This window comes from Carassius auratus, chromosome 35, assembly GCF_003368295.1.
Source record: "Carassius auratus strain Wakin chromosome 35, ASM336829v1, whole genome shotgun sequence".
Lineage (NCBI taxonomy): Eukaryota > Metazoa > Chordata > Actinopteri > Cypriniformes > Cyprinidae > Carassius > Carassius auratus.
This window is the reverse complement of record NC_039277.1, coordinates 4254537-4536567: the sequence shown is the minus strand read 5'-3', so window position 1 is coordinate 4536567 and position 282031 is coordinate 4254537. Positions and strand designations below refer to the sequence as shown.

At 37.3% G+C, this 282031-nt stretch overlaps 4 protein-coding genes and 1 pseudogene across 12 annotated transcripts; 4 read left to right on the top strand and 1 right to left on the bottom strand.

Moving 5' to 3' along the window:
- The first annotated feature begins 32110 nt into the window (after window positions 1–32110).
- On the top strand, window positions 32111–39810 carry LOC113054081 (keratin, type I cytoskeletal 18-like). Its single transcript, XM_026219391.1, has 8 exons — window positions 32111–32532; window positions 33054–33136; window positions 33229–33385; window positions 34734–34898; window positions 36298–36423; window positions 37553–37770; window positions 37903–37931; window positions 39317–39810. Exons 1-8 carry the CDS (start codon window positions 32113–32115, stop codon window positions 39430–39432), a joined length of 1314 nt encoding a protein of 437 aa, XP_026075176.1. The 5' UTR covers window positions 32111–32112; the 3' UTR covers window positions 39433–39810.
- Window positions 39811–47738: 7928 nt separating this feature from the next.
- On the top strand, window positions 47739–71619 carry rc3h2 (ring finger and CCCH-type domains 2). Of its 2 annotated transcripts, none has more exons than XM_026219389.1 (19): window positions 47739–47983; window positions 52077–52380; window positions 54932–55049; window positions 56491–56724; window positions 57992–58167; window positions 58530–58730; window positions 59689–59821; window positions 59900–60018; window positions 61430–61542; window positions 61806–62042; window positions 63080–63246; window positions 63323–63699; window positions 64869–65003; window positions 65411–65563; window positions 67701–67914; window positions 67998–68082; window positions 69226–69403; window positions 69480–69616; window positions 70637–71619. In XM_026219389.1, exons 2-19 carry the CDS (start codon window positions 52150–52152, stop codon window positions 70755–70757), a joined length of 3129 nt encoding a protein of 1042 aa, XP_026075174.1. In that variant the 5' UTR covers window positions 47739–47983; window positions 52077–52149; the 3' UTR covers window positions 70758–71619. The 2 variants fall into 2 exon arrangements, with proteins under 2 accessions (XP_026075174.1, XP_026075175.1); XM_026219390.1 differs by lacking the exon at window positions 47739–47983 and adding an exon at window positions 49769–50225.
- Window positions 71620–77282: 5663 nt separating this feature from the next.
- On the top strand, window positions 77283–142131 carry rabgap1 (RAB GTPase activating protein 1). Of its 4 annotated transcripts, XM_026219384.1 has the most exons (27): window positions 77283–77402; window positions 86213–86418; window positions 87552–87581; window positions 89630–89858; window positions 91516–91723; window positions 91824–91998; window positions 93772–93929; window positions 96463–96573; window positions 96890–96956; window positions 97878–97980; window positions 99251–99420; window positions 99627–99795; window positions 99952–100045; window positions 103336–103486; window positions 129235–129348; window positions 130005–130079; window positions 130401–130526; window positions 130748–130891; window positions 131205–131246; window positions 131484–131612; window positions 135241–135333; window positions 136179–136289; window positions 136408–136512; window positions 137773–137856; window positions 139324–139395; window positions 139633–139830; window positions 140900–142131. In XM_026219384.1, exons 2-27 carry the CDS (start codon window positions 86269–86271, stop codon window positions 141020–141022), a joined length of 3231 nt encoding a protein of 1076 aa, XP_026075169.1. In that variant the 5' UTR covers window positions 77283–77402; window positions 86213–86268; the 3' UTR covers window positions 141023–142131. The 4 variants fall into 4 exon arrangements, with proteins under 4 accessions (XP_026075169.1, XP_026075171.1, XP_026075173.1 ...); XM_026219386.1 differs by lacking the exon at window positions 87552–87581; XM_026219387.1 differs by lacking the exon at window positions 86213–86418 and having other exon boundaries at window positions 77294–77402.
- On the top strand, window positions 116032–119235 carry LOC113054079 (probable G-protein coupled receptor 21; annotated as a pseudogene).
- Window positions 142132–151918: 9787 nt separating the features above from the next.
- Window positions 151919–237510, bottom strand: strbp (spermatid perinuclear RNA binding protein). 5 transcript variants are annotated; one of them, XM_026219381.1, is made up of 19 exons: window positions 237412–237510; window positions 207588–207652; window positions 188342–188483; window positions 178877–179121; window positions 178567–178756; window positions 176611–176755; window positions 172330–172421; window positions 171795–171890; window positions 170855–170966; window positions 169813–169910; window positions 165902–166007; window positions 165412–165495; window positions 164222–164430; window positions 161214–161366; window positions 160128–160262; window positions 159238–159378; window positions 158860–158992; window positions 157713–157763; window positions 151919–152447 (listed from the first exon to the last, which is right to left on the bottom strand). In XM_026219381.1, exons 3-19 carry the CDS (start codon window positions 188342–188344, stop codon window positions 152353–152355), a joined length of 2088 nt encoding a protein of 695 aa, XP_026075166.1. In that variant the 5' UTR covers window positions 188345–188483; window positions 207588–207652; window positions 237412–237510; the 3' UTR covers window positions 151919–152352. The 5 variants fall into 5 exon arrangements, with proteins under 5 accessions (XP_026075166.1, XP_026075165.1, XP_026075164.1 ...); XM_026219380.1 differs by having other exon boundaries at window positions 151924–152447; window positions 164222–164433; XM_026219379.1 differs by lacking the exon at window positions 237412–237510 and adding an exon at window positions 235946–236092 and having other exon boundaries at window positions 152353–152447; window positions 164222–164433.
- Between the last annotated feature and the right edge of the window lie 44521 nt (window positions 237511–282031).

The following is a 282031-nucleotide window of genomic DNA, read 5'->3' as shown; positions in this document are numbered from 1 at the left end:
ACTTCTAGGTTAATTGTGTTTAATTAATGTATATATTTAATATTTAATTAGTGTATTTAATTAACTATGATAATAGTTATTACTGTTTCAGCTAATATTAGAGATTTTTATTTTTATAAATTGGATCTACATTGTCAAATATTGGATTTTTAATTGTGCATGCTCATTGCCCATATTTCACATTTATATTTCCTTTGCTGCTATGTAACGTAATAGCACTGTTAAATGCAATCTGAATATACAAAAGACATTAAAATGACAAAACTGTATGTTATTCTGTTCTAGTGTGATGCCTTTACCTATAGACTAAAGAGTCTGTTCGAACTGATAGCATGCAACAAATATCATGGAGATTAAATACAATGCTGAATTTTGAGATCGTGCACATAGTCCAGGTACTCGACCTTCTACAAATTGTAGGTTTTTGGGTCTCTGTTTTCTGTAACTGTTGTGACTGTGAGAAGTGTTCATACGATCACATATTCACCCCTAAAGCTCGTTATATAGGTGCATTCATTCATTCATTCATTCATTCATTCACCGGGTGTGCTGTTCTGGCCAGACATCACCTCCTGTCTTAATCCAGAGGTATGGTGTGTGTGTTTCAAAACCAGATTGTGGCTGTGAAGTGTCATGGGCCTCAGGGGCTGGAGACTCGGTCCCCTCGGGTGAAGGCCAATTTCCCCCAGAGCTCCCTCCTGACTTCCTTACCAGCCCCTGGAGCAGGACTGTCTGAACAACACTACAAGTTCAAAGAGTCAGTAGTGCACCGCCAGAGCAGCACAGGTCAATTGGCCCTACAGGCAACAGCACTGCTGTCTTAAGAAAATAAACCTGTGTGCAAAGCTCCATTTTGCAGCGTATTTTCATAACAGGTTTTCAAATGTTAACCTTTATGACACACAGGTAAAAGACGCTCATTGTCCAAGTAAAGTGGAGCTGTATCATTCTCTCAATACGGAGCTTTTTCTGGGAGGTCCCACTTTATGAAATTTAATCAAACTGGAACTAAATTTGTTCTTTTTTTTCCCTCATATGTGCAAATTTAGCTCAAGAGTCGTTCTTGCCCCATACAAGTCAAACGTCATTCTGAATGAAATTCATACTCTTAAAAGAACAAAAGTAAGCTGATGTCAGACTGCAGCCTGAGAGGCACTGCTGAATTTGCTTTGACATTTTCTTGGCTAGAGAAACATAAAAGAGCAGGGCCAGCTTTGTGCCAGTAACAGAGGGATTGTGGGATACAAGCCCAGCGGATATCAGATCAAAGGAAAGTATGACACATATAAAGAGTACCAGTTAACACTGGGGCAAAACAATAACTGTAAACTTATAATAACAATATTATAAAACAAATTCACATTAATGTTTTATAACAGGGTCATTGCTAAAATTGCCAGCTCCTGGGACAAATTTTTATGGAGTCTCCCTGGTTGAAACTCATTGGAAATGACACTTACCTTTGAGACAAAGCCATAAGTTATGAGAAACTTTACTGCACGTGCATGATGTGAGTGACGTGATGGCAGAAATATGATAAAAAGTTAACTTTGACAACCCTGCAGCTAATCCAGTCAGAATAGAGAGTTGACTTGGAACCATCACTAATTAGTCTAGACTGATAAATCTTCTCTTTGGTAAATATAGATGGAAGAGTAGATACTTTTTTTTATATGTGGCATTGATTTGACTTTTAACAGGACTGCTATGGTCCACAGAGATGGCCTTGTTTCCATCCTGTAAGCATGGAACAATATAAAATGTGTTTGTCACAGTGATAGATGTTAGAACTCTTCATAAATTTATTTAAAACTCCACCCTTATGTCCAGAGCTTAAGAGCAAAAAGGCATCCTGCCAGTCATAATTTTTATGCTTAACCAGTGAAGGCAAATGTTTTCTTCTTGGCCTCGCAATAGGTCAATTTCATGTCAAACTTTGCTGGTCTTCGCTAATGCAAGCATCACTAAACTGTTGCTCATACTAAGGGTTAGTGATTTGATCACCTCAAATCATACTCAATAATTCAATCATGAAATTTAAAATTTTAGTGGACAATAAAACATACTAATATACCATAGGCTTTAACTGGATACACTCAGTCTACAGTACATCTAGAAACAGACCAGCTAAAATGTGTCCCAAAACCACTATAAAACCATGAAATCAGACCAGCATGGCCAGTCTTGGATGCTTTTTGGCCTGATATTTTGTCTTAACCCACAAGTGGCTATTTTCCTTTGAACATCTATTTGTAATGCGGTTCAATTAAAGGAACAGTTCTCCCAAAAATGAACATTCTTGTATGACTTGCATCTGTAGGACACAAAAGAAGATATTTGAAGAAGACTGGGTTCCAAAAAATACCTCGACCCCACTGACTTTCAATGTAAGACATTTTCCCAAATCGTCTTTTGTGTTCCACAGACAAAAGAAAGTCACTGGATTTTGGAACCATTTTTGGGTGAACTATCTCTTTAAGGTCTAGCAAGTCGAGCACCATTGTTGTCATTGAGCCAGAAGTGTCTTAACTGCAAAATTCCCCCTAGATAGCCAAAGGTGCGGTCCGATCCACCGGCTCCCGCAGGAAACGTCGACAGCAGTGGGGGTGACCTGGGCCGCTTCACATGTCCATGCAGGGAGGCCGAAGTCTGGAGGCAGGGCCCGGGGGCTCGTGGCAGCGCTAGTTCAGACCTCAACAAAGGAAATGGAGGTCAGTGTTGGTCGACTCTACCCCGGCGCAGGAAGCACGCTTTGGCAGTGGAAAGAAATACAATACTGGACTTTCACAAAGCAACAACCCGCTCGGGAGACCATGGTGCTAAAACACTCAAACAAACGAGCTCATTCTCATTCCCATACTGTCAATATTCCTATTGTTCGCTGCTGACTTTGACAGGATCAAATAAATATTTGAGGTAGCGATGTGCCCAAACGGCTTGTTGCCTGGAGTTACCTTATCGTTCAGTCATCGGGCCGCATGTGCACGAAGCCAGGGGACACAATGTTATGAAGTGTGCGCTATGACCTGCTCAGAGGCCCCCCAGAACCTGGACCTGCTGCCCGTGTGATATGTTGAAACAACCTATCGATTGTGGTTTTGTCTTGGTGTACGTGGCTTGCTGTAGTTTTAACCCCTTGTTGCATCTGTTTACGACAGGACTGCATGTTATATGTTTACTTGAGGCTTTCTCCTCGTCTCTGATCTGGCGTGTTGAGAGGCGCTTTCATGTTTCCACTTAAAATGGCCTCTCACTCAAGTGGCTTTGAACTCACATGCAGGTCTAAGTAAAATACACAGGCTGCCAAAGTCTTTAGACAAGTGCTCCAGATGTCACTGTGTGTAACAATACATGCATATTGCAGGATAACGCACCACTTGATCCATAACGTAAGTATAATGGGCCCTGCAATTTAATGGGATTAATGTCATGTGTTTGACAGGACAGACTGATTTGACTTATTTCCACATGCAAGCTCAAACGGTTGGCAGAATACAAGAAACACACTGAACACCTTGACAGTGTCCACCAAAAAAAGTACTGTGACTGTAATAAGGTACAATTGTGGAACAACTCTAAGATGGTCATATAAAGGTACAATCTGATTATCAAATTAATATAGCATGTGATATAGCATAATATAGTTTATCTTCAGAGTATGGATTTTACATCGGAGATCATACCACTTTGGTTAGAATGATAAGATCATTTGGGACATGTTTACAGTTGAAACAATAATTTAAATAATTTACATGCACAGGAACCCCAGTGATTTTTGCTTCACACATGCATATTAGCATTCTCTTTGGTCGTGGGAAATTTGAAAGGTGTGCGACTTTCCACTCCAAAGATATCAGCAAAAGTTTTTTTCCAATGTAAGATTTTCATTTTACCATGTCCCTTCCACAATGAATAGCTTATTATCCTTTTATGATTGTTAAACTTTACATATATCATTGCAAACATTACTCTATAACAAAATAAAAGACATATTTTATGACATTATGCCATGCAAGGTCTTTGCATAATCTGGAGAAATGGTCAGTGAGGTACGGTTGAGACGCAGTGTATCATCTGTACCTGGATTGGTGTCCCATTGTATCACATGTTTTTTCATTGTACAGTGTTATGATAATAGGTTAAAAGTCACATTTACACACATGCTATGCATATTATGTTTAAAATGATATTTGTGATGTTTTAACTGTCTATTATCAATGGACTAATTTTCTAAAATTAATGTTAAAAGGATAACATAGCATTTTTTTCAGCATACATATGTGTTAGGCATTGTTAGTGGACTTTGTCTTTTTACTTTTTTGAGTGTATTGTTTATATTACTGTTTACCATATATTTTCTAGTGTTAAATTTTTTGTTGCTATTTTTTTCAATTGAATATGAATTAAAGCGAATGAATAAATCAGATTTTTTTTAAATAATGCACAAATGTAATTTATTACATTTGCATTTAATGGTTAGCCAGCTTTAGAGCATTAGGTGTCTCTTTATTATTGGTACAATTGAGACAAAAATACACCTTATGTTTATGAGCTAATTGTGGAAAATATAAAATACTTATGGCTATTATCAATTTATCAATTATCAATAAAGAAATATCATGTGAAAAATCACTTCATTTTAGCATCTAGTTCTCGTGTAGTGATAAAAAAAAGCTTGTGTCTCTACTGTACTCCCAGTCTACCCTAAATTTCACTCAGGTTTTACCTCCGCTTGACACGGCAACTTGGACCTCCCGCGGTGAATTTGCATGAATTTCCAGTATATCCTTTCAAAAAAGACAATTTTAGACCTCTGATAACTAATGGCCAATTCGCTCTTTGCAATCCAAACGGCGTGTGAAGTGGCTTTTCTGTTTTTTGAAAGGGCTTATGACAGCTGTACCAGAGCTGTCCATTTATCGACTCCTTTCACAAGCCAAAACGAGGTGCTACAACCGGGACAAGACAGCACACGTGTGTACCGTCCTGACCACACACCTGAGCAACGGCAGAAAACGGTCGTACTTTTGCTTGTTTATCAAGTGCTCTCTCTCTCTCTCTCTCTCTCTCTCTCTCTCTCGCATTAACCGTTATTTTGGCGCGAAGGCGCGCGTGTAGAAATTGAAAGGCTTGGCGTTTGAACGCTTGTTTATTTTCTGAATTGGCCGCATAATGCGATATTGCGCTCGGCAGAAATTAAAGTTTTTGAAAAGTGTCAGTGCGTCACAAATCTTTTGCAAACCGTTACTGAAATATGTGATGACACGCGCCGTCTAAACGCATCACGGCATTCATACAGGTGTCACCACGCTTTTTCCAAAGATTAATTGCAGAGCTCCATCCATCGCATACATGTGGCAACATAACCGTTTTTACACGGCTATTTCACTGAGTCCTCTGGAGTATATGCATGATTTGAATGCAACAAGCCTGGCTGGAGGCTCCATACTTGACTTCGTATTGTATATAGATAGATAAACAAATAGCAAAATGATTGATTGCTCATTAAAAGAGGTTCCAGTGAATGACAGACCCAGCTGTTGACAGCTGCAAGGGGATGTGGAGGAGGGCAGCTGATGAGGGCATGGGGCTCTGGATATGAAAAGGAGGAAAACGGGCCCAGCGGTGCAGATCCTCTTGGGCCAGCCCTGTGTTTGTGTTGGCTCGTGACCAGCCTCCCATTTCTCCTTCTGAGATACAGCTTTCAGGACTATTTACAGCCCTGGCCACAGTGTTCGTGCAAGCTCCAAATCCTTTTCTCTCTTTTTTTCTCTCTCTCACTCCTTACCCTCATTTCTTGTCAGAGGGGCAGTGTTATATATGGCATTGTTTGTTGAAACTTCAACCTCGATTCATTGGTTTCACTCAATGAAGGGATTATAATCATAATATCCTTAGGCAAGATTTGGCCGAAGATGAACTGAGATGTACAGGGGATAGTTCAGCCAAAAATGAAACTTCTTGTCATTATTTATTCACCCTCATGTCATTGCTGTTATTTTCTCTGAGAAACACATAAAATGAGATTTTTTGACATTACCCCACTATTATCATAGTGAACATGTCAAAAAAAAAAAAGCCAAGAGCCAAGTTCTCCATGCAAATAATGAAAGCATACATGTTTGGAACAACACAAGTGCAAGTAAATAAAGACAGATTTTTTTTTATTTTATTTTTATTTTTATTTTTTTAGGTGCATTGCAATTAAACTCATTTTAGTCCTGAATTTTTTTTTATCTTTCCATCCATTTTTCATTTTCTTTCTGAGATAGAGTTACATCATAGGCTCTCCAGCCAATGCATGCAATCATCAAACCCCTACATTTTTTTTTAATTCAAACTATTTGCTGTCTTTCCATACTGACATGTTCCTGTAGGGCTATTTCCTTGATTTCTCCAAACATCTTGGCACTGTACTGTAGGCAGCAGCCTATATTTGTTGCTCCCTAGCAAACATATACAGCGAGGTCTCATGTCAGCTCACTGGTTGGCACAGTGCTGAATGCTCCTTGAAGGCAGTTGCTCATTTCCCATACGTATCTGCCTACATGTCATTTTAATGCATTTGTATATGTGGTTTCAGGGCTTTTGGAGAGAGCGGTGAAGGGGAGGAGGTGCAGGATGGAGACATTCTTTTTCTGTGCACTCATCTAAACAGATTGAGTTAAAAGCTGTGCTGAGCGGAGCGGTGCGGCCGAGCTGCTTTGGTGGTACGTATCTGACTCTGCTCGGAGCTGGGCTTGAGTTTCCTATGGATGTCAAGGTGTGTTAAGCTTTCCCTGCAACTCGAGTTTCTTGGGCCGTGGTGGGCCATCAGTCACTGCAGACCACCTCCCACTCCAGTCCTGGATGTGATCCACACGCTTCTGAGCTCTGGAAGTCCCAAACCTTTCACCTTATGTCCATTTTCACTTTCTTTATCTTTAATGTTCCAATAGTTGACTATGGATCCAATCCATCTCTCCACCTAAGTATGCTTGTTTTAAAGTGAACAATATAAAATATATGGACACTTGCTTATAAAATTTCTTCAAAATAATTAAACATAAACCACATCTGCATGCTGAAAGAAACAAGCAGCTTATGTAGTGCTGGATGATGCTCTTAGCCGACCCATCCAAAGTTATTTGGTTAACCAGTATCACCAGTAAAGTATAGACCATGTTGGTCAACCATCTAGACCAGCACTGAACCAGACTGTAATTTAAGTTCTTCATTGAAAACCTTCTCCTCTGCTGCAGCTCTTTTAAATTATTTCGTGAACTTAAGTTCCATAAAGATTCTTTCCTCTTTTTTACATCCTCCCTTAACCTCCAGGTTCTATTGAATCATACGGTCTTGACCGCCACGTCATTCAGGGCTTCTGTGGAGTTTTCCAGCTGTATTGGCTCTGCGTGATTATTTAGTGGTTGTTTCATTCAACAGAATGTTTCCACGTGCCGCCTGGTCGTCCAAGTAAAGCAACGAGTCAAAGCACTTATAAAAGGAGGTGTGTTTGTTCCAGGTAACCACAGGATAGTGTGGGTAAGAAGAATCCTGTTTACTGCTGAAAGCCGCACTGCAGCTGCTCACTGGGAACAAGCAGCAAATCCAGGGAAGTCAAGAGCTTAGTCACTGGTTGGACGACACAATAGTCTTGGCGTTTGACATAAGAATGTGAAAGGATCTGGATTCTCCAGCGCATTGTCTGGAGAGACCTCTGCACACTGTAATGAAGTCAGAATTCCTCTGTTTATGATGGATTCACGCAGCCACCCTGGAAATCAAAAGAAGGATGTGAGGATCAGTTTGTGCTCATGCTGTGTGTCGGTGTGTTAAAGGTTCAGATTATATTTACGCTGCAGACCTCTTTCAGTGACAGGAAGGCTGGAAGTGTTTAGCTGGTAGAAGGATCCTGAATCCAATTCAGGTTTGTCACTCAATATAAAGGTCAGTGCTTTTGACATGATTAAAACCATATTCATTGGGTCTCATGACATCATTCTTGTTTACCGTGACCTTTCCACTTCCACCAGCTATTTAGATTAACGCCGAATGACAACAGATCTTATTGCATTTTTGCTGTTACAGAGCTTGACTTGCATTTGGTAGTCGAAACATACAGGGTTTTCATAGACATAACTGCTGAAACTTTCATTTGACAAATTCTTTCAAGAATATAGGAGGGAAATTTGGAAGACTTCTATATTGCCAAACTTCTGTACTATCAGATAGTAAAACCAGCAACCGTTAGGGGTACAAAAATTCAGAAATTAAGAATTTAATCTAACCCTTTTAATGATTTTGGCCACAGTGTGACAGGAATTTGACAGAAAGAGAATCTTTTAATTTCTCTTGACAAACATTGCTTTTCTAGTTCAATACTGAGGTAATTTAAATTCTACTTTCTTACAGGATTGTCTTTGAATGAATGGTGGGATAACTTCTTGGGGCCGAATGCGCCCCTCCCTTCCCCCCAACACTCGGTTATTCATTCACTAAGTCCAGTCATGATTCCTTGCATTCAAATTCTGATTGCAATTCTGCTTCAATTCAATTCTGAATAGTGTACAATCCTGTTAAGTGCAGGTTTATGGTTCAGGGGCATGATTAAATGTGATATATTGTTTAAGTTGATTAATGTTAAATTGGCAGCCCTGAATTTACACTAATTTTACAAGTCATTGGAGTCATTACAGGCCATTGGAGAGTCGTCTTTATTGTAGTAAAGCCAATTGAAGGAAAGAAAGAGTGATTATTAAAATATTAAAATGTGTAATTTTTAATGTTTAATTATATCCCAATCAAAAGATAATTTAAAATGAGCATTTTTGTTTTGGGCTCAGTCTATGGGCTTGGTTAAAGGGGGGGTGAAATGCTCGTTTTCATTCAATATCCTGTTAACCTTGAGTACCTATAGAGTACTACTGCATCCTTCATAACTCTAAAAAGTCTTTGGTTTTATTATATTCATAAGAGAAAGATAGTCTGTACCGATTTTTCCCGGAAAAACACAACCGGCTGGAGGCGTGACGTGTGGGCGGAGCTAAAGAATCACGAGCGCCAGTAGGCTTTTGCGTTGAGAGCGTTTGGAAGCTGAGGAAAAAAACCAACCAAAACAAACCATGGCTGACAGTCAGATTCAGCGTATATTTATGATCCAGAATCAGATCCAGAGGCTGAAATTTAACAAGAGCAGTCTCAGCAACGACGTCTCTATGTGGTATGTACTTAAACTGTATATATTTGCTTAGCGGTTTTGGAAAATGTCTAAGTTCCACTTTGTCGTCTTTTTTTTTTTTTTTTTTTTAAGCTGTACATGTGGAAAGTGCAGTTTGATGGCAACATCGCATGTTGTTTACTTGATGTGCTTACGCTCCGATAGTTAAGTTAACAACACAGAGATATTTTAAGCAGTTTTAGTCACCGCCTGCGGTTCCAACACACGATCGTGACCCTTTTTCGTTGGGATTGCATTATCCTTAAGAAATAAACGATGTGCAAATCCGGCGTCAAACTGGGCCTTGTTTGTAAAACAAGCATCTTCGAAATGCAGGGGAACAAACACAAACACTTGCACAACTCCATTGGTGCTCTGTAAAAATAAACTCCATCCACTGGTCCCTTAATGCTGTTTCTCTTTTGGTAATCTGTGCAGGGTTGTCTTGCCCTGGCAACCAAAAACACACTTCTTTTGTGACTTTTCGCGACGCTCTCGCTCTGATCAGTGAATGTCTGTTGTGCTCTCAGTGCTCTGCTATACTGGAGCGCGCGCTCTTCCGGCAGAAGTGCCCTTAGGACCCATATAAGGAAATTCCGCTCCATCTAACGTCACACAGAGCCATACTCGAAAAAAACTTTCCGAAACTTGTGACAAACCGGAAGGAGTATTTTTGGAACAGAAATACTCCTTCAAACGTACAACTTAATTTTTGAAACTTTGTCCATGTTTAGCATGGGAATCCAACTCTTTAACAGTGTAAAAAACTCAGTATGCATGAAATAGCATTTCACCCCCCCCCTTTAAGCATTTTAATTTTGGTGCATTCACTAATTAGGGTTATCCGTGTGACTTCTTGTGATTAGCAAGTACAGTCGAACACTTCCAAGGGGAGATTGGTTATCCAATTTGTGGACGTGAGCGGCAAAGACAGTAGCTGAGGTTTGAAGCTGAACCACATCATGAAAGCCAGTCCCCAGCTCATGCCAGGCAACTGCAGGCATGGTTCGGGTGTTATGTGTGAACATTGATGTGATGTGAGTGAGAGATGGAGTCCAGTCCACCCGTCCAACTTCCTGAACACAAATAAGCACTTCACTTCCACGTTTGCCTTGCCTGTTAGTGTCCAGCTGTACACAACTCAATTACAACCACCATGGCTTTAATTGTGTATGCGGTGAGTTTGCAAAATAAAAGTAAAATAACTTTTTGCAAAGAAAAATAAACGACGGGGGATTTTTCCTGGGAGGAAACCTTTAGTTTACTATATGACATGTTTCTTAATAGTGCTAAAGTGTTCTGTGTTCTTTAAATAAACAATGGGGAGTTTTGCATAGAGGGGCATGAAAGAATGCAGGATTTCACTGCTCCTCACACACATGTCAGCAATTTGGCTGCCTTGTGTATTTTGGATGTTAAAAAAAAGCAGCATTTCAAAGTAAACGAAAGAGGGAGAGTCTTATCCGCCTGGCAGCTGCGCTCGGTACAAAATTGCTTTCAGCTGATACTCTGCAGCTCAAACTTGCTTGGGTAATGTCAATTGATGCATTGCAATACTGAGAAAACAACACAGACAAAAATAAATAAGGGGAGAGAAAAAGCTTTTCCTTGGCCTTCACCTCTGAGACCTCTGTTCTGCATTGTCCATCTAGGCCTGAGACAAGTAGTAGATGAAAAGACAAGACCTGGATAAGTGTAAGGAGACATTTATTTTGCAATGACACTTTGATGCATCTTTGAATGGCACATGTAATGGATGTATTTTTTCAATCCATTTTAGTAAAGCAGTTGTGGGGATTTTCTTTGTAAATATATTGCAATTTTAAAAGTTGTTTAATTTAAATGTAATAACGACATCTCTAACATTTCAATATCATGTTTGTTTGGTATACCAGTGTCACTCAAGTGAAAATTACCCCACTGGGGGAAAATTAACCCATTTTTTGGATTAATGTTATAAACGATGTCAGTCTTTTTATACTAAGCCATTTTTCTAAACACAACAAAAATGCATAACGTTTGGCATTAGTCATTGTGCTTTTTCCAGAACGCTGTGCTTGAATACATTTTATATTTATTCTCACTAACTATATATTTTTTAGACAGGTTTGTTTTGACTCTAAATCCAGACAATGATAATCTATAAAGTGTTGCATGTTGCAATAAATGTGGGATGATTTCCTTCCCCGGCATCCCAGCCTTCCCGCTTAAACCTGACAAACCACAATGGGCCACTCTGATGCAAGTCAGGCCTAGTTTAGCAGTAATATGAAATTATACCACAGAATTAGCTACAGAAAAGCAGACACAGTTGCCAAGTTAACATATGCTTACTACTGAGACCAAGTAAGAAACAAGGGGTGAGCGTAAATGGTGATGTCCATTTTAATGAGTCACCCCTGCCAATAACCAGAGGTCCATTACCTCATTATGGAAGCACTTCAAAGCTCTGAAATAGAGCTCTTTTGCAATTAGCTTTTTTGCATAATAACAAAGTGGACTGCATGCTTTCTTTGAGTTCTTGGGTTGCCACCCACAAAAAAACCTTGAAATGTATCCTTTGGAGTGAAGCCACCCGCCATGCAACATACCTTTGGAAAATCATCAAATCAGCTTGGTTTCTCCTTCAAAACAGGCAAACATTTGTTTGGAAAAATGGAAAATGGATTCACCTTATCTGCACCCTCTTTGTTCTGCTAACTTCTAGTCTGACTAAAACAAGTTCCCAGTGTGCAAACTCTTTCCCAATGTAATGTTCGAGGAATCTGGAAGCATTTGGTGGGTTTGCTCACTGGGAGCTATCAGACGATTTCTTTATAAACTATTTTGATATCAGCTCTGTGGAGAGTTGACTTGCGCCTGAGAAACAAGACCTTCTGGGCTCTAAGGCCTGAAGAATAAACACAACAACAGGATGAAATCACAACTGGCCCAGTACTTTCAAGAGTGTAACCATGTCACACAGCTGCTAAGAAGTTCCATCATTCATCACCACTGAGGGAATTACGTACAGTACTGGTGGATGGAGATGGCACTGCATTTGCGGTGATCTCAATTATACAAGCCATAAAGGTCAATGGCAATCAGTGTATTGGAAGCCCCACTGGCCTACGGCAATTGTGACTGCTTAAATTCGAACTCCGCCACATGCTCAAACATGTAACAGTTTTAAAACGACAACTACCTTCTAGGCAAGTCTGTTCCTTGTGACCTATTACCCAAATGTGTTTATTCTGGGAGCCGCCATTACCCTGGCCACGATCCCACTTTGCAGCTAATGGCTGAAATTCCCTGCATAAGTTTTTGCGAAATAATTGATCACATGTGAGTGTTGTGGTGCGTGTTTCCTCCATTTTTAAGGTGATATCATGCGGTCAGAGTTTTCCTGTGATACTGTGATTGCTTCCCCCACGCCGTGGCCAGGGCAGCGAGATGGAGGCATTACACCACAGGACTGGAGTGCTCTCATCAAAGTGTGCCGTTATCTCTATCGCAAACTGCCCTGGACTGTGGCCACATGGACTCAGCAAGTATGCAGCGTCTGCCATCAACATGACGTGGCAAGGAAATTTGACTTCAATTAAGCATGAAGACTTGCAAGATGTTTTTAAAGCAAAAATCAATGGGGAAATTTTAACTAGGTGTTCCAGGTTTTGCAGGGGACGTCCAGCTGTTGGTCTTGTGCACGTGTTGGCTCTTTCAAATGAACACAGTGTTGCTTTATACAACAATAAACTTACTTCCAAGCCAAATAAATCATAATTTGATAAATACCTATAAAGACTTCAAAGGGTTCGCTTCAAAAAGAATCACTTCCTTGGTCAAACCGGCAAGTTTTTGGCTATTATGTAGTCCATCTATATTCACTCAGTACTCTGTCCAAATAGCTATTTGAATCAGATTTTTCGTCCATCTTCATTTGTTCATCTTCATTTGTTCATGGACTGTTTTGTATACATCTAGTAAAACCAAGGAGTACTACAACACAATTTTGACTCCTCTCCAGCAGTGAGTGAAGGACCCTCTGCATTAATCTAACTGCTTTATTTTTTGTATTTTGACAAATTTGTGTTTCCAGGAAGTGGCTGAGGTCAGCGCAGCATCTGTTGCTACTTACGTCCAAGATGCATGCGTTGCTTTGTGTTGGTTGCCAAGGAAACCAAGTCTGCAATCACCACTGAATGGTCACATCTTCAAAGACCCCATGAGACGGTCAAGCCCGATGATTCTGATGAAACCACAGTACTATGGGTACATTAATGCAATTATCATTTTGGGGTGAACTGTCTTTTTAAACACACACCGATCTCATAAACAACAACTGACATGGCTATCATCTCAACATGAACGGTAAAAGAAAATATGACATAACATTTTTAAATAGGAATTCAAAGATGAAGAAAGACAGACATTTAAAAACAAAGTGCTTCAAAACATCACGTTTTCTTGTGAGAAATCTCTGAGAAATTCATTTTTTTAATTACATTTGATATTATAAGGTTAGCATCATTTCATATACTAAATTCCTATTATATTCCCACAAACATATAATACACAAATATATTCCACTTAAATTAAAGGAGGGAGTCCTAGTCATTTCTAGAAACCATAACATAATTTGATATTGGCCAGCAAGCAATCATGTACTGTAGCAACGCCCTGAAAACCATCCAGGACATCTTAGCATGGCTTAGTGTTGGCAAGTTTGAATGGGAAAGTACTACTTGCTTTCTTGAAAATCTTTTTGTATTTACATTTCCTGGTTGTGTTAACCATTTTAACATCACAGGCTGATCCCCTCTTAAAGAAAGAGTTGTTTTATAGAGGATCATTTTGTCAAATGGCTCTATCGACAAGCTAATGAATTCGAGATCTGTGCTTGACAACACTGGCTCACTCATCTGATGCATCAGTTAGCTTATTAATTTACTTTTTGGCAGGATCCACAAGCCGTGCTTTCGTCTTTCCACTCTTGAGCTGAAACGTACGCACTTCCACACAGGAAACCCTTCTGGACTCTGCCAATGCTGTCACCAAGGGAACATCTCGAAAACCGATTTATCAGTTTTGGCAGCTAGGTCTGTCTCAAGGATGTACATCTGTGGTTTCCTACTGGCACAGTCCCTTCTGTATCCTGCTAAAGGCTAATGAACTAATGAATCAATTTTACAGGCATTCCATTGATTAGTATAGCTCAATGGAAAGAGCTATTTTTTGGAACAACCCACAGAATCTGATCTGGGTTCATCTCTGGAAGGAGAACCCACATTCGGGAGAATGCTAACACTTGGTTTGCGTACTGGGGGCGGATGTTTAACAGCGTGTTGTGCTAGCAGGGCATTCTCCTTGTTATGAGAGGACCACCCCTACACTAGTTTCCCCCAAAACTCAACCAGATGTGTAATGAGCTTCGCTGTACTAGTAGTAGTAATTATTTTCACCTGTCCTATGACAGCCTCCCGTGTAGATGCTAATATGTGCAGCCCCACTCTGGCCCTCTTCTACTCCTCAGAGACCGCATGAACCTTGCAGACTTCGCCTTTATTTCCTTGTGGTCATTGGCCCAGAGCTACTCCTCTTGCGTAGACAAACTGAGAAAAGTCTGTCACCAACGTGAGCTGGGTCCTGCCAAGCGCCTACATCTGATTCTTTCCTTTTCTTCTGGCTGCCATCCCACCAAAATCCATTTTTTAATCTGGAGTGCTATTTTCCATCTCTGTTCGGCAACATGAGGATATAATTTTCCCTACCCTTCCGAGCCCCCATCTTGCTCATTTTTACCTTACAGCTGTTGTTTTGGATTAGCAAAATAGCTGCTGTCAAATGGGACAATCTTTCTCCAGCGCCACCCACTAAGCCACTGGAATTGACAGGCAAATGTCAAGACACGTCAAGGGTTCCTGCAGTTATACCGTGGACGGCGGCGTCCTATTCATTGCCAGTTAGCAGATCGGAGCTGGCGTGCTGTTCACACCTTCCTGTGGTTTGTTAGACACTGTGAGGAATGCCATAAATTCTATGCTTTCTTCCTCACTTCTTGTATATCTGCACACACACTTTGCTTTCCTGTCCTGTACAGGGAGAAACTGAGAGTAACAACTGGGTTACAACAGCTTTAAATCCTGTGTCAAAGACTATACACTATTTTTGTGATATGCACCTTTTCTGTTTGGAATTTTTAGTGTGAACATGTTACTCACACTATTTATACTAAAAAACAGCACAGAATAGTGCATAGGTATTTGACATGCACTCAATAACAAGGAATTAACATTAATTTAAAATTTTACATTTTTGCGCCACTAAAGGCCAAAGTATATGCTTATATGCATAGCATTTCGAAATATAGTTAATTTGAGGTGTACTTGAATGCCCCTTATGAAACAAAAATATATTGCAGTATATTGGAAAATATCATGTAATATATTAGGCATATATTCTTATATATATTAATTTTTTCCAATATATTGCAATATATTGAAAGCGGCAATCATTTGTATATTTTGCAATATATTATATAATATATGTATCATCAATATATTATTAAATGTATTCAAATATATAAAATATTAGAAAATAAAAAGGGAAAATAATATATTACAATATATCACAATATATTTTAAGAAATATATTGGTAAATATATTTTCCTTTCGTAAGGGGCAGGCAGTCGACACATGCACTCTAGAAAAAGCTACCTCTTTGTTTTTGGGATAGTTTTTAGTTTTAAACTAAAGTTGCTGCTATCTCAACCATCTTACACAACCACTTGCCAATGCAGCCATTTGTTGTTGTTGTAGCCTTTGCTATTTTGTTGCTCCGTCTCTTAAGTTTCGCGCATAGACAGTAAAAGAAATGGACACAGCGACCCCATTGGAACTCAACTGAGACAAGTGAAGCCCATTTTTAGCGTTTTTTAGCACTTCCGTTTCTGACGCGCAGACTCAAACTAAGCTTGATGACGTCAGTAACCTGTCTGACAGATGTGAATCTTCTAGTAGCTGTGCGTGAAAACTGCCATCGTTAATCTTGCAGAGACGGCGAGCTTGAGCGGGGAGTTCTTTGGCGTGAGTGAGCAGGATTAAGAATTCTGATTAATTATTTTGTATAGTATTTTAAAAGGTAACGCCAGTACGCCATATTAAGTTAATTGCCTGCGAGTTTCTCCTCCTGTCTGTACGGTAATTTGTTAGCCTATTTTTACAAAAACTGTTTATATACGGGGCCATAATGTAACATAGAAGGTAATTGAGCCCTTTATACATTGTCGTGTATCTTTATAAATAAATAATGGACAAACGGAGTCTTTAAATGCCTCAGATGTAAAGTTATTCGCTGTAAAAGTGACACCAAAATGAATGGGAGGTCAATGTGATGCTAACGCAAGTGAAGTTCTGCTACAAGATAGCGGCACCCGGCCAACTTCTTTGCCGCCTGGTTTCGCGTTCTGCTGTGAAACAGTGGCCTGTTGCCACCTTGAGGAACAACTGATGAGTGCAAAACCAAATTATTTGTGCATGTGCAACCTGCGTTTACAAAGTACGCGTGGTTATAAAAATTGGATGGTTTACTATACATACAGTACACGCATACTATTCTGGTGACGAAATGTGTCATGCGCACTGTAACCTGAGCCTCGTGTACACATAAAACTGAAGTATAGGCTACTTTGGCCTTAATGTGACCAAATGTAATAAGTTACTACTGCTGCCTTCATGTGTAGCCTACCTTGGAAATATGAATTCTGTTATTGCGACATCACACATTCAATCGGAAACTATAAGCCCAAATATCTGAATCTACTGTAAACTTTTGTATCACTTATTTAAAATTAAAAAATTAATTTAATTTATGCATTTAGCAGACGCTTTTATCCAAAGTGACTTACAGTGCATTCAGGCTATCAATTTTTACCTATCATGACAATCTCACAACTAAGTATAATTTTTACATAAAGCAAACCACGAAAGTTGTATAATTAACTTCATCGTTCATCATAACATCATTAATAACAGGCTTGCTTTCCGTTCACTGATCTCTAGATTATATCATATTTTATCATGCACTATCATATATTATAGTTTTAAATCAACACACGACCTCCAACATTACAACTTGCTAACTCATTTATTTTGTAGAATTCCAAGTTTCCAAACATGATTTATTTCAGCTTTGTGTGTTTGGATATTGTAAATACTAAATTTCTGACTATATTCAAAGAGCACATAATATCAAACAGCTTTATGTAATATAGATGAGGGGAATCAACCTACAAATGGACTACTTATAGTCGTCTCTGGGAGAGGACAAATGTATTCATTTAAAAAAATGTTAAAAATGTAAATGATGCAATTAAACATAACTTTAAACATAATTTATTTTTCGCTATTACTGAAGTCAGATCATTACAACCAGCAGCTTGATGGCAAAGTAATGTAAAAGTAAAGTAATGGCAGACGTTATGACGTCTGTTTCACATGTGCAAAGCTGCAAACGTTACACGCATTTACCAGATTTCCGAACTCAAATAAACATGTGTACAAATATTGGCGCTTTAATCAATGAAATGTGAGTGTAATGATGTTTCTATTGACCAGCTTCTCTTCTTTCATCTGTTGCAGATTATATAAACCTACAGTTGGAAGACGTCACAGATGAGTGGACAATGGAGTTAATTATTTTCAGTGTAGCTACTGCAGACATTACCGGTTGATGGTTGATATCCAGTGTGTTTGTTTATGCTTCATGGTGACCCTGATATAACAGAATGTCTCTGAACATAGCATGATGGACGGCCCCTGCTGATGGTTTCCAGAGCTGTGACTGGATCAAGCATTTAGTGAGGTGTTTAAAGAGTATTTCACCTAAGAGTGAAGACTCTCTCATCATTTACTCAACCTCATGTCATTCCAACCCTGTATGACTAGACACAAAAGAATATATCTTGAAGAATGCTCAGTGTTGGGTAGTAACCGATTACATGTAATCTGGATTACGTAATCAGATTCCATTTACATCACATAACATTTTAAAGTGCTCAGAATCGGATTACAGTTACTTTTTTATAGATTACCAGATTACATATTATTCAAACAGTGAGTTATTTATAATGTATTGATTTGCCCCTCAAAAATAGTTTGTTATGCATACGTTGATCGATATTTTGAATGATCATGTATATGGCTTGGAGCAACAAGTCATTTGATGTATTTATGGGGTTTTGTCCTTTTAGGAGTTTGCCAGAGCCTGGTCATTCTCCTTCATCACATGGGAAACAAAAGTGTGAACAAAATTAGAAAGTCAAACTGGTTTGGAATAACATTAAGGTGATTAAATGCTACTCTTTTTGTTATCATAGTCCACAAATGTAAAGAATCGCTATTGCTCTTGCAAACATTTGCAGATCTTCCCTCCTGCCTGCTTTCTTCTGCTGCCCCGGTGGCCCCTGGATGGAGGGAAGACGTAGTCAGGCCGCACTTTTGCACAGGTTTCCTTTGAGAGACAATGGGGGGCAGCACAGGGACGTTCCAGGGCTGAAGGGGCAGATTTATTGCTGAGGAAACAGAGACGGGTGTCAAAGAGAACAATAGGGGATTCACACAGCAGTGGTGTCCCCAGGACAGACACTTACTTTTAACCAGGACTCTTTCCCCTTAGCCAGGAACTCCCTTCCTGCAGAACGACTAGAAAAGCCAGCTTCCACAATCCGAGAGAGCACATCTTACAGGGGGTCTGCCGCAGACCTAACAGCACACGCCAGTAGGTCATCATTGATGTGAGGGTTAAGCAGCTCCCACGTGGAGACAGTGGAGATCCTGTCTATACTGGCCTAGAGCCCATTTCTTGACATTGAGATGCACCACCCTTCTCCAAAACGCCAATGTGTCTTATTCTGCTCAAGAGTGCCCCTGCTGTCAGATATCAGAACTGACTGGCACACACAAAGAGTCCAATGTCCCCAAAAGTTAATATCACTCTTAAAGGGATAGTTCACCCAAACATGGAAATGCTGTCATAATTTCCTCATCATGTTTAAGACAAAAGAAGATATTTTGAAGAACGTTGGTAACCAAAGAGTTGACGGTAGCCATTAACTTCCATAGTATGGAAGTTAATACTGTGGAAGCCAATGGTTACCATTAATTTTTTGGTTACCAGCATCCCTTTAAGCCACTCTCAGAAATGTAGGAACGTCCCTGCATTAGATTATGACATATCAAACCAGTTGGCTTTGATTTTAATTTTTTTGGATAGACAAAATACACTTTTTAAATAAAACATTTCAACAATAAATGATTAAACAGCTATTCAAAATGAAGACAAAACGGGTGTGGCCCATTTCTAGTTGTCAAACCTTAGTGGAACAAATTAATAGTTCATATTAATACTTCGCCATGTTTACTTACACACAGTTGGGTACAAGCAAAGAAGCTCGAGCCTCATTTGTTTGTAGATGGCACTCAGTTTTTTATGTTTTATGTCAATGTACTATATTTAAAGTGTGATTTAAATGTACAAATACTTTTTAGAGCCACTACTCAAGAGAGACAAATACTTTAGCAATTGTAGAGCAGTGCAATTAAGAGTTAATAAAGTGTATGAGATGTAATTTCTGCCTTTGATTCTGGTGCATTTAAAACTTAGGTTGGAAACACCATACAATTAAGTCCCATTTGTTAACACTGATTAAATTAATTAACTAACACATACTTCAAATGAAAAATAACTTTCGTTAATCTTACTTAATGTTAATTTGAACATTTACTAATACATTATTAAAATCAAAAGCTGTATCTGTGATGGACCTGAACTTATATACATTAACAAATGATACTTGTATTTTTATGTTGATAATGTATGCTAGCAAAATAGTCAATGCAGTACAATTAAAAGTTAACATTCTTCCTAAATGTATTTCTATAGGATTCTAGATATAAAGGATATTGTAGTAAGATGATGAGGGGGTTCCCAAGGGCATGAAACATAAATCCATGCACCCCTCTCACAAACTGCAGGAATTAAACAAATGCATTCTGTGCCATAGCTTTCCATCTCACATTTTTCATATTCCCTTTATGACGGGGAGGTAATTGTTGTTCTCCGCGCGAGACAAGCGGCTTCTAACGAGCACGCGCCCGCCGAGGGAAAAAGGTGATATAAATGCATAAGATTATGTTGTTTCATTAAGTTCGTCTCCCTTCTCTTTCACAATGCGTTAACAGCCATTCAGAGCATAAAGCGGCGTAAATATAGTGTTTAGTGTTGTTGGCTGGTAATTGAAACTTTTTTTTATTCCACTTTTGTGTCTGCGGCGGTGATTGGCAGACTCGAGTGCGCGCGGATGAAACGGCTGCCGTGTTAATGAATAGCGCGCTGATTGCAGGATCCCGAGCCGTAAATTAGCGGTGCCGCCACGCTGACGTGCAATTACCGGCCCCCCCTTCATGCATATTCATCTCGCTGTTTTGCATATTGATCAACAACTTCAGCGCTCCCACCAACAGCTAGAAAGGACTTGACAAATTCTTTGGTCGGAAGTCGAAGGTATTTCTCCTGGGGTTCATAATTTGCTGAAACAAGACTTTTGCATCCCCCTGTTTCATGTGATTTTTAAGCTTCAGTTTTATTCCAAACACCATGAAGTTATTCCAGTTATTGGCCTTGCATTTGCATTACCATACACATAAAAGTTTGAATATCATAATATTTTATTTATGACGAATAACACTCTTTAACAATTCCAATTACGTTCAAAAAGCCCAATTTTAAGTTAATTAGCAGTTAATTATTATATTTGCTGCCAAATAAAATGAACAACAAATTATTCTAATATTCCTAATATTAGATCGCAATTTATCTTCACAACTGTATTTTAACATATGACGCATTAAAAAATAAAATAAAAAAACTCACAAAAAAAAGAATAATTTTCAATGTGAATTAGCCTACTAATTTGAACGCGTGTATGCTAATTAAATAATTGACATGTATTAGCCTTTAAAGACAAAGTCGAGTAAAGCATCAACAAAATCATTAAGAATTTTCAAATAGCCTAATTATTTTCCCAGCATTCAATTGATCGCGGTTGAAACTTTTGTGTATTTAACCGTGTATGTTGCATAAAATGATGCTAATCCACTGTATTAATTTCCCTATATATTTTTATTTGAATACAGGAACAAAAATATATCTTTATATGTCTTTACATTTCTAAAGACATATTGACATCATTCTGGCATTGCATTACAAAGTAGAAATATTAATTCTTCACGTTTCAACCAAATTATATTCGTTTTTCTATTACTTAATTAAAACAGAGCAAACCAAGAAAAAATGTTGCATCACTACACATTAGTGATTATGTCACACCACACTGAAGCCGTTTTCTGTAGTGATTCACAGCCTAAGTTCAATATGAAAATGGGAAAGAATAGATCGAGGAAACATTTAGTAACAGTGGGAAAATAAAATGCTGCCAAGATCTGTAGGCTATTGTGCAATCAAGACGAGTCAGAATAAATGGCTTTTTGTAGGTTGGAAATGGGCTTTAAAACAATACGTGGTTGGTTATCATTACAGTAAGGCTATATCATAATGAGATTCTTTTCTAGTTTCTGCTTTCACACATTTATCATCACACCCAGTGATCCTGCGTCGATGGACCAGCGCACACAACGGAGTTCGGAGCTTGTATGGGCTGAAGGTGACGATGAAAAAAGATAATATAAGATATGTAATAAAGATATAAGATATAAAAAGTATATGACAAATTGCGAGAAATATCTTAGTTCATTTCACAAATATTGGGATTCGACTGAGCCAACTGTTTGAATGAATCGTTACCTGTCAGTTTGAACCAGCCTTCACTGAATCAACTCACTGAATCGATTAAAGCGGTCCCTGAATCGAATTCTGATGAAGGTTTCACTACTTTCAGTGATTTCCATGCTCTTAATGTTCGTGAAACCTGAATCATTGTGATTGCTGACTCAATGTTAATATGGCACTTAATGCACTTAAAGATGCATATTTTCATGAAAAATGATTATTGAAAATTACTATTCATTTGTCACATCTAACTTAAAAATATGTGTAAAAAAAAGAAAAAGTGTTTTTCTATGTTTACACATTAGTCTATTGACATAGTTACAAAGTAATTTTATGATACACATTTGTTCTGGAGTATATTACCTCATTGACTAAATTCTTACCTGAAACAACAGCATGCCCTCTGAAAACCTAAGTATATGAAACTATGGGAATCTCTTGGCCATCATGGTAAAAATCCAACGATTAATCATATCCTCATATTTTATGCAATTCCAAGTCTGTCCTTTTGACTTCAAGCCATTTTTTGAAGGCGTACTTCTCGTTAATGATCTCTCTCAGTATTTTAGCAATTTCTCATTTAGCTTTTTTTCACCATTGCCTGTAAGATTATATATATACACACACACACACAGGGTTCTCATCGCTCAAAGGATGGAAAATGATATTAAAAGCAGTGGTTTTAAAAGCCGCTGTAAGCTGGCCAGAGGTTAAAGTGTTCACACACAGGCCCTCTCTAGATAGCGATCTCTCCCTCAGACATGTCCATTCACATTTTGACTGCCTCTGTTGGGTCTTTTGAAGCACAAAAGCAACCTGTGCTCTGGGAGAGGAAACACAAACTGCATAAAAAAAAAAAAAAGAGTAATGAGCGAAAGGCAAATGCAGGTGCTGACCCCCAGTGTAATACACATCTGTTCGTATCTGTTTGCAATTTCACCACTAGTGATCTTATCATTGATTCAATTGAGCTAAGAACTGCAGTCTCTGGCTCGGGCCTTCCTGGCCGAACGCGCTGGCAGCTATTCAAAGGACCTGATCTGTGTTCGGAGCCTGTGAAAACGTTTCCACTTCCCCTTAGATGGGCTCTGGATATCAGCAGACTAATTCTGCCAAGTGGTCACTGTGTGCAGTTTGGAAGACAAACAGTAAACACCCTGGCAGCATCTGTGCCTGTAAACACCCGCTACAGCCGGTCAAACAGGAAAGAATGACTTAAGAGAAAATGAGGAGAAAGATAAGAAAAAACACACTAACTACAATCATTTGGCCATGAAATTAAGAGTGGAAGAGCGGCTGATACTGCTTTCCATGTATTGAGTCCAAAAGACTGAGACCTCTGGTGAAAGTGCCTTTGAGTTTTTCATGAAAATTTCTGTTTGTGGTAAATTGCTGGTGAATTCAAAACAAATTCATACAATATCATCCAACGCCCATGAGAAAAAACTGCATTTTTCTAGCATAACAAGTGGGCAATTTTGAGAAAACGCATCGAGTTGGCATTTCGCATTAAATTCTGTGATTTGGTTCTCTTTGGTTCCTCTTTTTTGGTTCTATTTTACAAAGATTGTATGTAAAATAGTTACACATTGCCATGAGAGTGTTTTCGTACAACCTTGGTGGGGTTAGCGGTGCAGACTCATGCTTACTTTTTAAAATGATACGAATCATGAACTAAACCTGGTGATCCTGTTCTCCAGTGTGAACGAAGCTGATCCAAAGAGCATTTTGAGCTTTAATGAAAGCAGGAACATCTGTTTAAAGAGTCACATGATCGGTTTCACCAATTTACTTCCATGGTTTAGGCCAGACCTAAAAATAGTTCAGATGTCATATTCACGTTTCTATTTCTGATGATTTTAAAAACCTAAAACTTCCGTCTTTTAATGTGGCCTCACACTTTCATGCCAAACTAAATGTCAAAATGTATGCAAAAGGGATTTTCAGTCCTGCGAGATGAGATAAATGTGAACCGTTATTCATGATTCATCTCTGTTTGTGGCCAGTCGTGTGATTTGGAGTAAACACACCACAGTTATCGGTCAGAGGAGGCGGCGTGGTGTTGGAAAGTGAGAGGGAGGCTACAGGGGTCCGTCCAGGCTAATCGAGTGTGACAGAGGTCAGCAGAGGTCAAGTGGGGTCAGAGGTCGCATCCTGACTTTGCACTCACTGATCAGTCGTATTATTGATCTAGCTGATTTCACTGACCTCACACTTTTATATTCGACATTTCCACTTTTTAGTTGCCATTATTTGACATGCTCTACAATGAATAATACTTCTGTTTTGGTTTTTATCTTTATTTTCCCATGCAAAGAAATTACTGTTAGTGGGCATACTGTGTCTTTTTGTTTTTGTTTGTTTAATCAGCTAGTGCTTTGGTGATTTTAATTGATGTATTTTAAGTCATTTCATCTTAAGTGTGTTTGTTTGTTTGTTGGCAGAACAGATATTTGACCCAAGACTAAGCAGCTGATGTCAAATCAAACAAACATGTGAGAATGAGAGAGTTCAGACAGAATGAAGTGATGCTGGATCAGCACAAAGGACAGATACGAGGGGCTTCAGCTCCAGGACAGAAGCTCGTTAGTGACCCCTGCTGTCTCTGCACTGGGATTGATTTATTTTATTTGTTTTAAACTGTTTAAATCCTTAATACAGCATATTACTTATTACAGATGTTATTACACTTTTGCAATTCCAAAGCTGAAATCAAAGTCTAGCATTTCTCATGTTTGGTTTCATTTTGTGTCATTTACATGCAAACAAATAAAAACGAAATAAAAATAAATAAACATGGATTTTAAAAAGAATTTAATTTAAGTAATTAATACTTTATAACTGACAATTATTGTATTTATCATTTAGATAAATCACTAATACTTACTATAATGTTGCAAGCATTGTAAAAACAAATGTATAAACAGAAGCTGTCTTCATCCTCATAAATTGTATACTGGCATGCTTTGAAAAATGTTATTAGTAATATCTTATTATGCAAATGTTGTTGTGAGCCATAACTAATCATCATTGTTTAATCGAGTGAAGTGCTTCGATTTCAACTTCAACTTCAATGAGTGACGTGACATTCAGCCAAGTATGGTGACCCATACTCAGAATTTGTGCTCTGCATTTAAGTGCGCCGTCATTTGAGAAACAGAAACAAATCATATCTCTACATGACGGGGACTGCAGCGGTAAAATAAATAAAATATGTTACTAATAATATTCATCAAACATGATGACAACACAGTATCAAACATCAGACAGATTGTATTTAAAATCAAATTAAGTTACCTAAAACTAATTAGTAAATTTAATTACATTTAATTACAGTTAATTTAATAAACTTCACAAAACGAGCACACCAAATTAAACTACTACAGATATTGTTAATATATCAGGCAATTGTAAAAAAATAAAAATAAAAATAAAAATAGATAGAAATGCACTATTTATATCATCCACACGGTGGAGATGTTGTCCTGAGCATTTCAGATCTTCTTCCAAGTCCATTTTACTCGAGGACACTTTATTATATTATATTATATTATATTATATTATATTATATTATATTATATTATATTATATTATATTATATTATATTATATTATATTATATTATATTATATTATATTATATTATATTATATTATATTATATTATATTATAGAGTGGATAGAATGCTCCATTTCCCTAAATCTAACCTTGACACAAAAATGTGCAAATATACGTGCAGAAAAGTACAATACAGTTTTTGCTGAAAAAAAAATATATATACACACACACACACGCACACATATCTTATGTCTTGGAGGACTTGACAAAACCCATTCTGTTTTAGTTTTATATTGTTTGTATATATATATATATATATATATATATATATATATATATATATATATATATATATATATATATATATATATATATTGTATTTTTAGAGAATTTTATATCAAATTATATAAAGTATATTCATGGAATAGTTATGATCCATTTATTACCTGTTCACAACTTTTTGAGCAAGACCTAAAAAAAAGCAATTTCCAAATTAAACTGTTGCAAATCTTGAATGCTTTGGAGCACAGACTTAAGATTGGTATTTTTTAAGTAAAAACGTTTTTAGTAAAAAGTTATAGAGGTTTAAGTATATTATTATGAAAAATGCACAAAAATGGCATTTTTATATGAAAAAAAAAAAAATGTGACGGAACAAAACTGTGATAAAACCAAAGCCATAAATGTAAACATGTTGTGTTCCAAATTTGAGGTTGCTATCTCAAATAATGAGCTAAGATTTTGAATGAGATGAAAATGAAGGATGATTTTCCAATGAAGTCATTTTTTAACTGCAAACAGTACAAGTGTGACAATTTTTGTGTTCACATAGAAAGTGCCAAAACCTTTACCAAGTTCTGCACCATTCCCATGAAGTCAAAAATGATAAAACCCCATAACATAACATATTCCAGTCCAAAATGACCAAACAGCACTAGAGGTTTAGATCTGTTGTCTGCCAGAGTCACACGATCCTTTCATTTTAAACAATTTCCCTTTGATACAATAACCTGATGGCTCTAACATGCAAAGTGAAAAGTGTGGTATGGCTTCTTGCCAGATATTTAACACTGGATACAAACACACAAGACACATAATCTATGAATGTAGACTTTTATACACCCGTCCCGTGGCTATACACCCTCTCTATGGTAAACTCACCCTTTTTGTCTTCTGCTGACAAAGCATTTGCTCCAACAGTTCACCTCTTCTCAGACCAACCACATCATTTGAGTTTTCCCCAGTGTCACACTTTCCCTTGTGTTAAACATGTAAATGTGTGGACGGCCAGTTCATAACTCGATGCTGAGCCAGCGATACAGTAGGATAACACATGTCCTTTTTCATAGAAATGTGTAATGTTTGCCCAAAATGTGAGAGAAATATAACAGGCACATGCCTAAAAAGCTGTGCAGACGTCCAGAGCGGTTTGTTTGCACATGTGTGTTCAGCAGTCTCCTGTAGCGGCTCTTTATGGCACATCTGTATTTAGTTTGAGTTTGTTTTATCTTGTCTCTCATGTGTTTGTCTTTAACCTGTCATCATAAAGTGTGTCCCATCTCTACCTTGAATGAATTAGTGACTGTTCTGTAACTATTGACTCATGTGTCTGTGGCTCCAAATACTTTTGGAGGTGAGGTTTTGAAGAAAGTCAAATGAAAATGAATGGCAACTGGAGTTTTCAAACTTCAATAGACAAAAAAGCACCAAGCAATTAGTTCAAATGACTCTTGTTCAGAGTTCTTGAAGTTATTCAGTAGTTTTGTTTGAGGAACAAGCTGAGATATAAGTCACTCTTTGCTTGTGATCTTCCTCTCCAGTGGGCTGTTGCATCCAGATCAGTCGGTGAGTTGAACTCTGGATCAGTTCAATTCATGAACAGATTATTCAGATCATTTCTGATGCATTGAAAGTATCATGAATTGAAACCACCTCTCTGATTGTGCCTATAGAAAACTGATCCGTGTTGTTATTGTTAACTATTAAAGACCAACTATTTCTAGTAACCAACCAACTGAAATAAAATGAGTTAAGGCTGAACTTTAAAAGCTAAATATAATAATAATAATAATACGAATTAACTAATTCAAAATAATATATATATATATATATATATATATATATATATATATATATATATATATATATATATATATATATATATATATTATTATTATTATTATTATTATTATTATTGACTAATTAAAAATACAAATAAAATAATAAATATGACATAAAAAATTGAAATGCTGCATTGGCAACTAACTAAAATATATGTTAAGGTTGAGGTACTAAAATGACAAAAAAATGTAGATAATAAATACAAATGACAAAAGTAAATTAGACCAAAATTTATAAAAATTACTCAAAATTAATATCTCTTTCTTTCTCTATAATAATAATAATAATAATAATAATAATCTAAAATAAAAACTAATTCAAAATAAAATTAAATAAAACAATATGGTTAACATGGATGTAACAAGATTTTCATTGTAACAATTTAAATATTGGTCTGTTTCTTATACAAAACTTTCAAAACACTATGCAAAAGATGTATGGACCATTTTTATAATTGTGTGTGTGTGTGTGTGTGTGTGTGTGTATTTGAGCTTGTTTATGTGGTTAATGAGGAAACAAATTTGTATAATGACATGGGTATGACACAGGTATTACAATGAGGAGGTGGTTTATGAGGACATTTTTAGTGTCCCCGTAATTCAAAACACTTATAAATCATACAGAATTAGTTATTTTGAAAATCCAAAAATGCACAAAGTTTCCTGTGAGGGTTAGGTTTAGGTGTAGGGTTGGTGTAGGGCAATAGAAAATACAGTTAGTACAGAATAAAACCCATTACGCTTATGGAGAGTCCCCATAAAACACATATACCAACATTTGTGTGTGTGTGTGTGTGTGTGCGTGCGTGCGTGTGTGTGTGTGTGTATTTGACTTTGGAGCTTCACAGTTAGATTAAAAATAGCCAGAATGTTCTTTAAAAATTCACTGATTTTTATTTTCAGATGAATTGCTCTTTTAACAACTGTCCAAACTATTTTCATTCTCGCACTGATTTTTTTTCCCCCACACAGTGAAAGTTGTAGGAGGGGGTTTAATATGACAAATAACTGGTGCTCCTCATATTAGAGAACAAAGACACTGGATGAGTGTGAGTCAAACATATGTTGAGTAATTCCTCCAGAGCTGCTCTAAAAGCACATTCATTATGAATCACTGCTAATTTGTCTTTCTTTCCATCCACTGCAGTGTCTCCATGCTGCGGATCGATTTGCCCACCCATGGTGCCGAATCAAATAGAAGATACTTAACCATCTCAACTCTATTAATGATGAAACTGGACCAATTTTGGCCACTTAAAATGAAAAGTTTTGTGTTTTATTTACAGCAGTAAATTTAAATAATGAAATTGAATGACATATCAAAATAAATTAACAAGCACTAGCACTATTTTCTGTACAGATCCAGATCTCTTCTTTATATGTTCCTCATTCCTCATATTTAACTACAGAAACACTGGCCCTCAGTGTGAGTAAATGTGGGCTGAGGTTTAGGAATGTCCTTGCGGTTTCCTGTCATGTCAGAATGCCTGTTTGGACCAAACCTTGAGATAAGGCGACATGTAACCCCCCACACACGGATGTGTGAATCGAATCAATCTGGTTTGGCATCAGCTGTACGGCTCTGAGAGTCCAGCTTTGTGAGATCTGGACACGTCATTGTGTTTCTAGAGCTGACACAAAAGATGTCTGTTTGCTACTCAACTCTGTTCCCATGACACAGTTTGAGAGAAGCGTTACGCTGCTGTTGTGAACCTTTAAAAGATGTTGACCAGAGCAGCATGACTTATTTAGATTTGTGCAAACTTGTAATTGAAAATGTAACGCTTCCCTGCTGGAAAATCAATGTCAATCTTGGAATATGGCTGTTGGTTTGTAGCTGGTCCAAGCTTCATTTTCAAGAACAATTCCTCTCCAGAACTTGACGATTTGTTAATAATGTAGAAACTAAAGAAGATGTTTTGAGAAATGTCCGAGTTTTTGTCCATACACACTGAAAATTAAATTGGTGTAGAAACACTTTTCACAGGATTTTTGCTAGTAAATTTCACAATAATAATAATAATAATAATAATAATAATAATAATAATAATAATAATAATAATAAAGGCAAGTAACAGTTCATTTTGAGCAGTATTGTTTCATCAGAACATTAAAACTTTTACACCGCAGTGGAACTAACTAAAACGTTATTTCAAATAAAGCTGAAGAAATCAAATCAAATAAAAACTAATTATTACGAAAAACTTTTGAAAATGATAAATGTTGAACATTGAACTCCGGTTAAGTAATAAAATTACTCCACTAGAAGTAAATTCAAGTTAAATAGAAATAATTAAAAAAAAACTAATAAAAATGACAAAAGCATATCACAAAATTATGAAAAACGTGGAAACTGAAAATAGAAAAATAAAAGCTCATTCAAAATTAATTCATTAATAAATGTCAAGATTTCACATTTCAAGAGCTCAAATTTTGGTCTCATCCTTACAAATAAATAAATAAATAACTTTGAAAAGGCTTAGAATAAAGTGCAAAAGATGTATGAAGCACTTTATGATGCTTTATTGTCATATTGTCATTACCATCTCACACAGTTCTGGAATGACAGGAGTATGCAAATGATGAGAGAATTTACTTTTTTTGCATGAACTGTCCATTTAAGTACTCAAATACATGACTGACAAACATAATCTGTCTCTTTGTGAGCATAGTCCATTAAATGAGGCCAGGTCACCATCATTTTTGTTCAGTAGAGCACAATTTGCAACTAAAATACGGCAAAGATAGGCTATCCTTCAGATCTAGTTGAGAGGATTGTGGAAGATAAGGATAGTAAACAGTGTTCTGGCTCATAGATCTTGTCCCGCAGGCACACAGAGCAGCCTTTGTTTCGTTTTTCATTCTCTTTGTTCACGTTACAGCAGAAACCTGTTGAATATTTCATGCCGTGATCTCTGGTGTCTTGAGTTACACTTGTGTGAACAGCTTGAGTTTGAGAGAGAGTCAGGTGGGCTCCTCCCACAGGTGTTCAGGTGTAGGATAAGCCCCGCCCCCGGTCCTGAGCTCTATATGAGGGCACCTTTAGGAACTGACCACAACTTAACACTCCTCACATCACACAGCGCAGAAACCGTCATCCACCACAAAAACAACAGGTATGAGACTTCTTCACTTCTTTTCTCACGCAGTAGCCTAACCACATATAAACCAGCCTGTTAGTAAAATCAAATGAAATGATATATGTTGTGATTCACATTAAATTGGGTACATTTATATTCAGTTACATAAAAATAGGGTTTTAAAGATGTTGCACATCCACGAACGAATCGTATTGTCTTGTTTGGAGTAATTGTATTATAAAGACAACACACGAGGCATAGTTTCCAACACAACAAGCCTCACATCAGAAGAAGGGTCATGTTTTGATGAACGCCGTTTACATGTCATGTGATCTCTATCTTTATCATTCAGTGACGTTTTGTGCATTGTTTGACGCTCTTAACACTTAATTGAGCAGAAAACGTGAAATGTTAAATGATTGCACAGGCATTTTAAATGAAGTAATTCAAAACAGCTGTCCATTGCTTTAGTAGGACTAGCTAAGACTTGTTTCCTGAGCATTGGTACAATTTCTGCAACTGAGATATATATGTGTGTACCGTATGTGCATGTAATAAACATCCGGGGACTTAAATGTGGTTAACTGTCATGGAAATAATGTTTCAATGCAAAATATCTTACATTTTTCTTACATTTTATGTTAATGCACCCCATTAATGATCCTAAAAATAGCCTTGATTTTTTTTTGATGAAATACTGTATAAACTGACATTTCTTTGTGAGATTCACGCCTGACATTCATCCCTGTCAGAGGTTGGGATTCTAGTCCCAGATCAGCATAAAGAGCTCCTTCAGCTTTAACACTAGCTGGCTGTCAGACGGTTAACACTTTATGGCAGGAGATAAATGGATTAGAAAGGTGTGAACCAACTCTCTTAAACAGCCCAGAGTCGAGAAGTCATTTTTTACAGAGTTTGGACATTTACTTCTAGCTGTAAAATCCAGCATGGGGGAGCAATGGACATTTTTGGGCTTGAAAAGCTTCTTTTAAAAAGTGCTTTTGTGAGGAGAGCATTTTAAGCCGGATGTCTTGAGGTTAGGTGGAGATGTGTGATGTTCTTCTAAACCAAACATTAGTATTTTTCTGCAAAGGTTTCTCAAAATGTGGCAATAATGGGAGCTTATTTTTATTCTTGTTCTAAAAGCATATTACTTTAGTGTTGTATACGTTGTGCACATTTGGATATACTCAAAGTAGCCTGTCTCTTTAAATTGAACTCTGTTGCACAATCCATTTCTTAAATGTAGGCTCTGATGATATTTTAAAAACAAGACTATTATTTAACTTTTGGTTATAGTCATTCGTCAGAAATATTGGGTATGTGATGAAATGCATCTCCTTCTGTCCGCAGAGGTCATGTCGTCCAGTCTGTCAGTACGGAGTTTCTCTCTGGGCCGGCAGCCCTCTTTCACCAGCATGTCTCTGAGGGACAGTGGACGTGCCCGATCCAAAGCCGCTGTCTCATTCACTTCCGCCAAGCCTCTGTCTCGCTCTGCCTCCATGAGCATGTCAGATCTGAACGGCCCGAGCAACCTGTCCTTCAATGGCCTTCACGGCAACAGCACCAATGAGAAAGAGGCCATGCAAAGCCTCAACAGCCGACTCGCCAGCTACCTAGACAAGGTCCGCTCTCTGGAGAAGTCCAACGCTGACCTGGAGCTGAGGATCAAACAACTGATGCTGGACCGTGTGCCCAAAGGACATGATATTGATTCCATGATGGCCCAAGCCCATGCTCTGGAACAGGAAGTATGTGGGCAATGCCCTTAAGGTCTTTCAGCGTAATGAAAACAAAGATTGTTAGCATGCCTCGTGATGTGTACAGTGGGTATACACAAACTCTGAAAGTCTGCTCAGCAATGTCTCTGATCATTAGCCGTACCAGACACACTAGTTAAATAATGACCTGCCATTAAACTGAACGGTTACCTTTTAACAAAAATGGAAAGTACCTGAATCTGAATAAATAGCATTGTAAAAGGGGGTGGCTATTAGTCGAAACAGTATTAGGTACAGGCTTTTACCTGCTTCAACGTACATGCTTGAATGTTTCGGGCAATCCTAAATTTCTCGATTAGCTGCTCCAGGTGTGTTAAATTAGGGTTGGCGACAAACTCTTTATGAACTTTCAGGAGCAGGACTGCACACTCCTGGTCCATGCATAATGCCATCTTGAATATTTAATTACACTCCCATTTAACTGGTGGTTTCAGTGTGTTTGAGATGAAGGCATTATTTGCACCTTCATATTCGTGTTGTGCACCTTACAGGTAAGAAAGAAGACTCTGGAGAACGCTCGGATCATGCTTGAGATCGACAACGCCAAGCTGGCTGCAGACGATTTCAGAATCAAGTGAGTGAATGACTTCTTGCACTTACCAGAACTATTTTTGAAACATCCCGTTGAGGGACTTCAGGGGGTTTTGACTTGGTGTGTGCTTGCAGATGGGAGACGGAAAGTGCGATGTGTCAGTCAGTGGAGCGGGACTGTGTGGCCCTGAAGAAAGCCAAGTCAGATCATGACCAGATCATTGCTACTCTCCGTGGTGACCTGGACAGCCTGAAAGAGGAGCTTTACTTCCTGAGGAAGAACCATGAGGAGGTAAGAGCTCCACGTGGAAACAAAAAGGTGAAAGCTGCACCTTACAGTGATGCATCTGTTGCTCCTCATTGCTGCATTCCCCCAGTCTACAATCTGGCTAAAAAATGGCGTGTTAGTGTACCTTAAGAGTAGGACATGAGCTAATCCAATGTTCAGTGGTTTTCCTTTCCTTTCAACCCTCTGTTGATCTAATCACCCTTTTGTGCAAATGCCCTTGAAGGAACTGATGGTATAATCGCTTCCATTATAGTAGAATCTTTCCACTTCACACAAGGTTCTTAAGATTATTAAATGTTCTTCACATTAAGAAAAACATGATTCTTTTTGGAACTGTTCACTGAAAGGTTCTTTGGAAAACCAAAAATGGTTCTTCTATAGCAAATAAGCATTTTTTTTCTTTGACATGCATTTGACAGAATCTCTTTGACATGCATGTCAAACCCTTGTCAAACCCTCTCAAGCGTTGACCTCTACTGTCCATACTTGGAGTCATTTGTAACCCAATCCATGCGGTTCTTTTGTCTCATGAAATCTAAGATGTGGCTCAAAGCTAACCTCCGGGCACTCAGCCAAGTGTTGTCATTTTTAGGCCAGAAACTTACTTTATACAGCTATACATGGATGCGTACCCTTGGCCAGCAAATTCCAAGTTCAAATAAGGTGTGCAAATACTTGAATTCTTGTGTTAATTTGAAGCTAATAAGTCCCAGTTCATAAGAGAGGTAGAGTTCCTATTAAACATCTGTGCCACTGAACCAGATTTAGGTATTGAGGAAGCTTGTTTTGCTTGAGATACTCTTTAAACTCTAGCTCTGACATGACAATAGTTGATGTGACAGTTTGCATAGACTGTGTTTTAAGCATTACTTGTAACTGGAGCATTGATGACACACAAACCGACGGGTAAAAAACAATACTCAGGAGGCACAGTACCATTCTCATACTTTCTCACGCATAGACTCTGGGTTTATGTGGAAGGAAGGGCGTGGTGTCATAGTTGTAGAATATTCAAAATATATATGGTGTATTTGTCTGTTTCTGTGAGAAGCACATGCATACTATCCTTGTGAGGAACATGAGATCAACATTATTAAATATTCATTGAGAAGAACTTAATAATGAAGTAACTTCCACCTACCTTGCGCCACCACATGGTATCAAATTCCCAGCATTCACTCTGCAGTCTCTAATCACCACACAGTCCACACCCCCATGTTCAAACATGAAACACACGCACATTTAACCTATCTAAACATGTTAAATATCTTATTAGTCAAAGACTAACAGTTTTTGTTAGTTCCACAGAAAGTTACCAGACAGTTTGTTTAGTTTCCCACTGTGTCTGCAGGAAATAGACAGCGTGAGGGCCCGGGTCGCCCAAGAGGAAGTGAGTGTGGAGGTGGATGCGGCCCGCGGGCCAGAGCTGGGGACGGTTCTCTCTGACCTCAGGTCTCAGTATGAAGGCATTGTCCAGAAGAACAAGGAGGAAGCTGAGAGCTGGTACCGTAAAAAGGTTGGTGTTCCCAGAGGATCAGAAGCAGAACTATGGCTGCCAGCTCCTGTAAAGAGTTTCAGATCACATTTCACTGATAAAAACACCTTGGTACAACCCAATTATTACCATGGTATTTTTGTACACTAAAGCATAGTAGTTACATGATGTGCCAACATATTTTAAAATATTATGAGATGTTTTTGGACATTGCGCCACAGTGATAGTTTTGGAAAGTAAAATCATGGAATTTACATACATTAAAAATACTGTAGTATTGATATTTTGAACATAATTCAAAAATAAAATAGTATTACCGTTGTTGTTTTTTTGTTACGTTTTTTGTAATATTCACAGTCAACCACAACCTGTTAGCTAATCATGGTATTTACATGTTTTCGTATTTACAAAAAATACAGTGGCATTAAAATGGTTTTTGAATATGGATCCACTTAACTATCAAAGTTTTTTTTTTTTTTCATACCACAATACATTATAATTTTATTATCGCCGGTTTTTGTACCATAGTGATAACATGGTATTTTTGTAAGCTAATTGTGTTATATGTTACTCTAAGTCTCCTATCTTTACATTTTTTGTAATACAAAAATATTAAAATGGTATTCCATGTTACTTCAAAATATTTTTGAGACAGAACAATCTGTGCCCCTGTAATTTACATAAGGTACTTTAAAAAATAAAATGGCATTACCATGTTTATTGGAGCCACAATGAACCATAATCTGCAAGCTGTATCATGGTAGTTACATGTTATTTCAAGGTACTTAAAATTTTTTAGTATAACCCTGTGTGTTGCACGAGTATGGAGCCCTGCACATGACATGCAAGAAAAAATTAATAAATTGTGCGCACGATTTACTAATTCGTTCCCTCAATTTACTAAAACGTGCACATGATTACTGTTGCGTTCGCTCGATTTACTATTTCGTTCGCTCGATTTATTATTGCGTTCGCTCGATTTACTATTGCGTTCGCTCGATTTGTTAAATTGTGCGCACGATTTAGCAAATCGAGGGAACAAATTAGTAAATCGTGCACACAATTTATAAATCAAGAGAATGCAATAGTAAATTGAGGGAACGCTATAGTAATCGTGTGCACATTTTAATAAATTGAGGAAATGAATTAGTAAATCGTGCACACAATTTAGCCTTATATTTTTTCCTGCGTCTCATGTGCAGGGCTCTGTACACAAGAAAACCATACAATGGTATTTTTAAAAACAAAGTATGTACATGATACCCAAGATATAGTATATATTAATGTTCCATGTTATTACAACTGATTCATCATCAAAAAAGACTTTAGCAGAATGTGTTACTTTCTTATGTTGCATGCGGTCCTTGCACGCAGAACAATTTTGTAACCCACCCACTTATATGTGTGTGTGTGTGTGTAGCTGGAGATGGTGCAGATGCAGGTGCGTGAGAGTAATGAAGCCCTGAGAGGGGCTCAGAGTGAACTGACCGAGAGGCAACGCTTTCTGCAGACACTGGAAGTGGAGCTGGAGAGCCTTCACAAACAGGTCAGAACCAGGCAGGAGGAACCTTTTAAAGACCATTTCTGTTCCCTGAGTGAACCTCTAGAGCCGTGACCAAAGCAGATACAGTTACAGCTCAGCACTGGAAAGTAAAACCCTGCCCTTTATGTTGAGGTTATATGAATGACCCAGGCCACAATGCTCTATCGCATGCCTTTACTTACTTCCACAAGTCAAATGTGAGCGGCGAGAAGCACAGACACAGTTTGTTGTTGGATTATGTCGTGAAAAAGGGGTCAGTAGAAATCCTACTAAAAGCAATACACATGTAATAGATCTCCAAAGAGGAACTTGTCCATCAGAATACTCTTTGAGAAACAGGTTTGCTTGTTTTCATGACCTTCGAATCTCATGCCAGTCCAAGATCACTCCCAGCATCTCAGATGTAGTTACTATAAACAGCTCACACTTGTGTGTATATAAGCTAAGACGTAAATTCATATAGGGGTAGATCTGTAGTAGTTTCTCTGCTGGTACAATTATTTTGAGGGTGCAAGTAGATGCATAAAGGCAACCTTTAGTCCCCTAATAATTAAAATTCAAGTTGTTCCAAACCTGTATGACTTTCTTTCCTCAGTCTAACACAAATGAATGTTCAAGCTGCTCTATAAGAATGCATTTTTGCAGGAATAGTGGTCTGTATGTGTTTGTATAAAGCTTTACTACTTAATCAGCATGTGAACAGCAGTAGCTAAAAAGCCTCCTTGTCCTGACAGTTCACCTTATCACTAACTGGTGGTTGGCAGTTTAAACATGATTATATGCAAAAAGGATCGACTTATTTAATGATGGGATAGCTTCACTTACATGGTAATTATTCACTAAACACACTCAGACAGACCCGTATATGCACATTTCTATGTATTTTGGCATGTAGCACTCCACATCATTCAACAATTCGTTTAGAAACCATGCAACAACAAAAAAATGAGAAGCTGTGTGTCCAAACGGAGTTAGCTTTCAAAGGTTTTTACATTTTAAATATATTGTGGAAACCGGATCCAGAAATCTATTTCAATTCAAACATGCATTTCCCGTTTGAGCACCACTGGCTCATATGTTAATGAACTCAGCTATGGCTTCGACTAACAGTTTCCCATCACCCCTCTCTCAGGTGGCGGCTCTGGAGGGTAACCTGGGTGAGACGGGGCAGAAGTACACCCTGGAGATGGAGCGGCTGCAGGCGACCCTGGCCCAGCTGGAGGAAAACCTGTCACAGCTGCGTCTGGACATGCAGCGCAACAAGACGGACTACGAGCAGCTCCTGCGCATCAAGCAGAACCTGGAGATGGAGATCGCCACCTACAGGAGACTGCTGGAGGGAGAGGAGACGTGAGTCCAGTTTACTCACCGCAGTGTCCTTCCAGTCTCTTTGTGTGTGTGACACTAATATTGGTGTCTGGGACTTTTGCAGCTTAATGACCGTTTTCATAATTACATCAGATTTATTTTTTTATTTCACAGGGTTAAAGAGACCCCTCCACCCCCCAAGAGTGAGTACTCACTAAAACTGAACACATTCAGCAAACACTATATGCACAAACTGATCCTACAAGTTATATTCAACAAACATTGCAGACAAATTTGCAATAAAAACTCTTAGTTAGTGCATCTGGTGAAAAGAAGCTAAAACAAGCCCACGTATGCAATACAGCTTCTCTCTCAGTGAGAGAATGTAGCTTTTTACAATGTTAAGTGCAAAACTTGCCAACATTAAATATATCTCCGACTAATGAACTAATGTGTTTTTTGCATTGCAGAAACACAGTTTTTAACGTGTTAGACGTTCTATGCACATAAACTTATGTTACATCTTCAGTGCTCAGGATTGTCAGTTTAGAACTTCTTGCAATAAAAACTCTAATAAATATTGCATAAATGAATTAAATTGGTTTGGATAAAAACTCCAGATTATCGTGATTTTATCTTCTCTCTGCATTATTGATATTTACAGAGCATACTATAGAATCTCTGAGTTTTCTTTTTAAAATGACTGTAAGTTTGGCACTACATGAGCATAACACAATGTCTTGTGTATTAAACTGTTTTAAGAACATTAAATTCTGTTGTGCCTGTGAACTCGTGCCTATAGTCAAAACACTCAGTTTTCTGGTTTTTAAATACATTTTGAAGTTTTAAATAATTCCGCCAAGTAAATTATAGCCAGTTAAAGGATAATAATTATGCTAAATGTATAATTAAGGTAACAGGGTTGATAGGTTTATGATTAATTGGATAATACTTGTGCAAGTAACATAATGAAGTCATGAAAGAAATCATTCTAATATGATAATCTTACGCTGAATAAACAATTTTGATTATTATCAGGGTTAAAAACTGTTTAAATTTTTTGTGGAAATTGATAATTGCTTTTCCCAAAATTCTTTGATAAATAGAATGTTTAATAGAACAACATTTATTTGAAATTGACAATTTAATGCATACTTGCAGAATAAAAGTGTTATGTATAAATATATATATAAACTTTTATGTTTTTGCCCAAACTTTTGAGCTGTATTGGATTAGTTTTAATCAAAATGTGCATATTTTCTAATAAAGATGTTATATTAAATAAATAATTTTAGCAATACTTGCATCAGCTAATTTTTGCCTCTTTATACTGTATGAGGGACATAAATGGCCCTCATTCTTTAGAAAAACAACTTTCCTGATATTCAGAACTGCAGTATGATAGTGAGTTTGATGCTGAAGTATTTCTGAACTGTGGGGTAAACATTCATCAGCTCTGGAATGTTCTGGGAGTGCGTTTGTCCTCTCACCTGAGCTCCACACATGAAACACTGCCAAACAGAGGCAGCTCTCATAACAGAGCCTACAGTCCAGAATCTGACATATCACTCTGTCTTTCTCTCCGCAGAGGAGCCTGACGTTCGGACCCGTAAGATAGTGAAGGTGGTAACACAAACCATGATCAATGGCAAAGTGGTGGACGAATCCAGCGAAGTTGAGCAGATTGAGGAGGCGAAGAAGTAAAACAAGAACAAGTCTGTCTGTGGGATTCTCTGTATAAAAGCTTCTATTGTTCATTTGGGAGCCACATTACCTTGGGCCCCCACAGAGCCCCTGATTTTTTGTTTCATTCCCAGCCTTTCAAAGATATCGTCTTTCCTTTCTCAAGCAACAAAAGAGCTGAAATGACTAGGAACGCCATCAGATTTAGAGCTGAAACTGAAGAAGAAACAAGTGCTCCTGTTATTGCTTTTAGGGACTTATCAGACCAAAACCCTTTATTCTTTCTGTATGCAATATTTATTTCTAAATAGTGTAGTGTGAGAAGAATTTATTTACTCAAGAGGTTGCTTTTCTGTCATTTCTTTCACTCTTTATCTGTAATAAAACCATACAACTGCATTTTTGTGACCATTTATGACTTTTAGTCTTTTTATCCAAAGTACAAGAATCACTTTATTCACACATATGCACACCAGATATTATATATTTTTTAATAAACATATAAAAGTACATATAATGCATGACATCCATAATCCTACCCAATACCCTAAACTTAACAACTACCTTATAAACTATAAGTAAGCATCAAAGAAGGAGTTAATTGAGGCTAAAGTTATAGTTAATGGTTAGTTAATAGTGTGAATTGGACCCTAAAATAAAGTGTGACCGTACTTTTATATTTTAGTACAAAGATCTGAGACAAAATTGTGCAAACTGAATTGAGAGATTCATGAGCTACAAAAGATCAGCCTACAAACAATGCCATTTTTGTCTGGGCAACTTTAAGACAGCACAAGGGTGCGATGTCTCAATCAAGTCCTCTTTGATCTTCCTTACATCAGACATTAAAAGGATGGATTTGTACGGCAGGCATGGAGAACAAGATAAATAACACAATAAATAAAAATATATACATAACAGAAATAATCGAGTACTGAGACAAGTATTGATAGCACCAGAAAATACCTTGATGCCTCTATCCCTTCACATGCACTGTTTGAGGATTATGGGTAATGGGCTCTGATTGGTGACGCCATCCTGATTGTCCTCAGCTTCCCCTAAACAGACTAAATTTGATCTGTTGGCCAGTGAATGCCGCACAGAGAGGCTGGTGAGGATTGAAGATCAGTTTGGCAATGGTGAACTGAACTCATCTCTGCACCGATCTGTCAGAGAACAAGAGGATGTTCATGAAGAAACCCTGAGAAACCTGTCCTGAATTCAGTTAGAAGTCTGGACTGGAATGCTCTGTTACAGGACAATAGGGTTTGTTTAGAGGAATGATATTGTGTTTTTATAGTTGATATTATAATGCATTACTTAAAATATTATCTATATATTTACTTTTATTTTACGAGTGATGCTTGCACAAATACATTTCTCAAAACTTTTCTATTTTTCCCCTTCTTGAGGAAAATCCAATGGTCCTTAATTAAATGAATGAATCAATGAATGAATGAATCCATCTTACTGTCATTATACTTTACTTTTATTATTATTTTTTAATATATAATTTTAATTTTAGGTTATAAAAAATAGACAATTTTATTCTGTTTACTTCACTGAATATTTTATTTTTATTCATCCAATAAAAAAAAAAATGAGGGTAATGATTCACATCTATATTTTTTTTACTTGTGCCAATGAAAAACAAATTACATGCCTTTATGGCATTTTCTTTCTTTTTTTTTGGCTCAAATAAAAAAGGTAAAATAATTAATTGGATGAATAATAAAGAAGAAGATTTCAGTGTTTAGTATATAAAATAATGCTCTAAAATCCTTGCACAGCCGTCTCAAAGTGTGGGAAACATAATGTCCCACAATGATAGCTGAGATCATACATTTGACTATCTCCATGTAATTTGTTGTTCCTCACAGTGAAAGTCTCTATGGATACTAATCAGGGACAAAAATGATCAGTGCAATTTGGATAAAAGGCTTTCTTGTTTCTTAAGAAGAGATGTCCATTCTTTCATGGAAACACAATTCTTTAAGAGGGGATTTGTAGGAATAATGTGACCGTAGGACTTCCCCGACACACCCTCAAACTAAAACATACAGCCTGAGATGCACGATGCCTCAAAAGCTCACATACACATCTGTCAAACTCCTCCATCTGTCAGTTCTCTATTTAATGCTGGGATTTTTGTAGGTATACTGCTAAATCTGTGTTTTGTGTGTTGTCTGTTGAAGCTGTCTGGGTTGGACTGATGCATCGCTATGCTAAAGCTAGCACCTGCAATCTGAAGTTGTGTATGTTGCACTGGCTTAAAGTTGAAGTCTCGATCTCAGTGTGGGAAAGAGATGTGATTCTTTCTGGATTTAGTGCACAACTGGAATGCACACGTTTTGTTGAAAACTTTGGGGAAAAATGCAGTAAATAGGTATGTAGGCCTAATAATACAGCTGCAAGCAGCAATTACAGAGGGCCAGGCATGACATGCACATTAAAGGGTTGAGTACATGTTTTTGGTCACAGCCCTTTTGTGATTGGTGATTTCAAACGACCAAGAACAGACTCATTATTAACTTTAACTTTTCTGTCATTGTCATCAAAATGCATGGGTTTCTTTGGTTTCTTATATTACAATGATATACTGTATATTATCGTGCAAAATTTAGAGGTTGGGAAGGTTATTTTAGGTTACACTGAAGGTTATATTTTTTAAATAAGTATTTTTTGCTAACCAACGCTGCAAAAATGATAATAATTTGAAATACTATAGCAAATTAATATAACTATTTTCTGTGAATATATTTTAAAACGTAATTTACTCCAGGAATCTGAATTTTCAGCATCATTACTCTAATCTTCAGTGTCACATGATCCTTCAGAAATCATTCTAATATGATGATTTACTGCTTTAAGAAATATTTATATTATTATCAGTTTTGAAAACAGGATTCAGGATTCTCTGATGAAAGTCTCAAAGAACAGCTTTTATTTGAAATAGAAATAGAATAAATTTAAAATATGCATAAAAATATACATTTCTTAAAAAAAAAAAAAAAAACTTGAAGTCTGGTCTGAACACTAGTATTAATGATGCTAAACACCACTAATTGAAATGAGAAAATGAACTTTATAAGGGAAATACCCCACACCCGTCCATACTGCCCCGTCAAAACAACATGCCGAATAAGGACTATAATATGAGAAACCCCGCAAATTATTGTTGCTAAAGAGCTTTTAAGCCTTTAAAAACCACTGGAGTTGTTAGCTCCACCGCTAAGATTAGCAGCTATGATAGCAGTCTTACATAAGCACAGTCTAGACAGGATAAACCATTATTTCAATTGTGGAAATGATAGGTCCACTTGTGTAACTCGTCCCAAAGCTAGTGAAGAGTTTACAAAGGTTCGAGAATGAACACCAGTTACTTTGTTTTTCCCATTTCTTGATGAGAAATGATGAGTAGGTCCCGGAGGCGTTGTGTGCGCCGTGTGAACATGATGTTACTGTAGTTCTAGACTAAATTTGAACATGCATTTACTCATCTCACAATTGTGTAATAACATTTCTCAGTAGGCTACTTACCGTATTTTTCGGACTATAAGTCGCACCGGAGTATAAGTCGCATCAGTCCAAAAATACGTCATGATGAGGAAAAAACATATATAAGTCGCACTGGACTATAAGTCGCATTTATTTCTCTAGAACCAAGAGAAAACATTACCGTCTCTAGCCACGAGAGGGCGCTCTATGTGTTCAGTGTAGACTACAGGAGCCAGTGATGGAGTACTCGAGTCCTGGACTCGGATTCGAGTCCGACTCGAGTCACTATTCTTTGGACTGGAGTCCGACTCGAGACTCCATTCTCTGGACTCGTGACTCGACTTGGACTCGTGGACTGATGACTCGTACTTGGACTCGGACTCGGATTTGAGCATTCATCACGTTGTTTTTGACAAAAAATATTATAAAAAATGTTTCGTGCCCAAGACCGGCCAGGATCAGACGCTGTTACCGCTTGCTCTCTTTGCTTGACAACACACTCACTGACGTCACTCACTTTACTTTTTTTCCAAAGCGCTCGGGCACTTGCGGGAAAGGATGAAGCTGATTGGTTAGTTCTTGTCACATGACCCGCGGTGCGCTTGTGGCATTCTGAAAAGTTGAGATGTTTTTAACTAGGTGCGGACGCGCCTGGATGCTGCCGTTATGAGCGTGCATACCGCGCGCCTACATTGGAAATAACGAACATGAGCGTTACACACACACACACATTCACTTGAACACATACAAACGCACTCACGCTAAATCACTCGTCAATGAGCGTGAGAGAGCGTTTGTGTGTGAGTGATCACTCACACAAAAACGCGCGCTCTCTCTCTCTCTCTCTCTCTCACACACACACACACACACAAACACACACACAATCATTGTAATATGCACGTTTCTTTTTTTCGCTGAGTGTATTTCTGTAATACAGTGTTAAAGGATTAGTTCACACAAAAAATGAAAATTTCCTAATCATTTACTCCTCCCAATGCCATCCAGGATATCTATGGCGTTTTTTCTTAAATTAAGTTTTTTAAGGAAAACATTTAATGATTAATGATCGGTTCATTTCAAATTAATTTTGATAAATAAGTTGCACCTGACTATAAGTCGCAGCACCAGCCAAACTATGAAAAAAAGTGTGACTTATAGTCCGGAAAATACGGTAACTGTACAATCACACTGTACCACCTTACTGAAAGATTATTTTGGGGAACCCAAAACTTTTCTTTTTAAGCATCGCTGCAAAAAAAAAACTTTAATTTTAAGACAATATATGTAAGGTTCATGTTGTGAAATGTCAACCACAGACTTAATTTTACACAATCTGAAACCATAAGTACAAACTCATTAGATTGCACTGTAAATAAGCCAATAATCTCACATTATGACCGAACAACTCCACTGTTCTTCTCACAAGTACTGTAATATATATAATATAAAACATACAAAAAACACATTAAACAAGAATATAACACAGACAGAATATAAAAAGTAACAATACAAAAACTGCAGTGTTCATTGCTCTGATACATGACATTTTACTAGTTATACGTCATATAGGTATTTGCTTCTAAATATTTGCAGATGTGTTTCCACATGAAAACCCTTGTCCTGAGAGGCTTAACAGAGATTAAGAAAACCAGGTTTACTCTCGTGATCACACAAAGGACCACTAATACTACAGTCTCTAGACTTGACAGCTCTTTGCAATTTAAACGGGAAGCTCTCTCAGCAATCCATCAGATACTGTACGTGTGAGGGGTCAAATAGTTTTGTTCTAATGATTTACTTGTGTCACTGCACATCCTTCAAGAAACAAAGCAACCAATGCAAAGCTGTGTTCTGCGTCCAGTCAGGTTGTAGGCAACATTTGCTTCCTCAAAACAGCTGTCTTCATATGAAGTGCACAAGTGTGATTAGCGTTTCTGTGACATTCTGTCCTCAAACTGACTTGAGGAGCTCTGTTATTATCTCTTGCCCAGCTACAGTAGAAATGCTTCTGCTTGACTAATGTCACACTGACATGGAAATCGTATTCTAGGTGAATAATGGACTTTGGAAAGTGATTGTGGTCAAGAGAGAGAGACCGGCCACCAAAATATATTTTTACTCAGCTATTAAATTACAACTCATACACTGAAATCTAGTTTTCTGTGGCTCTTTAATACCTGTGCACTGAATGTGTAGATTAACTGTGAATGTTCAGTGCAACACTGTAATGTTCTTAAAACAATTCTTAACCAAATACTTAAATAAAAAGACGTTAGTGTCATTTTAAAATGTGGAAATTGTGGTTTGTTTTTTCTTCAGAACAGAATTGTAAAAAATTTTCACTTTTTCACATCTGGATGCTCTGCAGTGAATGGGTGTTGTCAGAATGAGAGTCTAAACAGCTGATAAAAACATCACAATAATCCACAAGTAATGCACAATTATTGCTTTCTCCATTACCCATTATCAACTGATGGACTGGAGTGCTGTGCATTACTTGTGGATTGTTGTGATGTTTTTATCAGCCGTTTAGACTCTCATTCTGATGGCACCCATTCACTGCAGAGGATCTGGTGGTGAAAAAGTGATGAAATGCTGATGAGGAGCACCAGTGAATCATAGTTAGGGCCGGCAGTGAGATAAAAAAATCCAATACTCAAAAAAATTAATAAAAATAACAATAAAAAATCCTTACATAAATTTAGATTTTTAAGTCACTGCTTCGCAAAGTGCGCCCCCTTGTGTTTCTTCAGTTATATATGCAAGGCTTGCAAAAAGTATTAATTAAAATTAATCGATATTCAATTTGAATTAAAATTAATAAAATTAATTAATACTCAGCTAACAATTTTTGGTTCCCAGACCGTTTGTTTTTGGTTAGCCAGGAAAGTTTTCTAAACGTTCCCAGAACGTTAGTATTTGATAAAAAAAATGAACGAAATATTTAACGAAATAAAATAAAAATAACCAAACGGGAACCAAAAACTAACGTTATGGGAACGTTCTTTGTTTGCAGGGTAATTACAAATTAATTAAAATATAGATTAAATCATTTCCTTTTTTAACTTAAAATCCTAAATTAGGTTGGGAGACCTATTAGATGTATCACAGAAAAAAACAATAGTTCATTAAATACTTACTTGACCTTGATGAGGTTAGGATCAACATTTTCAAAACCTCCTTTCAAAAATTCTTATTATTATTACTACAAATAAATAGAACACGAACCTTAAAGATGATGATAATACATTAAATACGAATGATAAAAAAAAAACTACAGTAACTGACATCTATAAAGAACAAAACCTGAGGAACTGTTTAGCGGTGAGATCCTGTAGAAGTGAATAAATCCCGTATTTGAATGTGTGCAATATGACTGCACTGTCTGTTCATGGCCAGATGGTGTCGCCAGCGTCCTTATTAAAGATGTCTCTCTCACTTGGGCTTTAATGTATTACAAACGAAAAGTGAGTGATGGGGGTACATGTATTAACATGATGACAGAATGATGAGCAAACTGCGTGACTTTCGCAAACAACAACAACAACAAAAACCTTTATGAATATCTTACAATGGATTGCATTTGATTCTATAACTAAAATAGTAATGCAAAACACATACAGGGCTGGGGAACACCCTGTAGTAGGCCGTACGCATATAAAAGACCATATTACTTTAATCTGGATTTTATAAAATAATTTTAAATAGGCCTATTCATTACTTCATCATTCATTTTCATCACATGTTTCACCAGTATTGTGCAGTAATATCTAAATTATTTATCCCATGCTGCTCTGTATAAAATGATGCACCTGCTACTGTAATCTAGTTCTCCATAATAGAGATCTCAACTATGAAGCAGAAACAGAAAGTGTAAGCTTGAATTCACACATTAAAAACATCAGCGTGATTTTAAAGAATTCCCTACGATTTACTAACCGACCCAGAACTCATTAAATTTCATATTTAACCAGGGTGCAAGAACAAACAGGTCCACATGATCAGCTGTAGTTCGACTACAATAAAGTATCTCTGTCTCTTTAAAATACATGCAGCCTACGCCTCGAAAAGCGGCTTGTTCCGGCTTTGCCCCTTTACATCTTTATCCTTGCCCCCTACATGAAAATAGTACCCTGCACAATAATCAACAACAATATCGTCTGTGATATTCTGTTGAAAAAGCACAGTTCCAGGATCTAACCGAGTCATTTGAAGTTTAAACAAGCGCATCCACCGCTCAGTTGGGGATGCGAGCATCCGCGGCGGAGTGATATCGAGTCTGACTCTCGCTGCTGGACGGAACTTTGAAGTTTCGAATCCTACTATGACGAAGGCTCGGCTAATGAATATTAAGTAGGTACTAAGAAAGTTGCTTGGTAACTTTGAAGGGTACACCTGGGAATCGGAATGAACAATAAAACAACCACAAGCTGCCTTATGAATAACCAATAACTACACCAAATTTAGTCTCATTATCTTAAGTATAATTTTAAGTTAAACGTTTCAGTAACATTCAGCAGCAGAATAGCTTGCTGTAATCAAGAAAGATAGGTAGGTAGCCTATGCAAACTTTAGGCATATTTATTAACATGTACTTTTAAAATAGCCTACTAATATTTACCGCTAAGGTACTGATAGATACAATTAAGGGGTAAATAAGGTACAACGATGAATCTCTTAGCATTTCTAGGACGCCGCCCAAGTGACAGGTGAATGCTTGGCTCATGAATATTGATTAGGTTGCGCAGACGTCATGTTGTCGCCATCCAATGGCAAAGGCTTGGCTTTTTAATATTTAAACAGGCATCTTCGTCATAGTAGTTTTCATGTATTCTGTCATGGGAGTGTACCTGCTCATGCTGAACATGTCGCGCTGTCAGGGAATGCGCTCCCAAATCTCTGGAAATTACAGATATGATTTAATGTGATGTCCGGATGCAATCAAAAGGACGCCAAAAAAATTCGGGAAAAAGAAGTTCGGATCGGCTGTGAATAACGGAATGCGATGAAGAATTTGGTTTTGAAGGCGAAGTGCACATAAACTATGAACGGATGATACTCTGTGTCGCCTGCGGTAAGTGCATGTCGCGCGACTTTGACAGTATTGGGAAGTAACACTGAGGATCGCTGGTGGTGTGGCGCGCGCGGCTGAAAAGATGTGCGCGAAATCATTATGCAACATCATCCCTATAATAAATATAATTATCTGTCAAACTTTTCTGCATGAAAACAAATAGCCAGGGAATGGACAGTGATGCATGAGCAGCAGCATGTCGCGTGGCTTTATGCTTTTCGCTGTTAGTTATTTGCGGGAGAATCGGAGTAAGTTAGGTGCGCAGCTGTCAGTGAAGTTGCACAACACCATCCAGCACAATTGGCGCTCAAACAGACTTCCGCGTCTTAAGAACAATTGGTTAATCCACATTTCATTCATTCGATTAACACAATGCTTTAGTTAGTGTTAATTTTCTATGTATTCTAATCACGATGCTCGGTTTTCTTCACATTCGAAAGACACAATACACAAAACGCAATGTTTTCCGACAAAAGACAACACATTTAAGTAGTTTCAGTTTCATTATACACTGTAAAGAGCTTTGATGGGGGTTTCTACCATGAGGGGGTTTCTTCCTGATTCCATTCTTAAACCTTTGCAGTCTCACGCTCATTCAGGCATATTCAATTATACGTTTTTTGGGGGGGACTTAAATAAATCCAGTTAATTTAGTCATTACCGCATTTTTTTTTACGTTGCTTTAATTTTTTTTAACGTCATTTACAGGAATTAACAATATGGCAAGCAGCAGTCAGTGTGAAATGCAGTGTGAAAAAAAAAAATAGTCTATTAAAAATTATTTTGTCACGAAGACGCATGCATAATGTAGCCGGGAACGATTATGAACAAACCATCTTCCAGTAACGTTAACCCATTTACATTTTTTTTTTTTCAGAAATTTTCCATTTTCTGAATGTTATTACTTGTTTAGAACATTTAGAGAACATTCCAAAGTAATGTTCCCATAATAACTTTCAGACTTAATGGGAACGTTCTTACATACAACTTGTTGATATTCAGAAGGAAGCATGACTATAAGTTATTTATACAATAATAACAGTGTTGATAAGTTAACAGAAGTCGAGGAATTGACCACATCACTTTATGGTGTTTATATTATACTCCATATACAGTTTTGCCAATGTAAGGATTGCAAATCTTTTTCTGTCTATTTGAATGTGTGTCTGTTGGTCGGGCAAAATGGTTTATGTGTGTAGAAGTATGAAGCAGACAGAGAAGTCTGGGATGACAAGGACGGGATGTTCCAACTTTGTGGTCAGAGCGACCTAAAGATATATTCAAGCACACATTCGCACCCATTACCCCTCAGCATTCCTAGGGTTCAGGTTCTGGGCCTGTCAACATATTGGAGCAAATGCTTTCCATATAACACAAGGAACTATCCATAAAGAGACTTGGGTGCCAGTTGCAAATTTTGTGGTTGAAATTGGTCATTTGTTATGTTTCATCCTGGTCCTGGGATGAGTTGTTGTGTGTTTCTTCTGGTGATGGCTGAGCTGTGAGAGGGTTGAGATAAATCAAAATATTTACGACTTTATATTATGTGATATATACACTTCAGTGAATTGTTTAGATGACAATTTAGAAAAGACGACAGCAGTGTGTAAAACATGTCATGTTATAACCTACTGTAAAAATAACTTTCATGAGAGTGGTGTTAATTTGAAGTGCCATAGTCACATGGTCACACAACAGTGAAGTGATTTCCTGTTTATGAGCGTGAAGTGATCTTTTGTATTTTTTTTTATGCACCACGTTCCACACATGACGTGCTCTGTTCTAACAAACCCATTTAGCCTGTATTATTTCAGAACGCATTATGACGTCACTGCTGCGTCATTTATTTGTCAACTGTACTTGATATGTAGTTATTTTGTGAAGCAACCTTTAAAAACGCTATTTATGTAGTATTACATTTGTAATTAAGTATAATAACACCCACACGCCCTCATTGTACTGTATGTATGTATGTAAAGTGCACTTATGATGAACACTCGCGTGATTCGCGTGGAGGAGTGAGCGTATAAAAATATCAGAATTCCCTCGCGCGTCGTGATGCTCCTCGTGACCATGAATCACTGAGTCACGCCTTTAAACCCACCACCGCAAACCCCACGGACACGTTTTGTCACACGCGTGAACCCAGCGATATTAAATTGAGCAGCAGCGTGGAAATATGACTCGCGCGAGCGGAATAGAGCTACGCTGTGGATGTTTCACGCGCGCGGTCTCTCACATGGTGCGTAGATGCATAAATGGTTCATGTACAGTACGTGCAGTGACTTACTGTCTACTTCAGTTGTTACTTTTATCAATGTTGCATTTGCTGAATTGTTTAAAATATTGTTTAAAACTAATAACGTTAATATTCCATTGCTTTATGTTTTATGATTGCGCGTAAATGCAGTTATACGTTCAGAGTCAGAGTAAACTTACACCTTTAAGTTTGAATATTATATATAATGGCTTTCTTTTACATATAGGTTAAGATGTACTGAGATTAATTTTCATGACTTTACAAGCAATGAGGCTGGTGTTTTTTGTTTGATGAACAAAACCTACTGAAAGAGAGTATAGTGCCCACATGGCCAAAGGCATCAGTCCCTCCCTGACAAATGATTGATCTCAACAGCAGTGGGGTCCTTGCATAACTTTGCATGACATGGTAGTTCTGTGAGGGTATGAAGTGTCACCGGAGCCTTTCCTGGAGAAACAGACATCAGTCGAAGGGTTCGGTCAGCAGGTGCTAGAGCAGCAGTTACGTGCCAGCTGAAGCTCTGTGTGGTGTCCAAGTAGGGGAATGAATGATTTCTTTTACCGCTGTTATTTGAAACCTTTGACAAGAGCCATCCGTGAGGCGCTGACGAAGATAAAGTCAATTTTCAGCTGTCCTTTTGCTATGTTCCTCTCCTTGGCTTTTTGCTGGGGTTTGTGAAATGTGTTTAATGTGAGGTTTAAATCCACACTGTGTCGATGGCTGCTTCACGCTTATCTGCTCCACCTTCTGTGCTACAGGAAGTCCCTGAAGAGCCCAAATTCAGAAACAAATAAAGGGATCTAGAGAAAGTGTGAGGGAGGGGTAGAGTGGATGGAGATGTTATGAACATGAATGAGTCTAAATGCAAGACAGTTTATTTCTAGAGCTGATGGCAACAACAAATGACATCAGAGGGGAAGAAAGAATAACTCTAAAGAAAATATGAGTGCTGTGGTGTCTGGATGTTGCTAACGGATTCTGGGTGGTTGCTAGGATGATCTGAGGGGTTGCATGCAAAAACAAACAGCCCCACCTATGTAGATTCACAAACAAATGACTCTCATAGGTCAAATGAAGAGGTTCTTTTAATATTGAGCAACTGAAAAAAAAAAAAAAAAAAAAAACGTTAACCGCTAAAAACAAACAACACCACCTCTGTAGTCTGATTCATGACTCATAAGTCAAATTCTTTTAATGAATTAAGATACTGTAACTACTAAAAATAAAAAGAATCGGTTCTCTTAATGAATCAAGCAACCGTCACAAGTAAAAAAAAACAATAAAAAAAAAAACATGCAAAAACAGACATGATCAAGAAACAAACATTCATGCAGAAATGACTCTTATTAGTCAAATGAATTGATTCTTTTAATGAATCGAGCAACTGGCACAAGTAAAAAACACTTTACACACAAAAACACACAGTAAAACCTATGTAGTCTGATTCACGAACAAATGACTCTAATAAGTCAAACAAATTGGTTCTTTAAATGAATCAAGCAAAAAGACCCTGCCTAACACTTGTAACACAGTTTTCTAAATAAACAACTGTGTGTCCAAGGTTAGTCATTTGCATAAAAAACCCTGCCCAAACCATCTCCATATATAAGGGCTTTCCACTCGCCACTTTTAGCAAATATATGAAACTCTCCAAAGAAGAGCTCTCGCCTGAGAACATGCAGCAAGATTCTTGAGCAATTCTTAGTACATGTGTTCAAAACCAGTTCAAATGCAATAAACTCTTTTAATGAATCATTGTATGCAAATTTCATGCATAAATTTGTGCGTATGCATGATTAATGAATGGGACTCAGTGTCTTCTTCTCTCCTCAGGTGTGTTTAAGGTACCGGGGCGAGGCATCATGCGATCTACCTGAGCGTGATTGTTCCACCTGGAGGTTACAGGATGCCGGTGCAGGCAGCTCAATGGACTGAGTTTCTATCCTGCCCCATCTGCTATAATGAGTTTGATGCCTGCAGCCACAAGCCCATCAGCCTGGGCTGCTCGCACACCGTCTGCAAGACCTGCCTGCACAAACTGCACCGCAAGGCCTGTCCTTTTGACCAGACGGCCATTAGCACTGACATTGATGTGCTGCCTGTCAACTGTGCCCTCCTGCAGCTGGTGGGGGCACCGGTGAGTTTGGCATGCGGATATGATGCTGACATGATTGCTTTTGATGTTTTGAATAACTCTGAATAAATCTAGTGTTGCTGTATTTCTGGGGCTCGTTTCAATAAGGAGGTTCAACCAACTCTTGAACTCTGAGTTGACTTACCCCGAGATGGGAAACTCTACATTTTCGAGGTTCAGAACAGCTGAATTGAGTTAGTTCAATCATCTCTGAGTAGGTTGACTCTGAGTTTAGAGCGTGCACCATGACTATGAGAAGCCATGATCGATGTAGCTCCCAAATTATGATTTGCACCCAACAAAAAGACGTCCTCATATTTCTGAGTCAATACGTAACAAACATTTGACATATTAAATAAATATAATTACATACAGTAATTCAATTTTCTCTAATCCAGAATGATGCATTTCTAAATTAGAGTAATGAAATTAACGTTTGAATTTTACAGTCAACAGCAAGAAGTCTCGCAAAATAATGGCGAACAGATGATGTGGAGATGGCCAAACCAAGTGTTGGAAGAATATTAAAATCCAACCGGAGAAAGAATAACTGTTGCTTTTGTATTTGTAGGAGATAAAGTGTCCAGATAAAGCTGTGACCAAATAAATGTAACAGCTGTGGTGGTGGTTACGGCTTATATCTCCAAGTACCCTTCCATCTGCAGTCTTCCATTCCATGCAGTAATCAGCTTAATTTTCGATAGATTTGTGCTCAGGAAACTACACAAAAATTCTCATAAAGAGCGTGAGAGCGAGACACACTTTCCTTGCTGCTCTGAATACAGCAGCCTTACTAATGTGCTCAGCAGCATCCCTAATGTTGTACAGAAAACTACCATTTAAAAATGGTACTGCTCAAATAAATATGCATGTGGATATGGCAAGAAAAATCTAAATAATCCTCTCCCGATGTAAATGTAAATCCCTATGAATTAATGCAGCCTCCTCATCTACAGGAACCTTTATAAAAGGACATGCCATTTTTGTCACTTTCACAATGTCTGATGATGAAAATATGTGCAATGAATGAATGTAGCTGCACGCAAGTAAATGTAAGTTTTCACTTAACCTCCTTTCTGAAACCAGCCTCAGGGCTGTGAATCTTAAAAACCCATTTTTTGTTGTTTAATTGTCAGTGTCTTAACCTTACATAAAGTCTTACAAGAAATGAATTGAAATGTAAAGTACACGAACACAAGAAGAAATTACAATACAATATCATACATCTAAGTTTATTTCTTGCAATTCTGAGTTTATCATACAATTCTACGTTTATCACGCAATTAATTTTGTCTCACAATTCTGAGTTTATTGTATAATTTTGAGTTTAGATCTGGCAATATCGTATAGTTCTGAGTTTACATCTCACAAGTCTGAGTTTATATCTCACAATTCTTAGTTTATCTTACAATTCTGAGTTTATATGCAATTTTGAGTTTATTTCTCACAATTCTGAGTTTATTTATTGCAGTTCTGAGTTTATCATACAGTTCTGAGTTTATATATTACAATTCTGAGTTTATTGTACAATTCTAAGTATATATCTCACAATATCATACAGTTCTGAGTTTATATATTACAATTCTAAGTTTATATCTCACAATTCTGAGTTTATATCTCACCATTCTGAGTTTATATATTACAATTCTGAGTTTATATCTTACAATTCTGAGTTTATATCTCACAATTCTGAGTTTATATATTACAATTCTGACTTTATATCTCACAATTCTGACTTTATATCTCACAATTCTAAGTTTATATCTCACAATTCTAAGTTTATATCTCACAATTCTAAGTTTATATCTCACAATTCTAAGTTTATATCTTACAATTCTAAGTTTATATCTCACAATTCTAAGTTTATATCTCACAATTCTAAGTTTATATCTCACAATTCTAAGTTTATATCTCACAATTCTGAGTTTATATCTCACAATTCTAAGTTTATATCTCACAATTCTGTTTATATATTACAATTCTAAGTTTATATCTCACAATTCTAAGTTTATATCTCACAATTCTGTTTATATATTACAATTCTAAGTTTATATCTCACAATTCTGAGTTTATATCTCACAATTCTGAGTTTATATCTCACAATTCTGAGTTTATATCTCATAATTCTTAGTTTATATCTCACAATTCTGAGTTTATATCTCACAATTCTGAGTTTATATCTTACAATTCTGAGTTTATATCTTAGTTTTTTGTTTCCTCCATGAAATAAAAAACAATGGTAACTGCTAGTTTATATAGATCTGCAAGAAAAAAAGAATTTGGGGTATAAAAAATTCCAAACTGTGAGAAAGCTATTATCATAACATAAAAAAAAATATTATATTTAATTAACTTCTTAGTGTCGTATTATGATTCCCAATTATTATTGTTTGGGGTTATATCATAATTTTCATCCTCTAATATTTTCACTTTTCTTCACTCCAAATAGGGAATTTTCACCAGTGACCATTATGCTGTTTAACATTGACATCACAATGTCAAAAATAGACCTCTTCTGGTGGTTTCATATCTGCCACTGGTTGTTTTTCTGCAGGTTCCGGAGGGAGAGAATGTGAGTGTGGGCAGTGTTGAAGAGACAAGACATTATGAAGTGTGCAGGATCTGTGTGGAGGAGCTGGCGCTGTATCTCAGACCAATCAGTGGAGGAAAAGGTGAGTGTGTGAAGAAAGTCATACAGGTGGATCAACAACAAAGCCTGTGAGTGCTGCATTATTGTTTAGGCTTGCGGCTGAATGAGCTCACGTTTGAATAGCGCAACATTTCCTGTTGTTCAGCGTGTAAGTGTGCTTTTCTGTCTGTGGTTGGAAATGTTTGCGTCAGTGGGAAAAACAAAAAAACACTGAAACACTTCAGAAACAAGAGAAAAACATGCAGGTATTTTATATGCAATACATGAAATGAAATACACCGAAAAAGTAAATGTTTACAATATGCGTTAATCTTTAGTAATGTTTATTAAAAGTAAAATGAGCACATTTCAATAAGCACATTATAACTTACCCAGTGCATTATTGCATATTATGTGCTGGTGTTACTTATTATTCAAGGAATAATTTCCCACTGTGTTGAACACGAGAACGGTTCTTTGTAGGCCAATAAAACACTTGGTCTCCATGAGCAATAAAGCTTCAGGCCACTTGTGGTATCAGCTGCTGTGAGCAGAAAAGTGTGTTTCATGACTCAATTGAGTGTTTTATTGAAGTAGCAATAAAACTTAGTCCTCACAGCGGTCTAGTGGAACGCCGAAGGCTAAAGCTCTTAAACTCCTCATTGAGCTTTGAGCTCATAACAGAGCTTTTCTGCCAAACCTCCACTATTAAGTTGTGGCGAATAAGACTCATGAGTCTGATACCCTCATGATGGAAGTAGGATCAGTAGTAGATTTAGTGTATGATTAGGTGAACTGTGGGACAAACTAAATGAAAGGCCATTTAAAGGCATTAAGGATAATTTACCAATATTCACTGTAATATATAATAATATTTACAAAATATAATATGTATCTATATATCTATGTTTGCATATATATATATATATATATATATATATATATATATATATATATATATATATATGTGTGTGTGTGTGTGTGTGTGACCCTGGACCACAAAACCAGTCTCAAGTATTTGGCCGAGATACAACTATTAAAAGATACACAAGAGATACAAAAATTTAAATACTGAGAAAATGTCCAAATGAATTCTTAGCAATGCATATTACTAATCAAAAATTAAGTTTTGATATATTTGCGGTAGGAAATATACAAAATATCTTAATGCAACATGATCTTTGCTTAATATCCTAATGATTTTTGGCATACAAGAAAAATCAACAATGTTTTTTTGGCTATTGCTAAATATATACCCCAGCGACTTACTGTAAGACTGGTTTTGTGCTCCAGGATCACATATATATTTATTAATCTCACATCAAATTTGGTGCATTAATACAGAATGGTGATTAAACTGACTTGGAACTACCTGTGCATTACATAAATGGTTTTAATTCATACCTGCCAGCCAATCAGATTTCAGTATTCAGACAGACCATGATATATATAAATGTAAGCATGCTTTTTCCCCTCCCACACAGGTGCAGTGACTCTCAGTCAGAGCACGCTCAGTAGACCCATGCAGAGGAAGCTGGTGACCCTGGTGAACTGCCAGCTGGTCGAGGAGGAGGGGCGTATGAGGGCGGTCCGGGCGTGCAGATCTCTGGGTGAGCGCACCGTCACTGAACTGATCCTGCAGCACCAGAACCCACAGCAGCTCTCCGCCAACCTATGGGCCGCTGTTCGGGCCCGTGGCTGTCAGTTTCTAGGACCTGGTGAGTTCCATACACGTGTTGTAACATTTCTTCGCACTGCTTCATTTTATTATTAATTATTCAGGAAATATACCTGGATATTTTCGCATATTTTAGGTTATCTACAACTTCAATTCATGTCATGACCAGAAAAAAGTAAATCTGATTGCTTTCATTTGCAAGAGGATGCTATGAATGAAAGTGATATGACATAAAAGAGCAGGGTTCTGGAATTATATCTGTAACGAAGCTTTGGGAAAGTAGTTCCACTTCAAAAGGACAATAAGATGACTTAACAGCTACATTTTGTGCTGAGTTCATAGTTCTTCTTTTAAAAGTGTCAACTGTTTTTCAAAGGCCAATGCTGATAGTGATATCTAGAGAGCAGGGTATAATGCAGATAACACATAATAAAAAATGTAATGACTGTGAATGAGATTTACACAACGTGGAAAAAAGAAAGAGTTATTATTCATTGACAAGTCTGTCGGTAGATTAGTAGACTTAAGAGAACAATGATTATCCTAACGTCCCCTAAAGTTTTGTGTTAAATATATTTTGTAGTTTTATTCGTTTTTATTTTATATAAATTAAAATTAAATATAAATATATATATAGAAAATACCATTAAGACGTTTGAAGTCAATTAATGAATGCTTATATTTGTCAAGGATGCATCAAATTTATAAAAAGTGACAGTAAAGATATTTAGATATTTCCAAAATATTTATATTTCAAATAAATGCTGTTCTTTTAAAAGCTCTATTCATCAAATAATGAAAAAAAAAAAACATTTTTGATGTTTACACAAAAGTATAAAGCATCAAAAGCTGTTTCCAACATTGATGATAATAAAACAATGTTTCTTGACTTTGTATGTTTTACAAATTATTTTATTAAGCATTTTGTTTGTAAATTGCAATTTATTTTATTCTAGGTAATGAAAATATTTGTACATACTGTAGCTGATACTGATAAACTCAAAATGCCCAAATATCATCTCGTTAATCAGATAGCGTTGTCACTAGTTGCAAGTTGTAAATAATCAGAAATATTCCTTTAATGCATGTAAAGGGAGTATCCAGATGTGTGTTTGTGCTTGGCTGTCAATGATGATTACTCATAGGGCAGATTCTGACTGGGAAAACACTGATTTTCTCATCTGATCTCATTTGAGTTTTCTAGTCTGAGAACATCCAGTGCATAAATCCGTTCGTCTGATGCGAACAAACACACAGTGATGCATCTCAACACTAACTATGTGTCTCTGTCTGTATATATATGGCAGCCATGCAGGAAGACGGGCTGAAGCTGGTGCTGCTGGCTCTGGAGGACGGCTCGGCTCTCTCGAGGAAAGTTCTGGTGCTGTTTGTGGTGCAGAAACTAGAAGCACGCTTCCCTCAGGCATCTAAGACCAGCATCGGTCATGTAGTTCAGCTGCTGTACCGCGCCTCCTGCTTTAAGGTCAGAGCTAAAATCAGCTTCATGCAGTCATCACTTAACAGCTATTACGCTCAGTACTCCATCTATGTCAACTAGTCAGGAAAAGAGTTCTGCTGTAACATGATATTGTGTTAATATAAAGTGCTTGGCGATGAGAATATCTTACAAACTCTTTACATCCATCCAGACTGCTTGATATTTGTATATGAGCTGGAGCTTGATTTGCTATGGCACCAGTATGAAATCAGTCAACGTAATGAGATCATTTACATCAGACATCAATCAGCAGTGTTTGTTTGGCTCAGTTGAGCATGTTATCTATGGAGGCCTGAGCTAAATTTATATATGCACAGCGACAGGCATTTTTCTTTTTCTCTTTTCAGGTGACCAAACGTGATGAGGACTCCTCCCTCATGCAGCTCAAAGAGGAGTTTCGCACGTATGAAGCGCTGCGGCGTGAGCACGACGCTCAGATCGTTCACATCGCAATGGAAGCAGGACTGCGCATCTCACCGGAGCAGTGGTCGTCTCTGCTGTACGGGGATCTGATGCACAAATCTCACATGCAGTCAATCATAGACAAGGTACCACATGTATATTACATAAATCATCAAAATGATAATAAATATAATATAATATAATGTATTAAATATGATATATCACATAATAATTGAAAGGTTAGTACACTACCGGTCAAAATTGTAATAACAATGATAATACGATTTTTGAATGCTCTCATACTCACCATGTCTGCATTTATTTGATCAAAATAAATATATAAATAGTTTATATTCAAATATTTCACTATATATACAGTATATATATATATATATATATATATATATATATATATATATATATATATATAATATTATTACTTATATGTATATAAACTTCAGTTTAAAATAACTGTTACATTATTTTAATATATTTTAAAGTGTCATTTATTCCTGTGTTTTTGCTGCTTAATATTTGGCAGAAACTGCTAATTTTTTAGGAATCTTTGATTAAAAAAGCCATATAAAGACAATTTATTTTAAAAAAGCAATTTAGTGCATTCCTGCTGAATAAAAGTATTAATTTCTTTCACACCAAACTTTTGAATGGTATTGTATCGAGGTTTCCAGCACTGTTTTCACTAGAGATAATAGTAAAAAAAAATTATTGAGCAGCAAATAATATTAAATCATATCAGAATGATTTCTGAAGGATCGTGTGAAGACTGGAGTAATGATGCTGACAATTCAGCTTTGCATCACAGCAATAATATTAATTTTACAATATACTAACATAGAAAACTGTTATTTAAAAATTAAATAATATTTCACAAAATTATGTTTTTACTCTATTTTTTTCATGTAAATGCAGGCTTGGTGAACATAAGAGACATCTTTAAAAAAAAAAAAAAAACTTTTAATTATCCCAAACTTTTGACCAATATAGTAATGCAAATATTTATATATTTTTGTTGAATCTGTTTGGCATTTTTGTCTCTCTGCTACGAAACTGAATGCATTTGTCCATTACACCCCATTGCAACAGCTTCAGTCCCCAGAATCCTTTGCAAAGAGTGTGCAGGAGCTCACCATAATCCTGCAGAGAACAGGAGACCCAGCCAACCTCAACAGCCTCAGAGCTCCTCTCGAGCGGCTGGCCGGCATCGACCACAACCCTGGTGAGGACACACACTCACGCTTCCACACGGGTGCAGACACAATCAGATTACATAGCAATAACCCGTGTGTGTGTGTAGATGCGGCCGCTCCGTCCTGGACAGAGCTGGAGAGCGTGTTGTTGGCTGTGAAGGTTGTTGTCCACGGGCTGGTGGAATTCATCCAAAACTTCAGCAAAAAGTCCAGTGAAAGCCCCCAGGTACAGCATGAGCTCTCACTACACTGTTTCAGACGTGTTCTCCAGAATACACTCAGTTCATGTCACTTTGAGTACAGCTGCCCGAAATACAAATGTCACATTTTATCAGCAAAAGTCAAACAATTAATGTTGTTGTGACACTGTTTAATGTAGTTTTTGGCAGATATACCTGTCATGTAACTGTCTTCTACTAAGTGTCACATCACTTTCACTTTTCACTTTAATATATCTTTAAGTTATAGCACAAAGAGCATGAACGATCATCATAGGGTTGGTTAAAAAATAGAGAGAAGTTTACCAAAATGAAATAATCTGTTACATAATTGCCCAATCTGTTTTTTTTTTAAAAGGAAGACATAACAAGGCTGATTTTTTTAAGAACTTGTCATCTAATGCTATGAAAGTTGTCTTCTAATATCGATAAACTTAATATGTAATTAAACATTCACAATATATATTTACTAGTAATGAATAATATTTAAACAATTAGTTTATAAATATAATGAAAACATTTCTAATATTTGTGTGTAATATATAAAAAGTATCTTATAAATAGAGCAAAAATACAATTAAAACAACAATATTGTGAAATATTATTAAACATTTAAATAACCATTTTCTATTTAAATGCACTTTAAAATGTAATTTATTCATGTGATGCAAAAGTTGTATTTTCAGCATCATTACTCCAGTCATGTGTCACATGATCCTTCAGAAATCAAGAAACATTTCTTATTTATCTCTTATTCTTATTATGAATGGTGAAAACGGTTGTGCTGCTGTGATAAATAGAACAACAAAAATAACTTTATCTATTTGAAATACAAATAATTTGTCATATTATAAATGTCTTTACTCCACTTTTGATCAATAAAATGTGTCCTTGCTGATCAAAAAGATTCATTTATGAAAAAAAAACTTACAGGACCTTAACTTTTTAACAGAAGTAGTATGTATATATAATATTGTATATATTTGTTTTATAACTAATTGAAATATCTTATTTGCTTTAAAAATGCTTGCATTATTGATGTATTATTTCATGTATATTTCAATAATTCTTCTAATTAAATGAAACAAATATTTTTTTACATTCAATTATTATACACGGTTTGGTGTACAAACATCATTATTATATAATTTGAAAACTGGGATTCTCCCTTAGGGCATATTTGGAATGTATAAAAATAAATGCATTTCTTGGTGAAAACAACTCCAAATGATGGAGGAGGGCACAAGTAATCAAAGCCATGCCATCCACATTATTTTAATAGCTCTGTACTCAAAACTGTATGTTAACTATTGACTCAGTTGTATCTATTTTTGACACTTAAGTTTCCTAAACTATGAAAGAGCAATCTATAAACACATTCTGAAACAGTCTGAAATGTATTCTGTTCTCCTTTCTCAGGCTCAACCCAACAGCAAGTACAAGACGAGTATGTGCAGGGACTTACGGCAGCAGGGCGGCTGCCCAAGAGGGGCCAGTTGCACTTTTGCCCACACGCAGGAGGAGCTTGAGAAGTGAGAACACACACTCTTTCACACACATGCACTCAATCTTAATGACCATAACCAGCCAGTCTCGTGCTGTAATGCACGCACCTCCCCGCTTTCCCACGTCTCCTGTTCCTCATTCTTATTCAAGCTCACCCACGCGATCCCACAATACAACAGCCCACTATACAGAACACTGGCATGACTGTACCAGGATCTGCCGTACCTCCCTCCCATCACCCCGTTTCCTCCCTTCATCTCTCATGTTCTCTCCACACCGTCTCTTTCAGGCACAGATTGAGGAATAGGAAACCCAGTGGGGCGGTGAGGCCCTTCTCATCAGTTCCAGTGGTTGTGCCCAAAACGGGCACCAAAGGAGCAGTCCCAGGGTCAGAGGTGAAGAACCATGAGAAAGACGCCCCAGAGGATGATTCTCCCACTCAGCTCATCCCTAGAGGAGGAGACCACCAGGAGGACAACACGCTCCCCAATAGTGCTAACGGACTGCCTGCTGCCAACATAGACCAGTAAGTTTGCTTCACTATTACTGAAGCTCAGACTTTTCGATGCCCTTAAATCATGTGGCTTATTGAGGAGACCAAAAGAAACAGGTCGACTTGGGATCGTCAGGGATGCAAATTTGTCCCTTTTCTGCAAAAATTTAGATAACGATTCCATTTCGATTGTGAAATAGGGCATTTGGGTACTGTTACTTTAAAAGCTGCTGCTGCTGAACATCTCATCTGACACCTTTTCCCGGGTCATTTGTCTAGTGCCTTAGGATGAGGTGAAGATCTCTCATTTGATATGGTTGTACAGATTTTCTGTGTCTAAATAAATGCAATTCTTGTCAAGAAAAATAGAAAGAAGCAACAGTTGTGAGTCGGGTGGCCAATGCTAGCTTCGCCCCTGTGTTAATTGCGTTAAAGAGGGCATAACATACACAGTTTTATAGATATCTTGAGTACCTATAGAGTAGAACTGCGTCCTTCATATTATCTCAGACCAGTCTTTAGTTTTATCAGATTTATAAAAGACAGATACAGCTGTAACACTTCTCTCTGAAAACAGTCAAGCTCCTGGAGGCGTGTCGTGGGCGGAGCTAAAGAGTCACGAGCATGTGCAGCTTTTGCAAAGCGATCGTCTGCAAGCTGTGACTTCGACATAAATAAAACTGGAACGAAAACTTTATTGATTTAAATTAAATTAAATTTGTTTTTAAAACACTCGTCATTGAAATGCCGGGAACAAACAAACACACTTGTAAAACCCAGAGAAACAAACTGCCTCCACTATTCCCATAATGCTGGGTTCTTTGGGAAGCTGAACAAAATTATCTTTTCCTCACAAAACAATATCACACTTCTTTCAATATCAATCCTTCTTGAGCAAGTCCTGTTCTTATTAATAAAAAAGTTATTATAGAAATATGTAATCATCGACAGCCTTCGTTTTTTTTATTTTTTTTTATTTGAAATATGAATTTTTTTATTCTTAAAATTAGATGTATTTGCCCATCTTTGGTTCTTCTGGAAATTCTTATTGCTTCTTATTTTTCTTCCAGAAATCCTGTCTGTGGGAGCCAGTCCTCTGCGATAGCTTCAAGATTGTGTACAGAGGACGACTGTGGTCTCCTCAAACACGGGCCTGTCCTCACGAGAGCTCATCCTAAGATTTTCTATTCTCAGGACCAGAGACCATATGACCTGTCACCCTACCACCAACCTGCCTGTAAGTGTCATATCTTGAATCGCTCTCTTGTGGCATGTTATCTTCCATTACACTCACTCTGATCTGTTTTCCACAGTTCCTCCTCACAAGTCATGCAACGCTCGTTTTCATCGTTCCAGCAATGTGACCGAATCCATGTTACCTCCTTCGATGGGCCCTCTGTACCCAGATCAGCACCCCTCTATTCCTCCTGCAGATAGATTAGGCCCTGCCCCGTATGGCCCACCCTCGACCTACACCTCTATGTCCCATGCACATGGCATGTACACCCCAGTCTACGACAGCAGGCGCATGTGGAGGCCTCCGCTGTATCCCAGGGATGGCGGGAGGAGTAACTCTCTCCCTCCAGAGGTTTTCCATTCCACTGTCTACCAGCCGCCCCTCCGAGAGCGCTTCAACTCGCTGGACAGCCCCTACTGCAGCAGAGCGGAGCAGAAAGCACCAATGCACAGGGCAGGTTTTATTATCTCATGTCTTACAGGCTCATTCATGTTTGAAGAAAGAGTATCAATTGAAAATTATCTTCCATATTAATTTGTGCTGTAACTAGGGCTGTACGATATTGGGAAAAAATGACATTGCGAAAAAAAAAATTTTCTGCGATATGAAATCTAATCTAATTTTTTCTTACAAACAAAAATGGGGTGAGCACACTTACATTCTCATTTTAAATGATTCAAACATCGACACCATCGTGTCAAGTGATTAATATGTGCGAAGGAGAGAGAGCAAGACAGCGCTCGTGTTGTTTGAAGACGGTGAACATGCGGCCGGGGCTCGTTCGCTCGCTCTCTCTCTCTCTCTCTCTCTCTCTCTCTCTCTCTCTCACTCTCTCTCCCTCTGTCTCTCTCTCTCTCACGCTCGCGCAATCTCTCTCTCTCTCTCTCTCTCTCTCGCACTCTCTCTCTCTCATGCTCTCTCTCTCGCGCTCTCCGCGAATCACATTCGTCAAGGGCCGGGAGCAGCTGGCCCGTACAGTTAATGAATAACGGATCAGCTACGACAGCTGATTTTTATTAAGTAATTAATTAAGTAATCATTAATTACTCACCCTCACATTGTTCCAAACCCGTAAGACCTTCGTTCATCTTCAGAACATAATTTAAGATATATTTGATGAAATCCGAGAGCTTTCTAAACCTTCAGTGAAAGCAATGCAACTGAAATGTCCAGAAAGGTAGTAAGGACAATGTAAAAAAGTCCATGTGACATCAGTGGTTCAACCGTGATATTATATGAAGCTACTAGAATACTTTTTGTGCACAAAGAAAATAAAAATAATTACTTCATTCAACAATTTCTTCTCTTCCGTGTCAGATTTCTACATGCATTCATGACAGTAACACGACGCATGCATGTATGCATTCCTCTGCTTGTAAACAAGCCACAGCGCATCCGGCCTCTATGTCAGAAAGCTGGCTCCTGCATCAGCATCAGCACAAGCATCCATCGTGGTACTGTCATGAACATGCGAAGAATTCTGGCAAGGTTCTGTTGCTTTGTGCAGAATTCTTTGTGTAAATTGACTTGGAAACTTTGGCCTGGTTAGGCCAAAATAGGTGACTAAGCTGTTTCATCATGAGAATGGAGAAGTTAAAAACCATTTTCTGTCTTTTGTATAGGACACGTACTCCCGTGTTCCTCTTGGCTATGAGGATCTCTGTCGCCACAAACAGGAACAGTGGCTACATCACCACAGCAACATGAACAGGCCCCCCCAGTCCTCCCCAGATTTCACTGTGGATATGTGTCCTGAGGTACGGCCCACCGATATGGTGTTTTTAGAAGTGTGTGTCATGGGAAAACTACACCACAAGTCTGCACCATGCAAAAGTGGCATTAAATCAGATTTGTTGTTTCTTCGATTAATAACTTTGGCACCGAAGCTGCAGTCACCCTTCTGAGGTGTGTTAAGCTATTTTAAGTGGGCCTGTTGCTCAGCAACTGATAAATCCAAAGCAAGAAGCAGTTCTGTCCTGAAAATTGTGTGTGTGCTCACAAGCGCTTTGAAACGCATGAACTCTCAGAGTAAGATTTGGCACCACGGAGGTTGAGTCACTTTATATTGTTTCTTTCCACCCCCATTTATTTGAATCTGGCAGCCTGTTGCACACGGGTGGGTGTGAGATAGAATGTTGTCATCTCATTCTTTCTCCTCCTTTAGCATCCTGAAGGTGTAGGTGGTGGGCGTATGACTTGTAAGTGTCATGGTGGAGAAGAGAGTCTTGCCCACTATTCGCCCTGGTCGTGCAGCACCATCAGCCCATTTGAGTCAGAGCCCCACCATTTGTCAACCCACTCCTGTTCCAAACAGCTTGTAAGTGGTCGCTTCACAACACAATTGCACTCATTTACTTTTATAAACGGCTTACTCATTTCTGTTGAATCCTTCAAATGGTGTAAAACTGTATATTAAACAGGTGCAAGGGGAGTCACTCCTGTTCACATTTACACTTATACACTAATACACATTGAAATAGATGTGCTTATTTTTTAACTGACTCTGATTGATTCCCTCAAACTGTGGAGTCATTTCAGATTAGGGTTGGGCCGATAGACGATGCCATTGTCCATCGCCGGTGGCTGATAGACATCCTGATGTTGCGCTGGCATCGTGATGCCCCCCCACCCCTTTTTTGCACAATCATTTTTTAGTTTTACTATCACTTTTGAGATTCACGATCGCACATACTCTGTTAATACTATGGAGCAGCAGTAATTACTACACATTTTACAAGATTATATATGTTTGTCAGTGGTACTTAGGATCTGCAAATCATTCCCCATTATTCTCGGTCATCTCTCATTACACAAGTGTCTATACCGGATGCGATAGTTGTCGTGTGGCGCCGAGCCGCATCAGCTAAAATCTGTCTAATTTTGTGTCAGCACAACAGAATGTGGCAGCAGTTTACTGTCAGGGGTTTGTGGTGTCATGCCACACCGCATCCAGTGTAGACAGTATCACTGATTATATTGAGTTCTATTGACTGATTTATATATAATGAATCTCTATTTTAGATATCACGCCACACTGCTCATATCCAGTGTAGACACAGTGTTAGGAATTGTTTTGGGCACACCTCCCCCAATCCCCCTGGCGATGTCATCGTCCATCGCACTGTTTCACTGTATACATCCGATGCCAAATTTGAAGACATTGCCCAACCCTACTTCAGATCAGATTTACACTAAAATACTTTTAGATGTCCTTATTCTTAAACCGATTCCTGTTGATTCCTTCAGACTGAATCAACAATGGATTTGTACAGGCTAGAAGTGGAGTCACTTCAGATCAGATTTACACTAAAATACTTTTAAATGTCCTTATTCTTAAACTGATTCCAATTGATTCCCTCAGACTGAATCAACAATGAATTTATAGAGGCTAGAAGTGGAGTCACTACAGATCAGATTTACACTAAAATACTTTTAAATGTGCTTATTCTTAAACTGATTCTTATTGATTCCCGCAGACTGTATCAATAGTGAATGTATAGAGGGTGTATATGTAGTCACGTCAGATCAGATTTACACTGAAATACTTTTAAATGTGCTTATTCTTAAACAGATTCACATTGATTTAGTTTTAAATTTGTTTACCATAAAATAAATTATTATTGATTATCTCAAACTGAATTAAAAATGAATGTGTAAAGAGTACAATTGGAGTAATTTCAGATTGCATCCACACTGACTGACTCTTAAATCAGCTCACACGGTAACATATTCCTATTATTTCCATCAAACTGAATGTGTAGCGTAAGTGGAGTTACTTTAGATTCACATTGATTTTTTATTTTATTTGCTTACCATATAACACATTACTGTTAATTCTCTGGAACTTAAATAAAAATGAATTTGGAGCATGCACCAGTTGAGTTACTTTGTATAGTCACACTACTTTATAGCTAGTTTTACTTTATAATAATTTACTAATGATTAACTCAATCGGATTTAAAAATTAACTCTTAGCAGATATAAAAATTGAATTGCTTCAAATCACATTCACACTGATTCTCTCTTACATTGGCTTGCTCAGTAATGAATTTCTAATTATTCCCTCAAACTGAATTAAAATACCACAAATCTGTACACCACCACACGCCTAAGTTGAGTCACTTCACATAACATTCAGACTGACTCACTGGTAAATCGATTTGCCCTGTAACACTCTTAATAATCCTTTCAAACACTAAAAAATGAATGTGTAGCATGTAGAATTGGAGTCACTTCACTGTAATGTGCGACTGAAATACCTCACAAAACATTAAAAGTACCCTTTTGTAAAATTAAATAGCACATTTGTGCATTTTTGTTGTGATGATTGTAAATAAATGATAATCGTCATTTTTATCAATTCTATATCTTGACCAGTTACAACACACAAAGCAGTGCTTCTTAAATCTAATTGTAATACGATTCCTAACTGAGATCTTATTATCTGTCCTCAGGACAGCGAAAGTGGCGGCAAACGGTGGCTGCACATGTTCGAGCCCTACAGGCGACTGAAAGATGAAGATCCCATCATTCCTTTTGGAGAGGGGCCCATAATCTCTAAATGGGGAGCCATCTCCCGCGCTTCACGCACTGGCTTTCACACAACTGCCCCGGTCCAGGCCACTGCATCGCAAGGGTGCGGAGGCACCACTTCAGTCAACTTCAGAGGTTTGAATTCATATTGTTTTCAATGCTTTTGACTCTGAATTTCTTTGGCTTTAAGAATGAGTCATGTTTCATTCTCTTTACAGACTATAGCTGTCATATTGGTCACAGTGACCTCAGATGGGGCCCACGTGGTTCTGACTCTTCTAGTCACTCCAGCTTTCTAGAAAGGTACCAGTTCAAACGTCTTTTTTTTATTTAATTTTTTTACTTTTTCAATAATGCAAATGCTTAATATTAAACAACAACAAAAAATGCCATAGACTTTGAAGCAGACATCTGAGCCTAGAGACTGAAATGTCATAGAGACTTGGGGGTGGGGTCTTGTTGACTTAGACCAGTAAACAACCAACTAGCAAACACTCACAACAGCTAAGCAACCATATAGTCGTGCATGTACAAAATATTATTAATGTAATTTGTACATTAATTTTACTGGATTGTCAGGAACAATGTAACAGTAGTCTTCACAGTGTTTCCCCATCTTCACCCCCACCCCATCCTGCCACAGTCGTCTGGCTGTCCTCTGCACTGTTCTAAAAATAGAGCAGCAGCCGGAACATAGCTCCTCTTGTTTGTGTTTGCAAAGCTCTTACACATTGCAAAGAGGGCTTACATTTCAGTCTCCTTAACACCCACAAGTCCTTATCTATCTTCTGCAATTCATGTACAAATATCTTAAATTAGCTAATGTATATTACAATGTCTCGAAATTCTTTTTGTAATCTTACATTTGTTTGTCATCTTAAATTAGACACATTCTCCATCAGGGATGGGCAACTTCGGTCCTGGAGGGCCACTGTCCTGCAGAGTTTAGCTCCAACCCACTGCAGGACAGTGACCCTCCATGACCACTCTTTTGTACATAATCATTTTAATCAACGTATCTTGCACCAGTGATGCTTTTTTTTAGCCTAAAGCTTGTTTATTTAAAAGACCTCTGTTGTCCAAAATGAATATGCATATATATAAATAAATTTCTGATGTAAACAAATACTGGTATAAACTTTTGAACAGTATGAGTGTGTGTATACTGAATATGCAACATCAAATTTTAGACAATTTAATTGTATAACTTACAGACCAACCTACAAAAAAATCCTGTTTTTCTCTGTTATGTCTTTTAATAATGTAACATTGTTTTTTGGTGTCTATGATGATTACTCATAGGGCAGATTCTGAGTGGGAGATCACCTTTCACCTGATCTCAATACTGAGTTTCTAGTCTGAGACACCAAACAACAGAACCCACTAATTTGTGTTCTTAGCTTTGAGTCAGTTTCAGAGCTCATTGTGTGTTTCTGTGTGTTTCAGCGATCAACTGGTCGTGTCAGGGCTGCATGTGAGGCACGATTCCTTCAGCAGCGGGTCAAAGCAGGGCACAGATCTGCTGGGGAAGGATGGGACAGAGAGTGAGCCTGACAGAGACATCGAGCTGGAGCTGTCCGCTCTGGACATGGAGGACACAGAGACACAGGACTGCAACTCTGAGGTAACTTTTAGACTCAGTCTTGAAAGCCTAGATTGCATTGGGTAGTTTGGTGTTTAATTGCTTGTATAATCTGAAGGACTCAATGGAAACACAAAGTCGCTCCCAGAACAACCGCCTCTCTGCCGTCTTCTATGATCGAGCGGCAGGTTCTCATTTGGAAAATAACCTGCCTGACAGAATGGACGCCCATCTTATGAAGAAGATGGCATTCAGGTAAGCAGAACTTTATTGACACTGCACACAAATCTGTGCAGTGTCAAACCCCTATATTTGGGGCTGGCTGTTTGCTTGTCATTTTGCGAGTGATGAAATCAGATCAGCTTGTTTATAGTCAGGATCTACATTGGTTGATGTACTAATGATGTAAGCATCAGCACAATGTCAAGATACTTTCTCATACAACAACTGTCAGCACTGTCAGTGTGGAAAGAGAGGAAAACATAGGGAAAAATCACAATTTTATCACGATATACAGGATAGCTGCAGTTCTGAATATGATAAGTGACATACTGTGTCCAGAATTGCTGACTCTTTCTCTCATTTATACATAAAGTAATTCAAGTAGGAAGGTTTTAATTTAGTTTTTACTTATATTTTTTAATTATTTTCAGTTAGTTTTCGTGTTGTTAGTATTATTTTAGTTTAGTATCTTTAGTTATTATTTTTATATTTAATTTTTATATTTACATTTTTATTTTTGTTTTAGTTTCTGGTACCATTTTCATGTTTAATGCAGGATGGGTAGTTTCAAGGATTATAATATTTAATGTAAATAAATATTTTATAGTTTTGGCCAATTTTATAGTTAGCTTTGTGAGCATGAAAATGTATTTAATTCATAATTTAATTGTAATTTAAATGTATTCCAAATCCATATGAATATTTTGACAGATTTTACAATCGACATCAAGTTGCGACCCAGCACAAAACATAGTACGTTTTTATAAAATGTCTTAAAATGTTTAATTATCACTGCATAGACCTAACAGTATTCAAAAAAGTAATTAACATAACATAGGCTGAAAAGGAAAATTTTGTAAATGCATAATCCTTACCATGGAATAAATTGTAGATATTGTATTCATATAAGCCATATCGCTGTATGACAACTTACTACACAACCTTTGACATCAACAACAAAAAATATTGGAAGCATTTTCTCTTCCCTTTTAAAAGTCGATAAGCTTATTTATATTAATAAGAGTTGTGATGTATGACTTTATGGCATTACAGAAAGACCCTCTCTCCTGGAGACCTCAGTATGGGGAATATGCGGATGAGGACATGCTCGCCCAGGCCTGGAGATAGTCTGCGACCCAGTCCAGGACCTGAGATGCTGCTAAACGGGAACTGAGGGGGGCTGAAAACACCAGTCCTCCTCATGTTCCAATTCCATGTGGTCATGCCAAGAATCCACCATCCTCCTTAGGTAGAAGGTACAGTTGCCCTTATAGGAGTCAATCGAGGCAGCGAGACGCAGCCGAAAGCCTTCTGTATTCATGTGTTCTCTTCATAAGAGCTAGCTATGCCCTGTAATTGTAATCACTCATCATCTGTTCAGAGTCTGTTTGTTTTTCTTAATCACTGCTTGTGGATGAATGTTCACGTTGAGTCACAACTCCACCTCAGGTAACTCTTGACGTCAGCCAATCAGAACTCTCTCCAAGCCAGGAAAACAATTACCCATGTCCCGTAACTCTGTACAGAAGTGACGGTTCTCACTAGCTTTTAGCATACTGAGGAAACCATAATCTACTGTATTATTATATAGCAGACTCTTCCAATATATATTAAGAATAACCAAGGTGCTTGGAATCTATAGTACATGCATTATTATTATTATTGCAGTGTTAGCCACTGAAATGTAATATGCATTAATTGTTTGTTGGGCATCATTGTTCGAAAAAAAAAAAAAACATTAATTGATCATTATTTAAATGTACTGCATGTGTGTGCATTGTGGTATATGTCTGGTATCTCTAAGAGACATTTCACAGGCAATCATTCAATATTTTATAGAAATATTCAAAAGAAACAGTTCACCAAAAAATGAAAAGTCTGTCATTCTAATCACAGCATTAACTTATTTCCAAGTCTTATTTCCAAGTCTTATGAAGCCTTGCAATAAATTTGTGTGTGGAATTTATGCAGTTAATCACTGGAATTTAATTGGCCATTGGCAGTGTTGTAGTCGAGACCAGCTTGTTCGAGTCCAAGTCCCCTTACGAAAGGAAAATATATTTACCAATATATTTCTTAAAATATATTGTGATATATTGTAATATATTATTTTCCCTTTTTATTTTCTAATATTTTATATATTTGAATACATTTAATAATATATCGATGATACATATATTATATAATATATTGCAAAATATACAAATGATTGCCGCTTTCAATATATTGCAATATATTGGAAAAAATAAATATATATAAGAATATATGCCTAATATATTACATGATATTTTCCAATATACTGCAATATATTTTTGTTTCATAAGGGTCCACCCCTGAATAATTACGCAGAGTCAAGTATAGGACCAGAAGAGGGTTGAGGCTGACTCAGAGTTGAAGAAGCCTAGAAGAGGGCCAAGTCCCAGTCAAGACAGAAATCAGAAGATGATTGAATCTGGGTAAGACAGATACCAGAAGAGTCACATCTGGGTCAAAGCAAACACCATGACAAGGCAGAGTCTGAATCAATATCGAGACCGGAGGAGGGCCCAGTCCGAGTCGACAGAAAAAAGCTGAATCATACTCAAGATAGAGACCAGAAGACGGTTGAGTCTGAGTGAAGACAGAGACCAGAAGGCGGCTGAATACTAGTCAAGGCAGAGATGACAAGAGGGCCGAGTCCAACTCAAGACAAAGACCAGTAGTAAGGTTGAGTCTGAGTCAAGACAGAGACCAGAAGAGGGTTGAGTCTGAGTGAAGACAGAGACCAAAAGACGGTTGAGTCTGAGTGAAGACAGAGACCAGAAGAGGGTTGAGTCTGAATGAGGACAGAGACCAGAAGAGGGTTGAGTCTGAGTGAAGACAGAGACCAGAAGAGGGTTGAGTCTGAGTGAGGACAGAGACCAGAAGAGGGTTGAGTCTGAGTCAAGACAGACCAGAAGAGGGTCGAGTCTGAGTGAGGACAGAGACCAGAAGAGGGTTGAGTCTGAGTGAGGACAGAGACCAGAAGAGGGTTGAGTCTGAGTGAAGACAGAGACCAGAAGAGGGTTGAGTCTGAGTGAGGACAGAGACCAGAAGAGGGTTGAGTCTGAGTGAAGACAGAGACCAGAAGAGGGTTGAGTCTGAGTGAGGACAGAGACCAGAAGAGGGTTGAGTCTGAGTGAGGACAGAGACCAGAAGAGGGTTGAGTCTGAGTGAAGACAGAGACCAAAAGACGGTTGAGTCTGAGTGAAGACAGAGACCAGAAGAGGGTTGAGTCTGAGTCAAGACAGACCAGAAGAGGGTCGAGTCTGAGTGAGGACAGAGACCAGAAGAGGGTTGAGTCTGAGTGAGGACAGAGACCAGAAGAGGGTTGAGTCTGAGTCAAGACAGACCAGAAGAGGGTTGAGTCTGAGTGAGGACAGAGACCAGAAGAGGGTTGAGTCTGAGTGAAGACAGAGACCAGAAGAGGGTTGAGTCTGAGTGAGGACAGAGACCAGAAGAGTGTTGAGTCTGAGTGAGGACAGAGACCAGAAGAGGGTTGAGTCTGAGTGAGGACAGAGACCAGAAGAGGGTTGAGTCTGAGTGAAGACAGAGACCAGAAGAGGGTTGAGTCAGAGTGAAGACAGAGACCAGAAGAGGGTTGAGTCTGAGTAAGGACAGAAATCAGAAGAGGGTTGAGTCTGAGTGAAGACAGAGACTACAAGAGGGCCGAGTCCAACTCAAGACAAAGACCAGAAGTGGGTTGAGTCTGAGTCAAGACAGAGACAAGAAGAGGGTTGAGTCAGAGTGAAGACAGAGACCAGAAGAGGGTCGAGTCTGAGTCAAGACAGACCAGAAGAGGGTTGAGTCTGAGTGAGGACAGAGACCAGAAGAGGGTTGAGTCTGAGTGAGGACAGAGACCAGAAGAGGGTTGAGTCTGAGTCAAGACAGAGACAAGAAGAGGGTTGAGTCAGAGTGAAGACAGAGACCAGAAGAGGGTCGAGTCTGAGTCAAGACAGACCAGAAGAGGGTTGAGTCTGAGTGAGGACAGAGACCAGAAGAGGGTTGAGTCTGAGTGAGGACAGAGACCAGAAGAGGGTTGAGTCTGAGTGAGGACAGAGACCAGAAGAGGGTTGAGTCTGAGTGAAGACAGAGACCAGAAGAGGGTTGAGTCTGAGTAAAGACAGAGACCAGAAGAGGGTTGAGTCTGAGTGAGGACAGAGACCAGAAGAGGGTTGAGTCTGAATGAGGACAGAGACCAGAAGAGGGTTGAGTCTGAGTGAGGACAGAGACCAGAAGAGGGTTGAGTCTGAGTGAAGACAGAGACCAGAAGGAGGCCGAATCCTAGTCAGGACAGAAACCAGAAGAGGATTATATCTGGGTCAAAACAGAGACCAGAAGAGTGTCAAATCAGGGCAGAGTCTGAATCAACACCAAGACCAGAAGAGGGCCCAGGCTGAGTCAAGACAGAGACCAGATAAAGGCTGAATCCTAGTCAAAACAGAGAACAGAAGACGGTTGAGTCTGTATCAACGCCAAGCCCACAAGAGAATCAAGCCTGAATCCATGACAAGACCAAGACCATGAATAAATGTACTACAACAGAATTTTGGTCATTTTCTGGTGAACTGTATCTTTAATAGCTATAAGCAACAGCAAAGCAGAATTAAACAGTTCAGTCTTTTTTGGGGATGTGGAATTGTTAAGTGTGTATGAAACGTCTAATACAGTGATGGTTCCTGTCTGTTGTTTACAATAGTCAAAAGGTCACTTCGGTTTTTGTTTTTGCTGTTGTTTATTCCTGTAATTTCAGTTTGAAGAATACAGATGATTAGACTGAGTTTTAGGGTTCTTTATTTTCCAAAATTCTTGTTTTCTCTTATTTTATTACAAACCATTGCTAACTTCCATGAAGTTGTTGTTGGGATATTTTGTATCAGTTTTCAATTGTTTGGTCAGCATTTTGATAGTACAATCAACCCCACAGTATTTACAAACCATCACATCAAAGGAGACGAAAACTCTGTAACAGCACATAGAAAAACTCGTCCTATTAAAAATAGCATTTCAGTATCTAATTTATGACAGGATTGTTTTTTGTTTTATATTTTTCTCCAGTAACTGATTTGTCTTTTGTTAAATGTGTTGCCTGGACCAGTTAAGTGTCTGTATATGTTTGTATTAGTGTATGGATGTGCATATTGTCTTAAGCCTGAACAAAATATGAATATGAATGCATTATCACTTAAGACTGTTAATCACAGTTTTACTTACGTGGTATTAGTGTGTTTCCACTGAAATGAGAAATGTGGAGTAAATGCTTTTCAAACTATATACAGAAATTTTTTTATTTTTAATGGATGTGTCCTAGCGTGTTTACACATAACATCTTGTTGATTTAGTGTACATGTAAAGAATGTTGCCTTCAATTTTGGTTTATATTCTGTTTGTTCGATATGAGAGTTTTAAAAATGGCACTGGGTTGGTAACAATACAAGTTTCCTTTTTCATTTTCTTGCTAGGTATAAAATGGCCTTTTCCTTTTTTTTTATCGCCCATTGCGATGCAGCAAAGCCTTATTAGTACACGTTTGACTCATTTATCTGCCCAGCTCAGCCCTGTATCATGCATGTTGCCTTTGGCAAAGAGGTTCTTTGACAAAGGAAGTATGATTATGTAGTTGTGTCACACAACAACCCCAGTGCTGTGAGGGTCCTGCACTGTATCTTGCATTTTACTCACCTCCTATAGCACTTACTTTCTGCTCTTATGGATTAATATCAGGATTATGATCGTTATTGTTTTTATATCCATAGTGCTTTAGTGTTCTTTCCCTTGGAAATGTCAGTTTTGTTTGCATTTAAATTTTACAAATTTGCTTAGCCGTAATAATGGGGCAAGACGTGTTTGGTTGTGATAATGCTTGTTTCTGTCCTGTGTGCAATTGCAAGGAAACGGACTGATGTGTTGGATATTTTTACGTCTGTATTAGACATTTTATTTGCAAATCTATTGTTCGATTCAATTGTAAATGAATAAAAGATGGGCATCCGTCATTTTATATAACCAGAGCCATCATTAGATGGACATACTGCACATTTGTATTACATATAATCAGATATATGAGGCTATTTAAGGTCACAGAGAGAAAGAGTCTAAAAGTCAGGAATATCTTTTGATGAAATAATAGAAGAAATTATTTATATTGAATTTGTTTCTTTTTAAATACCACCAGGCAAAGATTTCCCTTTTGCTTGTGGCAATGCAAGAAAGAGTATATAGAAATGTAGCCAACGCAGTCAATTCTTACCGGTTTTTTGTTTGTTATTGCTCTTGAATCTTGCCTAAGCTTGGCTCTGATATGTAGGGCAAGCTTTTGAGATGAATCTAAAGGTCATGACATGTAGTTGCATGCCAAGATAATAAAACACAGTTACAAAGTCACTTGAGTGTTCAGCCTTTTTCTTATACCCACAAGATGCAGTTTTATGAATAAGCAGGACATCTGCTGGTGTACGATGGTACGGCATGATGCAGACATACTTGACTGTAATATCTTCACCTGGACAAACTAAAGAACCTGAAATTGTCATTTAAAGATTAAAGTCCAACTCACTGAAATGTATTGTTATTATGTGTGATGTGAAAATGAGAAGGTGTCACAATGCTCTAAACTTTAAAATAGATCCTTTAAGGTTTGTAATGTACACTGACAGATATTTGTGAACAATTTTCACTCAGAAATTGCTAGTCAATTTGACATATACTGGCAATTAACATTAAATTAAACAACATTTTAAAGTAGAAAGTGAAAGTTTTTTCTTATAAAAACTGCAATAATCTTTCTTTTATTTACTTCTTAAAATCATTTTACAATGTAAGGCCAATAGTAATGAAAAACTCTGATTATGCAAGTAAAATAAAAGTTTCCTAAGTCGTGAAACCAAACAAATGGCAAGAGAAACTTCTCTTAAAGAGGAAGGAGAATTGGTCCAAGCCAAGTTTTAACATTACAGCCTGGGATGGTTGTAATTTCTATTATGCTACTATTTTCACTTTCAATACAATATTAAGAAATATGTACCTCAGATATCAGATTTTCTTTATATTGTACAATAGACCTTAGTGATATTGAATTTAACACAGATCAAGACAAGGCAGTGAGGGCTTTAGAATGACACGCACTGTATGAAGATCTTATATCATTTCCACATTTCTTTTTTCAGAAAGACATTTATTCAGCTGAACAACAGTAAACTCTATTGAACATAGCCTACTCTAATTCTAATTAAAATTATAATTTACACTCAATACCTTATTATTACGTACTGCTTTATAATGTACTACAATACTGAGGTTCACATAATTGCCACTGTTTGAAATAAGTAGTATAAGTAGTAGAATATATAAAATATATTGCTATGTGCACTTAGAGTAAACAGCACATCATAAAAAAAAAATAAAAGAAAATGAAATACTGCTATTTTCACTTAAATAGCCGCTGCCTTAAAAATATGAAATTGTGTTTATTTTGGAAATGATAAACAGACAAACACTCTTTTCAGGTAAACATGCAATATGATTATTTAACGACAACAGTATGCCTATAGCATATTACTGTTTGAAGTGTTTCTCTTTCACAAGCTTGTCAGCATGCTCTATGAGTATGTAGAATGTAGCACACACTGAGCAGGAAGCAGTACGCTAGTATTCGAGTCCGTGCCGAAGATTTCCGAAGAGCGCGGCGGCGCATGCGCAGTGTGCGCGGGGTTTGGTTTGTGTTTACAGCAGCGCTGTTGCTGGCTAATGTTCAGTGCTGTAATGTCAAGCCTCTCTGGAATAAAACGCTTTGTGGACACAGGTAGGATGAGTGGCAACGATGCACACCTCCGTGTTTTTATTTATTCTACACATCCGTTTCGTTATTCAGCAAATTTGTCGTTTTATCGGAAGATGCAACACAATGTAACGTTATGCATATTTGGATTTGTGGCTAGCATGCTACAGTGTGTTAGCCAGTTAAAGGCCGTCTGCTGAGCTCTGCTTCACTGCATGACACAAAACCTGTAAAGAGACACGCCAATACTTGTGACAGATTAGGTTTTAAACAAAGATAACATAGAAAAAATAACGGACGTTGTTTGTGTGTTACTGTCTAAGTTATATATATATGAGATGTAATTTAGAGGATTTGTTCGCCTCTCATTGTAAGAATGCATCATAGCTGCTAAGTTTTATTGCATGTGTGATGGCTCTGACTCTTGATGGATATGTTTTGATGATCATGTGTTTGATTGTAGTAGCTAATGATTCTGACTCGAATAATTTAAGTCCGCCTAAAACATCTAAGACTGTTTATTCAGTGAGTCTTTCTGCAGTTTGTTGTTACGCCAGTAGGTGGCGTCACGTGACCGTCTTTCTCTGTGTAATAAGCAAGTCATTGAATCATGCATTCAAGTGATTCATTCGTTCATGATCGAAACAAGTGTTATAATTTTCCCTTATTATGATAACAAAGTATGCTGTTGTTTTTCCAACTACCTGGAACGACTAAGAGTCTCAAGAAGTGCTTGTTCAGACTCTAAATTAGCTGTTTAGTGAAGGGGGAGTGTTCATTTAGTAAGTCAGCCAGTAAAAATGCTCAGTGCTAACCTGTGGTCGAATGTTATTGGCTCATAGTCATTCTTTAAAGTTGTAGTCACATTTGGGGGAAAAAGCAGACTGTTTTCTGTTGTCTGTAGTGTAGGTATTAAGCTCAGCTCACAGAAGACACTGTCAAACCAAACATATTTCAGGTGTTCAGCACAACTTGAACATTGACATTTTCACTCTCAGTGTAGTGAGAACGATTCATTGATTAATTCATTGCTCAAATTCACTGTGTTGCTTACAAACAAAACACTAAGATCACTAATTGTAGCACAACCTTATGCCTTCACCCCAGAGGTGGATATATTGTTACTTACTGACAGCAGTGAAGTCAGCTCTCATAAATGCATACTAATGTTTCAGTGTGCGTGTGTATGTACACACATATAATACTTTTTTTGTACATTAAAGAAAGGAAAAAAAACAAGACATATTTGATTAAAAAATATATAAAAACAGTAATATTGTGAAATATTACTACAGTTTAAAATAGGGCTGCAACTAACGATTATTTTGATAATCGATTAATCTGTCGATTATTTTTACGATTAATCGATTCATCTTTATGTACTTATATTTTAGTTTTGCACATTTTTTCCAATTAAATTATTAACAAAGGGTCTTTATCATTCAACATAGACTTTTTAGAGATTTTAGCCATTTTGCATTGTCATATCCTCATCAAAAATATACCTGGAGTTTTGTTTTATTATGTGTTAGTAATCCTTTGTCGAACTCTTCTGCAATCAAAACACTGACTCATACTCTAGCAAATTTCACAAGGAGATTTCAAATAATGTTTTCACCATGGCAGTCCTTAGAGCTCCTAAAGTAGTTTAACATCCCGAACAAAGCTTATTAAGGAATATTTCAGAAAATATTCTCACGAAGAATAAGAATAAAACAGAATAAATTTGCAGTACATTGCATTTTATAATTTTTTTCCTGTAAACACACAACTTATACTTGGGAACCAGCTTTATAGCTTATGCTGTGGAATTGTAAACAATACTTCATTAAAGTAGCATGAAACCTGAATGGAAGGTTGTCCAGAATTTTTTTTTTTTTTACACGTTTACCTCTCTCATTCAGTCATAATTAGGCTGCAAGACTGAATTATGAACTGGTAAACGACAAACTGATCACAGAACATGTTTGTAAATCTTTAAATGTTAACCGTTAAAAAGCAAGGTTATTAGCTTTTGCGACTAAACATTTGCAAACAACATTGTACTAGAGAATCTGCACAAATAAAAGTCTTAAACAGTTAAACAGTTCAGTAGTGCAGAGTTTACAGGTTACTCTTCTTTTTTGAAGGCTCAAAGTAAAGTACTCCCAAACTTTGGATGACTTCGTTCGATTAGTTTTATCTTCCGCTTTTTTCTTTTTCTTTCTTTTTCTTTCTCAAGCTTACTCCACTGCCGTCTGTCTCCATCATCTCGCTGAATGCTGCAGACCATAGACAGTAAAAGAAATGGACACAGCGACCCCATTGGAACTCAATTGAGACAAGTGAAGCCCATTTTTAGCGTTTTTTAGCACTTCCGTTTCTGACGCGCAGACTCAAACGAAGCTTGACGACGTCAGCAACCTGTCTGCCAGATGTAGATCTTCTAGTAGCTGTGCGTGAAAACTGCCATCGTTAATCTTACAGAGACGGCGAGCTTGAGCGGGGAGTTCTTTGTCGTGAGTGAGCAGGAGTAAGTATTCTGATTAATTATTTTGTATAGTATTTTAAAATGTAACGCCAGTATGCCATATTAAGTTAATTTCCTGCGAGCTTCTCCTGCTGTCTGTACGGTAATGCGACAGAGAGTCGAGTGGTTATTACGCAATCGTTAGTCTATTTTTACAAAAACTGTTTCTACGGGGCCATAATGTAACATAGAAGGTAATGGAGCCCTTTATACATTGTCGTGTATCTTTAGAAATAAATAATGGACAAATGGAGTCTTTAAACGCCTCAGATGTAAAGTTATTTGCTGTCAAAGTGACGCCAAAATTAATGGGAGTCAATGGGAATGCTAACGCAAGTGAAGTTCTGCTACAAGATGGCAGCACCCGGCCGACTTCAACTTCCGGTCGACTTCCTTGCCGCCTGCTGCAGACGCAGTTCGGGAAGCACGTGACATAAAACGAGGCCAGCTATTGGCTTTTGGCTACTTCTCCTGCTGTACTGGCTGAATAAAACCTGCGGTGGCTCATTACTGCCACACTTTGGTCACCGCAGATTTAAAATATGCACAAAATGAGCCGCTTATGGCAAATAAAAGTTGTTTAGCAACTAATCGATGACTAAATTAGTTGACAACTATTTTAATAATCGATTTTAATCGATTAAATCGATTAGTTGTTTCAGCTCTAGTTTAAAATAAGTTTTATACAATATAATAACAATAATAATAATTTATAGTAATTTTTACTCCTTCAGATTTTCCTATCATTAATTAATGTTTTTGCTGCTTTAATATTAATGTGAAAACTGTGATGTGTTATCATTTAAAGTTTATAGATTATAGATAAAAGATTATATTTTTATTCAGCAAGGATTCATTAAGTTGACCAAAAGTGATGATAAAAACATTTATAATGCAAAAAATTTATATCTCAAATGAATGTTAATGAAAGAGTCCTAAAAATGCATCACAGCTAAAAATCCTGCTTTTTCATCACAGGAAATAAATTACATGTGAAAAAAACAAATTTAAATAGAAAACTGTTATTTAAAATGTTAATGTAATATTTTGGACTTTTGATGTGTATATGTGTGTGTGTGTGTATGTAAGAGATGCACTGAAATGGAAAATTATTGGATGAAACCGAAAATTCTGGATGCAATTGGACGAAAACTGAAATCGAAAATGCTTTGTAATAATGATAAAAAAATTTATTAAATAATTTTAAGTAATTTTGTAATGATAGTGAATAAAAAAAAAACCCAAGTCAATAAAATAAACACAATTTTACTGGAAGTAACACAATAAAATTGAACAGAAAATATATTAATATTAAATATCAGTATATAATTTTTTTTATTCAGTTCTATGCAACATAATTATATATATATAGCAACTAGTAAAGTAGGCACATACACTTTAACACACAATGCATCCAATATGACACACATCCAATTTCTTTCTCAACTGTCTATGTTCACTTAAAGCTTAACCAACAGATTTTTGAGGATACTCATAATTTTGACATTGTTTTGTATGTATTTGTCCTTTTATACAGAAGAAGAGGCAAAACTCAATTTGGTGTTCTAGGGCTGTGAGACGCGGTTCTCTGCGCACAGAACATAATGCATCGGTGCTGAATTGGGTTCTTTCGCTTCTTTTTTTGCTTGCATGTTTAAACTGGCGAGGTGTAGTTGTTCGCTCAGGTGCAGGAGGATGCGAAGGAAAGCTCAGGTCCAACATTTTTATATAAAGTCTTTAATTTGCCTAACAGTAGACTCAAAGCATTATAAATACATTATAATTCCCAATGTGTTTGTGTTCCTCGACAATAAACATGCTCCTCAGTGGATGTTATGTTGCCAAGGCAGCGATGTTGAATCACTCAAGGGTCTGTGTCTTCATCTGAGAAAAATAACTGCCTTGCAGCACCACTGCTTTCATATGCACATATTCAGCGTTATGTAGAACCATTTCCCAAATCAGATGGGATCAAGTGATGTGTGAGCAGAAGACAGACAGAAAGGCCCAGTGGATGACCATGTGTTTAACGGCACAGTGACAGATGTGTCTCATCTCCAGGGTATGTGAGACAGCCGGTCCATGTGACACCGCTCTGACTACATATCACTGACAGAGATCACATGCTTCATCCTGACATATGAACTACTCACTACAAACCCGGCTTGATGGTCCGGTTTTTCTTTTTCTGCTTATTCAATGTTTTATAAAAGCTTGTTTTCACCACAGGATGGTAATTACTGTTTTTATTTTTTATTCTATGTAAAAACAAAAAACAAACAAACAAAAAAAAAACAGTTATGAGACAGAAACTCAAAATTGTAAGAAAGTCTGAATTCTGACTTTGTATTTTGCAATTCTGATTTTTATTTTATTTTTTTTGCCAGAGAGAAAAAAAATACATTTGTTTTTTCCATGCTGAAAAAAAAAAACTGAATTACGTGATGCAAACTCTAAGAAATATAAATTCTGAAATGTAAATGTAAACTGAGATGTAAACTGGCTAGAAACGAAGTCAGAATTATGAACTCAGAATTGCGAGATATAAACATGCAATTCTGAGAAAAATATTGTATTTGTATTTATTCAGTGGCATAAAGAGGCTTCCTGCTGATTAGTAAAGCTTTATGTAGGCATGCTATCGGTCATTTATCTGCAGGTGCAGCTGAAAATGTTCTTGGTGAAGTCGGTAACGCTCACTGCTCACTAAATATGCTTTAGAAGCTGTTTCCTTGTATAGTCTCTTTGTGTGCCTATATGCTTGATCTCTTACTGTTTTATTTCTAGAGTCTGTGTCAACAAAGCTTTTTGCGTGACAGTAAAGTATTAATGCTAAAGGGCATCTGTTTTTGCCTTTAATTCAGTCTTATCCTCAGTACAGTATTCAAGTACAGGACAAGAAACAATAGGGAGTAGAAAAAAAAAACGGTGTCCTGAAATCTGACACCAAGTGGAGAACTGTTGTGCTGGAACTGTAGACGGCGTCATTGATTACAACAGGATTGATTTATTTTTACACTTTGTGCCGTGCCACCATTAAATGTCCGTTTGGTCACTCTGTCTTGATGAAATGTTTCCTGGTTTGTTTGTGGTCCACTAGTAAGGGTTGAGAAATCAAACAGCTGGCGTGTTTTCATTCAGCTGAATGCTTTCAGGGAGTCTCACCTGTGTCTCTCTCTGCTTTAGTCTTCCTGTCTCTTTCTGTCTCACTCTTCCTGTCTTTCTCTCATTGCCTTAATCACCGTGAGATGGTTTAAATCGGTTTAAATCGTTTGAGATGTTTAACGAATTGCGATAAATTTGGGGATGGGAGTTTATATGAATGTATCTCTGAGGGGAACTGACGGTCTTTATAAAAGTTTAGATGATTTCATTTCATCTCTGTATAATTTACATTAAAGTAGTGTTTATAAGCGATGCGCTGCTTTGTTTACAGCGGTAACCAAGGAAACGCTGTATCTGCTGTTCTGTAAGCGCCACCTGCTGTCAGAGAGTGAATCTGCAGCTCATTCACAGCTTCTGCTGACTTTATGTAGAATAGTTTCACAGAACTGAAGTCTGAGCATTCTGTTTTTGATTTAAAAGTTCAAACGACACAATCTCTTGTAGATTACAAACTGCTCATGTGGCATGTGTTCAGCATCTTCGTTCGGATTGTGATTCTAATACAGTGGCTGCCTATAGTTTTGAATGGAAAGACCATAAGCAAAGTCTTTGATTATGAAGACTTTTTATGTATTATTCATTTAATTAGATTTGGGGTTCGTTTTAAAATTCCAATTTAGTTTCGTTAATTTGTCTTAAATCTAAAATTATGAGTTGAGTGAATCTCTCTCTCTCTCTCTCAGTCTACCTGTCCGTCTCTCTCTCCTTTCTCCTCCTGTTATCTTTTTCCTTTTCGTTTTGCCCCTAGAGAGTCTAAAGCATCATCTTGTGTTTCACTCCTCATTTGGCTGTTGAGTCTTGAGGCAAAGAAAGAGAGAAGAAAAAGGCAGACAAGGCCTCCATTATAACAGCATAGGAACAGAGCTTTAGTGAGGGAGCGGTCTGTGTTTATTTCTTGTGAATCCATGTGGATATCAGCGAACAAGGATATGAAGTCAGTCGTCTTAACCAGTCCAGTAGCACAATACACTCTGCTCGGTTTCTGGTCATTGCTCCCCAGGGTGTAGCACTGCTCCTGGTCTCCATTAGGACAGAGCACAATATTCCCAGTCAGGAAAACCAAAGCTCTTTCACAAAGGAACGACCTGCCATTCAACGTCCTCTTTCACTGTATCCCTGCAGCCTGAACCCACTGACCTGTGACGCAACACACGTCTCTTCTGCTACCATTTGTGTAAAGGGATAGTTCATCGCAAAATAACAATATACCATCATTTACTCATCACAGAAGAAGTTATTTAGCAGAATGTCCAAGCTGCTCTTTTCCACATAATAGAAGTAGTAAACCTACTTAGATTTATCAATGAGCAGTAGTAAATGTTTTCTGTTCACAATAAAGATGTTTTGTTTCTTTAAACCCTGTTATAAAGCATTACAAGTTAAAAGTTGAAGTGTTCATTATTGAATTGTATAATCGTTCTTAAAAATATACTCTAAATAGACACTACTTCTTTGCAAGAATGCATTAATTTTTTTTATTTTTTTAGGAGATACAGTTAGATGCTCACAGCACAGATGAGTTTTCAGTTGTTTCTGGAAGATTGTCAGGGATTTGTCTGTCTGGAGGGAGTTAGGTCATTCCACCAACAGGGTACGGGGAAAGAGACGAAGATAAGCTGATTTGGAGTAAAATACATTCTGTGTGTGTAAAATAGTACAGTATATTAGTCGGGTGAGGAAGCTAAAATATTTAATGCCAATTCTAGTGTGCGTAGAGGGTTGTATTGTTAAAGCTGTAAGAGGATGTGAGGTGTTTCTAGCTTTTGGAAACGAGCCTCTCCCATCCTGATGGGGATGTGGGTGAAGGAGAAGTTGTTGAAAAGAGTGGCAAGGGTAGCTGTGTCTTCAGGTTTAATCCAGGACTCAGTCAAGCCTAAAAGACTTGAGTAGCAAAGGCTGGAGTAAAGTCAGCTTTGTTGGCAGCTGACTGACAGAAAAAGAAAGATGTGCAACAGAAGAGCTGTGGATAGGGTGCAGGTTAGCATGATTGCCTTAGCACAAATCGAGGAAGAATAGAAAAATATTTGAAAAATGGTTTATCTGTGTTCACGCTTTCTCTGGGATTGTTCATAACAATAAAATAACTTTATAATGCAATGCTAATGGGTAGCCTTTATTGTAGTATAGAATATATGTTGTGCCTCATTCTGTAAACCGGAGCTACATCATTTCAGAATATTGTTGTTCTCAACAACATGTTTATAAATGCTTCTCATTAAGTTGAAGAGGATGTTTGGAATGTTTATAAATCAGATTATACACGTTATAAGCAACTCAACCTCACAGCGCTCGCAGAGATGAGCAGCATTTACTGACGCTGTGCATACATTTATTTCATTCGAAATCACAGCTTATGTGATTTAATAATCACATCAAGCCAAATTGAAATTTCGATTAATTGATCAGCCGAGCCCTAATAAATACTGAAATATTATATAAATAATTCTAAATGAACACAACACAACACAACATAGAAAACTGCACTTGTCTCTCTCTCTCTCTCTCTCTCTCTCTTCTCTCTCTCTCTCTATATATATAAAAGTATATATGCAAGTATTTGTTGCAAAAATTGTATTATATCATATTGTAATACTACTGTATTAAAGAGAATTACGCATAGTTTTAATTATGCGTAAGGGATATAGTTTTAATTATAACTGGGGAAATAATGAAAATGAACAGTTTGGATGTCTTTAAAAAAAAAAAAAAAGTATTTTATTTTAATTATACATATCACCTTCAAATTGGGCTTTCACATACTACACACTGTAGTTTCTAATAAAGTTAACAGGTATCTCTGATTTTATTTTCTTGCCATTTGGTTTGGTGCTCTGTTCGTTTTGAGCCCTTGATGTGTCTCTATAATATGAGTATCTTTACCTGCCATTTCTTTATCATTTTTACAGTATCCTCTTCTCACTTCTCTGCCTCTTTAGCCTGCACTGCTGTCAAAGTTCGCTCTGCAGACACCACGTTCCCGTAATTAGCTCTGCATGTTAATGATGCCACTTGTAGAACAGTTGAAACTTGCAGTGTAAAGAACCACAAACTATATTTGCAGTTCACAAAGGATGCGTTCAAAACAATCATAGGCGTGCAAGCTCCTCTCATGTTTTCTTTTTTCCTTTCCTCATTGCTTTTTCATCTCTTTGTTTTCCAGGTAATTTTGCTCATTAAACCGCCATTCATGAGTGCGCCCGGCTTGATTTAGCAGTCATGGATGACAAGGCCTCGGTGGGGAAAATTAGCGTGTCCTCCGACTCTGTGTCCACCCTCAACAGTGAGGACTTTGTCCTGGTGTCCCGCCTGGGGGACGAGACCCCCTCCACTAATAATGGTAGCGATGATGAAAAGACAGGACTGAAGGTAAGAGTAGATAGAAAACAGATAGGGAGAAACTCTACTAAGTGAACTATAGGTGGGTGATTGTTCAATTAAGGGCACTACTGTTTACTTGGAATTTTGAAAAACAAACATTCCCCTGATTGATAAATCACGCCATGAAGTTAATTAGCAAGTACAGTTTGCACAACCTAACTACTTTGTTAAAAGGTGCTAAGAAGACAGTCAATGTCTTGAGGACAGGCAGACTGCACACTCATTCCACACTCATTTGATTCCACACAATATGAAAGCTGCTGAGATTTCGGTCCATCACCTTTGATTTTTTTTTCACACTTCTAATTAGCTTTTTTCGGCACTACAGTGTGTTTTTTGTCCATGTACCACTTTCTGCAAATGCACTTTCAGCTTTATGTTCAAATGATCACACTTCTTATTAGTATTATGGTGGGCCAAAATAAGATGTTGCATCCGTACAGGTCTCATTCATTCTGGAGGTTTCAACCACGCCGCTACAGTCTTCCCTGTTTTCAGATCTTTGGTCATGATTCTTGAATGTTCATTTCACCGTCACTCTTGCGTTCTGATTTGGTGGATTTGTTCTTTTTATTGGCTTGTGAAGTCTGTTCCTTCATATATGCATTTGATCATGGCTGTGGACGAGCCAACTTTGAAGTTTTTTTTTTTCTTTCTTTTTTTCCATGATGCTCGTCTTTATTTGTCATATTCTGTATTAAATGAATAGGTCAACCTGAATTAACATTTCACCATTCACCCACTTTCATATTTCTACTGCGAAAAAAGAAACTACCAAGAATTTACCAAGTAATAAAGTCACTTAAAATGTATGAAAAAGGGCAGCGTGCACATTCTTCAAAATATATTTTTTGTGTTCTTCCGTTGAAAGAATAGTGGGTTTGTAATAACTGGGTAATAGTTGGGGTTATACACTTGCTGTTTCACTACATGGCATCATCACATTATGCAGAACAATTCATGATTTCCTGTGGCAGTTAAAAATGAAGATGTTTCTGCTGGTTGTCAATCTCTGGTAGTCCATTGGCCATGATGTAGAGAACGCTCTCTCTCAGTTAACCCATTCATTACCATTCTCTCAGCTCTGTGGGCGTCTCTTAAACCTTCTGTTTGTTACACAGGTGATTTCTGAGGAAGGGGTCAGCTTTAAGGTCAGTCTTTATCTATCCGTCTCTCTCTTCCTCTGTGGCTTTGTGCTCATACTGTGTCTCTGTGCCTTGTATCTGATTGGCTGATCAGTTTGATTGGCAGCTTCATCAGCATGTACAGCAGCTGAGTGTGGGATGTAAGCGGGAGTATGACAATGTGATTGTGCACTGCTTAGTAGAATGATTCTAGGCTGCTGTTTTGTGTCTGGTGCTTCCACTGTTTCCCTCATTCCAGGCATCTTAGTTCAGTCACAACAGTGTACAGTCAATGCTAGTACCTCTATGCAGTTCCTATGTGTTCAGAGGTCATCTTTCTCTTCTTCATGGCTGTATTGAACACAGATCCCACCTTCTGTCTCTTCAGCCAATGAAATTTAGATCTGCTGATTTACAAACTTCCTGATGTGGAGTCAAATCAAAACTGAAACACACTGATCGAAGATTTAAATAAGGGATAGCCATCTGTGTGTGTCGTTTGCTTGGTTTTGTCACTTCCATTTGTCCTATCCAACATGCTCAATCAGGTAAGAAGTCCCAGAAGAGGTGTGACTAGTGTCAGTGGTGCAGAACACACCATGAAAACTGGCTAAACTGTGGAACGTGCTGACCATCAGCATGGTGTGTCAAATAGTTCATGGCCAAGTAATTTACCTTCAAAAATGCATTATAAGGTGTCTTTACCCAGCTGAGTTAAGACTGCTCTGTGCCTGCACAAATTTCTATGTAAAAACGCAATGCTGCATAAAAGCCAGAACAAATTATGCTTGACCCACATCAGCCCGTAATATCAGAATATTGTATCAAGGTGCAAATGCTGTGTAGATTTATTTATGCCTCCACTAAGCAACATAATCAGTCTGTGAAATGACTCCTAAATGTCACCTCAAAACTGCCTCTGTGGCACCTTTGCAGTGTAAATTTGGCATTAGAATACCATTCAATCATGTCAGAGGGTGTAATAATTTGTTAATTTTAATAGTTATGTTTTTTTTTTTTTTTTTTGTAAAGGCAGAATTTCAGTTGTGGGGGCTTTTGGCCACAAGAGGGTGCATCGTGCAAAATATTACTAATGCACATTTATTCATAGCAATAAAATAAGACAATATGCATATGTTTGTAAACAAAATGTAATTAATTGAGTTGCTTAAACCATTATAAACAAAACATCATCATGTATGGATGCATAGTTTAATACAAAGGGCTGAAAGCCAATCACAAAGAGTACTTTTTCATTTAAAAACATGCAATGGGATGGGTAAAAATAAAAAAAAATCCCTGCCATAAAGTCTTGATACATTTTTTTGTTTTTAGTTGAACTTGCATTCATTTTAGAGGGCTTTCTAAACATGCAGCTCTCTTGTGTGGGACGCGACTGCAGCAGTGATAGATATCCCTTGTGTAAAATGTGCAAAGTATTCATTCTGTGTGAATGGCTTGGTTTCAGTTTTGATGTAATCTAAATCTTCTCAACATTGATGTTCTCGTTCTCTGCAGTATTTTGAATGAAAAAAGCAGCACCACATACTGCATGAACTAACAAAAACATTAAAATTACTGAAAAGGCTGCCTCGTGCACTTAAAATTTGAATGCAATGTTTTTACATTTGAATGTGGATTTTTATATTAAATTCTATAAATAACTGAAATGCTCATTTTTATTTGACAGCCCTACAGTAGACAACATTTAATTTTGTGCAAATAAAAATGAAGTTGTGAGGGATAGACATTCAAGATGTTCATTGGCTTGCAGTGATTTGTTACTTTGTCCATCGTTCAGATGAAGTATCATTGAAAATATACATTTATTAAAAAAACTCCTGAAAAATGTTGTGAAAATGGCATATTGTCTTAAGGTTGTAAACATACTCAATGTCTGTCCCTCAATGCTTTGTCTAATTCATGAAATTTTGAATATGCCGTTTTTCTTGACATTACTCTATGGTCCGATACTATCCAGTCCTTGTTTGTCAACTTGGGTCTAAATATGTAAGTGTCTCAGATGAGTCATTGAATGAACGCGCTGATGTGTGTGTGTGTGTGTGTGTGTGCAGATCGTGGGGAACGGCAGTGAGCAGCAGTTACAGCAGGAGCTGGAAGATGTGCTGATGGACCCTTCAGTAACTGAATTAGTGGCCGGACCGGACCATCTGGGAGGGGTTGAGCATGGCTATCCCACCACAGCTGTGCCACCACGGTCTGGCCCAGTACCCCCTAAACTTGAGATAGTGCTGCCCATCCAGGGAGCTCAGGAGAGTGAACTCAACGAGAGATCTTACAGGGGTAAATAAAAAATAAAAAATAAAAAACATAAAAGATCACGCTTTCCTATATATATTCCTATAAGGGTACATACGGGTACAAAAAAATCACTGTTTATTAATTTTATATATAAATACACACACACACACACCAACATATATATGTATGTATATGTATGTGTGTGTGTGTGTGTGTGTGTGTGTATATATGAATGTAAAGAGTTTAACTCTTAACTCTTAATATTAATATAAGATATTCTTAATATACAGGTGCATCTAACAAAAATGAATATCATGGAAAAGGTCTTTATTTTTTGTAATTTATAAAAGAATTTATAAAAGAAAAAATTCTAGAAAAAAAAAATTCAGTATCTCAAAAAATTAGATTATTCCATTTTGAGATTGATTAGTTTGATAAATTTCCGTATAAGTTACTGGGTACCTCTTAGGCTAGTTTAGAACATGCAACCACAATTATGGGAAAGACTACTGACTTGACAATCATCGACACCCTCCACAAGAGCGTAAGCCACAGAAGGTCATTGCTGAAAGATCTGGCTGTTCACAGAGTGCTGTATCAAAATATATTCATAGAAAGTTGACTGGAAGGAAAAAGTGTGGTAGGAAAAGGTGCACAAGCAACAGGGATGACCACAGCCTTGGGAAGATTGTCAGGAAAAGCTGATTCAAGAACTTGGGAGAGCTTCATGAGGAGTGGACTGAAGCTGGAGTCAGTGCATCAACAGTCACCACACTCAGACGTCTTCAAGAAAACATTCCTAGAACCAAACCACTCCTGAACTAGAGAATAACGTCTGAAGCATTTCACCTGGGGTAAGGGAAAAAAGAACTGTACTGTTGCTCAGTGGTCCACAGTCCTCTTTTCAGATGAAAGTAAATTTAGCATTTGTGATTGTCCATTGTGTTTTATCAAGTCCAAAGTCAATGCAGCCATCAACCAGGAGATTTTGGAGCACTTTATGCTTCCATCTGCTGACAAGCTTTATGGAGATGCTAATTTCATTTTGCAGCTGGATTTTCAAGTGACATTACTGTGCTCGATTGGCCAGACAGCATGCCTGACCCGAACCTCACAGAGAATCTATGGGACATTGTGAAGAGGAAGATAAGTAACATCTGACAAACAAAACAGAGGAGCTGAAGGCTGCTATCAGAGCAACAATTTTTTTTTATTTTCCTAAGCTGTAAGTCATAACCATCAGAATTAAAACAAAAATCTTGAAACATTTCAGTTTGTGTGCAATGAATCCAAAATATAAGAAAGTTAGCTTTTTTAAATTAAATTACAAAAATAAAGCATTTTTTTTTATATGCACCTGTTTTCTGGAACTTTTTGTGTTCAGACAATAAAAACCCAAATACCCATTTTCATTGAGGTTATAATCTTGTCTTTGGTTTGCATTAAGAGAAAAGTGTATAGAAATAGTAAAATGCATATGCAGACAGTGCCATCTGCTGGTCTGTTATCAAGACTCATACCTACCTGTTAAATTCTAGTAATGAAAATTCATAAAGAGGCACTATATGTTTTGGTGTAAAAAAAGAGTTTCAAACAATTAGAAGCATTCAGATTGAAAGTCAAGAGTGTCCAAAACACTGTCAGATACTCTCTATATAAACGTTTAATTTTGAGTCTCTCCTCCCATCACTGCTTCTAGATGAGCCCTCCGACTTGAGTCCCGGGACCCCTGTCCCAGATGAAGACAGCGTGGTGTTCAGTAAGCTGACGTATTTAGGCTGTGCATCAGTGAACGCCCCGCGCAGTGAGGTGGAGGCTCTGCGTATGGTCAGCATCCTCCGCAGCCAGTGCCAGATGCCCCTGGACGTCACCCTCTCTGTGCCCGGAGTCTCAGAGGGCACCGTCAGGTACTTCAGGAAGCTAGCAATAGAAGTAACAAAAAATTTCTGGTTCAAACAGCGCAACCTGTAATGCATCAAATCATCTTACACTTGATTGTCCCATCAGGCTGTTGGACCCTCAGACCAGCGCTGAGATTGCCAACTACCCCATTTACAAGATCCTCTTCTGTGTCCGCGGCCACGACGGCACGCCGGAGAGCGACTGCTTCGCCTTCACCGAGAGCCACTACAACACTGAGATCTTCCGCATCCACGTCTTCCGCTGTGAGATCCAGGAGGCGGTGAGACAAATAACTGCACACATGCATTTCTTAAAAGAGTTTGTGGTATGTTATTTATGAAATTTTGGACGATTTTTACAAGGACCTTCAAGAAATGTGACCCTGGAGCACAAAACCAGTCTTAAGTCGCTGGGGTATATTTGTAGCAATAGCCGAAAATACATTGTATGGTTCAAAATGATATATTTTTCTTTTACGAAAAAAATCATTAGGATATTAAGCAAAGATCATGTACCATGAAGATATTTTGTAAATTTCCTACCTTAAATATATTAAAACGTAATGTTTGATTAGTAGTATGCATTGCTGAGAGTTCATTTGGACAAATTTAAAAGAGATTTTCTCAGTATTTTTTATTTTTTTGCACCCTCAGATTCCAGATTTTTAAAAGTCTCTCAGCCAAATTTTGTCAGATCCTAATAAACCATACAACGATGGAAAGCTTATTTATTCTGATTTCAGTTGATGTATAAATCTTAGTTTCGAAAAATTGACCCAAATGTCAAAGTTGACAAAAGAAAATATATATTATTAATATTGCATACTGTGTGTGTGTGTGTGTGTGTGTGTGTGTGTGTGTGTGTGTTTGTGTGTGTGTGTGTTTTTGAAAATGTATCCTGTTTTGGGACCATTAAGATTTCTTTGCATTGTGACACCATTTCATGATGGTTAAGCTAGTTAAAAAAAATAAAAATCACTTGATAAGTATATTATAAAATGCAGTTGTCAATATATATCCTGATAGTATTTGTTGTACCATATTTAAAAAAGAAAAAAAAAAAAAAGAAAGAATGAATGAATTAGGATAAGATGAGTTTAGTATTATTCTTATGATGCTGAGATTATTTTTCTTTATAAGATTTCTGGGGCACAGTGTACTTTGATCGTAATAAGAAGCACAACGTTAAACATTTTAATGTATTATTTTCTTTTCTTTTGATTTTGTGGTTAAATACAATTTGGACCTGTTCTTCGTGAGACTCTGGAAAGTTGTATTGTGACACTTTTTTTGTCTTGCTGATAGAATTTCAGTTTCATGGCTTAGCCTGAAGAGGGTGCACTTGTTATTAGTATTTGTCCCATGCTATCAGAAATGCTCACAAATCAACTTTTTGCTTCCATTATGTGTATATATATATATATATATATATATATATATATATATATATATATATATATATATATATATAAAAAATTGCTTTCTGACTGACGGCAATAAAACAAATAAATGTATATAAAAGTAATAACTAAGCACAGCCTTCAGTGATGTAACATTCTTCAGGTAAATAGGCTTCCTATATATATACTTTTATTGCACAAAACTATCAAAGCCATCATAAGAAATACTCAAATACAAACTGGCGCAAAATTGAGCAATGAGCATCCAAGTGCATTTAAGTGTTTTAGCTGTTAGGTTATTTTTAAGCCAATGAATACTATATGAACAGTCACGGCAGTGATGATTTTAAAAGATGAAACCTTTTAGAGTTTTACTGTACTGACTCTGTTAGCACAATAAATGACTAGTCGATTGTTGGTCGGCCAGTCGTCCATCCTGAAACAAACTGGTTGTGTGTGAAGTAAATTATTAAAACTGCATGGATGCAGCAGTCAGGTGCATATCTGTGTGTGTGTGTGTGTGTGTGTGTGTGCACTAATGAGTGTGTTGATAACCTGAGAACAGTCCGACGACAGTGAGTCATTGTAACACAGCCTGTCACTGGAGACTGTTGTGACTCGTCACTGTGTGTGTGTGTGTGTGTGTGTGTGCAGGTCAGCCGAATACTCTACAGCTTTGCCACAGCTTTCCGCCGATCAGCCAATAAAGCACCGCTCGCAGCCAAGGCTCCGCCCCTTACGCCGGACAGCGACGTCTTCACCTTCACCGTCAGCCTGGAGATCAAAGAGGATGATGGGAAGGGCACGTTTAGGTGAATAACCTTGTTTCTCTCCTTCCATTGAAGTTGATTCTGTTCTCCCACACACATCGGCGTTTAACCCCAGCGCTCTCGTCTCTAACTGAATAATTCAATTAGGTGTTATTTCTGCTCTCCAGCCTGAGGAAGTCATCTGAATGCTTTTATGAGGAGAAATGATAAAAATAGCTCAATCTGCTGTAACTCCACCACTTCCTTCGTCTTGTTCTCTTTATCAGAAGTGTCGACACATGCTTCCTGTCATTTATCTTCTCTTACATCTTGGACTCATTCCTCCGCTCTACACAGACCCGCACTGGAAAGATCTTTGATCGGTGACTTGTTCACATGCAACTGTAAAAAAAAAAAAAAACATTACATTTTTCAATGTAACCAGCAATGACATAAAGAACAACACCACAGCTCCCAATTATATTTTTTATATTATTACTTATATTATATTATGTTAAATGTATATTATTTCAATGTAAAAATATAATGATAAAATTTCAGTTTGTCAGTATTAGAGTTTTTTGTAAATCTTTTAGCAGCCTGTAAGCAGTGTTTAAACTGGGTTTTTAATGCTGCACAGAAAAGGCAAAAAGAGAGAAAAATGGCCAAAATAACTGCACTGTCTCCATCAGCTTGAGCTTGATGCTCCAGAGAGACTGTCCCTGTTATAAATGGACTGCAAGTCACTTTGGATAAACACAACAGGAAAAAATGACAAATTTACCTTGAAAGGCCCTTTCGCTCTATTTGGACGCAAGATATGTGCGTTCATTTTGCCAAATATTTAGTTTTAGTCTTAGCTTTTTTTTTTTTTTTTTTTTTTTTTTTGCTCCTTTTTAAAGAAACATCTTTATTATATAGCATAAATGTGCGTTTATTTTGTTCCCACAAAAATATGAAGCAGCACAACTGTTATCAGCATTGATAATAATCAGAAATGTTTCCTGAGCAGCAAATCAGCATGTCAGAATGATTTCTGAAAACTGGAAATTCAGCTTTACATCACAGGAATAAAAAACATCTTAAAGGGGGGGTGAAATGCTCGTTTTCACTCAATATCCTGTTAATCTTGAGTACCTATAGAGTAGTACTGCATCCTTCATAACTCCCAAAAGTCTTTAGTTTTATTATATTCATAAGAGAAAGATTTTCCCGGAAAAACACGACCGGCTGGAGGCGTGACGTGTGGGCGGAGCTAAAGAATCACGAGTGCCAGTAAGCTTTTGCGCTGAGAGCATGTGGAAGCTGTGACATTACCGTGAGGGAAAAACCATCATCCAAAACAAACCATGGCTTACAGTCAGATTCAGCCATTTATTTATGATCCAGAATCAGATCCAGAGGCTGAAACTGAACGAGAGCAGCAGCAGCAACGACTCGCTCCGAGCGGGGCTCGAACCCGGGTCTCCGGCATGGGAGGCGGACGCACTAACAAAGAGGCAGAGATATTTGAAGCAGTTTTACTCACCGCCTGCGGTTCCAACACACGATCGTGACCCTTTTTCGTTGGGATTGTATCATCCTTAAGAAATAAACGATACGAAAATCCGTCGTCAAACTGGGCCTTGTTTGTAAAACAAGTATCTTCGAAATGCAGGGAACAAACAAAAACACTTGCACAACTCCGTTGATGCTCTGTAAAAATAAACTCCATCCACTGGTCCCTTAATGCTGTTTCTCTTTTGGTAATCTGTGCAGGGTTGTCTTGCCCTGGAAACCAAAAACACACTTCTTTTGTGACATTTCGCGACGCTCTCGCTCTGATCAGTGAAGGTCTGTTGTGCTCTCAGTGCTCTGCTATACGGGAGCGCGCGCTCTTCCGGCAGACGTGCCTCAGGACCCATATAAGGAAATTCCGCTCCATCTAACGTCACACAGAGCCATACTCGAAAAAAACTTTCAGAAACTTGTGACAAACCGGAAGGAGTATTTTGGGAACAAAAATACTCCTTCAAACGTACAACTTAATTTTTGAAACTTTGTCCATGTTTAGCATGGGAATCCAACTCTTTAACATTGTAAAAAACTCAGTATGCATGAAATAGCATTTCACCCCCCCTTTAAAATCCAGTCAAACCAAAGTTTAATCAGACAACATTTCACACACTCACAGTTTGTTCGCCATAGTTTAGAAAATGGTAATAAAATATAACAACTCATTCATCTGAATTATATATAAATAATTACAATTTGACAAACTGTATGAATAATAATAAATAATCACATTTTGACCACAATGTCAGACACTCACAATTTTAAACTCCAAAAAAAAATTTATTTGACCGTAAACAATTGTGCTTTGAATTGATGATTTACGCCAAGCTTTTACTTCCAAATATGGTTATTTAATGCTAAAAATTGTTTTACGACAGTAATGATGATCTAATAGGAGTAATAAGAATCTCCATTGAGAGTAATGGAGATTATTGCTTACTTGTGATCAAAATAATAACTAAATCTGTTCGTTTTAAGGTCAAATCTGGACACGTGCGATTCACCCAAACAAGCATTTGAAAACTTTGTTTGTGACCAACAGTGCCGTATCAAAGGACAAGGACAGACAGAGCTTCAAACTGCGGCCAGGCATGGACAAAAAGATTGTGATCTACGTCCAGCAGACGTCCAACAAAGAGCTGGCCATCGAGAGGTACGTGCTTCCCTCATCCAGAAGAGCCTCGCGTCTCCCTCAACAACCAATAATTCATTCTTTAATGGTAAACATGCCCTGAGTGATGTGTTTTCTGTGCTCAAGTGTTCCTCTCGGGCCATGAGAACATGTAGGATGGGGTTTCTCTGCGGTGACTGATGTTGTGTTGAACTGAAGCCAGCTCTGCCTGAACGCACAGCTGTGCTTTTCTGTTTCTGTATGCTTTCTCAGGCTCCGCACCCGCAGATGGGTGTGTGAATCTGCAGTTTTACAGCTGATCTGTCAAGTTCCAGTCAGGCACATGTTTGTGTTTCAGGTGTTTCGGTCTGCTTTTGAGCCCGGGCAAGAACGTAAAGAACAGTGATATGCACCTGCTCGACCTGGTAGGTGATGTTAGACATCATTAACCTTTACTCGATCTGTCAGTTACTTTATTAAATCAGTTTCTTTATAATGCTTAGTATCCCAAATTAGAATGAAGAGCTGATCACAAATATATGCAGGAATCTAGAAAGGGGTTCAAAAACATTCTAGGACTACTCTGTAAGAGAATATCTCGGTAAATTTACAGTAAAAACCAGCACTGTAAAAATACGAAATAACAGAAAATGTAACATAAAACGTTTTTATTAACACTAGTCATAAAAAATAAAACCGGTTTATAAAATGGTATCATATTTTGGGACTTTTTTTCTTCTTCTTTTTCTTTTCTTTTTTTTTTTTTTTTTTACTGTAATTCATAAATTATATAGTTTTTGCAAAAAACTGAAATTAAACTGTATTTTACAGCAAAACTGCACTAATAATTAACCAGTTAACACCGTTAACCAATTAACAGGTTTTCACAGTGATATTTTCACAGCTATATTTTAGCTGATAGAGGAAATTACAAAGTTATTTAATATTTAAAAAAAGGCATGTTGAAATATTTTCTAATTTGGATTGAAAGCAGTAAAAAAAGGCGTCTCTGTGGGAACTTGCATATCTTTCTGTGGCCAGCGGCTGGGAATCTGGCATTAGCGTCAAGCAAGGATGCAGTAAAAGGACCAACAGAAAACTAAATGCTTTTTTAAAAGGTAAAACGCGCCTGTAGCTACAGAACTAAACTGTGTACCATTCATATTAACACCCAGTTCTGAACCATGTGAGGATGTTGTCATGAGGTAGGATGTTGGCCGGGTCTGTCCTCTGTTGGTTAATTTACCATCAGTGAATCAAAGCCGCGGATGAAATGTCTGTGAAGTCAGGATTATGTTTGACTTTAGTTTTCTCCTCCCTTTCTCTTGGCTCTCCTCATCTGTTAGGAATCAATGGGCAAGAGTTCTGATGGGAAGTCTTACATCATCACAGGGAGCTGGAATCCCAACACTCCTCAGTTTCAGGCCGTGAACGAGGAGACGCCCAGAGGTACAGAACCAGACACATGCTGTGTTCCCAATCATCGTCTGAGGTCTTCTGATGCCCATTCTCGGGATTATTGTTATTTAAACCATGCTGTTGTGCTTAAGGGATCTTGAATATTCTTCCAACTGATATTAGACAGACTCTTAACATTCAGATTTTACTATCTTCCCATGCAAATACATGTATTTTGAGTTGGTAATAATAATTATTTATTTATTTTAGTTTCACTGATTTTTGAAGTACTTTTATCTGGATTTGATATATGATACACTATATGAATATATATATATATATATATATATATATATATATATATATATATATATATATATTAATAATAACAACAACAAAAGTAATATTTTTTTCCCCAAGGCATTATAAGGCATTATACAAATTTATTATTATTATTATTATTATTATTATTATTATTATTAATAAATTATTTGATAATAACAAGTATAATAATACTTAATTATATTGCATACATAACACTTATTAAAATTTTATTATAATCTTATAGTTTATTATTATTATTATTATTATAACAACATTAATGATATTAATAATTAAAAGCTTATTTTTTTTTTTGTTTTTCCTGATGTTTGCAGTGCTTTGAGATGGATTTTGTGTGTAAAGGTGCTACAATTTAATTAGTATTATTATTATTACAAATATATATTTTTAAAGAGTTTCCTTGATTTTCGAAGTACTTTGATCTGGATTAGATGTATTAAAGGTGCTATACAAATAAAATATTTATTATTATCATTTTGTAATAAAATTAATCATTTTACAGTACTTTGATCGGGATTTGATACATGATACATTATACGAATAAATTTTATTTTTATTTAATAATAACAACAAAAGTAATATATATTATTTTAGTTTCCCAGATTTTTGAAGTACTTCAATCTGCAGGTGTTGTTCAAATATATTATTATTATTAAATTATTTAATAGCAATACTTAATAATTGTACATTTTTCCCCTTATGTTTGGAATGCTTTGATTGGGATCCTATATACGATGCACTATACAAATAAAATCTGTTTTTATTGAATAATTCCTCTTCTTAGCCAAACTTGGAAATCAAGAAATGATTGTGAATGACATGAAGCATTAACTCCACTAAGATGAGTATGTTTTGATGACCTCTATGAATATTTATATTGGGAGATATTTATTGTGCATCCCTAGTAGATGTTCTTAGAGGTCATCAAAACATACTCGTGCATCCCCTGACATCTGCTGTTCTTTAACCTGTGTGACAGATAAGTTCATGTACATGACGACGGCGGTGGACCTGGTGATCACGGAGGTGGAGGAGCCTGTGCGCTTCCTGCTGGAGACGCGGGTTCGAGTGTGCTCACCCAACGATAGACTCTTCTGGCCCTTCAGCAAACGCAGTTACACCGAGAGCTTCTATCTCAAGCTCAGACCGGTGAGGACGAGCTCAGCGCAGGGCCTGACATTTTACAGGCCTTGATTTGTTAGAGAACCGAACATCTGTGCCTCGAAATCCTCCTGTTTTGGCCACAATGTCAATTCTTTTCGCATTTTGAGACCGCATTCACATTCAACGTATAGGTTTTGAGACAAGAACTGAGATGGTCTTTAAAATAAATGAGTGTTTGACGGTGCCTGCAGATGGAGAACACGGAGAGGAAGAGTAACTCGGACACGCTGTATGAAGTGGTGAGTTTAGAGAGCGAGACTGAGAGAGAGCGGAGGAAGACCACAGCGAGCCCCGGCATCCTGTCGTCCGGCTCTCACGGCTCTATGGTGCCCTCGCCTCCTGAGGATGATGAAGAGGAAGGTGAGCGGCCCTAGGCTCTCATTCATATCATCATGACTTCACGAGTGGTTCTTTTCAGCACAACTTATATTGTAGATATTGTATAGAGAGGGAGATTTGACCGAAGCTTTGAAGCTCTCTCATTCTGTCTCTCTTCCTCTCTCACCGTCCTCCCAGACAATGACGAACCATTATTGAGTGGATCTGGAGACGTGTCTAAGGAATGTGGCGAAAAAATTCTGGAAACTTGGGGAGATTTACTGTCTAAATGGTGAGTGCTTGAAAACAAGTGGAAATGAACGCTCATGGTGCGTTCACACCAGACGTGAATGAAGCACGAGTGATTTACATGTTAAGTCAATGCAAAGATGCGAATAGACAACCTGCGGCATGATTCACGCGAATGAGGCAGCGCAAATTACGTGGCGCGAATTGAGTGTTTTGGGCGTTTTGAAAAATCGAAACTTCGACAATTTCGCGACGCATTAACCAATCAGGAGCTTGCTCTAGTCGTGACGTGATTACGACGTAGCGCATGGAGGAAAAATCTGAAACAAGAATCAAGGACAAAGTCAATCGAATTTCACGTGCGAATGAAGTGAATAAACTCAAAATTATCAAGCACCCAACTAGGCGCGCAAGTCGCGTCTGTTGTGAACGCACAGTCAGGGTTTGTATCCTTATTTACTCTCATTTGGTGCATTTGTAGAGTCTTAATTTTAGATCGTGATAAGCGGCAGGTGTAAATTTATGCAGCTTTTTGCAGATAAACAATTTGACTTTGAGCCGCCGGACTGTTGTTAACGAGCCGTGGTTTGGATTCGAAGCTTGTGCAGATTCCTGTAGAGATGAATTGTTGCACATTAGCATATGCACATTTAGATTAGAGGTTGTCTTGTCCGCTTCTTTCTTCCTGACACTGCTGAACTGCTGCTGTATGCCTTTCTATGAAGGGAAGCGCTAAATAACAGGCTGAAAATCAAAATCTTGTCGTCCCACACATTCTTTTTTTCTATCTCCCACCAAAAAATATCTCCCCACACACGCACACACACACCATTTCTAATTCAAGAACTCATTCATGTGAGGGAGAAGAGAGAGATATTGTAATGTGGAGCACTTAAAGAGAGGATTGGAGAGATTTGGGGGGAGGGGATGGTCAAATTCAGATAAGGGTCTTATTAAGATTATTTCCCGCTCCCATTACTCTTATTGCTGTTAATCAAAACCTCGAGATGAATTCAATTAAAAATCCCAGGAATTGAATTGCTGTCTCTGCACCCTGAAGAACACAGCTGTGTCTTTGTGTGTGTTGTGCTCACATCTGTATCTAGTCCCTCGTTGTCCTCCTCTTTAAATCCTTGGCTTTCCTTGTTTGGTTTGTTGTTAATGTGCTGTGCAGTGTTGGGGAAAGTTGCTTTTAAAAGTAATGCATTACAATGTTGCGTACTCCCTAAAAAAGTAACTAGTTAAGTGTATAGATATGAGCACACACACAGGCAAAAAGGTCTGTTGTCAATATTATAGCCTTCTATGAAGCACAGCTCAATTAAAAGGCAATTTAAACCAAGCAGCCTTCCACTGGTCAACGTGACTAACTTTAACTCATATCAAAATCGGCTTAAGGAAAACTCAACATGGTCTTAAAGGGATAATTCACACAAAAATGAAAATTCCCTCCAACCTATCCACCCTCAAGCCAACCTTGGTGTATATCACTCTCTTCTTTCAGAAGAATACTATTGGAGTTTTATTAAAAAAAATTCTTGGCCTTTCTAAGCTTTATAATGGAATTGAATGGGTGTTGAGATTTTGAAGCTCAAGAAATGTTCATCCATCTGTCATAAAAAGTGCTCCACATGGCTCCGGGGGGGTTAATAAAAGCCTTCTGAAGCGAACCAATGCGTTTGAATAAGAAAAATAATATAGAAAATTTGATAAACCGCAATCTCTAGCTTCTGCTAACTGTCGTATGCAGGGCCGGCGCTAGCCATTTGGGTGCCCTAAGCACAAATCAGCTATCAGCAGTGTTGGGAACGTTACTTTAAAAAAGTAATTAGTTATAGTTACTCACTACTTGTTCCAAAAAGTAACTGAGTTAGTAAATGAATTACTCTATAATAAAAGTAACTTGTTACCAGGGAAAGTAACTATTTGCGTTACTGTAAAAAAAAAAAAAAAAGTTGCTACATGTCAGAGAATTTGTACTTTTTTTTTTTTTTTTTTTTTTAGTTTTCACAAGTCAGTTGAAATGAGTAGAGCAGACAGGTGTTCATACATAACTTTCGATATTTATTGCAAGTCAACAGACAGCAAGAGTTTTATTCTGCATTTCAAGTAGCCTATTATCTTTGTAAGAAAAGTGTTTTTGGCCACTAGCTTTGTAGATGCGTGTTTATCACATTACACGTACACATTACATGCACGTTCATGCCTTTGACCCCAATGAATTTGAATTAGTGCTTATATCTTCACCTTGAAAATGCCAACGTTTCATCGGATTGCTCCTGACTCGCCATCTCTGCTGCGAATCTCTGTGTAGCTGTTGCGTGTGTGTGTGTGTGTGTGTGTGTGTGTGTGTTTGGCGCCGCTGGCGCAGCCGCGTGTGCCGGCATGTGTGTAAAAACACTGGCTCTGATTGGCTACCATGAAACACATGACTCTGCCTTAGCCAATCACAATCGCTTATCTCGTCATTAACCCACCTGCTCACTCGCTGTGTGAGCCAGGGGTGCGTTCGGATTGCATAGTTTATTAAATCAATATGAAGTGTGAAATCAATGCATAGTAACGCACCGCATTTAACGTTCAGTAACGTTAACGGCGTTGTAACGACGGGAAAAGTAATTAGTTAGATTACCGCGTTACTGAAAAAATAACGTCATTACCTAACGCCGTTCTTTTAAAACTAACATTTTTATTTAAAACATTGTCTTGCCTGCAAGCGACGCGTGAGCATCATCCCGCTGTCTCTTCTTTTTTCCGCCCCCGACTCTTGGTGCCTTTTCGAGGCCATGTCTGAGGTCGGTGTCTGCCAAATTTGACATTGATTGAGGCATAATCGAACAGACCACTGGGAGGTGGGGAAGGGGGGGCACCAGAGGGAGACTGGCACAGAGATTCACCTTTTTCTCGACTAATTTGGTCTAGGCCTATATTACTTTTGTATTGCTTTTGTATATTAACATGCTTTTAGAAATATTTTATTTTTTTTGTTATTTATACTAGTAGCCTATTGTGATGATTTTTTCACGACCTAGATTTTTTGGTGCCCCCCCAAGCACTTGGTGCCCTACGCGCAGTGTGTGATGCACTTCTTTGGACTTGAAAATATCAACCCCCATTCACTGCCATTATAAATATGCCATATATGCCAGGGCATTTTTTTAATGTAACTCTGATTGTATTCGTCTGAAAGAAGAAAGTCATATACACCTAGGATGGGCTGAGGGGGGAAAATCATGAGGTAATTTTCACTTTTAGTGAACTATCCCTTTAAATTGCAGTGCTGAAATTCATTTGTAACCATGAGTCCCTGTTGGTATTGTAATGTTTCATCAGGCATCTGAACTTGGCCGTGCGACCCAAACAGCTCCCAGCGCTGGTGCGCAGTGGTGTTCCAGAGGCCTTGAGAGGGGAGGTGTGGCAGCTACTGGCCGGATGTCATAACAATGACCATCTGGTGGAGGAGTACCGTACACTCATCACTAAGGTAGGCATACAGTTCCCATCCTCCTTTTCAGTGCACCATTAGATCACTTAAGCAAAGCAAAGAGTTGACTCTAATGCATCTTATAATGCATTATCAATGCTTTCGTTTGGTTGTATCAGAGGTTTTGGTGGGACAAATGCCACAACGACACAATCCCACTGAACAACAATAGAGGAGAAGTTAATATTGCTTCTCATGTAGTATTAATGTCTGTACCAGATGGCATCCACAGACTTACACAACAATCCAGATATGGAAAGTAATGGTTAAAAAAAACATTTAATTCATGATGTTGACTGCCACATTACTTCCACAGACATTCTGTATAACAACTGAAAAAAAACTGTGCCTCGCTCTCAAACGCTCAATGCTAGCTGTTTTGAGAAGAGCACATAGGCTTTTTTAACTGGCTAAACATGCTTTGGTGGACACTGTGCAATATGGCCAAAAGATTATCTCAATAAAGTTCTTCATGGCTGTCAATATCAATAATTATCACAATACATTTCAAATCTTTACTTCTTAAATGTTTAATTTTTGCTCCCAGGTGAAGGTTTTAGAAACCAGACTGACATTTTTTAATTGTTTACACTTTTTCCTAAACAAAATAAATATCTTAATAGAATTTTTTTTCTTAGTTTCTGCAATATTGTTTCAAATCATGAAACAGGTTTCTGTTTCATGACTTTGATGATGCATATGACGCAGCACAGTTTTTCCATGTGACGTGGTTCAAATAAGTAGCACGGTTTCGTTCTTCGCTTCTGGTGCATAAACATTATATCGAACTCTTGTTGTCGTTTAATTGAGGAAAAATTATATTTCGTTAATTACCATAATCGTTTTATCACCCAGCCCTGACACATAGCCTTAAAGGAATAGTTCACCCCAAAATGTAACTTCTGTTAATTTACTCTCCCTCAGGCCATTCAAGATATATGTGACTTTTTTCTTCATTAGAACAGTAAAAACAGCTGAAACTGTCATCTTTGGTGATTCATAAAAATGCAAGTCAATGGCTACAGCCACTTTAAGCATATCAGGCAACACAGAATTAGTAAGTGTGGCTCCTGACGATATATTGAGGTCTTATGAAGCCAGTAATCCATAATCTCAGGCAAACAGTTCAAGTCAGCGTAGATCTACAAGCAGTGTTAATTTCGTTGACTAAATATTTTCGTCATTATTTTCGTCACGAATATATTTTTGCGGACGAAAACGAAACGAAAACTAAAAAAGAAGGCACTGATGGAGACTAAAACTATGACTAAATTGATTGACATTATCGTCAACGAATAAAGGACGAGACGAAAATAGACTGTGACGAAAATCAAATCAGCAGACGGGAGAGATGCGAGGAATGAACAAAAGAACCGGCAAAACGGAATAGGCGAGACTGCATGAGAGAAGAGAACCAATCCGAACCTGACTTATTGAGACTTGAAGCGAAGGTTTTCAGTTTTTAAATGAGCTCCCGGGAAGACGGCATTCAAAGAGGTGATGTCTAAAAGAGCGACAAAATGTCCACGGCTCACTTCACGTTTGAAGACGAACAAAACAAAACAAAGTGTATAGCACGCGGAGCGCTCATTCGTGGCAAGAACACAACCAATTTGAAAAGACATTTTCAGACGAGCCACCCGGACATTTTCTCAAATGTAATTTTACAACGATGTTCTTTTGTTTATTGAGCTAAGCAAAATAGGAAGACTGCAGTGCGTAGATGTTGTAGCATTAAATATTACGAACTGAAAAGTACTGTAAAATAGCCCCTTCTTCAAGTTAGATGAGAGCACAATACTAATACGTAATATTATGATACATACATTTGATTAATACTAATGTTTAGTATATTTTATAATGTTCTACTTGTTGACAATATCACAAATATTTCTATATTAGTCATGTGAAACGTGAATGTTCACATCCTATCATTATACATACTAATCTAGCAATATTGTAGTATTTAAAACATACAATATTGCTAGACAAATGAATACCTTATAAAATCTTGTTACTTTTTTTATCCACCCAACTTATTAAATATTTACTTTAAATGTATGCACTTATTGTTCAGCTCAGCTGTAAGCTTTAAGGTCCTGGACCTAACTTTATTTTTCTTTTATTGATGGTCAATTGGCAGCTAGTAATTGTTTACATTATCATGACAGTGTTTGTTGCTGCATAAAAGCTTTTGAATCGAAATAAAGACACAGTTGTGTTGAAATAAAGTTGAATTTGTGTTTTATATATTTTGGTTAAGTTTGTTTCCTATACCAGCTGTAAAAAATTGTCTAGTAAATCTGTTATTGATTTTAGTCTTATTTTAGTCGACTAAAATACCAAGCAATTTTAGTCGACTAAAATACCAAGCAATTTTAGTCGACTAAAATAAGACTAAAATTAAAACAAATCAGATGACTAAAACTTGACTAAAACTAAAAAGAATTATAGTCAAAAGACTAAGACTAAAACTAAATTAAAATTTCGTGTCAAAATTAACACTGTCTACAAGATACTCAATCAAAACTCTTGATTTTGCTGGATATATGAATGATACAAACTAGGGTTGTGCCGATAGACAGTAGTATTGTGTATCGACGATAGTCAGAGATTTCAACGATAGCAGATGTCTCTGTCGATAGTCAAGACAATAATAATTATTTTTATTAGGCGGCCTAGTATAATTCGCCTATCAAACTGCCCAGCTATTTCACTTCAGCACCGCATTTCTCTCACACACACACGTACACGTGCGCATCTTTGTGTATTCACAATATGCTTATTATGTACAGAAATGTTCCAGTAGCAACGTCTTTTTCTGAGTAAAGACTTAAATAGAATATGGACCTTTATGGAGGAGTTTGACACGTTATTAGACTGATATGTATTCAAGAGAGCACTGGAAATTTTGGAGAGAGATGATAGAGATGGGATCAGTGCATGTTGCAAGCCAGACTCGAACCTTACCCAAACGAACACCACAGCTCAATGCATCATGGCTCCAACAAGCTTGTAAAGTATTTTTGCACAACTCTCTTCACAGTACAATTTTCAGCATTCAATTTAGCGCATATTTTTGCTTAATGTGACCAACAAATGCCCATTCAGATATGAAAGGCCATCTTTCAAGATTCTAAAGAATTTAATTAAACAGCATTTCTTGGAAAAGGCTATAATTATGTCTACACTGTACAAGGCATGGGAGAGTACACATGACACACTATACTAATAATAAAAAGAGTAAATGCATTGCTGTGTTTGGAGAGAGATGGCCTAGAGTTCCTGAGAGTTGCTCGGTAGTCAAGTAATGGCAGAAGCATTTTATATGATTAACAGTAGCATTGGATTGCTAATGCCGAAGTAAAAATGTATTAGAATGTAGGACTCAAGTAAGTTGTTTTCTTTATCAGACCTCATTGTCTATTTAGAGCCTGAACTTTCTTTTTTTTCTTTTTTTATGAATCCATGTAAATGTTGATCTACATCTACATCTTTAGTGTTTGTGTTTTATGAACTTTCAGTTTTGTAACCTGGTGTTTTTCATTCTGGAGTGCTGATTCTGTGCGTCCTTCACTTTAGAGAAGATAAATAAACCAGCAGCAGCATCATATATTCACTATAAACTTCCTGTTTAGCAATTCTTCATGCAAAATCTGTCAGTGCATGTTGTAGTTGTGCTACTTGACCGCTTGTTTTAACCCAAAGGGAGGCATGTACTGTATCTTGTCTGTCATTTCACCATGTCCCCAAGGTTCCTAACAGTGGTTGGGATATTTTCAAGAGAACAAGAGCTTTTACTCTGCTGAAGTCTCTGCATTTTCCCCAACAAACATTCAAGAGCTCTATTCTCAGAAATCTGTTCCATTTGTGTCTTAATGTGATTTGTCTCTAATGTGAAAGCTGGTTGTCCCTTGTTAAAAACTTGCTCTTCACTAAAATTCACAACGTTCATTATGGCTTCCTTTATCCTGCGTGACTAGAAAAGGCTTGAACTTCACCCACTGGGGGTTAGTCAAGGGATGTTCACACCGGCAGTGATTTGCAATGACAGAAGTGACTGTAAATCGTGCATTTCTAGAGAGAGATGGTGATTTGGAGCGGCATAAGTGAGCAGCTATCAAAGCGCTTCAAAACAAAGCGTTACAAACTGTAAAATGGAAACGTTTATGTGGAAAGTTTACCATCTAGAAGATATTGGTGATCTGTTTCCTTTCCAGAAATCCATTTAGCAAGAAATATAGAGAATATTGCATATTAAAATGAAATGAAAATCACTGTTTTAATTTCATCTGCTGTCTATATTATTGTATTATATCATGTAAAAATATTTATGATGCCCAATATATTGGTGATTTTATTGATTGATTGATATGAATTTTTTTTTTTTTAAATTGACTGATATTGAATATTTACGTTCTAAGTATATTGAATACTTTCACATTACCTTTGCCATTGTCTGGCACTTATTCATAGTAAATCTTTAATAACAATAATAACTTAATATAATTGTTAAATGTCTTTTGAAGAAACCTGTCTTTCATACTCTGATACAGTGATTTGCTGGCTAATTTTACTTGTAGAGATAAGTCTTTTTATACAAATTGCAACTTAATTTAAAAGGCACAGGGCCCACGACTGATCTAAAGTATCCAGATAGAATTTTTTTTACCCATTATCTGGGAAATGGGAAAGTGCCCAAGAAACATTGCTTAAAAAAAGTTGCCCGGCAAAATTGCTCAATAATTTCCCCGTGTATCATCAGTTTAACAGGTTAGTTGTCCTGAAACATCCATTGAACAGCTTTATCTAGAGCTTGGTGATTAGCCTACATGCTCACATTCTGTAGCATTGAGTTCCCAGGTGGCTACAAGATGTTCCTCTCTCCCACCCACTCAAAGTCCAAATAAACTAAATGTACACACTTGAGTGTGTGTGAGATTGTTAGGTCAACAGGCTGAGCAGCTCCTGCATGTATAGGTTTGTTTCTCAAGCCATACCACACTAAACAAAACCCACTTTTGTATCACTAAAGTCCTTCTAAAGAAGGGAACTCTGCCAAGACATAAACTTATTCCTTTTCCACTGTTCATCAATGTTGTGTCAAAGTTTTGTATGGATGTCTTGTACACAAAGTTTCATTACATGGAAACAGAACAGTACGGCGTAACAGTAAATAATCTCCATGAAAATTTCCTGATCCAACACTGGCAGTGCTGAAGACCAGCATGCGTTCATGTAGTGATCCAATGTTATCATTCGTGTTTAAGAAGAATTGGTCATGACAAGAGTAGGTGTTGCCAGTTCTTGCGACACATGGAGTTGAATGAATACTGTGAATACTCAAAGATTTCTTTGTTCAAGAGTTAGGAAAAAATTGCTTGTAAAAAAAGAAGAAAAAAAAAAAAGAAGGATGGTTTGTAGTTTTCTCTGGATGGTCAAATCCACAGTGTGGTACCAATTAAGTGAAGACAAGTATACTCAGAAGCCAGCACCAACATCCAAGAAATAATCTGGATTTTATATTCTATTTTATATGCCTTTAATGGGTTATAGCCTATCCTAAAACTTTCCCCATCTGTCTAGAAGTGCATGCAACTTTGGATTGTTACACTGAGTGCTTTATCAAGCAAATCTCTTTAAACTTCACTTAAACAGAATACGAATGATATCTTGCTTTTTTGCCGCTCAGATTGTCTTAAATTTGACATTTTTACAATTTACAAATAGAATTAAAATAATTAAATGAATATTAAAGCATTGTAGTTTTTTAAAAAAAAGTTTACTTATTATTTATTGCATATTAGTGTTTTATTTAATCTTCTCATGAAAAACTGTGTTGTTTTTAGTATTGCTACATTTCCTTACCTGTTCTGAGAAGAGATTATACAAGACCTCCACTAAGCTGACTCACAGAGAGCCTTTAGAATGAAGCCTGGGTGAAAGGTCTTGTTTCCACTCATTTAGTTTTCACAAACCTGTACTTTACACCGTCTGCCCTCCTAGAGCTCTAAACTCTGATAGAAGTGGGCTAAAATGATCCCGCATTGGCTTTGAGTGAAAGCCACACTGCAAACCACTTCCTCTCACATTGCGTAATGAGTCATTAATTCGTTTTCTTAACCTTATTGACAGTTCAGAAGCTGCAGCCAATGTTGTTGTATTTTATTGTATTTTTATTTTATTAATTTTTTTGCAACACAACAAATGCTCTCTATGTTCCTTATGATTTGCTTTGTACGTGCGTGTTTGTGGTTGATGCCTGGGAACCATGGTGATTCATTTCTTAAAAGCACAAAGAATAGCCATGCTCTCAGAGTTTTGCCATTGTGTTTAATTCAATGGAGCATTGACAGCCCTCATTTCTATTTTGAGTTGTTATCACGGAACTGGCAGGCTGCTTTATAGTTTAACGCTTACGGCAAGTTAATCAACAAAGTGACATTGATGAAATGGTCTGTCTCCGCTTCCAATAAACATTTAGTGAGAAATATAGAATGTTCAGAGTTTTGAGAGACAGACCTCTCTCTGATATTTTTGGGCCAAATGGCTGGATTAGGACAAGTGTTGATTTTCACCAGGGCTGGGTCATAAATACAGGACACGTCTTAACACCAGGACTTGAGTGATGACAAGTTTGATTTAGTTTTACTGAGCGCCTTCACCTTTTCCACAGTATTACTCAACTACTAACCCCAATGACTTTTCATTTATTTACACTTGTTGCCATGGAAGTGACTGGTACAGTACCAGTACTATTAAAATGTGAGGTTTATAAAACTGACAGATGGTTGGGTGTGAAATTACTCAAAAGATGATGTTTGGAAAAATGTCTCTGTGTTGTTTTTGTCCATACTATGAAAGTCATTGGGGTCCTATGTTGTTTTGAGGTTTTGGTGTTCATTGTATGGACAAAAACACTTGAAACACTCTTCAGAATATCTTTGTTTTGTGTGCCACTGAAGAATGTAACAGGTTTGGAATGGAATGAGGTTGAGTAAAAGATGACAGAACTTTCATATGTGATGTGATGTGAACCTCTCTTTATTACTTTAAGGTAAGGTTAGGGATTCGAACAAAAATACTTTAAGCATAAGCAAAAGTAATATGGTTGATTTTATAAAAGATGTTAAAAATCAAGTGAGTTTGATAACGGAGACATGCCAAATGTGCAGTGTTGGTGAGGCTCCAGTAGAAGATTCACCAGGCTAAGGTAGATCAGTTTTAAGTTGGTTCAAATATGCTTTAAACCAGTGGATCCCATTCTCAACCAAGTTCCTGGAGCCCCACCAACACTGCACATTTGCTTGTCTCCATTATCAAACTCAGCTTATTCAGGAAACCAGTTCCTGAAATGGGACAAATTTGGGACAGTGGCCAAAAAAGTGACAATTTTGCAGTGTTGGTGGGGCTCCAGGAACTTGGTTGAGAATGGGAACCGTTGGTTTAAAGCAGTGGTTCTCAACCCGCAGCCCGTCACGAATTCAAATACGGCCAACCATGCTGAACACAATTAAAAAAAAATAACTGTTTTACAATTCATTTGAGTTTTTACATTAATTTGAAAATGTACTAAAGAAATATAAGCTATAGCCAAATGTTTTTATGTACAATTATTTTGTTTTTCATATATTATTTTCAGACATCAGCACACCTACTCACATAACGTTACGCATTTAACGAACACATACAAGTGCGCACTTTGGTAGAATTCAATTCAAATAGTCATCAACAGCCATTAGTTTGGTAAAATTGAGCATCAAAATGGACAAATTTGTATTTAAGGGAGAAAAAGAAATGTGAAAAATGCCAGCGAATGAAAACAATACAAACAAGAATAGTCGCGGTATCAGTAGTGAAGGAGAGTGCTGGATTTTCGGTTTGCCCCGCAACTCACTTGAAGAAGTTCAGGCAAATGGAAACACCCATACTACGCAGTAATCATCCTTCATTGAAGAAATGTGGCAAATCTCTGGAGAGAATCTCATATTATTAAATTCTAAAGTGCTTTCCATATTTGGATCAATTTTCTGCAATTTCGCACGTCAAGTCATGCTCCCGTGCACGTCTTACAGACTGCATCTTACAATCGCAACTCATTGTGCTGTTACTCCTTTTGAGCCGAATTTCACAAAATTGGTTAGCTCGCAACAGCGTCATGTGTTTTATTTATGGGGAGTAGAATTATTTATTTCAGTGAATGTAATCGATTAGATATCATAATATTAAGGTTATAATATTATAAATCAGGTTGGTTTGAATTGGTGACATAATTATGTTGGCTTGGCAACAAGCCAACATACTGTTATGCTATTTAAACTTATTTTTATCTTCTTTATTATTATTCTTCTGGGAAAAAAATTCTGAAAGCTACTCCTCCTAGGGCTTTAAAGCCACAAGCCCCAAACTCGGCAGACACCTGCGGGATAGAGGGGTGGTGTGTGCTATATCTTTTCAGAGTGATCAGACTTCAAGTTTTTTTTAATTAATTTTTACATGTAAAAAAAAAATAAAAAATTGCGCCCCTACAGTTGCAATGAGATTTATGGGAGGAGCAGTCAGACGAGAGAAGAATCGCTGCTGCTCAGCTCAGGCTGTCTACACGGAGCCGACAACAAGCGAATTCATTCTTATTTAAGACCTTTTAACAATGCGATTGCACGCAATCCACACGTTAGAACACACCAAGAGCTAAATTCAGATGTTTCTGAACTGTTTAAAGTAATAACATGATATATTCGCGGCAGCCAAATGTCCGCGAGCTGGCGATGTATTTCTCTGAACACTTGAAGTCCACAGAGAATTTACAGCCTTTCACATTAAAACACTGCAGCGAAACGGCACAAAACAATTAGAATAATATATTATATGGTTTTAAAGTAGTTTTGGCCACTGTCACGCTGGTCTTAGCTGGTTTCTAACTGAATCATCATTCTGAACGTCACAGTGAGCTCGCGATGTATTTCTCTGAACACTTGAAGTACACATTTACAGCCTTTCACATTAAAACACTGCAGCGAAACGGCACAAAACAATTAGAAGAATATATTATAGCTTACACATGAAAATGAGTGTTTATATGTGCTTGTGACATTTCTCTGAACGTCGCAGCGATTGCTCAGCGTTGCATAACATGGTAAAGCAGGGAGCTACACTGAGACCAAAAGGGTCGCATGCATCACTGATTATTTTTGTACCTACTTATGTGTTATGCTATGATTTAATATGACCATTTATTAAAACAGAAATGTGTATTTTAAGAATACGTTTTATAACGTGCTCCGAGCATTCAACACATCAAGTTGGCTTCAGCCCAGCGCTGCGGGAAACTGAACTGAGCAGCTGATGGCGCGTGTGCACGAGAGAGAGCCGCGCGTATCGCGGACAGGGACAGCAACAATGAACCGAGCTGTCGTTCAGGACGTTCACTTCCTCCTGGACCTGAACGAACAAATTCAAATCGCAGTTTAAATAAACAGAAAAAGAGCGAAAAGTGAAAGAGCTCAATTCAGCAGCGCGGTGTTCTGGTGTTCAGGGAGCAAGCAGAGACGCGTCTCAAAGTCTTCTTGCTTTTGTACCGACAACAAATACATACAAAATATGTCGAAATACCCGTGTTGGAAAGTGTGTTCGAATAAGTATGTGGTTATGTCTTAAGTGAAAGTAAAGAGTTGCAAAAAAAAAAAATCGGATGTGTATCATCATAATGGATGCGTTTGTCTCTTAAAGGGACCGCGCCTAATTTACTAGCACTGCTGTCAGTGTCTTCAATGTATGAAAATGAAAGTAAATCACTCACTGCTCTTGACTGAATTACCTTGTAGTACAAGAATTTATCCAAAGTCAATCCAAAAATCAGATAGAATTGTTTTACTAGTGGGTGCAGGCCACTAGTTCATTTATGTAAGTGAGTATGGCAAAATAGTGATCTGTGAAATATTATACCCACAAATTCTTCATACTGTAGGCTACCAGTGAAATTGATTTAAAAAAATAATAATTAAGGACCTGCCCATGTTTTGCTTAAGTGTTTCTTTCTTTAATTGTTAATGCATCCTTTTCACACCACAGACTGAACCAAATTAAGCATTTCTTGCTTGGTAACTGTTCAACAAAGTATTGACAGTTGTGTAAATATTGTCATACTGACAGTCTGAAGTTTTGGTTGATTCCATTACATATCTTTTTATCCAAGTTATCCGAAATTATCAAGATGAATTTGTTCTGAGTTATTGTCATATTTTATTACCAGTTTCTAAACTACAGCAAATAAACTGTGATTATGTGAGAAATGTTGAAGGTGTCTGAATACATTTTGGTTTGATTGTGTATTTTATCTTACAGTGAAGACTATGCAGTGCTATTTTAAATTAACAAAAACAAACTTAAAAAATGTAAACATTATGTAAATAGCACAAATAAATAAATAGAATGAACATACAGTACAAATTAAACAATTTTAAACAGTGTGTAACTGCATCATCTATACAAACCATTATGCTTGGACCCCTTATGATCTCCTTGATTTAAAATGCATTGTTTCAGTTATCTTGTGTGTCGTTGCCCACAACGCGACGGTGGCAGGACTGTGAAATACATACACGAGAAAAATAGGCATGACTTATTTCACATCCAGCTAGACAACCCTGTCATAGCTGTTATCATAGCCCAGGCTTTTTATTAAAAAAAGAAAACAGCAAGGGAGCATGGAAAAAGACTGTTGCAGGTGTATTTTTTTATGGCATTATTATTTGTATTTATTTTGCAGCGGGGCAACTCAATGTTGGGCACACAAGTACTGTGGCTCTTTTGCTCCATGGCCAAGATGGCCAAGCCAACATCAAAGTTAGTTCACTAACTTTTAATTCTAGTATGTAAATGATATGCATGCGGCCCGCGAGACTCACACTTGGACCATAATGCGGCCTGGTGGAAAATTTTTAAAAAAATCACTGGTTTAAAACATTTTCGGACCAACTTGGTTGGGAACTGCTGCTTTAAATAACTACTAGATTTTTCAGTTGTGACTTTGCAAATGCCATCAACTCTATAATGCCCCGCAATACACTTGCAGTCAGTCCCCATCCCTATGGCTCTAGTTCAGTTTTTGTTAAAAGAATAAGTATCGTCTGCAATCAATATGGTAACATGCATCAGATTTTGGATCCTTGGTTCACTCTGCACCCATCTGCACACCCGAGCATGTTTGTCAGGCTGCATTTCTTTGGCTCATACTATTACCAGATGTGTTCCAGTGTCCATAAACACAGACACAGAGGTCAGACATACACACAGATTTCTCTAGACACTCCTCATACACCACCCCATGCGGTGAATAAAAACAAACAGCTAACACAAAGCCTGGCCTGTTAGTCTGCAGCAGCCTGCACCTCTTCTCACTTCAAGTCCCGGCATTCTAAACACACCACAATAAATATCCGTCTCTGTGCCAAGCGTGACTTAACAAAATAGGGAACAGATAGTCTTGAACTTCATTGTGTTCAATAGAAGACCTTTTAATATAGCTAATAGTAGCATACTTGTCTGTACAAAAATAGGTTCGCTGCTCTGTGGGGTTAATGTCACGCTGAATGGTCTAGACCCAGGGGTTTGTGCAGGGTTTATGGAGCAAGGCTTTGGGTGGTCTATACAGCAGGATTCTGGCTGGCCTCTGCGGCTGCAGTGTTCTCCAGGTTTATGGGGCTGGGAGTTTGTCTGCTACTGATGTAAAGCTGCTGTTTCACTCTGTGAAGGAATGAATGTGCTGTTTGTGTTTTCTCTGAGCTGCTGAGTCAGGCTGGACTTAGCTGACACCTTCTCATCACTATGGGGACAGCCTTTCTCTTATAGACCTTAATCAGAATAGATGGTTTTATTTGACATGTAGGCAGATAGAAGTTCAGTAAATTCTTGTCAACATGAAAGTATTCGCAATGCATTTAACCTCTGCAGTGTAATTGAAGAAGCATATCGAGCTAGAAAGAAATATAGGATGGGATTTTATCTGTTGTGATAATTGGTTGAAAAATAAAAAGGCAACATCAGCCATTGATGAGAGTTGCTGTAGAGGCAGAGCAAGTGGAAGATTGTGAGGAAAATTATTATTTTTTATTTATCTATTTAATTTGGAATTTAATGCACCAATCAAATTGTGGATTATATGGTCCTGAGTCATATCTAAATGACATCACCGAAATCAATTCTAATGACATGCAAATCTCCGATTTCACCATCTTTGAACCGAATTCATCTGATTACATGTTGATATATAAAACAAATACACAAGAAAAATGAGTGTGTAGGATGCATCTGATTTAGTGCTTCTTGATTGGTCAGTAAACATTGCTGGGAGTGTTACTCAATGTAGGAACCACGATACTGCATAAAGCAGGGGTTAAATTTTAATTATAATGTCATGAAAAGTTTTATTTGATCTAATAACAAATGAATGTACTTGGTTTATTTCTGGGACTTTGGAAATGTCTGGAACATTTTGGACTCCTGCTTTTTTTTTTGCATGTGTCCGTATAGGAGGGAGGGAGAGAGAGAGTGCAGGGAGGGATGTTGCATTGGAATTGCAATGGGAATAGAAGGAAAAGGAAGGATAAAGCCCATAATATGAGTTTTACATTAGAAAGACCGTGTTAAGGGAGTCTGTAAAAATCTGAAGGCAGTGCATTTTTCATATTTCTGAGAGATTGAAAGGTGGTTATGAGCAAAAAAGTGTATGGATTGACAAGGGAAGGGGATGCCTCTCTCTGCTTGTGCTCCGACATCTGCTCACTGGCTAGAGCCAAGGGTGGGAGGAGTTTGAGTGCTCTTGCTGCAGCGGAGAGAGGGAAGGGAGGATACATCAGTGCCACAGAGAGAGAGAGAGAGACTGCTTTCTGCATCACACCACTCTATCCTTCATTTACATTCCAGACGCTGGCTCCTCTGTGGAGAGCCCCTTCTCGGAAATGCCAATCACATTGTTGTGAGGGGGCTGGGTGCCTGGCACGTGCAGAAGAGGTTCCCCAGTCTTCGTTCGACTGACGGCTGAAGTTGCTGCGAAGACATCAGACTCTGGATTACATCATTTTTTGGGGATTTGTAGGAATAAACAATTTGACTACGTTATTGTGAGGAATCTCCAGCGCTGCTTAGTTGTGCTTGATCCTCCTGACTAATAACTGCTAGAGAGCGACTGGGACTTTTGTGATCAGAGTGGCAAGGACTCTGCTTCCTCTGCTTTTTTCCTGGTGTGCGTCCTGTGCTGACAGCTGCCTGCCCCGCTCAGGCGCAGATGTGCTTCTCCCCGGAAAGGTAGGGGACTGATTTAAGAGGGGGGAGTTTATGATCTCTACTGCTGGGGTTTGCTCCGGAGTTGAAGCTCGACTCGTCACCTGACCTCCACAACAGCTTGTAGTGACTGATTCTCCTCAAGATACTGTCGCTGCATATGTGTGCTTTGGTAAAAGGATTGCTGTGGACACTAAGGACTAGTGGATCATGTTGCTGTTGATATGGAAGCCACCTGGCACGGACATCTCCCCCATATCTATCAGGGGCAGCCATACTTTGGGCAGCCTTTGCTGAGGTAGGCCCCCCAAGGAACTAGCACCCTAATTGTGCGCCCAAGCGCACCCTGAACAAGATGAACGCAACTGAATTGAACCATAGCACAGAACCCTTTTGCCTGCTGGACATTGGCTACTCACAGAACTTCAGCACTTGCCTGCTGGAAATAGCTGTTATTCTCTTCTTGACAGTGCTCATCATCTCCGGGAACCTGGTGGTTATCTTTGTGTTCCACTGTGCCCCGTTACTCAGCCACCATACCACTAGCTCCTTTATACAGACTATGGCATATGCAGACTTGCTGGTTGGGGTCAGCTGTCTTATCCCCTCTTTGTCCCTCCTGCACCATCTGGAGGGTGTGAATGAGAAACTCACCTGCATGGTCTTCAGCTACATGGTCTGTGTGTTGAAGAGCGTTTCCATGGCTTCTCTAGCTTGCGTCAGTATCGACCGTTATGTTGCCATCACCCGACCTCTTTCCTACACCGCTCTGGTCACACCCTGCCGTCTTCGCACTTGCATTACCCTTATTTGGCTGTACTCGGCACTCATCTTTTTGCCCTCTTTTTTGGTTGGGGCAAGCCGGGGTACCACGGTGATGTATTTAAATGTTGCTCTTCCTGGGACACCCAGCCCCTTTTTACAGCATTTATTGTCACGGCCCTCTATGCGCCAGCTGCTTTCACCGTTTGCTTCACCTATGCCCATATCTTCCGGATCTGTCGGCAGCACACTCGGCAGATCAGCGAGCGGAGAGCTCGCTTTGGCCCACAGGACCCTGAGCCGGGTGAGCAAGCCTGCACAGACAAGCGCTATGCCACGGTGCTCTTCCGTATCACCAGTGTGTTCTACCTGCTTTGGCTACCCTACATCATTTACTTTTTACTAGAGAGCGCAGGGATATACCACCATGCTATTGCCTCATTCATAACCACATGGCTGGCAATTAGCAATAGTTTTTGCAACTGTCTCATCTACAGCCTGTCGAACGCCGCCTTCCGCAAAGGCCTCAAGCGCCTCTGCCTGCTTTGTCTGCAACGTAGTGACAACAAGAAGTCCATGGGAGATCCACCAACACCTCCGCGGCCTGCTTGCCATGTTTAACACCATCTTTTGGCTAGATAGTGAGCTTGATGTTGATGGCAAGTGTCTTGTCAAATTAAAAGTGGATACTGAAGATTTGTTTCGGCATCTGTGCACTGTCCCAGTTCAAGCCAGGTATTTTGAATCGGGGCAAGTTGACAAAGGTCTGTTTTCCGATATGTTTTGTTGCAGGATTACCTGGCAGCAAGAAATGGACATTTGACCTTGGTCATTAAAGATGAAGTGGGCAGCTACTGTATGTGAGAGTGTGCCATTCTCATCAGTGTTTGCAGATATATGATTCTCAGCAGTTATTGCTACAATGATAAATTAAGCAATGACGAAAGGAGAAAAATATTCTGTGAGACGTGATTGCAAAGTTCTTAGATTGCAACAAATATTGTCTGTATGCGAAAAGCATAGTTTTCATTAATTACATCATTAGTCTCTGTTTCTCCTGTTAACTGGCGCACATTCGTTTATATGTAGGGGAAAAAGAAGGATCCCTGCTTGACTGATCCAAAACCTTGTTATGTGTTATTGACTAGATGTTAAAATTATCTTCTGGACAAAGACTTTGTAAAGATTAAAAGCATTTCCAAGGGCTGACCTGGTTTTGAACTCATGATTTTATTAGTTTTCACTAGTAATATCTGATTCTTGCCTCTGAATTTCTGAGGATAATCTGATTCCTACCATGCTCTTAGTGGAAGAATGTGTTTGCTAGATCAGCAGTGTTTTGTTTTGTTTTGTCTCTGAACCAGTGACAAGTCTTGACCTTCAGCAGTCACAATTGGAATTTTTAAAAAGCCGTTTTCCCAAAGAACAGAAGTCGACCCCAGCCCGCAAGCAGTGCCACGATTACATGGACTTCCCATTTTCTGCTGATTTAAAGCCATGGGGATTACATAACCACGCCTCCAGTCGGAGGACATCATCCTTGAAAAACGCAGTAATACAACAACAAACAGATGACCTATTTTGACGGACTCATTTCTAAACCTTGATCACACTGGAGATTAACTTTTTACCTGCACCCCACAAGATCCCTTCACCCCTAGTTTCAACTCTTATTCTATAGGCTAAACATCCTTCAAGTCATTTTGGGAAACAAAAATCAGTTTGACAACGACTTGGGAGTATTTTATTTGATTCAATTGGATTTAAATTTGATTGTAATGTCTGCTGGACAAAATGCCTCTTGGGCTTGCCCTCTGCCCTGAAGTGTCAGTCGTGTGCAACTCTCTTGCCATGCTTGGTTCGCTTCCACTGGTTACAATGGGATTTAGTGGTAGGAATGAATGGTTAAGGGGAATGGGGAACATCTGTCCAAATGCACAATCACACCTAAAATATTGTATAATGCAGTTAAGCACAACACAGGAACACATGACCAAAACAGATGTTAGTTGCTTAATTCCATCATACGGTCCTTAAGATGAACAAGGCCTTAGCGGTAAAGGTCTCTGATGTGGTGGACACTTAACGGATAAAATGGAGATCAGAAGAAAAGCTACTGAAACAGATATCAGGCAAATGTTTTTATAGAGTCCTGCATGTCCTAATGAATCAAAAACAAACTGTATGTAGCTGCGCTGTACTATTTATCTTTATGTCATAGACACATATACATAATTAATATGTGGAGGTGCCAAGAAAATCGAGGGCATTGAAAATCATGCCCTTTGTCTTTTATTTCATGCTGTGACTATGATCATAAATTCACTAATTTGGATGGTACTGTTAAAACTTTTTTTTATACAGATAGCATTGTACTCTTGGCTGACCAAAGTAACAGTATTTATTGGTGTTCTCTGATGGAGTTGTTATGTAATATATAGATAGAGGAACTACAAAATGTATTAATTGTTTTCAAATGGATTGATTGTTTGTAGTAAGATTAGTAAGTAGTCTACATTCCTCTTTGTATTAAATCTAATAGTATTTATGACCTTTACCTTCTCTTAAATTGTTTTAAGAGAATGTTTTCCATTGGAGATGGTTATGTATTGTGGCATATTCCCAAATACTTTTTTTAAATGACACCATGGACAAATGCTCTCAATTTATCACCAAAACCAGTAGTATGACTGTTGGAAATGGGTCTAGTTTCTATGCCACGTCACTTCAGTTAAAGACTGAAGACTTGCTTCCATAATTATAATACTGTGATGTGAAGAAGTGTAAGTGTTTGGTCAAGATTTTGATAGGAGACGTATAAAGACTGAACTGCTATGTCATGGCAGGGCACTGTGCAATACTTCCACTCACTAGACAGAGATGGAGAGCGAGAGAAAACATATCACACACAATAGAAAAAGGGCTTTATTTTTTCCTAGTGTCCCAGCTTGTTTGTTCAAATGTAGATCTTGATCTTACGGCCTCTGGCCCTGTGCTGTTTTTCAACCAGAGCTGAAAGAATTTGTGTATCTCAGTTTGGCCATTTACCCAGCCGTTGCTTTATTGATTGCACATGACCGTGTGCGTACGCACACGTGCATGGATGTGTATGTGCGTTAAACAGAACAAAGGCGCATGTCTAGTCAAAAAGCTTGTTTTTATCATTCGTCTTGATTGCTTTTTGGACTTTTTAATGCCCCTGGAGCTCTGGACTCACCCAAGACTGCTTTCTCCCTCGTGTCTTAAGAAAATATCCCTGTATTCATTTTAAGGAATCAGATGAAATGGCCAAGATTTAATGTAAGAATGCGTAAGAAACTGTCTTGCTTGTGAATTAACCATTTGGATTGGTTGAACTTTGAGAAACCGTCCATGTGTTGCTCTAATTCAGACTGATCTAATGTCTTTTCTCATTGGTCGCCAGTTAATTCTTTCTATAAAAATGAAATTGTAGTTGGGTTTTCTACTTAATTGTCTGTTAAGATCCGGATCTTGAAGCATGTACATCTGTATTTTCAGATATTGTCTTCTGAGGTTATTTCTGCTGTCTGAAGGATATTGTAAGTTGGAGTATATGTAGGTTTTATGAACTGCTAATGGATTTGTATATTTTGACATGAGAATGGATTTTGAGGCTCGGACGTTGCCTAAACAGGTGTCAACATTGCATGTTTTGCTTCATAGATGATGGTACTTCTGTCATGGGTAGAGGAAACATTTCAACTTTTAGGACATTTTGATGCCAGAGAGCGTTCGTTTGTTTTTGTTCTCTTTATGATGCCAAAGGATTCTTTTTTTTTTTTTTTCCTGTGGGAAAACTGCTCTGTTCTTGAAATCAAAGTCAAGGGCTAGCGCTCTCAAGGGAGAAAATCTCCCAAGATGTGCCATATTAGGACGCAGGAACCAGTCGACCCCTGCCTTCGCAGAAAATGGAGGGCTGAGCTGGAACAGTGTGTGTGTTTTCTCCCCGCACAAAACACACACACACACACTCCTCTCGATACATTTGTGTCGTCTTTATTGAGTTTAATCATGTATGTTTTAAAAGTCTGTTAAATTACGGAGCCCCGGACCTTTAATAATTTGCTCATGATCTCCGCTTTTATTCGTTTTACTGGATAATTGTTATTTTTTTGCCTTTCACTGTAACGCATTCCGAATTTAATTGCAATTTGCGAGAAAATATGAACGCACCACAAAGTCTTTGTGATTAACAACATTTTCTGAACGAAAATTGATCTGCTTCTCCATAATTTCTTCAGCATATCAACGTGTTGTCTGGTGTGTAGCTGAGGTACTAATGTGGTGTACCGCAAATTTTGTAATGATGTCATGTTTTAGAACATTATTGTCAATAATATATTTATATTCTGGTATATCTGCACTGAGGAAATAAATGTGAACTTATCTTATTGTGTTGGAATGCGTGTTATTGTTTGAGAAAATGTATGGTTGAGTTGTGCCTGTGTATGTTGAATGCATTCATGTTTTTTTTTTACTTTATGTGAAAGTTTGCGTTTCTAACAGTACATTGATAATCATCTTTGGTTGGGAATTACTTGAATTAGCACTTGTTCATCCCCTGCACAATTTAACTTCAGAAGTACACATCAGCGTAAAAATGCAAAAAAGCATCATACATTTGTCGGTCAAGTACATGTGCCAACTTAAACATTTGGTTTTCTGTGACGTATTAAAAGTCAGAATTGTCTTTGTTTTCATAAGTACTGTAAGTTTCTCATGACCTTATTTGATGTTGCGTCATTTTTCAGTTTTAGATCTCACCAAATATAACATTTTGGATTTTACGTCTAGACAAGGTCTTGCCAAGCTAGAAGACTGTCCAAGACTAATCATAGCAAAAGCATCCATTTGAATGAGTTTACTACAAAAACTCAAAGAAGAAAACAAATCAATACGAGCCTTTTACTCTGCAGTAATATTCATCTGCACACTTCCTAACCAGAAGCAATGCAACAAGGTTTCAGCAACAAGCAATTTGTCTGTCCAACCTGCTCAGCGATGCTACGTATATAGTTAATGTTTAAAATACAACCAGTGATGGTAAAACACCCTTTTGAAGCAATTTCAAAGCAAATAAATATGTGTATCAAATATCGTCAAAAGGCTAAAAAATATGTTCAGTGTAACACTGTGTCCTAACATGTGCTTAGTGGGTGATATGTTGAAGGAAGAGGATGTGGACCCTCCCTCCCAGCCTCCCTCTTAGTCAGGTAGTGATTGGACTACAGTGAACCCCCCCTCAGCTTCTCGCTCTTTCATCAAGCTCACTAAACTTTTCATAATCAGCCTCCCCAAGAAAAACAAAATGCCATTTTTGCCCATTGTTGTCTATCAGAAAAAACCGACCGTAAACAATGGTCAGGAAAGAAAGTATACAGTGCTTCCTGCGGAAGTAGCCTTCCCCCAGCACACACACAATCTCACCATCACAGTCGAAACACAACACGAGTTATGCTTTGTACTCCGCGCTCACTCAAGAGGTTCACACAGATCCACTTTTAAACAATCTCACGTCACCATGATTTTCCTTAACACTTTTCTGAGTCTAGGATGACTTTCCACAATATTGGCAGAGCACAACTGTGGCTCCTTATCTGAGACATCAGGGACTGAGTCTTCCCAGCAAACCCTGAACCTGTTCAGACCTCCTCCTCCTGGAGGTTCAGGACGGAGGGTGAGAAGGAAAGTCTTGGAAAACCTTCGGAAAGAAAAAACAGGGCACTTTCCTTGACTTCATCCATTAATTCATCTTTTCCTGCCATTATTTTCGCTCTTACATTTCTTGAATTAAACTATTATGACCCCCAAAAAATGTTAACTGATTTTATAATTAAATAATAATTATAATAATAACAGTAATAATAATATTATTGTTTTTGAAAAACTTTTGAATAATAATATTAAGGTTTAGGGAAATTTGTTACTTTTCTTAAAATTTTTAAACCACAGGACATTTTGAGAGTCATCATTTTTTATTTATATATGTATTTTTGCAAATGTTATCAAAACCATTTGACCATTTGTAGGTACATTTCTTGGCATGTGCATTTTAAAATAAGTTTTTGACCATTTCAAGTAGTCACTTAAATCATATTTTAAGATAAGAGCTTGGGACATTATGCCATATAGTCCTTCAGTCCAGACCTGCTGTCCTCCCCAGTAGTTCTGCTCTGCTCTAATCTAAGACTAAACACTTTGTATCACCTTCTCTGAGCGCGATCTGATCTTCCTCAGAGGTGTGCTTTAGGTCAGGTGCCGTCTAGTCAGACTGGTTCGATTATACTCTGATCTCAGACTGACCTATTTTTAGCTGCTTCTAGTCCACTGGTTTCAACGTTAGTTCTCTGGTAGCTTCTTCTTGGACCCTTTTCCATTCTCTTGTCATCTTGCTGGCGTGAGCAGTGGGTCAGTCTGCCTCGCGTTCGCTCTGAGTTTGCGTAGATGCTAAACACGTCAGCTGAGCTGCTGGCTGCAGATGCATTATTTAGTGGCTCCTTTCTTTCACATAAACATAGCATAAATTATAGAAAGAGAGGGTAATTAATCTTTGAAAAGGGGTATGCTTACAAAGGCAGGGATCCACTGTTAGTGCAAATGTGTGGGAGCGCTTTCTAGCACCCCGCACACGCACACGCCAGTCTGTTTGGCGTTTCTTTGGAAAACAAATGTTCCCTGAAGGTTATTTCCTGAGCTTAAATCTTGGTGCTGTTGCTAGCAGGTGGCAACTGTCTTGTATTACATGTGGGATGGTGTGAATTAGGTAGGTTGGAGGCCCAAATCTACAACGCATATGGTGACTTGTCAGAGGCGAAAGAGAGACTGGAAAATTGATGACAGAAGGAATGGAACAAGGCAATGAAAGCGAAAGACATATTCCTTAGCTTTCATCGCCTTGTTCCATTCCATCTGTCACCATTTCTTCAATGTGATGGAAGAAAGGCAGAGTAGAAAGCGACTGATGTTAATCATGCTTTTTGGCGAAGATTGCAGTCTTGTGCTGGAAAGAGGATGAATAAAACATGGTGTCCTGAATTCAGACTGAACCCCTCCGTCCAGACGTACATACCCCAAGAGAGTTGGGGAAACCGGAGGAGAGTCCCCGTCTCTACCAGTCTGGTGTGCGTGGAGTCACATATTTAAACTGCTCTTGGTTGCAGTCTCCACATTTTTGATCACCTATTATCATTAAATAACAAAGTTTTACAATAAATAGATTTTTTTTATGTATTAAAAATAATTCAGTTCTGTACTATTATTTAAAAGTTTAGGCTAAGTAATTTTTTTAAAGAAATTAAATTGATTTTAAAATGACAGACATGTGGAATGTTACAAAATATTGCTATTCCAAGTAAACTCTGTTCTTTTGAACTTTCTATCCATCATAGAATCCTGAAAAAAATTTTTTTCACAAAAACATTAAGCAGCAGAGCTGTTTTCATCACTGATGATAATTAGCATTAAATCACTATATTAGAATAATAATTAGCTCATGTGACACTGAAGACTGGAGTAATGATGCTGAATATTCAGCTTTGCCATCACTTGAAATTAAATGTTAAAATGTTATTTTAAAACAGTTGTTTGAAATGTTAATAATATTTCAGAATATTCCTGTTTTTACTGTAATTTTAATTCACAAAATACAGCCTTGATTACAGTAATGCCATTCATTTTTGAAGACGTTTATATGTTAATATAATGGTGTTCAAGCATATAACACAATTACAATTTTTGTTCGGTGTGTTGAGAAAAACAAGATTTTGCTCATGCTAAGGCAGGTGTGTGTCTGTCTGTGTGTGTGTGTGTGTTAGGTGTACAGTAATGAGTCATTACTCTTCTCTTCTTGCATCTCCGAAATTAGAGAGAACATTTAATAATTACTTAAATTAAGATAGAAAGTAGAGCCCGACCGATATGGATTTTTGGTGGCCGATGCCAATATTAACTCGAAAAGAGCAGATTTATAAGCCGATATTTTGATTTTGAAAATAAACTGGATATTAGACCCATTTCCTATAAACTGCACTTACACGACATTCAATAGCAAAATATCTGCCTGTTCTATGTATGTGGGCTGTATAAACCATTTTCCAGAAGGGATTTATGTTAAAAAAAAAAAGACTTAAATTACGGTCTCAATGACTAAACAATTGCATATCAAAAGTATATATTTTTTAATGATCAAAAAACAGTCTGATTTTAAACATTTAACACTTTTACTTTCTTCCAGTTGAAGCTGGTTTTAACAGTCTGTGTGTGTACTGTAAATAAATTATAATACTAAAGTTAAAGTATTTGCAGAAGTAGTCCCACACTTTGCTGCTACAGCATTCACCTTTTTCAGTCATCTGTAGGCAGAAAGAGAGACAGAGAAAGAATAAGCATGTGTATTAATAATATCACCATTACTCGTGTCATCATTCGAATTATAATAATAATAAACAGGGATCTCCTACATAGGCAAAAATGAGAAATATATATATATATATATATATATATATATTATTTGTCAAGCAATAGGTATTACCTATTACCTACTTATATTTAACAATATTATTACAACATTTTCCTGTTATGTCTGTAAAGCTGCTCTGAAACAATCTGTAAAAAAGAAAAAAGCGCTTGTTCAGCTCACATTTATTTAAATGTCCCCTCTGGTTTAAACATTTCTGACGCACATACTGTAGTTACTGTAACTACACTATATTTGCTCTCACAGACACATTCACAATGGACCCGTATATATTCTCCTCTTCTCTTTGTGCAGTCTGAATCAAAACATCGTCATGCGCTGACGAACGTAAAGTTAGCCTACTGTTACCGGAAGATTACGGAATCAATTCGAAGTTGAATGGTTAACGTTAGTGTCATGAACACACCACTGTCAATTTTTAGAAGAACCACCTTCAAACAAGTTAATAGCAAGCATTTAAGGGGCCTGCTAAAAAGGAAGCTATATTAGCGTTAGAATAACATAAGTTGTTGTTTTTTCGAGGCACGCTGTACATAACTTCTAGTCATTGACTACACGCGCCCCCCTGCCACAGTTACGCGGTCATTATGTGGGAAACACTGCAGATATATTTAGAATAAGTTAAACGCTAACGTTATAATTTGACCTCTTATTGACGTTTGCGCTCTTCCACTGATAAACATGGTATTAGCTTTGTGGCTAATTTAATATAGCAACGCATTAGCGGCTGTAAGTGATGTTATAGAATATTTAGAAGTGATAATGATAGGACCGTTAGCTAGAACTACCACACCGTTTTTATAGACAGTGTATGAACTAAATCTACAATCATTTCACATGACGAACGACAGACTCACCGTCAAAACAGTACATCTCCGTGGCTTGGCTGATCGCTTTCTTCTCTAGTGGATTTCTGGCACTGTTGTCAACTGGGGAGTTGCAGAGCTCCCTCTGGTGGGCAAACTATGCAACACTCATAACATGATTGAAGCATGAAGCATCTGTTTCTCATGTTTCGGCCGATGCCGATTTAAATGCAATAAGCTCATATCGGCCGATAATATCGGTCGGGCTCTAATAGAAAGTTCAGAATGCTTCACACTTAAAGGGATAGTTCACCCAAAACTGTTTGCTTACCCTCAAGTTGTTAAAAGTCTGTGTGAGGATCTCACTATTCCACTAATCATATTCACTGTTCCTGAAACTCATGCAGTGCCTTTGCTGTACTGTGTACTGTGTAGTAAGTAATAACTGACAGGCATTATGTAATATTTTGCATTGCCAATCTTTTGATTTCAAAATTTGAGTTGTAAATTGAATTGATACTGTGAAGGGCTGTTTTTAAGACTGATACATCAACTAGTTTAAGGATGGCTTGAGTCGAACAGCGACATAACTGACTGTTGTTACTATATAACGGGGCCAGAAATAAACATGGGGCATTCCATTGCACTTTATGTCTGAGTAATTGAATTCAGCATTTTTGTGCTATCACGAGCTGGCTTTGATGTAATGTGTGCAATAATGGATGTGGAAATAAAGTGTGACAGAAATAGGACCAGGTGTCCATCAGCCGTCCGCAGCTCCAGACGCTCACAGTTTGTACATTAAGGGAGCGATCTGGTTTAATGTGATCTAGAGTTTCGTGTCTGTCTATCTAGAGAGATGTTGTTGTTCTGAAAACTTTAGATGGTGAGGACATCATACTGACTACAAATGTAAGCAGTTCCTGATTTCTGCCCAGTAGTTTTGAGGGGTTGGCGCAGAGCTAGTTTTTAGCAACCTCTTCTATGCAAATCATGTTTCTTGCCTAAAACTATTTTGTGAGAATATACAAAACCTTTTGAACGGCCGTCAAAGAAGAAATAGGCTTATTGTTTGCATAATGACATAGTTTGGTCACACTTACATAAAATTCTGTCGTTGATTTACCCTCAAGTTGTTTCGACCTGTACGCATTTCTTTATTCAGTTGAGCACAAAAGAAGATATTTTGAAGAATGTTGGTTACCGTTAATGTTCTATGGATACTGTCAACTGTTTGGTTATCAAGCCATCCCTTTAGTAGAATTAGAACATTTGCTTTCTTCAGTTACACACCATCCTTTTCAGCATCATCTTAAATAATTCAGATCCACAGGAACTTACAGTACAATCCCAAGTAACCTGTTTAAATGAAAGAGATTGAAATTGGATCACAGTGAACCCCAGTGGAGTGGTAATGTAACATCTCCTCCAGAGTGTGTCTGCCTGTCTGTCTTTTGCTTTCATTATCTTCCTCGTGGCACCCCACACAGGGCTTGTCATGACATTTTATATGTTATTTCAGTCTTGTGATACTGCTCTTTGTTCGATTTACATCACGTGTCCTTTTCTGAGTTGCTGAAGTGAGCCAGCGCAAGACAACAGTCCTCAATTCGTCTGTGGAGTCACATCTACCAGCTTACAGTTTAGATGTTTGTTCCAAGCTTTTGGACAAATTCTTTTTTTTCTTGTTTTGAAAGACATGGGTAATCTGGTCTCCTGCTATATATGTAATGATATAACAAAAACACACAATGTCTAAGAGCTGTCAAGCTCCAAAACAGACATCTGAGCTGTGCACGGAGGAGAAAAGATCTCAGGATGGTTTTGGTCCATCATGAAAAACACTCTGAGGATGCATTAGTATTTTCAGTGTTTGCGATGTATGCCTAATTTCTTACAAATTCTGACAGTCGAACATACACATACACTGAGCCTGTGTCTGTGATGCCGAAGGACACACTCTTGAGCACACGCGTGCATGCATGTCCTCCACGGTTTGTCCACATTGCGAGAACACAGTGCTCCAACAGACAGATCTTGTTGCCCTGTCTGTGTTTGTCCTTTGGCATGTCCTATCCACTGCACTCTAGTGGACAGAGTCTCATGTGCTTTATTTGTCTATATATACAGTACAATGAAAGCAAATGGTAGCCAGCTTGACATAACAACATTGGCTCAAGCGTTGGCTAGAGTTTGAGATGATATGTTCAGTTTGTGCAAAGTCATATGGAGTTGTCATTGTTTTTGCTCTGCCATTCTGTGTTGATAGTGGGACGGAAATCACACACTCTGCCTTTACATCGTATTGTATATTGCAATGTAGTTTTAGATTTTGGCATCACAGACTATTAGCTGTGCCTCATGGTAAAATGTCTCTGTTTCTCTCTCTTGTCTTTTATTAGGAATCTCCACAAGACAGTGCCATCACTCGTGACATTAACCGTACGTTTCCTGCGCATGACTACTTCAAAGACACGGGCGGTGATGGGCAGGACTCTCTCTATAAGATCTGTAAGGTGAGCAGATGTCTTAAATTTGTCTGTTCAGCTCAGATCTGCATATATATACTGTATATATATTAGGGGTGTAACGGTACGTGTATTCGTACCGTACCGTTTCAGTACAGTTTAAATTTTCACCCTAAAATAATGAGGTCGCTGGGTTTACTGTGAAAGTCACAAATGATGAGGGGAACGAGGAGATTGATGGTTGGGTTTCCATCTTTGGGTGTCTCTTAATAATTCACCAGCCCTCTCTCCGACTGTTACCGCCATCATTCATACAGCGATATAGATTTTACATATTGACCACACAGTGTGATTCAGTTCTCCCCCTCCACAGTTCACTAAGTTTCTCAGCACTACAGTTTGTAATTGTCACAACATTAGCTCACATTTTTAACACAGTTTTCTGAAGTATGTAGGTCAATCTGTAAGTATCCCATCAAGCTCTCAAATCTCACTTCTGAATATTCAGATGTGCCAACTGTATGCTAATAATAGGCATGCTAATAATCAAAAGTGAGAATCGGTCCCTGTACTAAAGTGTTACTCTTATTTTTTTAAACTGCATAGTTGATGTTTCTGTCTTTGTTTTTTAATATTATAATATAATAAGCATTTCTACCCAATATTTCTGTCTACTGAAACATTTTGTATCTTCCATCCCGCAGGCATACTCTGTGTACGATGAAGAAATTGGTTACTGTCAAGGCCAGTCTTTCCTGGCTGCTGTGTTGCTTCTCCACGTGAGTCACATGTCACAGACACCTGAGGCCAAACGGTCTGAACTAGTGATGTCTGCAACATTAAACATTTCATATAATTCATATTTGTATGTTTGCACTTGCAAAATATTAAATTCAAAACTACACTTTTGCATTTGAATGGCTGTCGATGGAAACACATGCTGTTTGTGTCCAGACTGAAACCTCCACTTGGTTTACACTAATATGACATCATCCTCTAAGATTTGCGGCAGTGCTAGTGTTGTGTGTTATTGCCGGCCTGATGTGATTGTCATCTGAAGCTCAGTGGTGTGAGTAGATCAGTGATTGTTTGTGCTGTAGATGCCAGAGGAGCAGGCCTTCAGCGTGCTGGTCAAGATCATGTTTGAATACGGTCTCAGGGATCTCTTCAAGCAGAACTTCGAAGACCTGCACTGCAAGTTCTTCCAGCTGGAGAGACTCATGCAGGTTAGTGGTAGAAACTCAGAATATCACTTCACATATTTGATGGCAAGTAATGACAGATTATAAAATAATGGAAAAATAGAGGCACACATTAAACATGCAATTGTTCTGTTTAAAGGGCTAGTGTACTTTTGTTGAAACTGTTTGTATGACTGGATCGCTGTGTTGAGCAGTCAGCATCTGGGACCGGTACGATCTGTGTCTTCTTCCTCTGTGTGGTGTAGGAATGCATTCCAGACCTGTACGCACACTTCCTGAACCTGGGTCTGGAAGCACACATGTACGCCTCCCAGTGGTTCCTCACGCTCTTCACAGCCAAGTTCCCTCTTTACATGGTCTTTCACATCATAGACCTTCTGCTGTGTGAGGTAACACTTCATTCCTGCCTGCTTTCAGATCGATTCTCCTGATGGTCTCTTTGCCTAGTTTAGCTGTTCATTTCTAGTTTAGGGCTGTTACCTTGTGCAGTGCATTTTATTTTGATATATTTATAAACCATTTTTTGTCATCTTGAGTTGAACATGACAATATAGCATCATCCAGTCAAACCAAAAACATTTTTTTTTTATTTGTTCCAATTTCAGCTAATATGATTTCCATTTTTAAAGATTCTGTCTTGGAAAGCATTTTATCTAGTATGTTGATACTTGATCCTTCCGATCTTGTTTTCTCTCCTTTCAGGGCATCAGTGTCATTTTCAACGTGGCCCTTTCGTTATTGAAGGTAAGGAAGTGCTCATCTTTTTCTCAGATGCTTCACAGCGGGTGCTGTTCCTGAAAATTAACCTGCAAGTCACCCATTTCTCATTTGCATGGTTCCAGCTATTACTGGGATGTTAGACATAATTGGTGTACCGCTATCACACCTCAGCAGCAGAAGATGAGCATCATTAACTCAAGATCACAACATGAAGGTGCAGTATTTTCTGAACTTCCTGAAAAGCTCTCTGTCTGTCCACAGACATCTAAAGACGACCTGCTGCAGACGGACTTTGAGGGCGCGCTGAAGTTCTTTCGAGTGCCTGTGCCCAAACGCTATCGCTCTGAGGAGAACGCCAAGAAGCTCATGGAGCTAGCATGCAGCATGAAGGTAACCGCCTGTGTTCAGGCTGTTTATTTAGTTCGAACTGATGTATTTAATGTTATGATCAGAGAAAGGAATAGTTCAATCATAAATTAAAATTTGCTGTGTCAGGCAATCAAAGTAGATGTATATGAGTTTGTTTCTTTATCTGAACAGATTTGGAGAAGTGTAGCATTACATCACTTGCTCACCAGTGGATCCTCTGCAGTGAATGGGTGCCGTCAGAATGAGAGTCCAAACTCCTGAAAGAAACATTGAAGAATGTCAAGAAATGAGTCTGTCATTAAGATAAATCAACTTTATCCAAGTCCTCCATGCATAATATTGTTTTCTGTACTGAAAAAGTGATCTCATCCGAATCAGGAGACAAATATACAAATTTCAAGCACAGGTTAAAAGTGAGAACAGTCCAGTTATGTGAATTTTTAAGTGAGAGGAAAATAGGAGATGGACTTTTTAACTGGGGAAAGCAGATTTTGGCTTCACAAGATGTTAACTAATGGACTGAAGTGATGTTGATTACTTGTGGATTATTGCAATGATTTTATCAGCTGTTTGGACTCTCATTCTGACGGCACCCATTCACTGCTGAGCATCTATTTTAGTAAGTGATGTAATGCTATATTTCTCCAAATCTGTTTCCATAAAGAAACTATAGAGAGAGAGAGAGAGAGAGAGAGAGAGAGAGAGAGTTGAGCTCTTAAAAGCACTTCTTCGGGGTGACAGAGCAGCTGAGTGGTGTGTTTGTACCATCTCTTGCGCTGGTGGGAATGTGATTTTCATTTATGCCGAAGGCTCTTTTTGTGAATAGACCCTTTATCTGCTATGCTATTTTGTAATTTATGGGGTGTAAAAAGTCTTGTTGTAATGATTTGGATGGGCCAGCAGAGGACACTGCAGGAGTAAGAAAGAGACCCATGACACTGAAGAGTTCTGTCATTTCTGTTAGTTTATTTAGTTAAAATATTACTTAATATGTTTCAATTAGTTTTTATTTAGTACCCATTAGTAATTGTAATGCTTACTTATTACAGTTAGTTACCAAGGCAATATTTCTCATTTTCATGTAATTCTTTCGTCTAATATTTATATGAATTGTTTTTAGCTTAATTTTGAAATAAACAACATATTTAATAGTTTAAACCTGGTTCACAATTTTTTTTTATTTTTTTTATTATTATTCTGTCACCATTTCCTTTTCCTCATCTTGTTCCAAACCTAACCGAAGTCTGTTCATCTTTGAAACACAATTAAAATATATTTGTATTATCTTTTCATAATTTTTTCCAGCTATTGAAAGTCCACATAACCAAAACTATTACATATCAAAAAGTAGATAAAAACATCATAAAAATAATCCATATGAATCCAGTGGTTTTTAATCTTACGTGATTAACAAATTTAATGTAGTTATTTACTCACATATAAACATTGATCAATGCACATATATAGAGCACATCAAATGAAAGCTCAGTGTAATGACTAATTACAGTCAAATGTTATTTTTTAGTGATCAAGCTTTTAAAATTATATATTGAACTCACTCGATATTTTCAACACCAGCTGTATTTGTCTGTCTGCCTGGAGACTTTATTTTTATTTTTCACTGCGTCAAAACATGACAGATTGAGTTTCCTGTGGCTCCCAATCCCTTTCCCCCAAATACAAACTAACCTTTTTCTCTCATCTCCTCATTCACGCTCTCCCATCACTACACTGAAAGCTCACCTTCACCACTGAGTTTGGTTGTGTTTGTGCGTTATTTCAATACAAGGGGCCCACCATGACCCCTGCCTCAGTTAAACTGACACCACACACCAGTCACGATCAAAAGTGCTTTCACACACACACACACACACACACACACTTCATTTCTCTGCACCCAGGCCTAATTGTTCCCCGGAGTGTCACTGAAAAACACGCTGACTGATGAACTACTCTTGACATTGAGGGCCTTTATATGGCTCTCATTTCATCTGTGAGGGCACTGCTGATTATATATGGGACAGAGCCGGTTCTGTGTCTTAGATCTAGTCAGATATGGTGCAGTGCTAAATCGAGTTCATGTACAAACACGCATGTACCTGCTGCTCTGGCATCGCTCACACTGTGTTCTGCTGAGAAATGACTGGTGCTGAACACACAAAACACACTCAGTCTCACAAATTGGGTCATTTGATGAAAATGGGGTAGTATTGAGCTGCAGGTGGATAAATGTGGCACAGCTTGTGTGTTTATGTCCAGAGTGAACGGAAATCCTGTTCCGTTAATTAGCGGTTGGTCTTGTTGCATTTGGATAGGTGAACTTGCTCAGAGCAAATCTGAATCACTGCTTTATTTGTGTTGGTGGCAAGTCAGGCCCTTTCACAGTTTTAAAGTCATAAAACCTCGAGTAATTCTGGCTAGCTGTGTAAGAGCTTGATTCTTGAGTATAGACATCAAGTCTGGTCCATTTCAGAGCACATTCTGACCTAGAACTGATAGGATGGGAACCAACACCAGCATGGCACCTTCCAAACACACTGAAATTGAGTAGAAGTCAGCAAGTGCAGTTTTGCCTTTGCATACATGGCATTGCATACTGCATCATCACATAAACCTTGCTAGTTTAAACTTTGATTTAAAAGTGATTTGAAATGCAGTGCAAAAGACTGCCTGTGTGAACAGCACAAGGACCAAAATGGTCAAATACAAATGCAACATTCGGTCAAAATGCCCTCTTTGCAACTATTCACGTAAACACAGACATTTGTCTTAAACGTAAACAGTTTAAGAAATTAGATGTGTAAATATAGTGAATCTGATCTTAAATCACCAGCCTCATATACCTGCTGCTGTCTATTATATTATATAGAAATAACTTGACTCTTGACTGAATAATTTTAGGTGCTTTAATAAGAATCATTTTAAATTTAAGTCAGTATTTCTTAAGTATGTTAGACCTACCTAAAAAAAAAAAAAATCTATCTTTGTTCAATAGTTTTGATTTGTCCTATTACTTTTAATTACTTTCTTTTTGCTCACTGTTTACTGTCTTCACTTTGATTTATATTAATTAGACTAGTATTAGTTTTTGCTTTAGTTTCATAATTAGAGAATTGTGAAATTTCTAAAATGTGCATCCTAAAGAAAAAAATTATTTCCAGCACAAAATAACTATTTTGATCACTTCTAGTTCTTGACTATATTTGATTTTGCTGTCGGAAGCTCAGACTAGCTTTAGGCAGATAAGCACTAATATTTTTAGCTTTAAAACCTTGCTAACTTTGCTATAGCTGTGCCAAACACTGTCCTATTTCCCTGCATACCTGCAAACTCATCACCCTTCAGCAAAATTTCTCTTTATATACATCTGAAGGTAACTGGCTGTCTCCAGAAAAGTTTTGATCCCATTTTGTTATTACTTCTGTATGATGCCTTATAAAGTAAAGTTTAAAAGCACTGCTAGGTGTACTGGGATAACAACAGTGTAGCCACTTACTGTGTAGATTTTCATTTTCATTTTGCTCAGAGCAATTATACATAACATGCATAATCATTTACTAGGCTGAGATTTACCTTTTTTCCTGGTTGTACTTTGTCATCTACATCTGTGTCAATGCCCTCTTCTTTGTGTTGATTTTGTACGTCCCAGATCAGTCAAAAGAAGCTGAAGAAGTACGAGAAGGAATATCACACCATCCGAGAGCAGCAGGAACAGCAGGAGGCGCCCATCGAGAGATACGAGGTAGATTCATCCTGCATCTGTGTGTGTGTGTGTGTGTGTCTCTGCTGGGATTAACACATCTGAATTCATGACTGTGCATATGAATATTTACAATGATGCATTAGGTGCATTTGCCCATATGCGTATAATCTTGGTATAATCTAAGATTTCGTTCTCCTTCTCAATCAGAGCTAGTTTTCTCCTCTGCGCTGAGCTCAAACTCATTTTCCTCCATGCCTATAACCGTATCTCGTGCTATTAGCATATGTGCTTTGTGCTCCTAATGAGCAGAAGAGGTCAGAGATGATGAGCCCAGCTCGTGGGGATTTACCTCCATCATTTAGGAACTGTCAGTCATGGTTGAACATCTACACGCGCACACACACACACACTGGTATTCCTGTCATTATGGGGACATTCCATAGGCGTAATGGTTTTCTACTGTACAAACTGTATTTTCTATCCCGTTACCCTAGACCTACCCCTGACAGGAACCTTTATACATGTTTAAATTTTCAAAACACTTAATTCTGTAAGATTCATAAGCTTGTTTCCTCATGGGCACTTAAAAATGTCAGTCATTTGATGCATTAAGATCATTAATATATGTGTGTATGTGTGGCATTAACACACAGACACACACACAATATAAACACACACTCACTTTTTAACAGGCCAAGTGTCTTTTAGTGCAGTAGCCGAAGGGACTGAAAGTCCAGTCAGTGTGTTAATTGCTTTCTGACATATTTCCCTCTAACTGGTCAATTTTTAATCAGGTTTCTTCTCCAAGCTTCCTTGTATTCCCAGCACAGTTAACCATTATAGTGACTGTCACGAGACACTCACACGCTGTGTCTGCTCTGTAGAGAGAAAACCGGCGGCTACAGGAAGCTAACATGCGTCTGGAGCAGGAAAATGACGATTTAGCTCACGAGCTGGTCAGCAGTAAGATCGCCCTGAGGAAAGACCTGGACAACGTGAGTCTTCTAGGCAGTTTGATGCTATTTTAAACATTTATCCTCATTGCAGGTCTGCATTCAGACGTTTGTGGCTTCTGGTATGTGTAGTAAAACACAGCGTCTCCTTCTCCCTTAGGCTGAGGAGAAATCTGACGCACTCAACAAAGAGCTTCTCATCACTAAACAGAAGCTGGTGGAATCTGAAGATGAGAAGAGACGGCTGGAGGAAGAGTCAGCACAGGTCAGACACCTCCAGCACCAGTCAAAACAGAAATAAAGCTAAGACATAACACACGTCGTGTACTGAACAACAAATTAAGACGGTCTTGTATTTTCACCTGAAAGCAAAATATATGTAAAATATATAAATATTTTTTTTAACCTTCAATAATACATTTTAGATTTTTCACATGATCTAAACGCTAACTGTATGTAAAACATTGTAAATTGTGGTTTGTGTGGTGTTTTCTGAATTGAAACTACTTTTAAGGCGAGACACTGCAGGTGAATAGGGCAAAAAAAAAAAAAAAACTAATAGTTATCACCTTACTTACCCAGTTGATTGATCACATTGATTATTGCAAACATTTTTTGTATTACAAGTTTTCAAAAATGTTATGTTTAAATATACAAACGAGGCATTATTAAATGAAATATGTGCTAATTTGCATAAATGTCTAGTACAAAAATCTGAACACTAGATGAAGTCAGTTTCAAATTTTTTGTTGAATTTTTTTGACATATTAGAGTCAAATGTTTTTACCGAGGGAATTCTGGTTATCTTTTTTTGTCACTCCATAATTCAGAAAATACTTTGAACAGCCAGAAAACAATATATTTTCACAATTTTGGGGGGAATAAAATGTTGTATATAATCAAGGAAAATATATATGAACAAATCCCTCTGTAAAAACCTTCAGAATATAGACAGGAATAACAATGTCAAGTTTGGTGTGTGTAAGTGCTACTGAAGTGGAGATTTATGGCTCAGTGTTGAAGAAAAAACTCATTTTGAGAAAATGGCCTTTAAAAACATGTATTGTAATTGAAATCTATTGACACAAACAGATAAAGTGCTATAAAAGAAACACTTAACAGTGTATTTTGGATGTTTTCCTTCCACTAGTTTGAAAAAGGACTTTATGAAAAACCAAAAAGCCCAAAATCTCAAAATTGACAGGTGCTTGAAAAAACAGTGTTTTTGCCTGCAGTATCTCACTTAAAAGGACACATAATCCCATGTTAATTAAGTTTCATTGGCATTGTTTAAATGCCTTTGCTGAAAAAAAAAAAAATCTGTTTTCTGATTAGAAGTGTTCGTCCTGGTAACCCTGTAATGAGTTCACGTTCAGACTCTCGGTTCGAGTTGATTGCTGAGGTTCCTCTGAGACGGCCTGTGGACACAGACAGGAGAGATGTCTCCCCACTTGGGTTAAACATAGGATCATTGTGAAAAAGAAGCAGACTTTTTAACTTGGGCTCTGTATCTGTGTGTTTTCAGCTGAAGGAGATGTGTCGGAGAGAACTGGATAAATCTGAGTCTGAGATCAAGAAGAACGGCTCCATCATTGGAGAATACAAACAGGTGAACACACACACACACACACACTGACTCACACACCTCGAGTCCTCAGTGAAACACAGTCTGAAATCATTCTGATTCCAATGTACGTAGAAAGTAGCAGCTTCAGTGCAGTATGAGAGCTTCTCTGTAAAAACAGTCGAGCTGCTGTCCCCGCAGAGCTCATTTTAATGGGCCGCTGACAGCATGATTCATGGTGGAGCATGATAATGGTGTCCTCTGAGCTGAACCAGCTCTCTCTTATTGCTTGTATGAGCCAGACAGCACACATTGAGCGTCAAAGGCCTGCAGGTATCCTGCTGGACGGCTTCCCGGTGTGAAATGAATAGTGTGAGGAGGAAGGGTTTAACACATCTGCCATCTGATGACTAGGCTGACAAAACACAACGCTGGAACGTAGAAAGGGATAAAAGAGCATTACTATAAAATTGTCTCAAGCTGAGATCATTTCAAAAGTCTTTACAGTCACTGCACTGCACAAATAAATACATTATTCACATCTGACATTGCTGCACAGTGCAAGATATGTCAAAAGCGTCTGTGTAATGAAAATATGTCCCATTCATTTATATTATTTCACTGAATGAGTAGCTCAGACATTTTCTATACGTTAGATACATTCTTTCTGTTAATGCGTGTCAACCAGCAAGAATAAATATCAGTCTCATGATTTATCTTTCAGACGTGAATGGAGTCTCAAATCATGACTTCTTAAGGAGACATACAGTATGCTATTAAGTAATCAGAACTCGTTTTTTTGTTTGCTGGACGATAAAACGGGTGGAAAATCAGATATAACTCCAGAAGTGTGTGTGAACAGTAGAAGATTTGTATTGATTAGTTATAAGAATGCAAACTTTAAATCTGCAGCATTGCAGTAAAGTGATGTCACCAGTAAATGAGAAACGTTAACGCATTTTAACGCTCAATACGTCAAGTATACGTCTGTTTGTGCAAGGGAGGTTTAAAGAGACATGCATCTCTAGTTTGAGTACGAAGACATTTTTATTAATCGTAACTTCTGGAGAAGCACTGCAAATTAATGAATCTTTCTAGCGTGTGTGTGTCAAGTGCCTAAGGCTATGGATTCAGCTGTGTGTGTACGTCAAAACTGAATTATACTTTGGGCTTTAACCAGTGTGTGACGGCTCAGAACATCACCCTGTATCATCCCTTCTCATCAGCTGCTGATCAGTGCATGTTTAAGGAGGGTGTTCGCCACATTATGATATGCAGGCTGCATAGATCTAACAGCGACCTCTGAAGGATTGATGTCAGGTTGAGAAAGAACCTGTGAACCCCATCGATCAAGGGTGAACAGGTGTACGGCGATGATGCACTTACAGTAAGAGGATGCTGGGGTTACATCTGATATCCTGTGACAGGAGAGATTGAATGAAAGATTGGATTTTCATCTTATGACTGTAAGCCTCACTGCTGACCCTTGACCTCTGTGTGTTTGTGTCTCAGATCTGCTCTCAGCTCAGCGAGCGGCTGGAGAAACAGCAGACGGCCAACAAGGGAGAGCTGGAGAAGATCCGGGTGAGGGATCGTGGCCTGATGTAGAAATGTATTCTTTAATGATCACATTAAATAAGCAAGATAATGTACATCCAGCTGCTCATTGTCACTAGTGCTTTGCTGATGGATGATTTATTTAGCTAATATCCCGCTGATATTGAGCGCGGAGTTATGCCTGTAATCAGCCAAAGCAGCTTAGCGTGGTGCTCTCCAGACTTGTGCTGAAGGCTTACGAGGTGGATGTGTGTGTTGGTACAGATGAAGGTGGAGGGCTGTGAGAAGTGCAGCATTCTCTTCAGTAAGGAGGGTCGTCTGAAGGTGCTCAGCGCTCGTAAAGAGGGCAGCGAGGAGGACACAGACGAGGAGAAGGAGGCGCTGAAGAACCAGCTGAGAGAGATGGAGCTGGAGCTGGCGCAGACCAAACTACAGCTGGTGGAGGCCGAGTGCAAGATCCAGGTACCACAAAGAGTCAGACACAGCAGCTACATGAGCCCAGACGTCACCACACATTACATGTATTTGTCTGTCCTGTGTCTTCCATCTCCTCATAGCGCTTTCACAGAAACAGCAGATTTCAGTCCTTCAAATGGGCAAACGAGAGTTCAGTCTCTTCAGTCCAGTCAATGTTTATGATTAAAAGACAAAATAATGTTACAAATCACCAAATCTGTTGGATTCGTAACTTCTGTTGACGTGTGAAACACAATTTGTTTCTATGCAACATATAGAAATGACAAATAAAGCATCAATCTATCAATATGTAATAATTTAATATAGAGTACTTTTTATAAAATTAAGCTTTGCAACACACGATTAATCTCCATTTTAAAATATACGCCAATAAAAAAAAAAAAAGTTATTTTCAAGTGTAATAATATTTCAGAATGTGACTATTTCAACTGTATATTTATCAAATAAAAGTCGCCCGAGGGGAGTTCACACAACCCAGTTCTCAACTAAAAACAGAAAACTTTCTATGCGTTTTGGCCGTTCGTATATTTTTGGGGGGCTGAAAATACAAACTTTTGAAAACGGCTTCAAAGTGCAAGTTTCTCAGAATCATGGCATCGTGCATGATTATTACATGTTCAGTGTGCACAGATGTGTAGCGCTTCTTTTTAAATGACATCGCCATCTACTGGCCTGACATGAATAATACAGAGTTTGTGTAGTTTTCGCAGATCTGTGTGAACAAGGATCGTTCTGATAATGTTGTCATCTGTACGCGAAACCTTTACAAAACACAAAGGAAAAACATTCTGTTTTAAGTACATAGTTGTTGTGTAAACATTCCCTTAGTGAGCACAAGAGACTTCTAAAAAAAAATAGAAAAATATTACTAAACATTTGAACAGTATATATATATATATATATATACACACACACACACACACACACGTATAAAAATGATTAAAGTGGTTGTAAGTAGCCCAAATAAATCAGCACCAGTATTTTTTGAGGCTTGTTTGAGATAGTTTGCATTTGACCTCAGGTGTCCGATAAGTAAATATCTTCGTGACTTTAGGATCTGGAGCATCATCTGGGTCTGGCTCTGAACGAAGTCCAAGCAGCCAAAAAGACGTGGTTCAACAGGACGTTAACCTCCATCAAGACGGTCACAGGAGCTCAAGGCAAAGAGAGCGTCTAACAGGACACACTTCCAGAGACGAAACACTCCAGCCCAACATCTCCTCTCACCCCACAGCTGGAACAGAGCAAACCTTTTTTTCTCTCCCTTTTCCCCTTTTGTATAAACAAAACTTTCCTTCTAGGGTACCAGCTACCCCATTTGAAACACAAGTACTTACTGAAAGAAAAAGACGCTAGTCTTTCTACTACTGATGATGTTAAACAAAAGACTGGGGCGTCAGGGGCTGTTAACATTTCTATCTGCTGTCCTGCTCAAGACTACTTGCACAAACACAGAGTCTGAGTCAAACACAGATGGTACGAGTGCTGCCGGAAAACTAGCTAACGTTCTCGCGTGACTTTCGTTATTGTAATAAGAGGGCAAATGTGTAGATCCGTGTGCATGTGTATGACTGAGGTCTGCTTTTATTGTACAGTGTATGTGTGTGTTGGCCAACATTGTGGTTCTCAGAGGAAAACTAAAAACAGGAAGTAGGTAGCACACTGTACATAGACTGTACAGTCGACTTTTATTTAGATTCCTCCTCAAACCACTAGCTGGCGCCCTTCTGATATTAACAAAACAAGTAAATGGTATATGATGGGATACATGCATTATGTATATGCACAGCCGTACACAACCAGATCTGTGAAGTCTGCTTGTGTATGCGAGAGGTCAAAGGTCTTTTACAGTAGCGGTTCATCATGACTAACAGGAAGCACATCTGGAGGTAAAGACTCTGCAGAAGTCACTGTGTAACCGACTCGCTGTGGGGAAGGTGTTTGCACCTTACAGACATATTTATATTAATATCAGGCTTGCTAGAGTTATTGTCGTTGTTAAAGAAGACAAATGATGCCGTTCTAAGGCACTGGGTTGTACATAAAAAAAAAAGCATATGTTTTTTTTTTTTTTTTTTTTGATTAATTTTATATTTCAACTTTGGTAACTGTACTAATGTTGCCTAATTGTACTGTGCTACAGATTATTAATTTCAAACTGCTGTCTCATCATTACATGCCAAATGTACCTTTTACCCAGCATTACATGCGTGTGCACATGGTAATAGTGTAGGATGCATTGTGTAAACCTCCATGAATTTCAGTATAAACCTATGAACACATCTCCTCCGGTCTGGTGCTCGTTCTTTATGAGACTCTGAGTTTTCAAATAATCATTAAGAATGTATGTCTTAGCATTACTAATTGTTTCCTGGACTGACTTAAGATTTCATAACTGCGCTAAAAAGGTACTTTTGCAAAACATCAACATAAAAAAAAAAGTTTATGTCAAGACTTAACTTCACAAAATATTTAATGATTTTAACATAACATATGACATCAGAGGTACTATCACATTTATCACACATAATTGTCATCAATAATTTACAGTGTTTTTATCAACTTAATTGGAAATTACGGTAACATGCATTAATTGCCCCCTCACAAAGACCCGCCCCCTCTTTACTGTTGTTATGTTTTACAAATCATGGTACTCTCACGCCACACTGAGAAAAATTGAGATATACTGTACCTTCAATAGTAGTATCATAAATCGAAATTTACTTTGTATCTGGAAACAGATAAAAGAACAATTCAAGCTAAAGTCCCTTTCATTTATATCTCGTATCGCTCCGAATCCTAATCATTTATCTCATCAAGATTGGATAGGACCTTTGTGCAGTTGGCAGAAATGGGTGTATGTACTGTATGGGACATTTTTATTGATGGGGCTCTGACATCCTTTAGTCATCTGCAACAGAAATGTAAATCTCCAGAGTTTTTATTTTTTGTATATATTTCTAAAGATTAGGAATTCTATATACGCTCATACGCCTTCATTGGATAATGCACCCCCCTCAATTAATTATAAGTGTCTTGATCAGTGTGAAGGAAGTAAAAATGCATTATTGAAAATGTATGATTTCTTAAAGAAGAATGGGGAAAAGAAGTAGGAGTGGAGATTTCTGAGGAAATGTGGCAAATGAGTTTATAAGATATTAACAAACATTCTATTAATTCTATATACACTGCCTTAATTTAAGATCATTAACGGACTACATTATTCAAAATAGAAACTACACAGAATTTTCCAAAATGTTTTCTTTTGTGACATCTGTAATTCAGTAGATGCTGATTTGTCCCATTGTTTGTTCCAAGATACAGAGTTATTGGAATGGAATTTCTGATGTGATTTTCAGAGATTTTTAGGGTGCAAATGGAGCCGGATCTGGCACTTCTCATTCTGGGACTTTCTGAATGTATGTATCTATTATCAGGAGCACAAAACAAACTGCATGCATACAGTTTAATTACAGCCAAGAAGTTACTACTGCTGTTCTGGAAGAAAAGGGAAGCTCCGACAGTCAAATTATGCCTTGGAAAAATTATTTCTACTTTTTGGAACGAATTTGATACTATTCTAAATCTGGAACCCTTTTCTCTGTTCTTGATGGAAACCTAATGCATCGTTTGTTAATGTAATGTTTTAGCCCCAGATTTCTTCATCACTTTAAACTGTAAACAGGTTAGGGATGTCTCTCTTTTCTAATTTAAATTGCCAAACTATTAGCTAAAGCCTAGTTTGGTATTGGCATCTGATAGTTACAATAACGTGTAATATCAAGACTGGACGTCATTAATGATCAATGGAGAGCAGTAGAGTTGCTAGAAGTTTTTTCCGGATGTATTGCAATATTTGAACTTCTGTGGCTAGACCGAATGCTATTCTAATTAAAACTATTAGTGTGTTGTGAGAATTACCAGTATTATTCACTAGAACATTTTTAAAACACTATATTAAATGTGGTTATGCATAATAATAGCATCATAAAAGCAGGAAATGATCAGCGCGTTTAACATAGAAGAGACAGAGCGGGGAAGAATAAAGGTCAATTAAAAATAATGCGTTTTTTTTTTTTAAACGAAGCATGAACATATTGGACTGCACCCCATAAACACAATCATGCCTAGAACAAAACCAGTTAACCAGTTAAGGCTTTTAGTTCGGGATTCATACCCGAGTCTGCCAACTGGCGCCCCTGTCCTACGGCATTTCTTGTTATATCATTATGTCTGTCTATAAGCTAACTTTTTAAATAGCATGCGGTCCTGTAAAATTACACTCTGGGATGATGTGTTAAGCAGGTTTTGGAAGCCTGTTACTGGGAGCTACCTGGCATCAGGACAAACTCAAACGTCATCGCTGATGAACCCAAACTCCAGAGCTCACTCTTTAGTGTATGTGTTAGGAGGTAGGGAACAGGGGGAACGTTGATTGCACTCATATACACCGACCCTGACTGGTTTGTGCAGAAGTACCTCGACCCAACCCAACTGTACTTCCAACTCTGCCCAGGTTTCACTGACATAAGCCTGATCTTATGCTTGCTCAAGTCGTTGAAAATAGCTTCCAATGGAGGCGAGGAACAGCTGCAGAAAAAAAACTGCAATGGTTTTCCCAGATGAGAGGTATCAATACACAGCTGGGATCCTTTACATTCTGGCAACATGTATTACGTCCACTGTCATGCTCAAATACTTGGTCTTACCTCACCATGGCTTAACATTCATAGTATTTAAATTATTTAAATCATAGTATCCCATAGTATTTAAATCACTTCAGTTAGTGTTTGATTTATCGGACTGTTTGCTCCTTGCTGGAGATGAATTGCATGGACTTGTTGCATTGTTGCAATACAGTAGCTTGTAGCGCTACTCAAATTTAAAGACTCATCAATAATACAGGAGCACGTTACCCAACTAATTACAGACTAGGTGAGTCAATAATATGATCCTTCTCTTCCCAGATGTCTATTATCCCAGAATTACATTATTACACAAACTCATGCAACAACATGCATTGATTTGCACAGAATGGAAAAGAGCCCTGTCCAACTCTCACAGCCTTTCTTCAGAGTCCACAGTTTGTGCAGGGAATACTGGGCCCCCTTGACATTACATTGGCTCAGGCCCCAATAAATTGCTATTGCCATTCAGGTCGGGGGAGGTGAGTGGTCCCCCTCATTTAAATATTTTTGGGCCCTTGAAATTGTCCTAGATTTGTGACATAATGCTGCTTTGACTGTAAGGTACATGTCTCAAAGCTCACCTCGGTGGCCCTGTCCCAAATGGCACACTACATGTGCACTTACGGTCTTGTGGACTTGCACACCATAGTGCTGCTTTTATATTGTTTTTATTGTCGTTAACATTATGCACTCATTTTATGCATGTCACAGTATTCTAAAAATGTAACGTTTATGTTAAGTTGTCGTTCAAATAATAAAGATACATGTCTCAAGGCCTTGTTTTTTTATTTTTATTCCACTCCCACGTCTTGCATCTTTGTGTTTAAAAACGCAAGGCCTAGAGATGTGTTTTTTTAAGAGATGAACTCTTCTGTTGTGTGAATGGCCATGAAGTCCAAAAGAATGCAAATTCACATGAAGTGTGCCATTTGGGACAGGCCCAAGGTTGTTTAAGAGCTTGCTATCCTTGCTTACCTAGCATTCCCTCAATCTTCTCTAATGCACTTTCCATTTGTGATTTTATAGTCAGGTTGGACCCATTTTTTATTTTCGAAAGGACTGAATTTGAGGCTGTTAGGGACACAAGTACAGTGCATCTAATGGATTGTTCTGCTGATGAAACGTCCGTCCAAAAATACTGTCAATAGACAAAAACTCTGTAAGAGTTGTTGAGAGTGTGAGAAAATTGCGTGATCTAGGACACTTCTACAGTGAGTGCCATTATGTAATGACTACAAAGCCTTGTCCAAATACCCACACTTGCAGTCTTTGCACTTGTCCAATTGACTACTTCTATGACATAGTTCCTGTATTTGGTGAGGATGAAGATCACAAGTGTGTGTCAAACTTTCATTACCTGATAGGACACACTTATAGTATTGTAAAAATGCAAGTGTTTACATAGCTTTATTTTAATTACTTCTTAATGTCTATTCAGTAGTCCCTATAACATTACAATTTTACATTTGTGGTGCTTCTAATTAAGTGATTAAAAGCAGTTCCAAATGTTGTACAAAATTAATATACTAATCTATGCAGCAATAAAACGTGTAGCACTTTGTTTTACTTCCGAATTATATGTAATATCTAATTATTATTAATATGTAACTTACATTTGGAAGGTTTCCGTGACCTCTCGCGATCTTGGCAAAAAGTCTCGCGATTTATTTCCACAACATGATGCATGACGGGATACACTTAGCCTTGAATACCGCTCTGGAGTGTGGATTTAGTGTGCATTAAAGGCACTTGCGCTTGCAGACTTACTTCCTGTTGCGATCACACGCTCACAAGTGGCCAGAACCGCAAGTGTGGGTATTTGGACAAGGCTTAAAGGGTTAGTTAACCCAAACATTATGTCATTAATAACTCACCTTAATGTCGTTCCAAACCCCGTGAGACCTCCGTTTATGTCCTGAACACAGTTTAAGATATTTTAGATTTAGTCTGAGAGCTCTCAGTCCCTCCATTGAAAGTGTGTGTACGGTATACTGAGTCTGTCCATGTCCAGAAAGGTAAGAAAAACATCTTCAAAGTAGTCCATGTGACATCAGAGGGTCAGTTAGAATTTGTTGGAGCATCGAAAATACATTTTGGTACAAAAATAGCAAAAACTACAACTTTATTCAGCATTGTCTTCTCTTCCGTGTGTTTTGTGAGAGAGTTCAAAACACAGCAGTATGTGATATCCGGTTCGCAAACGAATCATTTGATGTAACCGGATCTTTTTGAACCAGTTCACCAAATCGACCAAGTCTCTCCCTCACTGCTTCATTTTCAACCATGTTGTCTAACCTGACTGAGGTTTATTGGCTGTTGCACATTACTGCCCCCTAGCTTATTGGAGACAGTACACATATCCAATGACTGGTCGTTGTATAAAATTTATTGCAACATATACGACCTCTCTAATCAATAACTTAATAATTTTAAGTATGACAAGCTTCTGTCTTCTAAGTATACTCTAGATATAAACAAAAAGGACACAGGACAAAATACACCACATATAAAAAAGTTTAATGTCTTGATATATTTATAAAAGAGAAAAAAAAAGTTTACACTTTATAGATATTTCACACTTTACTTTAATAGCATAAATTATGGCAATTAAGTGACAGAAAAAACACTATAGTATTTTCACAACTAATAGTTTGTAATATGATACCATACTGCTGTCATGTTCAAGCACTGCTTGCTCACAGTTGTGCACAATCACCACTTCACATGATATTGTTACCCTTTATAATATCTCAAATCTAAATCTTTATATATTTTATATATATATATATCATTTGTCAAGTTACATAAAAGTTGTGACATGGATTACTGAGGATCCCGCAGACTGCTTTCACTTGCAGTCCGACTCTAGAGAAGTATTTACAGAATCATGGAAGAGCACACAAGCAAGGATTTGCCATGCTCATGAAGATTCAAAATAATATTAATAATAATAAAGAAACATAAAAATGGACATTAGCACCCCTAAAGGAGGAAAAAATGAACACACACAAATCATATGAGTATTTTTTTTTTATAATATAGGTAAATAATTAATATCAGTGTATTTGGATGTGTCTTAAAAGATGCAGTTAGCTCTTGTATGAAAGTACATTCTACTTCATAAATACATTTCAAACCTAAACATGGCTCTGTTGCTGGTTCAGTGTATGGGATCTTCAGTGCTTCGGCTCACACGTGAGTCAGCTCAAATGACGGCCGTCCCCATCTGCCCCGGCTATGTGCAGGGGGGATCAGAGACGTGGAGAAAACATTCACTTCAGCAATTCATTCTGCAAAGCTTGCTCAAGCTGAAACTGGATCTATATTTCTGTACTTACATCGCAAGCTCGCTAACTGAATTTCCAACTTGAGTCCCACACACAAGTCCCTTTCCTTCATGACAGGATAAATATTCCACCACTTAACTGTTTCAAAAAATACTAAGTAGTCTTCTTGTATTGAAAATGCACCAACATTTGAAAGTGTACATCAGTGTTTTTTTGTGGGGATATGTCCCTTTAGGACTAAATCTAATGGTCATCCATCTGTTACATAGTGAGTGGCTAAAATTAAAAATGCCATTTTTTCCAGAATCTGTGAATCTAGCCATTTATCTATTAAATGAAAAAATAAATAAATAAACATAAAAAATCCTAGATATTGGTGACAACATTTTGTTTTAAAATTGTGTTTTATCAGAGGCAACAGTGAAATGAACAATTCGGAGCCATTGTTATGATTTCAGTCTAGATTTCTACATTGGTTACGTCTGCATTAATCCAGATACGAAAAATGGTAGAAAATAGGGTTTGAAACATAATAATAATAATAATAATAATAATAATAATAATAATATTGCTGAAAATGCACAAGAAGCTTACTAAGATCGACCAAAGAGAGACCATACAAAATAATATTTCTCACACTATTCTTCTGGCATGGACCTTTTTATGATCAAAATACATCACTACTTACAGTTGTGTCCAGGTCACACTCACTCACCATGATATGTTTGCTCTAAAACACAATTGTCCTCATATTTTGCCAAAGCACAGCATTTGCGAGTACATTTTCTGTCATCTTTGCAGGAATGAAATATTGGAAGATTGATTGGAAGATTGTACAAAGTGACATTTATCTTTAGCAACACTGTGGAAGTGAACAGCACACAACAGTTAAATGTAGGTTTAACGACATCTCTATCCGTAAAATATGTGCCACATGACTAAACATGCTTCATTGTCTTCAAATACCTCAGTTTCACAGTCCACACTACAATGCTAAAACAAGATCAAGAAGAAAACCAGTTTTCACAGAACAAGAATGCTTGTAAAAGGCCAAAATTTGGAGAAAAAAATATGTATCTGGATTAATGTAGACGTAGCCTTTATTGGATAGATAAAGTGAAGGTACTGGGGAACCTGTGATACTCGGGTGAGCACCTTGACTCCAAGATGTCTACAGGACATACATTAACTGCTGCCTCATGGCTCAGACAAATTAAGAGGACTAAAAAAGCAGAAGTGGATGAGGCATGTAGATGTTGCATTTGACATCTATCTGAGAAGAGCTGATGGAAGTGGTATGCAATCTTGTGCAAATATTAGGGCTCCGCCCACAAATGGTGACATCAGACCAAACAGAATAGAAAATAAACTTTTGATGGCTTCCAAGAAAATCGAGCCTGGTTTATTTGAATCAGATGCTCTCTCGTGGCTCAACACGTCTTCTCTCTATGATAGACAACTGAGATTCAAACAGCTGACGAGCTCCGCTTGACTTTGATGAGCAGAATTAAAACTTAAACTGAACTACACAACATATTAACGACTGGCTGTCGATGAACCAGGGAAGCAGGCTGGCATGAAGAGAGACATATTTGGACTTCAGGAGAAGATTCTGATGCTTTTTAAGCAGCGCAAAAAAAAAAAAAAAAAAAAAAAAAAAAAAAAATGCAGCTACGTCTGGCGTTTAGAAAGACAAACTATATGGATTATTACACTGGATTCGGATTAATGAGACCTCCCTGTAATATCTTCGCTCACTATGAGACATTGCTTTGATATATGTAATATTTTGCAGCACATGTGAGTGTGAGAAATCATATTACGAAGTGTTCTTGGTTAAAGTCAACATGAAACACTATTCTTGACTCGCTTCTGTTAATAATGTCATGTCTTTCAAAATTATGAAAGTATACATATAAGCAAGTCAGATAATTAGAGAAAAGGGTCTGAAAAGGAGAACTTGTTGACATCAGCCAAAAGTCATTGCGTATGCATTTATTGCAGTGAGATGAAATATATATATATAAAAAAATTTACTTACAGTGATCTATCATTTATATAAAAATAACAATAAAACGTGTATTAAGAAGGTGCATTTTGATTTCATGTTGACTTTAATCACCAACAAAGTGTTTTATGTTCTGCAAACTAATTAAACATAAATAATATGGAAGATTTTCTGCTTTTACTTACTCAATATAACGTTAATAGCGTTAAATCCCAGCTGTCAGTTGTTTGAACTGGATGATGCTGGTGTGGAAAGGGGCTTGTGTGTGTACGATCATTCGTAAAGCTCAAAGAAAAATAAAGACCATCTAATGTTTTGTCATTGCATGGTGTTTTGTTTCTCTCAAATCTCTATTTATTGCATTTCCACACAAAACTTACCCATACAAGACTTACCAGCTCTAATTCAAAACTGACCGAAGTCTCGTCTGGTTGGGGAACAAATTAATTTGTTTTTAAAATGTTTCATTTAAAGAAAAAGTGAATATTTAAAACAAGCATATTTAAACTGTTACTATTACATGATGCATGTTGTGCTATTGCTTTCATTAAATTATTACTGTACTATAAATAAACTAGTACTATTCTGTAGTATTTCTGTGATTATATCCCATCTTTTCCTATTTGAGAGCTACAATATTTCACATTCAAACACAACAGCTAAAATATGACTAAATACATGGGGATTTCACACGTTCAGTGTATATGTGAGCTGGGTGTATGTCAGTCCTGTCCTGTTTTTGCAAACTGTTTGGGCTGTATACATTTGGGTTTCGGTGAGTTGTTACATTCCATTGGTTACTGAACGCTCAGTAAATTATCAAAAGTATTTTGACGCATACAAACATCAATACATTACTAGTGATATTGATTGAATTATCTATTCTTATACACGTGAAGGTAACAAGTGTAGGAAATTTTGATATAAAAATTACTTAACTATACGCATTTAGACTAATACAGTAATACTATCCTGACGGTAGGATGCTTCTTCAAGTCCGAATATAGCACAGCTAAAACAATATCACGCTTATTCCCATGACTGTGCTCTGTGGTTGATATCTGGGAGTTTTTTTAATGCTGTTAGTAATTAGATAGCCTAAAGTTGCGCTACAACAGACCAGCTGAAGAAAAACGCAAAAGTAAAAAGCGAGCACACGTTGCTGCATCAGAAGACCTGTTTCACAACACACGTGTGCACGGCAGTAAAACATTACACTTTCACAAGAGTGATTTCTGGATTACTACATTGACCATCTCTTTTAATAACAACTATGAATTAGTGACTGGCAGCTTGTGTGTTTGAGACTTTAATGCATACTACTGTGCTGATAAATAGATTCAACATTTTCTGCGAAAATAGGCACAACACAGAAACTAGCAGCAATGCTTCTGTAACGCAAACTCATGCTCAGTGTAAATGCTGCAACATATGCAATAATATAAATATGTCCAATTGTGAAACACTTTCATGTGCATGTGAAACAGGCCTGAGAAGAATGACAAATTTCTAGGAAAGGCAAATGAAGGGCCACCTATGTCGCATTAAACCGAGCCACCTGTGCTGTTGCAGGGGAAAGTGAGGAGTGACCGGGTCACACTAGCTGCCCCTCGTACCATGATTACATGTACGAGTCTGCACCTCAGCCGATGGCCAGGAGGTGTAAACAAATCTGCCGTGTTATGTGCTTTTAAAGACCTGTGTGTATGTCTGTGAGGTGTGGATGTAGGTGGCAGGTGTTTGAAAGAAAACCTCCTAACCCAACCAGAACGCCAGACTTTGGTCGACTGAGCAAAAACACAAGTCGCGTAGATCTGACGAAGAGACACGACGAAGCTGCTTGAGTCAGAGAGAAGGAAGCATTACTAATCTACTACAGGTAGATTAAGAAAAGGGCTTTCATATTGCATGGTCACAAGAATAATTACGAGATTAAATTGCTTAGCATATACATGTATAGCGTATACATATACTGTATATATAAAACTGGAAGAAAGTTACATCTTAGTATAATGGTTACAGATAACGTTCCAATTCTAAAATAATTAATACCAAGAATATGTATATGTGTATATATATATATACTGTATATAAATATACATAAGTACATCGTATATCTACACATATATATTTATAGTGCCATAGACCATACATATATATGCATGTATTTATAATATAGCCACAGATACACACGTGGTGAATATACAGTGAAAATGACTATATTGCAATGCCAAGTTTGAGTAAAACTCAACTGAACATTCACATCTCAAGTAAGCTTAAAGCCCAAAAGAGTTCAAGTGTATTGCTATATAAGAAGGAACCGAAGTCCCCGGCCAGTTTTCGGGGATGAGAAAGTCAAATAGAGTATTGCTTTTGTAAGATTGGTGCATTTTTGGATCCTTAGATTGGTTATGGATGGGTTTGGGTTGAGAGCGTATGACGTTTGGGCCGTTTCTGTGTAGTGGAGACAGCCTGGTCAAGCCTGGAGTGGTACGACAGTTTAGAGCCACACAACCTGATGGTTCTAGAAGTCAGAGAAGAGATCTTGAGGACCCAAGTGAATAAAAAAAGGAGCGATGGTCCGCGGCTGGTAAAAGGGATTGTCAATGAAAAGACCACCTACAGTGAGGACAAGAGCAGAGAGAGCTGCGATTAATGGTGCGGCCCCGGAGGAGGCAGCGGTATACACATTCTGATGGCAGGGGGGAAATGGGGTTAGGGTGTGCCACAGGGGTGGATACTAGGGTCTCTGCTCTTTCGGGCTGTACGTGGGGTTTTCATTGCACCGGGAGCGTCTCAGGTTAATAAAAAAGACATCAACAACTTAAGCTGCACGGTTAACTTTCAAACAAAACGGAAAAAAAAAAGAGCTCATTCGTTTGAGAGAAGGCAGAAGAAATGTGAAACGTATGTGGCAACTCTGAGGTTTCCATACAGATGTAGTTAGTACATAACTCTGACAAATCAGATCTGTCTTGATTTTGGAGAGAGTATAGTACAATGACAGCGATCGCTACCAAAGAGGAACCACGTCTAACCATGGAGATGGAGTTCCTCTTTGGTAAGCGACGATCATGACCCAGCCATAAATCAGCACAAGAATCATCCAAATCATCTTCAGTGTTTTATGAACGTGAACTTAAAGACTGTTCGTAAAAATGTACATTATATTTAATTCAAAGAGGAGTGCGGCATCTTTGGAAGGTCTGGAGCTCAAAGGGTCAGAAACAGGGTTATTATAGTTAATTTGAAAAAGTATGTTACATGAAATAGCGTTAACAAAAATATAATGAAACATAAAAAACATTGTTTAACCTGATTAAACAGTAAAACTGAAAAAAAAGAATAAATTAATCCAGAATACTAATAAAAACAAACTAAAAACAGTATCTCAATGATACTAAAATAACACTGTTCAGGAAAGACCCCGAGCAAAGTGCAGCATACCTCAATGTGAATCGGCTTGTGCTGGCGTCTGGAGGAGTATGAAATAACATCTCACACACAATAAGACACTCACCAATAAGTAAAAACAAAAAAGACAAAAAGACATTTCAGTAGCATGTCTCCATGGATCCCTTGTTGCTGCTTTCGATTCTCCGCTGTAAGGCTGTGACTGGAGCCTCCGGTGTGTGTCCATGTGAGGGCCGTGTTTGAGTTAACTGTGTGAGGAGTGCCTTTGTGTGATTCGACTCTATCACTAACTGCTCAGTGGGAGAACAGACATCTAGAGCCTAACTAACCAACCCTGAGTTAACTGCCTTAAACAAGCTCTGTCTGGAAACACAATTTGTTAGAAGGAAATAAAAAGGAATGTTCCGGGTTCAATAAATACTTTTGATCATCACAGAAGAGATATTATTTGCCTCGCAGCTAGTATATATATATATATATATATATGCGCACAGAATTTTTTTACATTAACATATACATTTGTATAATGAAATTGTAACATTAAAATAAAAACAAATGTTTTTGAAAGTATAGCTTTAACATATATATATAATGTTATCACAGTTGCTTTGAGAAACAAAAACAACTACAGAATGACTAACCCCATACACCCACACTGAAAGAGCATTACAGCGATTTTTGCTTCTTCTTTTTACAAACTGAAGGACATATCAGAACAGTTTTTGTGGTCATCAACAGATGCGAAGATGCTGTCCGTTGAGAAAACATTGTATTGAACCTGAAACATGCCTTAAAACTTCTGAAAGTATCTGAAAGCTAAAGGATATGTAAACTTAGAGCTCTTACAGCTACAGCAGAATATATACATTTATAAGTATATCTGCTAAATGAGTAACTAAAGAGTTTCAAATATACACCAGTCAGTTCATGAAGATAAAGGTTTATTTGTTAGCGGTAGTATGAATTCGATCTATACATCTTAAACACAGCTCCTGATAACCGTACATATATTAAGCCTATTCCCATTCTCTAAGAAAAAACACAACCACCATAACAAAAGAGGCTGATATAATTTAAATTCCCAAGAATGAGGTAACAATTCACAGTACAAATCCTTCAAGTTTTCTTTCTGAAGAACATAAAACCTGTATTTGCTTAAAACCAGAAGACAGTAAGAAAACAAAGTGATGCTGATCAAATAAAAAGCACTTTACAAATACTCTTATAGCTGTCCCTACATGTGATAGGGCTGTGCTATCTGAGCTTCCCTTCTCACGTACATCTATGCTGTGTGTGTACATGAGTGTGTGTATAAAGTAGGCTCCTGAGCTAAAAGAAAGAGTAGTGAGGGACGGGGTAGGCGGGCATTTTCATGATGGGCAACAGAAGCATTCTCTTGGGCAAACCTAGAGAGAAAATGAAAAGAGCACTCCACATAAGTCCAGGACAAAATAAAAGACCTGCGAGTGTTTTGTTTCAAATGAAGCTAATGCCAATTCAGTCTCATTCTAGCATGGGGACATGAACCCAAGAGAGCGGAGGAGAGTGAGGTCAGGTGAGAAGAGAGGGCATAAATCAAGCATTAATTCAGATGAATTCACACATGCACCTGCTGCCTAATGTCACATGACATGAAATACACATACAGTTGAGCTATACTCAGTCATCATCTTATGAATAATGACTCTTGAGTAGGGCTGAGTGATATACTGTACAGTAAATAAAATGTAAGAGTTACTGTAGCTCTGGTCCTTAAAATGGATTGGTCTACACTACAAGAGTGTGTTGCTGAATTTCAGTATACTTATACTGTGATAAATTATAATATTTTATAATTTTAAATTAGAAATATTTTCATGAAGCACCCAACATTTTTTATACCAAACCATCAATGATTTCAGCAATGTATAAATAAAACCATAAAATGCAGTAAAATTATAGTTAAAATACAGTATGTTTTCCACAAGTTTTCATGAAATTAAGAAATTAAAGCAATAACATCTTATTTTATTAATAATGCATTTTCATGCATTTCAGCTTTTCACACAATTACAAAATTAACACTAAATGAAATAAATAATAATTTTTTAAATTTTAATTACAATCTATAAAAAAAATGATTTACAGTTAATCTAGTTCATTAATAACATACAGTTAAAATCTAGTTTAAAATAGTTTTCTAGTTTTTTATAAAATTTACTCTAAATTAAAGGATTTTTCTCACAATGTGCAAATCGAACAATAACAGTAACATTTAAATTTAAAGTCGAGGCAGATTTAATTATTTAGATTCTTTTCAATGTTAACACTTGTTAAAATGTTAAACTGTTTTTCTCTAAATGAGTTTAACTTAGAGTCACTACAATTTTCATTACATTGCAACATTTATTAAGGAAATACAAAATAATTAAAAAAGAAGCATAATATCATTGTGATATTCATTTGACTAATGCTAAATCAACCTTATATTCATATAACATTCATAAATATTCAATATATTGCCCAGCCCTAGTTTTAACTACTAGACAGAACTATCTAATTGAGGGTAATAAAGTTAAACCTAGTGTCTGAAGCATACAGGTGAATTGTGGGTAGGGGCACATGAAGGGTTACTGGAGTGATCTGCCGGCTGGCGCTCTTATGTGGAGTGTTCATTCTGTGCCGTGTGTGTGTGTGTGTGTGTGTGAATAGCAGTCGTAGTCTCACAGTCGTTCCCATTTAGAAATCCCAAAGCAGCAACAGGAGGAAGAGGACTGAACAGCGTAAGATGACTGGTGAGAATTACTGCATGCACACAGCTCTCAGGCACCAAACCAGAGAGACGTCAAAGAGAGGGGCGCACTGTCCCCTTACCGCACAATACCGGGTTTCACCTTCCACTTAAAGGAACAGTCTTTATGTGGCAGGCAGAGACCAGGGCGCTGGGAGCAACCCCATATCCACCCCCCACCCGCCCCCCTCATCCTCCGAGAATATAAACACAGCAAACACCCTCCAAATTCAGCCTGGTTCCCCCCGCACATAAGACTCATTCAAAGCATCTTCATCTGGGCCTGACCGGAGAGGCGCTCCTAAAACGACACACTTCTGTTTATAAACCTGACCGACTGTGTGCGTCATCTGTGTGATCAAGTGTTTATGAAACATCCCTAACATGGAGTTTCACATATTTCAGACGGCCGCAATAACAACGCACGATGAATTAAAATAAATCACATACCTGAAGCTAGTATTTACAAACGAATAGCTCACAACCTCGACGGCTTCGCACAATGCAGGTGGTCCCGCAGGGGGGGGGTCAAACTCTGAACTCTTTTAAATATTGATATTTCATATTAATACTTCAATAGCAAATAAATAATACTGTCCTGAATGTGGAAAAAGCAGTATGAGCAATATGTCTGGAATCATACTATATGTATTAGTAGGTGAAATATACTGCTGAGATCTGATGGGCAGGTTACTATCCCATAAGGCCATGGGTCAAACGCTTTGTCAGACCTTTCTCTAGTATACAGGCAAATTTTACACTGTGTGTTTCCTGGCATATTAACTAGAGCTGTCAGTTTGATTCAGTGTGATTAATTATGCCATAAACCATAAAAAGGGATTTTCCTACTAACAGAGCAATTTAAGTTTTTAACACAAAGTCTGATAACTATAATGTTTTAATAATCAGCCCAAATCTATGAAAATAGCCAAGTCCACATCACAGCTATAAACGATATCAACACAGAATAATGATATCTTTCTAATTCACTTTCATTTGAATTTTTTTTGCAGCTAATGAATGATAAAAACACTGACAGCCAATCAGAATCCAGAGACTCTGAGGAGCTTGGATGCTAATAGAGTTATCATTACAGTTATTGTTCTTGGTGCGAACGGGCCTTAAGATACTAAATCTGTCATCTTTGACTCACCCTAAATACCAGAGTTCAGCTGTAATCTATGAAAATGTTCTTTTGTCAGTATAGTGAAAGTCCCACTGAACAAAAACTGTTGCTTGTGTCCCACAGTAGAAAGGAAAAGGACAGGAGGGTGAGTAAAAGATGACAGAATTTTCAGATTTAGTTGATCTATCCCTTTACAATGTTCACGCTCTATGCTAGCTAGTCGTAGCAGTAGTCTTCAGACTGTGTTTAGCGTGATCTTCCTCTCACCCATCATGCCCAGCGGCTGCTTTGAATAGTGTAACTGTGTGCTGTAGACTGACGCTTAGAGAGCCGCCCAGAGTCAAGCGTCGAGCAGGCAGACTAGACCAGCAAAGTCACACTCAGGCCAGGTGCAGCAAGTCTTGCTCCAACCACAGTTAAGAACCAAAAGGTTATGGTTCGTTTCCATCGTCCAGGGACTGATTTTGGGGTTTGAAAGCCCAATTTGAGAGCTGAATGGGGAAGTAAGTGGGGGCAGATTTGGACCCTAGACCCTGACAGGAGGAAGGGAGGACGGGAAGGAAGGGGTACGTACCGTATGCAGGAGTGGCGGCTGCTGCGCTGTACCCGTATGGGGCTCCGAAGCCTGCGAGAACACGGTAATCATGATAAAAATGGTGAAATATAAGTGTTAAGACTCCTTCACATGAGTCGTGTCAGGGCCTCGACTCTCCCTGTGACCTTTGACTTCACTGTCATGAGTCATGTGACAGAGCCTTTCTAAGGACAAACTACACATGAATAAAATCTAAATACACCTCATAAACAAACAAAAACAGACAATACTATACTTAAAAACAACTAGAGAAAGTGTTTCCCTTCAAAAGTAAGGCATACTGATATAATGTGACTTTAAGGAAAATCTATTTTAAAATCTAAAGGATTAGTAAAAAAAAAAAAATTAATTATATAAAAATGAAATATAAAATATATATATATATTTTAGAATATAAAAATATTTTTTGTTTGTGAATTATTTATTTTTTTACTTTAGACAAATTAGATTCAATTTTAGTAATCTATTTATACACTACTGTTCAAAAGTTTGGGGTCAGTAAGATTTTATAATGCTTTTGAAAAAAAAAAAAGACATTATAAATTGTAACAAATTTAAATATTTATTACAATTAAAAATAACTATTTCATATTTTAATATATTTTAAGTTGTAATTTATTTATGTGATCAAAGCTGTATTTCTCCCGTCTTCAGTGTCACATGATCTTCAGAAATCACTCTAATATGCTAAATTTGCTGCTCAAGAAACATTTCCTTATTTTTATTAATGTTGAAAACAGTTGTGCTGCTTAATACAATAAAACTGTCACCTTCTTTAATTTCATGATTCTTTGATGAATAAAAAGCTAATTATTGGATTTTAAATCTTTTGTAACATTAAGCCTTTACTGTTATTTTTAGTACTATAAAAATAATTATAAAATAATAATAATAATTTATTAGTCCAACAACAAATATTTTAGCAAAATATTCCCTCATCATTCCATGTATTACTATATCAGTATGTCATACTTGATTTACCGCCCAGCCCTAAGTGTAAGCTGTAGGTAAAGTAATGCAGTTGTAATAGACATGCATTGGTGCATGTAGTTTAATGTGCCAAGAAAAAAGATCAATTAGAGGCCTGTAGTCACTCTAGAAACACTGTCTGGCATTAAACACACACCTGGTGTGACGTATCCAGGTGCTGCCGCAGCGCTGATGAAGGCTCCTCGTGTGAGGGTGGGTCTTCCTCGCCCTCGTGCTGCCTGGACCGCCACCGCAGACACAGCAGCAGCGGCAGCTAATGCCCCTTTACTCTACAACACACACACACACACACACAAACACAGTTAATAACCCCACAGGCTTTATTAATCAGCAACAAGAATCTACAGTTAAAGGGTTGCCACAGATTGATTTCTGGAGAAAAGAGATGAATTAGTCTGCAGGTCACAGTCATGGATTGTCAAGCACTGACCGCGGTTATCTGATGGACACACTGACTTCTGAACAACAGCATCTGGATGTTATCGGTCACTAATCGAAGCAGCTGATGACCCACCTGAGGGATTATTTTCTTCTTCTTGTTGCCAGCAGCATTAGGCCCAGAGAAGAGTTTTTCTAGAGCTGCGAGGGCTGCGCTGGCTTTGGCTACTTTCTTATTGGGCCCCGCACCACGAAACTTCTGCCCGTCCACTTCCACCTGTCCACGAGAGGATTTTGAACAGGAAATGAGATCAGTGACTGAAATGTGAGATGACATGTACTGTATGATAAGTTGCATTTTTTTTTTAACGTTTGGAACAATAAGAATTTTTCACAGAGGCTGCATCAAAAGTAATACTGTCAACTATTATAATTTAAAATAACTGTTTTTTGTTTGATAATTATATATTCCTATGGTGCTGAGACTGGAGTAAAGACTGGAGTAATGATACTAAGAATTCAGCATCGCATAAACTACATTAAAAAAATAGTACTTCAAATCAAACAAATGCAGGCTTGGTGAGCAAAAGTGACTTCTGTCAAAAACAAATAAATACAATTTTTCCAAACTTTTTGCTATTGTATATTTTGACTCTAAAGCAAATGTGAATGATTCTTTTCAGTAAAAATCCAGCACCCTAATATTATGGATTCCCTAAAAACGTCTTGGGTTTCTCTTTAAATAAAAGGATTTATTGTGCATTTTAGTATCCATCAAGTGAAAAACTGCATAAATGAACAGAACAACTCTCTCCTTATCTGAATTCAGGAGGATTCATTCATGTCTGAAGCACAAACAGCGAGGGACATGTTACACAACGAAGATTAATATTTGGATTAGATGTTTGTTCAAATCCCTCACCCCCAGTGTGAGTAATAACAATAACAGTAGAAACCGTCACTAATAATCAGTCTTTTATTGGCGAACAGGGATAAAGTGGTATATGTGTGTCTGGCGAGGCGTACCTCCATGACGAAGCGTTTGTCGTGACTTCCTCCGCTCTCTGAGATGAGCTCGTACTTCAGCCCACGGCGTTTCTCATTCAGCTCCATGACCGGGTTCTTCCCGCTGGCCGTCAAAATAGGACCCTGAGTTCGCACCTAGATGCAAAACTTGTCATTCAACAGAACTGAACCAACACTGACCGGAGCCAAATAACTAAACTACTGTCTTGCATACAGATGATTACAGCTTGTTTTATATATTGATTCATTTGTCTTTATTATTGAACTAAACTGAATCAACACTGAACTGAACTGAGCTCAGTTCAGTGTTGATTCAGTTTAGTTCTATAATAAAAAAAAATTCAATGATACTATTATTTTCTGTAGAGCTACTTTATAGTTCAACAGGCTTTGCTTCATAACTACTGAACCTGTCATTCAATCAACACTGAACTAAATTAAGCTAAATAATGAAACTATTATCTTTTTTAGAGCTGCTTTAAGGCTGAAATTGAAAAATTTAGGAACAGATTTACTAAACCGAGAAAATTAGCATGAGAGCACAATAAAAGCACAGATACGAAGTGTAAAGTTCTGCAGTTGATCTGAAAATTTCCATAATGACCAATGCAATCTACCAAGAGCAGTGCAAATGAACGACTATTGCTGCCATGTCAAGCATGAAATGGGTAAACACATGCTTTTTTAAATAAATGGCATAAATGCCAATGCCAGTGACCAATGCAATCCTGAGTAAATCACAATGCGTGATTCATTTAAATACTCTCCTCTTATAGATTTTACATCTGAAAAGGGAAACTACAACATATGCATATGCAATAATAGCAAAAATAGCTGTCCATCCCTTTTCATCACTAATTACCACTGTGTTTTAAATCCTGACAGTAGTGTTGTAATGCCAAAAGAGGGTTTGTGTTGGTGCGAGCTGTTAGTAAATCTGGCCCTATTTCTGTTGTTTTCTTGTTTATTACTGGGAAGCTGCTTTGTAACAATCTGTATTGTATATAAATAAATGTGACTTGACAGGAACATAGTATAAAGACCTACTAAACACTTTAGTGAGTGAGTGTGTGTGTCTGTGTGTACCTCCAACGTGTTGGAGCTGTCTAAAGCATGTGGTGTGTTATTGCTTGAGTGTGTGGACGTTTCGTTCTTGCCCTCCCCGTCCGACTTCTCGTCTGCACTCATGGAGTCCAGGTCTGTGTCGAAGCCTGTGGGGTAACCCATCGCCTGTAGCACCTACACCACAAAAACAGCATCACAACTAATCCAGCATTGACGTCACACAGAAAATGATTACACTTTAGTAAGCCAGCAGTCATTTAGTACACACCTATGGCTTCAGATGACTACAATGCAAGACTTTTATGTAAGAAATAACTCCAATAGTTCTGGAGCAACGAGAGTATAAATAATGGTGAATAAATGGTGATATACTGTAACTTTCCCTATTAAAAACTGTGCCACATAAGCCCTTATTTTAATAAGGACCTTACTTTTGTGTTCAAAAATGACACCATGAGCACAAAAGTAAAGTAAAAGTATATATCTTTAAACATGAGACTTCAAGTTTTGGCATGAAAGATTCAGAAAATGATGGTGCATGCTGAGACAGTTTGGTCCATTTTTGGAGCAGGCGGAATCAAAAGTGCACCGTTCCTTGGATCCCGAGGTCATTATTGAGAATGAAATCATCAAAGGACTTGCTTATATGAAATACGCCCACACCACAGACACACAGCGGACATACAGATCTCAAAATCAAGTTTGATCTTTAACCAAACAAAATCCTGAATAGATAAAGAACGATAAACAAAATATATTACACATAAAATGTAATTTGGGGTATACGGTTTATTATTTAATATTATCAGTTATCAACCAATGGAGATTTTTTTTTTATTGATCAGTTTTGATATATGCTGATAAATAAATTATATATATAGAATACCATTCACAAGTTTTGGTTCATTACAACGTTTTTAAATCTCACCAAAGCTGCATTTAATCAAAATCAAAAGTTAAAACAAGTAAAAAAGTTATATTTCAAAATAATATTGCAATTTTATAACACTGTTTTTATTTTTTTATTGTAACATTGTAAAATGTAGATCACAGCATTCAGTGTTTTATTAATATTATTAATTTAAATTAATTTAATGATTTAACTAATTTTTCAGCAATTTATCAGTTACCGGACATAACATATAAGTTAAATAAATTATCAGTTGGTATAGGATAGGATTTTTATATCAATACATCCCAATTATATACAAAATCAAATTTGTAAGATCTAGCCGTAACTGCTCTGGGATCAATGCTTCATTTCTCTGAGTATCTCAGAGTCAGGGTAAATGCATGCTATAAGTGTGAGTTTACACAGGGGTAAAGGATATCATAAGAGACCCAGTGTTCATTTGTCAGTCTGACCCAAATTGGGCCTGTCATCGCCTGTAACGGCTGCACTCTCACAAAAAGAGGATTAGAGCGGTCCTATGTTCCAGAGCCTTTGTTCATCAGCTCTCTGGGATTACATAGATTTCAGCTCCTTTTGTTTCCTGGGAATCACTGGTGTGTGTGTGTGGGAACAAGATTAACTGGTCTTCCTGAATGACGCACTGCTTTACTTTCCAGCAACAATTAAAACAGGGTCAAATCCACAACTCTGGTTCAAGAAGGGGCATCTATAACATTAAGAGACTGATTAAAAAAGGGTCAAAGGGTCGAGGATACAGCTAACAATAGCTTAGCAAAAGCACATCAACTATGTTTGTGTATGTTAGAGGCCTGATCACACTGGAAAATAATGCTATAGTGACTATTGTAGGGTTTTATTTATTGTAAAGTCATCATGAAGTCAAAATGGATCACTTTTAATTTATTTTAACACATGTACATGGTCTAAATGTGCACGATTTATCAAAAAAAGTTTGTTTTTTCAATTTAGAACTTCACAATCTAAGGAGGAACCATTAAATGAAATAAAACCAAAATGTGATAAATAATAATAATATTTTACTTAAACACTTTTTTTTAGTTTACAGTGCAATATTACTTTAGAAATATTTGATATTTGAATATTTTTATTCAGCAGCCATAATAATAATTCATCATTATTATTATGGGAATTTTTATAGCAATTCTAGCAACTTTTGGGCCACTTTTATTCGAAGAGATTACAGCAAAAATAAAATAAAAAATGGGGGGGGGGGGGGGGGGTCAACATGATCTGGAAATTATGCAAGTCAGTCACCCACATCAAAACTGTGGCTCCAAGTGCATATCGTTAAAGGCAAATTTCATCCCAACATAAACACTCTGTCATTATTTACTCACTGGATTTTTTGAAACTTGCATGACTTAATTTGTTCCGTATACACAAAAGAAGATATTAGGCAAAATGTCCAAGCTGTTTTCTTCCATACAAGTGTGTAAAGTTCCAGTATCAAAAGGCTTCAAAACACTTAAAATACACCACACAGGTCATATGGACTACTTTTATGGTGCTTTTTAAATGCTTGACAGCCCCTTATTGTCACGATCATTAGCTGTAGTGCCCATGAACTTCAGTAGAGGGCACTCCAGCTAATGATTGAGACAAAAATGTCAGACAGGCTAAACAAGACTTCGCAATGTGGCTGTGTGTGAGTGCTGCTTATATGTGTGTGTAAATGAGGTGCAGGTGTGGCAATGAGATTAGCTGATGAATGAGGTGCAGGTGTGGCAAGGTGATAGTGTTGCAGAGGTTCATGGGAGATGTAGTTTGGGTGTGGTGCAACATATGAGAGGTGCTAGTGTCGAAGTGATATGGTGACATCTGGTGGTTTTTGGGTGGAATGGTCCTGAGTGGAGTGCCCTCTACTGAAGTTCATGGGCACTCCAGCTAATGATCGTGACACTTATCAACATTAACTTTTATTGCATAGAAGCGAGCAGCTCAGACATTTTGTCTGATTTCTCCTTATATTGCTAGACAATAAAGAGAGTAAATGATGACAAAATAAAAATTTATGGGTGAATTAATCCTTTAAGACATTACATAATGGTCACCACTCCAATCACATGATGCAAAGACAACTGAGGTCCAGGTGTACCTTCACAGCCACATGCAGCTTGGCGGTTTTCTTAGAGGAGCCAGAGGCTTCGTAAACAGTGCCGTCGACGTCTACAGACATGGTGAAGACGGGGGCGTGAACCGGACCTGACTGAGACAGCAGTTTATACTGCAGCCCCGGCCGGATCTGGTTCAAGCGCATCAGGGCGTTCATGGGTTGATTCGAGTCTATTGCTTTACTGTCAAGAACTGCTGGAAGGGAAAGAGAACAGAAATAAACGTTAACGATTATAACCCAAAGGGAGTGGTCTTTAAACACACAGCTCATCTTCTAACTTTCGACGATGCTTTAGTTCCATCAGCTGGCTAATTGTTAAATTGTGCTGCTTTGAAAGCGATGTATTTGAGTCTGAGGCTGGGGACAGCAGCACGGCTCCAAGAGAAATTAAGAATCAATGCCATTGATTTCCCAACGGTTGTCTGCTTCCTGTATGAGAAAGCAAGAGATGGAAGCACAGCAGGATGAGGAGCGAGAGAGAAGAGACGGCATGAAATAAAAGAGTAGAGAAAGATCTGGACAGCTTACCGAAGAGAAAGGTCAGAGATTAGCAAAAAACTAAAAACAAAAGCAGAGCCGAGATGAGGAGAAATGAAACATGTTGTTCTTTAATCATTTTAGAAAGAGGACATACACCGTTTAGGGCCAAACAGGGCCATAATGAAGAAGGAACGACTGTTTACTGTTTCAGCGTTTCCTTGCTGGTTTAAAACAGGAGAGGATATAACAGGGACATATTTGTCATGAAGCACTGAGAAAGCTTTGGTTTGGTGAGGCATATTTCTTCTAGTACTTTTAAAAGAAATGTACATCTCATTTAAAATGAAAATATTATATTTATTATAATTTTTTTTATAAAATAAACCTTAATAAAACACAGTACTATAGGTTGACTAATATGACATTTTCAATGCCCAATGCTGATACTGTCATCTACAGTTATCATTATAGGCTGATCAACAATATAATGATGTAAAACACATAATGCAATTCAGTAATAACAAATGACTATTATTTTACACAGTATTTAATCGAAATACTCAAAGAAATTACGATTAATCAACTAATCGAACACTGCTATTGACAGATGCCCACAGGTATCTCTATTACACATTATATAATTACAGATTAACTGGTTTAACCAATACCTGTCTCTCGTTACTCAGACTGACCTTTTCTCAGGTTGCGTTTCATCTTCTTGATGAGGTCTTTGTCGTCCAGTAGACCATCTTCATAAGGTCTCTTGAGCCCTAGACCTGATACAAAAGAGCAGAGGTAATGTGCGGGAGGAAAAAAACAAGCTACAATGAATTACTAAAACACATTAAAAACAGACTCTTAGAGCTGTATGTCAGTGTGTAAAATTTCAGAATAATTATTTTTTTTATATTAAGTAGTCATTTCAGCAGCACTAAATGTATTAGCAAAAACAATGACTGTTTTCAGACAAGTTTCCCAAACACTTATTTCGATTGGACAATCAGTTAGCCCCGCCCCAAAACTCACACCAATGACTGAGTCAAAGCTGCTGTTGTCAGGCAGATTAGGATGTTCTTATAAACAAATGTTAAAACTGACACTTTTCAGAGAAAGAGAACAACATTTAGCTGTGTCTACATATTAAACTAGACCTGAAGTAATGAATTAGCTGTGTGTGCTTACCTTCTTTATCTGACCAGGGGAATTTCTGTGAAGGTTTACTTGAGGGGAGAGCGTCCATTTCTAAGACCTTATAGATCTGCCCAAAGGCCATGAGACGCAGAGCATGCTGAAACACACGAAAAAGTGTCAAAGTTACCACAGAGCAAACCTAAATTATCTGCTCCTGAAAAAAAAAGAAAGTCTCAAAACGTTCCCTGAAGAAACACCCACACGCTGCTTCTTTTCTTTTTTTTTTTATAATAACGCAATAACTCATAGACCGCCTGTAGATGTGGAACATCGGCACTGAATCACCACGTTCAGAGGAATTATGGGAGACAGACTGCCTCACAAATAATTCATGCTGCAACTAACTCACATTAACTCATATCACAGATATTGACAAAGCTGTTTACTTTAGTTATAGCCCATTACGAGACCACACGAGGTGTGGTTCCAGAGTATCTCTAGAAATTATTTTGGAGCCCAGTTTCGGAAACAGCTTTGATTACAGTAATCAGCCCATCTGTGTGAATATCACCACTGAACAGCTTACTCTGTGAACCGACCATTTAATATATTGTCCATTACATATATTGTTTTATATGTTACCATTCAAATGTCTGTAATGCTTTCTACATAAGTCTCTTATGCTCACCAAGGCTGCATTTATTTGACATACAGTAAAGACAGTAATATTGTGAAATATTACTGCCATTTCAAAGAACAGTTTTCTATTTGAATATATTTTAAAATTTAATTTATTCCTTTGATGAAAAGCTGAATGTTGAGCAGTCATTGAGTCCAGTCCTCAGTGAATGAATAGAAATGTCATATAACAGCACTTCTTTGAAATAAAACTCTTTTGTGACATTATAAATGTTAAATCTGATCAATACAATGCATCTTTGATTAATTCCTTTAAAAAAAACACAACCTTACTAACCCCAAATTCTTACAACCAAGTTGAATGCATAATTATTCCCTCTGTTTCACAAGCTTGGCACTGGTGATTACATATTGTTCCTAAACTAAAGTTTGAAGTGATATTTAAGGTTAATAAGCATTAAGAAAAATTATTTAATAATCTAAAATTGTATTTCAATGAAGCTAGATTTACATTTTCCTTGCTTCAAATCCAGTGATCACACAAACAGCTCATCTTGAACTCATGAACTCTTCAACACTGAGTAAATGGCACCGAGAAGTATCTTTCAGTCTCCTGTGTGCTGACATAAACTCGTTCTTGAATGCAGAATCTGTGCAGCGTTACTATGCCATATCACCAGATGCATCTCATTTATGACTACGGCAAACCACAGTAAAAATAAATAACGCATCACATTCACTAAAGCAGAGGAGGAATAAAATGCATATATGCAATAAATTATTACTTTCCTCAAAACTTAATATACTTCTGTTTAGTTTTATTTCTTCTTTAAGTTAATTATACAATTTGATAAATACGTTAAGCATTCAAACATGTTCTTAGCTTCAGTGGTGTGTTTGGAGTCAGGAAGGGTGTGTGTTTGTACCAAACCTCTTCGATCTCCTGCAAAACACTGTGATTCTGATCTCGACTGCACGAGTGTTCAAAGGAAAAGCGCTACAGAAATCTACTCAGAGATGCAGCGCGCACACACACACACACACACACACACTCATCCTGATAGAGCACCTTGATGATTGGTTCTCTAATGAGCGTGGGAAAAAGATACGGCGCCGGCCCGTGACTCATACTCTTTGCCCCGGGGACTGTGTGTGTGTGTGTGTGTGTGTGTGTTAGAGCTGGATGATACATCAAACATTCACAGTACATTTAATAAGATTTTACTGATAATATAAAATTATATAATAATAATAATATAATTATATAAAAAAATAAAATGAATAATAAAATAAAATAAAATAAATGATTTTTGTTCTAATGCAGTGGTTCCCAACCTTTTTCATCTCGCGGCCCACACAACCAAACACATGGTTGCGCGGCCCACTGCAAAAAAAATTAACTGACCCCGCTATTGTTGGGTTAATAACTTATTACTCAGAAGCTAGATTGTTAACTGTATTTACTGAATGAATTAGGGCTGTGCGATATGAAAAAAAAAAATTATCGCGATTTCTTTGATACATTTTGAGATTTAGATTTTAATCACAATTTTGACACACACGGATATGCTTTACAGTCTTAAATGCATTCAGGATGATTTTGAAACATATTTCCAAATAAAAACCAATTAGAGCTTTATCAAAATGTTACAGTAACATCTCTAGAACAGACATAAGTCAAAATAATCACTATAGTAAAGGTGTAACAAAATTTATAGACTTATGGCAAAACAATTAAATAAATCCATATCCAGTATCTAGGGACTTTTTTTCTTTTTTTGCCATGCATTGTTCATAGAGCTCATTAATTGTTGTGGTGCCTCAGGTGTTGAAATCGATACAGGTTCACATGTTTGCAGTGTGTCTACAGTATGTGTATGCGATGCAGAAGCAGCAGCGAGAGCGCATTAAAATAATGCACGAGCGCCAATCTCTCTGTTCGCACGCAGACTTCCTTTGCTCTGTCAAAAAACCAGACGTGCATGCTCAGATACACGCTGCTCTGCGCGGAGAGTTAAAACGTGTCTCCTCTCACTTAAACTGTGTCCTGTGCACTCACAACTATCTCTATGCTCATGTGCTAGATATTAATTATTTTCGCACGTTTTTATCACTAGCCTTTTACCGCGTGCAGTCTGAACGCTCTGATCCGTTAACATTGGCTCGGAAAAAAGGCGCATCACAGACAGTGTGTGAACCTGTAGTAAGGCTTAAGTTAGTTAGTTAGGCCAGTCTGTTCTGTTCTCGCGCTAGCCGCGTTGCATTCTGATTGGATCGGATAGCATACTGCGGGAGGTCAGGGCCGCTGAACTATACTTGGAAAATCGTGCTATAAAGCGATTTAGAAATCGCTCATGCTCAAATCGTGATTTTATGTCGATTTCTAGTAATTGCACAGCCCTAGAATGACAGGTAATGAACAGAAAATAACTAGGGCTGGCACCACTCAGCAAAACCAGATCCAGGCAGAGTTCGGCAGCGGGTGGAGCAAGCAGTGAGGAGGGAACATGTTGACAGTCATTTATGCATGTTTGAATTTTTTGTTCTGTAGCATATGCAGCAAAAATATAAATTGGTGGTTTATTCCTTAGTTACTGTTTAATATTTATTTTTTGTTATTTAATTATATATATGAAATGGTGTTATAATGTTATGATTTTTTACATATATTAACAATATTATTTATTTTAATAGTAATTGGCGGCCCACCTGCAATACCACCGCGACCCACTAGGGGACCGCGGCCCACAGGTTGAAAACCACTGTTCTAATGCATTGACCAGCCAGAGTGTATTTGACTCAGGGCGGTGACATGCCTCACTGCCAACAGGAATTTCGTATACATATAGGCCAGAATCACTGATAAGTCCAGTGTGTGTGTTTGTGTGCTCTTGTTTTTGTGACATATCAGGACACAACTCTGTATAATGACATGGGTATGACACAGGTATTACAAGGAGAGGGTGACTTATGAGACATAACCCATGTCCCCATTTTTCAAAACGCTTATAAATCATACAGAATGAGTTTTTTTTGAGAAAGTAAAAATGCACAAAGTTTCCTGTGAGGGTTAGGTTTAGGTGTAGGGTTGGTGTAGGGCCATAGAATATACAGTTTGTACAGTATAAAAACCATTACGCCTATGGGATGTCCCCACTTTTCACAAAAACCAATGTGTGTGTGTGTGTATGTGTGTGTGTGTGTGTGTGTGAGAGAGAGAAATGGCACAGATGAGATAAGCGCTGTTGATAGCAGCACCGCTCTCCTCTTCTCACTGTCACACACCTGCATCTCACACACATCCCGACACACACTGCTTGTACCTGTGCACTGTACGTGATTGCCTCCGCCTGCTCATCCGTCATGTCTGACAGGGTGTTCGTCAGCTCCTTCTCACAGGGATCATGCAGGCCTGGTCCACCTGAGAGGAAACCAAAAATGAGGAAATACTATTAACAACATACAGAATTTAAATACAGTAGATGATAAGGACACAGTCAAGAGCTGTGGAGTTACTGGAAACTGTAGTGTTTCATTATTAAGTGAGTTACTCTCCATCACCGCAGGTGAGGAGTTAATTAAACCCCAAAGTCAACCTTTATCGTTTAAATTACGTCCTGAAGGTACAATACAAATATATATATATATATATATATATATATATATATTTTATGTTCACATAAGTTTATATCATTTAGGCTTATTTCCCATGCAAGCCAATCAAATATTAATGCATGCATCTCATTATTAATATATAAATGAGAAAAGAGTATAAGTGTAGCGAGGGATGGACTAGTTATGTCAAGAGCAGATAAATGAGGCTCCATTATTCCTCTGGGCCTCAGACAGGAACTAGAGCTCAGCCAATGAAAGCCAGATCTGATCGTGACATCACTGCTGTCATCACACTGTACAGATTCACATTTATCTTGCATATTCAGGTTGAAAGACTTATTTAAAGCTTAGAGATCTATTTATATACAATGGATACATTTTTATTTACTCTTTTTACTTTTATTAAAAACAGCATTCTTAATCAAATCGGTTATCAAAATGTTATACTATTTACATGACTACATGTTTTCAACATTGATAATATGATAAATGTTTCTTGAGCAGTAAATCATCATATCAGAATGATTTCTGAAGGATCACGTGACACTGAAGACTGGAGTAATGATGCTGAAAATACAGTTTTACATCACAGGAATAAATGACATTTTACAATCTATTTCAAGAGAAAACATTTTCAATTGTAATAATATTTCACAATACTATTGTTTTATCTGTATTCTTGTGAAATAAATACAGCCTTGACCATGAGACTTTGTGTTTTTTTGTTCTCCTCTGTGGAAGTGCTCGTACCTGGGAGCAGTATCCCGGAGGCGAGGCACTCCATGACCCTCCGCAGAGCCTCTCCTGCTCCCAGAGGTCTGTTACACGTGGCAATGGCCTTCTCACATATTAACTCCAAAGGCTTAGGACAAAAAAAGAGCAAATCGCTTTTCAAAGACTTATTACATTAAGAACTACAGTGCGACACAGAAATGAGTATTTAACTTAAGGTTGAATGGTCCATACATCATTTAGAGATGATTAGCATACAGCATAACAACTATGACAACAGTTTTTAACGTTGTAAATAAAAATAACTGTTTCTTGAGCAGTAAATCATCATATCAGAATGATTTCTGAAGGATCATATGACACTGAAGACTGGAGTAATGATGCTGAAAATACAGCTGCACATCACAGGAATAAATTACACTTTTATAAACATATTCAAATATAAAATGGTTATTTTAAATTGTAATATTTACTGTATAATATACAACTTTTGATTGACACACTGCAGCTCAATTCATTAATAATTCTTCTGATTATGTTTGTGTTTTTGTCATACTTATGAAAATACTGAAAGTCATGCATAATTTGGATGAATGGAAACTGTCCATTTGTTTTTTCTTTTGGATGACAAATTAATGTGTTTGAATCTTGATTGTCTTAGCCGTTCAATATCACTTTTTACAAACTAATATATAGCAGATTGAAGTATTTTTTAAACAATATATTTCAAAGCTGCATTTCTACACAGAGCAGAAGGGTTTTGGAATTAAAAATACACTTATTTAAGAATAACTAACCACAATATATAATGACAATTAATATGTACCCGAAGTGTGACATCTGCATTACACCACTGACCCCCTAATAATTCCTTCATCTATGACTGAATTCTCTAAAGTGTTACTGTATCATCACTGTAATATTTGATATCAGAAGGGAGCAGAAGTCTGATACTCACCCATCCTTTCAGAGGTTCCCACGCCGGGACTCTGTTGCACATGTCTCTCAGTATTCGTAAGACAATCACGCAAGACTTTAGCCCGTTAACTCTAGCCTGAGGAAACCAGAGGGATTCAGCCAATGAACTGAGAGCAGCAATCAAACCCAACCTTTAACCCCTAAATCTCTAGATCTTGACTGTGTGTGTGTGTGTGTGTGAGTGTGTGTGTGGAAGTGTGTGTTGTGCTTCGGTTCTGGCCTGTGTTGTGTGGATGATGGAGGAGGGGGCGGGGCTTATGTCAGTGGGGTGGGAGAAGGGAAGATACGGTGCAGGAAAGCACTAGACAGATCCTTCATGATGACAAGCAGGTTATGGACAAACAAAAACAGGCAAAAGGAAACTAAAAGTGTAACAATTGCTTTTGTAGCCTTACGAAACATAAATGTTAGTGATGAGGTGTCGAGCATTTAGAGAGCTGGAGGAAATCGAGGACAATGGCATGTAGTTTTGGGTCATAAGGCTACAATAACAATGAGAAGAAGTGAGCGCCAACCTGGAACCATTTGGCATGTCGCAGAGAGGCCAACGCCACCAGGCACCTCTGTCTATCCAACAGGTCCGCCGGCTCGCTCGACTCAACGCTCTCTATCGGTGAGAAGAACGGGACAGGAAATCAAATCACACACGCGTAGACACGCACGCTCACACACATACGCACACGTGATGAGGGAGGGGGCTGTTAAGGCACAGCAGGAAGGAGAAAGGGGGAAGCCAATCGGCTCAGGTGGTCCAGTGCATCCAAAAGAGATGAGAGCTCAGTGCATCTCCTTGGCTGGCTGGAAACTGGAGGAAGGATTCGCAGAAGGTGTTAGCATGGGCCAAGAGTGAACACAGCTTACAAAAAAAGGCTGAACGAAGCTGTTCAATTGGCGTTACATACTATCCTACCCAGACATGCCTTAATACAGCATATTAATGTGAGTTCATGTGGGAATGTTTTGGCCTAACGAGCCATTTTTGGTTACTCTGTTCTATTTTTTGTGAGATGCTGGATAGCTCCGCCCACAGCATACTCTGATTGGCCCAAAATCCCAACACCGAGGCAGTGGAATTTCAGCCAATTTTACAGCAATAAAGTGTTCGTTTTTATGAAAAACAAGATTTACAATTTTTTTTTAATGAAAACTAACTATTATGATGAATGATGGTTGCAATAAAGCTCCTGGAAATGTATTTAATATTTGTTTGTAATTTATAGTACACTGTATTATTTTTAATTTTTATACTATACAAAAGTGTGAAATTATTATTATTAATATTATTATTTAAGATACTGCTTGTTATGAAATTGGCAAGGTTAGGGGTTTTATTTATAAGATTTAATTTAAAAATGGTTATCGATTTATTTGTACTTTTTTTTATTTGGTAATGGCAATCCATAATTTGAGATGTGGAGTAAATGGCATTTGTTGGTTCAGAAAACTAATGAGAAAATAAATAAATAAATAAAAAAAAAACACAAACACACACTCCATACAGAAATCTGGGGTCAGTATGATTTTTTAATATTCATTCGAAAGACGTCTCTTATGCTCACCAAGATGGAATTTATTTGATCAAAAACACATAAAAAAAAGTAATTTTGCAAAATATTATTACAATTTAAATGTTTTTTTTTATAAATATATATTTTGAAACATTTCTTACTATTATGAATGTTGCAAACAGTTGTGCTGATTCATATTTTTGTTGAAACACAATCATCATTTTTTTTTTCAGGATTATTTTATAAACAGGAAGTTAAAAAGAACAGTCAACAGAAACAAAAATATGTTGTAATGTAATAAATGTCAAAACCATATCCAAGTATATATAGAGTATATTTTATACTGAATGAATAAAAAAACTGTATTAATATGATTTCCTGTGTTAGGCATTGTTAATAGAAAAAATAAACTAATGAGAGTGTGACGAGTATGTTTTCGGAAAGTCTTCACACAGCATTTCAGTACGGGCAGAGACAGATTTTTCTAATTTCCTGTGGCATGTCTGGTTAGGCACTAAAGTCAAAAGCAGCGACACATGCTAACAACCTCAGCGAATCAGTGCCAGTTTGTGCTTGGATTGACACTGGAATAATGAAGACATGCAGTGGGTGTTGTTATAGACCAGTCACAACAAGAGAAGAGATCGTACACACACAACACAAACTCACATTCTGAGTTGTCAGAACATTTTTCTCCATCTCTCCCACCCAAACAATACATCAGCTTCATTCTTTAACTTTTCTTTTTTCATTGGCTCGGTTGGTGAGTGTCTATGTAACAGTGAGCCTATAACACTGTGTTCCTCTGCAGATAAACAAACAGATGAAACACAGAAAAGGCTGCCGCAGTGTAAATCCAGGACAAGGTGTGCAGGTGTATGGGGTATTAATCATGGGGGGTTATTTAGAGATTATATGACAATAACTAAAGCGTTACTCTTTCATAATTCCTCTCTGGATTTCAATCAGAGCAGCCCAGCTGAGGATGGTTAAAGAGGAAGATCTGTCAGAGCGATAAAGGTTTAGCCTGCCCTTTAATCAATGACACACACCGCAAAAATTAACATCAATCCATCATTTATCACCACACAAACTTACACACACTCAAAATGACTACAGTGCAATACAACCCAGGCATGTTCTAATATTACATTGTTATGTGTGTGTATGTCTGTGTCATTTATGCATGTGTGTGCCTGTGCGCGAGCTGATGAGTACTGCCCATTCGGGCCGGTCCTGAGATTGAGCCGTAACTCAATGGGACAGGGCCCAAGACCCAGTCGGGGAAAATTCGAGGTGCTCCTGTCGTGATCTACAACCCATCGCTCCATCTCTCCCTCCCTCCTGTCATCTGTCATCCCTCACTCCAGGGGCAGTGTGCACATCTGATACGTCTGCTAGATGGATGAGGTGTGTGCTGACACAGGTATTGATTCCTCAACCCGGACACATTCTTTCATTTTTCTCCGCCTGCTTCTATTCATCTGCATCTGTTGGTGCCCACTGACTTCCATGGTGTGGAAAAAAATACTATGGATGTCAATGGGGACTAGGAACTGTTTGGTTACCCACAATCTTCAAAATATTTTCTTATGTGTTCAGCAAAAGAAACAAATTCATACAGTTTGGAACAACTTTTTTTTTAAGGGGGGGGGGGGGGGGGGACTATAAGAGTACTCCACCCTTTCTTCTGATGAACACAAAGAAAGATTCATAGAAAAATAATCCAACCATGTGAGTCCATATAATGCAAGTAATGATATAAGGCATAGAAATCAAGTTGATTAACTTTTTTTTGGGGTGGAATATCCCTTTAATGCAATGCAAATATTTCTAAAGCATTATTAGTAGTCAAATGAAATCGTTTTTTCCCAAGACTGATATCAATAAAAAGAGAGCAAGGTGGCCGACGTAATGCTAAAAATCTTTTAGAAGTCACTTTCAAACCAAGCAGCTTTCTGATGGTCAACATGGACAATCCACTTGACCAATTTAACACCAGAAACTAAATCTGTGTGGGGAAATCTTTCGCATTCATGTGAAATTCCTTTTTTGTGTGAATTCTTGTTAAAATCACTGGATTTCACCAATGCTACGTACAATGCTAAATGTGACCGTATGTTAAACCCAGATGGAATGATTTACTGTGCTGGTTTTAGGTTAAAATTTACAGAGTGAATCCAAGTAATAGATTTAAACATGGCAGAGTGTTCAGAATAGTGGAGTTTTTGACTCTATGGAATTTAAGTAATAAGACATCTAGGTAAGTCTATCATACTCATTAGTACTGAGTTTTGCTACGGTCTCTGTAATGGATGAGCACTCAAGCATGTCCCGTAGGGTTGCACCCTAACCAAATGTGCTTGAGAGTGTATACACGTATGTGAGGGAAAGAAACAGCACGTTTCACATCAAATTGTTAAAAACTAAACGCTGTCCTTTAAGGATACAACCTCTTCAGCTGTCAAAGCAGTCAGTCACGACCCGGGTCACGGCACCAAAAACTCAAATAACACACTTCCATCATGACTTCACTCACATGCTCAGTGCCTCTGCATCAGCAATAACCAACAGGAGGATTTATTCACCCTCATGTCATTCCAAACCTGTATGACTTACCTGCTTCTGATGGCACAAAAGATGATATTTTGAAAAATGTCTGTGTATTTTAGTCCATACAATTAAAGTCAGTGGTGTTCGTTGTGCTTTTTGACTCCACTGAGCTTCGTTATATGAATTAAAATGTGCTCCTTGTTCTGTAGAAGAAAGAAAGCCAAGCAGGTTTGGAACAACATAAGGGTGAGTTAATAAAGACAGAATTTTCATTTATCAGCAAACTGACAGATTAAATGCATGAAAACAGCATGTGCACCTGGCGTCCCTGACAGAATTGTACCCAAAATGAACTGGGCTGCTCTTACTGCCCTAAGTAGTGAATAAACATCGTAACTTAAATTGTTTTTGACAGAACATTTGGTTTTACGCTATAATGTCTTTTATCTTTCTTTAGCTCCTCCCGCTGGTCAAGAGTCTGGCAGCATGAAGACCACTCAACCTGTTTCTGAATCAGTTCTGTGTGTGTGTGTGTGTGTGTGTGCGTGTGCGTGTCTTGACTATGAGATGAGTCCAGCGCTATGTGCGGCCCTGAGAGAGTGTTCTGGATGCAGAGCAAGGATGAGATGAAAGCTATTTCTTCTAATGGACCATCACTAACACACACATACACAAACACATTCATCCATCCCCTCCTGTTTACCAAATGCACGTTGGCCATATGCAGGCACAAACCTTGCTCCTCTGTCTCGCAGTCGTCTCTCATCTGCGGCGAGGTGAGCGTCACCTTCAGCGTGAGTTTGGGTTCTGTCTTAGTGCAGACCACGATGGCTGCCTCGGGAATAGAGCTCTGGACCTCATACTTCTCCTCTGTCAACTTCTGTAGGGTTCAGAGGTCAAAGGTCAAAATGTCAAAAAAACACAATGAGGATACTCGGTTCTATAGTAGTGTATAGTTGTGACCTATTTAACTGGATCCTATCATGGAAAAATGAAAGTTCTTGCTGGTTCATTTGGAAATTTTTTGATGTGCTATGTAGACATAAAGATATTTGAACCAACACGAACCAACATTTTTACAATTACTCTAAAAGGCCTTTTCCTTGCTAAAAACTATATATACAATTATCAGTCACATGATAGAAAGCATGTGGGAGATTGATCATGTTGATTATTTAGGGGCCCTTAGAAATGTGCACATCAAATATCACACAGTAGAGTTAGTAATGCAGAACACACTTTTTACTTTAAAGCTAACTGGACAAGAATTGAAAAGTTAAGCGATTGGCATCACATGTACACAGCTGGTCACAATGCGTTTACAATCCGAGGTGGGACCTAGACAGTGCAGATGCTTGCTTTAATGTTTACTGTACTTCGGTCGCTAATCCATTCAGTTAATTCCAGCCACACATTCTCAATCCGCCTGCTCTTTTCATGTAAATCAGAGATTAATGACATGTCCCACTGCAGTGACCCGTGTGTGTGTGTGGTCAGGCTGGTATATAGAGCACATTTCCTCCATACACTCACATGCTTGAGCACAGAGCACAGAGCTAAGAGAGGAAATGTGCATATCTATCACTCAATCTCTGAGGTAACGGCTCTGACTGATAGGGAGAGAAAGAGGAAGCAGGTGGAGAAAGAGAAAGTAGTCAACTGCTGTTTCCATTAAGAACAGATCCATTATACGGAGACTTGACCTGCTGGCAGTACAGTCTACTTTAATGGGATTTGTGTCTCTTGTGTGTGTGTGTGTGTGGTTGGAAGGCTCAGACCGGGGTCGCCGCTGATCACCCCGTTCCCCTGGCCTGTCCTAAGCGTCTTATTAGGGAAGCTGTTTGCTGGCAGGTTTATGTTAATTACACAGGATGAATATAAATAGAGCAGGTCTGTTTTGGATGTTGCAAGTTTTCTGTATAGAAATCTGCAATGTTCAATTTCCCTCAAAACACTGCACCGCCATCGAGTTCATAACTATAGCAGGGTAAAATGCATTCAGATATTCAATATCACATACAATTAATTCACAACACATTATAAATGTAAAAACTATATTTTTCCACATGAAAGGGGCAAGAAATCAGTAACAGATTGTTGCAATGGTGCAAATTCCTTTCACAGAAATTACAAAATTGAAAGTTTACCAGCATGAACTAGGAGAATCAAGCTTTATAATAGCTCAAATAATATTTTTTGATGTCAGAATTACATATTTTTGCTTTTAAATGCTCTATAATATCTTGTCCAATAGAAACTTGTCCAGTTCTCTTCCCACAGACTAAATTAATTACTGAAAACATTTGCATGAACTGATACAAAATTAAAATAAATCAGGTGTTGCTCTAGTATTATTTACATACTATCATAATATTTACTATTTATAACCTTTATTTTTTATACATATTAATTTCTTATATTATTGCGTTTATTACTTACATTTTATTCATTTAATGTGCTTGTCATTTTTTCATATATATATTTCTATTTTATTTATTTTTATTTCAGTTTTAGTATTTTTAGTTCTTCAACAAACATGAGCTTCTCTCACTCTTGTGTACCGCAGTGCAGTCTTTCAACAGATTAAATGCAAACAATAAAAAGAAGGTGTCTTTTGGCTGTATATTTAGCCACGGCAGATCAAATCTCCAGCAGTACAGGAGGTTGTGTGGTTTGTGTGTGTGCCGTCACCTCGATCTGCTGCGGGAGGTTGTCACAGACGGTGCACAGCAGAGTCTCGGTGGGTTTCTCTCGGCACATGAGCACCAGCTCCAGATCCATGTCATCTTTAATCAGGAGGCCTTTGGCCACCAGACCGATCCTAATCACTCCACACAACACCCGTCCTTCACTGGGAGTGCTACTACAGCTGCTGTCCTCGCTGGGACAACACAAAATATGAATATAATCTGAATTAATTAAGAGCAATATGCAGATCCAATAAATCAAGAACAAACAACTTCTTTGCAGAAATCTGTCTACTTTCTCAGCATGCACTCACTTTGTGCTGCCTTCTGGCAGTTCGTCCACGCTAGCCTCCTTCTCCTCCTCCTGTGTGCTGGCTGAATCTGATTGATTTGATTGGCTGGCTTGAGTTTGGTCCATCCAATCAGACACGTGTTTCAGGGCGCGCTCTACGGTGGAGACGAGGCTCTGCACCGCCTCCAGCGCCTCAGAGGAAGGGTAGATGGTGGAGTGCTTGGCCATGACATGACGGTCATCGTTCCCGAACGACCGAATGGACCTCTGTCAGAGAGAAAAGATACATTATGGCTGGAATACACCAAAAGATTTTCACACCAATTTACAGTATAGAGAAGTCTATGCTTTTTGCTGAAAGCCTGAGCCAGTCTGCAGATTTGAGTTGACAGGTATCATTGAAAATTGAGTAGTGTATGATGATCACAGACTCTGATTTTATAGCTTCAGATTTTGATTCCATCCAGTCGTGGGTGTCAAATCATGTTTGATATTTTCAGCCGATTTCAGAACAGATACTGTTTTCATTTGTCTTGCATCTTCTAGTATCAGTGCGCACGTTTCTGCATGAGTTTGTTGTGATCAGAACAACTTTAGTCTGGTAGTGTGTATGGATGATGTTTCTGTTTCATTTAGATATTTTTTATGTATTGCTTGACAAAACTGAAGTCAAATCATTCTGTTTTTGCTACAAATTTCGAAACTATACAATCTATTTTAGATTTAAAAACTGCTCATGTTGAATGCATGCAGCATCTTTGTCTGGATCATGATTAAAATGCAGTGGTTGCCTCTAATTTTAAATGGAAGAGAACAGACGAAGCCTTATTTTGTTTATATGAAGAGATTTCTTTGTGTTACTTATTTGATTAGGGTCATGTCTAAAAATGTATATTTAGTTTAGTTATTTACATTTACATTATATAAACATTTTGTCATTTAGCAGACGCTTTTATCCCAAGCGAATTACAAATGAAGACAATAGAAGCAATCAAAACCAACAAAAGAGCAATGAGTATATTATAGTATTGTATTTCAATTTCATAAAGAAGCCTGCAACATTTTGTCCAAGCAATAATAATGGGACATTTAGTTTATAATTTGTCTCAAATCTCATTTTGTAAAAAAAAATTGTGAATCTAATAAAAAACGAAAAGTGAAATCAAATCCGTGAACTGAATCGTGACTTGAGTGAATCAATACATCCCTAGTAGTGTGTGATCCTCAGTCATTAAGTGTATGATGGCCAGCTTTTCCTCTGTGACTTTTAAAAAGTCGGTAAGTGTTTGATGCCTAGCGTTTTAAAATCTGTTCAGATTTTAAAAGTTGTGTAGTGTATTCAAGCCTTTAGCTTTATTCAGTGTAGTAAGAAACAATAGATAACTTTGTGTAGCTGTAGCAATAAATACAGTACGTGCACACAATTTACGCCATTTCAGGTAATTAACCAACATATTATATGAAGGTCAAATTAAACGTTTGTTGTGAACTTTCATTCATTACAATCATTCACTTATTTTGTCCTGGTTTTGAACCCAGTTTTTGAATCTTGAATTATGAAAAGTAGCTAAAATTATATTTTTTTAATTATAACAATCTAAGAGTTTAAACAAACCAAAGCATTTCACTATTTATTTCTGAATATTTGTATCAAATTTTACATAATTAAAATGTACAGCTGTTGCACAGTTATGTAATTATTTCTACCAAAACAATAAAAAATTATACAAAGAAACAAACAAATGAATAACTTGTGCAAGACGACAAATGTTTCTATGAATGTTTGAAAGTAAATATATGGCAAATTAATTGTTATCAAGCTGCAATTTTGTCAAAGATCTCAAAAAGTGAGTATTGATTGTTTGTATTAAGGATACATCAAATATTAACTGTGAAATGATCTTTAACAAAAAAAGGGGGAAAAAAATGAGTTGGCAATTCCATTCCCAAAATGTTCAAAATGTCATTTACACATAGAAAATAAAATTTCATTTGACATTTGGAGGAAATAACTGTCAGAATAATAACAATAATAATAATAAATTAATGTTAAAATATGGTTCAAATGTTGAGGTCAGTATTTTATTATTACCACAACAAGTGACAGCAATGACATTTATAATGATTATTTCTTTTTTTTTTAAATACATTTTTAAATACATTTTTAATTCATCATAGAATTCCACAAAAGTATGTAGCAACACAACTGTTTTCAAAATTGATAATATGATAAATGTTTCTTGATGAGCAAATCATCATATTAAAATTATTTCTGAAGGATCATTTCAGTTATTCAAATCAGTTAATTTAAATTGTAATGATATCTCTCAATATTACTGGTTTTAGTGTATTTATATATATATATATATATATATATACACATACATACACACGCTATTTCCAAATTGCCAGCAATAACACGCCAGAAACACTGATAAAGGTGAGGGAGACACACTCTGTTAACAACTTCTGAAGATCACCTTTGCTGACTTCTTCAATTTGTCTCCTAAAGTGAAGTGTGCGTATGAGACAGACGTGCAAGGTTAGAGCGAAGCATTCAGCGGCAAATTAAACCTTAATCAATCAAACTCACCTCTGCTTGCCTCTATGGCAAAACAAAGGTCTAGAGAAGTAACATCTACAGAGTACACAGCAACAGGTTCACATACTGTACCGTGTACCTGACCCACCGGGGACACGCCATCAGACCGGGACGTGCTGTATAAAACCTGTGTCTGTGAGCGACAGCGTGCTCTACATCATCCTCACGGCTGGAAATCAATTTGAGCTCGGTGACAGTCACCCGACAACCTCTTCTAATCAGACATGAAGCCCTTCTCACTCCCACAATCCTTCAGTCGTCAGTCTTTCATCAGCCACCGTCAATCATGTAACATCCCCCACTTCACGACTAGATCTAATAACCACCAAATCCTCACTTTCTGCATTAGCATTCTCAACTGATGGGACGGGACCTAAAAATGAGTCATTGGTCTGTACTGATAAATAATGCTAAATTAAAATAATAAAATGCAACTAACAACATAATGTTATAGTGTTATTTTATGAGGGGCCGTACAAACCATAATTCATTCTGGCACTCTCACACACTTACATTCTCCTTTCACATGCATACCTTTTTTAAGCAGGAAGTCACTCTAAGACCAGGAAACACATGTGCAAGACTTGCTCAGCTCTTTCTCACAATTTTACAATGATGCTATTCAAAGTCATCCTGTTTCTTTTTCAAGTACATATTTTACGTTTTTAACTTCAACATATCATTTTGTAACCTGCGTGTTCTACAGATCTGTGCACAAGTGTTATGATACTGATTTTGATCGTACAGACAGGGTTCAACACTAAGGAACTTTTCTACTGGTCGATAATGTCTTCATTATGTGCTTTTGAAGAAATATCATCGTATCGTGCTACAGCACACATTCTATCAGCTGCAGTTCTGTCATATAGCTACTGAATAACACCACATCATTCACAGCAGTGTTAACTCAGCGCTAGAGTTACTCTCTCATTTACATGTGAGCTATATATATATATATATTTTACATTTATATTATATTAACGTTTAATTTTATTTCAAATAATGGAATTTGCTATGGTTTTTGTTTTAGTTAACTTTTGAAACAGGACATTTTCTATATATTTTTCTGTTGACATCAGAGGTCACGGGTTCAACCAAACACTGGTACACCAGAGAACAGCTCCCAAACAGCTGCTTCTGCTGTCTCCCACAATTCATCAGCATCACTTTACTGTGATTACGCTTTCTTGACATGATTTGCTCCTAATTACACTGCATGTGAACGGTAATTACAGTGATAATGCAAACCGGATAGTTTCATAAGTTTTAAACGAATGAATTAATGTCGTTTAAAGAGGATGACTTCAGAGATGGAGAGGATTGCAGCATGTGGACACTTGTCTTCAACAATCAATTTAAAGACAATTACAGTAAAAAAGAGTTTACAGTTATAGTTATTCCATCTTTATTTTGTTTTTTTGAGCTGTCAGCTACCAAAAGTAACTGTAAAACCAATTAAAGAAACTTGTTCACATTTATGTGCATTGAGAGCTAGTCTCTAGTTTCTTTCCTGCTTGCATGCAGCAAAATACAGAAAACCTCTATGACAGATTCAAAACGGTAGGCGTGTACTGCAAATCAAAACTTCCTATCAGTTAATTCATCATCCATCACAGCCCTGAATCTCCTTGATATCAGCTCTTTTCAATACCAGATCCATTCCCTAATGCTGTCATTTTCTTTCCATTGCTCTTCCTGTAGCATTTCTCTATTCGACAGTAGACATGCTCAATGGCGTATCAAAGCTACATCAGCAGTGCTGCAGTCCCCGGGGGTTGTGACCTTTCACGTAATATGGACTTAAAAACCACACCATTCATCCAGATTCTGAACGGCAGCTGTTGTTTAACTAGCAAGAAAGGAAAAACAAGATTCAATGGGAGTTCACCCAGTGACATTTTTACACTGGTGACTTCTACCAGACCGGGCTTGTTTGTTGAGTGCGAAGCACTGATGTTTGAAGACTGCAACCTTTAGCAGAGCTGATCAATTAGTGTGATGCAGAGTGAGACAAACTACGCATGTTTGAGAACATTAAAGGAAGCCTGGGCGAGCGTGAATAAGGGTGTGGGGCTCTTTCAGCATCGGCAGCAGCGAGTGTCTGTGATATAAAGATGCATATCTGTGTGTGTGTGTTAGCAGCAGTGACAGTGGCCTTTCGATGGCATGGGGCCAGTATTTAACAGGCAGTGCGCAGGGTTTATGAGGCGCTTCTAATGGCCGCCCGCGAGCAGCCGTAAAACATACTGTGAAGTGTAAAAGAGTGTAAAATAGCCAAGGAGGAGCAGAGAGACTGCATCTCAATCACACCAGAGACCGAGGGAAAGGATGGATAAGGATTGAAACACTTAGTATGTGTGAGGTACACACAGAAAATGATGTTGGGAATTTTCCAGCTACCTCATAAAACCCACTGCGCAGCTAATGGTAAACAAATTGCAATATCATAACGGAATCATTATTTTTAATGACTGAAACAAATTTTTTAATAATGTTACTATTTTAAGGGATTCAACCAAAAAAGAACATTTTGTCATAATTTACTCATCCTCAAGTTGTTTAAAATCAGTATGAGTTTCTTTCTTCTGTTGAACCCAAAATAACATATTTTGAAGAGTCTGGGTAACCAAACAGTTGATGCCAGCCATTGACTTCTATAGTACAGTAGGTAAAAAAGAAAAGCCAATGGCTGCCAGCAAATTGAGGGTGAATAACTGATGACAGAACTTTTATTTTTGGGTGAACAATCCCTTTAACTTTGAATAAAAGGACAATGAAATGGCAGCATAATCCATATGGAAGTCAATTTAAACTGAAAGAGACTTTTCAGTTTTTAAAAGTTGTAAATGTAATTCACCTAATTACATTTAGATGAAATGTTTTACAAGGAAAAACTATTTTAGTTCACATTTTTCACATTTAATTCAATGTTTTACTTGCCCTTTCTTTGTAATTCTTTGTGTTGCTACTTCTAATCTAATATTAGCTATCCTGTTAAAGCTTTCAAATGGTAACACAAACTTCTCTGATTGATTGATATCCCTTTAGAATTGTGGGAAAATAGTACAGTATTTTATGTTTAAATGTTAACTTAAAATGCACACAGAAACTGCATTTAGCAAATACCATCATCAACATCAGAGCTCTGGAGCTCAATGTTGGTTTGTTGTGAAAAATTGATACAACACCGCTAAAGCTCTATATCGCTAAGGCTATAGAAATTCTGAATGGCATTTTGCATTGCCTGCTCAGGAAAGTAAAGACTTGTTAGTGGACTTTCTATCGTAATTTGGTACCAGTTTCAAAGCATCTTAATAAGAACTAATCAGAGGTTAACAGAAAAATTAGATACCCACTGAGTAGGATATTAGTTGATTCTAAGCATATTCTAATAGGATCCTTCAGGAAGTATTCCAAATTCTGACCAAAATTCCAAAATGAATCCTGAACACACTGATTTAAGGATGGTTTAGTGGAACGTGGAGGCAGATTGAAAAAGAGAAAAGCAAGCATGCATATGTATATGTGAGAGAGAAAGAGATCAAGTACAATTAAGCAACAGAGGGTTTCATCAAACCACTAGATTAACGAATGGCACACTGGGGATATATTCAGACAAACAGATCTCAATCGAATGGAGTAAGATAGGCACACACACACAGATGGATCAAGACAATTAAAATCGAGGGGGCATGAGGATTTGGAATAATGATATTATACAACAACAATAATAATATTGTTGTAGCGCAGTTTGTACTTAGTAATGTGTATTTATGGCTCCTGCTTTGCTTATCAAATGGATTAAATAACCACATGAGGGGTCCTGGTATGTTGTGTTGTCTCTGCGTGTATATTTGAGGTCAGTCTTCAGTATTAAATTAATTACACACAACTAATTAAAATGTCTTCCAGGCAGGCAATGATCTGCAAAGCTCTGTGGCTACTTATTATAGACTCATAGGCATAGACATGAGCTGACCACAAACAGCTGTCGAATGATGCAGGTCTTCTTGATGAGTGCATGCATATGTATGTGTGATGAGATTGACACAAACAAACTGTGACAGTGTGCATGAGCAGCTCTCTGATGCATGAAGTTTGTAAATCTGAAGTGGCCCCAGAACACAGACCTGGGGAACACCACTTTAAAAATGCATATACAGTACACTAGGGCTGAACGATTAATCAAAATCAAACCAAAATGACGAATTGGCATAGTTAAATAACTGAATAACAAGAGCTGCATTTTTTTTAATTAAATAAATATATGCACTGCGTCAATAGTAAATGCTGCTCATCTCTGCAAGCACAGTAAGTTTGAGTCGTTTAAAACATTCATCTGAAAAAGCAACAGCTTTTAAATGGTAAAAGGATATTTTCTTATTTGTACAAATTTCTACAAAGGTTTACTGACTTTATATAGTTAATTTTGCACAGAAAACATCATGTTAACATATGTAAAGTTTAACTTTTGTATAAATATCCAAAAGTGTGTATTTTAAAATGTATTTTGATACCTCCTTCACTGGAGTTTATGCCAATTGTTTGCTTGTCTTTTTAAATTAAAGGATGAGTTGAAATACAAACCCGATTCCAAATCAGTTGGGACACTGTACAACATACAACATAGATGACATATCAAATGTTTAAACTGAGAAAATGTATAATTTTAAGGAAAAAAATAAGTTGATTTTAAATTTCATGGCATCAACACATCTCAAAAAAGTTGGGACAAGTCCATGTTTGCCACTGTGTGGCATCCCCTCTTCTTTTTATAACAGCCTGCAAACGTCTGGAGACTGAAGACAAGTTGCTCAAGTTTAGTATTAGGAATGTTGTCCCATTCTTGTCTAATACAGGATTTTAATTGCTCAACTGTCTTTGGTCTTTGTTGCATCTTCCTCTTTATGATGCGCCTAATTGGTTATCTATGGGTGAAAGATCTGGACTGGAGGCTGGCCATTTCAGTACCCGGATCCTTCTACGCAGCCATGATGTTGTAATTGATGCAGTATTTGGTCTGGCATTGTCATGTTGGAAAATGCAAGGTCTTCCCTGAAAGAGACGAGGTCTGGATGTGTGTGTATGTTGTTCTAGAACTTTGATATACCTTTTAGCATTGATGATGCCTTTCCAGATGTGTAAGCTGCCCATGCCACACGCAGTCATGCAACCCCATACCATCAGAGATGCAGGCTGCTGAACTGAGCGCTGATAACAACTTGGGTTGTCCTTGTCCTCTTTAGTCCGGATGACATGGAGTCCCAGTTTTCCAAAAAGAACAAATTTTGATTCACTTTACCACAGTCCATTTTAAATGAACCTTGGCCCAGAGAAAACACCTGCCCTTCTGGATCATGTTTAGATATGGCTTCTTTTTGACCTATAGAGTTTTAGCCGGCAACTGCGAATGGCACGGTGGATTGTGTTCACCGACAATGTTTTCTGGAAGTATTCCTGAGCCCATGTTGTGATTTCCATTACAGTAGCACTCCTGTATGTGATGCAGTGCCGTCTAAGGACCCTGAAGATCATGGGCATCCAGTATGGTTTTCTGGCCTTGACCCTTACGCACAGAGATTGTTCTAGATTCTCTGAATCTTTGGATGATATTATGCACTGTAGATGATGATAACTTCAAACTCTTTGCAATTTTTCTTAGAAACTCCTTTCTGATATTGCTCCACTATTTTTTGCCGCAGCATTGGGGGAATTGGTGATCCTCTGCCCATCTTGACTTCTGAGAGACACTGACACTCTGAGAGGATCTTTTTATACCCAATCATGTTGCCAATTGACCTAATAAGTTGCGAATTGGTCCTCCAGCTGTTCCTTATATGTACATTTAACTTTTCCAGCCTCTTATTGCTACCTGTCCCAACTTTTTTAGAATGTGTATCTCTCATGAAATCCAAAATGAGCCAATTTTTTGCATGACATTTCAAAATGTCTCACTTTCAACATTTAATATGTTATCTATATTCCATTGTGAATAAATTATAAGTTTATGAGATTTGTAAATTATTCTATTCCTTTTTAAATGTTTTGGAATCGGGTTTTTCATTCTCTGTGATATTAAAAATTACACAAGGTTTGCTCTTTAGAGAGCTCAGCTACAAAACACAGAGCCTTCCTTTAAGCCAAAACACAATACTCAGAATTCTGCGTTCATTTTCAGACTGCCATTCGTTGCATAAGAGCACTATGTGCATTTTTTCCCCTGAAAGTCCATTTCCTTGGAACAGTGCAGGGTCATGCTGAAAACACAGCCAGAGTGTGTGTTAGTGCACTGTGTGTGTGTGTTTGTGTGTGTATCTGTGGGCTCTGCCACTTTGGCCACAATTTGATAGGAAGTCGAGTGAAACCAGGAAGGTCACCTCGTTATGTGGACAATAAATCAATATACAGATACAGCCGCAGAAGACACAGAGAGCCACTAGAGTGAGCGAAGTGGGAAGCGCTTGAGTGTACATGCGTGCATATGCTTGCTTGTGTATTTCCAAGGTCACCCCTGGCTGCCGCAGCAAAGCTGGGTTAGCATTAGAGCTCACTCTAGCAGGGCGATCATTATGTTGGGTTATTTATGAACCTCCCCGAACTCTCAGACTTTAATAATTCAAACAGCACAGCCCTACACTCCCATGAGACCCTGCTCCCACAAGCCGGAGGTGAGGGCCATTAATCAAACACTGATCTCCCCTTTCTCTCTTTCTTGCAAGTTCCCATCACATTTTCTCAATCACATCTTGGCTGGTTTTAGATTAGAGCGGTTTGGACAGAAACACAAGTAAGGGAGTTTTCACAATGTACTGTAGACATTAATTTCACGCAAACAAAACTATGATGCTTAACCAGCCACACAAACAGGAGATAAGGGTTTTTTACCATGGCGGCTGGAGGGTTGCTAGGCACGCTGTGTCCGTGAACGTGTGTGTGCGAGCGCGAAGTGTGGAGACGGGGGTCTTGGGACACCCTCTCCTCATGCGCTCACCTCTCTGCCCCCCCGCTGAGCCCTTCTGCACCAATCCTGAAAGACAGACAGAGAACAACGTTAATTACATGTATCCTGTGCATTTTTATTATAAGCAACACACACTGTTAGTGCACAAGATGGATAAACAGCACTGAAATCAAGGGGACTAAACGTGTAGCATAACAAACCCTCACAAAAGAAGGTATCAGGGATTCTTTGTTTGGAAATGAGCAATGCAGTATATGTATGTTATACATATTTCTTGCTTTGGGTGCTGCCACACAACTTAGATGTGGTCTGTTGTTCTGCTGCTTTATTTCCCGACACAGGGAAGTGTTTGCATGTATACTAGTTTTATAGAACACTTTTATAGGCCTGTTTATCAGGCTTATCTCGCAAAGTGCTTCCACTGCTCAAGATAAACATGGCTGTATGTGAAAGTCTTCTCAACGCAGAACACACACACACCGGAATTGTTTTGAGTGGTGGCAATAACCATAATTTGTGGATCAAACATTGAACTGCAAACTTTTCCTCCACTTAATCCCTTCTTATCTGGCCAAATCTCTTCTCTGTATTAATGCAATTTCCCTGGAATATAATTTCATTCTCTGGATTACAGCTTTTGGATCTGAACAGATGTACTCTTAAAAAAATAATTTTTTTTTTTTTTTTTAAATATCCAGAAACTGTAAGGGGAGAGAGACGATCCCAATCGTATTCCAATGGTAAAGTGCTGTAGTGTTTTGGATAGATGCTATATTGCTGCTAGGGGATTTGGTGGTTGCTAAAGTGTTTAGAGAGTTGATCAATGTTATGATATGCACCATGGTTTTTGAAATTGCTCAGGTGTTCTAAATGGTGTTGCAAAGGCCAGTCTGATTTTTTTATTTTGTTTAAAAAAATAATACTTTATTAAGCAGAAATGCGTTAAACTGATCAAAAGTGACCGTAAAAACTAAAACAATAATAACAACAAGATCTATTGTTCTTTTAGACTTTCTATTCTTCAGAACAAAAAATAAATAAATACATTGCAGTTCCGCAAAAATAGTAAGCAGCACAACTTCCACACTGATAATAAATCAGCATATAGAATGATTTCTGAAGGATCACGTGACACTGAAGACTGGACAAACACATACTGTATCAAGTGTGCCGTTTGGGACAGGGCCACAAACTAAGATCATTTGCATAATCTGGTTATAGCATGTAATATAAAATGTTCTCACCTAATGTAGACCTGATGTACACATTACCAGATAATCCATTACCAGATAATGGTGAATAGGAAGAAACAGTGCCACTCAATAAGGCACTGCTTATCTTGAGTCCCTTTATGCACCAAACCTCAAGTTTGACATCCTTTTAAGAGATGAACAAGTGTATCTCGTAAGGGACCCCACAGTGCTGCCAACAGCACAATTACGCTCAATGCAGCCCTGCAGATCTTCTGTTATAATGTTCAGTGGAGTGTGTCCACAAAGAGACATTCACAGTCTGCTCGCGGACGGCCCTGCTGTCACTGCCTCCTTATCAGCATCACACTCACACCGAGATCATTAGCCCCCAACTGACCAACATTTAAACATGTAGATGACTATCACTTCACTAGACTGCTCATCTTCTTTATGTTATATACTAATGAGTGTGTTTCATGTCAGGATAATCATTTATTACCTTTTCGGAAGATAAAGCAATACTGAGTTAACAGGAACACTACTCCTTCACAGTACTTGATAATGATAATTCCTTGATTCTAAGTGAAACCAAGAGTGTTGAAATGATCTTTGACCCTAGATATGTGGGGGATTATTGTCCAGGATTCATCGTATAAATACTTGGGTGTTTATATTGACAAATTTTTTATGTTGGTCTTCTCACATTAACAGTCTGTGTTCTAGATTTCAGCAGAGGTTATACTTTTTGGGAAGGTTAAAAGTATTTGGGGTACATCAGAAGATTGTTTTCTGTTTTATCAGTTGGTTTGGTAAGATATTGTCTTACAGCATGGTGTGGACACTTGACTGTCCAATCAACGTCGAAACTGGCTCGACTTGTACATACTGCTTTAAAATTGTAGACTGGGAAGCGAAACGATGTACTGTAAACAGGAGATGTATGAGGTATCTGTTTTAAGACAAGATAAGAAAACTCTTGCTGATGACATATTTTACATGAGAATTAAACCTTACTATTAATAAGGAGCAAATTAGGAGTTTGAGGTAAAAGCCATGGTTAATAGTTAGTTAATATTAAGAACTGGCCCCAAAACCTGTCCTTACATGTATTGAATAAATGTGAACATATTTTAATTTTCATTTTTGGAAACGTTTTAAAAGCAGAGATTTCCCCAAATATCATGAAGTGATCCATAAGTATACAGTAAATGCATCCTGAAAATGTTTACACATCAAGCTGAGGTTAAAGAAAGCAGGAGATCATTGATTACCATGCAGTGGTCAGACATTTAACCTCAATATTTCAGCATGAATAAGTAAACACATCCTCCAGCTTGTAAAAAACAAATGAGATCAGCATTTCTCAACACTGCCCCCTTGACCGACCTTCACTTTCACCTTCTTTCTGCCTGATGTCAATCCTTTAATCATTTTTCTGGTTCCCTCTAGCAGTTCAGATAATAGAGGTATTAGAAGAGCATGAGCGAGAGGTGGATTTAACTGGATTCTGTTCCTGAAGACAGAAGACAGCATTGCTGCCCTGCAACCAATTACACTACCACTAACAGGGAACAGGGAAAATCTAAAGCGATTCAAACCCTGCATATCACTGCCAGGCTTTAAATGAAAATAACGAGACATACTGTACCTCATTTGCCAAACTTTTTTAATAAAGTACTTACAATTGTATATTTGCTAGCATTAACATTTTGGAGAATAAACAAACAGTGCTGAGATGTCAATTCAGATTGCTCATTTAGATCACATCACATTTCCCATTGAATGCAAGTTTGACATCATGTCTTTGCAACTTAAATTTATTGTTAATATTTTTCACAAATATGATTTCAGATTTCACATCTCAACAGCAAAACCAAGAAACTGAACAGCTCATGGTATTTCCAATCATACTGTACTTCTTCACCTCAGTGGCGTACAGAGGGGTGTGGGACCTTTAATAATGTTTATTAGTTCTAACAAATAAGTTTGAACAAGCACAGAACAATACAGGGGTAGAGGAAAATCTACAAAAAATATTTGGGATATAAACACTATATTTATTATGAACCTGTTGATTGATAACTAGGAGAAGAATAGAGTAAACCTTATAGTTAACATACACACAAAGCGTGACTGATGTGAATAAAATCTGTCATCATATTATGTTTGAAAGGTTGTTTTCTCTTTTATTATTATTGATAAGAATGATTATTATCCTTATACTGTTAAACTGTTATAATTTATAAAATTTTCTCACAATAATTTAGAATTGTATTAATATTAAGTATTACAATAAGTTGTATATTATTACTATAAAAAAAGCGTATATTTAAGAAATGTAATCATCTCCGGAGGATATATAATTGTATACTGTAGTTGTTGTAAATATAACCTCTACTGTACTCTGAACAGCTGGATATGCTTCATCTGAATGTCACACATCTCACTGGAGAACCATCTGAACAGGCATTTCTCTCTCCTCAGCTCATAATCAGAGGGAAAAGATCTTCACTATACCAAAGACCTTTTTTTTTGATCCAGGAAAACTAATGTTTCAAGGCAGTCAGATAAATTAATTGAGGTATTTCACCCAAAAATGCAAATTCTGTCAACATTTACTCTCCCTCACCTTTATGATTTTCTTTCTTCCATGAAAAAAAGAAAAGAAAATGTATTTATCCACTTTAATGAAAGGCAAAAGAAAACAAATCTATTTTGATCACCATTGATACTCATTATATATTATATACAATTTCTTTTGTAGCATGGAAAAAAGAAAGTCACACAGATTTGGAACAACGCGTGTCATGATTCATCAGGCTCTCTCGTCACACACACACACACACACACACACACACTCTCTCACCAGCCTTCTGATGACCATCAACTGACCCTCTTCAGCTCATCAATCAACTCTGCATTAAGGCATTAATGATACAGTTTATTATTTTTATTTGTACTCTATTCTCAAATTGGATTCTTTATTGCAGTTTTTCACTTCTAAAAAGGGAAAGGTTAATACAAATTGTATTTGACTGTTCTGATTTACAGTAGTAAATAAATGCCATTTTTAAAGCTTGCTGAACTTTTATTTACTTGGATATTTACAGTACAATGTAAGATTGGCCTGTCTGTATTAATTGTGGCCCCTCTTGTGCCCTCAGATAAAAAAAAAAACCTAGAATATCCCTGATTCATTAATTCATACACATCTATATTCTTTTGCAAAACATTAAGGTACCACTGGCTATAGCATATCAAGCAGTTATACAGAGCTTAATTTCACAAATTTGAGTCTTACAAATACATGAATTTGAGAAAAGATGTGTTTTGAGTTTTTGTGATGCATTTGAAATAATTCTGTGTTATTTTATCATTGTTAATATTTTGAATTATTTTATATTTTTAACATGCTTTTGTGTTAATTTTAGCTACAGTTTTAGTGATTTTGTCCTTTAGTGTTTTTGTTTAAATCTATTGTTTTTACTTATTATTTTACTACATAAAAATACATGAAATGAAAATGAGAAATGCTGCTTGAGAAAATATTGTTTGTTTGTAATTTTGTAAAAATTTGTTAGAACATTTATATTTATGGTTAACTGTTTTGAGTTTGACAAAGATAAGTTTTTTAACTATACTACTAGAAAAAAACAACTGGATGTTTCTAGAAAAAAAAAAATCAAGCTAATATTTCCATTTGTTTTTAATTATATGCATTTTTTTATATAATTTAATTGTTTGCAGTTAGTACTTAGAATACTATGATATTAGCCTTAGCAAGACAAAGGAGTTAGCCATTTTATTTCAAAAATGTAATTTCATCCACGATCAATTAAGGTGTTAATCAGATGTTAAAAAATACGACCCTTAAAACAGAATCATAATTCATTCTTATTATAATTCATTCAAAACTTGCAGCTCTTCTGTCTATTTAAATGAAGTAGTGGCAGAACTCATTAAAACCCATCAATCCACCCGAGTAACGAAAAACATTGTTTTCATCTAGTAAACTGAAGACAGAAAGAGATTTCGACAGGGGAGTAGGTTAGCATCACATCTTCTCCCCAGTGTTACTAATTACATGCATTCATTTTCTTTTTCTTTCATTCTTCTCAGCGTTTTAAGGAACACTGTTAATTTCCTCTCTAGGGAAATCAACAGAAGCTGGTATTAAATGAAAGCGTCTTTCATTCGAAGCCTAGCTGTTTTCTACAAGTTTGACATTTATTTACCATCATGAATCTCCTAAAATCTCAAAATGAGCTTGGGTACGCATTTTTGCTCCCTCATTACAAACATCCCATGATTCCTCTAAGGAAAAGGCACTGGCATGGCATCTCATTAGAATGAGGTTGCCAGATCAGCGCCACACTTCTCTGCACACTGATTATTGGACGGCCATTTAATGAATCTTGCACATGGCAAACCGCACCTGCTCCCACGGAAAGACTCGGGTGCTGGTTAGGGTCTGTGCCATAAACAGATGCTATTTTGTTACTCCAAACATACAAACCATCAGTCGGGGAACTGCAACTCTAGGAAGTGTTATGTTTAGGTTAGTGGTGGGTTACAAGCTAAATATGGAGCTGTGTGTTCATACTTGTATGAGTTTAAACACCATCGCCCATCTAAATGTTTACTTCAGAGCCATTTTAACCTCTTCGAATAAGTCTATTAATAATGACCCCGACACACATCTATATTGAGAGTGTGTGTTTAGAGAAGGGAACACAGAAGTTTTGAATAAGCCACTCAAAACTTGCTCGCACATACAGTACTTGTGTATTCCTCGGCAGACTGTCATGCTGGTCGAGTGCTGTTTTACACCCAGACAGAAGCACACATGAGAGCACATGCACAGAAAGCCAATGCGCATAAGGAAGCCCTTCTCATGAAGCTTGCTGTACTCGATCCAGAATTTCGAGGTTTTTAGATGTGTCGTATTTATATTTCTGCAGTAATCAAGTCAAGGTTCTAGCCTAAATACATGAAAGCAAATCATCCGACATTGTTGAGTTGAATGACAGCAGTGAGAAAGGCCGTCAAGGTTTCCAATTCTTATGCTCAACAATGAGACGTTCTGAAAGTATTAAAACAGACAGATGAAAGAGAAAAGTCTTTGTTTTTTTTTACTCATTTTAACCTGGAATAAACATTCATTCAAAACAGCTGTCAAGGAATAATTCAGAGTGACATGAAGGGAAAAAATGGGGGTCTGGGATAAAGAAAAAAAGATATAAATTTAAATATATATATAATTTTGTTTAAAATGCACCTGCCTTTTATTTCTTAAAAATCTAATATTTGTTTTCATGTTACATATGGTTTACAAAAATTTGGTGTTAGTGCAACCAAGTAAACAGTTTAGATTTTTTTTTTATATATTACAATTATATAATATATATATATAAAAAAAAAATTGTTTTCAAAAACGTTTTTAAATATATTGGTAAAAAAAAGGTCAAAATTATTATTATTATTTATATATATATATATATATATATATATATATATATATATATATATATATATATATATATATATATATATATATATGTATATGAATATTATTTCTTCATATGGTTTTGTTAATTTAAACAAAAGCAGAAAAAAAGAGGAAACTTTGAGAAAATAATCACATTTAAAAAAAAATATGTGTATGTGCACTAAAGTCTTTTTTGATGATAAATCTTCATATAAATTCAAATATAAATTCAGGCACATCTCAGAAATACAGCCCCCCGAAGTCAACAAACATGTCACATTTCCTTCCAACTCTTCTAAATACAACAACAAAGCAACAGGACACTTAAAATAATTTCTGCATAAAGTGCATCCTTAAAACCTTTAACCTCTTCTTCTCATTCTCAAAAAACATTAAATCTCATGACAACCCGCTCTGATCACTAAAGGAGCAAGTATAACTAATTGTTTACGATAAGCACAATACAAACACGCATCATCTTCCAAAAGTGATGTCCATTTACTGACAACATCATCTTCAAAGCTGACTTGTCTTCCTGGAATCTGGAGAGGTGTGTTGATTAAAAAAAATGGCTTATGTTGAAGTGGAAATGCGAGAGAAAGTGCAGCTTCACGCATTTGTTGATCTGGCAGCGAAGGAAAACGCTGAATACGCTTTAGGGAGAATGGATGCCATCAATAAACAAATAACTGCATTGTCAATATTTAAGATGGAGAGGTGCTTCCTGCTGACTTTAGGTCAATCCTGTAGGGACACAAATGAGAGAGAGGAGGATAACAAGAATAGAGAGATTACAAAGTATAACTAGAGACCAGCAACTACGTCCTTCCTTTTCCTCACACAATTCTCATTTGTCTCACTTTCTACAGCTTTCAACTTCCACTTCCTCAATCAACTTCTGACGGCCTAATGTGACACTAACAGATGCACATCAGACACAAAGATCCATCAGAGCAAACGCTTCCCAAACAAATCTTAAAATTACACTGACAGGAATAGGCTGCTATGTGTCATTTTCTCTGGAAAAGTTCTTCCTATCTCAGTTTTTCCTGAAGAGTAATCAAAGTCAAAGAAATTAAAAATATATATAATACAGTTAAATTAACATGATTTGATACCCATTTCAATAGCATAGCAAATACTAATATGCTAACAAACACATTATATTTGTTTAATTTTATGTTAATATTTAACTTTTGAAATATAGGAAGCAATTAAAATGTTAAATATTACAATAAATATTTACTGTATAAATTATACCAGTTAAATATAGCTTTCAAGTTTTCTTCAGCTAACAACAACGGTTCATTTTACCTTTTTTTTTGTCATTATTAGTGTCTTAATCTTTAACATGTTTATGCCACTAATGGCAAAGTAATTTCACATTTTATCTTTAAAACATAACGATCAATATTATATTTCAATTAAACAGTTTAACTTTTTAATAAAAGCTTTAGATTTCACTACATTGGCTTGGGTTAAAGGTTTAGACATTAGTGTGGGCATAAACCTGATCTACAGTATTGGCTGACTCGTTTGTCTTCTACTGCTAAGACATTTTAAACGAGGAACGGCAAAATGGCCTGGATTTATAATGAGATGCATCAAACTGATCTCCTCTTTGATGTCGCCTGAGGACTCACACACATCAACGTTCAAATCCCCATACACACTCTTTGCCTAATAGTGTTTTATTCTAAAAGCATACACTGCACAAATACACATTCATTACAAATGCAAGTGAACAACTGTTGTGGTATTAAAACTACAGTCAGTCTGAGCATGTATTAATTTAATGGCAGTTGCTCTGAAATAAACCCAGACAGAGAATATCTTTGTACTCAAGAGATTATGGCTACTTTTACGTGCTCTTATATTTTATACACACACACACACAAACACACACACACACAAGTATATACATTAACAATATCACACTCGTAGCGGTGCAATATATCTGTATATCAGCACAGCTGTTAATAAAAGTGTACTGATATACTCTACAGCTATATCTCAATTCTACAAGTGTGACAGCAGTGTATTGTACAGTTTGACATCAGAAATGTGTAAATATAAAAAGAGACCCCAACGGAGTGTTCTCAAAAACCCTCTTCTGTGCAGAACTACTTCCTTCCACTGGATTCAAATCTCAGTTTGACTGTTTAACATCTGAGATCAAGATCCGTTACTAATTAAAAAACGTCACTTTAGAACTAATATGGAAGAAATGCTGAGTTGCTTCACTGAAAACGTATTTTATCACTGTATTAAAAGCTCACTGTATTATTATGAGAGAGAGATGAACTGAGTGTGATAACCTGCATCTGATACAGCATTCATTCTTCAGCTCAATCTCACATTCACAGTAAAACATTTGCTTGAATGTCCGCTGAGGAAAGCGATATCTTTGTCGTACTATCCTTTCATCTGATAAGGGTGATTTCCATTAACAGCACTACTCAATGCATTTGTTGGCTGCGTCTTAAGAGGTGTTGTTGAAAGTAAAAATAACTTCCTTGTTTACAACCCTGTTCAATCTCTTTCAATATAAAAGTCTTTACTGCTGACTCACTCATAAAATCATGTAACTAAACTTTGTAACTAAAATCACCATCACCAGCAAACTTCTCAAATTTCTCAATACTAAATACTATTATTAAATACTACTATTATAATATGATTTTTTTGAATAATAATATTTAATAAACAACATCAGTCATCATAAAAGCTGCTAGGCAATATAGTCAAAAGTACAAAGGCAGCACTCTGATATACAGCATTGAAGTTTCATAAAATATACACACAAACATTATTATTTTTTAAATTATAGTGGATTCGCTATACACTCGCTGTGAGAACACTCGCTGTAAGAAATACCACAAGCAGAGTGATACAAACGTTGAAACGGTTGGAGTGCTGTTATCACTAGAATACCGCACCACAGGAAAATGCTCTCAGATTTTAGGAAAATTATTATTATATATTATTATTATTATATATTATATTATTAATATATTTTGCAAAAAATAAAAAATAAAAACCACAAAACCTTTGTGCCATTCTCCCTTCTTGTAAGTCTTAACAAGGTCATGAATTGAGAAATCAACTTTTACTTGACCTTTTGACATATAAGAGATCATCATACTAAAAGAATATCCTGCAAGGTTCAGAACTGAAAACGGCCTTGTATGGCGTTATTTTTTTGTCAAAAGTTATGAGCGTGTAAGACATGCTCATGAGCTCATTGTTATTTCACACGCGCAAAAATGAACCTTCAGCTGGCATGATAAAAGTACTCGCGCACAAATTCAACAACCGAGAGGTGTACATGTAGCTGCGAGCGCCTGGCATACTCGCATAGGTTAACTCTGCTTGTGCAGTGGAATCCTGCTCGCGCGCAGCGGGCTTCTGCTCGCGCAGTGGATTTCTGCTCGCTCAGCTGATTTCTGCTCGCTCGAGTCTACATGACTTTTGACAATTTGGGTGCGGAAACCAAGGAGGGCACTGGCCCTCTTATGATTGGTCACTTTCACACAGGGACATCCTTGTACCTTGATTGACAGCTCTCATTACAGGAAGCACGGAGTTGGGTTAAGTTACCACCGAAGAAGAGTGGGAATGAATTAGAATGAGTTTTCTAATATACATAAAATGTCTCTAAAAAATAACGGCATAGCCTTGTTACTGAAATTAAAGTATTTATTGACATCAGGCCCAGCAAAGACCAGATCCTGGAATGTGCCTACTAATACATGTAAATAGTTTAAACACCGCCTCCACTGAAAAATATCAACACCTAATTCTATAGCCCCGCCCACTGATTCATGCACGACATACAGCAGAAGGGAAATAACGTAAGTGGCGCTAAACTGGATCGAGCAACCAAGCGATAAACATGTTGTTAAAGATCGCAAAATATTCTGCAGTGCCTGGTTGTGGAAGAAACACAGTCACTGCATAACCTTCCTTTGGATTAAATTTTTTATTTTAATTAAAATTAGGAATGTGTTTTTAATGAAGTTTCACCTCATGTGAATAAAAGTGTTTGTTTGCTTCATTTCACCGTGGATTCCTTTGTAAACAAGACACAGGTCGACGCTGGATTTGCAAAGCAGGGTAGAAAATAGCCTTTATTTTTATGTTTCTGAATGTAAAAACCACACAAATGTCATAAGTGAACCCCAGACAACAGTATAAAATAATTTTATAAAAGCCAGTTCATGACCCCTTTAAAGGAAAATCATAATTTTTTTTTGTTTCTTATTCCTGGTGTGAAAAAATAAATAATTTAGGTACTATGTGTATTGATTTAAAATAATAATAATAATAATAATAATAATAATAATAATTATGTGAACAAAAAAGACAATCACTTGTCAAAAGAATTTGGACAGTTCACAAGCACAAAAAAACTGAAGAATTTCTCATAGACTGGACTTGTTTGGGATGCCTTTGGTTACGGTGACATAAAAGTCTTCTGCAGACTTCCCCGGATGCTTCAAGCCTCCAGTAGCTTCAGTAACACTGTAAAAGTGCTAAAACTACAGCTGCCCATTTAAAAAAACAAGAGCTTAAAGTGAAAGCCATTTAGAGTGGATTAGATCTCTGGAGAAGTGTTAATGGACAAAGAGAGGAAACGCATACAACACGTGTTTAGCACATAAGAGTTAAGATATACTATTGATGAAAACTAATAAAGCAAGGACATACAAAAAGATTAAGAGGAATCAGAGAGCAGGGCAGAGGGAAACTCCATCAGGACAATGAAGTGAACAGATGCAGGAAAGAGATTGAGAAAATGATTGGAAACACAGCTGAACAAGAAAGAAATAATTCGAGAGTGTGTGTGAGCGTACAAATTCAGCCCCCTCAACAAATTGTATCCCACCAATAAATCAAAAAGGCTCTTGAGTAAAACTGAGCCAAGAAAACAGTTAAACAAGCACAGCGGTCAACCTCAAAATCATCATCTTCCTGTTTCCTTCATATTATATCATATTTCAATAGTTTAATTTCTAAAAACAAAATTAACTTGGACCCCCAAGTGCAATGACATATTCTAATTATATGAGGTACTTTTAAGCACCTTTAAAAAAATTTTTTTTAATTATAATAATAAATACATTTTATCTAAAACGCAAATATAATATAACATAATAAATAAATATTATAATATTCCAATTTATTCCTCAGACATCCCAAGTGCATAAACATATTACAATTTTATGAGGCACTTTTAAGCACCGTCACATAATGTGTTACTCAGTTTGGTATATTGTTGAACCTATGCAGTTCATGGCAATATTTACTAATACATTTCATGTTTCATTAAAAGAATGTAAACCTTAATTCCATTATTCCTTCAAATTGATATCCAGTGTTCCTAAAGCACTGAGAATCACTGCATTAAAGTACTATACTAGTCAGTCTGTTAAAAGACGAAGAAAAATTCAGTTTCCCATCATTTGATTCTTTGAAAGGACCCTTATATAACAGCACATGGGTCACGTCGCTCTCTCTCCTCTCTCTGCTTCAGCTTCACACGCTGAAACGCAGAGCGAATCGCATCCAACCTTAGGCCAGCGTTTCTCAGTATCATGGGCACCATCTGTTTATACTGCGATCAAGCCACTGCCACTCCATACTGCACCTCTCCAGCACGTGCCACCTGAGGAACTGCTCCTGCCAGGTGTGTTTGTGAAAGCAGCGAGGCGGAACAGCAGAAGAAACTCGCTGTTTATGAGGAATTTAGAACAAGTGTGGGTAATGTGAAAGAGGAAAAACAGAGCGTGTGTGTGTGCACAGGATCCGCAGCACCTCAGAGCCGAGGGAGAGCGGATCAGTCAATCCATTCATTCCGGGGTCAATTTGGGCATGTTACTCGACAACATCAATTCATTAGCACAGTCCCTCACAATTTCTCTCAGAATAACCCACCCCCTACAGTAGGTAACCACGACCCACAATGCACTGGGACAAGCAGTCTACAGTCAATCAGATTGAGCGATGTAAATATTTCAGTGGCCGTCTCTCTCCTTCTCCCGCTCTCAAATATCTGTTTACTTCTTGTGTCACTTTAGAATCTGAACATGAGTTTTTCACTAATTCAGCAGTCAGAACAGCCTGGTTTTCTGAGGCCCTCTGAAGTTGGATGGTGTTCGGTTATCAAAAGAGGGAAGCGGTTTTATTCAGACGCCCACACGTGTGCTTTCACAGGCGGCCGTGACCTCGGGTGCGCCGCTCATACGCTCCTAATAAAGGGGCATAATTAGACGTGGGGAATTTGTGCCGGGTCTTGAGGCTGAATGGATGTAAAGAGCTCTCCGTTCCTCTCGCCTGTGTTGGGTTTATTTGAGTACACAGGAAGCGGGAGCAATCTGATGCCAGATTAAGAGCTAAACATCATTTTTCAGATTTTTTCCCCTTGGTTTTACAGAGCCGTCTGTACTTGTGAATGGACCTTGAAGAGGAGTGAAAGAGTAGAACGTAAAGGTCATTGAGGTCACGTCTGTAAATTCTGAAAGCTTGCACTTCCTGTCTGCTTCAATGTTCAGAATAAAATACAAGCTTACTGCACAGTTTACACTGAATCCTGACACCCTTTTCCTTCTTGTTTAATAGTATGTGAAAGTGTTATTACGATTTATTCACAAAGCAATAACCTTATAGCACTTATGAGACTTGCTGTATATGATCTTGTCGCTGAATCTCATTTAATTAATTCATGTGAATCAGTTCAAACTGTAAATTGATTTTTTTTTTTCATTTAGATGACATCCAATATCCATCTTGATATTTAAGAATTTTTTCAAAAGTGTAATAAAGATTTTTTCTTTGAACAGGGAAACATATTTTTGACCAAAACAATGTGCAGTAAATCAGATTAAAATAACACTTCCATTGAGATACTATTATAGTTTTGAGAAATATTTAAAATCTTTATTTTACATTATCATTTACATTTTAGATAAAGTTTTAGTTTCTGTGTGCGCAATCATTTTAGTTTTTTTTTTTAGTTTTTTTTTTTACATGTCTAGGTATATAGTGTATAAACAAATTAAATAAACAATTACATTGAGAAATGTTGCCTTCTTTATTTTTTTTATTTTTTTGAAGGTTACATTTTTTTTATTTTTAATGGTTTTATTTTATAAAAAAAAAAATGATGATTTAAATTTTTCCGTTTTAGTTAACTATAAATACCTGCATGTTTACCATAAAATTTATCACTAAATTAAACATATGAATGTTTGATATTTATTCATTTTCATTTATATGCACTAATACAACAATACGCAGTAACTAACAGCAATATTAACATACACTAATTTTTTTACTTAAACATTTTCATGCCATAAATCATACAGCCATGCCAAAAAAAATAAAAATATTACAAATATTACAATATTACAATTGTCAACAGAAAAACTTGATAAACATATTAAATGTTGTGCCTAGCACCTTTACAAACATCAGCTCATTCTTCGTTATGGAGGAGTGCAGCTCCTGGGAGTTTCAATGTCAGTGTGAATGGATATGGGGCTTAAGAGCCGTGTGTGTGTGTGTGTGTGTGTGGAAGTGAAAATCGGCTTGTCTCAGCAAAGTGCTGAATTCCTAGCAGAGTTGAGTGACCCCAGGGCCATCAGACGCAGCAGCGCAGAGACAGGAGGATGTGTTCATCTCTGTGTGTAAGCTGCAGTTTTGACCCCTGACCCCATTCCCTCGCACACCACTCTCCTCTTTACATATTCATCACCTCGCATCCTGCATTTCTGATCATGCACTGTAACCACATCGATTCAGTGATGTGATGATCCAGCACGCAGGTGCATCAGTGTGTTCGAGATCAATGTGAGTGGCTGTGTTGAGCAGATTGTTCAGTTCTCAGTCCATGTGTTTGCAGTACAACTTGTTCCAGTTTTCTCTGCTATTTTGGTTTGATGCAATGTTCAATTTCATACTCAATGTACGTCACATTATCTTATTTTGATTTTGTCCCCCTATTTTATTTCTATTTTACTTATTTATTCCAAAAAAGTTTTTCATTTCATTATTGCTTGTTTGCATAGTTTGGCATTGTTCTTTATTTATTTCTAATTATAATTATTTCTTGATAATTATTTTTTTATTTATAATATTTTTCAGCATTTTCTTTTAAATTATATGTTAATTTTTTTCTCATATAATTTGTCAATTATTTTCTTATTTATATTTTTCCATTTATTCTTTTTCTTTCATTCATTCTTTTTTCTTTCTTTCATTCTTTCTTTCTTTCATTGATTCATTCTGTCAACTACTGGCTAAGTTAGTTATTCTTTTTTCCATTTATAACAATTTATCAGCAATTTAAGTAACATTAACATTCTTTTATAATCATTATTATTATTATTATTATTATTATTATTATTGGCACTGTTCTTGCTGGCCTGACTAAAGAATGTGAATGTGTGTAATCCTGAAAAGCACCAATATGGACAGTAGTTATAAGACAAATACTGGGGGGGGGAAGAAAGACAGAAAAAGAAAGTGAAAAAAAGAGAGATTGCACGGCAAGATGGGCAAGAAGTGAGGCTCTGTGCCGGCTCATCCCTCGGGAATTGTCGTCATGGATACATCCTTCCAGCAGCAGCTCCCTGATTCCCAGAGAGCGACGAGTACAAGACAGAAGGAGAGAGAGAGAGAGAGAGAGAGAGAGAGAGAGAGAGAGAGAAAGAGAGACAGAATGAGAGAGAGAGAGAGAGAGAGAGAGACAGATGGAGTGGCTCTTATTGCAGTGAGAGACATCGTCTGATCACTGACACAACAAAACTCAATCCAACACACCAGCTCACAGTCAGATTAAAGACTGCATGAAAGGGCTTAGCACCGCACTTAACTTCCTTAATGCCATGCACTTGGTCAAGCTGTATAGTTCAGTTATGATTAACAGCCGTTTCAAGTAAAAAGAGTTCAATTCTATCCAATTTTAAATATATACAGTTGTGCACATGCTTATTATTCATCTAAAGAAACGTGTATCTCTGGTGTCCGAGTGTTTATCTGTATTCATCCAGGAGTCCCAGCGGCAGACAGAGTTTTAATCAGAAATTCAAGCAGCTTCAGACAGAGCAGTCTCTCTCTCTCTCTCTCTCTCTCTCTCCCTCTATCTCTCCCTCTCTCTCACTGAACAGCCCTTTCAAGACATACCTATTCAGCCCGTCCACAACACATCTGAAAAGGATGAAAAACTGACATGAGATGGGAATAACAAAGCCTGGCAGAGAGTACAGTAGCGCACGGGAAATGACAAAGAAAGAGAGAACTGAGGAATTGATCTCAAACATCAAATGTCGATTTCTGATTACAGATTACAGATTTGGAAAAACTTCACAGATGTAAGGATACTGTGAAACAGGACAATAAACTGCAGTATACTTATGCTCATACTTCAGTACTTGAACACCACTTAAAATATAAAAGAGTCCCTTAGTATAGCATGACAATTTATATAACATTATTTGTTGTTGTTGTTGTTACTGGTATTATTATTGTTATGTATAATAATAAAATATTATTATTATTATAAAACAGTAAAATATAATTTTTATAGCTATTTCAAAAACACATATATACAAGCATGTTTTATTAACACTTTTGTCATTCAACTATTTCAGTATTTCTTTAATTTTAATATAGCAATAAAAATATTGTATTACTGTTTTGTTGCATTATTACTACTACACTGATTTAATTTTAAATATCATAATATAAAATACAAACATGTTTATATGAACACTTTTGTTAATTTAATATTTCACTTTAATTATTTTTATTTTAATATAGTAATAAATAATACATCAGTGTTTTATATTTTTACTACTAATACTACCACACTGACTTAATTTTAAATACTACTACTAATAATAAATACAAATGTGTTTGTATTAACACTTTTGTTATTGTATTAGTTTATTATTTTATGATTTTAATTTTAACATAGTAATACAAATAATATTACTGTTTTGTTATATTATTATTATTACTACTACTATTATTGGTGCTAGTAATACATAGAATAAAAATAATGCATCTGTATCAGAATGACTGATCTTCAAGGAATTCAAGGACAAAAAGTGTGAGGAGAATAAAGCAACATTAGTCTGTTATTACATGCAGGACTAACAATTAACGCTGAAATATCAGATGAACCGCAGAGATAGAGGCGTGGGCTGCCAAAGTCACTGGATTCTCAAGGACACTGCGGCGGCGGAGGAGTGTGTGTGTGTGTGTTTGATGGAGGGAGACGAGCGTGCAGGAATACGAGAGGCAGCCTGGGAATACACTCACGTGGACTGGCCGAACCGTGAGCATGTGTGTGTGAGTGTGTGGCTCTGCATCCTGGGGGAAGTAGAGTGATGACGGCAGAGTTTCAAGCGGACACTTCCTCGCGCTTGTAGTTCAAACCAGCAGAGACTGATTAGCCACCGTCTGAACAGGAAGTCTGAGCTTGTTGGTCTGTCTGAACAGTGACACACTCCATTACCTGAAGCAAGTCTGAGAGGAGCAATAGAGCCGCCTTCAACATCCACTCCACTGCACAAAGAGCTAGAGCGAGCCAAAACCAACAGACTTAAGACAATGATTGGTACATTTCTGCCCAGACCAAGACACGATCAATGCCACCCACAACCATTACTTGGTTATTTTTTGCTCCAGGCACCTCACTTCACAATTATAACTTAGTCGGTGTGATAAATTGGGCTTTCCTGTGTCAATGGATGCTCAAGAAAGAGCCATCCCTGTACAGAAATAAAGGTGTGTGATTACGACGTCAGTAGTCTATGTTTGCTCTCCTAGGATGTAGTGTAGATCAAGAGTTGTGCTGAGGACTCGCATCTGTAACCCAACAGAACACAACAATCTGAGGGAATTGTTCTGGGAGCAACACAATCTGGTAAGGGATGCAAGATTGTGATTATACAAAGATATGGCTAAATGAAAAAATAATAACAATAAATAAAATTAAATAATTAAATAATAATAATAATAATTACAATTATTCAAAAATATCAAAAATCAAAAATATTAAATTACTACAAATAAAGAATACTATTTTAATATAGAGTGTATTTAATAATAATAATAATAATAATAATAATAATAATAAATAAACAAATAAATAAAATATAAAAATTACTAAATAAAGAAAAATATTACTATTTTAATATTTCATTGTAAAATAAAATTGTGCATTGAAGAAAAAAAATCCACAACAACTGTTATTGTTAATATCATCATTTTTATTATTATTACTATTAAATTAAATTAAATTAAATTAAAGCATTTAGCAAACACTTTTATCCAAAGCGACTTACATTGCATTCCAAAAAAAAATAAAAAATACATTGCATTCAGGCTAACAATTTCCTCCTAACATGTGTTCCCTGGTATTCGAACCCAATGCAATCCTCTACTACTAAATACAAATATTAAATGACTACAAACAAAATAAAATTAATATTTCATTTGTAAAATAAAAATAAATATTTATATAATATAAAATAATAATGCTAAAAAATATATAATTTACAGTTATAATGTGAAATGAAACTAATAATATTTGTCTAATTATTGTTACCGTCTATATTGTTATTGTCATGTCTAATTATAATTATATGTCTTAATTATTTCTTAACTTTATTTTCATTACACCACTAAACTTCTTTGGCGGGGTTAAAAAATCATAGAGAGACCTGAATGCTTATTTTTAGTTGATAAGCACTTCTCATAAGATGTTTGGAAAGACATATGCTGCATTTCCAAAATGCACATTAAAGCGCCACAAACTCATCATGAGCATGTCACGTGTAAGAAAGCAGTGCCACACTTCACTCTGAAAGATGCAGCTAGCTCTAAACCTGTGGGACTTTTGCTTCTGTGGAACATAAAAGATGAGTGGTCCATACATTGAACATCAATGAGATCCAAAAAATAGCATTGGTCTCAACTGACTTTCATTGTATGGACAAAAAACAGTGAGATGTTTTTCTTTTTCATTCATATGTTTCATGGAGCTATCCTTTTAAGCAAAGCTCAGGCTCTCAGAAGTAAACAAGTTCACGTTTAACTAAACTATCTCCAAAGAGGTTCATGGAAACAAGCATGTAAATCTACAATCCTCCTCATTGTCCGATGGGAACGCATCCCAATGTCCATATTGATTGTAAATGGTATAAAACATGGCATTTCCCACTAACACAGTTCAGTTTCATCAACAAACACCGGCGGCTGTGAGGGCAAATACATTCTAACGAACTAAGACTCTACATTTGAACTGCGTCCAGACCACCCTGTACTAATTATTCCCAAAATAAGCAGTGGGGGAAGAGTTCCTGTGCGCTCCACACCCATAAAGCATGTACTCAAAATAAACCCAGAGGTCTGGAGGACTGCTGATTTATGTGCCTGACCCACTCAGGACGGTCGAGAGCACAGAGAGAGGTCACGTACCGTCAGCGCTTACGTCCTGCTCCTGTCCAGCACCTTCTCACGGACAGACGCGGTCGTATCTGGACCTGTTGAAAGAGAGGATCAATCATTCATCCATTCACTGAAGGAGAATAACACCAGTCATCATAATAACAGAGGTCCTTTACATACTCTATAAATGCCTTAAAGATGCAATATCAAAAATTGTAAGAGGGAAAGTTGAAAATGGTCTTAAAAAAAAGAAGTTAATTTTGAAGCTGATCCGCATCATAATTCATAGATAATAAACAGACAAGAGATATTTCTGTAATATTATAAGTCTCTACATTTAAAATGTTCAGTTACAATTGGTAGAAAATAGTTTTTACTGTTAAACACACACATAAATAACATACACAAAGAACATACACATACATACATATATAAATATACATACATATATATATATATATATATAGCATTATTTTATTCATATATATTTTATTTAGTAAAATTTAGCAAAAGAAATGCTCTTTCCAAAAATTCAGTTTTTTTTTACTCATCATGAAATCCTGAAAAACAAAAAAAATGCATCATGTTTTCAACATTGATAATAATAATAATAAATGTTTCTTGAGCAGCAAATCAGACTGATGTGACACTGAAGACTGGAGCAATGATGCTAAAAATTTAGCTTTACATCACAGCAATAAATTACACTTTAAAATATATTAACATATAAAGAAGTAATTTTAAACTGCAATCCTATTTTCAAAATAGTATTGTTTTGTGGTATATTTGATCAACTGTTTTTCTCCATCACCTCGGCGCTCTGTGAACCACCGCTGATCCAGCCCTGCTCTACATCTACATCCTCCACAGCGCTCGCTTTATCTCACCGACCCCATGGTGGTGTCTGCCTCACCGAGCCAGATCCAGACGGCAGAGAGTGAGAAACACAGATAACAGACGCATCACGCACCAGTCTAGATGCTCACACATCCAGTGTGTGGAAGAGTAAACAATGACCGCAGCTGTGATTAGGAAAACACCATCCACTGTTTCTGGTCACAAGGTAAATCCATTTTCACTGGACCACCACACACTGCACTGCTGCTCCATCATACACATTTGGAGAAGAAGGAAAAGCAGGAAAAACGACAAAAAGCTCCCTAAAATACTGCTGTAATGCCGTCACCAGAAGCAAATCAGCAAGCTACAGCCCTTTTTTTTTTATTCAATCACGTGATGCGGAAAGTGTGTAACTGGCCATCAACAGAGACCACACAACAACATACGGCCTCTGACATAATAATAAAACTACACTTGCAATGTGAATCCAGCACTTTACTGCTTTTATTAACATTCTCTAACAGGAACTCATCGAATCTCACTAGTTTGGAAAGGGAAAAACGCATTAGGTCATAATGATAACTATTGTATAGATTTATTGAAGGGGTCAAAAACATTATGAATATGGTCTAAACTCAAATTAAGATTTATTTTTAAACTTTGAATGGGTTATGAATATGATTATGAACACAATTTCTTACCAAATCATTCAGCCCTAAAAGGATGGTTTGCACTGATGTCTTCAGATCAAAAAGCATTTTTCCTTATTTTTTTTTTTTTTTCTATGCAATGGCTTACAAAATCTCTCCAATCATTCTAAGATTAATTATTTACAATATGAACTATTCAATCAACTCTGTAAACAAAATCCCTGTATTTATTCATATCTGATCTAAAACTTTTGAAGTCTCTACTGCAGTTCATGTCATTTATGCAAGCCTGACAGATGTGCTAAAAACATCTTGATTCATATAGAATTTTAAATAAATTAAATTAATGGTTTTCTTTAAGGCTTTGAAAAAAATATTCCAGCGGGTGAAATGATAAATATTATTCAAAAAAGTAAACAGACACTCGTTTAAAATCCCTTATCTGAAATAGCAACATGTGAAGTGCACAGTCATCACAGTCAAAGAGCCGAGATAAGGCACTTATGTCAGTTTCAACGGGCCTGATGGACACAGTCAGTGAGCAGTTCCTGACAATGCATGAGTCGAGGATCAAGTGAGGAACATGACAGTAAAAGCAGCTCTAGGTCATGCAGATCTACCATTTATTAGTCTTGGAAGCACAATGGATGAAAACAATCAGCGTTAAACAAGCTCTCCCCCTCCAATTCCTAAATGATAATTCAGTCTCTAGTGGGCACTCAACCGCTGCGTCTGAGCACTCTTCAAACTGACCGACCGTGTGTTTCATGCTCCACCTCTGTGGATGGGCATCTTGCCAAAACTGAGCTGGTAGTGGCACGGGTCTCTGAATGCACTTCAGTATCACTGCAGAGACGGGCCGGGCAGCACGCCTGATTGTTTGATGACAAATAAGGCGCCGAAAACGCCATCTCTAATCTTTCCGATTGAACAATTAATCTGGCAGTAACTGCGTTCATGAGCCATACATTGACTTTTTATCCATGGACAGAAAAGGAGGATTATTTATAGTAAGTCACAAGGTTAAATGCAATAATAAAAAAGGCTAAGAGGAAAGGAAGCTAGAAAGCATGGATGAGAGAAAACAAAACAAGGAATGCAATGAAGGAATAACAAAAAATGAAAAGGAAATAAAGAAAAAAGAAAAACATTATGACCAGGATGGAGGAAATTATGAACAGGAAGGAAGGAAGGAACCATAATAGACAGAACAATAATAAATGAAACGTTTGTGCATTTTACAGCTGTAAGTCAGACTTCAATATCATCAATATTACAGTGAGCCACACAAGACCTAATGAGACAAGAAATACAATGAGTTCTGACTAAATACTGTGAAGATAAATGGAAGCACAGCAGTTGTTCTGGAAGACTGTATTGATGTGTTTCAACAACAAGTCCTGCACTAAAACAGAGGCATTAGCAGAAGTGTGATCAATGCACAGAGCCTTAATTCAAACATCCATAATCATACTTCCATGAGCTGCGATCAGACAAAGTGCTGCTCACTCAATTATCCAGCACAGCAAATGTGAAGTCAGTGAATAATGGCTCCTCATGAAGACGAAGGCCACACCAATTAATAATGATTGCTTTTTGTCAAGATTGTGAAATGATTAAGCTTTTTTTTTAAAAACACACACACACAAAATAAGAAATGAAAAACAAAAAACAACTTCCTTGATCCATGGCTGTTTACCACAAACACAACATTTATCCATTACTTTGATTTTAAACACAAACATTGTTACTTAAAATGCTTTTTCAACATTGTGTTTCTTTTTTTTTACATAGTACAGTAATACAATTTTTCAGCAATTATTCAATGCTTTTTACTTTTGCATTTTCTTTTAGATATATAAATAAATTCTTGACTTAGCTGACAACAGGACGAGGTATGTAGACTATGCTCAAAGTTTCTTGTGCGGTTTATTAATGATGAAGTGATATAGAGTGCACGCCACATATTTGTGTACTGTTGAAGAGTGTGCGCTGTGACCACAGTAAAACGGCTGAAGGGACAGGCAAGTGTGTTTTACTGACAAATACTCTAACAATATCTCATCAGACCGCAGTTCACAGTTTTTCTAATGAAGCTCTATGGCTGCTGTAGCTTTTCCGTGCTCGTTTGACTCGCACCTGAAAATTCTCCCGTTTGATGTGGGCATAGCCTAAAAAGATACGGCGGTTCTGCATCTAAATAAATGCATTTCTTGTCAAGAAAAAAAATGGACATAAACTGCAGTTTTGAGTGGTGTGGCCAAAAGAAGTGGCCATGCTTTTGTTACATTTTTGACTGCTTTTAGCCTTTCCCTGGAGTTGGTTCACTCTCCGCCTATGATCTCAGTTCATGCAATCTCACAAATCTCTGTTATAACACAATAAATATATGCATAATTAATATTTCATAATTTCTACAATTCGTGTGTTATAATGAGAGGAAACATGAGCATGCAAATTTCAGCACTGCTTGCGCCTGCTAATCGTTAATATTTTATATTAATTCATGTTGCTTTTGTGCAATAGATGAAAAACAAATTTATTTGTTTTAGATATTTCATGTTTAGATATTTCTATTTTACTGGAGTCCCGTGAATCATTTTATTCTCCCGAATCCCGCACACACACGAGTCCCAAGTAAAAGTATAACCTGTTACATTACTCCGTTACTAAAAAAGTAAGCAAATTACAGTAAAGCGTTACTGCCCTACACTGCAGATGGGATGTGATTTGAAGCCATTTGCATTTTGAGAGAGAAAGAGCAGTGATTCATTCATGCTGTTTGTGAAATTATGAAATTATGAAATTAAGAAATATGAATTGTATCTCACCTAAAGGATTATGATTATTTCACCCACGCCAGACAGAGACTGAAACGATGCCGCTGCATCTGATGCCAAACCCATACTTGCCAACCTTGAGACCTCAGAATTAGGGAGATATTCAAAATGTGACCTACCAATTCTGGTAGATTTTTTTTTATGCATTTAGCAGACGCTTTTATCCAAAGCAACTTACAGTGCATTCAAGGTATGTTTTTTTTTTTTTTTTTTTTTTTTACCTATCATGGTAATTTTTTTATTACCTATATAGATGTTCTAGGGATTCCCAAGGAGATCGTTTGTGATCAGACAATCATAAAGTGATGCAAATTACAGTGTCATATGCCATAACATTTATTTACCTAATCTCTCACGTTTTAGCGACTCCGGCAAATCAGCTGTTCTCCCGTAGTAGACCGTTAAAAGTAGAATGTCACAAAGTAGCAGTTAAATTCGTGCATGCGGAATATAACGCCAGAATGGCGTTGCCGTTCCACCAGAGGCTGTTCGTTCTGAAACGGCGCCCAGTGACGGATGGTGTAGCAATATTGTTGTCCGGGTGGAAATCGGGAGAAATTCGGGAGAAAGGTCGGCCCGGGAGATTTTCGGGAGGGGCTTTGAAATTCGGGAGTCTCCCGGAAAAATCGGGAGGGTTGGCATGTATGGCCAAACCTCTCACGGCAGGTGCGTCAGCAGCTTGAGATCGGTTTTAAGAGATCGGCCTTTTTAGAGACCGCTGATCAATCATTCCAAAGCAATTATCGGCCGATTGTGATCGGTTTGATCAAAGCACCCCTACTTGTCAGCCATTATGAATAAATACACACTGCCAGCATGCTACAATTCTGTCCAAATTAATTAGAAAATAGGTCTTGATACAAATAATATGTAAAACATAAATAAAATCATAAAAACACTAAAAATAAAGAGGAGTAAAGAGGTAAAGAACAACAAAAAAGGAAGCAAGAAAGGAAGAAAAAGGAAGCGTAAGAGACCGAAAAAGAAATTAAGCAAATATTTGCTTGCCACGTTTTATGAAAAATTACATGCAAAACTACTAAATAAACTAGTATTTTATTTGGGTTACCAACAAATAAAAACATTATGTAATTATAACATTTATTGCATAAAATCATCTTAACAAGCTGTCAGCGCAGATCACTTTCTAAATTAATTAAATACTTCTAAAGAAATCTTAATATATATATATATATATATATATATATATATATATATATATATATATATATACACAGATTATTAGAAAAATAAAACTCTAAAAACATTTTTTTTAATAAGTAAAAAAATTAAGAAGACAGGAAGATGCATGAAAGAGAAAGAAAAGGAAAAAAAGCAAGAAAAATGAAGCATAAAAGACCAAAAAAAAAACTACAATAGGCACATATTTGCTTGTCATGCTTCATGAATTATTACATACAAAAACTACAAAATCAACAAGTCTTTGGGTTGTTATAAAGCAACAAATAAAAATACTAAGTAACTGGAACCTACATTTAATTGAATTATCATACATTTGCTAAATATTGCTAAATGTATATTTTATATATATATATATATATATATATATATATATATATATATATATATATATATATTAATATATATAAACACACATACATCTACCGTGTGTGTGTGTGGGGGGGGGGGTACACTGTATATATAGAGAATATTAGGGGAAGAAAAGGTTAAAAAGTAAATGTTATTTTTAAAATTATATTAAAAAAAAATGTCCTTTTTTGGAAATCTAGTCAAGCACCCCGCCCTGGATGCAGAACTGATTATAAAATCCAATAATATTTTGATAATAAATAAGCTCTGAAGGTATGAAAGCAATGCCACTATCTCCGGCACTCAAAATGAGGTCTATATATTTGTCACAATGAGGAGTGTTATTCCTGCATCTAAATCCGTCCAACTCCACACATATGGGATGAGCCAAGCGGGATCTTCAGTAAAGAGGATCGTGTGGTGATGATGGAAAGTGAAATTCAATTAGCGCTCTCAGACAACGTCTCCCACACAGCGCTCCGCTCTCAATGCTGGAGAAAAGGTCGCTTTCCAGATGAGAATAGCTCCACTGTGGGATACATGTCAAGCAGACAGTGTCTGTGCTATCAATTTTAATTGGTGAAGGCTGAAGTAATCTACAGACGCCTATACTTGAGCTTGGAGATCGGATATCAAATAAACGCCATGAGCCATAAAGCCCTGAATTATAAAACGGCACATACAGAAAATTTAAATGGCAGTCCCCTGATTGTTTTCTTACTCATGACAGCTTTTTCAAGACAAACTCGTTCCTTTTTAGATAAAGCTCTTCCTGGAAAAAGGCCAACGCCCTTCTGAACGTGTTGTGTCAAAGCTTTGTAAGAAAGATAAAAAATGTATCATTCCGAAGAGTGAGTTTTCACCATCTGAAAGGCAACAGACAAACCAGTCTGACTGCTTCTCACTTCAAGAAGAATCTGCAGGCCAAACCCTAGTTTTCTCTTGTCAGCAGCTAGAAAGGTCAGGGATGCCATTATTATGAAGTACCAGTGGCCTTTAGCATTCAGGAAATACTGTACCTTCAGCATTATTTAACATGTTTTATAGAGGAACTTAAAAGGACTTGCTAAAAATGTTGAAATAAAAGAATTCAGTTAATTGTCCTTATTGCCTGAATTCTTATAGTTAAAGCAGAAGGAAAAGCATAGCTACTGATGTGTATAAATTAGAAACAGTAGACCTACAGAAAATATTCCAGTTATGCTCCTTTTGGAGAATGGTTATAAGAATTGCAGTGAAATCTGCTTGCGTGTCTAAGTGGAAAACAAGTTTCCTAAAAAATAAGATTTATTTCCTTTAATCAAAATATAACTGGTTTCTTTCTTTGGATTAAGGAAATATGACCTGGTCGTGTTCTTGATGGGTTTCGTGCGATTCCTCCATTAACACAAAATATGTGATGCTTGGATTCAAAAACAAAGACTAGTAGAACATTAACGCCAACTAAATTTTGGACACCCTACAACAGTCTTGCAAAGAACACAATCACATATTCATTTTTGGCCAAGATTTGTTTTACTTCTGCCTTTTCAGAATGTGTTTCTAATGCGTTCATGAATTTGACTGAACAGCTTCTTTTCAGCGTTAATTCAAATGACTGTGAAAAGCCATAAAGTCTCCAGTGTGAACGAGTGTGAGTGAGTCCTAATTAACAGAGCCAGGCTTCGACATCCAGATGTTCTCCTCAGAGAGTGAACGACTGCATCTCAACACAAACGGAGGGATAAGCACATGGATAAAGAATAAAAAAAAGTAAAAAAACTCACATGAGTGCCAACACTTCTCACTTCATAAGCTCAGTTTTGAGTTTGTGCTCTTCAGTGTGTCAGGCTACAACATTTACGTGGTGATGCATTAACATTTCAACAACTGAAAATATTTGACCGAAAAGGCAAATTAAAATGTTTTTTTCTGGGAATTTGGGGGAAAATTGTTTTTTAGGTCAGACGGATCATGCTGTCAACTTACCAGAGGTCCCTCTTGATTTTAATATTGATATTTTTTCAGGTCAAAAAATGACATAGCCAAATTGCAGGGGGGTAAAAATGACTTTAGAAAGATGGGAGCATCATGTTATTTTTACACAGAGACTGGTTGCTCTGTAAGAAAAATCTGTTGACTTTAGCATATTTGTTGAGTTATATGCCAATGGTAACAGTTCAAAAATGGGAAAAAGCACTTCTTGTTCTTTTTCCTCCTAAGTTTGCATGCCTGTAACTCAAGAAGTATCTTAATATCCTTTTAGATTTTGGTTCTACTAGTGTCAGAAACCACATTTAGTTTTCAACCTTACGGATACAATTTGGACATGGAGCCACACTGAGATCCCTAAATCTCTGGAAATTAACATTCGGGGTGTTAATGAATAAACCCAAATATTTTTTTAAGAAACAGAACCTAAAATTGTACTGAGTGATCCTTAATACTTCTTGAGTTACAAGCATCTGTACAACCTGAAATGTTTCCAAATGTATTTATGGTAATGTTCTGGCAACCACAGCTACCCTGTTTTTACGACCAAATTCACAGATTATTTTTACAGTGCATCCTCTTTATAAACATCAATCATTAAAAGCAGTGTTTTTTTAAACTATATTTCTTGTGCTTAAAATAGCAGCGAGTTTCAGCCGTGATGAAGCGAGGATTCAGACAGTGTCATCACCAATGCACCTACGAACTTCGAAAGGTCAGAGGCATGCCTCTACTGTGAAAACCTTGTAACTTGTGAATGGTGAAGCCATTGAACACGTACAGCTTCTCAGCAGGTCCCAAGCGCCTTCCATGAGACCAGACGTGTCCAGCAGAGATCTCGCACAGAGCGTACCAGCCCTGTTTGAGCAATGAGGCGCTACTCTCCTCTGCCAAAGCAGGATTGTTAACCTGACTCCCGCAGACAATGGCTTAGCAAAGCTATTATAGCGAAGGCCCAGTTCTCTCCCTGCCTGAGAGGAAAATAATCCTCAACAGTATGTTTTATCTGACAGTTCGTGACTTTTGAACCTAGCTCATTCACAACACTGTTTGAGTAGTAAAGTAACGCTGGTTACTGAAGGCAGCAATTCGGTGAAGTGCACCAGAAGATTTGAAGTGTTTAACAGTAGCTGGTCTGGAGACAGTTTTCACATGAAGTTAGCCCAGAGATTAGCCGACTCTAACAGAACGCCTGATCTTGCTGAACGATTTAATGCCTTTGACTTTTAGTGTGGCATGCATGCATGTATTTATTTATTCATGAGATGATGAGAAGTGGGGGTGACCAATATCATTAAAGTCTCATGAATGTACAGACTTATTTTCATGGTATATAAAAAACACAATATATAGGCTATATTATTTTTTATAGACATCCCCATGAGAAACAATTACCAGCTGTAGATCACTGACAAGCTACTCAATATCTGTCACAGTGTCTGGACAATATCGCGTTCATTATTGAAGGCGATTCATCTGCGATAATGAACGTGATATTACGTAGCTTATCAGTGATCTATGGCTCTGTCTGTTAAATGCCGCTCCAAGCAGGTGATGGCGATTTAGTGCTAATCATGGAACCAGATTTACTGATTAGATGCGCATGATCATATCGTTAGATCTATCCCCCAGCCCTAAATATGATCACTGTTCTTCCTCACACAGAGTTTACATGTGTTGATGTCCACATGTTCTTGTTCAGGAAATGACAGTGGCTCTAGCATTTCTATTATAAAGAAGTAACCAAATATTAAAGATTAAGTGGATGTTTGAATTCAATCTTGTTTAGTCAATAAGTATTTGATCTCGCTGTAAAGTCAGGCCGTCGGCGCCCTCTGCTTGGATTATCTTGATTATATTGTTTTATTACATTATGTATTTAAACTGTTTTGTTCGATAAAACCATTTAATTAATAGTTTTGGCCTTTTATTTGAACCAATTATTGATGCCTACTTGAACCAATTGTTATTGCTATTCTATATGTATTTTAAGTCATTTTTAAAGTCTATCATTCACTTAGGTCTATTGTTATTACTAGTGATCGACCGATATTGATTTTTTATAACCGATACCGATACCGATTATTTGCATGTTTATGTACCCGATAACCGATATGCAGAACCGATATTTATTTACTGTTATACTTCTGTTTCTGACAATTATTACAACACAAATGAGCTGAAAAAAAAAAAACATTTTATTTATAACAATCACTCCCTCCTTGCATACAAAAAACTTTATATTTATACACAAATAAATAGAGGGGTCTGAGTCCAAAAAATGTAAGTGCACTGTTACTAAGTGTCTTTGTTTTAAAATAAAAGCTTTGATGAGGTAAAAAAAATAAAAACGGGTAAAAAAATAAAGCACAAAAATGATTCTAACATATTGGTGGGGGCGGGAGGGCTATTTAGGAGTGCATAGCTATTTAGTAGTGTAACTTAATAATCCCAGTTAAGCAGAACTAGGTTTTAGTGTAGAAAACAGAGTCTTTCAGCATTCTGCCCTGTAAGCCTGCTTCCTTCAAAAATTTCATGCAGTGGCCGTGCTTGAGGCTTCCTGATCATCAACCCAGTCAGGTGCTGAGAAATATGAACGAACTTTTATCCCGAGACTATATAAAATTAAACAGCACTTGTCAGTTGGCATTTTATGATCTAGATTCAATCTAACGTTAGATCATGAAATGCCAACTGACAAAGTGCTGTTTGACTATAACTTAATCAACCGCGATCGCGCATGGAGATAATAAATAAATAATTTCCACAAAGCGGTATATGTATATGTGTATTAGCGAAATAATTGTTATGTAGTAAATGATAATATAATCTAGTGTGTTTAAACAAGATAATCTTGTCAAAAGTTTCATTCAGTGGCATTGCTTGAGGCTTCCTGATCATCAACCCAGTCAGGTGCTGAGCAATATGAACGAACTTTTTTTCCCGAGACTATATAATGTTAAACAGCACTTGTCAGTTGGCATTTTATGATCTAAATTTAATCTAATGTTTAATCATGAAATGCCAACTGACAAAGTGCTGTTTGACTATAACTTAATCAACCGCGATCGCGCATGGAGATAATAAATAATTAATTTCCACAAAGCGGTAGGCTATATTTATATGTGTATTAGCGAAATAATTGTTATGTAGTAAATGAAAATATAATCTAGGGTGTTTAAACAAGATAATCTTGTCAAAAGTTTAATTCAGTGGCCGTGCTTAAGCCTCCAGATCATCCGTCAGTTGCTAATATGAACGAACTTTCTCTTCTAGACTAATGGAGAGCAAATACAACAGATAGAGAATTAAATTCAACGCTTTTATTTTCAACATGCACTCATTCATGTCTGTTTTATTTAATTCATGTAAAGATACGTCTTTATTGGGGCAGGACATGACGAACACTACGTGACTCAATGAGTTCGTCTCAATTGTTTAGAAACAAGCTGCATAAATTAACTATATCAGGAATTTATGTCTCAGATCTCATTTGTGCATGTCTGTTATGTTAAATAAAGTTAATTAATTAAAGCAAACCAAGTAGAACATATACTTTACCTGTGCACTGAGTTGTTGTTGACTGATCTCCTCAGACGCCCGGGCTGCAATGGCGGAAATCTCAAAACGGCCACAAGATGGCGCCGTAAATCGGCGAATCCGATATTACAAAACCGATACCCGATTATGGAAAAATGCTTAAATATCGGGAAAAATATCGGTAAACAGATACATCGGTCGATCACTAGTTATTACCACAAATATATATATCTGATTACTCGATTAATCATCAGAATAATCAACCAATTACTCAACTATCAAAAATATTGTTGATGCAAAAAAAAATTTGTGGCATTTTTTTGTTTTTATGGTGAAAAATGTTTTTGTAAAATCACTGAAATGTTTTAATAATATTTCCAAATTGTGAATTTAATTCATATAAAAGTATAAAAACCTTTTCCACTTTCCCATTTCCATTTTTTGATGAACTATCCCTTTAAGCTTTGCATTGTCCCACAGATGAAGAACTTCATTCAGCTAGTTCAGTAACATCAACTTCTTGTTAGTGTGAGAGTGAGAGAAACACAAGCTACTCAAATCTGGCCTGAACTGGAACAGTGGACCTAAGATCGATAGAAACTCAATGGGTCAAGCTTCGCCCTCACAAAGAGTTCTCTGTTCATCGTTTAAAAACACGTCCCCCTGCTCAATACAGGAATCAAACGAGGGCCATTCCAGCTTCAAACTTTCATAAAATACACTCAATGTCTGGGGCTCATTTGCCCAAGAGCCTAAATATTTACCATTGCATGTTCTCATATTTGCATGTTCACGCCAAAGAAATCATACACCGGTTTAGCACACCAATTTAAGTCGGGCAGAAAACTGTGACTCGATTCCTGAAATAAAGATGAATTACTAAATTAAAAAGTGATGCAATTATCACTACTGAGGGTTAAGGCCGCCCAGATTACAGCAGTTAATCCAGTCATGTAAGAGCATCAAGAAGTGCATTGATCAAATGAAGCTAGAGTTAAGGAACAAAGCAGGAGAAAAGTCCCTCTTCCGTACATCACACTTTACACAATCTGGGCCATGCCCAATTATTTTACTCCTGCAGTTACCATGGAGACTGGCTCCCTCCCACTCCTGGGTGTTAAGAGACACGGTGTGGTTTGTGTTGTCACTCTCTGCTTCACCACCACAACATGAAACAGCTGCAAACTCAAAAGGTTGACTCAGAAATCCATGAGTAGCTGAGCTCATCTCGGGGTGTATGGAGTGTGACCGATGGTGTTGAGGAAATCAACAAATCTGGAATGAACAGACACACTGTATCATTGTACCAACCCTTGTAACTTTGAAAGCTACAATTTGAAAAAGTAAAACCGAATTACCAAAAAATATAATATAATAAAATTAACCGAATTTGATTAGTCATTGAAGTCAAATCACTTAAATTATATTAAACTGACATATAAAAGATTGAATATCATAAAACTTAAAAAATCTAGTTATAATTGGTGAAATTATTTGGATTATTTTAACGAATTAATGACTAATGGAAAAACATTTTGCCATGACATACAGGGCATATTTTTATAAATGTATGTATTGACATTCATATTTTTTTTGTCCCAAGTAAATACTTCTGTCATTTTGGAAATAAGTATTGTTCACAAAAAAGTTTATATTTATTTGGCACAAATACAAAAAAGTACAAGATCTTAATAATGGTGACATTATTAGACTTGAAAATTAATAAAATAATAATAATTAGAAATGCATTCTATTTTTATTTGATTTAGATAAAAGAAAAATGAATAATTAAATTAATTAGTGATTTGTTTTTTGAAAACTGCATGAATGTTTGAATTGAACAGTTAGACCAGAACGCTCTAACATTGGAGTAACGTTACACCGCAATTTTTATTGGGAAGATTCGTTACTGGAAAAACTACACTTTTCTGAAAACTAATCAGCTACAGTCACACTACAGATAGTTTAGTGGGTAGCATCACTACTTTTCGTCTAAAAGCTCTGTATAAGGCTATAAGGTGAGAGTGTGAGAGCAACGGTCTCTAACGGATCCATTTTGCATGTTTCCACGATCCTGGTACTTGACACGGGAGTAACCAGCAGAAAGCAAGAGATACCTAAAGCCTGTAATCAGCTTGACATTAAAGGCTTATAATCAGTGAGGTCTCTGTGTCCTAAGCTACTGCTGCTGAGATTCCTCTGTATATGACTGGAGACATCTCAGGCCACACGCATACGGTCAGACAATTCTGCATCCTGCGGTGCATAGTGGATCTGACCAATCAATTTAAGACATCAGCACTGCACTGGCTGGCAGCGTGTTCAAGTTAACACAGTTATATCTTATGTAAATGTAAACAGCCAGGAAAAAAGCTAAACATAACTAATGTGTGTCAAAATATTGAATGTGTGCATTAGGCCTTCCAGTGTAAATGCAGCCCCTGTGACCTCTCGGTAAAAGAGGAGGTTAGTAATAACGATCGAGGTTTACATCAGTTCAGACTCAGATCTCCAGAGACTGCACCATCTTCTATGAATACTGCTAAGAGTGCATCCACAGACAAAGATCATTTTTGTGCACACACCAATGTACGCATGTGTGCTTATTGTCAGTGCATCTGATCAGTTACACTGCAATCTTGAATCATGACATGGAGCAATGTTTATCATAGCTTACATTAATCCAACACTTTGAAGTGGCCTTTGATTCCCATCCTCCTCAGAGGCTGAGGTGGGGAGTTTTTTCTAATAGGCAAATAACTACTCCTTGACCCACTCTCCATGCACCAACACCTCCTCAATCCTGTAATAAATGTGACAGAAGAATGAAAAGAGATAAAAGCAAAGACAATGTGAGGACTGCCATTGTTTTATTATTTTAATATGTAAAAATAACTTCAACCGTAAGGCAAAGTAGGTCAGAGAATTCCCAAGGAAGCGCAGAGAGGCAGCTCGTCGTATCACGGCAGAAACAGAGCTCAGCTCAACCCAACTGTTCAGAGACCTGGACAGCCAAATTAGCACAGAAACACATTAAACACTGGTCTTGCCAGCCATTCCTAAAGGCTTCATTCACCTGGTGAACTTCTGTTGAAGTGGGCATATCTGCTCTGAACCGTTGTTGGTCTATGTGGACACACTCAACTTAAATCAGTCAATCAAGGCCATTTATAGAAATTAGGGTAAAAGAACTAGTGGTCGACCGATATTGGTTATTTGACAGCCGATTCCGATATCTTGGAAAGCAGAGGACTGGTAGCTGTAAAGCCGATATTATGTTATTTTAATTTTTTATTAATATTTAAGAAAATTTTAAGCATTTGACAATGATAAAAATGAGTAAAATAAACATACTTTAGATGACAAAGTATTTTTCACAAATAAATATTCAATACAAAATATTATTAAAAAGGAAGTAAACACTGTAACCAACAGGGCACTCAGTATTCTGGGAAGTTTGTGTTCATTGGGAATCATATTTTTCAAATAAAGAAAGGGTAACACTCATTTTACATTAGGGCTGTCAACGAATATTCTAATTCGAATATATATTCGAATTGTTAAAAAAAATATATATATATTTTGAAGGTGAAAATTAATATTCGAATAATAAAAAAAAAAAGTGGAAAAAAACGTCCGCGGTAGTAGAGGCGTGGCTGTCTGTTTTGCGAGTGGGCGCGCTAGCGCGCCTGAGGGTTCAGGGACAGGTCACAGGAGTCGCACTGTCTGGCACAGAATCACTGCTGAAAGTTGACACGTCTTCATGGAAGATGGCAGCAAGTGCAGAGCCCAACTCGACCGCAGCAGAGAAAGTGAGGTAAAATTGTTGACCAACGAGATAAAGTTTTATGCAAGCTATTTAAGATACAGTTAGCATACCATCGACCACTAGCAACATGAGGTCACATCTCAAAAATGTGCACCCAAATGAGCATGGCATAATGTGTGGAACTCCAGCTAAACAGTCACGTCTTGACACTTAACGTTACTTTGCATCGCCCGCCACAAGCTCTTTGTCTGCAACACGACAAGACGAATAAATATAATTTTGTTCATTTGTAAGGACATGAGACCGATCAGTATCGCGGTTGGGGCACACTTCGGGGAGTTCTGTCAAGCAATGGATCCGAGGTTTGATTATTTATCGTTTCATGTCAAGGAAAATGTCATGTTTACCACAGCACAGCTCGCTCGGAGCATTCAATGTCAGTTCTATATGCTGTAAAACTTCAATTAATATTAATAAAATTTGTTTCAATCACTGAATAAAGCCTGCTATATTTGGGACAACAGTCGGGACCTTAAATTGCTTGCACAAAACTCTTGATCAGCACTCAAAATGTGTTTGTTCATTTAAACCGTTATGTGCAGAGAACGTGAGGGTGAGAGAGCGTGAGGTCTGCAGTCTCGGACATTAGTTGATTTCCTTGTTTTTGTGTAGGTAATACATTGTCAAATATGTTTAAACTTAAATAGACTACCTATACAAGTAGTTATGTCTCTTTGTATTATTTTGTCCTGTTATTGACGTAATGCGCGTCATTTACAACATGCGCAACCAGATGTTCGAATAGTTTGAATATTCGTGTTTTTTTTAGAGGGAATATTCGAACGTCATTTTTTAGCTATTTTGACAGCCCTATTTTACATACAGCACACAGTGAATATGACATTAATATGACAGTGGACAAATGCATAAAGCGGAGCATGATTTAAAATCACGAGTTTAAAGTTTAAAGCATTCTATTCACAAGGACCGACCGTCACACAGAGAACACACGATCATGATGGATAAAAATATACACTGCACAAGATCTCACAGATGGATTTGACTAAGTTTACAAATTTTGTGAAATTAAACGTTTCTTAGCCATTCAAAGATTTGTTTAAATGATATAAATGTGTAATTGCTTAATGCTGACGGCAAACGAGATAGTATTAGAGTGTTTGCCTTTCTATTACTAATAATATAAAAGTAATCGTTAAAATACTTTCTGTATACATTAATCTATAATAGTAGATACATTCGTATACGATCAGATTATTAGACAGACTTCCATCCGTATTAGACAGAACTGTTAACAACGACAGGTAACATAGGGAGAGTGTGTCCGCTTTCAGCGCCATCAAAATAAAAGTCAGGCGCGCCGTCTAAATAAAACCCCCCGCCTCAAACACATCAGCCAAGCAGAAAAATGTATCGGACAATGCCAATATTTGTTAAATGCCAAATATCGGCTGATATATCGTCAGCCACTAAGAACTGCAATAAAAAAATAAATACCTATGCAACTATCCATCCTGATAACCAACGTGAATAATTTTGGTACATGAAGGATAGATAACCATTAGAGGTCTGTTACACAAATCAAAGTACTAGACAAAAAAATAAATTCAGAACTGTACTGGATTTCAATTCAAAAATGCAGAATGTGAAACTTATGTTTATTGAAGTAAAATGAAATAATTCAACAGTTCTTGAAGAATGTACCCATTTAAAATGTGCAATCCACATTCAGAAAGTCTATTTATGCATTTGTGTTTTACCTAAATTAATAATTTTTGCTGGAGTTAACTGAACGTGCAGGGCAGGGGCTTTCTAGTTCCCATCATGCTTTGCATAGGACTGGATAGGGAGACTAAATATTGAAATTCAGTGATATAAGCAGGATCAACACATTTAGCATGTTTGTGTCGCTCTTTTATTGCTCTTGTATCTAGTATTAAACAAATATTTATTTCAGTTAATTTGACATCTACTTTTATTAACCTTAACTCAGTTTTAGCTTAACTCATTTAAGATCCAGCCATTGAAAAAAAAGGATGCATGTGTTTGTGGTGCCACCAGATCTGGGTATCCACATTAATTTGTATTAATACCCTGCCGTCACAATGTTAAATCCTCTGCTCATCCACAAGCCCAAAAGAATGGCTAACATGCGCATTTACCCTCTTAAATCAATTACAGGTGCAAGAATAGAGCTGCTATTTATCTTGGCATTGCCGTTCACATCCAGCATGTTTGTTTATTTCCCTGAGAGTGACAGGCACTTGAAGACTCCGCTCTGGTCCATAAATAGACAAGAGACTAGGAGCGGGTCAAAATTAGCAGCAGCTGACAAAGCTCTCACTGTGACGCAATCAGGGGCAGCGACCAGGTTTACTGCTCTACATACAGTAAGACACTAGGCCTAGATGATTTAACATGCTAACAAAGCTAACCCGGCTACTGCCACCCACGTTAAGCCTGATCAGTGAATACTAATCAGAAGAGACTTAAAATTAATCCAGCCAGGATATAACACATCCATCGCACAGATTAAATGATGTCCCTCTGGGGTCAGTCATGTGCAGAGCGTCCTATGCATTAAGGAGAAAAAAGAAAACCAGCAAATGGTATTTCTCTGTGTATAGAAGTAACCTACCTCAGATACAACCATTAGATCCCTGCTGTTAGGGAGCACCCCAGAGTCTTATAGGAGAGAGAGACATTCTGGTCTCCTGAGAGAGAGGAAGGGCAAGACTTGCCAATTCAGCCTATTCACAGTGTAACAACTGCAGTACTGCTGAGGAAGGGACACAGGTGTATCAATACATAGGACATAGAAAGAAGGGAACTAGAGAGAGTTCTAGGGCTCTAGACTGCGACCAAAATGGTTGAATATGCAACAAAGTGCTGCACAACATTAAAACATTTTAATAATAATTTGGTTATTAGTTGTACTATTATTATATTTAGTAATATATTTCTTTAAGTTAAACCAAACTTTTATTTTGAAGGGTTTCCGTGAAGACCTTTGATTTTCGTATATATGATGATATTTCTCAAATGAAATGGTGAAATGCTCATGAATGGCTCTCAGAGAAGTTCTAGAGATTATGTTTATGTGTTCTTGTTCTCGTATATTGAGGCGGCAGAGGCTGAAAACACTGCGTCACATGTGCTTCAGTATGTGTGTAGTAAACGAGACACATCTGTCCCATTCATTCACACAGAGACACGCAGAACATGCAGGATTTAGATTGAAATAGTCTTTTGAGGCTTGTCCTAAAAACAGTCACTGTTGTCACTCATGCGGTAGTAAAATCGCCACCTCCCATTGAAAATAAACGACTTGTGGTCACCTTGACATTGCATATCTCTAGCAGTGCCGTCGATTTCCATCACTCAAGACCCTTAGGCAGCTTTTGGCTCTTGCACTGTCCTCCAAAATGCCAGTTCACCTTGGCCTGAAAACATCACTGCACAGAGGATCCAGTCTCTTAGCCGAAAACCGGTGTAAGCCTACATATGTGTGAGAGGAAGCCAGTGAGAAAACCCTGGGATTTGTCAAACCCAAGCAATGAAGGAAATATATGCAGCACAGGGTGTCCCTTTGCGCAAGGGAGATTTCCAATTACTCACTGCTCCTGAGAGCTTAGCAGGTGGCCACAGCTATCAAGAGCCATGAGAAAAGTTAAGAAATTCAGTTCCTAAGAATGACATCCACAGTACAGAAAATGCTCTTTTTGGAAAATTTGATATTCAAGAGCCAAAAAAGGAGTCTAGCTGAGAGATGAAAGGTAGAAATCATTATCGTAATGTGAAGTGAATCGGTGTTCGGTGGAAAACACGGGCTTGTCTTTATGAGCACTGTGGAAAGGTTCGGGATGTCATTAAAGAAGAATCATTTGGTGCATTCTCAGTAAAACTGACCCTTTTGTCCCTTTATCTTTCATGGACACATCTAAATGCTGTGGTTTCAAGAAAGCAATTAGAAAAGAATAGCTTTATGACTAATCTAAAATGACTTCACTATTTGCCTTCACCTTTCTCCAAATGGTTTTGACCATGAGTCCAGTAACTTTCTGTTCATCTTCCACCACAAGAATCAATAGAAAAAAATTAATTCAAGTGAGAGGTTAACATACATGGAAAATTAAGCAAAGATGTTTTGGTGTAGTGTTTGAGGTGATGAGAAGCAAAAAGTGGGGGTTTGGTTTTGCAGGGATACGGGAAGATGCCAATCACAGGAGTACTGGAGTGAAAGGCAACCGAGGCAAACCTGTTTCCATCACACACACGGTATGAATTTTGTCATGAATTGAGAAAAAAACCTATACTGTATAAAATAAAAACCTCTCCAACTCAAACATTTCTAGTGACTGGTTACATCTAAATGTTTCAATCGGAATTAAATTCACACTAATTCAACTTGGCCAATCGAAACATTTAGATGTGATCAGTCCATAGAAAAACTTGAGATGGAGAAGTATGAGTACTTTTTTTACAGTGTTGTACAACCTTCACAGCATGTTAAAACATCACATGCTTACTTGATCTCGACAGACAGTATCATTAAATATCAGTATCATTATCATTAAAGACTCCAGCCTTGATATTTGACCATCATTATTATAAAACTCGGTAAGTGGCCCGTTTGCATGAAGCTGGCTGAACAAACTTGAGTTTTTAGATTAGGTTTAGAGTTGACAAAACCTAACAAATCCAACCTGATCCAGATCCAGTGATAAGCTACAAAACCGACAGAATCCTGAAACAAAACAAAAAAATAAAGAAACTGAACGATTTTTGGTAAAACTGAACCACACTACCAAATGATTAACTGGTTTTTTTAAAACACTTCAAGATATTAAGATATTACTAATACAGTATTATTTAATTCGGTCACCTTACAGTACACACACACACACACATTTGTTTCATACTGGAATTTTTGTAATGGGTTGTTATATCACAAATACATCACTAAAAGCCTGGTCTTTTTATAACTCATCCACTTATGACTTCAACACACCCACATGCCACACAAATCCAGAACCGAGCAACATTACCAATTACCCTTAATGAACAGACCGACAGTCATAATAGGGTTTCAACAGCCACGGCTGTTCTGAGAACAGTGAATAAGATCACTGTCAGATAAGTGCAGTTCTGTCACAAAAGTACAATTCAGAGTGAATCACTTCCTACAATTAAGTCTGGCAGCTTAATTCTCACTACAATAACTCACACACGCCACTGTGGGGTAAAAAGATCTGGGCAGAACTGCATCACGGCACAAAGGAACAAACGTGGCGGGGCGAACGCAATAACTTGTCTTTATCAATATTCTGCTCACTCGTCGTTTATAGGCTAAACAGAGGGCTCTTTCATCTGTCTAATAGCGTGGCCGGCAAACGCACCAGGCGCAATATAATTGGTTAATTCTCCAAGGAGGCAAAGGGTTCACAACCATCGAGGCAGAACAAATCAAAGTATCCTACACCCCCTCCTTCTTCCTCTTCATCTACCCTTCTCTTTCTATCTCTCTATCGCTCATAAAAATTGGCCTGGTGATGCCACCGTGCTGGAAACCTCCTTTATTAAATTACGCACACTATCAGATGGGGAAGCACTCTGCCTTCCAGCCTTTAATTGAATATCTGGATCAGCCATGACTGATTTTTTAACAAGGAGGTCAAATGAGTTTTAATTGCTACATCCAATAACAATTAAGCGACCAGAGCTTTGTTAAAAATAAAAACTGAAAAAAAGGCAGCGTGAGTGTAGTATATATCCTTAATCATAATGCAACCCCACAAAGAACTGCTTTTAAAATGCAACATGCTTACAATCAAACTCTAATGCAAAGTTTAAAATAGTTGAGTACATTACAGGATTCTGTGTACATTAGAAGCTTTCTGAATGCAGTGCATTGTGCTCTGTAGTCATGTCTAACACAAGCACATAGATATTAGAGGGGATGGGTTTTGGAAGAGATACCATCACACCATCCGAATCTTACAATTAGCAAAATCTTCTTGGGTCAATAAAAACACAGGTGTTTCGAGAGCAGCAGTTAGTTTGTCTTACTGACAGAAACAAATGTGCATCCTGAAATGCTCTGCTTTCGCTGAATACGTTTAGACTAAATCCACAAAGAATTTGTGTGTATTTGTGACAGTCCTGCAGAGACAGACATTGTCTTTGAATCCAAGTTCAGCCGCATTCATCACTTCACATTTCACTTCATTTACGGTACCTGATTATTGCAACTGTAATTTAAACAAACGTCTAATCCTACGTGTTATGCTTTGCGGCAATTCATCCTGCTTTGGGCATGAATGATATCTTAAATTCCACCGCTTTCCTGTACAGCGATGAAACTTTTCAAATTATGTGTGATAAAACCATAAAAAGTTTTACATAGGCAGCAAGTTTAGAATGAGCAAGCAAAATCTTGTTAAAATCTCTTAAAAATAGCTCCCAAATATATATATATATATATATATATATATATATATATATACAGTCTTGTTCAAAATAATAGCAGTACAATGTGTCTAACCAGAATAATCAAGGTTTTTAGTATATTTTTTATTGCTACGTGGCAAACAAGTTACCAGTAGGTTCAGTAGATTGTCAGAAAAGAAACAAGACCCAGCATTCATGATATGCACGCTCTTAAGGCTGTGCAATTGGGCAATTAGTTGAAAGGGGTGTGTTCAAAAAAATAGCAGTGTCTACCTTTGACTGTACAAACTATTTTGTACAAACATTTTTTTTTCTGGGATTTAGCAATCCTGTGAATCACTAAACTAATATTTAGTTGTATGATCACAGTTTTTTAAAACTGCTTGACATCTGTGTGGCATGGAGTCAACCAACTTGTGGCACCTCTCAGCTGTTATTCCACTCCATGATTCTTTAACAACATTCCACAATTCATTCACATTTCTTGGTTTTGCTTCAGAAACAGCATTTTTGATATCACCCCACAAGTTCTCAATTGGATTAAGGTCTGGAGATTGGGCTGGCCACTCCATAACATTAATTTTTTTGGTTTGGAACCAAGACTTTGCCCGTTTACTAGTGTGTTTTGGGTCATTGTCTTGTTGAAACAACCATTTCAAGGGCATGTCCTCTTCAGCATAGGGCAACATGACCTCTTCAAGTATTTTAACATATGCAAACTGATCCATGATCCCTGGTATGCGATAAATAGGCCCAACACCATAGTAGGAGAAACATGCCCATATCATGATGCTTGCACCTCCATGCTTCACTGTCTTCACTGTGTACTGTGGCTTGAATTCAGAGTTTGGGGGTCGTCTCACAAACTGCCTGTGGCCCTTGGACCCAAAAAGAACAATTTTACTCTCATCAGTCCACAAAATGTTCCTCCATTTCTCTTTAGGCCAGTTGATGTGTTCTTTGGCAAATTGTAACCTCTTCTGCACATGCCTTTTTTTTAACAGAGGGACTTTGCGGGGGATTCTTGAAAATAGATTAGCTTCACACAGACGTCTTCTAACTGTCACAGTACTTACAGGTAACTCCAGACTGTCTTTGATCATCCTGGAGGTGATCATTGGCTGAGCCTTTGCCATTCTGGTTATTCTTCTATCCATTTTGATGGTTGTCTTCCGTTTTCTTCCACGTCTCTCTGGTTTTGCTCTCCATTTTAAGGCATTGGAGATCATTTTAGCTGAACAGCCTATCATTTTTTGCACCTCTTTATAGGTTTTCCCCTCTCTAATCAACTTTTTAATCAAAGTACGCTGTTCTTCTGAACAATGTCTTGAACGACCCATTTTCCTCAGCTTTCAAATGCATGTTCAACAAGTGTTGGCTTCATCCTTAAATAGGGGCCACCTGATTCACACCTGTTTCTTCACAAAATTGATGACCTCAGTGATTGAATGCCACACTGCTATTTTTTTGAACACACCCCTTTCAACTAATTCAACTAATTGCCCAATTGCACAGCCTTAAGAGCGTGCATATCATGAATGCTGGGTCTCATTTGTTTTCTGAGAATCTACTGAACCTACTGGTAACTTGTTTGCCACATAGCAATAAAAAAATATACTAAAAACCTTGATTATTCTGGTTAGTCACATTGTACTGCTATTATTTTGAACAAGACTGTATATATAGATAGATAGATATATATATATTTATTTATTTTATTCACAGTCTTTTGTTCCAAATAAATGTATGATCTGCACAGTACACTTCCAAGATTCAAATAATAACAAGAGCATAAAAGACATTTCTAACCATATAAGAAAGATGTAATGCGAGACAATATTTTCCATAAAAGATTAGTTTTGGTACAATCAAATACAGGAAACACTGTTCTCAGGTCAAAGTTTATTTACTGTGTTTGCCAAATTCAATAAATCAAAAGTAGCAGCACATGGCTTCCTATAAACACTAATCATCTATGGTTTTTAATACCTTTATAGCTTTATAATGCAACTTTTATTGTTTTATAGCCTGTGTGGTGCAGATAATGATTTGTTTATCTCAGAGTGTTTCGAAGTGCTGCCGTTTCATTGAATGCATGTGTGTGTGTCTGTCTTCAGGGAATGGCGACCCACTGTGTCTCTCTCGCTCTCTGACTCTCAGATGCCTTACAAGGCCATTCCTTCCCCATGCCTGTGTTAGATCTGGTTTCTGCTCATCCCTGGATCCATTTCCGCTGCTCCTGTCGGCACATCAGCTGCCTTAGAACCACACACGCACGCAGGAATACACAGACTGCCTGTTGACACAGTGCAGGGCACTTTTCCATTGCACACCCCCTCAAGGAGCTCCAGTCCCATTGTGCCCTTCCTTTAGTATGCACTCATGACCAAGTGTACACATGTACCCTGCTCTCTTTGATCCCAAAACAGACAACCATTTAACCAGCAGTGCAGCTTAGCAGATTGGAAACTATTAATTCCAGGTACCTAGCAAGTTTAGCTTGGACCAGTGTTTCCAACCCCTCTATCAATGCTGCCACTAGATCTAAACCACCACGGCAAGATACATTATTTTACATTCAATTATTTTAATTTGCAAGTTTGCAGTTTGAATGTAATTTAATGAGGGTTAATAAGGGTAATAAGGGAAAAAACGTAATTTGGGAAAAAATAAAATGGATTTCATAGGGCCCTAAGAAAGGAAAAAAAATTACTGTATCATATGACCTCTTTAAAATGTTACATGAATAGTGAAGCATTATTAGCATTAGTAATTTATGTTCAGCTAAATCATTTTGTTTAGAATGGTTTAGTATGGGGTTTAAACTGAATCCGTTGCACAGATATAAAAAGGTCTGTTGTGTTCATGGGGAACTGGGTTCAAGCTCAGCCTGGATCTTGTTCTTGTTATTTGTTTTTTTTGCCACACGATTTCCTTTCTCTATACTTTTCTGTCAATTCTCCAATATGCTGTCCAATAAACTGCACAAAATCCAGTAAATTAATAAAATAATAAATCTGTAGGTTTCTTTGTAGTTACTTTGCTCTTTGCTAGATTTTAAATTTGTGCTACATGCCAGTTCTTTTATGGGATTGTTCACCCTTCCTCATTAGTCAGACGGAGTTAAATTCAGCAGCCAAGATTCAGTTGGCACAGTGGGACGCAATGCCCATACCTGGTTGTTGTTCAGTTAATGCCAAACCTGTGACAAACAATGTACAATGTACTCACAGAAGACCACAAGTACAGGGAACCTTGCTTAAAAATGCTTCTCATTTTGGAAAAAATAGATGAGCTTCTTCCTTTCTGTTCGGTTCTCCCTTTCTCAAACAGTCTCACCAGAAAGGCTTTCTTTGTCATGCAAACAGCAGACAGTAAATCAGATGGCAGACGGCAGAAGGGAGGATGGTGTGGTGCAAGGGCTCAGGAGGAGGAAGTGGGCTTTGGCTTGAGTCGAGCTCAAATTCCCCCTCTGTTAGCAATGTCAGCTTTTCCCATCAGCTCCGAGAACGGGCCAAGAGTTGCTCCGATCGGTTAGAGAGCCATGGAGAGACAAAAAGGTGGAAGAGTCAGACAACAAAAGAGACAGATGAAGAAACACTTCATCAGGTGGATCCCATTCTGTCAATATCCTGCAAATCTATATTGTGCACTATTTGCTTTCTGCGTGATATTCAGGCAATAATGATCTGAGAGAAAAGAGACTTCTTTAATTCTATTAATCTGACCACAGACTTTGAGAATGAAAAATGAAAAAAAATTAACTGCATTAAACAACATAGACATGCACTAAACTGGAGAAAAAAAAAAAAAAAAAATGACATACTCCCAGACATACAATCTAAACATCAAGAAATAATCACTAAACCTCCAGCTGGTAAAGTGAAGTAAACACTAATAAATTAAAGTACCCACATCAAATTAAAGCAGAGAAAGCGTGTTTGAATGCACCTTGATTCTGTAATATCAGCCAAAAAGGAAGGACAAGGCAGAGTGATTTATGAAAAATTGCAAAGACAAACAATTTCTTTTTATTTGCCTTAACATGCACCAATGACTTGTGTGCACAATGAAGTTAAGAAGTTAAACAAGGTCAGTTTTGATTTGATGTTGATTTTAAGATTAACCCAAGATTGAATGAGGAGGAATGTTAGTAAATCATCAAAAGAAGATTCGTAATCATGTTTATTTTGCCTCTCTAAATCCCCGCAGACGCCCAGCGTGACCTAACGATGCTGAAAAGTCAGCTTCATCTGCCACTGTCGACTCCTCTGCCCTCAGGACATGAAGCATAACTTTACTGGTTATTCAAGCACTAAACCCCTGCAACAGCCTGTGAGTGTCAGACTTAGGCCTTCTGGGAGCTCTGTGGGACACATAGAGAGACGAAGTCTGGGTGAAACAAAGACAAAGAGTGACCAGAGACAAGACACATCCACCCTTTGACCCCCAGAGCATCTGTCCTCTCTCCTCTGAGCTGAATATACCAAAGGCAGACTAAACAACATCGGTCTCGCATGTCTCACTGTACAATAGACATCTTTAGACTCTATAACCAACACTGTACGATCAATACAGTGAACATCACTAGGTAACACACATTGCAGTTTATATCTGTGTTTTCATACTTGAGTTTTGGCACAAACAGCTTGGACCATGCAGCACAGAAATGAGAAATAAATAAGTTTCAACTTGTCTCTCTCTCAAAGGAATTCGGTCCTTACAAACAAGTGCAATCTTTCGCATTTCAACCTGAAGCAATGTGATAGCCACAAGCTATTTTCAGCCAACGTGCCAAGCAATTTCTAAAGCGTTTCAGATGCTGGACTCACAGCAGCATGTTTGTCTCTGACGGAGAACAGCGTGTGTGTGTGTGTGTGTGTGTGCTCTTGTTTTTGTGACATATCAGGACACAACTCTGTATAATGACATAGGTATGACACAGGTATTACAAGGAGAGGGTGACTTATGAGACATAACCAATGTCCCCATTTTTCAAAACGCTTATAAATCATACAGAATTAGTTTTTTTGAGAAAGTAAAAAGTTTCCTGTGAGGGTTAGGGTTAGGTGTAGGGCCATAGAATATACAGTTTGTACAGTATAAAACCATTGCGCCTATGGGATGAACCCACTTTTCACAAAAACAAACGTGTGTGTGTGTTTGAGAGACGGAAGCGACACATGAGCTGATCGCATGAGGAAACATGTAATACAGTTATGCTCTTTGTTCTTGTAATCACACAGATCACATGAACGTGACTATGGAAGTCAAAAACATAACCTCACTGCATCATACCTGTGTAACAAGTTAACTTCAGAAGGAAGCAAAAACTGATTTATGTATGAACACCTTTACATAAATTAACCATGCAACCATAATTTCTGCTAAAATATTAGTTACTCCATGTTATGATATAATGATAGACGATAGAATTAGTTTATTACAGTTCTACAGTACTAATAGTATTCTGTCAGGGTGCGGACTTAGGTTTCCACAGAGTTTGCTAGGAATGTCTATTTTTAATATATTATATATAATAGCCCAGATTTGACATCTGATAGGACACGTCATATCATATGCATAGCAGATGAACAAACAATATGCCCTTCAAATGTAAATTAACATATCAAAAAAACATCTCCATGATGTATATGTGCTATAAAGAATATTAATATAATAATTATTTTTTATCATTATATTATTTATATAGTTATTTTTTATCATTATTTATTTTTTATTACTATTATGTATTTATTAATATATTATTTAACAATATGTAATACAACAATAAAGAAGAAGAATCTTAGAGGCATGTTGTCACCAATATTTAAAGCTATAAATATATGCAATTAAAATGTATATTATGTATATATTAAGCTATAGGCTATACATTTTACATTTGTATTAATATATTTTTACCATTCCATTGCTATATTCTCACTTCCATGTGTTTCCAGGCCTGGACATTAAAATAATGGGTTGTCATCGTGGCTGTGGGTAAACTTTAAGGAAAACATCGATAGTAGGCTAGATTTTTGGAGCGTATTTTAACCAAACAGAGCGGACGATAGTTCCCACAAGTGTAACATTTGTGCTATTCGGCTATAGAAGTCCCTTTTCACTCAATCGATTCCAGGCTGAAAGAGACGATACGAGTTCAAATGAGTCTCCAGAACAGCGCAGACCGATTCAGTTCGATTCGCGGGAGTGTCGTTTCTTTGAAACGGTTATGATTCACTGGCAAGAACCGACTCACAAGAACAATTGGTTCACATCGCCAGTACAGTGCTGACGGGGTGTGAAACTGCGGAAGTCTCTCCACAAGACACCTGCTGCAAGATGATCATCAACCTCGACTAACTGACTCTACATATCTGTGTATGTTAGAAAAAGATAACGAAACAAACCCACAGCACGAACTATAATTAAGACACACACATTCCCCACTGACACGCTAACTGAGACGATAAACAATGTGGTTAATAAAACAACAATGTTGTTCTCTTTCTAACTTTTCAAAACAAGAAGAACCGTTAGTAAACATGCAGTTGATAAAGCCACGTGCAACACGTCTAAATGAGGGGGTGAGAGAAGCTACTTTTTAGCGCTGGAGAAAGAGAAACTAACTGTTTAAATGGAATGTATCGCACGCGCTGAGCCAAACGAGTCTCGAGCGCGTTTGTGCGCGAATCTTCCGGGCTCGCGCAGGAGAGAGCCGCAAACACGAGCTCTGAAAGACTCAAAAGCGCTACTTACTGGTGAAAGAAGAAATGTTTTATAATCCAAACGTATCCCCAAAGTGTACGAGTCGAGGTTCAGACCAGTGTTGTGGTGTCAGCAGTACTCACACGCCGCCTGCTGCCTCTCAATCACGCGCACTGAGATGAATAAGGAGCGCGCAGAGGCGTGCACGAGCTCAATTCATTATTCACACGGAGGACAGTGGACTGTCCTACCCAAGTTTCCCAACATCGATCTTCTGTGGTTTCACCTCAGTGCCTGTTTTATGTGCAATAGTTACGGGATCATTTTAGTAGAGACTGACTTGCTATTAGGTTGCTATATATATATATATATATATATATATATATATATATATATATATATATATATATATGTATATATATATATATATATATATATATATATATATATATATATATTCAAATGAACACTGTTAATGTCTAAATGTCTTATAAATTAATTATAGATATTGTACAGCTTCACACATCCTGTTCTTTTAAATATAACTAAATGTCGCTGGCGTATATTTAAAATATTACATTATAAAAACCACTATATATTTTCCCTAAACACATCCATTCTCATTTCTAATACACAAATGCAGCATGATGTACAGTGTTCTTTACGTGAAAACAGAATAATGCAGATGTTATAAAAATGTGAGATTTGCTTTATTGCCAAACATAACTGAATTAAATAGAAAACTTGACACTTTTAGTTTTGTCCCAAAGTAGCCTTCTCAATTTGTGTTAGCCTGCTCCGTTAAATTCATTAAGATCCATTAAAATTAAGATTAATATAAAAAAACAAAACGGGTTTTAGACTAGACGTAGATTAATCTTGAATCAGGAATTGTAATAACTCCTCAATAGGCTATAGGTCAACTTTGCCCATCACAGGTGTGTGCAGATTCTACAGGACAAAAGGGAGGGCTAATGCAAACAAATGGCACTCTTGGTATATCACAACAAAATTACACAAATGAACACGACCAAAGTTTATGCTGCATGGCTAAGCGTTCCTTCGCCTCTAAAACAGTCTCACATAACAGTTCGGTGTTTGTTTCTCTCCTTCAGCCCCAGATACAGCCTAATAAATTATTCAACTACAGCAGATGCACCAGCACAACCCCAGTATACCCAAATGCAGCATCTGAAAGCGCGAGGTGAAGTTAAATGCATGCGCGTGCATGTAATTCCTCCATTTAAAAGCCGATACAAAACCCATCGTCCGAGGAGCGACTGCATTGCATTGCCTGAAAGCATCAAAGAAAGCTACGCTAAACTATGAATCGATGTAGCTGATAGATGTGCTCGGATCCGCAGATAGGCTACATCACCCAATACCAGCAGCACATATGCGGATTGACACAGATGCACATGAAACAGTCATCACAACAACGCGATTCGCTTTAAACCCATCTTTATGGCGCTTTCAGCACCGCAGGATCTTAAAGTGTCCCGAACGGGATGAATTACCGTGGTTTGGATGGCCGCACACCCTCGCTGGACCGATATACCTCCAGTCAAGTGTTTCTCTCTCCGCTTGTCTCTCTATCCGCTTTCCAACTGTCTCAAGTATTTGGACTACGGGCGCGTTCACGTCATGAAATGCGCGTGCTCTAATTGGAGGGCTGCTGCTCTGCAACAACTGATACAGTGTTACAGTGTTTCACCTGGTGAAACATCTATGACTTAAAGTGCAAAGATAGATAGACAGATAGATAGACAGATAGATAGATAGATAGATAGATTTACTTTCTGCAAATCATTTAAATTTTCAGTTGTTAAATTTGAAACAAGAACTTCAATGTAATTAACACCAATGTATTTAAATTCACAATATATGAAATGACTGAACTTTAAAAATAAAAAAGTATAATGTTATAAAATTGTATAATTTAATGCTAAGACACTTTCATTCATGCAGCCTGCTCGGCCTGGACAAGAAGTCTCAGATTCACTGTTCTTTTAGTTGCATTGTGGACCATGTAGCACATCTTGTCAAATAGCTATAACAATCCAGTAAGGGGATTATATTTGACGAGATATGCAGTGACTTCGATGTTTGACAATCAGTATCCAGACAAGCGTATGAATCCGTTCCATCCAGAGTTCAACTGCATAATCCAGTCAAGGGTATGAAAACAGGTATGAGTGCATTGAGAATAAATCAGTAGTGTGGTTGTTCTAGTATAGATGGCCAGAAGGAATGCAGAGTAGTCCGGTTCTCAGAGTTACAGTAGGAGCAGTTTCAACTTTGAACTTTGGCTGTTTCAAAGCAAGGGTGAACACATTTGGCTGGTCTCTCCTGAAGAGCAACATACCAATGACACCGTCTCTACACACACATACGCACAGGTTACACTGTTTAAATTCCTGTTCATTTAAGGGGTGTGTTTGTGTGATACTAAGAGTCTCTGCTTACGCACAAGAACAAAAAGCATATTGCCCTATAGACAAACACTTCTCTAAATGGTAACACTTTAGAATAAGGTTCCATTAGTTAATGTTAGTTAATGTATTAATTAACATGAACAAACAATGAATAATACATTTATTACTGTATTTATTCATCTTCGTTAATGTTAGTTAATGAAAATACAGTTATTCATTGTTAGTTCATGGTAATTCACAGTGCATTAACTAATGTTAACAAGCACAACTTTTGATTTAAATAATGCATTAGTAAATGTTGAAATTAACAAGAACTAAGACTTATAAATGCTGTAGAAGGATTGTTCTTGCTTAGTTCATGTTAACGAAAGTAGTTAACTAACATTAACTAATGGAACCTTATTCTAAAGTGTTACCCTCTAAATGTACGTACAGTCAAACATACACAGAGGGATTTAATCGAATATAACATAAAAATAAACATAATATTACAATAGGGTTTCAGCACTGCGTGCTTGAACCCCTAATAACCCTCTCCCCTCTAGAACAGCATAATGCCCCCAGTCATCTATATAAGAGGTGACAATCTAATAAGCATGCATGTTTTTGCATAAATGCATAAATTAGTGAGCTTCAACCTGCTATATTATAATTTGATTACACCAAATCCTCCCTCTGCAGTGCCAAAACTGTTTCTAATCTCAACATCATAATGTATGTGATAAAATTGAGACAACGAGAACCCAAATTATAGCTACTACTATGCATCCACAAAATTGGAATGATAAAATGATATTAAAGGGGGGGGGGGGGGGGGTGAAATGCTATTTCATGCATACTGAGTTTTTTACACTGTTAAAGAGTTGGATTCCCATGCTAAACATGGACAAAGTTTCAAAAATTAAGTTGTACGTTTGAAGGAGTATTTCTGTTCCAAAAATACTCCTTCCGGTTTGTCACAAGTTTCGGAAAGTTTTTTTCGAGTATGGCTCTGTGTGACGTTAGATGGAGCGGAATTTCCTTATATGGGTCCTGAGGGCACTTCTGCCGGAAGAGCGCGCGCTCCAGTATAGCAGAGCACTGAGAGCACAACAGACTTCACTGATCAGAGCGAGAGAGAGCACAGACATTCACTGATCAGAGCAGAGCGTCGCGAAAAGTCACAAAAGAAGTGTGTTTTTGGTTGACAGGGCAAGACAACCCTGCACAGATTACCAAAAAAAAAAAAAAACAGCATTAAGGGACCAGTGGATGGAGTTTATTTTTACAGAGCATCAACGGAGTTGTGCAAGTGTTTTTGTTTGTTCCCTGCATTTCGAAGATGCTTGTTTTACAAACAAGGCCCAGTTTGACGACGGATTTGCGTATCGTTTATTTCTTAAGGATGATGCAATCCCAACGAAAAAGGGTCACGATCGTGTGTTATAAACTGCAGGCAGTGAGTAAAACTGCTTCAAATATCTCTGCCTCCTTGTTAGTGCGTCCGCCTCCCGTCGGAGACCCGGGTTCGAGCCCCGCTCGGAGCGAGTCGTTGCTGCTGCTGCTCTCGTTCAGTTTCAGCCGGTCGTGTTTTTCAGGGAAAAATCGGTACAGACTATCTTTCTCTTATGACTACAATAAAACTAAAGATGTTTTGGAGTTATGAAGGATGCAGTACTACTCTATAGGTACTCAAAATTAACAGGATATTGAGTGAAAACGAGCATTAAGGAATATTCCCAGGACTTTGCCCAGCACCATATGCTCCTTGACCAACGTTCCATGAATTCGATTTTAAAATCAGACCCCCCCCCCCCCCCTTTCACTGTGCTTTATATCTGATTTGATGATGATGTCTTGATAGCTTAGTGGTTACAAACTGGTGTTAGAAACCCATGTAAAATGTTCCTCTTGTAAGCTGCTTTGGATAATACAGCATTAGCTAAATAGTCAACTCAAGAAATATTACAAGCAGTGTGCATCAGGGTATAAATTATTTTTCACTGGTTCTGCCCAACACACTCTCATGGCAAAATGGTGTTTATTTAGAGCAGATTTGCAAAAATGCGCAAATAAATTTGCTTAAGAGCATAAAAACACAAATAAAACATTCTAAAATTAGAACTGTTGTAACTCCCCTGTACAACAATGACCTTGTACTTGCTCTTTTTTGTATGACGCATATGATCTGGTAACACTTTACATTAAGGTTCCCTTTGGGATTTATAAAATGTTCATAAATGGCTAATAATTCATTTAGATCTGCATTATCAAATATAAGCAGTTATAACTGCCTATAAGGTTTGGTTTCACAAGTTATGAATGTTTATAACTCACAAATACATGGTTCACAGGTGTCCACATTACATTAAGGTTTGCAGGTAACTAACATTGAAATTAAAATGTTCATTATTAATATCTCATCAAGTTGTGTATAGGGATCATAAACTTTTGCATAGTATGATAGATAAGATGCAGAGTAGCTTATAAGCAAGTCAGAAAGTGAAATCATTCATGAGATTTAAAAGATAAAACCAGAAATAAAACACCCTTTAGGCTCGCTATAATAGTCTATTTTTGCTGCATCATTAAATAAACCAGGAATCTGGTTTTGAGGGAAATAAGAATAGATAAATATGTTTATAAAGCATTTATAACATGAGTTAAAAATGGCTCACTATTTGGCAGGTATAGTTTTAAAATCACCCTTTTTGTTAATGCAGTAATATGTTAATCAACGATTCATAATGCATTTGTTAATGATTTTAGTAATTTATTAACACCTTTATAAACCCTTTACAGAGAGAACTTTAATGTAATGTGTTACCTAATGCTTAACACCCGTCAAACTCTTCAAGTATTTAACTTCTATTGTGTGCATGTTTGTGCTATTGATGTACTGTGTGAACTCAAATTGCAAGACTTGTTGAGGTGTGCTATTACTTTTCTGATTGGATTAACAATCGACAAATTGATGGACTAAAATGAGAAGAAATGGTCTGATAGGTCTGATAGGTTTGATAGACTAGATTGAAGGAACCTGAACCATATCTAGAGATCAGAATATCAAGGAGACTTGGGTGCTGACATGGACCAGTGAGGACCCACACAGTACATACTAGCAATGCCCTAGCACCTACTGAGAGCACCCCATAGCAACGTTCTGCTAACCACCCACAACACCTTGGCATTGTGGCCACAGGTATTGCATTGGCAAGCACCAATCACATTTGTACAATGTAAAAATTAATTTTCCTTTTTTAGAATTAAACGTCTGCCTGCAAGAAAGCTTCCAAAAAAGACAAATTGACTGGTTATTTTGGGAGTCATGTGGTTGTGTGTGAGTGTTTCAAAATCCATATGTGATCTGGCAGCGCTGGTCTCTCCTCCACAGCTCCATGTCTGGACGCCCAAGACTGACAATTGGGTTGTCTGTCCCCATGGGGCTTCCATCCTGACCTGCCAAACCCAGAACATACAATCCTTCTCTCGCCCCTACCTGAACACAGCAGGACAAAAGCAGCACAGATGGCCAGCACTCTCTCCATCCACCTACCTCCCCCTTCCCAACCTCTCTCTCTTTCTCTCAATATGACCGCTTCCCTCTTCAATCGTATCACAACAAGCCTGACATTCAACACCGCCCTCAGGAGTTAGCTTTTATCTGTCCTTCTTGAGGAGGTTAGGATTTGAAAGCTAGTGCTAGTGCACTTCCTGCCTGCCTGCTGACACCAGTTCAAGTAAATGCACTAAGAGGGTTTCCACATAAGGGCCTTCTTCAGTTCAGTAAAAAAGATCTAGCCAACCTGGCCAATTTTCCAGTTCAGTGTCAGGGGCATTCCAGATGACTGGCTCCTCATGGCCTGAAAGTACTGGTGATGTTAGACCTTCACAGGAGAAGATAAATAGAGAGAGAGAGAGAGAGAGAGAGAGACGGGGTAAGAGTGACAAGCTGGGTTGCAGGCCCCTGCTGCATCCTGACCTAAATGACAGGTGGCCATTTAAAAACTGAGAGGCTGGGGGAAGTTGCATGAAAATAAACAGGGGACTAGCTAGAAGAGGACACACCCAAGAGGAATCAAGCCAATAAATACTGGAGGCAAAAACATTTTATCCATCTCATCTACAAACTAGATTGCTTCATCAACATATCTGATGTTCATACACCGTACCCCATTGGAAAACACATTTTAAAGAACTGGTTGACTAAATGAATGATTATTTTTGTTCTAAACCCGTACTATAGTTTCTTTCTTCTGTGGAACACATATTTGGTAAACCAAACATTTAAGGAGGCAAAGCTGGTTTTGGATCATGGTTGCTATTTTTTTGTTTTGTCCAATGTAGTCTACTAGCCACCACCATGATCTCTTGCTAACCGTCCAGCTAATCAAACAAATAAACCAGACTGGTCATAATAGTGACCATATATGATAAACCCTAACCCATGTGTGTCCAGCCCTGCTCCTGAAGGGCCACTGTGCAGCAGACTTTCGTTCCAACCAGCTAAAACACAGCTTCTAGTGACTCTGAAGACCTTGATTAGCTGGTTCAGGTCCAATTGATGAGGGTTGGAGCTAAACTCTGCAGGACAGTGGCCCTCAAGGAACAGGTTTGGATGCCCCTGCCCAAGATATTCCAGGAGGTTTTTTTTAGCTTCTACATTCAAACTCATCTACATTCAAGCAATGCTATTTTAAATTCAAGTCAGGTGTTTAAAACCCATTTTACATCCATAATGTGTCTCATTTCCATGTGAAACAGAATATTCAACCAGACAAATGTAGAGCGGGATCTCTGCATTTATCCATTGGGAAATGATTGGATTGTGGTATTGTTGCCAGTACTTAATGTACATTCGCAGACTACTCTCCTTAACTTAACTGGCCTTGGTGATGTCATCTTAAAAGAAAAGTCAATTCAGAGGTTGAAAAAGTTATTACACATTGATGAAAGTTTCCAGTGACAAATATTGTGTTGGAATAAGACAAGGAACATGGATTGAGAAAGTTAAAAGGGTAAATTTTGATTTTGTGATGACTTTAACCTACTTTAGTTATAGATGCTTAAAAGATGTAGGCATATAAACAAGTTTAAGGTGACTTTTGTGATAAGTCCTTAACCATATCTGCATTCTCGTAATCAGAAAGAGAGGATGTTGGGGGAGGGGTGGCACATGCACCACCTGGCCATCCACTGTGTGCCAGGGCTGTAGGAGTCATGCTGACATTCACCAGATGGTCGTGGCCAGCGTGGCACGAGACGCGGGCACCAGCAGCAGAGAGGTGCCGACGAGCCCAGCAGGTGGCACAGATATGGAGACAGGAGCGACGGGGAACGAAAGTCGGCCGGGCGGCACAGACAGATTACGTGTGTGAGAAAACAACAACAACACTCATTAATTTCCAGCGGATGCAAAGTATCAACAACCTTCCCATTCAACAGGTCTGATACACAGGGTCTGCTAGCGGCAGTAAACAGGCACCGTTTTGTCTCAGCATGATTGATAAGGTAGCAAGGCCAATAGGAAGAGAAAACTGAAAAGCGGGTCCATGTTAAGTTGGTTATTGGGTGCAGTTTCTGAGTTCCTGTGTGCGGTTGTTAGAAGAAACATTTATTTTTGGATACCTGCTTTGTCTGATTTTTGATTTACTTCTCCTTTTTTCTCACTGTCTCTTTCTCTGTCTGTTCTCCTTTCCTGTACACACATTTACAAACACACACACACACACACACACACACACACACACACACACACACACACACACACACACACCTGTCAACTACCTTACAAAGAGCCTGGTTACTGATTAAACCTTCATAATGAACATCTGTCACCATTAATGGATGTAAGAGAGTTGAGAGCTCAGATCTTCTCAAATCTCTTTTCCTCTGTGAGACACAGGCATTATATTTCAGAACGTTCTTATTAGCTCCTCCCCACTGTCGATTAATGACCTGTTTTGACTGACATCTCAAATTGAAATTAAGTGAGCAAATTTGTTGTCTACTGCCTACAAAGGCTACAGCCTACACAGGCAACATCTTAACAGGAAATTAAACAAATAAGTGACTGATGCGTGACGTTATGAAATGAGTAACACAAAAAGCACTGCTTACGCAAATTGCAAGACTCAGCTTAATAGACATATCAATAGAGTTTGATGTTAGCATGTTGGTATGCTAACAATGTGATTCTCCAATTGACTTAAAAACACATAAAAATTGTTTACATTTAACAATATGCATTGAAGTATACATATATACTCATTTTAATGCATTCTGCAGTCTTAGTTTCTTGCAAACATTACAAATGGAAAGAATTTCGAAAGAACAAAACAATAACACCAGAAGGCAACAACTGTAACCTGCACTTTCCTGTTGGCCCAGATCAGTTTCTGTTCAGATGAGGAAACAAACAGACCTGTAAAAAATGTGCAATGCAAGGAATAATAATCAAACTACCACAAGTTCCCTACCTATCCTAAGGGCTTAGTAACAATACAAGCTATTAGCAAAAAGTAGCTTTACCACTGTATTATACTATACTATACTATACTATACTAGAGTTTGTTCCGGGACTGAACCCGGCAATGTTACTAATTCCCCAACCCAGGATCAATCCCAGAATCAATCCCGTGACGTGTTTGTTTTCATACAGTAATACCAGTAAATTGCTGTAAAATTAGCGGAACAACAATGTGCTGTTTATCTTACGTCAGCACATTCTGAATTCGTACGTGCTCATACCTGTAATCTCATTCTGCGTTCACACAGAGCACATTTCAGGTAATTTACTGGTAATGTCACAACTTCTCAACCTGGTAAATTGCCAGAATGAATTTACTGGTATTTTAGTTCACACATGATCCTTCATGGTCATTTTTACCAGTAAAGACTGTATTTATGAAAGAGGCGTTTGCAACTAAATGTCAAATAGCAGTAATTAGAGTATTAGTAGACTATCTGTTTAATATCTGCTCAAAATTTATTTTGATAGTCCCCTATCAGAAATTTTAGGTCAGCCTTGCACTTAATTCACTTAATAATAACCAAAACCACAACAGTCTACAAATACTCTAACGAGAGTTAGTTGACGCTGTTGCAAATGTATTATTAGAACGCCTAGTGAACTATGAAAAGAAAGTGTAACTTTTTTTTATTAAATGTAACATACACATAAATGCACTACCGCTCAACAAGTACTGTATTAGTACAAGTCAAAATAACAGCTGCATGTTGTACTTTTTCTTTTGTTGCTACTGACAAAACTACACTATTTCTGAGCTATTGTCGCATTACTGAAAATTGTAGATAAGTTAGTACTGTGTGATAATGAGAAAGTTGGAATCTCTTCAGGAAGTTGTGCAGCGATGGGACTGAGGAGTTTACAGTTTGACACTGAGATTTTGCCTGAGCCTGTCAATATTTCCTTGACCCCCTTTGGCTTAGCTTACCCTTGACTGTCGAGGAACAAAAATATAAATTATTACATGCTAATAATACATGTTTTAATACATGTTTTTATTTCTTATAGTTAAAATACAGTTTGTATTTTTTCTCTCTCATATTTTAGATCCCTAAAAAGCAGAACAAATTATTACATTATAATGAAAAGATATGAAAAAGTTATTTTTATTATTAAAAAAGTATTATCTGGGGGGGAAATCTGAAATATTTATTTTGATATATAAGAATATATCAGACTATATTACTATGACTAATTACATTTTCAATATTCGTATTATCTTTTATTATCTATTATCTTTTTATTGTTGTTGTTGTTTAAAAAAAAAAAAAAAAAAAAAAAAAACTTGTCATATAAATATTATGCAAGCTAATGAGAAAAACTCCCTAAAAATAAAACACAAAAGTAATCTAATTATTCACATAAACATCTCAAGGGAGGAGATGAATATTTACAAATAAATAAATAAATACTATCAAATAAATGGTTTTCCTATGAAGGAGGAGAATTATTTTTGTTAATAAAGCGTATATTGGGATAGTTGAGGGAATGGGATCTTGTGGCCAGTGGTGAATCACTCTTCTCTTTTATTCACCAACTTACACATTAGCCAAGATCTCTAAACACTCATCCATTAGCATCCATAAATACAAAATAATTTCTGTTAATAAAAATACTATTTTTTAAAAACATTCTTAAAATGAGAAAACATTTCCACACACTAAATTGCATCCCACAGCTCAATGAAGCCATTGAGAGAGATAATCAGCCTCTTTATGAGTGTGTGTAAACCCAAAACCTGAAATGTGTGTGCCCTGGCATGAGTCACAGCGCTTAGCGTAGACCGCCGCTTGGTGAAGTTAGCTGTTAGCATACAGAAGAGCACTTAATCTTCTCATCTGTGAATATCCGTCCTCCAGATACACACCAGACTCTCATTCAACCTACACAGAGAATTCTGTTCCAGAGAGACACACACTCACAGGTCACGTCACGCTACACCTACCCTCACCCTCAGATGGGACGCCTACGAGTCGCCCGCAGACAGTTCAGATTGTCTGATGCTTATTACACACAAAATGCCAAGAGCTGAATACAATCACCGGATCTTATTGGCTGGATTCAGCAGGATGTGCGGTTTTCATCAGTCCATTGGGAAAAAAAACGTGTGTTTTCTAGGTTGCTACAATCAGCACTTCGGAAGAAGCTACGTTTTGCAGTTGTATCTTTAAAGTGATCATTTAAAATAAATACAAATTAGATATTCAAAAAAAGATATTTCAATCCACTTATTTTGTGGAGAGAATTTTGGGATTGAAAAATGCTGGATGGAAAGCCAAGATACACATAAAATCTTAAAATGCACATAAAATAAAAAACCTTTGCGCTCAATTGAGGCCAATTATTATACATTTTTTAATGATCCTAAAACTTCAGCTTTGCATCACATAAATAAATGATAATTTAAAATATAATACATTTAAAAACAATCATTTTAAATTGTAATAATATATCACAATATTACATTTTTTTCTGTATTTTGATCAAATGAATGCAGGCTTGATGAGCAGAAGAAACTTCTTTCAAAAACATTAAAAATAGTAATGTTTCCAAACTTTTGGTCTGTACTGTATGTGTGATGTACTTAAATACCTATTTCACATAAAAAAAACAGGATGACAATGATTTGCACTCAAGGGGGTGGGTTATATAGAGATTTATATAAGTGCTCCGTGATTCATATTTCACTTCTGTGCTATATTCTGTTACATCTGCATGTTTTACAGGTTTGCTTTGAAGAGACCTGCTCTAATTGAGTGCTGGTGAGTATTTGTGTTTTGTGCAGCTGCTCAAATGAGGAGTGAATCCTGGCTTCCTCTGGGGCCAACTGCAGGTATTATCCAGCCATGGGAAGTGAGAAAAGAAGACAAGAGAAAATTGGTGCTTTTGGAGTGGAACATTCGACTGTGTGCTTGTGTGTAAGTGTGAGTGTTTAACCTATTAAACCAAACATTTCTGGAGACAAAACCCTCAAAACGAAAAAAAAAAAAATCACAAATTTTTCATTTTAAAAAATTATAAATACAAAAAATACTGTATTGTTTTATTAAGTCATATGAAATCTTAGTATGAGGAAAAACTGACTTTTAAGCATTTATTCACAAAAAACATTCCCCTCAGGCTGTAGCTTTCAAATAGGCCAGGCACATATGATTCAGATTCAATTAATCTTTGGTGTCAAAAAAAGGCACGTGACGTCTTGATTTGGCATAATTAAATACACACAAAGCATTTTCTTTTATGGGTAAGGTTTAACTTAAAGGGGGGGTGAAATGCTCGTTTTCACTCAATATCCTGTTAATCTTGAGTACCTATAGAGTAGTACTGCATCCTTCATAACTCCAAAAAGTCTTTAGTTTTATTATATTCATAAGAGAAAGATAGTCTGTACCAATTTTTCCCGGAAAAACACGACCGGCTGGAGGCGTGATGTGTGGGCGGAGCTAAAGAATCACGAGCACCAGTAGGCTTTTGCGTTGAGAGGGTCTGAAAGCTGTGACATTATCCTGAGGACAAAACCATCATCCAAAACAAACCATGGCTAACAGGTCCGTGTACTTGTTGGCCAACGGATTTTCGTTTTAAAAGGAAAAAAACAAAAACGAAAAACGGCTCGTTTCCCAATTTCCATTAGTAAATAGGAAAACAAAAACGGAAAACAATGCATTTTTCTTTTTTTCTTTTGATATTAAAAGACGGAAAACGGAAAACAATCTCGTTATCCGATTGTATTTATAGATGGAAATCGGAAATCAAAATACGTATGTATGAACTAATCCTGCATTCTGCATTGGTACTTTTTCGTGAACCGGAAGTTACTCCCGCCCAGAGCTCCCGCCACGCCAAGAAGACCCGCCCTTCACCCAAGGTAATGTAAAACACGTAATTGATGTCCGAGCTACTGCGACAATTTGAGAAGGCAAACGTGTCACAGTAAGAGAAGATGACATGTCTGTTGACAAAATATGCAGGATATTTCAGGTACTGAAATAATACACACTATATAAGTAATGTTTGTTATAATTTACAGTTTTCCACGCAAGGACATAACGCAGTATGTTCCTGCACAACCGGAGGCTGCAGTTTCAGATCTATTACCCTGTTGGTTTAGTTTGCAGTCACGTTACTTTGTATATAGCATCAATATATTAATCTCAGTAGTATTTGTTTTTAAATGTGATTTTTGATTCAAAATGCAGCAGAGGTTAATTACTAAGTGAGCTTTGAGTCACAATTTTAAATTTAAACATGAATTTACACAAAATATAAATGAAATATAAATTTTGTGAAATTGATGTATATCAATTTTAAAACAATTGTAAAAAAGGAAGAACCTTAAAATTCTTAGTCTCTTGAATTATACAGTATATTTATTAACCTCCTTAAGGTGATTCAGCTCATTATCAGGTAAGTTAAAGTTGGAATCAGCGTATGGAGTCACTAAATTACAGCCGAGAGTTTAAAAGTTGTTGAGAGGCAAGACAAGACAAGAATGATTCAAGAATGTTTATATATATCTATATGTCATTTTTGCGACAACATCACAAGCACCAAAGTGAACCCCTTTTCCATCAGTTGCTGCATGGACAGAATGGCTGTAGGCTTCAACTCTAGACAGAGAGAGAGATAAATAAGAAACATTTGTTTAACATATTTAACTGGTGTGTGTGTATATATATATATATATATATATATATATATATATATATATATATATATCGTGGAGTTCCAGGGGAAGGTCGTGGTGTGACACGTTTGCCTTCTCAAAAGAGAACATAACTTGTTGTTTCCATTGTCGCAGTAGCTCGGAAATCAATTACGTGTTTTACATTACCTTGGGTGAAGGGCGGGTCTTCTTGGCGTGGCGGGAGCTCTGGGCGGGAGTAACTTCCGGTTCACGAAAAAGTACCAATGCAGAATGCAGGATTAGTTCATACATACGTATTTTGATTTCCGATTTCCATCTATAAATACAATCGGATAACGAGATTGTTTTCCGTTTTCCGTCTTTTAATATCAAAAGAAAAAAAGAAAAATGCATTGTTTTCCTTTTTTTGTTTTCCTATTTACTAATGGAAATTGGGAAACGAGCCGTTTTTCGTTTTTGTTTTTTTCCTTTTAAAACGAAAATCCGTTGGCCAACAAGTACACGGACCCTAACAGTCAGATTCAGCCGTTTATTTATGATCCAGAATCAGATCCCGAGGCTGAAACTGAACGAGAGCAGCAGCAGCAACGACTCGCTCCGAGCGGGGCTCGAACCCAGGTCTCCGGCATGGGAGGGGACGCACTAACAAGGAGGCAGAGATATTTGAAGCAGTTTTATTCACCGCCTGCGGTTCCAACACACGATCGTGACCCTTTTTCGTTGGGATTGCATCATCCTTAAGAAATAAACGATACGCAAATCCGTCGACAAACTGGACCTTGTTTGTAAAACAAGCATCTTTGAAATGCAGGGAACAAACAAAAACACTTGCACAACTCCGTTGATGCTCTGTAAAAATAAACTCCATCCACTGGTCCCTTAATGCTGTTTTTTCTTTGGTAATCTGTGCAGGGTTGTCTTGCCCTGCCAACCAAAAACACACTTCTTTTGTGACATTTCGCGACGCTCTCGCTCTGATCAGTGAATATCTGTGCTCTCAGTGCGCTGCTATACGGGAGCGCGCTCTTCCGGCAGACGTGCCCTTAGGACCCATATAAGGAAATTCCGCTTCATCTAACGTCACACAGACCCATACTCGAAAAAAACTTTCCGAAACTTGTGGCAAACCGGAAGGAGTATTTTTGGAACAGAAATACTCCTTCAAATGTACAACTTAATTTTTGAAACTTTGTCCATGTTTAGCATGGGAATCCCCCCCCCCCCCCCCTTTAACATTAGTCTGGTACTATAATTGGGTGAATCTCATTAAGCTTGCCAAGAACAAGAGAGGGTCACTCAACCAATCAATCAATCAATCTAAAAGGAACAATGTTACATAAACAAAATTGAGCATATTGTTTTTATTTATTTATTTATTATATTATTAATAGCTATAAATTGTTATCCATTTTTAAATCTGCAATGTAAAATTATTTTCACAATACATAAATAAATACATAAAAACAATATGTTGTATTAAGTAAATTCAGTCGATTTGTGTACCTTTTAAAATAGACTGTTATCCATTTTTAAAGAGGAAGTGAAGTAGTCAGTCAAGTTCACATGCTGATATACAGTTTAATAATAAAAAAAAACACAAATAATGTAACCGCGATGAAAAAAGTAATTTACATTTTTCTTGTAATGTAATTTCAAAGAGAACAAGGATGAATGTTTTTTGACGAGTTTTGATCGTGGTATCCCAAACATTGTTTTCATAATACTTGTCATTTACACGTGATGTAAGGAAACAATGCTTTATACAATAGGTGATTCTCATAAGATTTTTTTATTACTGTGAGATAAAATGATAAATTCAATTTAAAAATATTAAAATAATTAAAAAATATTCTAATTTGATTGAAGTCTATTAAAAACAGAATATTTGTACTGTATACGTATATACATTATATACATTATAATATTAAAATAGTTTTATAGTGCAATGCTTTTAAATGGAAAATTGTAAAAAAATATATAAGGCAATGGAAAAACAAATATTAACTGTTCATATGAATATGCTAAGTTTTATTTTTTCCTTCTTTTTTCCCAGTTTTTCAAAAACAATACTAGGACAAAGCTTCTGACAGTTTTTTATTTTATTTTTTTTATCACAAATGTGAAAACAATATTATATAATTGTGTTCAGGGTTATTAGTGTTTGTACTGCATTCGTTCTTTCAATCAGCATCTGCTCTATTGAGATTTCTGGTAATCTCATGCCAAAGCAATATCTCAGCACTTCTGCATTTTTACAATTAAAAGCTTACTTTATTTGTATAACAGTTTTACAAAACAGGACATTCCCAAAGGGAGGTTTTTGGAAATTTTGTCAGGTTTAGCTGACTTTTGGATACAAATTTGTCCCCAAAACATGGTTAAATAGGCACACACACACACACACATGAGCTCCCTAATGACAACTCAGGCTTTAGATCTCTTACACTTTGATGAAAATGAGCATGGATATTTCCATCCACGAGATAATCCACTTTTAATGTGGCTGAACCTTTAATTGGCCAGTTTTATTTGTGCGACTTGCTTGCCTTGTTTAAACGTGCTAATTAGCACCACATTTAGAAGGGCATGTGCTGATCCTCTACTGACAACGATGGAAAAATGGCATGCATTAAATGAGTGAGGCATAAATCCAAAATAAAAGGCTATCTTCAGCTGAGAAGACAGCTTGTTTGTCAGGTTTCACATTCACACAGGTAAGACAGGTGAGTGAGTGGGTGTCTGTAAACACACACACACACACACACAAAAACACGTGCACCTCAACATCAAGTCTCTTTCAGCATTTGTTTACTCCAGTAGAGCAGCTTTGTAATGTTAGCTCTGGCGGTCATTATGCAAAACCCTCAAGGCCGCTAGCTATTGCAGCTCAGTCTTCCCCTCGGATTTGAATATGATTTTCATTCAAATGGGACTCTTCTATTTTTTTCCCCTTGTTCACACACTTTCCCTTCCTCTTCTACCCTCTGCTACTCTCTCAATCTCTCATCCTCTGCCTCTTTCAAGTGTCTGTGCCACAGAAAGAAATAAACAAATGAACTCGCATCAGTCAAATGCTCACGGCGAACAGAAAGGGAGTCTGACTGTGAGCATGTCGTGCCATATTAGCAAATCTGAGGTTTCTCCATCATAACCTGCAAGCAATGCTCCCACCACGTTCCCAGACTCAACTGAATTCCCAGATGAGCATCAGGAATCAACTTTAATCCCGCTAATACACGCTCTCAGGCGTGTGCCTATCTCATTCATTATCCACAGGACCTGACGCGTGTCTGGAAGCTAAACATAGAGACATCCGCTGTCTGCCTGGCAGTCTCACTCCTGTCTGACCCCTCTGTCTGTGTCTCTGCCATAATCACACCAGATGAAAGTGTCCATATCTACTATACTCAGTTTCTGGCTTTTTCATTATATTTTGTTATGGTGGAACATTAATGCATGGAAATGCATGGATTTTAGGGTCCCGAACAGGGTTAAAGGGTTAACCCTTACTAGTAGTTTGTGTTTGTAATTTGTTTCATCATTAGAGCAGATTTGGAGAAATATAGAATTACATCACTTGCTCACTAATGGACCCTGTCAGTCCATTAGCAGTGAATGGGTGCCGTCAGAATGAAAGTCCAAACAGCTGATAAAAACATCACAATAATCCACAACCACTCCAGTCCACCAGTTAATGTCTTGTGAAGCCAAAAGCTGCTTGTTTGTAAGAAACAAATCCATTTTTTAAGGGGTTTAAACTTAACTAAAATACAAGTGCATGATCCATAATAACGCTTCCTCTAGAAAGCAATATTGTAGACGCATATTTTAGCAGGAAACAATGGTTGAAAGTTGAGAACATCCTATCGATGCATGGATTTGTTTCTTCCAAACATACAGCTTTTCGCTTCCAGTGGTCAACACATTATAATAAATCTACTTCTTTAAAGAATGACAAAAGATTATTCAAACATTATTACCATGGGTGCTTATTTTAAACGTACTGTACGTACGTATGTGTATTCTCTTAATTAATTAACATTACTACAGTAAGTTATCTGCAAGCACAGTTTTTAAATACACTTTGAAGGTTTTTAGTAGCTTACAACACAAGTGCACATAAACTGACATGCTTACATTTTTATGTTCAGTTTATTAACAGTTCCAAATGGATCAATCACAGTTCACTTCAAGTATTCAAATAATGGCACCAATCAATCAAGTGATACTCCAGCTGCTTAGCTCATTTATTCTGGCATCCTTCAGCTCCACAGTTTCTCTCCACAGTTCAGTCTAGCGGGACATCTGAGCTTGACGTAATGTCTCGTGCTTAATAAACTCATCTCCCCATTCCCATGTCCCTCTTATGGATGAGTGAAGCATGTAAATTAAGTGAGATGTTTGGCGAAAGAATTATAGGGGAATCAATTAACACTCAGACTAATGGGGAAGGCCAGTAACCCACTTAGCTCGGCTGTTGCAACTGATAACTACGGAAATGTGATATCGAGTTTGAGAAGGGCCACATCTGGTGTGCTGCGCTGCAACAGATGCAAGACGGTACGAGAGAGGCAGAAGGGGAGGACAGGAGATGGGGAGTGAGAATGAAAAGAGAAACAGCGTATATGTGGTGGTGTAACAGCGATCGACAGACACTCTGGCTGAGGTTCAGTTCACAATTTCTGGTGATGATTCTATCAGAAGCCGTCACTGAGGTGTGTGTCCCCCCCTCTCTTTCTCTCTCTCACACACACACGCACACACAAATGCATTTTGTCTCATTTCTCAGTTATAAAAAAGAAACAAAGAAAAGGAAACATTCCTTAAAAAAAGATGAATTTACCTGTGAAGCAAAGTTGTCAGATAAGTTGGTTTTCAGAAAACAAATCTTAATTTTCTCATTGTTCAAAAAAAGTACTTTAACATATGAATTTGTGTTACTGTGAGAGTAATAAAACTCAGAACTCAAGGGAGTGTTTTTGACATTTGTGCAAGCAACCACTATGGCGTTATTTTTTAGTCAAAAGTTATGAGCGTGTAAGACATGCTCACGAGCACATTATGTTATTTCACACTAGAGCTTAGATTCTCTGCCCGAGCCCGGGCTCGACCCGATATTTCCCGCCACCGTGCTCTGCGCTGTAGCCTACTATTCAGTAGATTAAGTGCAACATGGAGCTTGAAGAAGCAAAGCAAAAAAAAGAAAAAAACATGAGAATTAACTTTGAGCAAGTTTGGAGGAAAATCAGAGGTATGGAAACATTTTAAACTAGTCGTGGGGAGTGACAACATATGTGTTGGCTTTGTCTCGTGCATTAAATGCGGCACGCATATATATATATATATATATAGCTCCCCCTAAGCACAGCAGCACCTGCGGTAAAAAAAAAAAAAAAAAATCTGGATTTCTGCTCACTCAGCTGATTTCTGCTCGCTCGAGTCTACATGACTTTTGACAATTTGGGGGCGGAAGCCAAGGAGGGCACTGGCCCTCTTATGATTGGTCACTTTCACACAGGGACATCCTTGTACCTTGATTGACAGCTCTCATTACAGGAAGCACGGAGTTGGGTTTGGGTTAAGTTACCACCGAAGAAGAGTGGGAAATGGGAATGAATTAGAATGAGTTTTAAATGAGTCATAAAATGTCTCTGCACGTATAAAATGCTGCGCAGATCATGGTTAAACTTAAATCAATTACCATCGATGTATATATTTGCGAATGATGAAGCCTACGTTTTGTTAAGTAAGTTAACATTAACGTTACATATTTTTGAGCAACAAGTAACGTAACTAGCTAACCTATTCGTTCTGTAGCTAACGCCTTAGCCAACACTTGTGGTGCTGATCGCCCCACACTCATTTTAAAACTTTTAATCTTTAAAAACTGCATCTTAGACAATTAACGTTAGGCTAACTGAATCATAACATAATTGTTTACACATTTAAAAGTACATGTGAAAACAATTATGTTATGATTCAGTTAGAAAATATGTAACGTTAATGTTAACTTACTTAACAAAACGTAGGCTTCATTGTTCGCTAATACACTAAAAATGGCTGGGTTAAAAATAACCCAATTGGCAACCCAGCGCTGGGTAAATATTGGACAGAACACATGCTGGGTTAAAGTAAACTAGCATGCTGGGTTATTGAGAAAACCCAAGTTAGAGTCATTTTTACCATTTGTGTGTTTGCATTTATTTGGTTCTGGGTTATTCTTGCTGTGTTATTCTCAGAATTTCACTTTTGCTTAACAAAGCAATCATGGATTAATAAATAATGAAGAATACAGGTTATTTAGACTGGTAAAAAATAATTTTAATGGCATCTGACATTCACAAATTTGTACCAATGACAAACAACACTCTAAAAATGGCTGGGTTAAAAATAACCCAATTGGCAACCCAGCACTGGGTAAATATTGGACAGAACACGTGCTGGGTTAAAGTAACCCAGCATGCTGGTTTACACATTTTAACCCAGCATGCTGGGTTATTTAGAAAACCCAATTTAGAGTCATTTTTACCATTTGTGGGTTTGCATTTTTATGATTCTGGGTTATTCTTGCTGGGTTATTCTCATAATTTCACTTTTGCTTAACAAAGCAATCATGGATTATTAAATAATGAAGAATACAGGTTATTTAGACTGTTAAAAATATTTTAATGCCATGTGACATTCAAAAATTTGTACCAATGACAAACATGGAATTTTCCCTTTTTTTTGTTTTCAGCAAATGCAAAATAAATAAAATAAAAATCACAGAATTACAGTTGCAATAAATAAGAAAATTATTTCTGAATGACCTGTGTCTAGCTGTTTAACTATTACATTTTGACATGTTTAGCTATTTAAATACACAGTGAAATGACATTGACAATTAACATTCTTTAAATTTAAATGTAAAATCATTTAAAGATGTCCTAAAATTTATATCAAGTATATAAAGACTCCTATGTAGGTAGATGTGCACTGCTTAGGGTAGTTCAACATATAGTTCACCCAAAAATGAAAATTCTGTCATTTATTACTCAACTTCTTGTCGTTACAAACCCGTAAGACCTTCGTTCATCTTCAGAACACAAGTTAAGATATTTTCGATGATATTCGAGAGCTTTCAGACCAGGGTGAATATTGACAATTTTCATTTTGGGGTGAACTATTGTCAAACACTTAAGCTCTGAAGCAAAGATCTACACCTGAGAGCAGTGTAGTCTGCTATAGAGCCTGTCAACGGAAGGACAATTTTCAAAAGGAATTGCAAATTATATTTTCAATTGCGTTTTCCACATGTGACAAAATCCAAACACAATTGCAAATCTTGAACAAAAACACTGAACAAAAACTACCTTTTCAGTTTTTATGAATGCACAGTGACTGCCAAATTTCAAATGGAAAAGCAAAGTCCGTTTGCAGCTGTATTTTCCATTTATTATGAGTAATAAGCCTGTCATATTGATCAAATACTGCATCATAGCAGCTTTACAGTATTAAATAGGAAAATAGTGTGTAATAATGCAAAGGGACAACAGTAAACACTCAGTTTTCAATTAAAGTCAGTTCATCATTGATTCAGTGATGTATCGTCCCTCTGTGCAATCAAGTCGATGATATCGCTTGATATTAATTGTCCCCAACTAAGGAAAACCAAGGAACCAAAACTCCATCGGTGCAGAATGGAGAAGATAACCTTGGGAGAAACCAGGCTCAGTTGGGGGTCAGTTCTCCTCTGACCAGACGAAACCAGTAGTTCAATTCCAGGCTGCAGCAAAGTCAGATTGTGCAGAAGAATCATCTGTTTCCTGTGGTCTTTTCCTGGTGGTCCTCTGAGACAAGGTCTTTACAGGGGATCTGTATCTGGGCTCTAGTTGTCCTGGTCTCCGCTGTCTTTCAGGGATGTAGAGTTCCTTTCTAGGTGCTGATCCACCATCTGGTCTGGATACGTACTGGATATGGGTGGCTACGGTGACCTCAGAATAAGTGAGAAACAGACTAATGTTAGCATAGATGCATCATAAGAACAAGTACATGAGGTGTTACTAATTACCATGTCTGTTTTTTCACTGTGTCGCACATGTTACCTGCCAAAACTCAATTGGAATCACAATTACTTTAGCATCTGAAATTCCAATGCCTCACATGGAAAACTGTCAATTTTTGCCAGAGGTGGGACCCTACTATGGAGAGTGTTTGTATTGGGAGGTGATTTCACTCAATGACAATTGTGCCAAATACTTTGAACAATGAAGGTTAAGGCACTACTAAAGGCATCTGCCGCTCCGAGAGATGCGTGTTAAAGAACAGACAGTGCAACCCGGATCTCCCTATATTCTTGGCACCTCACACAATAAATCATTCTGTCATTTTTACCCCAAATGCAGCTACTATCCCCTGCTAACAGTTAGAACCACATGGTACTATTGGTCAATATTCACCATTAACCAAATGCTTTTCACTTGAGGAATAAAATATAGGGTAAGATGCAAATAGGTAAATAAGAGTAGAACTGCAATGTTGTTTTGCTGACGTGCATCAGAGTGCAAGCAGTGAGAGATTTGGGGTAAAAACTACAGAATATATCCCAATAAAAAACACGCCCCATAGTATAGTCCCACCCTTGACACAAATTGACAGCTTTCTGTGTAAGGCATCTGAAATTCAAATGCTTTTCAATTGCATTTGGACTATGTGACAATGTATGCGTCCACATGTGGAAAAATGCAATTAAATATACAATTTGCAATTCCTTTTGAAAATAGTCCAGAATATCCTTACCTGTCCATTGATTATGATCAATGCCTGAGAGATCTGCTGGCATTTTTAAATCGCCACGACAATTGGATGGGGTTTTGTGGACTCTGCTCGGTTAAGGAATTCCATGTTTGTTCCAACCTTTAAAATATAGTAAAAAAAAAATAAAAAAAATACAAATTGTTTTAATAACAGTGATTCAGTTCAATTAACTGTGTGAAGTTCATCATGAAATTGAGTCCATCATGTTTATGAGTTAAATTCACTTATGAGTTGGTCTACAGAAGCAGAATATGATCTAGTGATTGGCTGAAAGGTGTGCTTTCAAACTGTCTAATCAATGGGATGTTCCGGTCATTTTAAATCACAGTTTTATGTTAATATGCTGGTTATATCAAACACACACAGTCACTGGCACAGATAAGGGAGATCAAACTGCATGCGCGCACACAGACATTTCTATGACAAGTCACGTAGGTAAGTTACTGGGTTACTCAGCAGTTTTAAAACAGTCCATATATAAACACTTATAGATGTAACGTTACTAAAGTGATAAGGACAAGTCAAAAACACGATCTGGAAAATTGGTATATGATGTTTACGCTGCTAAATTAGGTACACTCTGAACACAAAGTTAGCTTTAACTATAGCAGGAAATACAAATATATGTGCGTTTAAGTTTCGTGAGGGTTAACGTTAGATTATAACAGACGATCAATTATGTAAAATGTATAATAAACACGAACTTACCGTTAGACGCCTCAATAAGACTGCACTCGACGAGTTTTTCTCTCACAAATGTATCCATGTGCTTTTCTGACAGGAAAAAACACATTTTGAATTATAATTTGTATGTAAAAAGACTTTATAAACCACAAAAGCATCAAATCACCTCACTAACGCGGCCTACGTCACTCGCTGTGCGTGCACGCACTTTGAAATGCCCTGGCTGAGACGTCGATTATTTTCCGGGAATCACTTTGTTCGAGAATTACTGAACCGGTTTATTTGAACCGGTTTGACCGAATATATTGTACGTAATTTCTATGATTTACATGTCGATATGGACAACTGCAGGCGTTTACATTAGAGCAGAAAGTCGTATTCACTTTTTGAACTCATTTGACTCACTTAAATGTTAAATTCGCTTTTCAGTGTCAGAAACGACTTTTTCCTCTATTTTCACAGGTTTTCGCATATTTCAGCCATCCGTCACTGTCTGAAACGTAATAAAACTGTATTAATCTGTCGTCTCAGATACCTTAACACGATTATGCGAGTCACGTAACGTTGGCCGTTTGAGGTAAACAGTTCATTTAACGTAAATAATGTTGGCCGGTAACGTTAGACGTTTAACAGTATTGTTGCCGCAAAAAAGTTATAATTCTGCTAATTTAAAATAATTATTAATGAAAACATTAAATAAACTTACCTTAAAACAGTTGAAAGCCGTGGCTTTGCCCCGTTGTTCTTCCATAGAAATGACAGTTGGGGAGCGATTTGAACATCTTCAAGGAGCGTGAAATAACCCAGCGCTGGCCTGAAACAACCCAGCGACGCAACCCAGCAGGTTTAACCCAACACCTGGTAAATTGAAACTACCCAAAAGTGTTTAAAAAGAAATAAAATAACCCAACAAAATGACCCAACAGACGCAACCCAGCATTTTGGGTTAAAAAATAACCCAGCCGTTTTTAGAGTGAACAAGCAATTTTCCCTTTGTTTTGTTTTCAGCAAACCCCCCCCCCCCCCCCCCCCCCCCACCAAAAAAAAAAAACAAATACAGTTGCAATAAATAAGAAAATTATTTCTGAATGACCTGTGTCTAGCTGTTTGACTATTACATTTTGACATGTTTAGCTATTTAAATACACAGTGAAATGACATTGACAATTCACATTTTTTTAATTTAAATGTAAAATCATTTGAAGATGTCCTAAAATGTATATTACAAATTTATATCATGTTGTTACAAACCCGTAAGACCTTCGTTCATCTTCAGAACACAAGTTAATATATTTTCTATGAAATTCGAGAGCTTTCAGACCAGGGTGAATAATTAATGCCAATTTTACATTTTTGGGTGAACTATTGTCAAACACTTAAGCTTTGAAGCAAAGATCTACACCTGAGAGCAGTGTACTCTGTTATAGAGCCTGTCTATGGAAGGACAATTTTCAAAAGGAATTGCAAATTATATTTTCAATTGCATTTTCCACATGTGACACATTGTGACATAATCCAAACACAATTGCAAATCTTGAACAAAAACACTGTTTCAAAAACACTGAACAAAAATTACCTTTTCAGTTTTCATGAATGCACAGGGACTGCCAAATTTCAAATGGAAAAGCAAAGTCCGTTTGCAGCTGTATTTTCCATGTATTGTGAGTAATAAGCCTGTCATATTAAACAAATACTGCATCATAGCAGCTTTACAATATTAAATAGGAAAATAGTGTGTAATAATGCAAAGGGACAACATTAAACACTCAGTTTTCAGTTAAAGTCAGTTCATCATTGATTCAGTGATGTATCGTCCCTCTGTGCGATCAAGTCGATGATATCGCTTGATATTAATTGTCCCCAACTAAGGAAAACCAAGGAATCAAAACACCATCGGTGACAGAATGGAGAAAAAAACCTTGGGAGAAACCAGGCTCAGTTGGGGGGCCAGTTCTCCTCTGACCAGACGAAACCAGTAGTTCAATTCCAGGCTGCAGCAAAGTCAGATTGTGCAGAAGAATCATCTGTTTCCTGTGGTCTTGTCCTGGTGCTCCTATGAGACAAGGTCTTTACAGGGGATCTGTATCTGGGGCTCTAGTTGTCCTGGTCTCCGCTGTCTTTCAGGGATGTAGAGGTCCTTTCTAGGTGCTGATCCACCATCTGGTCTCGATATGTACTGGATCCGGGTGACTGCAGTGACCCTCTGAATAAGAGAGAAACAGACTAATGTTAGCATAGATGCATCATAAGAACAAGTACATGAGGTCCATGTCTGTTTTTTCACTGTGTCACACATGTTACCTGCCAAAACTCAAATGGAATCGCAATTACTTTAGCATCTGAATTTCCAATGACTCACATTGAAAGCTGTCAATTTTTGTCAGAGGTGGGACCCTACTATGGAGAGTGTTTGTATTGGGAGGTGACGTCACTCAAAGACAACTGTGAAAAATGCTTTTCAACTGATGAATAAAATATAGGGTAAGATGCAAATATGTCAATCAGAGTAGAACTGCAATGTTGTTTTGCTGACGTGCATCAGAGTGCAAACAGTGAGAGATTTGGGGTAAAAACTACAAAATATCTCCCAATACAAACATGCCCCATAGTATAGTCCTACCCTTGACACAAATTGACAGCTTTCTGTGTAAGGCATTTGAAATTCAAATGCTTTTCAATTGCGTTTGGACTATGTCACAATATATGCGTCCACATGTGGGAAAATGCAATTAAATATACAATTTGCAATTCCTTTTGAAAATTGTCCAGAATATCCTTACCTGTCCATTAATTATGATCAATGCCTGAGAGATCTGCTGGAATTTTTAAATCGCCACGACAATTGGATGGGGTTTTGTGGACTCTGCTCAGTTAAAGAATTCCATGTTTGTTCCAACCTATAAAATAAATTAAAAGAAAATAAAAATTGTTTTAATTTGTTAACTGTTAATAACAGTGATTCAGTTCAATTAACTGTGTGAAGTTCATCATGAAATTGAGTCCATCATGATTATTTGTTAAATTCACCTATGAGTTGGTCTACAGAAGCAGAATATGCTCTAGTGATTGACTGAAAGGTGTGCTTTCAAACGGTCTAATCAATGGGATGTTCCAGTCATTATAAATCACAGTTTTATGTTAATATGCTGGGCTGGCTATATCAAACACACACAGTCACTGGCACAGATAAGGGAGATCACACTGAATGCGCACACACAGACATTTCTATGACAAGTCACGTAGGTACTGGGTTACTCCGCAGCTTTAAAACAGCCCAAAAGACAAGTCAAAAACACGATCTGGAAAATGGGTATATGATGTTTATGCTCATAAATTATGTAATCTGAACATAAAGTTACAAAGTGCAGCTTTAAAGGTGCTGTAGGGAACTTTTGTAAAAAAATATTTTTTACATATTTGTTAAACCTGTCATTATGTCCTGACAGTAGAATATTAGACAGATAATCTGTGAAAAAAATCAAGCTCCTCTGGCTCCTCCCAGTGGTCCTATTGCCATTTGCAGAAATCCATCGCTCCCGGTAAAAAACAACCAATCAGAGCTGCGGTCTGTAACTTTATTTGTGTTCAAAATGTAAATGTAAAAAAAAATGTAAAATTTATATAATAAGCGAGTACACCATGAATCCATTTTCCAAACCGTGTTATTGGCTTGTCCTGAATCACTAGGGTGCACCTATAATAAGTGTTTATATTCTGACTATTTTAGATTGCTTCGGGGGTACAGCGGCGGAGTAACCCAGTACCTTTGTGATTCTTCATAGACATAAACAGAGAGAAGTAGTTCCGGCTACGATGTTCTTCCACCAGACGCAAGCAGTTCTGTTTATTAACCGCTAGAGCGTCAAAAGTTACCTACCGCAGCTTTAAGCACGAAACAAAAATATATGTGCGTTTAAGTTATGTGAGGGTTAACGTTAGTTGATTATAACAGACAAGCAATTATGTAAAATGTATAATAAACATGAACTTACCGTTAGACGCCTCAATAAGACTGCACTCGACGAGTTTTTCTCTCACAAATGTATCCATGTGCTTTTCTGACAGGATAAAACAACATTTTGAATTATAACTTGTATGTAAAAAGACTTTATAAACCACAAAAGCATCAAATCACCTCACTAACGCGGCCTACGTCACTCGCTGTGCGTGCGCGCACTTTGAAGTGCCCTGAGACGTCGATTCTTTTCCGGGAATCACCATAGACATCAAAAGAGGGAATCACTTTGTTCGAGAATAACTGAACCGGTTTATTTGAACCGGATCGTCGGTTCTTTTAGACCTGCGGTCCGACTATATTGTACATAATTTGTATGATTTACATGTCGATATGGACAAATGCAGGCGTTTACATTAAAACAGAAAGTCGTATTCACTTATTTGAACTCATTTGAATCACTTAAATGTTAAATTCGCTTTTCAGTGTCACAAACTAATTTCTCCTCTATTTTCACAGATATTCGCATATTTCAGCCATCCGTCACTGTAATAAAACTGTATTAATCTGTCGTCTTAGATACTTAACATGATTGTGTAAGTAACGTAGGTTGCCCGTTTGAGGTAAACAGTTCATCATTTAACGTAAATCATGTTGGCCTATAGAAATTTTACAGTATTGCTGTCGCAAAAAAGTAATAATTCTGCCAATTTAAAATATTTATTAAAGAAAACATTAAATAAACTTACCTTAAAACCATTGAAAGCCCTGGCTTTGCCCCATTGTTCTTCCAAAATGACACGTAGGGAGCGATTTAAACATTTTCAAGGCGCGTTAAATAACCCAGCGCTGGCCTGAAACAACCCAGCGACGCAACCCAGCAGGTTTAACCCAACACCTGGTAAATTTTAAACTACCCAAGTGTTTAAAAAGAAATAAAAAAACCCAACAAAATTACCCAACAGACTCAGCCCAGCATTTTGGGATAAAAATTATTCGGTGGTAACTTAACCCAAACCCAACTCTGTGCTTCCTGTAATGAGAGCTGTCAATCAAGGTACAAGGATGTCCCTGTGTGAAAGAGACCAATCATAAGAGGGCCAGTGCCCTCCTTGGCTTCCGCCCCCAAATTGTCAAAAGTCATGTAGACTCGAGCGAGCAGAAATCAGCTGAGCAAGCAGAAATCCACCGCGCAAGCAAAACAGCACTCCGCGAGCAGAAGCCCGCTGCGCGAGCAGGATTCCACTGCACAAGCAGAGTTAACCTATGCGAGTATGCCAGGCGCTCGCTCGCAGCTACATGTACACCTCTCGGTTGTTGAATTTGTGCACGAGTACTTTTATCATGCCAGCTGAAGGTTCATTTTTGCGCGTGTGAAATAACAAAATGTGCTTGTGAGCATGTCTTACACGCTCATAACTTTTGACAAAAAAATAACGCCATAAACCACCTAGCAGCCATTCAGAACAGCCTAGCGAAACCTCAGCTAGCACACATAACAACTATGCCACCTTATAGCAATACACCAAAAAACACTCTGAGCATGTTAGCATCTACATATCAATGCACTGATATACTACAACCACCTAGGTTCCAACCTAGCAATGTTCTAACAAATGTAGATACGTGTGGTTAAAAAAAAAAAACACTTTAGCAATGTCCTTACAGTCATCCACATCTCGGGAGTCAGGTGCCACTGCATAAGAACACACTAAAACCCATAGATACATGCTTTTAAAGTATGGTAACTTTTGAATGTTGTGCTAGCTAATGCCTTTGTCTTGTTGTATTGTGTTACTTCTGATGTCTATTGCAGATCTAGAGTGTTCAAATGGTTCTTTGACTTCCAATACAGCGGCACATAGAAACAGATGCATTATATCTATGCTAAAACACTGTTAAACAATGCTTTAATATCTTGCTAAAAACACTTTAACAACTGCATAGCAACACCCTGGCAACCACCCACAACATACTTAACCTAGCAATACTGCAAAAATCACTTTAAGCATGTTAGCAACAACACTGCCACACACTAAAAACACTCTCAATATGCAATGCTGAGCAGATTAATAAAACACTTTAGCAACGGCATCAAGGCAACCACTCACAACTCTACATAGCAACACGGCAAAACCACGCTAAGCATTTTAGCAACTAAAAACTACACACTAAAAACAGCCTGGATATGTTAGCAACCACGTATCAATGCTCTATAGCATTAATGGCAACATGCTGTAGAAAAGCATGCAAAAAACTATGTGAACATGTTGGTAACTGCATAGCAACACCCTGGCAACCTCTCACAACACTCTTACCAATGAATAGCAACACTAATTTTATTTTCCCACTCTTTTCCATCATTGTCTTTCTTAAAAAATACACAGAGAGGTGGAGTGAATGTCAGCGAGACCAGCGCTCTGTCAGTCTCTGCAATATTGTGAGGTGCTGGTGTTCCTTCCTCACACACTTCAGAGCAGAGCTGCTGATATGACCGGCTGAAGTTAAGAATAAGAGCGGGAGGGTGAGATGAGAGAGGAAAGATAACATCTGAAGAGCTGAGCACTGCATCTGTGCTGGCCGCTGAAGAAGAGCCCACACATATACACAAGAGACGGGCCGCTGAGGTCAGAGTACTGGCCCCTAATGAGAGACAGCAGAGAACAGACTGACAGACTCTGTGTTGAGACCAGCTTACAGTACACACACACACACACACACACACACACACACTGCAGTACACAGAGGAGAGCTTTATAGTGTGCTGTGGTTGCCCTTTCAAAGCCACAAGTGAAAACTATAAAATGAAAGTCAGCATGAAACTAAAACTGACCATATTAGCTGCCTTAAGATGCATTTTTGTGATGTTACCTTGCACTTCTAACGCTTATAAAGCATGTGACTTACCACATCTTTATCACAATCTAGAATGTTTCCATAAGTTAACGGTTATGCAGCATTAAAAATGGCAACACAACATGAAACACACAAATGCTCACCATTAACAATGCTAGAAGATTGGAAGATAACAATGCAGATTCTATTAGCAAGCCATACAAAAAATAACAACATGACATGACGTAAAAGTAATATATATTGAGCAATGAGTCAATATATACAGTGTGTGTGTGTATATATATATATATATATATATATATATATATATATATATATTTCACACTATATTCACATATTTCAGCATTATAATCTATTATAGTATTTAATAATATTGAATTAGCTTCTATTTTTACATTTTCAGTTACATTTTAATTCTAAAGTTTTAATTTAACTCTTTCCCCACCAGTGTTTTTAAAAGTTGCCAGCCACCGCCAGCATTTTTGATCATTTTAACAAAATGTTCACTGCCCCCAAAATATTCTGTTGTTTGAAACAAACCAAAACATTGTCACCCAGTAAAAGAGACATTTTCCATTGTTCAACAACACAACAAATTAGAATATTTCAGTTAGCAATGCACCGTGCAATAATGAGAATGAGTAACAAACTTTGAGATCATTAAAATATGTTTTACATGTGAATGTGCATAGTATGAATAAAATCCAGATACACTACATTCATTATGCTGCCATTGTCATGTGACTTCTTTTTGTCCCTTCCTAATTTTCTCCTACTGTTTTATGAACGCTACAAATCCAAACATACTACTCGTACTGTTTCACATACTGCTTTTCGAAATATTTATATTCAGACACAGAGAAAATGTCAAAAGAATACTGGGACCCAACAAACTACAATGCTATGCAATGAACATATGACACAACAACTATATTATTATAATAAAATTAAAATTTGGTGGAATAGAAAATATAAAAAGAAAGCTCTTTTAAATACTTTCCAAATGTAAACTTATCTGTCGAAACAGCTGAAAAACATAAAACTTTATAACATAAACATCAGTTAGTATGAAAATATTATTATATCGTGACCTTTCAAAGTATATTCAGTAAGAAAATACAGTATATCTCTGCAAAGTCTCTGCAAAAACGTACAAACAAACACAGCAAAGCACTGATGTATTTAACAACTAAATGGCTAAAAGTAGTTCAGGAGCTGCTATTAGCCTTTCAGCTGTTAAAGGGTAGCTCTGCACTACTCTCAAAATAGCAGGATGTGCTTTTTTATGAGTAGCACACTCACACACAGGAAGCCATCAGTATGAACACATGCTTTTACAGAAAGTGATAATGAGGAAATTCTTTTATTAGACCAAATCAACAAGGCAAGTTTTACATATACCCTCAAGAGAGAGCAAAGCAGCCAGAATATTGTCACACAGAAAGCCAAAGAATGTTCTGGCATAAACATAAATGATACACAGGAATGGCAGGAATCCAGACGAGACAGCGAGGGAGAGACCTGCTGTGGATCCTAAGAAGGTCAAAGCCAGAAATAAATTACACCTTCTTTACTGCCATATTCATGGCTAAATAATGACAGAGAACAGTCTCAATGACACCTCTTCTAAACGCCTCTCACACACTTCTGTCACACCCTTTAAGTGCTGTTTAGCCATAACATGTCCAGTCTGTCAGCAGCACTTGTTTAGAGCACAAAGGGTGAAAAGGTGATTTGAGTGTGTTTTCTGACACTCGTGGACAGTATCCACGTTAGCTTTCTGTTGTATGTGCTGTTTGCTAATTCAAGCATTTCTGTAACTTTTACTCAAACGTAGCATTTGTGGATGCAAGCACAGCAGCCAGAACACAGAGCCTGTTCACACCATGAACATTTCAGACCAGTTTTCACATGCTTCAGAACAATGCATAAAAACGGCAGACAAATATCATGCCCTTATGTATTCTGTTAGCTCAAACAGTAGAGCATGGTGCCAGCCCAGCAACGTCAAGGTCATGGGTTTGAGTCAATGCTGAGCAAGTTGCTTTGGATAAAAGCATCTGCAAAATGCAGAAATGTAAATGCATTGTAAATATAATTACATCACCTCTTTAAACGTATGCATTGCAGGTTAAAATAAACATGTTAACAGCTGTTCTTTCAGATGAAAACAAAGTGTTTTTGCACTGAATATTCATATTTAGCTAAAAACTAGGTATTAACAATATTAATACCTTTCTAACCAATGAGGATACACAAGCAACTGCTGAACTTAACCACCAAGCAACACTTTTTCACACACACACACACACACACACACACACACACACACACACACACACACACACACACATATAATTTCCCTGACTATTTTATTAGAGATTTAATAGATATCTAATTATATAATGCCTTGCATAGTTACACATGACATTTCAGAAAATTGAAGTATATGGTGAACTGGGGAAGTATGGTGAAGTTTTTTTTTTTTTTTTTTTTACCTGATGCCTCAATATATATATATATAGCATCCAGTGCTTATTATAGGTGCTTTGGGTTTCAAATGATAATATTACAGTATATGGCAGAATAAATGTAATTTATTTATTCAACAAGTTATTTTAAAGTGCTTGCTTTATTTTTAGATTCTGTTCATTACATTACACACCCATTAATCTCTTTAAGCTGAAGGAACTCAAGAACAGAGTGCATACTATTATTTGCAAAGATCATATGCTTAATGTTGACAACACAAGCGCAGGACACTCGGCTGTCATGCTAATAATCCGTACACCTGCAATCACAGGACTTCAGCATATATAAACACACAAACAACATAAAATCACCATAGGAAAGAAAAACACAAATTACACATATTTAATAGTTCAATTATTTCTGCAGTCAGTGATGACATGCAATTGAGAGCAAACTGAGAGTTTCGTTCATATACAGTAGGTCCAAAAATCTAATTTCCCCATGTTTTTCCAAACTTGTCTGATTCTCTTACTTCTGTGGAACACAAAAGAAGATAGTTTGAAGATTTAAAAAAATTGTTGAAGAAATCTTCCGTTTTTCTGTTCTTGGGGGGAGAATGTGTAAAAATTTCACAATTTAGAAAACATTTAAAACAATAACATTTCCTCAAGGTGAGACTAGCTGCAGTCTGTAAGTTTTGTCTCTTTTTCACCATCTCTGTTTGAAACCTGCAATTGCAGTTATTTGTGGAATTATCCTCTTTAAGAAGTGGATCTTTTCAGCTGGTAACCAGAAACTAATATGTTCAAAACCTGCAAGGGATGAATGATCAGAGTGTCCTTCAGCAAGACGTCTACAGTGTGTGACTGTTTCTGACTGTGTCAGTACCGTACTCCATGCTTCGTCCTTCACAGTGGCATCGGTGAATGCAGTGAGGGTCAAAACTAATGGTTATTTGGAACAAACTTTACCATTTCTGATGCAGCCCACTGAATCTTGGGAGTGAAGTGTTGTCAGTATATGTATTAATCTGCATTTATTTCTCCTATAATTACTCCTCTGTTGGCATCATTCATGACGTCTGAACCAGATTGTTCATCTCAGGTTCTCCAGAGGGATTGTTGCTATAATAAGTACTTAAAAATAAATGGCTAATTAATCAAATAGTGGGTGGTTAAGAATAATTTTTCAGAATTAAACCAATTAAACCATCCATGCAAATGAAATGGTTCATAGCTGTAGCTCTCCACAGTCACATGAGGACCCTCAAGGTGCTTTCACACAGACAACGATTAAATCACTGTGCTGTAGGTTGCTGGTAGGCGTCCTTACTCAACTGTCCCTTTTCACCCTCAGGACCTCTCAGAACACCTCCAGAAACACACTACAGTCCTCCATCAAAGACAAACAGACACAAAATGCGGCACTGAGATGAAGACAGTGTTGAAGAGAGAAGATGTATGTGTCGCAGTGAATGACATCCATGTGCACTGGGTTACTCTGACAGGGAGTTCAGTTTTCCACTGCAGGCTCTGACAACAGATCAAAACCTAGAAATGATGTTACTCTTCTTACTAGAAGTGTATTAAAATAGTCTGGTATTTGAATTTCAGATAAAGACAGGTCAATTTGTAGAAATGTCACTGTGTAGTTGCACTGCAGCGCTTATAGAGAGCTGTGAAACAAACCTCACACAGCGCTTTTGGTCCTCCAATAAAGTACACTCTGGTGAAGACTTTAGTAGCCCTTAAATATGTGTTGCTGAGCAGACAAGTGGAACAGTAGAGCGTGTGACACACATCACTACATGCAAGTATTTGATTATCGTATCTATAATCACTCACTCATTTACTCATTCACTGTTCCCTACATAGTGAATGCCATGTTTCCTAAGTAGACATGTAAATAGTTAACTAGCTAAACTAAAACATTAGGAAAGCAACTAAATATGTAGCTACAATACAAATGAGTCAGTTAGAAAAATTAGCTAAGCTAATGCTATCATTTTGAGAAAACAGGTATAGTTCTATAATCTTAAATCCATGCTGAAAGAAAAAAACAACAACAACAACAAAAAACAGCTAAAACTAACCTAAGCTGGTTTGGTTTTAGCTGGTCTTCCAGCAGCTGGTTTGCAGACTGGTTTTAAGGGGTTTTGACTACTAATTTAGCTGGTCAGGCTGGTCTTAGCTGCTGAGGCTGACCAATCAGCTAAAACCAGCACAGCCAGCTGGGAAACCAGCTAAGACCCGCCAACTATCTTAGGATAGTTAGCTGGTTTTATCAGCAGTGAAACATTGTCAAGAAAAAATCATTTTATTTCACAATGCTATGCTGCTACTTAATTGCTACTGAGAAGCTTCTTACATGATGCTATGCGAAAACCTTGCTAAAGAAAAATGTAGCTTCAATGTTTTAACACTGCTGTCCTACACATGGATGATGCTAACTATGTAGACTGGTAAACAGTTAACTAGTTAGCCTCACTAAAATATTGGGAAAGCTATTAAAATTGCAGCTAGCTACATTACAAAAACTTAATTAGAAAAATGACGCTTAGCTAAATGCTATTAACTAGCTGTACTATATATATAATATATACAGTGTATAAATATTTATATCTATTTATATATATACACACACACACACACATACACATATATATATATACACTAAAGGCTGGAAAGTATAAGGGGCCGTACAAGCCATAATTCATTCTGGCACTCTCACACACTTACATTCTCCTTTCACATAAATGCATTTCTAGTCTCTCTCACACACTTACACTCTTTCTTCTCTTACATAGAAATATATTCTTCAGACATACATGCATTCAATATATATGTGTATGTGGAAGGAGAATGTAAATGTGTGAGAGTGCCAGCATGAATTATGGCCTGTACGGCCCCTCATATGAAAGAAAGGAAATTGTAGCTTTACATTTAACTAAATGGCAAAAAAAAATCTAAACTCCTTTTATTTCAAATTTATATGCTGCTCATTGATTAAATCAATTTGCTATCGAACAGCTGCATGAATGATCTATAGCCTATTGAGAAATGTAGAGTTGAAACTTTTGGCACCATTATTGCAGTAATTTACATAGCACTGGTTACAACCATGCATTGTTCACTTTGTGGTTTTTAATGGCTGACATTCACTCAATAGACAAGTAAATAGTTAACTAATAAGGCAAGCTACTAAATGCAGTTAGCTTCACTTCAAATTAGCTAAACTAAATGTAATAATTAATAGAAAATATAAAGTTACTCTACAAGCTGAAAGACAAGAAAAATAGCATAGTCTAAACATGCTAACATACAAGCAGCAGGACAATATATACCTGTTTTAGACGTCGCCTGATTTAAGGGACACATAAAAATAAAATCTTTATTGTGTTTTGACAGTCTGAAGCAACCAAACATAAATCATTATACACAAGCTGTTTGCATGGAGAGAATAAATTGGCATATGCACATCTGTAATTATTAAATTATGGTATATTGTTTGTGATAGCAATATTATGAGCCCCATTACAAGCCTGCTATCATTTCTATTAATTCAAATTAAGGCAGTGCTATAATGCTGTTATGAATATTATGCATACTGTTGCTAATACGTTGTCTACAGTGAATTAAATTCTATATTTTCAGATAAATAAAATAGATAAAAATGGCCAAAAAATAAAATAATATAATTTATTGCTTATACATTTCTATAAATTATTACATAAATATATTTCCAATAATAATAATGAATACAATTATTTTATTACTGTATTAATAACACAGTAATAGAGTGGAAGGGAGCATGAGACAAAGCACAGACGCCGCTGTTGAAAACATTAAACAGTGAAAGAATGACAGAATAAAGAAACTAACTCACTGAGTGGCTGTATATCTTTACTGTGTTCATATTACTTGTAGTGTATTTCAGCTTTATTTCAATTAACACAAATGCTTTATAGTTTTATCTTTTGTTAACAATAATAGTAATGGTTCAAGCATCCATAAAATGATACCATTTCCTCTGTGGAACAAACCATAAATTATGTTGTTATTTACTGAAAAATCTCCCTTCTGCCATAGCCCTAATATCCTCTCATTTAAATTAAATATGCGCATATTTAGATTTGCCACACTATTCCCCGTTAAGAGAACCAAAGTTCCCTTGACATGCCATATATCTGAATATATGTGGACATGAATGAGTTTGGGAGGTGAAAAGTTCATGTCATGAAGCCCATTTTTATGGTGCCTTTTGGTCATTTTCCAAGTCTTCATTCACTTCTTTGTTCTGCTAAATCTCACCTTTCGGGCTCCATAGACGATATAATGATAGAACTGTATTTTTGGCTGAAGTAGTCCTCTACGGAGCTGAAGTGGAGATCAAGAGGCTGCCGTGTGCTTTAGTTCATCAGTCTGTGCCCTCCTCATCGCACTGTTTCTCCCTGAATGGGAAGAGAGAGGGGAGACGGCTAATTATAGCCCCACACAACACATTATTCACACATTAGAGTGTAAGCCAATGGAAGAGCAGATGATATTTTGCTTTAAATTGATTAGGTTTATTTTAATATCAGCGCCCAGCAGAATCTCGCACCTTTCGCAATCCTCATTCTCACTTCTGGTGGGAGTTTCTTTCAATTTTTTTTTTTTCTTCAAGTCGGAAGCTTTATTGCTCTCTGCCAATGTTACTCTCACACAGTGAGCATCGATTGGACTGATTCGGCCAAGGTCTCGGTAAGATTGAGCTGGAGTTCATAAAACACAAGGTGAAAAAATCTGCAAAGAGGCAAGACAAAATAAATAAATAGATAAATTCCAGAGAGAGCAATGAAGAAAACAGAGATTTGATCCACCCACTTTGTCTCCTGCCTTGGTTCCCATTTATGGTCCCTATACATATTCTATAAAACATTCCTTAATGATAGTTATAAAGCTAATAGTTCAAAGCTGTGAACCAAACCAAACAAGCTGTAATAAACAACAAACGTTGATTTTAAATATTTCAAAATCTTGAACAAAGATGCATTTAACTTCCTTTATGAGAAAATGAATTAGGGGAGCGCGGGGCACAACGTAACACTTTTTGGATTTGGCCAAATAATTAACAAAGTAATGGGGTTAGACAAACCATATTTTTTAACCAACAACATGCAAGCCTCTATTACAAATGAGCACTGTTTGTATGTTCGTCGGACCTACCATTCCTGTGCTGTATCGCCCAAAGCGCATAGAGTCAAATGTTACAATTTACCCCGTGGGCGGGGTTAGTTGTAACAGACAGAGGGTTAGTTGTAACAGTTGCTGGAAGAGTCAGATTTCACACAATAAACTGGTTCAATAATTATAATAATTTATTTTTATTATTACAGTAGGCATAGCAGATAAATACATTAATAAATAAATAAATAAATAAATAAAAATTAAAAACATGTCACTCTTAACATTTATGAAGACATTTCAACCTCTTCAACTGTGTGATTTAAGGGAGATTAGACAACAAATCATGTCAATTTCTTTTTATTTTACTTTTAAAACAGACCTGTATATAGGCCTTAGTTTCATGAACCGATAGGCTAACATTTTAAAAATCATGTAACTTTCTTTTTTATCTTAAGACATTTTAAAATGTGCATAAACCATTTCATTTCACAAGACATTTAAACATTTGCATAAGCTTTTTCAAGGTAAAGATCTTTTCACACCGTTTCTGTATAACTGATATTTTGAATAAATTGAATAACTGATTATTTTGTATCAGTACTAAAAAATGTATGTATAACGTTATATAGCTTATAAATATAAATGATATGTGTTTGAGTGTGTACACAAACATAATTTATAAGCTATATATATATATTTATTTATTTATTTATTTGCTAAATGTACTTGATACAATCCGACATTGCCGATTATTATGTGCGGCTTAGTTGTAACACCGTGTTACAACTAACCCCGCTGTTTACCTCAGGACTGTTTAGCAGTCACTATGCGTTTTTCAGATCTTTCAAAATGGTAACATCTTTTAGCCAAGAAGACGGTAATCACAACAATATAAGGTTGGACTAACCTACTTTCATACATAATTTAAAAATCGAAAAAACAACTATTATAAAAAACAATTCTTACATGCTGACGAAAGAGTTTCACCTCAGTTCTCATCCAATATGTGACGAACTTTCTCGAAAGTTGGCGGGAAGACGTCTGCCGACAGTGTGGTGAAAAGCCCGGAAGAACGTCATAGTTAACCCTTTGCAACTATCTAAAATGTCTGTGTTACTTTTTACCCCTTTTTACTTTTTACTTTTTACTTTGTGCCCCGCGCTCCCCTACTCGTCCCACGAATCATATATGAATGACAAAATAAAAATAATAATGAAACTAATGATTTTAAGATATTAAAACAATATATTGTAAAGATGGATGATATTATATTTTTGGTTTGTTTTGTCAGAGGAGAGACAGACTCTAATATAAATGCACATACCTGATAAAAGCATACTGAGTATATCAGTATGTTAGCCTCAAAGTTAACAAACATTGATTAAAAGCCACAAACTCAAATGTGATTTCAGCGACTTCTCTGATTGGTGGATCTCTCTTCAGGATTATGGGTAGTATCATTTCCGTTAGAAATTGGGATAGTTCACAAAAAAAATGAATATTTGGCACTATACTGCCGCACACACACAAACATACAGATATGTTATTACTTCAACCACATTTTATTTCCAGATGTCTAAAACATACTGGTTTCACATCATTTATTGAGTGCTTTAACCACATAATTGTGTAAATGCTACATCATAGTGTATCGGTTATCTGCACCAGTTTATTAAAACTAACTGTCCGGAAGAACCAGTTCACAAATAAAGAATCTTCCCCGTTTGTCTAAAGCTCTGGATTACAGTAATAATGTTGTAAATGATGTTCAGTTTCTTGCACAAACCAAATGTTTCACTTCATAAGAGCCAAAAATATCATCAGGAAACACAGGTTTTAATTTTGTATTCTTTGGTATGGTATTGTTTGACTCTCAAAGTAAAGATAGGCTTTGAATTGCATTTTTTTGTTACCTAGGACCACAGTTTCATCTAAAAATAATCTTTACTGTTTTGACGAAGATAAAAAGTCACCTAGATTTTGGATGACCTGAGGGTGTCAATTACAGAATTTACATTTTGGGGTAAATTATTCCTTTAAACATAATTTTTGTTGAAGATGACATCACACTGATTGTTGCTCCTACACAAGTCAAAATGTGTTGAAATTGAATGTGATTTCTACTTAAAGAACCACCCTTTATGTGCATCTGCTTACCATGCAAAGGGTGTAAAAGCTTGCTAGCCTAGTGCTTGTATTTCTGACAGTCTCATGTAAAATGCATTAAACTGGAGGATTTGATTACTGTTCCACTGTTCTTCCACCTTCTCTGCCAAGCTCTGTCTCCTTCTATTATGTGTTTGTTATCTTGGTTATTTCTTTATTAAAGCCTCGTCAGGGCTTGACCTTGACCGATTCCTCAAGGTCATTAGTGGCTGCTGCTCATGTTAAGAAAATGAAGCCAAGAGAGAGAGAGAACATAGACAAGCAGCTTTTACATTTTTCATGACTGACGTTGTAACCACTTTTCTGACACTTGCCGTTTTATAGCTACATGTGATAAATCTTGAATCTTGAATCTTGTTAATTTTTTTTTTTTTTTTTTTTTTTTTGGAGCTCATAAATTTTTAATCACGAGTTTCAGAGCACAATTCATGGTTGTGTTTTTTCCAGGTAGAAACTGAATATATTATTATCATGACATTGCGGGTGACTTTGGAATAAGCACTTAATGAAAAAAATGTGAATAAAAATAACTACACTGTATATTAAAATGTACAGTTCAAAATAAAAGTCATCATTTACTCACCCTCAAGTTGTGAGTACAATATTCCCACAGTAAGATAGATTGTAGGAAAGTGTGTTTTTGTTCGGGGTGGTGATAACAGCTGCAGAATATTAACACTTAGCATGGGCTCCATTAAAACTGCTCTAGATGTGCTGTTAAATGTGCTTTGTGCATAGTTAATCGAATGAATGAATTATTAAACCACTAAAACAGACTGACTGTTGGGAGGCACTGGTGCACACAGCCGCCTTCAGAGCTAAATATATTGATGATAAAGATTGAAGTGGGAAAAACTGGGGCGGAGAGGGAGGGAGGGTGAGGATGAGGACAGATGAGGGGATATGGAGAGTAAAAAAGGGCACAAGGCGGACTGTTCTGGAAGATGTCAACAGGGAGCTTCTTCCCACCTTCATTTTCAACTCTATCACACTTTCTGTGAGAGATCGATGTCGTGCGGCAAACTCCAATGTTGCCTTTATAAACTAAGCTGTCTGCACTTGTGGTGTGTTCACACTGACAGCGATTAAATCCATGCGGTCACAACATCACGTAGACGTTTCTGTATCCAGTGGTATCAAGCAGTGGATAACCTGAGCTCTCCATGGGATGCACAGTTATTACATTTCTGATTCATAAAGATCATCTTAAATCATAAGATTACAACTATAAGTGTATCAATTTTGAATTTGTCAACAATATAAAATAAAGCACTAAAAAACATTTTATTAGAAAATTTGAATGCACAGTTACATATTTTAATTAATTTAATTCAAATTAATTAATAAAAAATTAATTAATTGAAATACATTAAATGAGGTTAGATTTTTGATGTATTTTTTAAATAAAATGTATCTAAAGTGAGTGTAAAGACATTTACAAAGGATTCTGTTTTAAATTATTATATACAAAGGATTCTGTTCTTCAAACTTTCTGTTCCTCAAACTTAAAGAACCCTGAAAAAAATATGAAGCTTTCTACAGAAATATGACTCAGCAGAGCTGTTTTCAACATTGATAATAATCAGAAATGTTTCTTTATACATACATACATACATACATATATATATATATATATATATATATATATATATATAAAATAATATAGAAACATTATACATTATATGTATAATGTACAGACTGTATTTAGGCATGTTAGTGATCAAAGCTATGTTGCTTCCATTCTAATAAACAATCAGCAATGTATCACTACAAGTGCCTGGTTGATTCTAAAACACACATAGACACTTACACATACTATCTCTCACTGAAGTATCACTTCCTGTCTTCTATTTTCAGTTATATGCACACACACAATTGCTTAACATGACAGGCTTATGTGTCCGGCCGGCCCTTACAGATAACACCGGACACGCCACAGACGCTTCACCGCACAGAGCCTATTTACCTGCATTGAAATTCAATAAAAGAGCAAGGACACATTAGAAAACTGAGAGAAAAGCCAGTAAATCATCACTGATGCATAATAAATGTGCTTTAAATTCATACACTTCACACACACACACGAGGATGTTACTGACAGAGCAGATCTTCAGTGAGGCAATGCAGCAGAGACGGCCCTGAACAATTTGGAATAGAATGAGCGTATAAGTTCTGCAAATACTTTGTATGCACAGGTCGCACATGCGTGTTGACTTGGTTTTGCACTAATCAGTTGTTCCACAAGGTGTCAGCACCTGGCCCAAGCAGCTGTTTACAGCAGAACACTAAACTAAAGAGATGTAACAACAACAAAATAGCATCGACTGCAACGACAGCAGATGGTCGCATTGATGAAAGCTTGTGTGAGAGGGTTATGAGATCGCCGCAACTTTAGTTTAAAAGAATACAAATATATTTCTATCAGTCATAACTCCTGGAGAAAAATAGAGCAGAAGCCGGACAAAGACGAAGCTTTAGAGTGCATGTGTCAACTGCCATACACCTCAAGTGGACTTTACTTTGAAAAGCTATGCATAGAACTGTACACTAGCATACGCGTAAGTATACTTGGGACTTGACACAGTATTGTAAAATTCAGGGAAACTGGTAGTGATTTGCTATTCTGCCACACAAACATCTAGATAAGCATATAGGAGCAGACCAGTTTGACGTTAGCATGTTGCTAAGCTAACAACTCAACACTAACAAGCAAAACAAACACATACTGTGGCACACACACAAATATTTGCCAATTCAAGCTACTGTAGTCAAGATTAAACATTTATGATCAACCTCTCTCTTGAATTTGTCGGCCATCTTGGATTATTTTTTATAATACAGAGCCTGTTGTAATGCACTTTGGGAAGACTACATATGATTGAGATCACTGAATTATTCATTCAAACAATATGAAAGCCACATGACAGGCATTTAAACCCTTTTCTGTATAATGTTTTACACTTAAATGTGGTGTAAATGTTTTTCGATTCATAGTAAAAGCTGAACTAACAGTTGCCATGACTGCTTGGCAGAAGTGAGTGGCCATTACTGCTGAAGAACTGCAAGCTTCTGCCAAACACTTGCAGCAATACATTTCATTAGTCATAAATTTGCCACAAATTAACTGTGAGTTTGCATCAAATAAACTTTTTATTTTTTCTTACAAGGGCATTGTTGTGCTCTGATAATCACATTGATTTGTCCTTTAGTTATTCAGCAAGCTGTTTATGTGTGTCTGCTTGGCTGTTTTCCTGATCTCAGCAGGCTTCATGTGGCTAGATTCCTGTATACATTCACTTGGTCATTACACTGACACTATAGCACTGTTTCAAAACTGCCTTCATAGACAGCAGCATTCTAAGAGAACACCCCAACCAAAACGGAATCTTATACGTGAATCATTTGAAACTAGACGCACAGTTGATTCCATTAGTTTCAGGCTAGCATGATGCTAAGCTAATAATGTGAATAAAACAACATTTGTAGGAGCTTTGGATGACCAGAGTTTAAATGCTGGCTTGTGGTTTCTTGTGTCCTTTCCAATAAGCTGAGGGCCCCTAGTTGGGTCCGTGCCCCTGGTAAGGACCACTGATACACTGTCTTGTCTGATTAACTGCAAAAAAGCACTTATATTTGGGTTAAAATGGTCCATATTTAATTCGATTTGCCAGTAAGAATTGCAGTAAATATATTTATGAATCAAAATGTCTGTGGATATCTTTTTTTCATGTCATTCATCACACAGAGATGTTGTGATTCTGTTTGTGTGTGTCTGCTTGGCTGTTTTCCTGATCTCGGGAGACTTCCTGTGGCCACCGATGGCTGCACTCCTGCATACATTTACTTATGTACATAATATCAGGCTGTTATAAATGACACCAGCCTTTTTAAACTAACAAATAAAGATTTATATGTTTATGACTAGATATATGTCCAAATCTACAGGAAGTATACAGAAAACAAATAGTCCACAGATTACATGCTACAAAATTGTAGGTATTTCATCCGCAGTTATTTTACTCCAAAAATATATTCTTGACCATATCCCTACACCTAAACCTAACCTTAACCATGAGTAATCCCTAAAATCAGAGGAAATGATAGATGAATGACACTGATGTACAAACACCAAACAGTGATTTTAAGTGTAAACTTCACAAAATCTATAAACTGGTTCTTCAAATCTGATTGGTTAATCACAATGTTGTTCCAGGGACAACAAAGATGTTGAGCATGAACATGTCTCACTTGGGAAAATCAGGTTCTGCGTGCATGCCCATATGCCAAAAGTTAGGGTTGATAAGACATTTTTATATTTTTCATTTTAATATCTTTTAAAAACGACACTCATGCTTAACCAGTCCCTGTGCTTACAGTAAAAAAAAAAAAAAATAATAATAATAAAAGCAATAATAAAGCTTTTTTCAGGATTCTTTGATGAATAGATTCAAAAATTCATAAGAACAGCATTTATTTAAAATTGAATTTATTTTCTACAAAGTTAAAACCCTAACTGTCACTTCAATTTAATGCATCCTTGCTAAAAGTAAAATAAAACAATAATAATTTAAAGTAAAAAGTGGATCAATGAAGGCAGCTTTCTTTACTACGTTGACACACTTCTCATGGAAACAGGAACTTTGCACACATATTTCAAAAAGATCATCTATTTTATTCACTAATTAAACTGAAAAGGCCATTTCAAATCAGTTCTAAATGACACACAACACTGCACATTACATGCACATAAACCTAACCATAACTAATGCATGAATGCCAAAAAAGGCACAAACAAACACACACAGGGCTTCTAATGAGGGCCCCAGAAAGCTCCTCTCACCACAAGGCAATCAAGACACAGAGTAAATACGACCATCTGACTGCATGATGTTTAATTATGAATCAGCAGGCGGCACCACAAACAGCGTCATCCATCACTCCCCAGTGTCTGCATCGCTCAGCCAGGGGGAGGGAGAGAATCACTCAACCCAAAATCGAAGGCTATCAAACCCCGAAGAACAGCACTGCACCTTCCTGTGTCCACTTTAACCCCATAGCAAACTGTATTGATCAACAAACTGCAAATACAAGGCTCTCCTGCAAGCAGGAACATGCATGCAACAAATTAAAATTCAAGGACAGTATGTCAGCTAAAGTGAACTGTCTCTTTAACAGTACTGACCGGATGGTTCACCAGCTAGATCATACTAATCATACTTCCTTCCCCTTTCAAGAAGCACAACCTACATGCCTAGAAACTAATTAGACAAGAAAGTTGTATTGTAGTTACAATTTAATTTAAAAGGAATTTTAGGTACGTTAGGCCATTTCTGACAGTCTGTGTTGCCAGGTTGTATTTTCATTCATTTTATCATCTAGTGAGTATTGTTATAAAAGCTGCTCATTCACAGGTGGCACAACTCTTAAGTTTATAGAGTCATTGTATAAGAAGGTGATTTCTTTGTGTGTGCCTGCCTAGGGACTGCAGATGTGAATTTGCAATGTTGCTATAATCCAGCTTGTTTACATTTTGTCAGCTAATGTCCATTAATTGTCTCTATAAGAAAAATAAACACAATGAAAAATGAATAAAATAACAAAAAATAAAGAGCTGCATGACCAGTTCTTTGAGAATATACTAATTGTGACCCTGGACCACAAAACCTTAAGTCTTAAGTGTATATTTTTCGAAATTAATAAGCTTTACATTGCTGTATGGTTTATTAGGATCGGACAATATTTGGCCGAGATACAACTATTTGAAAATCTGGAATCTGAAGGTGAAAATAAATCTAAATATTGAGAAAATCCCCTTTGAAATTGTCATCATGAATTCTTAACAATGCATATTACTAGTCAAAAATTAAGTTTTAATATATTTACGGTAGGAAATTTACAAAATATCATCATGGAGCATGATCTTTTCTTAATATCCTAATGATTTTTGACATAAAAGAAAAATCAATGGTTTTGACTCAGACAATGTATTTTGGGCTATTGCTACAAATATACCCCAGCGAATTAAGACTGCTTTTGTGCTCTAGGCCAGGGTCACAATTGATATAAGGAGGGGATATTTGCACAATATTGGCTTTTAATGACTCTACAACTTTAATTAAACCATCAAAACATGAGGAGCATGTTCTATTGGAAACAGGGAAACTCTAAACCAGGGGTCTCCAAGCTCGGTCATGGAGGGCCGGTCTTCTGCAGAGTTTTTATTTTTTATTTTTTTAACTTTAGAGTTTTTCACTTTTAGCCACTACTATACTTCCTTTCCCTTTCCTGGAGTGCATCCCTTAACAATAAGTCTCTCAAAAAGTCTCTCATTGTTCCTTCCATCCATCCACAGCTAAGATCACTTAACATAGAGCTGAGATCAGCATGTGCTCTTTCATGCAGCTCCGCCATGAGACTTCCTGGTCCCAGAGGCGGAGCTGCATGATCAG

Bases quoted from the DNA above. Each gene is read 5' to 3' on its own strand.
- LOC113054081 (XM_026219391.1), top strand. From the start codon at position 32,113: ATGCATCTCCTTCTGTCCGCAGAGGTCATGTCGTCCAGTCTGTCAGTA. The intron at 32,533-33,053 runs GTATGTGGGCAA...TGCACCTTACAG, and splicing joins CCCATGCTCTGGAACAGGAA to GTAAGAAAGAAGACTCTGGA. The intron at 34,899-36,297 runs GTTGGTGTTCCC...GTGTGTGTGTAG, and splicing joins AGAGCTGGTACCGTAAAAAG to CTGGAGATGGTGCAGATGCA.
- rc3h2 (XM_026219389.1), top strand. From the start codon at position 52,150: ATGCCGGTGCAGGCAGCTCAATGGACTGAGTTTCTATCCTGCCCCATC. The intron at 58,168-58,529 runs GTCAGAGCTAAA...TTCTCTTTTCAG, and splicing joins ACCGCGCCTCCTGCTTTAAG to GTGACCAAACGTGATGAGGA. The intron at 62,043-63,079 runs GTAAGTTTGCTT...TTTTTCTTCCAG, and splicing joins CCTGCTGCCAACATAGACCA to AAATCCTGTCTGTGGGAGCC.
- rabgap1 (XM_026219384.1), top strand. From the start codon at position 86,269: ATGGATGACAAGGCCTCGGTGGGGAAAATTAGCGTGTCCTCCGACTCT. The intron at 96,957-97,877 runs GTAGGTGATGTT...CTCATCTGTTAG, and splicing joins ATATGCACCTGCTCGACCTG to GAATCAATGGGCAAGAGTTC. The intron at 103,487-129,234 runs GTAGGCATACAG...GTCTTTTATTAG, and splicing joins ACCGTACACTCATCACTAAG to GAATCTCCACAAGACAGTGC.
- strbp (XM_026219380.1), bottom strand. The intron at 171,891-172,329 runs GTTGGCGCTCAC...TGGTTTCCTCAG, and splicing joins GACATGCCAAATGGTTCCAG to GCTAGAGTTAACGGGCTAAA. The intron at 157,764-158,859 runs GTGTGTGTTTAA...GTGTTCTCGCAG, and splicing joins ACCTGGATACGTCACACCAG to GCTTCGGAGCCCCATACGGG.